The sequence below is a fragment of the Onychostoma macrolepis genome, chromosome 20, assembly GCF_012432095.1.
Source record: "Onychostoma macrolepis isolate SWU-2019 chromosome 20, ASM1243209v1, whole genome shotgun sequence".
NCBI classification, from domain to species: Eukaryota; Metazoa; Chordata; class Actinopteri; order Cypriniformes; family Cyprinidae; genus Onychostoma; species Onychostoma macrolepis.
Window position 1 is genome coordinate 21,950,018 of NC_081174.1, and position 288,358 is coordinate 22,238,375.

At 37.4% G+C, this 288,358-nt stretch overlaps 14 protein-coding genes across 31 annotated transcripts; 8 read left to right on the forward strand and 6 right to left on the reverse strand.

The window, feature by feature from the left end:
* Positions 1-388: 388 nt before the first annotated feature.
* On the reverse strand, positions 389-8,092 carry sccpdhb (saccharopine dehydrogenase b). Its single transcript, XM_058755345.1, has 12 exons — positions 7,283-8,092; positions 6,178-6,287; positions 5,899-5,979; positions 5,335-5,464; positions 4,790-4,839; positions 4,155-4,285; positions 3,865-3,982; positions 2,734-2,853; positions 2,518-2,574; positions 2,295-2,406; positions 2,130-2,211; positions 389-1,468 (listed from the first exon to the last, which is right to left on the reverse strand). The coding sequence occupies exons 1-12, from the start codon at positions 7,479-7,481 to the stop codon at positions 1,369-1,371; spliced, it is 1,290 nt and encodes a 429-aa protein (XP_058611328.1). The 5' UTR covers positions 7,482-8,092; the 3' UTR covers positions 389-1,368.
* A 151-nt stretch (positions 8,093-8,243) lies between these two features.
* Positions 8,244-20,032, reverse strand: cnstb (consortin, connexin sorting protein b). Of its 2 annotated transcripts, none has more exons than XM_058755343.1 (10): positions 19,765-20,032; positions 17,560-17,793; positions 15,291-15,400; positions 13,807-13,837; positions 12,985-13,071; positions 12,333-12,450; positions 11,820-11,841; positions 11,416-11,739; positions 10,000-10,135; positions 8,244-9,897 (listed from the first exon to the last, which is right to left on the reverse strand). In XM_058755343.1, the coding sequence occupies exons 1-10, from the start codon at positions 20,030-20,032 to the stop codon at positions 9,686-9,688; spliced, it is 1,542 nt and encodes a 513-aa protein (XP_058611326.1). In that variant the 3' UTR covers positions 8,244-9,685. The 2 variants fall into 2 exon arrangements, with proteins under 2 accessions (XP_058611326.1, XP_058611327.1); XM_058755344.1 differs by having other exon boundaries at positions 19,658-19,794.
* Positions 20,033-20,943: 911 nt separating this feature from the next.
* On the reverse strand, positions 20,944-39,399 carry kif26bb (kinesin family member 26Bb). Its single transcript, XM_058755583.1, has 15 exons — positions 38,170-39,399; positions 37,685-38,035; positions 36,428-36,802; positions 33,414-33,571; positions 33,135-33,306; positions 30,991-31,188; positions 30,568-30,661; positions 29,182-29,444; positions 28,233-28,413; positions 27,815-27,959; positions 26,621-26,780; positions 23,726-26,438; positions 23,484-23,653; positions 22,189-22,339; positions 20,944-22,053 (listed from the first exon to the last, which is right to left on the reverse strand). The coding sequence occupies exons 1-15, from the start codon at positions 38,218-38,220 to the stop codon at positions 21,854-21,856; spliced, it is 5,382 nt and encodes a 1,793-aa protein (XP_058611566.1). The 5' UTR covers positions 38,221-39,399; the 3' UTR covers positions 20,944-21,853.
* Positions 39,400-39,578: 179 nt separating this feature from the next.
* hnrnpub (heterogeneous nuclear ribonucleoprotein Ub) lies at positions 39,579-47,455 on the forward strand. Of its 2 annotated transcripts, none has more exons than XM_058755584.1 (13): positions 39,579-40,179; positions 41,229-41,343; positions 43,043-43,116; positions 43,228-43,367; positions 43,447-43,546; positions 43,655-43,767; positions 43,864-44,127; positions 44,516-44,635; positions 44,720-45,017; positions 45,161-45,430; positions 45,518-45,774; positions 46,516-46,614; positions 46,804-47,455. In XM_058755584.1, the coding sequence occupies exons 1-13, from the start codon at positions 39,726-39,728 to the stop codon at positions 46,852-46,854; spliced, it is 2,355 nt and encodes a 784-aa protein (XP_058611567.1). In that variant the 5' UTR covers positions 39,579-39,725; the 3' UTR covers positions 46,855-47,455. The 2 variants fall into 2 exon arrangements, with proteins under 2 accessions (XP_058611567.1, XP_058611569.1); XM_058755586.1 differs by having other exon boundaries at positions 39,579-40,152.
* Positions 47,456-49,542: 2,087 nt separating this feature from the next.
* lft1 (lefty1) lies at positions 49,543-51,785 on the reverse strand. The gene is given in 5 exon segments (XM_058756452.1): positions 49,543-50,071; positions 50,622-50,736; positions 50,739-50,860; positions 50,973-51,216; positions 51,385-51,785. Coding segments are annotated over 5 exon segments (1,074 nt in total). The 5' UTR covers positions 51,653-51,785; the 3' UTR covers positions 49,543-49,746.
* A 2,878-nt stretch (positions 51,786-54,663) lies between these two features.
* cdc42bpab (CDC42 binding protein kinase alpha (DMPK-like) b) lies at positions 54,664-115,322 on the forward strand. 5 transcript variants are annotated; one of them, XM_058755165.1, is made up of 41 exons: positions 54,664-55,888; positions 80,889-80,980; positions 83,501-83,584; positions 83,999-84,094; positions 84,518-84,666; positions 90,628-90,721; positions 90,822-91,022; positions 91,662-91,910; positions 92,086-92,165; positions 92,667-92,827; positions 92,902-93,024; positions 93,162-93,295; positions 95,438-95,680; positions 95,827-95,937; positions 96,584-96,831; positions 97,177-97,282; positions 99,758-99,882; positions 100,087-100,192; positions 100,283-100,431; positions 100,684-100,775; positions 101,143-101,219; positions 101,436-101,483; positions 102,095-102,133; positions 103,578-103,694; positions 104,023-104,103; positions 104,885-104,990; positions 105,273-105,409; positions 105,554-105,693; positions 105,784-105,865; positions 106,622-106,841; positions 106,943-107,005; positions 107,565-107,857; positions 107,999-108,293; positions 108,401-108,498; positions 108,722-108,806; positions 108,962-109,085; positions 109,358-109,475; positions 110,334-110,451; positions 110,537-110,694; positions 111,306-111,380; positions 113,203-115,322. In XM_058755165.1, exons 1-41 carry the CDS (start codon positions 55,711-55,713, stop codon positions 113,332-113,334), a joined length of 5,427 nt encoding a protein of 1,808 aa, XP_058611148.1. In that variant the 5' UTR covers positions 54,664-55,710; the 3' UTR covers positions 113,335-115,322. The 5 variants fall into 5 exon arrangements, with proteins under 5 accessions (XP_058611148.1, XP_058611147.1, XP_058611146.1 ...); XM_058755164.1 differs by lacking the exon at positions 101,436-101,483 and having other exon boundaries at positions 54,665-55,888; XM_058755163.1 differs by lacking the exon at positions 101,436-101,483 and having other exon boundaries at positions 54,666-55,888; positions 96,581-96,831.
* Positions 115,323-115,406: 84 nt separating this feature from the next.
* On the reverse strand, positions 115,407-133,076 carry fzd3a (frizzled class receptor 3a). 4 transcript variants are annotated; one of them, XM_058755171.1, is made up of 8 exons: positions 132,699-133,075; positions 132,019-132,054; positions 131,336-131,752; positions 122,054-122,250; positions 120,958-121,975; positions 119,088-119,236; positions 117,590-117,838; positions 115,410-116,869 (listed from the first exon to the last, which is right to left on the reverse strand). In XM_058755171.1, the coding sequence occupies exons 3-8, from the start codon at positions 131,528-131,530 to the stop codon at positions 116,623-116,625; spliced, it is 2,055 nt and encodes a 684-aa protein (XP_058611154.1). In that variant the 5' UTR covers positions 131,531-131,752; positions 132,019-132,054; positions 132,699-133,075; the 3' UTR covers positions 115,410-116,622. The 4 variants fall into 4 exon arrangements, with proteins under 4 accessions (XP_058611155.1, XP_058611154.1, XP_058611152.1 ...); XM_058755172.1 differs by lacking the exon at positions 132,019-132,054 and having other exon boundaries at positions 115,407-116,869; positions 117,590-117,835; positions 132,699-133,076; XM_058755169.1 differs by lacking the exon at positions 132,019-132,054 and having other exon boundaries at positions 132,867-133,075.
* A 571-nt stretch (positions 133,077-133,647) lies between these two features.
* Positions 133,648-137,502, forward strand: fbxo16 (F-box protein 16). 4 transcript variants are annotated; one of them, XM_058755591.1, is made up of 9 exons: positions 133,648-133,948; positions 134,040-134,146; positions 134,251-134,286; positions 134,397-134,603; positions 134,914-135,078; positions 135,166-135,422; positions 136,131-136,224; positions 136,502-136,730; positions 136,921-137,502. In XM_058755591.1, the coding sequence occupies exons 1-9, from the start codon at positions 133,945-133,947 to the stop codon at positions 136,947-136,949; spliced, it is 1,128 nt and encodes a 375-aa protein (XP_058611574.1). In that variant the 5' UTR covers positions 133,648-133,944; the 3' UTR covers positions 136,950-137,502. The 4 variants fall into 4 exon arrangements, with proteins under 4 accessions (XP_058611574.1, XP_058611578.1, XP_058611575.1 ...); XM_058755595.1 differs by having other exon boundaries at positions 133,649-133,948; positions 134,040-134,126; XM_058755592.1 differs by having other exon boundaries at positions 133,649-133,843; positions 134,011-134,126.
* A 343-nt stretch (positions 137,503-137,845) lies between these two features.
* fam49a (family with sequence similarity 49 member A) lies at positions 137,846-169,364 on the forward strand. 5 transcript variants are annotated; one of them, XM_058755596.1, is made up of 12 exons: positions 137,847-137,930; positions 161,600-161,653; positions 165,109-165,188; positions 166,429-166,550; positions 166,671-166,776; positions 166,880-167,016; positions 167,142-167,219; positions 167,316-167,432; positions 167,782-167,861; positions 168,290-168,416; positions 168,515-168,585; positions 168,677-169,364. In XM_058755596.1, exons 3-12 carry the CDS (start codon positions 165,116-165,118, stop codon positions 168,738-168,740), a joined length of 975 nt encoding a protein of 324 aa, XP_058611579.1. In that variant the 5' UTR covers positions 137,847-137,930; positions 161,600-161,653; positions 165,109-165,115; the 3' UTR covers positions 168,741-169,364. The 5 variants fall into 5 exon arrangements, with proteins under 5 accessions (XP_058611583.1, XP_058611579.1, XP_058611581.1 ...); XM_058755598.1 differs by lacking the exons at positions 137,847-137,930; positions 165,109-165,188 and adding exons at positions 138,079-138,141; positions 164,582-164,662; XM_058755597.1 differs by lacking the exon at positions 137,847-137,930 and adding an exon at positions 158,894-159,051.
* A 61,598-nt stretch (positions 169,365-230,962) lies between these two features.
* vsnl1a (visinin-like 1a) lies at positions 230,963-262,345 on the forward strand. The gene is made up of 4 exons (XM_058755009.1): positions 230,963-231,294; positions 238,294-238,460; positions 259,091-259,306; positions 260,679-262,345. Exons 2-4 carry the CDS (start codon positions 238,299-238,301, stop codon positions 260,874-260,876), a joined length of 576 nt encoding a protein of 191 aa, XP_058610992.1. The 5' UTR covers positions 230,963-231,294; positions 238,294-238,298; the 3' UTR covers positions 260,877-262,345.
* A 1,175-nt stretch (positions 262,346-263,520) lies between these two features.
* Positions 263,521-265,078, forward strand: sf3b6 (splicing factor 3b, subunit 6). The gene is made up of 4 exons (XM_058755010.1): positions 263,521-263,703; positions 264,129-264,247; positions 264,378-264,516; positions 264,779-265,078. The coding sequence occupies exons 1-4, from the start codon at positions 263,674-263,676 to the stop codon at positions 264,866-264,868; spliced, it is 378 nt and encodes a 125-aa protein (XP_058610993.1). The 5' UTR covers positions 263,521-263,673; the 3' UTR covers positions 264,869-265,078.
* A 500-nt stretch (positions 265,079-265,578) lies between these two features.
* On the forward strand, positions 265,579-275,477 carry tdrd6 (tudor domain containing 6). Of its 2 annotated transcripts, none has more exons than XM_058755007.1 (15): positions 265,579-265,845; positions 266,907-272,345; positions 272,468-272,592; positions 272,750-272,867; positions 273,038-273,087; positions 273,176-273,230; positions 273,400-273,452; positions 273,554-273,602; positions 273,917-273,972; positions 274,053-274,116; positions 274,205-274,272; positions 274,360-274,411; positions 274,508-274,575; positions 274,663-274,717; positions 274,829-275,477. In XM_058755007.1, the coding sequence occupies exons 2-15, from the start codon at positions 266,951-266,953 to the stop codon at positions 275,005-275,007; spliced, it is 6,387 nt and encodes a 2,128-aa protein (XP_058610990.1). In that variant the 5' UTR covers positions 265,579-265,845; positions 266,907-266,950; the 3' UTR covers positions 275,008-275,477. The 2 variants fall into 2 exon arrangements, with proteins under 2 accessions (XP_058610990.1, XP_058610989.1); XM_058755006.1 differs by having other exon boundaries at positions 265,580-265,845; positions 274,202-274,272.
* A 102-nt stretch (positions 275,478-275,579) lies between these two features.
* Positions 275,580-280,581, reverse strand: pla2g7 (phospholipase A2, group VII (platelet-activating factor acetylhydrolase, plasma)). Its single transcript, XM_058755008.1, has 11 exons — positions 280,293-280,581; positions 279,727-279,872; positions 279,493-279,643; positions 279,246-279,339; positions 279,082-279,150; positions 277,934-278,105; positions 277,659-277,772; positions 277,463-277,554; positions 276,856-277,026; positions 276,620-276,768; positions 275,580-276,350 (listed from the first exon to the last, which is right to left on the reverse strand). The coding sequence occupies exons 1-11, from the start codon at positions 280,363-280,365 to the stop codon at positions 276,250-276,252; spliced, it is 1,332 nt and encodes a 443-aa protein (XP_058610991.1). The 5' UTR covers positions 280,366-280,581; the 3' UTR covers positions 275,580-276,249.
* Positions 280,582-282,359: 1,778 nt separating this feature from the next.
* mep1a.1 (meprin A, alpha (PABA peptide hydrolase), tandem duplicate 1) lies at positions 282,360-286,405 on the forward strand. Its single transcript, XM_058756352.1, has 14 exons — positions 282,360-282,413; positions 282,669-282,693; positions 282,779-282,830; positions 282,988-283,027; positions 283,176-283,251; positions 283,355-283,472; positions 283,759-283,934; positions 284,033-284,254; positions 284,344-284,490; positions 284,581-284,796; positions 285,194-285,658; positions 285,748-285,921; positions 286,000-286,082; positions 286,269-286,405. Exons 1-13 carry the CDS (start codon positions 282,360-282,362, stop codon positions 286,047-286,049), a joined length of 1,815 nt encoding a protein of 604 aa, XP_058612335.1. The 3' UTR covers positions 286,050-286,082; positions 286,269-286,405.
* The last annotated feature ends 1,953 nt before the right edge of the window (positions 286,406-288,358 follow it).

Consider the following 288,358-nt stretch of genomic DNA (forward strand, 5'->3'; position numbering starts at 1 on the left):
TATCTTATTTGGGTCATATATTCCAAGATGTAGGCTAGAATCTGTGATTCATTTGTGACTGACAGCCACACATTCACCTCAAAACAGATTCATCAGTGTTGGAGTCCTGCCGGAACACATCCCACGCAATAAAAATAATTCCTCAAGTAACTGCAATTGCAGGTTTCAAACAAAGATGGCGACAAAGAGGCAAAACTTATGGACTACAGCTTTAAGTAAAAAATTATTCCAGTAAATTCAGACAGCCAAAACCTCAACCTCTTAAGTTTTAAATTTTATCAAGTTAAAATTGTAGAATTTTTTTTAAACATTTGTGTTTGGTGAGACTATAACGATGCTAAAATATGCTTACAGACAACTCTGACCATGCTATAAGGAAAAGACAAAGTAGGAGACAGAGTAGTCATTTATTTCTAAACAAACAAACAAAAAACATCAAATTTCAATAACTCAAAAAAGTAAAATAGTACCAAACAGGCAAGAATAAACAAGGTAACATGTTTCAGACATGTTTTTTTTTTTTTTGCAGCATCAACAAATCTTGCAGTAGGACTTTGATCTGACTTTGAAGTGTGTGTGTGTGTGTGTGTGTGTGTGTGTGTACTTCTTTATGCTACATTAATAGTAAATAGTATTACCTGGGATAATAGGATAGTAAAACCTGAATTTTTTGACATTGTGTGGACTGCCCTGCGGTCCCCACAAGGGAAAATAATTATTAAAAATAGTAAATTATGTTTATCCGAAAGTGTAAATGCAAAAAAGGTTTTCTGTAAGGGGTAGGTTTAGGGTTAGGTAATAGAAAATATCATTTGGTCAGTATAAAAGTAACAGAAGTCTATGGAAAGTCCCCACAATTTACAGAAACAAACACATGTTATAGGCTCATTCAATACCTTGTATATGGGTGTGTGTTTGCCACATTGAGAATGTTGTATAGGCTCACCCCTTCACTTATGTGTTTGTATGATCTACATTGTGTTGAATTTATTGATTTTTATAAGACAAATAAAAAAAAGCTCTGAATTATAGTATTTCCCATTCATTTCCTAAGGGTGCCCACTAAGGACCAATTAAGGAGTTTTTTTTTTCAACCACTTAATTTTGCTGAATTGAGCCCATTTTTTTGTATGTGTGTTTAGCTGGCAAACTTAGGAGAAGTAGTCAAGTCTTGTACCGCTCAGATTAAAAAAAAAGATTTTGACCAAATTTGTCCCGAAGGATGCTTGAGGGTTAATGGATCACAAACAAAGTATAGACCTACAACACTTAGTTTTTGCTATACAACTCAATGCAATTTTTTTTTTCATTTATGTAACAAATATAACATCTCAACTAGGCTGATTGAATCTGACAAAGTACTCATGTCTATTGTCCGTTCTTCAGTGAGAACTGGATTCCGTGTTTGTTCAGACGGTCGATTAGGGTGGTTTTTGCAAACGCTGACCCTGGAGTGTACACACCACCCCTGTGAGAACCAATAAAAGGATGTTGCATGAGACACGACGTCATACACAAATAACACTGAGTATTCACTGCATCAATCTGTAAATTTAACTCTAACCTTTGCAGTGTCTTAAAAACATGAAGATCGGTATATTAGAGTACAAATTACATGTATGAATGTTTCTTCATATGACACCCAGGGGATGACTTTTATTAAAACTACAATTTAAACAACACATAATTTCACATTTGGTTGAAATGAATGCTCAAGTTTTACAAAAATGACTGAATCTATACTTACCGTTCATAAGTTTAGGACGGTAATATTTTTTAATGGTTTTAAAAATCTTTTTTTGCTTTTTTTTTTCAGGATTCTTTGATGAATGAAAAGTTCATAAGAACAGCATTTATTTGAAATATAAATTGGTAACTTTATAAATCTTTATTGTCACTTAATCAGTTTAATGAATCCTTGTTGAATAAAAGCATTAAGAAAAATCTTACTGGCCACAAACTTTTGAACAATTGTGAATATCCAATATTGGACATTATAGTTTATTTGCTTCGTTTAACTAACAGAGAATATGAAAAATGTGTTTTAAAAGAGTTTTTTTTTAATTCCACAGGACCAATATGCCTATTGAAGAATCATCCATATATTATGTTGAGGTCATTTTACTCACTTATTAGGGAGACAGTGAGGTTCGTTAAGCAGTGTAATAGCTGCCTGCACCATGGTAATCGGTGTTGTGATGTATCCTGGCTCTGCAAAACATGGCAGTGGTGACCATATCTATGTATTTGGGGTGAATATTTTGAGTCAGATCAAATAGTGAGCAGGACAATACCTGGTCCTATTATTTCAGTGCTGATTGTGGCATTTGGCTGGCCCCGAGAGGGGTCCTGCCCGGTCGTGTAGCCCTCCCCCATGAACCTCAGGCAGAAAGAGGTTCCATCCATCTGGAATAAGACAAGAGTAAAATTTAACTTCAACAACACAACCAAGGGCTGTTTATGACAGATGTTAGCATTTCGTATTGTGTTTTTGACACTTCAGTGCATTTTTTGTACCTGCTTTCTTGATGGTCCAGTCTTGGAGAACAAACCAAATGAGAAAAATACTGGAAACTAATAAAAAAAAAAAAAACACACATATTTGAGTTGAAATATTTCATGACTTTATATAAGTGGTTCTTGATGTTCTGTGGTATGAATGAGAGTTTTATCCATTAAATATTCTTGTAGCAGTTCAACAGTTATCCAATGACTTTTCAAATGGTACTGGACCTGAGTAAGCAATCCCCTGCCAAGACTAAATTTGACCATGAACCAGAAGACGACACCTGCAAAGAGGGTCTTCAGCACGGAGAAGAGACCACCGATACCTACATATGCCATATACTGAACCTGAGGACAAGAGCATAGAGGAAACCAATTCAAAACTGCTGGCGACAAAAAAAACAAAGTGAGTTGCACACATTTGTGACACTGTTAAATTATTAACACATACTTTTTGGTCCACAGCAAAACATCAATCAAAAAAAGCACCCTGTTGACCTTCATGACATCACCCTGTACTCTGTGGTCATTGCTATGGAGATGAAAGAGCAGGACGATGAATCACAAAGACTGTGAATCATCCCCTGCTCTTTCCATGAAGGCTTTCAGAGCACTATCACAGTAATCATGCTCGCACAAGACAGATCGAAAAGAAATGTAATTAAAACTGCTAAGAGGCATAATGGTGTTTGGAAAGCAAGGGAAGAAGCTGTCAAAGACTGCCTTTTTTAAGAGGAAGCAGAAGGGTAGTCAAGAACCCATTAGATCTACTTTGAAATAACAGTTTAAGAAAAATGAATACTGGGTTTCTGCTGCGCTGGGATAAAATTATTCTGCTAACAAAACCTGACTGGCATGGTCTACAAAACAGCAGAAATTTGGACTTGTATTAGTCATATTGCTATAAATGACAAAGTAGGGGAAAGAATAACATTACTAAAAAAAAATTACAATATATTAAAATACATATTATATATATTATAAATAATAATGTATTTTATTAATATTTATAAATATTTAAATTTCCAGCAATGAGCAATTTACAATATTTAGATAACATATATATTCAATTTGAGATTTTCACAATAAACCAAATGTAAAAATTTGAACCAAATTAAAACATAAATAAAAAATAAAACGTTTAATATATATAAATATATATAAACTGTATAAAGCTAAATATAATGTAATATATATTAAATGTAAATATTAATGTATCACAGTAAATTATGCAAATAAAATATTAAAATAAATATAAAACATTTATTACTGTTAATAATAATTTATTTTAAAATGATTATTGTTGTAACAAAAGTGTGTGTGATTGTGTGATTTTTTTTTGCCAGTCTATAGACTCACAGGGCTGTGTTTATGTTCCTCGTGCATATGACGCTGAGTCCGTCGCACCACAGACGGATCTGAGCCCATGAAGGGAATGGCATACTGCTCAATCTCCTTACTGAAGAACAGAGCTCCCCTGGGTACACCAAAATAGCAAGCAAATTAACACGAGTACAGATTTCCATCCTGAGAACTATTCTCCTTCACTCCTCTGGGAGTCAGCTGCTATATAAAGCATACAAATCATGATCAAGATAATATTAATAGAATGAAATGCTGAGAATTATTTTATAAATACATAAAATCACCTCTTTTTAATTCGAGCCCCAACAGCTGGCAGAGGTTTATGCCCAAACTTCTTCCTTATTCTTCTGAGACTGGCACTGTCAGCAAAGCCAAAGATGGCTGACTGCCACGTTGCATCATGGCCACATCCTCCCTGATGAAGAAGACAAGACAGCTGAACAAAAGCCAAGACATCAACTACTTTATTGAGGACGCGCAATGGGCCTGATGCAAACAGTCTGCTATAGCTCTCTTCATACTTGATTAAAACAACAGGAAATACGATAACAATTTAATAGAGTGCTTATGAAATACTACATAATATGGAACATAATTCTCTTCATATTCACTCCGTGCTGTCTGCTCCCCTTACACTGGAATTTATATAAAGTCTTAATGTAATTTTATAAAACTATGTTACTTCTGCAATCAAGTTTCTCATTGACATGAAATCCCACAAATTCCTAGTTGGTCCATTGGGATATGAGAGCTCTTTGCATTATTCATGAGCAGCTGCAATTGTGAATTCCCAAAGCTTAATTTAAGCACTGCTTTAAACCTAGATCAAACCAACCTTTGAGAGCTCATATTCAATAAGTCAATCAAATTCCCGTGGACCCTTAATATAGATCTGCAAACATGAGGAACTGTTGCTCACCTCAGGTCCCGTGTTGATGGTTAAGAAGCTCTCCACAGCAGTGAGTGTTCCTGTGAATGCCGAGCAGAGGAGTTGTCAGGCATCTGCTGCTCTGCAGGCATGTTTGCCCACAGCAGCGCTTCAAAGGCGAACGACAGACACTCACATCCTGTAAGCACTGAGTGCCTTTGCCTTTGTCAGTGATACGCCCCACTAATTGGGATGAGATTAAAGAAACCGACTGCACAAGAGCCATGTGAAGCAAAGGTCAAAGGGCACACACAGGGCAAATATCACAGTAATGTATGTATGTTTTACCATTAGGACACTGATGCAAGGTAAACCTCTAAACCGGTTGAGTCAAGATCAGATTTTTTCTCTAATACACTGGAGTTTCCCTGCACTGTGGATCAGAAGTAGTCACATTGTATATAGGTATATATATATATATATATATATATATATACATATATATACTAATAATAAATTATAATTACTTTTTTTTTTTAAATAATCATTTTAAATGATTTTAATAATAATAAAAAATTCACAGATATGCAACCCACCTTTGAAGTGATCCTGTGTATAAAGGATGCCCATATCTGCTGGTATCGAATCAAACCCACAGCTTCCAATGATATACACACCATTCTCCTGAGCTTTACTGTGGTATTTCAGCTGTATCCCCTCTAAAAACTAAAAAGATATCAAGAATCAAAAAGATTTTTCAGGTTTTTTCAGGTGTCAGGTTTTTAGCCATTATATTCAGCAAGGATACATTCAATTAACATAAAAGATTTCTATTTCGAATAAATGCTTTTCTTTTGAACATTCTATTCATTACACAATCCTGAAAAGATGTATCAAGTAGCACATCACTGATAATAATAAGAAATATTTCTTAAGCACCAAATCAGCATATTAGAATGATTTTTGAAGGATCGTGTGACACTGAAGACTGGATTAATGATTGCTGAAAATTATGCTTTGGCATCACATGAATAAATTACATTTTAAAACATTAAAATAGAAAACATGTAAAAATATTTCAAAATATTACTGTTGTTTCTGATTTTTAAAAAAAAAGCAGAATTAAAATAAAAAAGTGTTAGATGGATAACATTAACTACCTGTGGTTCTCCAGAGATATCAATGCAGTGGGCCCCATTCTCTATGCAGGCCTTCACCACGGGCTCTCCATAGAATCTGTACTGTTGAGAGAAGACACCTCAGCACCATGGCATTTTACATTCAACAGTTCTCTCAGAATAACACAACTCCATTTATCTTTTTTTTTTTTTGTCATAGAGCTATCGTTGGCCTATGGGTGCACTGGGACAGGTGTGAATGCACAGATGTGTAAACTGACCCCTTCCTGTGCTTTTTTACAATAGTTGTTGTGGACTTACTGGTCCCACGCAGTTGAGCACAATGATTCCTTGTTTGCACATGATGGCCAACGACTCCGGCTCGGCTACATCTGCTACAATAACCTCCACACACTTCAGCTCCGGTTTACCTGCAGACAAATGATGGAATGTCAGAGAAATGGATCTTTCTTCTCTAACAGCTCAAAATGCTGCAAATTATAACATTTTATATAACGCATAGATAGATAGATCACTGTATCCTTTTACTCTATAACCTACTGCATAGCTAGCTTTAAAATCCTCGATTGTGAGTACAGCCTATTCCAGATGATGATGGGATTGTCCAAACATTATGCCTTTAATCAACAATATTCTCAAACCCTGTAATCCCATTTGATAATCTCAACAGACAAAATCTGCTGAAGCTCATCTAATACTATGAGCTGACTGCCTCATGTCTAGCCATGACAGTATGGCAATTCAATCTATACCTAATACAATCTATGATAATATCATAAATAACATATGTGCACTGTAATGTTTTTGTAGCTTAGTGGCATTAACATAATGGTACTAGAGGATAAAAACATAGTCTTTTGATATATATGATGGTACAACATTATTAGCATGTTCATATCAAAGAAGTTTTATTTATAATAAATGAATTGTAAAATAAAGCATGTTAAAATATAATAAATAAAATATTAATAATTTTATTTTAACGTAATGTAAACATTTTAAAAATGTTTTTTTTTTTTGCAATATATTGAATATATACACATATAGGCCTACATATATATATATATGGTACTCACACTAAAATAACATATGTGGTATTTTTGGGTACCATGACACATTTTATTATGATGTTACTACAAAGTCACACGTATGCTATGTCTAAAATAATTACATTGTAATTGATCATTTAGAAATACACATGTAGCCTGCAACATGTACATTGTGGCGCTGCTTGTACAGCTCGAAACGTTACTATTCGGTTCTATTATTTTTCTATTCTATTTCCGTTCTATATGTTCTGTAATTCAGTAGGCTACATTTATTTTATGTGTGGCATGGGCACTTCAATGTAAAGTACAATAACAAAAACTTCAAAGTACAAATGTACACAGTGTAAAACACGTACGCAGAGCGTCAGCTGCCTGAATGAGTGTTTTTTCCAGTCGGTCGCGGTTTCGTCCGGCTACAGCCCATTGTAACGTCCCTCCTGGACCCTCGTTACAGGTCCGCGCAACCTCCTCCAATACAAACCGGCCGGTAAAACCAGTCGCTCCAAACACTATGATATGGTACGGTCTTTTGCTTGACGTTGTGAGCGTCGCCATTGTTTGTGTGATCCGCGAGCGACGCAAACACACAGACGAGGTCAGAGCGACCGCTGCAGCTCTTCTGCTGTCACTTTACAGTATCAGTGCAAAATACAGACGTTTAGTGGATCAGATTGTGTTTCTGATAAATATAGCTCAACCATAAATCCAACTGTTTGTGGGTGAAGGTTCCAGAAACGGTCACACATTGAAGTAGAGAGACATCTTGTGCTGGAAAGGTGATATTACCGCAAGAGTTACACAGGAGGGTACAAGTATATTTTGTGACCATTAACACATTATATATATGAAAACAAATAAATTATATTCCAGTGTCAGTTGATAAATTGTAAGATCACAACCCGTTACTGACTGAATTAACACTGTTTTGAAGAAATCAGTCAAATTTAAAAGACCACTTGTGAAAATGCTTCTATTTATCATTTTACTACAGTTTAACACAGTTTTCTACATATGAATATATTTTAATTACAAATTAATGTCATTATATAAATTTGGTGTTAATGTTTCAGACCTTTGACCCCCACTGTATGTGATGATACACATGTTGTAAAATTTAATTAAGCAATATGAATAATTTGAATACATACTTTGCATTACAGTTGCATGTTCAGATTCAATCATATTGTTCATTTGGCAAGGCAGTCATGATTATGAAATTGCCTCCTGATCAGGCCTTTTCTCTGTGCATCTTAAAGCTTCAGCTGTCAGAGAAATTGTTATTGGATTCTGAAATGAAATTAGCTATGAGTCAGTCTGTGGGTTTCCAAAGAGAAATGCTCCTACTTCACCATAGGTTTTATTATGTGTGCCAATTCCATTTAATGCTGCGTCATCTTTTCTTCCATTCAGAGGACCAATCCAATATTATTACAGACAGAGCTACAGCATAAACCTTAAACCACTTTCTAAATATAAAAACACATTTCCAGTCATAATTCAGAGATCATGAATACTACTTGGGAAAGAAAAAAGAGAAACATACAACAAAACAGGGTTCTGGTTCTGAGCATATTAAAACATTTAAAATTAAAATATTCCACAAAAACTCACACTCACTTTGATTGCTGAACACAAATCATATTTGTAATTAAAGCAATCTGATTGATTGCTGTCTTTTATACTGTACTATTATAAAATTGTGTATTTTGTACCTGCTGACCAAGTGTTGGAGCAACGATTAATTGACATCAAGTCAGAACAATCTATCATCGTTATTCTACTATTCAGCCTGTTCATGTTAACAATAAAGCCATTTTGACAAGTTAATATCCCATAGTTAAAGCAATAATGCACCCAAAAATGAAAATTTACTCACTCTCAGGCAATCCGATATGTAGACGAGATTGTCTCTTCATCAGAATAGATACTTCAAACAGTTGCTTCTGGTTAGTCGTCTATCCATAATATTGCTTTATTGGTTAATATTTGTTGTTTAAAATTAAAACTCCTGAATGATGAATTTGTTTCTTGTAAACGTAGCTTTTCATTTAACAAGATGGACTGGAGTTATCTGAATTTCTTGTGGATTATTGTGATGTTTTTATCAGCTGTTTGGACATTATGACGGCACCCATTCACTTCAGATGATACATTAGTGAGCAAGTGATGTAATGCTACATTTCTCCAAATCTGTTCTGATGAAGAAACAAACTCATCTACATCTCGGATGGCCTTAAGCCAAGTAAATTATGAGCCAATTTTAATTTCTGAGTGAACTATTCCTTCAACATACACCCATTTATGCTTATTTTTGTTCATACTGTATGAATTTCAGTGATTGTAGCACCAATGAAAAGTGCCAAGTCAAAATAAATGCATAAATACAAAGATAAACATGGAATATAGTGTCTTGGAGTAAACAATAAAAAAAAACAAAAAAACAATATCACTGGCTCCATAGGCAATTATTTCAATGCATGTAGTTACTGATTAAAAGAATGGCAGTGGTACAGTATATTAAGATTATCTGTAATAAGTGGTATATTAGGATTATCTGTAATAACCTGTTTTTGAACCAATATTAAATACATTACACAAATTTATTTATGCATTAGGAAGCCCTGCGTGACTCGCTAAAGCAACATTTATTAAGGCCAGTCTGGTAATGTGCATTAGTGCATATTATCTCAAGAGGAATACTGTTGTTAATCATCGGAAATGATAATATGAAGAAATAGTTCCACTGCATAAAATAGCTGCTATGATGCATCAGAAAAGAGCCACTGTGCGAGAGCGTTCACTCCTCGTCGTACAGGTCCAAAGTAAAAGTCCATGTTTTGCGAGAAGTCGGCGCACACATTTGAGTACGCCTCTCCAGCGAGACAATAAAGAGCAGTCCCACCCATGCTAATCACCACAGTAACCAGACACAAGGCGAGAAGGACGAGGCAAGAGTTTCTGGCCGACTCATCTGTATGCATGAGAAAGATGAGCTTTGATCAGTCTCACATTAATGCAGAACAGAAATCCGAATACATAAAGGCCCTGTCTGAATATATGCTTACAATCGTACCTTGATCGAAAGCATCGTCTGGCTCTCTAAAGCGGACTCTGCGTTTGGTTGAGTCTTTTAGCAGCGAGGCTTTCTCCGTTTCCCTGGCGCAGAATCTCTTCTTTAAAATAGACACTAAGCCGTCTGAGGGAAACTTCTACAGAAATAAAGTATGAAAATGCTTAAAATAGACTGTACAATATGATGCAGACTTATTTTTAAGAATATATTCATAGCAAATAATGTAATAACAACCAGTAACCACAAGGGGTCAGTATGTGCAACATCATAATGAAGCAGATGTAAGGATGCCTTGTGAAAAATAAGTGCACTTTTAAAAGTATTTTTATGGAAATTATACAAGTGCAAGCTAAATGTACTATTTTCAGACATATAACTGCAAGTTATTTACAATTACATGAAAATGTAATAGTTTATCATTTTACTCCATACATATAAAAAACGTAATTATTTGATTTGAACAGTGCTTTTTTAAGCACATCTTCATGTATCATTTTTTTTTTCTAAAATCAAAACAAGTGTACTTATGTAAAGCATGTTGATAGTGATCTAAAACAATTTAACATCATTACAAAGTGCACTTTTTAAAAGAGCACTTAAGTGTAAGAAAGTCATGAATGTGTACTTGCTTTAAGTACACTTATGCGGCCTTATTATTTCTTAAATGTATTTCATATTTTTTTAAATATACTTTTAAGATTTGAAGCACACTACAACTGCAAATTCAATTCATTTCAGCACACTTATTTTTCACAAAGGTGACCTAAAAATGAAAATCCTGTACATGTTTACATGTTTTTCTAATATGATTTACTTTTTTTTTTTTTTTTTTTTGCTTTTCCGAGTCAAATCAGAGGCAAAATTGCAGAGTCTTCAAATCACTGTAAAATAATTGTGTACAACAAACAAACAAATTATGCAATGCATCATTTAGCTGTCATGTGTGTTGATTAAAAAAAAAAAAAAAAGTTAGGAACTCTTTCACAGTGTGTGTCTGATGCAGCTCTGGAGGAGGTTTATGCAGCTGGACTGTTATTTAAGATGACCACACCCAATGGCTTTGGGAAACCATACACTCCCTGAACGCTTCTTTATAAAATTCCTGCAGCTGGCTGCCATAACGCTGTGGATGACATCACACTATTTTGCTTTCACAAAGCAGAGAAACCCTGTGGCTAAGAAATGTGGCCTGAGAATTGGAAGAAAGTCCCACTTGACCTTTTACAAAGTCATAAAAATTCAATTTGAGGACCTAGATTAATACATTGCATATTTAGGCCCTGAGGAATACAAATCGTTCAGTAAGCGGATGGTTTGGAAAGACTGCAGCAGACGGATGGTGTCTCAGCATGCTTAGTTTTTCTAAGGGCAGATGGTAATATGTAAGAGATTAACATCACTCCTACAGCGTCTTACCTCTTCTACCTGAATAAGGCTGGCCAGCTCATCCACAGGAACTTGGCCGTCAACGACTGTGTCATCCTGCAGCTCCTCATTCCAGCACTCATCCTCCTCAAGACCTTCCTCGTCCTCGTCCTCTTCCTCTTCTTCTTCCTCCTCCTCCTCCTCCTCCTCATTCAATTCACAGTCCTCTTCTGGCTCCTGTTCAGCTTCTGGCCATGAGCAGTCCTCCGCCCGGTTCTCTCTTTCGGTTGAGTTGACTGAAGCTTTTTCTTGTTTTGATCTTCTGTGTTTTGACACAAGGGTTGGGCTGTTGTGTAGTTTTATGTCGTCCATGTTCTGCAGTAACAGACTGCTTTAATCAGACTCACAAAAACATAAACTGCATGGGTGGATAATAAACAATTGTAATGTTTTACCTTTTCCAAAGAGAGTTTAGGTCTGAAAAAGGAGAAGCGGAATTTGTCAAATTCACTTCAGTATTATATTTATTGTTGTTACTCAATATACATACTGATTTATTATTTGCTGAATTTTCTATATAATATGTACATCTAAATATTTAATTTGTGTATGTGTATATATAAATGTGTGTGTGTGTGTGTGTGTGTGTGTGTGTGTGTATATATATATATATATATATATATATATATATATATATATATATATATGTACAGTATATTTATTTATATAATGCTTATTAAAGCTTTAGAAGTAGCTTCTTACAAGGCAAACTGTTTGTTTGTTTTTTTCTCTATACAATATAAGATAGAATAGGGCACAGGTCACATAAAAAAAGTAAAAAGTAAAAATAAGGAAAAGTAAATTCATCTCATTTTTGATGTTTTAAATAAAAATGCTATTATTGTTATTATGATTATTATTATTAATTTCTACTTGCTTTGACAGTCCTTGTCTGCACACAGTCTCACCTCTGGTGTGTTTTGCAGATATGACTCAACAGTTCCATATGCTCCCTCTCTGTGTCAGTTCCATTAGAGTTTAAAGGAGAGTTACTTTCAGTTTGGACGCTGATTTTCCTCTGGGACTCTGAAATCAAACATATGGATTTGAGTCTTTGAATCATTTTGACTGTGTCTCATATTCTCCCATGCATTTACCTACTCTTAGACTATGTGAAAGCAATCTAAAAACATACATGCTATTCTCAGTTCCTGATAGTTCACGAAAAAAATCCTTGCACCAAGAAAGCTACAGCTATGTGACATTCTTCAGGTTTCTCTTTCCACAGTCAGGTCTTGTTGCCAGTTAATCAGATAAGAAGGGAGAGCCTGACCTCTGTACTTCAGTGATATTGGTGAAGTAACAGAGTCACATGTGGTCTGGGCAATGAAGTGCAGTTGGGAAATGAGCAATTTCCTGAACTCAAACCATTCCACTTCTGTTTACTTATGAAGGATGAATCTAGCAATTGTCCTATTTACAAAAGGAGTCTCATCCTCACAAGAGAAAACAATGCTTCAGGAAATTCCCTCACATGTAAACAAAGTAACCTCCCCTGGTTCAAGTTATTTCAGGAAATATTTTTTCATATTATTATCCATAATCATCTGGCATCCTTACCCCATTTCTCTTGTATGGAGGCCAGATTAGACAGCAGTCTTTCGTGATACAGCTTCTCTAGTTGAAGAAACTCCACTGCCCACTGATCTGAAATGCTCGATGCTTAAAGAAGCCAACACTTAAAAGTGTTCAAAGATTTGGGGTAAAAAATTTTTTTTAAAGAAGTTAATACTTTTATTCAGCAAGGGTGAATTGACCAAAAGACATAAATATTTCCATTTCAAATAAACGCTGTTCTTATGAACTTTCTATTCATCAAAGAATCTTTAAAAAAAATTTATCATGGTTTCCACAAAAAATATTATGTATTGTGCATATTAGAATGATTTCTGAAGAATCACACGACACTAAAGGCTAGAGTAATGGCTACTGAAAATTCAGCTTTGCCATGAAAGGAATAAAGTATATTTTAAATCATATACAAATTGAAAGCAGTTATTTAAAAATGTAATAATATTTTACAATTATATTACTGTTTTTCCTATATTTTGATCAAATAATGCAACCTTGTGTTCACCAAGAGACTTCTTTCAAAAACTTTAATTTATAAAGGAAGCCCATATGATGACAATTATAAAATAAATCTTTCTTTCACGGTTTCAAATTACTTAAAAATCGATCAACATCCTTCCTTTTGTGCAACACCCAACAAGTCAACATGGAAAGACACACCCTAATGAGACTCTTTTGATTACGCTTGCCCTGGTCACTATGACAGCAGCATCAACAGGGACCATTTAGTGATAGCAAAGGAAAGTCAGAGAGGAAACAGACAGAACCAGGCGAAATACAGTGGTGGATTTACATGCAAAAAAAGGATACAGTCCTTTTCAAGGAAGTAGCCCTCCGCTATCTGTAATGGAAGGAAAATATCAGCAAGTAAAATATTACATCTCCTTACCGCATTTATCTTCATCAAGTGTTCTGTTAAAAGACTCTCAGCTGGTCGATCAAAGTCTATTTCCTGTTAGACCTGAATCTAGAGTCTTGATTTCATTAGTTGTAGTGAAGAGCATCTTTAAAAGGACGGTACTGCATGAACATGTGAACGGGTCTGACAGTGAGTGTGAACGAGGCAAGTCACGCGCAAGAAATAACTGCTCTATCTTTGCCCATCTAATGAATTCTCTTACATGGATCGTCTATATTTAGTGTAAGACAGGAAAAAAATTTGTTTTCTACTGTACTCTTGATTTTATCTAACTATAATAAACTCATTGAGAAGCAATTTGCTCCCCATATTATAACTCTTCAGGGAGACTGAAAAAACAACTCCAGTGAGCACATTTCGGTAGTTTGTCTTGTTGTCAGATCTGATTATAAATGTGCATGGTGTTTAGTCGATAATTGTTGAAGCTTATTTGGATGCCCGGAAATGCTGACAAAACAAGAATAGTTCATTTTTGTACTACTTGTATCATGTTTTGGCTGAATTTATTGAGGCAGTTTAAACAGAATGATATTGAAGCTTGTTTCTGACACAGGATAAAAAACATAAAAAAAAAAGTTATTACTTTTTATCTCACCATTTTTTTTCTCGTAATTTCAAGATATAAACTCAGTTGCAAGATATGACTTTACATCTCGCAATTCTGAGTTTATATCTCACAGTTCTGATTTTTTTCTCAGAATTCTGAGTTTATATCTCACAGTTCTGATTTTTTTCTCAGAATTCTGAGTTTATATTTTGCAATTCTCACATTTATTTCTCTGAATTCTGAGTTTACATCTTGAAATTCAGTTTTTTTGTTACTGCCATGAAAAAAAAAAAAAAGGAAAATAACAAAAGGTAATTTGCAACATTTGACTTTTTCTTGCAATTGAGAGATTATGTAACAATTCTGACTTTTTATAAAATTGCAACATTTCTTTAGTTGTACTGACTTTATATCTCGCAATGTTGTCAGAAAAAATTTAAAAACATAAACTCAGAATTGCATGAGTTTCCTATAAAAATTCCAAATTACCTTCTTAATTATTTTATTGTGCTTCCACAGAAAGAGCTCAAAAGAATAAGATACTGCTTTTATTTCCTTAAAATATCCCAAGTATAATCTTGCTACCCTGTGGAAATCTGTGTAATTTATTAGTCCACAGAATGCACATGAACATTTATCAGGTTAACAGTATAGACTGCATCATTCTTCTATATGATTAACAATCTAGGTGTATCTGATGACGGATGCAGAGAAAGAAACGTGTATGCACATTTTTATTAAAAGACAACCAGGTCTTTTCGTGCCAGTTTTTGTTTTGGCTATGGGCTTTATTTGAGAGTAACCTTTTCAAACTGTCAGTGCACACACCTGGTGTAAGGAATGAGGAAGGAGCATGTGATCATTGTGTTCAACGAGGGACTGCAGTGAAGCCAGAAGATAAGGACTAGGCCCAGGTGGCACAATCCCAGAGAGACGACCTGTAAAGAGATCACACCAGGAGAAAACTGCAGCTATTGCATACTTCTGACTTTAGTAAATCAGTCAATCCAGTGCTTTTTGAGCACATTTGAACAAGGTTATGGTCAATCATTATATGAAACTACTTAATACATCATGTGATTAGCCAGTATATTTAAATGTAACCTTAAACAAATAGTCAGCCAAAATGACAATTCTGACATTATTTACTCATCCTTATGTCATTCCAAATCTGAAAACTGATATTTTTTCATGGAACACCAAATGATAATTTTAAAGAAATTTCAATCGGCTCTTTTCCATACACCAATAGTTCACAGTACTTCCTGGAAAGCTCCAGTAAAAAATAACATTAAATAAAAGTATAACCATCAATATTGTGTGCTGCTAAAATATTTTTGAAAGAAGGCACTTATGTTCACAAAGGCTGCATTTATTAACAAAAATACAGCAAAAACAGTAATATTGTGAAATAACTGTTTTCTATTTTAATATATTATAAAATGTAATTTATTCATTTGATGGCAAAGCTGAATATTTGGCAGCCATTACTCCAGTCTTCAGTGTCACACGATCCTTCAGAAATTACTGTTATATGGTGATTTGGTGTTAAAAAAAAATCTTATTATTATGAACCTTTAAAAACTTTGTGCTGCTTAATTTTTGTGTGGAAATCGTGATACATATTGTTTCAGGATTCTTTGATGAATAAAAAGTTCAAAAGAACAGCATTTATTTGAAATAAAAATATTTTGTAACAACGTAAAACCATTTACAGCTGCTTTTGATTAATGCATCCTTGCTGAATAATTTTTTTTTTTAAATCTTATTGATTACTTTTGAATGGTAGTGTGTACATCATATGGACCACTTCTACATATATATTGTATTCACAGTATGCAGTATATATATATATATATATATATATATATATATATATATATATATATATATATATATATATATATATATATTCTCTGTTCTGTTTAGTTTATATTTTGCAATACTGACCTTTTACTCTGAATTCTGAGTTTACGTCTAGCAATTCTATTATTTGTTACCGCTATGAAATAAAAAAAGATGATTTATGACTTTTTAACTCACAATTCAGATTTTTTTCTTGCAGTTGAGAGATTATCTAACAATTCTGACTTTTTAAATAGTGGCAACTTAAGAACTGAGAGGCGGTTGTAACATCACAAACAACTTGAGTTTCAGCAGAGCATACATGTTAAGGCTTTTACACAGCAGAAATAAACATGACAACAGCCACTATAGATTATATTAGATAATAAACAAACAATTACGATAGGATATTTGTATGTGATTTTCTTGAGTTGAATGTGTACATCTGAAATCCTAATTTGAGCAGCGATATAAAAGGCTATAAATAGCATATTTTAACAACATAAACAACCAAATTCCACATGTGATCGCAAAAGGAAGTTATTACAAACACTCGATGGCGGTTTGAAGTGAGTTCTGAGTAAAAGTGTACTCTTAATCTCATAAATTGTCTTATGTAGCATGATGCTAATGTTAGCTCTAATGCAGCTGCAGAACAGGTCCAATTCTTCTTCATAATGCATTTTGTCATAATACTTCATGTAAGGTCGCAAGAAAATGTTTTGTTGTATTTATTTAGAAATACTTTTGATAATAGTTGGGTAAATGTATACTGGGATTGAAGCGATGTGGCTTGGTAAACGTTTTATTGCCAGTATAAAGGCTGATAATGGCTGAATAATAACAAAAGAATAATGATAAAAGAATAATAAGGATTATGTCTCATACCTGGCGGAAGTGTGAAAGGTTCTGTTTCCTTAAACTAGTTTGTCATGCATTTCTTTATTTCAACACATTTACAGGTAAATCCTAGGATTTTAAATTTGCGATTAATCATGATTAATCACAGTCCATGACTGTGATTAATGTGATTAATTTTTTTAATCGATTGACAGCACTAATATATATATATATATATATATATATATATATATATATATATATATATATATATATATCTTTTGTGTTCCAAGAAAAAAATTTAAGTACTTTAATTAGGATGAGCTACAACTTAAGTATTATTTTATTCATCAAAAAAAAAAAACAATATGGCTAATCACAGCACCAAAATGTTGCAATATAAACAGCTTACCATGATCTAAAGAACAGCTATGGCTCTTGATGTTTGTTGGAGACCTCTCCTCTGGGTTCCTGTTCTCTGAGTCATGTTTAACCGCTTCCAAGTCCATAACCTCTGCCTCCTGCAGTTTGTTCTGATTCTCATCGGAGGCTGTTAAGTAAGACGTAATGATGTCCTCTTCAGTCTGAGTTATTCTGCTCGTCTCTTTCCATCTTACAGACTTCCTCGTCTCGGACTCCTCCATAACTTCAAGGTGATCACAAACAAGATAGACAGTCATGTAAATTAATCTATATCTTCAACAGAATTCAAGAGGAAACATTTTAAAGTCTTGACGTCTGTTTTTCAAATTCTTTACCCTGCTGTTCCTTATGCTGTTCATAGCTGTCACCAGTGACAATGCATTACATTTATCATAAAATGAATCTTTTTCCTCAAAAGAATTCAGAGAGGAAACACATGTAGGACAGGTTTGGTGTTACTGAATATTTTTTCAAGCAGATCTTGGGCCTTACTTACAAACACAGTGTCCTAACAGTGAACCAACACTCACTTCAGTTACTCCCGAAGCCAGCAGCAAGCGCAAACTGACAGGTGTGTACAAAAACACTAGAGAGTTATAGCAGCGATGCATAATTCATGGGATAGGGGCTCTTGTCTTTCACTCTGTCCAGCCATGTCGAAGGATGAGCAGTGAAACCAGAGACAGAGAGATGGAAAAAGGGTGGAGTGTGGATGAGTGTCCTCATTGAAAAGAAAGTGTCAATGCCAGTGTGGTAACAGAACGTGGTGTATGATGAGGTGGAGAAGGCTGAAAGAAAAGTCGAGATGTTTCTTGACACAACATGACCACAGATGTCAAGATGAACCCTTATGTAAACTGAACAGGGTGAGCAAATAACAAGACATGCTGAGATTGACACTGGACCTAATGCAGCACGTGGTCAACAGTTTTGTTTGCACAAATTGTTTATTTAATATACTAGGCATATACCGTTCAAAAGTCCTTTTTTTTATGTTTTTGAAATAGGCTAAGTCTGTGATGCTCATTAATGTAGCATTTATTTGATCAAAAATACAATAAAAACAGTAATACTGTGAACTATTATTACAATTTAAAGAAACTGTTATAAATTTTAATACTTAAAAACGTAATTTATTCCTTTGACGGCAAAGCTGAATTTTCAGCAGCCATTACTCAAGACTTCAGTGTCCGTGATCCTTCAGAAATGATTCTAATATGTAGATTTTTTTATCAAAGTTTAAAACAATCTTTTTTGTGGAAAATGTGATATATATTTTTTGATGACTATAAAGTTCAAAAGAGCATTTTCTTGAAAAAACATTTTTTGTAACAATGTGAAAGATTGTCATTTTAAATCAATTTAATGTAGTTGGCAGCAATGATGTAACTAAAGAACTTCAAATCTGAACCTTTATGCTGTTTTTTTTTTGTGGGTTTTTTTTGTATATGGAATTGTTTATATTATTCCAAGTACCTTGAGGTACCATATCAAAATTGCATTTTATTGCTTGTGATGCTATTATCTGACAGGCTAAGAAGATTATTTTTTTGGAAAATCACAGTGACAGCTAATAACCACTTTTAGAGTGCACTATACCATAAAGTAACATAATTTGGCAGGCAAAGTGATTAAGACATGTCAGGACATGTTTATGTTTAACAGCAGTCAGGTTTTCACATGCCATATGAAAATTTTAAATAAATAATATACTAAATCTGAACCCTTTTTGAAGAAAAGAAAAGAAAAGAAATTAAATTAAATGAAAAGAGAAGAAAAGAAATGAAAAGAATAAGCATGTGTTCTCAGTCCCTTTTGGTCAACTTTGAAACTTGTAACAGTAAGCTTATTGAACTTTAATGATTCTACACAATTAGGCTATGGATTAATGAGTCTGCTAAATGACTAAATGTAAATATAAACGGCTTAGAAACCCAACACCATAACGTGAATTGGTCATTTTGGTAGTTATATATATCCTACTTCTCCTGAAAATCTGGTTTTGCATACATAGTCTACCTTGCACACAAATAGCCTACACATCGTTGAAAGATGGTGTAAAGGGCGCGTGCTTTAGTGTCCCTTACCCATTTCAAAGCGTCTTGCCCTTTATCACTGTTTTATTTTCGTCAGAACCATTTCAAGACGAAACACACAGACACACGACTCATTGAAATATCCCTGTCGTACTTACGTTTAGTTTCTGTAGCTATTGCTGTTACAATGGTCCGCATCTGTAAACGCGTGCACGCGCAGCGTTCATATCTGTTCCCAGAGCTGCTCAAGCAGAGACCCCAGACCCCTCTCTGTCCAACACACACCGATCTGAAATCAGTTTCGATGCCCTGCCTGTCTCTGCATCTGTGAAGTTGTTTACGATCCAAACAGGGGCGTTTCTTTTCAAGGTTTCGGTCTTGCTGGGCGTTTAGTGCCACCCATCGGTTCATATGGGGCACTGACATTGGAAATGTGTTTGGAGAGATATAAAATTCGACATAAAATTGTAGCGTTCATTTTAAAACACATTAATTCGTTTCAGTTGTCAGTTTCTATTTACCCACAGAATGTATGATTAATATAGCTGCACTAAAAAATATATTATATTAAATATACTAGGCCTATATATTATATAGCCTATGATACTGCAATATTTAGTCTTGTACACAAGGCTAGGCTTGTGTTTTTATAAACTACCTTATATTACTTGCATTTTAAATCGACGATGAGTAGTCTTCCCCGATTTCACAAAACCAAACAATATCCAATAATGTTATAAAAAGCAATGAACTCCTGAATATTTCCTTCAATTATGAATTAAATTATCATTAACATCAGGAAAGAGCTGGTATAAAGAAAAAGTCTTGTTGTGTTCAGTTTCAGTAATCCATCAGCATCATATCCAAAGCTATTCAAAATATTTTCAGAACTCTTTCCCCAAAATATAAATAAACTATGTGCTGGCATTACAGCTTTGAGTGCAAACATGAAATGGACGTTAGCAAATGTAGCAACTGGAGCAGAAAGTAAACGCAACCCTTGAAACATGGAGTCATTACGGTAGGCTGCTGCATGTCTGTACTGTGTCTGACTTCATAATAGGGAAGTTTTTATCCTATTGTACCATCTGAGTGAACTCTGCATTTCATCTCAGCCAGGTAATATGTTTTGACAGCACAATGAGCTGATCAGTTGACTCACTGCAATATGTCTGAATGTTTTAGCAATCCTCTGTGAAAAACAGTTTTTAGTGTCTGTTTTTTAAGAAAATCATGTCATGTTTCTCTTTCGATGATTACAGTGGGTATTGATTATGTAAATAAATGATTACAATTTCAGTAAAAACATTGCTTAATTGAAATAAAAACCAGTAAAGTGAACAACAACCTTTTATTAGCACATACACAATAAGGATCAAAGGCATTTACAATAAACGTGACTTGCAAATCATTTGCTTTTAGTGCAACAAATTTACACTGGGTGTTAAAAATGACTTCTTTACAACCTTGAAGGTGACTAGAACTCTAAGTAAAAGTTGCTTTTACAGAGGTAATTTTATCCCCAAATAAAGGCCACTTTTAAACTTGGCTTAAGCATATGGGTTACTACGTTTAAACTTGCGAAAAGAATCCCAAAAGTAGGCCTATATAACCTACTGTGTGAAACAATAAGGTGCTAGAATGTTATAGCGAGTTGTTTAACAATAGATAGCACATCGTAAACAAAAAATACTTGAGAATGAAACATTAAAATGAACATTTTTACAGATGGACAAGCAGTTATTTTACAGGTCACATGCTCATTGCATTCTGTAGTAGGCTATGCTGTTAAAATGTGGTTAAGCTAGTAAATATGCCAATATGAAAGTTAACCCAGGATTTGCAAATGTGCAATTGGAAATCTTGAACCCTGACTACCCAGAATTAACATTTGAACATTAAAGAAAACAAAAAAAACATTGGTTAACAAATTCAGACAGCAGTCTGCAGTCCAATGTGTTGTTTTGGCCTTATCTGTGCTAAAGCTAACAACACAAACACTGACAGCAAATTAGATTTCAAGTAGAGCCTGAACAGCATCACTGGAAGCTTTCTTATAATGTGATGATTTTGAGATGGTTAGAGGATTTGTACAGAGCTCCTCAAGGGACATAAGAAAGAAAAAATATATATATTTCAGTTTTTGCGTCATTTTTTTTCTCTCCATCACTATGTCCGTATATTTGCACGCATATCATTTAATATATTGCATAACAGGTAAAAGTGGTCATGTAAAATCTTGACATGCTATATTCCTGCGAACGCTGCGTGATCTACTGTGGGCCGATGCCGTAACTTTTGTCTGCACTTGGGTGTCACGTCAAAGCTGGTGACCATCAAGACATGTGCTTTACAGAGGTTAACATGACGCTCTAGCCGTTGAGTGACTTGCTCCAAAGCCTCTAAGTGCTCCAGGGAGTCTACCTCAAACGTTTGCCATAAGTCAACTGCAAAACACATCACACAAATAGCATAATAATTAATGATACAGTAAGCAGAACAATAAACAACCCTACAGTTTTCTGTCCTACTGCAGTGCTTAATTTTACTTAATACACATAAGCAAACATGTTAACCCTTACATTCACGGGTCCATTTTCCAGGGTCCAACATCAGATGATGCTTGGCATGTTCCAACTCTCGCCTGAGAGCATTATACCTGAGTCTCACCTCTGCTATTCTCTGCTGTCGATGCTCCAAGAATTTCAGCTTTGCACTAAAGAGGACTATACCCTGAAAATGTGGATGACAAAAAGTAAGTTTGCCTCCATATAAAATGTGAGTGAGCTGAGATTAGCATTTGACCTTTACCATTACACCACAGGGTTCTGTAATAAAGTAATATTACAGTTTTTCTAACACTTTTTAGCATTTTAAAACAAAATCAGACACTGTATTCAGCTATCTTAAGTCTAATTCAAATCTTAACCCACAAAGCCATCAAATACACAGATACACTGAATTACACACTGTGAAATTTATTTAAAACATATGACCATGACCGCTTACTACAATGAATGTGCAACTATACATTGTAAACTCTGCAAAATAATACTACTGCATAAATTAAAGTGAAAAATAACAGAAAAAAAAAACATACATTCCTGAACATACAGTTTTGGTTTTGTGATAACAATATTGTTTTGATGAAATTGAGCACCATTTGAGGAAAAGTATCTTTACTACTTGAAAAAAATAAAAAATTGTATATGAAGCATTATATATAAGAGAACACAACATTGTCAAAATTTCCTCAATGTGTACAATACATTATTGAATGAATAATTAAATAAATTTTTGAATGAAAACTATACAAATAACACATCTGAAAAACAAAATAATGTAAAATATTTCCTAAATATTCAACAAAAAGTTGCATATTTTTCAGTAATAGAAAAAATTGTGTATAAACAATGTAAAATCACATTTTTTCTGAATCAGTATATTGTTTGAGTCAGAGTAAAAAAAAAAAGGTATAATAAAAAAACAAAGAGTGTTTGAAGTTTTCTCAAGGCTGGAATACATTACACAACTTCTAAAATCGGACCAGATTTCAGCATTTACAGGTCATTATAAACACAAATTTGCACCTAAAACTCTGACTGCTTTGACTTTTGCCAACTAATGCTCTCCTACGGACTGCAAATTGGGTAAAAATCTAGGCAAAAGTCATGTAGGATATCCTAGCCTTTACTTCTAGAAAACAGTGTAATTGGCTAAAGAACAGATTTTTGTGTCTAAGCAATTCAGAAAACTTTACGAGTTGAATCAAGCACTACCAATTTAATGGACCATACAACGACAGCAGTTTGTGAATGAAATACAAAGCAGACAGACAGACAGACTTTTTTTTTCATTGACACATTTTGAACCTCACCTTGTTCCCTGCCCCACCTCTCTTCTGTACGCCATTTACATTATCAATCTCATAGACTTTAATTTCATAAGAGTCAGAACCACCCCGATCCACCCGGTGCGTTTTTGGCCCACTGACGGATCTCCTCAGTGACAGGAGGTTGTCTTGAGATGGACGTCTTAGACTGGACCCTGTGGACAAAGACAGGTGAAGAGCATATTGTTTTTTTATGCCAGAATGCATTGATTAAAAAAATTGCTTACCTATGTTGGTTCTTTTCTTGTTACTTCTCATGCCTTTAGCAGCACCGAGCGAGCAGCTCTGATCGCTGATGGAGTTGTGCGTTGAACTGCTGCTGATTGTAGCTTCACTGTCTCTCAGCATGCTTTCATAGCCACTACTGACCATACTGCTCCTGTTATAGAGTAAAGCCGTTTTACACATGGCAGGAGGCAGCTCCCCACTGAGAACACTGGTGGTATCGCTGGCATGGCCGCTGCAGTGGTGTGGAGTCCGTGGAGCTGTGATCCGGCTATACGGGGATGGCAACGTGTGAACGAAAGGTTTCATCGTCCCCAGTTCCTCACATTCATCTAAATCAGACCCACCTTGACTAAAAGCAGAAAGAGAATCTCTACTGCTTCTTAAAAGCTCAACTCTACCTTTCCGGACTGCACCGGGTGACTTCAAACTGCCGTTGTCTTGACTTCGGGATAGAGAGTGTGTTGACCAGGAGCTTTGGCTGACAGGTGCTCCATTAGGAGAAAAGCTTGAGCTCCGGTTGATCGAGTGTCTAGTGGGTTTGGGAGACAAGTTTGGCATCTTGTGGATCATTGAACTGGGCATGAATTTATTAACGGTTGTGGTCTTAGAGTGGCCGTTTTTTGATGGCCGGGTTGGATCGTTGGCATCATGCATGGGGAAGAACTGTGGAACCCTCCCGAGACTCTGGCTAGCTCGACACCTTACAAAGTCCTCAAAGTCTTCTTTAAAACCTAGTGGGCTGGGTTGTGCTGAAATGTAATCTTCATCTAAAAGGCCTTTCGGAGCCATATCGATGAAAGCAGTCTCTTCAAGGAACTTGCTTTTAAGTCTTGAGCTAGAATTACCTTCCAAGCTTCCCGTTGAGCGCCCGCTCTTACTGTGATCCCATGTTTGGCTCCTGCCGGATAATGCTTTCAGTTTTGCATTAAACAACTTGCTGCTCTCCTCAAAATGAGATTTAGAGTTGGTCTTAGTTTCAGTAGCCATGTTTATCATTGCATTTCTGGCTATTCCAGATTCTTCTTTCGTCTCTTTTCTTTTGAGATTGGGACTGTTTGTTGACGTTGATGGCATATTGTCTTTGGTCCATTCTATAGGACCGTCTTTCTTTGTATATTGTTTCTTCTCAGGAGTTTCTCTTGGACTCTTTGGGTTCTTTTGTTCTGTTTTCATGTGAGGGACATCCTTGACGTCTTTCTTGTTGTTTTGGCACAACCAGTTTTGCTCAGGTTTAATTTCACAAGCATATTTTCTGGACTCGGAGACCTCACAGGCAGGGTCAAGTTTAACCATGGCTCCTTTAGGTATCTCCTTCATATCTTCAGTCAGGGGCACCTCAGACCAAGTATCATGTTGCGGAAGGTTTTTCGAATCGATGAAGCCGCCTGCCTTGTCAATATGTGCATTGATTTTTGTGTGTTTAATAGCTGCATCTGATGAGGCCGTGAAGGCTTCATGCTCTGAAGTTTGTGCATTAAAGTTGGAACTATAAAAACTTGCTGTTTGATCTTCACCTTCGCTGCCGATAATCCTGACAGACTGACTTCCTGGCGTTAAAGCCTGGAGAGAGTGCGACTCATGAATACTTAATATTTGTGCCTTTCCTTGCTCAGTGGCCCCATTTATTGTTACCTCCTCAACCACGGTATACACAAGCTCATCATGTCCATTAAGATCCAATGGCTTCTGAACAGTCACAGTGATGGTGGCCCTCATCTCTCGCTGTTTTTTTCCTGTACAACGTGGAATGTCTCCATTCAAAGAGGCAGACACAGCCGGTGGGGAGCTCAAACTGGAAGACAGGGATGATGAAAAAGAAGAGGATGAGGTAGACCTCGGAGAACTCTTGCCGATGGGTGATATTCTTGTCTCAGATTGCATTGTGGAATTATCTGATAATCTCATTTTACCTTGGTCTTCCAATTTCAAAGATAGTGCAGTGGGCATCATATTCATTATTTTATTATGAAGCTTAGATTTGCCTAGAGATTGGCTAGACAGCATGGGATCACTCGGTTTGACAACATCTAACTGTGGCTGAATAATCTGTGAATTGGCGGTACTTGGAATTTCTTCACTGTTGTGAATTATGGCAAATGTTTTTGAGGAGTTTCCTTGTCTGGTACTATTGGGTTCTCTGTTGTTTAATGCTTGAATGTCCAATGAATTGGATTTCTTTTTGGTTTGGCTCAAGCGAGGTGATTTGCTCATAGTGTTCACTTCCTGATCTTTGCATAGATCCAACTCTGTTCCGTCTATGTTTCCCAGTCGATTCTGGAGTTCTGCAAATGTGTTGCACTTCAGGCACTCAAAATCTGATTTATCTTGCAAAATTGTTGGTGTCAACTCTTCTTTAGTCTTTTCTTTTGATATCTGCTTCATGCGATTGGCAATTGGTGGAGAGATTTCACAAAACTTCATCAGCGAGAGCTTTTTGGACTCCAATTTGCTCTTGAGTAAGGATGGAATAATAGGTAAAACCTCTCTGCTTCTATTTGTAACCTCTTTATCTAGGAGGCCAGAAGGATCCATAGAGATAATGGTATCACAAGACTTATCACTCCCAGGGTAAAATACTGGATCACTAGAGAAACCAGGAGAGGAGAGATCTTGATCCAGTGTTCCCGTAGATTGGAATCTCAGCTTGGTGGAATTATTACATTTCCTCTCGTTGCCTAAGCTTCTTCCTCCAGGCGAGCTTGAGGAAGATTTCTGAAAAAAAGAGCAAAAATAAAAAACTTAGCGTAAATTCACAGCACTTGAAAACTGGGGAACATGTCCATAATTAAAAAAAAAAATAAATGTACATTTTATAACTCCTATGAGATATGTAAAATGATTTAAATAAAAAGTAAAGCATGGTCTAAATTAACAGAACATGTCTATAAGCGTACCCTTATCTTCTTTTTCTGCCTTCGCATTCGAGTCACAGTCTGCATCGTACAAAGGCTTTCTGTAAGGTCCTCAGACAAGGTGGATATATGGGCAATAATTGTGGTGGAGCAGTTGACATTGCTCAGAGAGTCTTGCAAAAGCATGGCTAATTTACTTCCCCTGTAATGAAGAAATTATCACTGATAATTAAATTTACTTAAAGGGACAATTCACCCAAAAATGAAAATTACCTTATGATTTACTCACCCTCAAGCTGGTGTATATGACTTTCTTCTTTCAGACAAATACAATCTGAGTCATATTAAAAAATGTCCTGGCTCTTGAAAACTTTATAATGGCAATGAATAGTGGTCAAGATTTTTTTTTTTTTAAATAAAGTGCATCCATCCATCATAAAAAGTGTTCCGGGGGGTGATTAAAGGACTTCTGAGCAGAATCGATGTGTTCGTGTAAGAAAAATATCCTTATTTAAAACTATAAACCGTAAACTCTAGCTTAACTCTAACTGTTGTACATGCGACTGTGTGTATGTAGGACGTAGGTGTAGCGTAAGCTAAAAGTGACGAACACAGAAGCACAGACGAGACAGCAAAACAAAACACCGGTCACAAATTAGAAGTACAAAACAAGGATTTGCAAAGATTTCGATATAAGCCAAGAGGAGACTGGTTTTCCTTTGCTTGAAACAAAACTTGGTTCTCGTGAGACTTATTCTTATCGAAGCTTATGGTATGCCTACGTCCTACCTCATCCACTGGAACATTACTGTCTTGTGTACACGTGTACGACAGTTAGTGGAATCTAGAGATTACAGTTTATATAAAAGTTTTACATATGGATTTTATTCTTGCACAAATGCATCCATTCACTTCAGAAGGCCTTTGTTAACCCCTCGGAGCTGTTTGGAGTACTTTTGATGATGGATTTATGCACTTTATTTTGCTAAAAAACTTGACCACTATTCACTGCCATTATAAAGCTTGGAAGAGCCAGGACATTTTTTTTAATCTAACTCCGATTGTATTCATCTGAAAGAAGAAAGTCATATACATCTAGGATGGCTTGAGGGTGAGTGAATCATGGGGTAATTTTCATTTTTGGGTGAACTATTCATTTAATTAAATCACTGTGCTTTATGTTCATATACTATTAGTAATTTCCTACTTTTATAAATGGGATATACATAGACGTACCTATTTGGGACGTGATTATGTCTGTTGAGATTGGCCGTGATAAAGTTTCCAAGCTCAGCGAGGCAGACTCCACAGTTGCTTCCTTCCCTCTCCCCCACACAGCTCCCTAAATCGATCAGGCTCAGCTTGCTTTGATCCACATTCACTGAGGAAAGTATATATTTTAACAACACCAGAAATTTCTAAAATAATATTAAAGAAACAAACAATTTTAAGAAAAATGTCATATCATAAATGCAAAACAGTCTTTTTTTTAATATGCTAAAAACAGAAACATGTATGAAATTTCATTCTCCTGGAACAGTATTGTGTGAGAAATGTCTTCTAATGGGCCTTTGTATATCAAGATTTGTACTGAGAATCTGCTCATATACATTACATCTCTATATTAGAGCCATGAAAAGGCAACTGAACTCACTCCCAGATTTGGTACTGCTTCCTATGTGCTGTTGGCGAACATGTAGGGTGAAGAACATGTGACAACAATGTGGTGGTCTCCCTCCACTGTCCACCATGCCACTGCGAGATGCAAGAGCTGCATCTAGTAGGAAAGCTGCTCTTTCTGGAGTTGGAGCATTAAGTACACTGTGGTTGCAGAGCTGGAATCAAGATAACCAAATCCAATAATGAGACTCTCAAGTAAATGGGAGTGTTTCAATTAACATATCAATGAGTATGTATTACATTTGTATTGATTGCTCATAAATATAGATAATACGCCATGAAAAGGGTTATAAATGTCATGCAAAATGTTGTTTTAAGGAATATTCTTGGTTCAGTATAAGTTAAGCTCAGCATGTGTGGCATAATGTTGATTAGAATTTGCACTTAACTCTCCTTTTATTTATAAAAAGCAAAAATTAGGGTTACACTGAGGTGAATGAAGCCAATCCGCAAACATTAAAATACTCACTGTTTCAATAGTATAGCCATAAATTGCAAACAATATGTTAACGTGATTTTATTTAACCTATTCTGCATTACATATCATTTTTCAATTGACATGACAACTGACCACCATAAACCTTACAATAACTATTAAAATGATGAAAATGGACCCCTTTCACTTCTATTACAAGTGTCTAACTTATACTTTTTAAAGAAAACTTGGTTAGGTTGATCATCAATATTATGCCACAATTGCTGTGAATTGTGCTTAACTTGTACTGTACCTGGAATATTTCTTTAAATGCTACATGAACGCTGCATATGCTTGAATTAAAATTCAGCTTTTCCATCATCCAACTATATTTTAGGGAAATTTTCAATGCATTTGTGCCCAATATGCACAAAGCGCTGACAAATAAATGGAAATTAAAAATAAATTAAAGTCTAGATATTAGAAAGGAAGTGTGATCAACACTTGCTTGTACTCCACAGACGGGGTCCTCTTTGAGGTAAGCATCTGGTTTATAGGTCTCCTTGCAGTTGCCCGTGTCAACATCAGCAAGTAAATCCCTGATGCCATTCTTTTCCCCACAGACCTCTACAGCTGACACGGAAACTGAGATGTTTGCCCATGTCTTGTCTTTCTTCCTGGTAATGAGCTTGAAAAGCCAAGATATAGCACAAGGAATGATTCCAAGGCTTTGAGTGCAGCCATCGTGGCCAATCATTGTGTAAGACATTCCTGTAAACCAAAAGAAAGCCACTTTTTATAACAGATCATCATTAGGCGGAAAATCCCCTCATAAGGGTTTTGCAGAATAAATAATCTTTTAGAATGACAAAAATCCACAGACTGAAATATGCTTAAATACGTGGTGAAAGAATTTACAAACTGGGGTGTAAAATGCGTTGTGGCAATGTCATGACCAATTAAATGTAAAGCACTTTACTGGCAGTCAAGCATGGGCCGGTTTAAAAGATTTATGATGTCTGGCTGGGAGCCAAGGGCCAACATGGAGACCGGGTAATTCAATCTAGCTAATAGAGAATGATGTCATACTCCAAATGCCATGTTGTCATGATTTTGGGTGGATAACAATTAATAACCTTAAAGGTAAATGACCTGTGATGACCCACTGTGTAGCCTCTACGTTTAATCCACATTTATTGAGAAGCTCCACAAGTCGCACACAGTGGTAAAAACATATGTGAATCTGAACCTTTTTGTGTCAACGCCTTTGGACGCAGAGCTACGGAAGCCTGTTTGCCTCAGAGTAAAAAATGAAAAGATAATTGTGAGATGAGGTTTAAAATGAGAAAAAGCATAAACGGTCACATTGTGCTTCATGAAGATGCAAATATGAGAAATAAGGTTTACAATGATTAGATTTAATGTAATATTGCAAGCTACATTGTGAGATATATAAAGTTGTACTTGAAAGATATTCATTTTCATTCATTTTTGCTAAGTAAAACAATCCTACAATTAAAATTACAAAGCATTGATCAAAAAAAACTAAGCATCCTATCATATATCATCCTACTACATATTATTGGAAAACATGGAGCTGATATTGCATTTTATGGAAGAAGTCTATTATAAAAATCTAATTCATTTATGTTACAAGCTATCAGAATTTCATCTCACTTTTTGGCCATATAGATAACATCCACAGCATTTTATGTCCTGAATAAATCTGAGGTGTTAATCCATTTTTTTTTACAAAACATAAAACATAAATGCAAGATTTTCACTTATCTATTTTGTTCAGTAAACTTTTCCATTATAAAAATAAAAACCCTGACCTTTATTTCATATGCCATGCTTTACAGGTTTAAAAAAGATTTTAATATCACTCACTTACCCACATTGGTTTGTCCGAAGCTTAGGATACAACCATCAGCTCCTGCAAGCACACACTGCAGCACTTCACACAAGCTGTTCTCACAAACTTCTGCCTGAAAAATAATACTTCAATTTGTTCTGTTTTTTCTCTTTTTTTATGACAACACTGTTTCCTCATTTGTCATTTGTACAAAAATTACATGAACAATTCAAGGACCTTTCAAATGGAATCGGTCTCTTGGGATGTGGAATTTTTTATCCAAATGTGCATCTAACACTGCTTGTACTGGATAAGAATATCCAGATATTGGATATCTGCACTCAAGTGACCAAATCTGAGAGTGTTGCAGAAGTTTGGATATTATGACTCAGATGGGCTCCAGACAATACGCAGATCAGTTTTCACATCATAAGACAGAAATAACAAAGCAGTGGCCCTGACCTGGGTTGAATCAGGGCCAAAGGCAGCATCAAAGGTGAAGGTCTTTGAGGAGACTGTAGTTCCAGCAGTCTGTCTCTGAGGGTTGAAGGTGGGTACATTCAGCACTGTGATCTGTTTCTTTTGCAGGTCCAGTTTGAAAGAGTAGGACTGAGATGGGTCAGACACAGGAACCGAACATACTCGCAGCATCACTTTGACCTAGAATAGGGTGAATAAATAAATATATAAAGTATATATATATATATATATATATATATATATATATATATATATTTTTTTTTTTTTTTTATGTATTGCTTGCTCCAAATATAAGGTTAAATTATATTAAAACCTTATATTTATTTATTCATTTATATTATTATTATGTATTTTAGCTAAGGGCTTAGTTAAGTCCTACATTAGAGGATAGGAGCGGTGAAAGAAAGCCAAACCATTGTGGTCAACATTGAAATCTCTGCTAATGCAGTGGTGATAAGGATGGTGAATGCTTTATGATTTAATACTACCTATACAGTATATATTGCAGAGTACCAGACTTTTACTGCGACAAAACATGTTCCTGTAACTATAACCACAATGGTAATATTTAAAACTTAAAATATCCTATGCACTTTCTATAAGCATGATGTCACTGAAAACACATAATGCTTTGTCTGATATCTAATGCATTTGTCCAGTGATATTATCTTCTCTGTCCTGAGTCTGTCAAATCATATTTACACCAAATGAATTATTTAAGAATCCATTATCTCTGCTACAGTTGCTGGATGTGCAGTGCTGAGTGCGATCTAGCTACCAGGTGCTACCCTGAGAGCAATATAATTTGAAACTCAAGACGAGTCCCATCAGTGTGAACCGTGGAGAGTGAAGTCAGGGCGAGCTACAATTAAACTAAATTGATTTCCCTTCCTCAAGGAGGTGGTGCGATGGAATGGGAAGGCCATTAACATCACGTTCAGAGGTTACAGTGTGAGCAGCTTCTCTAAAATGTGAGGCAGCTAGAAAGCAGCCACATCTCAAGGACAGACTGAATGACATCTAAATCAGAGGGGTGCTATGTAAGAAAGGAACATTCTTCCTTATTCAGAAAATGGTACTCAAAGAAAAATGTAAAATGATGGAGACTCCAGTCATAACAGTAGCTTATTAAAGCTGTTTAATTTTACATGGAGGTCATGGGAGCTGTCATGTTAACATCACATGACCAGTCAAATACTCACTTCATATTGCTAACTAAATAATAAATAAGGACGTATGTGAACAGAGATTCTTTACTATGGAAGATGTAATTCACCACTGAGGAAATAAAAAAGTTTGGGGTCAGTAAGATTTCTTTTAAAGAGATTAATACTTTTATTTAGCAAAGATGCATGAAACTCAAAAGTGACAGTAAAAATGTTTCAAAATATGTCTATTTCAGATAAATAATTTTCTTTGAAGTTTCAATGCATTGAATAATCATAAAAATGTATCATGGTTTTTACAAAAATATTAAGTGGCAGAATGTTTTAAACATTGATAATATGAAAAGAGCATATTACATTTACAGGATCATGTGAAACTGAAGATATGAGTAATGGCTGTGGAAAATCCATAAATAAATAAATAAAAATAAATTTTATAGTATATTAAAATAGAAAACAATTACTTTAAATTGTAATAATACTTCACAAAATTACTGCCTTTACTGTATTTTGATCAAATAAATGCAGCCAATAAAAAAATCTTACCAATCCCAAAACATTTCTGACATCTTACTCACTATTTCTCACAATCTCACTTATCTCTCATAATCAGACAAAATAGTTTATAATGTGACTTATATATTTCCCACAGTGTGTTTTTTAACTTTAATTTTAAACTTACAAGCCTTTACTGTATTTCTACCATCTGTTTCTCAGGCATGCATATTTCTACAATCAGTAACTGAAAACTTAACAAAGCTTTTACATAACAGCAGAACATAAATCAAACTGAGTGCACCTTAAAGAAAAAACAATCTGAATTCTGTCTCTTACCAATTTAAAAGCAAATGAACAACTACTATTATCTAACAATACAATATCACGTAATAATATAATTTTGGTGGTGTTAGGTAGCAAACATTCATTAATTAACATTTGGAGTAAACATTTAAGCCATACCTTTCCCATCCCAGGTGTTTCCTTGCTCTTACTAGCAGCTTGAAAAATGATTGCTGGTGCTAGAGGAGGAGATTTCTGCATAAGACTACTGAAGTTCATCATGCGTTGGGAAGCACTGCTCTCTGAGAAGTGCCTTCCTCTTCTAACCATTACGTTCAACTTCTGTGCTGCCCTATGGAAGTTCAGTGATTTGATAAGAGTTTAGCTTAGATGCATGCGCATTACAACACACACCTTTAGTTATTTTAGTTCTTTTTTATTTTCTGGTCAGCACCTTACCTGACAAAGAAAGACAAGGCAGCAGATGTTCCTGCAGGGAGCAGAGAGGACATACTGGAAGAACGCGTTGGCTGTGTGGCGCCGTAGTTGCACAGTGCTGTAGAGGTCACATTCTCCTTTTCATTCACCTTCCCTGCATGCAAAGGACTCTGGGAGGACTGAGAAAGATCTATCTTCACTGATATTGTTAGACTCAGTAATTAAAGGAATAGTTGACCCGCAAATAAAACTTTTCAGATTTTTTTTTTCACCCTCAGGCCATCCAAGATGTGGAGTTTGTTTTTCATCAGAACAGTTTTGTAGAAATTTAGCATTACATCATTTGCTCACTAATGGATCCTCTGCAGTGAATGGGTGCCAAACAGAGTCCAAACAGCAGACAAAAACATCACAGTATTCCACAAGTAACTCACACAACTCCAGTCCATAAATTAATATCTTGTTAAGTGAAAAGCTGTGTGTTTGTAAGAAACAAATCCATAATTAAGGCATTTAAACCATCACTTCTGGCCAAAATAGGAGTCCTAATCCATAAGAACGCTTCCTCCAGTAAAAAGTCCATCACCTGTTGTCCTCTCACATCAAAATCCACCAACATATTTTTGTTCAGAAGACAGCTTTTTCATGGATAGAGAACTCATATTTTAACTAGAAGCAGTGGTTTGAAGTTAAAAACATCTTTTTGATGAATTTGTTTATTACAAACAGATTTTCACAAGACGGTAATTGATGGACTGGAGTCATGTGGATTACTTTTGGATTACTGTGATGCTTTTATAAGCTGTTTGGACTCTCATTCTGACGGCACCCATTCACTGCAGAGGATCCATTGGTGAGCAAGTGATATGATGCTAAATTTCTCCAAATCTGTCCCGATGAAGAAACAAACTCATCAACATCTTGGATGGCCTCAGGCTTCACCAAATTTTCATTTTTGTATGAACTATTCCTTTGATACACTAAACTGGACAGGCAATATGTTTAGTTCGATGAATTTTCAGCGAATGTCTTTCTGACATTGATTTAAAAAATATGCCAGTGTGAACACTACACCCTGAACATGAGTGTGTTTAATGCACTGCAGTCAGACACTATTATTAGTCAAAGCCACTACAAGCTGAGTCATATGTGCAGATGAAGTCATGAACCTCTTTGTATGTGTCTCAGCATACTGGCAAAGAATGCCTGAGGCTGCAGGCACTGACGGGACGGGTCATACTTCAGCCCAAAATCTAACCTCTTCTAGGCAGAATAAAAATATTCACACTGTATTTCTTTGCCCCTGTTCAAGAAAACCATCGCTTGCCTGCAGTCATCCGCATATCTAGAGTCACTCCCTGCCTTTATGTCTCATCAATGCTTCAATCCAGCCATGCGAAATAGGAGCCCCCTCTTTGCTCCCCCTTCATTGGCAGAATGTAACGCCAATTAGCGCTGGGAGCAACCCTTGGGCAGAGATGGCAATATTGGCTCTACTGTTATTTTCTTCTCCGTCTCTGCTTTCTTTCTCTCACTTCTCTGTCCTCCAGAGAGAATCTAAGATTTAATTATGTGCACATCTTTTTTTTTTTTTTTTGCCATTATGCTTTCCATGCTTATCTGTGTTTGCTATTTCAAATACAAAACTACAAAATGCATCTCTTTTGCTTTAACTCTATGCATTAATCTTTTTTTTAAATTCCACTTCAAGGACTGAGTTAGTCCACCTTGAATGTTTGTGTAATGAAATGGAGCTGGACTAATGGACTCGGTCTGCCATCATGCTCTCGGTCAGCGTCATATAAAGATCTGGTACTGAGTGCTGATGGAGCTGTCTGAGACGATCACTCTCTGCCTCACTTCCATAATGTGTTCTCATTTCATCTGTATTTACGAGCGCTGTGTATGAATATTTCACTGGTCATTAAATATTACAGCGATATTGATCAAGCTTCTTTTTTTCTGACAGGCTTCTCTGTGGCATGGATAAAATGTGGCTTTAACCATTAACCAGAAAAAGTCCTGTATCATCTTCTGGATCTAATCAAGGCCGACTAGAGGGTTGTGTATCATAAGACAACACACATGTGTCCTGGTGAGTCCTGGTGAGCAGACATAGCTATACATATTTAATTTATATTCTCTTACATTATGAACATGGATGATGTTCTGGACATAAAATATGAACAGCAGAGTGCTTCTTTCTTTACTAGAATTATTTGGAAAGACTGTAAGACTTTATCATGTTTTTAAAATAAGTGTCTTCTGGTCACCAAGGCTGCATTTATTTGATATTAAAAATATGGTATGAATATTGTGAAATAAACATTATTGCATTTTAAAATAACTTTTCTTTAAAATGTCATTTCTTACTGTGATTGTAAAGCTGACTTTTTCCTTAAGAAATTTATTTAATACGCTGAATTAATGTTCAAGAAATATTTCTTATTATTACCAATTCTGAAAATTTGTGCTGCTTATTATTTTTGTGAAAACCATGATACATTATTTAAAGAGTCTTTGATGAATAGAGATTTCAAAAGAACAACATTCATTTGAAATAAAAATCTTTTGTAACAATGCAAAAATCTTTACAGTCAGTTTTATCAAATTAATGTCCTTGCTGAATAAATGTGTTAATTTCTTAACCAAAAAAACTTTTAAATGGTAATGTATGTTTAGTATTATATTAAATTGATAGTTCACCCAAAAATGAAAATTGTATCATCATTTACTCCCCGTCATAACATATTAAACTTGTATAATTGTCTTTATTCTGTGTAACACAAACAAATATAATTTGAAGAACTCAATGGGGTCCAAACCAACACTGAACCCAACTAACTTTAATTTTACGGACAAAATTTTTTTATTTTGTATTCCACACAAGTAAGAAAGTAATACGAGTTTAGAATGACATGAAGGTGATTAAATCATTTTAATTTTGGGTTAAGTGACCTAAAGTGTTAGCATGAACAACAGCAATACATACAGCAATAAATACATTAGAAAATTCAAATAAAAAATTGGCCTACCTTTTGAGACATTGAATTGTTTCCTTTGCATGAGGACAGGGGCCACAGGGCCTCCAAATGCTGACGTCCTTTAATCCAGCAATCCGGTGCTGCATTGCTAGGCCTCTGATGGGGGTCTGAGACAACAGATCGGTGGCTTGATGTTCTGGGGAGCGTTTTTGAGCCTGAGTCTAGGCTTGTGGATGGGATGTTGGCAGCGGTAGGTGGAGCCCATATGGCCCGGTCCTGGGTGAGGATCGTGCGGATAGCCTCCTGCTTCAACTGGCTAAAGTGAGTGGAGCAGACGCCACAGCGTCCGTCCGCATTGCCCCAGGCTTCTACAGTACTAGCAGGTGGTTTCATGCTCTCATAAAGATGAATGAAGATTTTGGGATCCTGAGGCACCGAAAGAAAATTGTTATTGGTGACTTAACTCATCAGAACATATCGGAAACTGTGTTTATAATTACATATATTTAAAGAAAATGATTTTTAAACCACAATATTCTTTGGTGACATGATAAATAATCCCCAGTGTTGTTTTAGGATCATTGACATCATTAATATTTTGATTCAGTTTTTATTTTTTTATATTCCATTTCATTTTAATATCAGTTAAAGTTGTGTTTTTGTCACTTTATGTGTGTGTGTGTGTGTGTGTGTGTGTGTGTGGCAACTATAAAATAAAATGTATTTTATACTTTCAGCTAACTTTTTTTTTTTTTTTTTCAAGTAACAAAATTGTTTTAATATCAGTTTCGGTCTTAGTTGACTATAATAGCCCATCCTATTTTTATCTTAAAGTAATTTCTCAATCCATCTTATATATTGTGGGAAAAAAGGCCAAAGATTTTGAGTTTATAAAAAAAAAAAAAATCAACTATGATCCACTAACCTATTTTTCCCCACCACCAAATACTGAGACACATGCCATCCACAAATGCATTTCTGTCTCAGCTGATCACATTATAGTGCCATTTACTTTATTGTTCTCAGTAGGAACTGAGTTTTCATATCCCACCCATTATACTCCATATTCTAGTGTAATCAAGGCTAGACCAGTGTCACATGAATCACAGACCAACTGCAAAAGCTAATCGATTTAAACTCGTTTCAGGGGAAGGGAAAAAAAGCATGCGCCTCATATGTAATTGAAATATGAGACAGACTGCTGATGGGGTGGACATGCATGCAGCAGTCCACTAAACACCATCCAAGAAAATGCATGATAATCGTTTCTAAATGTATGCAAATAGATGGTACAAGGAATATACTTACTTTAGTAGAAAGATTTTCGTCAGATACTTGTTTTAACGCTTCCCTTTTGAAGACGTTGAAATGAGAGATGCACTTTTTGCACATATGTCCTGTGTCGAATAACGTCTCTCTTTTCGTCCCGGTGGACTTGATGGAGTTGTATTCAGGGGGGTAGCCGTTTAATGATTCTTTGGACCATTTTGACCGTAGGAGAGAGTTGGTGAGGGGTGTCGGGAAGGAGCTTGCGAACCCTGTCCAAGGTGCTGCATGGGAATCATATGCTGAAGAGCCAGCGCCTTCGGGCGGGAGACGCTCCTTCTGCGCTGCCGCTGCGTGACCCTTGAACACGGTACCCATTTTAACGTTGCTCATCTGTGAACCGTTAACCGCCCATATTAACTGTATTCAATATTCAACACTATATTTAGTCCTAATGGAATATAAGTGAGTTAACAAATGATGCATATTACTTACAGTCATACAGAAGTACTTAGTCACCTACTTACCATGAACCGCTCACTGCCTGTTGTTTCACAGTATCCTGTTTGATTCTTCATTTTCTGAATGAATAGACGCTCAATAAATTCGTTATCTCAACGCGTCCTCCACAACAAGATTCCATTCGCTTAAAAAAATAAAATAAATAAAAAAATTCACGCAAAAAAGCTGACTTTACTTAGAAAAGAAAGAGACGCGTTGTCCTCGTAGCGCATGCTGTGATTTCGCATACCGTGTTTTATGTTCTTGGAGAACTAAAAGTGAATATTTGATTTCCGTTTACGCAAATGCGAAAAGTCCTTGAATTAAATCATCCCCCGCGAGCTGTTCTGTAAGTTGCCGTTGTTTTTAATGCCCATTTTGAACTTTATTCCGTAGGGAAACTGTGCAAGCAAGGCATATATGATGAAAAAAAGCTTTTTATAGCCTATTCATCCTTGGGTTGTTGTTGCATTATGTCTTCATCTTTTTTGTTCTCCGCTACAGTACCACCCACTTGTCATTGCTCTAAGGAATTGAGATCACAAACACTGTTGTGGTTACCATATAGTGAGATTGATCATGAGATATAGCGCCACCTATCGACTAATATTTAAATCTGCAAACGGCAGTGCTACCCACATGCGGATTTATAAAGCCAACAAGACACCGCAAAGTTTGGAAATTAGTGTTTTGGGGTAGCCTATTTGTATAATCACAGCACAAGAAATTTGAATGACTCTGTGTGATGAAAAAATATAATTGTGCAGCTATTAGGATATGTTGTGTATTCTGAGATAAAATACTTTTTCTGTTTTGTTAAAGGTGCATTAATCAAAAATTAAAGCCTTATCCCCCTTTTTTGCCTCATGTCGGGGGTCTTTTACTCCACATTTGAGCTAAAGGCTCCCTAACATGGGGCAAAAGATGGAGAGGGGGTTACTAATTGTTGAAAAAATATTGATTGTCATACATACATGCAGCATCATATTTGAACATATATATGACTATTCAACTAAACACTTTGATTTTACATTTTTTTGCACAGCCAACAATTATGTCCTTAAAGTCATTCCTGGCTAAAAGAAACCTGTTAAACTGGTAGGAATGAGGTAAACATTGAGAGGCTTACGAAAAACACTATGAGTGAGGGGAGTATCTGAACTATTATCCATATTTTAAAACAAATGTAAAAAATAAAATTCATAAGGGTGACATTTAGAAAGTTCATTATATCGTTTATATGTGTATGGATACATTTACATTTGCAATGCTCATTAAAGGATTTCACAATGCCAGTAAATCATCTTGAATTCACGAGGCAAAATGAATAGTCTCTGTGGTTTTAAGCATCTAGGAGGAGCATTACGGTTGAACACGCCCAGTTCTCTCGATGCTGTTGCGTTGGGAGGGGTCTAGCACCTAAGGCGCCATTGAATTGTTTTGCCGGTGGACAGACGCAGAATCACCGCGGCTGTGCGCAATTCAGAGAAGCAAAGCGGCCGTCGGCTCTCCCTGGACTGCAATATTCCAACGATCGAATCTTTTAGTTTTTTTTATAGCCCATCTACATTAAAACGACAACATGAGTGAAATCAACGTAAAAAAGCTTAAGGTGAACGAGTTGAAGGACGAGCTCAAGAAGCGTAATCTCTCCGACAAGGGACTGAAGGCCGAGCTTATGGAGCGGCTGCAGGCCGCGCTCGACGCAGAGGCCCAGGCCGAGGAGGAAGAAGCTTCCGCGGCAGAAGCAACAGAAGAAAAAGAGGCCGAGGGAAACGGTGTTGCGGTCGAACAAGAAGAGCCGGAGGGCGAGCGCATGGAGGCCGAGGAGCAAAATGGAGACGGAGGTGATACCGCTGTTGTGGGTGATGGTCAGGACGACGAAATGGGCGAAGAGGAGGAGGAGGATGGGGACGCCGGCGTGGAAATGGACAAAGCCCTCGATGAAGAAGAGGAGGAGGAGGAGGACGAAGACGACGAGATCATAGACAAAATCGACGATGAAGATGGTGAGCCTGAATCTCATCCATTAGAGGGTGAGTTTTTTTGTGTTGAAACGCCGGGAGTATCCTGTTCACGTGCGCTTTGAAGCCGGTGAGATCATCGTTTAGCATGTGGCTAACGGCTAATCGGTGGCTATTGTGTAGATTGCTAACGTGCTAATCCGGTCGGTTTCAGTTTACGCGCTAGTTCGTGATTTAGAGTTTAAGATTTTGAAGGTTTCTTTGTTTTTAGCCGTGTTAGCAAAGCTAATGCAATCACCCGCGCGAGCCCTTTGTCTTTAGGAGTTTGTTGCTATTGTTGATATTTTCCTACGTTTAAAGGTACATTACACATTCTAATCTACAACTAACGGATTTCTATTCTTTATCGCATTGATTTTGGTCGGTTTAGCTAACGTAGTTTCAGAAATCGCTCGCTAGACAATCGCCTCGCTGCATGCTTGAGGCGGGTCGCCCTCGCGTGGACTCATACGTTGCTGTGCAGAAAACCTTACGGCAGACTTTGAAAAAGTGAGGGATAATAGTGAAATTAATGCATTTTCAGCGGGTCATAGGGTTAGGAGTATTATAAGATGGGGGAAAATTACAAAAAACGTCGAAAGAAAGGGACATTTATTAGTTTCGTTTCGGGTTGCTAGAAGGCGCCATCTACTTCCGTGTAAGGTCAGTGCAGGATAGTGCGTTTTGATGCTGTTCTCAGGTTATTTGTTGTCAAAGATGTGAGCATTGGCTGACAGTAGGCTAAATGTGTATATATTACCAGAAAAAAAAAACAACACAGTCATTGTTTTTTGACTGTGAATGCATTACATTTTAGAGAAAAGCACTTTAGAACACAATCAATAGGAATCGCACCACCCAGTTTTTTGTCTGATCTTGTTTATGCAATCAGATCAGTGCTTGCAGTTTATATCCTGAATGCCATAATGACATAACCAAACAAAATATTCTGTCTGATCAGAGGTGGTTGGTTGATTTTGTTACTCTGGTGGAGTCCGAGCACTCCTGTCGTGTGGGCCACCCTTAAAACCCAGGGTCCAACACGTCCGGGCATTTCATTACTGTTTGTTTTATTTTCAAAGGGGATGCGGACAAAGACATCAGTGCTGATCAGAAGAATAAGAAGGGTGTTAAGAGACGCCGGGAGGAACATGGAAGGGGCTACTTTGAATTTATTGAAGAAAGCAAATACAGCCGGTAAGGATGGGAGCAATGGCCTTCATCATCCCCGAAGTGCCACTTTTAATATATATTATATATTGGCTTTAAGTGCCAATGCCTTACCTAGAAAAATACAACCCTCATCTACCTCTTAACTAAAGTAAAACTTTGTTGAGGGTCATTCCTGGCTAATACAAAACACCTTACCTTCAGTAAAATCATGAAACTACACTTCAAAGAGTGCTCTGATGGAAAAACAATGTTATTGTTAAACACACACTCACACACACACTCTCACTGTTGTCAGGCTGACTGTATGCGCGTGTGGCGAATCAGACAGCAAACAAAGCAATGACGATAGCACGAGATGCGGCATCTGTCATGGCAGGGGAGGGCCAGCGACGTAGAGTTTATATCGCAAAGTGTATCATGACGTAATGTGGCGGTTAAGTAATGATAATGAAGCAAATTGTTTAAATCCTCAGACGTTCCTTCGTCGTTTGTAACTTTTTTTTTTCTTTTTTTTTTTTTTTTTCATTTGAGTGTTTTGGGGTTTTTTTCTTTGTATAATTCTGAAAGGTTAAATGATATATTTTAATTTTTTAATTTTTTATTGTAACAATAAATTTGTGTATTTGGGAAAAATTATACAGAACTGTAATAACTTTTCCTTTTAAAGTCTGTTTCATTCATGGTCAGCAGGTAAGTACAAATGTTTGCAGTTCTTCACATTGCATAAGGAAAAGAAAATATGTTTATATCTGTAATGCATGTTCTGACTCTCAAGTGTGTGGTGCTCAATTGCAGATTTAATAAATGTAATTTTCTGCCTAGGTTTGATTCTCTGGCTTTTGTGCTTCTCACCTATAGTGAACCAATGTTTAGATTAAAAAAAAAAAAGTTTCAGTCTGCTGAATGTTCTTTAATTATATAGAACAAAAATGTGTATATCTATATTTTTTTAATGTATCAGAATTCCTAATGGAGGATCTTGAGCATGAAATACGCCAAGCTATTATTTGAGCCAAATAAATTGTAGCAATATCTACTTGTTTATTGACGGGATGTCCCAGGCAGTGTCGTCACTTGAATTTATGGGGCCTGATAGAACATTATAATGGCAGCAACCCCTATACACTAAGAATTGTAAAGACTTGTTTATGGCCCCCCCCCCTCGTTACAGGGCATGGCATGACATCTGTGACATGATGTTGGTTACTACAGAAAACAATTTGACAAGATTTCACCTCCAGATGTCCCTACAAACAATTTTTCAGAGTTTGTGCTATATAGAAAATATCATCTGGAACCAGTCTGTACAAGCAAGGTTAGACCAAAACAGCTGTAAGAACTTTAGATTGTTTTGGCCTTTCCAGGAAGATCTGCATGTAGATATAAATATAAAAATACCCTTTGACCTTCTCAGACCATTACCTGATAAATTGGAAAGGGCAACACTTTTTTCACATAGCACAACATTGCTGCTTCCTATTTTACCAACAAGTTTTCTTTCAGGCTTCATGGTGGGGTACACTGGTAAGGAATGATGGTAAATTTTGCATTCACAATTGTGAATTCACAAAACAGTATAAGATGTTATGAGCAAACAGTGTAAGGTAATGTAAATCTACTGTTGACGCTGCTGTGGCTATGAGGAAGGATCTCACCTGGACATGGGAAGCATGCCAGTCCATCACACTCCTGCTTCATTAATGGCTTATTAACTGTATTTCAGGTCCAAGTCTCCTCTGCCACCTCTTGAGGAAGAAGATGAAGAGTTTGACGACACCCTGGCCTGCCTGGATCCCTGTGAGTGCTTTATATGTTAAGAAGCATGTTGACTAATAGTGTAATGAACTTTTAATAACTGTATTAAGTTGCTCTTGGACTAAGCATTTTTTTCCCTCAATATTTCTATAGACAACTGTGACCTTAATTTCAAAGTCTCCCGAGACAGATACAGTGCCTCCTCTCTTACCATGGAGAGTTTCGCTTACCTTTGGGCAGGTGGCCGTGCCTCCTATGGCTTAAGCAAAGGCAAAGCCTGCTTTGAAATGAAGGTGAGTACTACAGCATATTTATGTAAACCGATGAGAAAGTGATGAATTTTGAATCATTATTTGTCTCCTGCTTTTGCAGATCATTGAGAAAATCCCAGTCAAGCATTTAAACAGCAAAAACATGGACTTCCATGATGTCCATGTTGGATGGTCCTTGGCTAATGGAAGTCTTTTGCTGGGTAAGTACAGTTGGTTAATATTAGCATGTGCTTCTGTGACCACAGTGTATGATTGCACAGCCCTATTTCATCTACTAAAAACACGTATATGACTTGTTGCTGTTTTAGGTGAGGGGGAGCATTCCTACTCTTATTCGAGCAAAGGGAAGAAGACTTCAAACTTTGTGACGGAAGACTATGGGGAGAATTTTGATGAAAATGATGTCATCGGCTGCTTCATTGTAAGTCGTTCATATCAATCTCACACGGTAATTGTATTTTTCCCTTTTAGTTTATATATTCTCATGTACTTTGGTGTGTTTCTTTATCTTGCATAGAATTTCGAAGCAGATGAGGTGGAGATTTCCTACTCCAAAAATGGAAAAGACCTTGGTGTGGCTTTCAAGGTCAATAAGGAGTCCTTGGCCGAGCAAACACTGTTTCCTCATGTTCTTTGCCACAACTGTGCAGTCGAGTTCAATTTCGGTCAGACGGAGACACCATTCTTCCCTAAGGTGGAGGGCTTCACCTTCCTGCAGCAAATTCCTGTGGATGTGCGTATCAGAGGACCTAAGGGACCCGAGACCAAGAAAGATTGCGAGGTACTTTTTTTTTTTTTCCTTCATTTGTTTTTTTGAGAATGCTTTCAACAAAAATATTAAGCAGACCAACTGTTTCCAACATTGACAATGTAAAAGGATCATGTGTCACTGAAGACTAGAGTAAAGCCAGCTGACAGCTCTGCTTTGCCATCACAGGAATCCATTTAGATTTTAAAATAGAAATTGTATAATTCATTAAATGCACCCTTGGTCAGCATAAGAGGCTTCATTTAAAAAAAATTTACGGACCTGAATTTTTGAACAGTAGTGTAAAAGAAAAGAATCTATAAAAGTTCATGACATGTGAAACAATATGAAAATGGTTAACTTTTTATTTATTTATTTTTGCATGCATTGACACAATTGTAATCACTGTGTTGGTTTCAAGGTGATCGTCATGGTCGGCCTTCCTGGATCTGGAAAAACTGCTTGGGTAAATAAACATGTTGAAGAGAACCCTGGCAAGTTCAACGTCCTCGGGACCAACACCATCTTGGAGAAGATGATGGTGAGAAACGTTCTTCTTTAAAACTTTATCTTATGTCTTAATCTATCTTATTTTCTTGTCTAATTTCACTTTTTTGACCTGCAGATTGGCAGCATGAAGAGACAAAACAAAGACACAGCAAAACTCTCCGCCATCTCTCAGCGTGCTCCTTTGTTCCTGGGCAAGTTTATTGAAATTGCCGCCCGCAAAAAGAGAAACTACATCTTGGATCAGACAAACGTGTCTTCACCGGCCCAGAGAAGGAAGATGTGTCTTTTTGCTGGCTTCCAACGCAAAGCTGTAGTGGTCTTACCAACAGATGAGGCCTTCAAGGAGAGAACACAGAAGAAAGCAGAAACCGATGGCAAAGATGTACCCGAGCATGCCGTTCTGAAAATGAAAGGTAAGACGTGATGTAATTTCACCATTGCGTCTTCTAGTTTTCCTTGTAGTCTAAAACAGCATAGTTTAAATGAAATAAAAACCAGCCTGGCACACAAAGTAGGAACGTCAGGAATACAAATGATATTTTTGACCTCTCTACAGGTATCTACACGTTGCCCGAAGTAGGAGACTGCTTCTCAGAGGTCACCTATGTGGAACTGCAGAAGGAGGAGGCTGTCAAGCTCTTGGAGCAGTACAAGGAAGAGAGTAAAAATGCTTTGCCACCCGAAAAGAAACCAAACCAGGGCACCATAACCCCCAAAAAGGGAGGTGGACGAGGCAAAGGGCCTAAGAACCAGTTTGGTAGGGGTGGTGGTCCAGGCCCACGTGGAGGCAGAGGTGGATTTCAGGCCCGTGGAAACTTCAGAGGATGTAAGCCAGTTTTTAATTTAATGTTTTTTAGTGAGCTGTCATGTTAAATATACATTGAGAATTATGTATCATATTTTCTCCTTCTAGTACCAGTACCACATCGTGGTTTTAATCGTCACCCGCGTGGCTACATGCCACCGCCGCCGCCACCCCCTGTCTTCCGAGGAGGGTTCCATAGCCGAGGTGGAGCTGGTGGGATGCCCAACCGGGGAATGGGCCCCAGGGGTGGGCACATTAGAGGTGGCAGAGGTGGAGCAATGGGCCGAGGAGGGCCTCCACACAGAGGTAACATGCACCGCGGGGGTGGACAAGGCAGATCCAACAACAGAGGACACTTCCAGCCGGTTAGTTTGTATCTTTTGCAATGAAGTACACTACTGTTCAATAGTTTGGGGCCGGTCATTTAAAAAAAACAATCTTTTAGAAAAGTATAAGACTATATTTCTTTGATCAAAAATACAGTAAAAAGTGAATTTTGTTTTATTGTATTTGAAAATGTAATTTATCCCTGTTTTAGTGTCACATGACCTTTCAGAAATCAATATGCTGTTTTTTGGTGCTTAAGAAACATTTATCAATCCAGAAAACATTAATAGAAAGTATGGAAGCCTGTTTCTGCCATGAGATAAAAAATCATTGCAATTCAGACTTTTTTTACTTTTCAATTCGAAGAAAGGTTTGAGTTGTGAGAAGTCACAGTTACCTTTTATTTTTTTTATTCCCCGGCAGAAACAAAAAAAAAAAGAAGAGAGAATTGGGATGTAAATTCCAAATTGCAAGGGAAGAAAGTCAGAAAGTCAACTCAAAGAATTCTTGAGTTGCCATCTCACAATTCAGACCTTTTTTCTTAGAATTGTGAATTTATATCCTCCGATTCAGAGTTTCTCACAGTTCTGAAAACATTCTCAAAAGTAGCAAGTAGCATTACTACTTTTGTTTTTGTTTTTTTTGAATATTTTATCCCATGAAGGAAACAAGTTCATAAAGTTAATAACGGCATTTATTGGATATTTTTTTTCCATCATTATAATTTTCTTCAATTGGACTTTGACAAGGAGAGTAATTTTGAGTTTTCACATTCATAGAAGTTCCGTGGCAGAGGAGGCCATCAGCAGAATCGTGGTGGTTTTGGCAATAAAAACGGATCTTTTGCCCAAGCCTTTAACCAGAGCTGGCAACAAGGGGTAAGTACAGCTATTGTGTCTCATAGAGAAAGCTAATATTTTAAAGGGTCACAGATAAGCCATACATTGCATAAATGTCCAATGAGAAATCCAACTTATTCAAAATCATAAGATTGGCTATTATATTAAGATTACTATATAACAAAATTGTAGTCCATTTAACTGATGAAACTTTCTTTGACCCTTTAGTTCTGGAACCAGAAGCCATGGAATCAACAGTACCACCCAGGATATTACTAAGTGCACATTTGTATTAAAGACTTATGGCCTCTTGTGCGCTGAAATGCACAGCCACTGAATAACCATCCACTTTTACGGTCCTTGTTTATTATAATTTTTTAAAGGAAGTCCATTTTTAAATAAGAGAAGCAAGTGGCAAACAAACATTCCGCCTACTGAAGTGAACAGTCTACGTTCTACATAGATGTGTGCTTGCTTCACTCTCTCAGATTTTTGTAAAATGTATTTCCTCCCCCTTTTATTTTGTATCACAGCTTTGATATACTGTTATATCAGGAATCCCAGCATTTGTCTTGTGTGAGGGATGCTTTGAATTTCAGGGTTGTGAATTTTATTCTGTAAAATGTCATTTTTACTCTGTAAATTATTATTTTTCATTTTTTTGTGTAAAAGGTAGTGTTTAAAAATCCCTGTGAACCTTAATCTTTTAGAAGCTTTTGTCAATAATCATTCATAATTACACAGCAACTCTGCCCTTCATGTTCAGTGGAGGAGTGAAAATATATTTACTTCTTACAGGTTCAAGTCTTTCTTTGTTTGTTAGCCCAGACTGTAACAGTTACATCATAGGTTTGCAATAAATGATGTGCTTGCTTTTCTATGACCTTTTATGGCTTTTGACTGATGTCTTGAACAATCCATTTCAAAGAGCCTTTTGAATGTCATTCAGATTTCTTTTAATTCAGCACCATCAGACTATACTTGATTGCCTTTGTCTTGTAGGGCATACAGTAGAAAGATTTTTAAATCAATTTAGTCAGTTACTTTATGATGATTATAATATTTTTTTGCACTGCATAAATATCCGCATTTGTGTCATCTAAGAAACCAAGAGAAGCTACAATGAAAAATTCATGAAGTTAAGCACTTGATTGTACTTATTGCTTTACACAGCTTTGTAAATCAACAGAGGTCAACACCGCTTCGTCAATAGCTCCATCATAATGATTGTGCACTAAGATTATTAGTACTGTTCATCCTGAGTAACATTTTGTGGTGACACTTTTTTTTTTTTTTTTTTTTTAAATGGCTTTGCGAAATATTTAACGCAAAGAGTATTGATTTCACGGAGTATAACTGCTATATTAATCTGTCTAATAATGCAACTAACCTCTTTCTGGTGTACATTAAAATTACATTTATAGAACAATATTTAGACCATTTTACCACAGGAAATGTCCCAAAAAATTTCCTTTGAGATTAATTTGTTAAATGGTGGCCTTGACAACCATTTTAGATCTAACAGCCAGCAAATAAGCAAGTTCTTTTATGTTAAATTCTCAAATGCATTATTAATGTTACATGGAGTGAGCTGTGGGAAAAAGAGATTGAAGGTCGTATCAGAATTTCATACTGGATTTACTAACTCGTATGGATTTACATAATCTCATAATTCAGACCACAATAATATCACATACGCTCCATGATCCCATCAGTGAGACATCCTGATTTTCTTCAAGCCAGGCCCTTGATTTGTTTGAATGAATATATTTCTTATAAAGTGCCAAATGGCCAAAGAAAAAGGGCAGCTATTTTTGACTTAAAATTGGTGTATTTTATCATTATGTAATAGTTGAGGTGGAAAACTTGTTGAACTGTATACCATTTAAGTTGATGTAAAAGAAACTTATTTCAGGAAGTGTTTTTTCTGTAAATGATTTCCTGTGGGACGAGATAATGACCCTGTCCTTTAATAGTGAAAGTGATTTTTAACTGGATAGCATGGCATGAGAGATTTGTGACTATTCTGTTTTACTACACAGACTTTACTTGTGCAAAATACGCTATTTTGAGGATGAAAAATTTCTTTAATAAATTGTACTAAATATGTGGCATTATGTGTTCTTGAGAGATGGAAGGTGGTACGGTTTATGATGTTTGTATTTTGGCTTGATTTTTTCAACGATGAATGTTAAAAGTGTTTCATAATGTAAGGAAATGTGTCATTAAATAATGTAATAAACCTCTGAGATAAATCATTGTGTTTTCTCCCAGAATTGTTCTCTTAGTATAGTTATGACTGCAACTGTATAATAATTATTTAAAGGGATGGTTCACCCAAAAATGAACACCCAAACATTGCTGGTCCCCATTGACTTCCACAGCATTTTTTTTCTCCACACAATGAAAGACAATGGCTACTAGCACTTTTCTGGTTAGCAACATTCTTCAAAATATCATCTTTTGGGTTCAACAGAAGAGAGAAACTCATACAAGTTTGCAACAACTTCAGGGTGAGTAAATGATAACGTGATTTAAATTTTTAGGTGAACTGTCCCTTTAAATGCAGTTATTATAATAACAGTACAACTGGTAAATTCATGAAACAATCGTCAAGATTCTGAAAACCTGATTGAAGAACTGGTATTTGTATGGTTGCCACTAATTTTTTTGTAAACTTTCAGTGTACTTTGTATCAGAACCATTTACACTGTTAGGTCATGTTTAAAGAAGGATCTTGGCACTTCACACACTTTTTAAACTCGTCAAATTGTTCTGTTTAATAAGTGATTATTTGTGTAGAGTAAACAAAACATAACTGCCTTGTGTATTTATGTCTGCTCTCCATGTGGCCATTTGCAAACACTGGAATATGCAAACGAAGACAAATCACTTCAATAAAAAATAGTTTAATTTATATTCAGTCAACATGTTGACATATACAAGAAACCATTCTATTGACTGCTCAAAATATAACATCTACAAATCAGTCTTTCACTTCATATGGCATCATATACAAATGCAAAAATAAATGCATATCAATTTAGCAATATTTATAAATTTATACAAAGTGCTTGAGGTATCTCAATAAGGGTTAAGTTGCCAACACCCTTTCTTAGCCTTATAGCTTTTAAGTACATTGCGTCGCGTGGTCGATGGCAAATAGCATATTTATACAACTGAAATATTATCCATTGCGCATCCACACTTTTCTACAATCATATTTGGGAACTCAGCCACCTCAATTTCAGTATAATCTCCCTTTTTCACTAAATACATCATCGGTAGCGGCGCACTTTCCACAACCGCGCACTTCCTCTCTCCGTAACCGTAGTTACGCTTGGGCTGCCGGCAGCCGCCGTTACACCGGAACGCCTGATAACCGGAAGGTTCGATGATCCAGTACTGGGTCCAAGTCAAGGCTCGGAAATTGATGAAGTATTTTTCCCTGCAGCACATTTCACTGTCTTTGTTGGTTTCACAGTCTCCACTAGACCTGCAACGTAAAGAATACGAGAATAGGCTATTAACACATTGTAGCCTCCGTTTTAAATGAAACACATTTTTATTTTTAAGAAATTCCTTCCCTTACACTTTACACCACGGAGCCCATATTACACATAAATCACATTTGAATATATATTTAATTAGAATAATACCAGAGTGATACTTCTCAGTAGGCTATAGGCTACTTCAAATTTGGAAAAATTCCACTAACTTTGAATTTCTACATAGGCTATAGGTTTACATAGCCATAATTATTAAAAATATATATAATTTAAATAAATAAATAACCAACATTTTTTGATTTATAACTTATTTATAGATTTGATTTTTTTGTGTAATATGACAAATTGTGCATATAGCCTAAATAGGCTTACGTTTCATTAAAATGAGTTAAAAGTAATTCAAGGAAACAAAAACATATTTGACATATTTATGTGTATAATACAAGGTATAGGCCTACTCCAGTAAAACAAAAGTAAATAATAAAATAAATAAATACATTTATGTTGTTTATTAGCATAGTTTGAAGCCACGCTTACCCAAACTCCTCGAGGCTGAGGGTGTAAAGAACAAGCTCAGGTTTTCCCAGTGTGTTGTCGTTTGGATCTTGAGTTGTGAAACGGACACACTTGGCCATTTCTGCCGCGTAACTGCCGGTCTCTCGCCCTCGATCCACACCTCCAGGTGCATGGGCATCTCCATTCGGCTCTTCGACCAATAGTGCACCGCCTGGGTGACATCAAAGCTCTTCCAGCCGGTTTCGTGAATGGGAATCAACCTGAGGAGATAATGGTTGTGACAATTAGCATGCATGTTCCTTAACGCCAATCAGCAGTGGAATTAGCATAATGAAGCAAGAATAATGACTGTCTGTGGTCGTCTCTGCTTACCTGGAATCCACTAGTGAAGTTCGGTTTGACCCGTCTTTCAGAGGTTCCACCCAGTAGATGCTCACCCGGGCGTTGTTGACGGGCCTGTGGCCCTTTCTCTCTGGTACGGAGCGCTTGTGTGGGGCTTTCTTGAACAGTTTTAGTTCTGCCATGGTCACTTCATTGTTCTCCGGAATTCTTGATGTCATCTCAAACACAACGCGTTGACGTGTCGTGTCAGAATATACAAATTCACCTGATATGTCTGGAATAGACAAGCGATTTATTACAAACTAGGCTATATTTCAATTTTGCTTATTGAAAATCCATTTTTGAAAATTGTTGCATTAATTGTTAATTTTCCCGGCACTAAATTATAGTATTTCATTTCATATCATGAGCATTTTCATTTTGCGTAGCCTATTAATCTTACCTGCATTGCCAGGGATTCCCCTCAGTATGCCGGCTAAACTCGGTAGCGAGCGGCGTTTTCTTGCGTGGTGCAGTTTCAGCATGGAAACATATTTGTTCTTGATATGCGTTGGAATCACAAGGTTCTCCAGATCCCTCTTGTGAATTCTCGGAACTTCACTAAGTCCCAGTTTCTTCAGCAGAGCGTCTTTCATGTCTTCGTGAGTGAAACCCTTCACCATTGCGAAAAGTGCTGCGCAAAGGAGGCACGCGGCACGGATTGAAGACATCTTCCACGTGAAGGTGCTGGAGAGATTCTGACTCTGTGCTGCTGTTCTCGGCCTGAGATGACTGTTCTTTGACAGCGGCCCGTCCTTATATGCGCCCCTGAGACCCCCAGTTGTTCGCACTTTGACAAAGGGGTGGTGACTGACATCAGAGAGAAAGTGATACATGAAAGCCACGATTCATCGTAGAAATTAACGCAAAATGTACAACTTAAACTAGAATAAGATTTCAAATAACCTTCAAATAAAATTAGATAGATAGATAGCCTAGATAGATAGATAGACAGACAAGTATTTCAATGAATAGATGCTAAATTGATAAACATGTATATAGATAGATAGATAGACATAAACTGATAAACATGTATATAATAGATAGATAGATACATAGACAGACATGTATATAATAGATAGATAGACATATATAATAGATAGATAGATAGATAGACATGTATATACATAGATAGATGATAAATTGATAAACATGTATGTAGATAGATAGATAGATAGACATGTATATACATAGATAATAAATTGATAAACATGTATGTAGATAGATAGATAGACATGTATATACATAGATAATAAATTGATAAACATGTATGTAGATCGACAGATAGATAGTCTCTTCTTTGCAGTATAGGTGATAATATACAGTAGTTAACATAATTATGTATGAACGTAGATTATGTGCTCTACTTGCATTTTATATTATCTTTATCGCTGACACATGATGTTCTTGTGTGGATTTACCGGTGACCTTCCAGACAGTGAACTTAGAACGCACCCTTCCTTTCCAGTTTGCATGTGCACGTTGATGTAGCACCCTTGTTCCTCATGTGTACATTCCCCTGGACATTGTAAAACATTCCTAGTCTGGCAAGAGTCTGTCAGTACAGAGTTTTCAGTCCCTCTATCTAAGCGCCTTTCTGTTGATCACCCTTGCTGTGGGCCCATCATCATTGGGTGGGCTGAGGGATTAGATGTTTATTCGAAGACCACCATCCTTCTGCTTGATGCACAGATTAAAATTATTAGGCAAACAGACTGTTTAATCCAGGGCTGTGGTATGGATGTGGATTGGGAGGCTCTTCACAGGTTGGTGATTATCTGATTCCATTGCCAGATTTGCCATGCCTTGTTTGGTCACACTAACATTAGAAGAGGGGCTAGTGGCACTGAAGGCCCAGTGTCTGAGTATGTGTATTGGCCCCTCTATTTACTCTAAGATGTCAGACAGACTAAAGGAGCTCACAGGAAGAACAGATGACAAATGACTGGCTGGAGATGGAGGCAAATTAATCCAATACAAATGCAGAATCAGACAAAAGAGCTCACTGTTTGAGCCCAGATGAGTATTACCATATCTGCTACAAGAGATGATTAAGTAGTTTATATTTGCAAGGAGGAAAAAAAATAATATATATAGGCTAATAAATAAATAAAAATAGTTTGTTGGACCATCCTGCAAATCTGGACTTTGAAATGTGAACAAATAAACCCACATAAAAATAATAAATAATATACATGCTATATTTTTATTTTAAACTATATTCTTAACAGTCATGTTAGTTAGCTGTGAAACGAATAAACTGTGAAAATCCTCAGTCTAGGGCCCTGCTTGACTCATTTTGTACAATACACATGATCCATGCATGAGTAAACTGAAGTCCTGGATCTTTGCGTGATTTCTGTCAGTCTTCTGTCCTTCCCTTGTCGATTATTTTGAGGCCCTTTGTCAATATAAGTACCATCTAATTCTCACGGGTAGTATATCCCTTAATCAAAGGACGGAGCTACACGCCAATCAACAAAACATGCGCTAATTAACACCTCTCTACTACATACGAAAGACAGCTCTATTCAAGCGGATCCCGCCTCGGTTTGATAAAACAACAAACAATTCTATAGCGAGGTCATAAAGGTAACGACAGTAAATACTGCTGCGTTGAAAACTCAGTGTTCTTTCTGTCATGCAGGTCATTTCTGAAAATTGCTAATTTTAATTTCAACGCTTAAGGATGTTTATTGTTGAAACAAACTCTCATGGTCAACAGAAATTAATAATTGAATGTGAACTTCCTGTTCAACATTCCCTACATCCTGCCACAGTTTGGTTCTAACATCAAATGTTTTGACATGAAAGACACGTTAGCACCTTATTAGGCCTGGTGTGGCAATTGTCAGATTCAGATTGATAGAAGAACGGTTATGAGAAAAGAAGATGGCGTGTTCTCAAACGTCAAACGCTTACACGTAAACAGCTGTGCTATGACATTTTCGTTTGATGTTACAAATACGTTTTGCTACTTAAACAGCTTGCGTGTTTAGGACAAATAAAAGGAAGCATAAATATATGAAAATTGTACTGTATAGCCTATTTATATCTCATTTTTATGATTAGCATATCTATCTATCTATCTATCTATCTATCTATCTATCTATCTATCTATCTATCTATCTTAGTCACATAGTTTTAAGTTAGTTGTAAAATTAGAGTAAGATAGCACTAAGATATTTTAAGATACAAATTTTAATGTAACATCTACAAGAATATCTGGCTGCTTCTCTGAACACGGACAAAAGTCCAGAGGAGGAGTTCAGACGCACTTGTTTAAATTCAGCACTGCAATTGCAATGCATAATATTGGACACAAGAGGGCGAACGTGCTCGTTTTTTTTTTTTAAGTTTCTGCACAAGAAATAAGATGCAAAAGATAATAAAATGGGAGGAAAAAACGTAATTCTTTAGCTAACATAGCCTGACTGTTTTTCAGTGAATGAGTCATCCATCACCACTACTAACAATGCGCATATATATAATATGAACACCAAACAATGTTAGTAAAAGTATGTATCCTTCTATATTACACACTTAAAAAGCATTTTCAAAAATATGAATAACCAGAAAAAAAACAAAAACAAAACAAAAAAATAAATGCGATAAATGGACGCTAAAGAACAGAAGTCGCGTTTGCCTGCATTGGTAACCATAGCAACAGTACGTTGTTCTCTTTCCGTCACCGTCTGACGTACGTCAACAAAAAAGTCCTGCCGTTTTCGCATTATTATTTATTTACCACAAGCAAAAATAAGAAAACTGAAGTGTTTTGACATTTTTAAAACAGTTGACGGTTATCGCACTGCGCTAAAAGATTCGGCTTGCGCGAAATGAACCTCAACAGCAAATTGTTAACAGAAATCCCTTAAAAAGGTCGACCCCCCTGAAGGTCAACGAATAATGGTTGGATAATTCGGACATTCTTCTCTAGCACACGCTACTCTGCTGTTTCTCTCCAGCATATCTCTCCATTCCCTGCAGCAGATGCCTTGACGGTCGCCATGATGATGTCTGGTTTTGCCTGCAGCAGCAGCAGCGAGCTGTGAGACACACACGCGCACACACACACACCGTGACCGGGAGCGGAGCAGCGGAGTCCTCCAACCGACATGAACGAGGACGCGTATTTCCAGCCACTCGCCGCAAAGCTGCTCTCGACAAGTGCATAACAGTTTTCGAAAGCAAGGCTTGCTCCCTCCGCCAGCCTTTCGTGTATATACGAAGAGAGGAATTTAAAGGAAAAACAGCTTGCTAAGGCTTTCGCAGTCCTGCCAGAGGAGGGGCATATGGGGCTTTGTAGCAATGCAGATCCCGTGCTGCTGATGCGCTTTTGTTACTGCATAATGGATAACCACAGATATCACCATATCTCAGGGGATTGCTTTAAACTTCTTTGGTGACTTGTTTTGTGAAAAGTGTCTTTCAAGACAGGAGAAGCTGAAATCGGGAATACATAAGCCTAAGGTATATACGTCAAATCCACCGGCCAGGGCAGGGTCGATGGCTGTAAGTTCTCTACATCTAAGGACTGTGAATTCATGATGTTGTGGATTGATATGGACGCATCGGTGCGAGAGGGACCATGATTAGGCTCGACAGTATTTTCTGAGCCATTAAGTTTTTCCGGAGCGTTCACTGAAGTGTGCCACTGGCCGGTCCCGTTTGCTACCGTGGGAGCAAATACTGACCATACTGTGAGACATCAGCAGCAACTGAAACCATGTCTGGAGAGGTGCGTTTGAAGAAGCTGGAGAAGCTGATTCTAGATGGCCCGTCTCAGTCTAACGGCCAGTGCTTCAGCGTGGAGACCTTGCTGGATATTCTTGTTTGCCTGTATGATGAGTGCAATAATTCTCCCCTCAGAAGAGACAAAAACATCCTGGAGTTCCTAGACTGGGGTAAGGCATATTTCACGCACTGCACGCCTTGTCTTTCAGGCGTCCCACACGTCAGTTGTGTGACATGCGAGAGGCAAACAAACTATTGTTTTTATTGTCTGACGTTAGCCAGCTGCTTAACAGACTAAAGTTGCTGTACGGAAAACTCATTGAGTTGTTTTTGAGGGGGGCAGAAATGAAGATGACATAATCGCAGGACTGGTTTGTGCATGAATGTGGAATGTGAAGTTCACCTTTAATGAGTCTTCCTGCTTACTGCTCAAACAAGGTGGATACAGTGCAGTGGGCTTTCATTTTGACATGGGCCACAGCTAAACAAACTAATTTATTTATGGCCTGTGTGCTTGTTCGGCAGCAGAATAGCATGTTTATTCTTTTTTGATGGCTTGACAGTTCTTTACATATTGTTCGTGTTTAATGGCTATACATTAATTCTCGGACAGTAGCTTAAGGTGCACTCATGTTTTGCTAAATTTTAAAATTTGCAAATGATAAAGACTCAAGAGCAATCAGTCTTAAAGAAAAAGCTGTTTTATTCTAAATGACGCGGGTCTGCCCCTCATGGGCGCCGGCATGTTGAGATCACATGACCAGGTGTGCCACGCAATTGACCGCGTTACTATTAATAATAATATGTTTACTATATATACCGTCTTCAGCTGGTGGTAAAGGCAATTTACAAAGCATAATTGTTAATCTAAGATAAAAAAAAGAAACATGTTATAGACACAACATAACTGTCTATTTTAAATCTCTCATATTCCTTTTAATGTATATACACCTTTCTCTCTGCAAAATTAGTTTATTTCTTGATTCTTTTACTTTTTATTGCATTTTTATATATTATGAACCTATTTATGATTACTATTTAATTTTTTTTCAAAATGTAATTAAAATAAAGCACTTTGAATTATTGCTGCATATGAAATGTACTAATATAAATATTGTCTTGACTTTGTCTTGCCTAACACAGCCTAAGTCAACAGCATAATTCAGATTGATGGTATGGATCAGAGCATGCAGAGCAAACTTCTTACATCCAAGCCAGTATGTGTCAGTATCACATCCAAAACAACAAGTACTGTTACAATGACTTCGATGTGAACCATTAACACAAATAAGCAAACTTTTATGGGGCAGAGTTCATCCTGCATCTGTAAATGATCTTATTGCAAGTTTAAAATGGAGCGGAATGAATGGCCTTCTATCTCTGCAAAAAGTTTGGCATAATCAACTGTCGTGTTATGTAACTTTCTGCATAATGAATAGAATGCAACAAACAACATGCATTTAGATTCGCTGGCCACCATCTGAATGCTACGCCAATTCACAGCACAGTCCTTGCTTAGTTTGGTGTTTTGTTTACAATCCTCTGGTCCTGTGATTTTAATGAAAATGCAAATCAAACAAGCCTTCAAGTGACTTAGTTAGGCCCATAGAGATGGCAGTGCTGGTCATTGTTGTCACACACAGGTTAGGACGTTTTTGAGATAGATTGTGCGTCATTGTGTATGTGCGCTTATGCGAGAAAGTGTAAGTGCCCTTTTCCTGTGGGGAGTCTCAGTAGGGCAGCGTCAGGAAACTCCGCTGAGCCGCTGGACACATGATGTCATATGGGGAAACGGCTGCGCATTGTGTTTGTCCCCTTTGTGGACTTGACTATTTAAAGACAGACTGGATAGGTCACTCACTCATGAGCTCATTAGCACACACTCACTCATTCATTCACATTTCAATGTACGCCGCTGTGACCGTCATTGGCACGGAGTCCAAAGTCACAGTTTATTGTCACTGAGGTCAAATTTAGCTTCACAAGGGATTGCGTGTCTTGTTTCTTTATGACACACTAACACATTTTTACAGCGTTTGTGTTTCAAAAAGGAGGCTGGAAGTCTGGCGTAACTTTGTAACCAAAAGGCAATGAGGGGATAAATTTGTCTTGTTGCTCTGGTTTTCCTCAGTGTCTGTGGACAGTTTATAGACACAGTTTCTGAGGATGCATCAGCCGCTGATGATTTAGGTAAGAACAGTGAAGAGGTTTCCACATTCAGCATTGACAGATCATAATTGGAGCCTTGAGGCTGTCACAATGTAATACAACATAATGAGAATCACATGTATGTTAGGACAAGGCCACTAAGTTGCAATTATATGCAAAACCCCCTGGAATGTCCCAGTCCTCTAGAGAAATGTATGCATAACCGTGCGAGACACAAAATGAATGATTCATTCGTATTTCCTTCCCTTCCATTGCCAACCAAGTCTAGACCAGAGACCCAGAGCCATATTGTATTGTTCTGATTATATTTTCATTGTGAAAGAGTGAATTCATGCAGACTCTCTGGGCTTTTCACTGAAATAGATCTAGGGCCAATTGGCAAAGATGTGTACATGCTTCAGCTTTTCATTGGTTTTCCCTTGACTGACTCTGTAGAAGATTGGAGGTAGCTTAGGGGAATGGTTTGCTGTGGTTTCCCACATGATACATTCGTTAAGCAGTGCAGTATGTTAAACAGGTATTCCCTCACTACGTTCCAAAACCTATACAGGAATACAGAATATTTTGCACTGTCAAAACCAAATTGGATTAATGTCTATATGGAATCCTTTGACCACTGAAAATATTGTTCAGTCCTTTTTTAGGGCTGAGCAAAAAAAAAAAATCGATTTTTCGATTAACCTTTTTTTTTTTAATGATGTCGATTCTCAAAAGCCACGAATCAATCTTTTCCAGTATTTATTTCAGCACACATTTAAAACAAGATCTGATTAATGTGATTCTTATCATTAGTCTTCTCCGCTAGATGTCACCCTTATTTACCTGTTGATGAGAACCAAGAACAAAGCCATACGCGTGATTCGTAATGCTCAGGTGAAATGCTATAGTAATACTATAAATCTGTGGAAGCATTTGATATCACGCATAAGGCGCCATGATTTCCACAATGAATGCATGAATGGCGGATGGCGCGACACACTGTTTTGTTTACTACACACATACTAAAGCGTTGACGATGCTCGCGGTGTTTTCATCTTCTGCTGTCTCACTATATGATGATATTAACACACTGCTGCTCTGAGAGTCATTTCATTAGCATTTTACAGTTTAATTTGAGAAAACTACCGTCATATCACATGATGCACAGCAGCTGCAAGTTCCTCACGGGAACCTGTCAAAATAAAAGTTTAGTTTAACGTCAAGAGCAGTCTTAAGACTCAATGCTACTACTACTAATAAATATGAATAAATCTTTATTTTTAAAGGAATAATCCCATTTGTTTTCTTTTTTATTTTAACAGTAAACCTCTGTTGTGCAGCACTTTGTTTGCCAAAAAATAAAAGGGTTTAATTTTCATTTGATTAGGATAAATTAATGTTTTCGCTTGCAAAAAAAGTACATACTCACAGTTTCTGGACATGTTGCTGTGATGATATTCAGTGAATTTCATTGGTGTAATGTTCCGTGGTTTGCTGAAAAAAAAAAAAATAGTACATTTTAACATTTTACAGTTTTTACTCAGAAATTGCTAGTAAATTTAACAAATAATTTAAAAAAAATGTCAAGTAACACATTAAATAAAACATGAAATTCTTAAGTAGAAAAACTGAAATAGTATTTTCTTGTAAAACATACTGCAATATTTGTTTATTTACATCTTTGAATTTTTTTTTTACCGTGCACGGTAATACCGTTTTACAGTGAATATGGTAATAATTTTGTAGGACGATATACAGTGATGATATTGTTAAACTTTAAATTTATTTTTTGGTAATTTAAAGCTGTAATGAAATAAAATATAAATATTAGATGGAAAAATGTAGGTTTAAAAATGTTTAAATATGGCTTTGGCAAATAACTGAATTAAGTTCTAAAATTGCTAAAACTGGAAAAGAATTTTACAAAAAAAAAAGACCAAAGCCCATAACAAAATGACTAAAACATAAAATGAAAATCTAAAAACAAAAGCGAAGTTGAAATACTAATAAATACTATAATAGCATATGAACAATAACACCAGGTATATAAAAATACAATGGTATTACCATCTGATACATCACTGTGCCATGTTTGGGACTTTTTGTATAACACGAGAAAACATTTTTGTAGATTTTTACAATTTATTTATTGTATTTATTTTTTTTATATTTATTATTATTTATTGTTATTTTTATTATTATTACATTTAAAATTGAGGTCACCAGACATAAATAAATATGACAACATTTCACAGTCCACTGCATATGTAAATATCCTGCTAAAATGCAAGGCATGCCAGACATTGAGCTGCTCCACACTAAGGTGCAAGTGCAATGCCAAAATCCCAAAATAACGCCTCGGCAATGCAGAGATCTGGATGCATTGTTCCTCCCTGTCACATGATGTTTCTCCTGCGGAGGGCTTGGCTCGGATCGCTCGGCTGTAATAGTATGGTTTAAAGCCAAAGAATTCACCTCTTCTCCCTCATCCGGCTCCATTCCCACTCCGGTCCCTCATTCCAGCACACCCTCCAGCAGTCAAACAGTGTTAACATTATACACTTAAAAACCCGCCTATGCCTGAAGCTGTAATATGCACATATATATGTGGGAAGAGAGAATGTTTTTGTCATTGTATATGTATTGTAATGCATTCTAGACACATGTTTAGGGTGTTTTCACTAATAGATATGTGTTATTTGAGATAACACGCACCAGTAGCCAGATAGCCAACGCTGCAGTGCGTTGCTGCTCTGAGACTCTCCTTGCACGCTGTAGATGAGGAATTGCTGCACTCCACTCAGACTAAGGCCAGATTTGCATGGAAGTGCTGACTCAGAGCTCTAGCTCTTTGCCGCTCTGATGTGCAGAGTGAAGAGGCTCGTATGGCAGCTGTTTGATGCCTACGTTATGTCGTCGTTCTCTGTCTTCCTCTCAATGCATCATAGTCCTTGACTGGCCAGTCTCTTAATCGGTCTGACACTTCTGTGTGCCAGCTTTGGCAGAGGAAAGCAACAGACATGCTCAGTTTCATTTGCCATTTGAGATCTAAGTAAACCATTGGTGGCAGGTCACAGTTGATCATGTTGTAAACAAAAACAAAATGCTACAGTATGTCTGCAGTTGTGTATGTGGATGGATTTAATATGGAATGCAATTCTGTTCCATTTAAAGTGATAGTTCATCCAAAAGTGAAAATTCTGTCATCATTTACTCATCTTCAACATTGAAAAACATTGAAATCCATTATTTCATTGTATGGACAAAAAAGAGACATATTTCAATACATGTTTTTTTTTGTTTCACAGAAGAAAGAAAGTCATACAGGTTTTATTTAATTTCATTTTCTTTTTTTGTGAACTGTCCCTTTAAATGCAGGGTAATTTGTGTAAAATGGATGGATTTAATATGGAACCCAATTTGGTTTCTTTAAAAAGAATCCAAAAATGAAAATTTTGTCATTTACTCACCTTCAAAATTGCAAATCAATATTGAACACCATTAACTTTAATAGTATGGACTAAAACAAACAAACAAACAACAACAAAAAAAAAAACACTGTGATATTTTACAAAATATATTTTGTGTTCCACAAAAGAAAGTCATACATGTTTTTCTTTTTTTGTAAACGGTCCTTTTGAATGTGGGGTAATTTGTATAAAATTGATGGATTTAAAATGGAACCCAGTTCTGTTACTTTAAACTTCACCCAAAAATGAACATTTTGTTGTTATTACTCACATTGCATCATTGCAAAACAACTTTAGACTTTCATTGTATGGACCAAAAAAAAAAAAAAAACATAAAAATACTCATTTATTTCTTCTGAAGAACACAAAAGAATTAAAAATGCTTCAACTGCTTTTGCTCATACAATGAAAGTCAATGGGTTACGAGACAACACTGGACCTCATTGACTTTCTTTGTATGAACAAAAACATATTAAGACATTTTTTGTGTTCTGCAGAAAAAAGTACGTAATACAGGTTTAGAACAATATGAGAGTGAGTAAATGATGACAGAATTTATTTATGTAAAAAAACCCCAAAAAAACTATCCTATAAATATATGGTAGTTCTGTGCCATACAAAACAGTTGGCAGATCAGCTAGTGTCCTTTGACTTTGCTGACCGGCTGTAATGCTGCATGCACACAGTTATCACTTGGCCTTAGCCTGTGCTGCTTCCTGATTTATGTGCCTGAATACTTTGTGTGTGTGTATTTTTGGTGTATGCCCTTGAGCTTTGATGCACTGGAGCAGTAGACCATCCTATCAGAATGCTAGCACATGCACTGCTAAGCTGTGACACAAAGTGACCCAGAGATTTGACTCCAACATTTGATAAAAACTAATAATATGACTTCTAAACCATTCCGACTCTGAATTCTGATTGTGGCATTCAAAGCCATTGTAAAATGACTATAAACACTAGCATTAGTAGCATCTACTATGTACTACTAGTTGCATGATATTTTACTCTCAAATGAAGAGCAAACAGTGCATAGATCTTTTTGTTTTTAGTGTAGACACTGAATAGCAAAGTGATTTGTGTGTTTAGTGGTTTTGGTTTCTCTTTCAGTAGGCATGCATTTGCGTTTTGCATCATAGTTTCCAGTCCTCGAGGGTCACTGGAAGCTCTCGCCGGCCAATGCAGCACGATGAAGCAGCTTCGAGTGACACAAAATGAGGAAATCCTGTGGTTGTAGTGATTTTTTTTTCTGTTGGTTATCTTGGCTGACCCCATAAACACGGCATCCTCAGCCGTTTTGCGTGCCGCTATACTTGTTAGCCTCACACATCACGTGCACGTCAGGCCATGTTTAAGTCCAATCTACCTCATGAGATTTCCAAATGACAAAAACACCCTCACACTTCAGTAACTATCACGCATGATATAAACTTGATGAAGATTTCACGAGCTTTCCAAATTGTAAATGGCAAGAATTTTAGATAATTACTCCTGCTTGCTAAAAATGCTGCACCCCTGAGATGAATAGTTAGGCTGAATTGCTATAATAGCTGCTTAGCTGTAAAACAGTGTACACAGTTTAGTTAGGGTTGTAAGATGGAAAATACAGACAATTAAACAGACATTTTAATAAATTGAAATCAGCCTCAGACAGGTGATAAGCATCATGGATGGCTATCTGATACAACATTATGTACATTGGTCCTGTTACCAACCTTTCTGTCTCCACTGGCAAAGTGAATTAGTCAGTTGCCTATGTAGACAGTCTTTTTATTATCATCATGATCCCTGCATGAAAATAATTATCGTTCAATTGTATTTGATTTGTATTTTTGTATTTGTATTTTAATTGTTGTGACTGAAAAATATCATTAAGAAAATATTGTCTAATTAGAAAGTAATATATTTACCCAATATGTTGGGTTTTTTTGTGATTAAAAATGGTAATTGTGATTTAAATTGCATTTGGTTTGCTGTTTTTGTTTGCACAATTCGGCCGAACATTACTCTAGTCTTCAGTATTGCACTGATCTTTCAAATATGCAAATCTTTCTGATATTCTTTAAGCCCCGTTCGCACCAAGGACGGTAACTATAAAGATAACAATATTAGCGTCCACACCAGTGGACGATATCGTTTGTATATTCTAAGTGCACGCGCGTCTGCCGCTTTAAATTCTCAAGCTCGTTATAGCAGGATAGATTCTGATTGGGTGTCAATTTTGTATCATTCATCAGCTGGGAAAAAATCTTTCTTAAAGTGATTCCAACGATATCGTTGCTCTGTGCCTTTATCGTTCTAGCTGTGGTGTGGAATCTATTATTCTTTAATATTGAGAACAAATTTTAGAACTATATCTTTATCCTTATCTTTATAGTTATCGTCCTTGGTGTGAACGGGCCTTTATTCAAATAGAAAAGGTATTTTGGAATTTTAATATTTCACAGTATTACTGTTTTTACTGTATTCTTTTTTTTTTATCAAAATGAATGCCGTTTTGGTGAGCATAAGAAACTTCTTTAAATAAAAACAACAATTTGTAATTATTCCAAACTTTGACTGATAATGTATGACTACAATAAAAATAATAATACACAATAAACACAACAAAAGTAATGTTATAAATAAATAACTATATTCTGGAACTTAGATCGCCTCGCTGTTAGCTTAGCAACACGCTACTTCATCAAACGCTGTTAGAATCTATTGTAAATCATAATTTTTGAGGTTACATTGCCGTTTGGATGCTGCCTTACAAGGTAGCTCACTAGGTTTTGAAACATAAGCTTGTCACAAGGCCCTCAAGCTTGGCAAATGACAGAGAAATAAAGCTCAGTCTTTTAACAGAATCTAATGGTGTTTTTACTGCTTTGCCTCTTACCAAATGCCCCATGTTACATTCCAGGCCCAAGCCAAAGGGGCTTTTGTGGGTGTGTTTGGCACTCAGGCAGTAGACTAGATTAAAGGCAATGTTGATGGCTGTCACATGTCAAATATATCAAGGTCAGACATGAGTCCTCTCATTATGAGTGCTGTCAGCATGTATCTGGCCTGCTGTGGGGGGTTAGGAGGAAGGGCATGGGTGCAGGAGATGCTTCATGGATGGGGGGGGGCGGTTCTTTTTAAAAAAGAGATGGGGTTTTCACATACATGACTCCATATATAATTCATGTTGTTGTAGGAAGCAGGTACCAGTTTGAATTTAATTCCAGTTATGCTTCTGGTTTGGTTGTTAAGTAATTCTGTTCCGTAATACACAAAGAATCCAAACAAAGTGCGTTCTCGGAGGGCTCTGTGGTCGAGGCGGTATTTGCGTGTCGGCTGTTCAGTAGAGCTGAAAGAACATGGTTTGCCTCCTCCCACCTGTCTGTCATCAGTCTTCGTGTTTTGCAACATCTTTCTTTGAGAGCCGATCCACTATTTGAACTCTTGTGCATTTGTTCGAGTCTTGTCGGAACTTGTTTCGATAAACGCATATTTTTGGGATACTTACAGTTTCAAGTCCTAGCCCTGACACCTTTCCTCTGTAGGTTATAATTAGTAGTTGTTTCCAGCCTAAGGGATTGGCTATGGCCCAGAAAGTGTCTGCACTGGAGGACTGCAGAGATGTGTATATATAGCCTTTTTTTGTCCCTTTCATTTATTCTTTCTGCTGAAAATGGTGGTTTTGTGGCAGTTTTAGACCATGACTGCTTTCTGTCATTGTATAAAGTGTTCACATCACGTGATTTGGACTTTAGTCAGAGTACCGATTTTTGATTCTCAACATGCATTTTGGTTTAACTGCACTTGCGTCTATGACTTGCGTGTTGTGTAGCCAGAATTTTGACTAAACGGCAAAACACTAGTCCACACTTCAGCTTATTCTGGCATTGAACCACCCACTTAAATAAGAAAAGACCATATGACTGATGTGTAAAGAGACCAACCTCAATTTTTTATTTTTATTTTTTACCAGAAGTAGTTTAGGCTATACTACAATATTAGGCTGGTGTGGAAAAACATTAATCATGTGGGACTTTATGTGAATGATTGTACAGAAAACAATGGGGAAAAAGTGGAAAATGTGTGTAGATTTGTTATCTTACTATTAAGTGCCTCAGAAAAACTCTGAATATGTATTTTTAAACAGTTAGGCAAGTCGGCATGAAATGAAAATGTACCCAAATGCATGTTATTTATTTTATTACGAACAATTCTCCCATGCTTATATAGCCTATATTTTTAGTGCTGTCAATCGAATAAAAATTTAACTAATCGCACATTTTTCTGAAATGAATCGCGATTAATCCCACCTAACATTAAAGTTTTTAAATATAGGCCTTGTATGTAGCAATAATTTCACATTAAATCTTCAAATTAATGTATAAAGCACATAAAGACAGTTAGGCCTATTTTTTTAATATCTGTTTAATGGCTTCTTTTTGTATGACTGAAGGCGAGTATCACTGATACCAATACTACTGATGTCTCTAGGAAATTCTTAGAATTTTTCCTAATATTTAACCAAAATATTTTATGTAATGTTGGCTGTACTAACATATAGTATAATTGAGAGCTATTAATTTTTACTAGGGCTGTCTGTTTAACACGTTAACTTAATTAGTTATGAAAAAATAACACGGTTAAATATTTTAACGCAGTTAATGCACTGGCCCCGCCCCAGACCTGTACGTCTTCTAACATTTCATACTGTTGACTGTTGACAAATATGATGCAGGGCAACAACTCCATAAATGCACTTATGCCCTAAAATTCAAGATATTGGGGCAAAAATGGTCCTGTATGAGTTTTTGTCTCATAATTATTTCATATGAGAAGCGATATCACACGAGCAGCGAGAGCAATATCACACCAGTGCTATTTGTCCTGAATATAGCTCACAAGTGTAAATGTGATTTTTATACAACAGTTCAGTAAATAAGAAGTAAATATTTTGTGATATTTTAAACACAATATTGTCTGTTTTTGCTCAGTCTTGCCGACAAAAATATTACCTATAAAGCCACAACAGAATTGTTGTGCGTCTCTGAGCAACACAGTGGTGTTTAGTTTTTGAATGAATCCATGCCTAGCTTGTCAGTGAACTATGGCTCTGTGTATTAACTGCCGCTCCATCTGAAAGCAGGTGATGGCGATTTACTGCTGATCACGAAACCGGCTTTACTGACGAGATGCGCATGATAATCGAATACGATTAATTGCACAGCCCTACCGTGAAAGTATCATATAATTGGTCCAAGTCTACAAGGCTATATTCTAAATCTTTTGAATGTATAAAAAATCTTTGTGTGAGAAACAAACAAACGAAAAAAAATTCCTTGTACATTCTTTGAAAATTTCCCTTTGGTAGTCATGCTGATTTAGAACCAAATGAGGGTGAGTAAATGATTACAAATTTCATTAAGTGAACTATCCCTTTAACCTCATGTGAAAAATATAGTGATAAGCATTTGTGTATGGATCACATTACAAATTGCCGGTTACTAATAGGGTTTGATGTTTGCTTTAAATGGGAAAGTACGTTTGACAGACAGTGTCTAGCCCAAATTAAAATTTCACAGTGGCGTGTTCCAGCGAAGTTGATTAGCGATTAAAATAATAATGATTACGATGACAGTGATGATAATTTGAACATATTACATGGGTGGTGAAGTTTCCATAGTTCCGATTGCCTCAGGGGCTTTCAGTCAGTCGTGGTAGGAAACGTCCAGCAAGATTTCATTCACTCCTCTGTTCTGAGAGAATGCAGTAGGATAGAGTTACATCTACCATGACATATTTTGCCACAGGGAGGTGAGACGGTGGTATTATGTTGACTGAACAACTAATGCTGGTATTTTTACATCCCTGCCAATTGAGTGTAAGAGCAGGCAGTCAGTAGAAAGCTTTCACAGCTCTTGTGTCAATGTCATGTTGTTGGACGACTGTGTAATCTTCTCTGGGGGATATGACCTGTGAAGTTGTCTGTATTAGGTTCTGAGAAATGGCAAAACTACTTTTAATTATACCTTGAGCCTCACGTGAAACAATATCATACACTACCCTTATTTCTTTGACACATCCAACATCTCCGTAGCTCTATTGATGTACAAGTCCTTGGTTAAAGTAGTAGTTCACCCATGAATGAAAATTCTGTCATCATTTACTCACCCTCATGACTTTCTTTCTTCTGTAGAGTCCAGATATTTATAGCTAAATGTCCCTGCTGCTTTTTCCATTCAATGAAAGTGAATGGCTACCAAGACTGCCATATGAGATTTTCAGTGAATAACAACGAGTTTTTGGTTTCAGAAGACTTGGACTATGATGCTTTATGATGTTGTTGTTGTTTATTATTTATTTTTTTTGGAATACAACTGAAATCTCTGTGTCTTTGTGCATGGTTTTATTAAATAAAATGTATGTGCTGCATGTTCCAGAGTGAAAAGCAGAACTGTGTTCTTTTTACATGTGAGCAGCGTGTGTGTTTCAAGTGTACTTATATTAGGGCTGGACAATAATTCAAAATCAATATATATTTCGATATAGCCTAATTTTGACTTTGTTGACTAAACATGAGCACTGCATGTTTCGATAATCAAAATGCGGCGTGGGTGTTTTATATGAATGTTTCTCTGAAGGGAACCGAATGTCTTCAGAAATGTTTCGATGGTATTTTCATTTTATCTGATAAAGTAGCGTTCATGAGCACAGTGCTGCTTTGTGTACAGCCGTTACTGGGGAAACTGGGCTGTTTCTGATGCTCCAAAAGCGCCTCCTGCTGGCAGAGAATGTATTTGCATTTTCAAGAAGCCCATCTCCAGCAACATGTTTTTGTTGTTGCTTACTCTTTTTTTCTGCAGCAACTCTAAACACTTTTCATATTCTTTGTCCTGGCTGAAGCACTTTTGTTTCAGTCTATAAAAATAGTCAGCCTATGTTAGAGTTTAAAGTTAAAGATATTAAAGGTAGGGGTGTGCGTTATTGAAAAAAAAATGTTATCTCGATATTTTTTGGGGATTTTTTTCGATAACGATAATTAAACAATATTTTGCTAGTGTTTTATTGGGCTGATATCTGACTACCGTGGACTGCTGCAGTTTTTGATATTCTTCATATTCAGCATGGTCAGTTCACATCAGTGATAGAAATTAATCTTTTCATATAAGTGTAAATGGATTTTTACCTTTTATGGGCAATTTTACCTTTAATAAAACCATTTTTTCTAAAAGTGTGCATTTTTTTTTTTGTCAAATTGTTACATTTAATCGGTCAATTAAAATAATAAGACATTTAGGCTGTTACCAAAACAAATGAAACCAGTATCAACAAAATTAATCTTTGAAGATGCTGCATCTGAAGTGGCATTTAGATGTATTTACACACTGTTTAATGCAGCTCAGAGGGACATGGAATGCTTTAACCTGCAGTTACAAATGCATAATGTTTTGATATTTTAAACATAAAACATTGAATACTGATATTTGAAATTATTTAAAAAATGAAAAGATACTTTAAATGTGAAATTAAAACCGCCAGTAGGTGGCAGCAAGTCACTGTTAACAAGTGAGTCATTGCGACTGAACCGAATCATTTAAACGGCTGATTCATTCAGGAACGAAACATCGTCATGTTGCTCAGAGACTGCTCACAGCGCTGTGGCTGTGTTTATAATAATTTTTGTTGGCGAAATGGAGCAAAAACAGGCAGTATGGTGTCTAAAATGTAAGTCTCTTAAAGGTGCTGTATGTAGGATTTTGACTCTACTAAAGCATAAAAATATCATAATATGTTTGCAGATATTTAAGAAACATGCTAAGTTAACATACTTGTTTATCTGAAAAACAATGCTACAGTTGGTTATTCTCCTTTGAAAATGTGCATCCTGGCCCGGAATGTCTGTGTTTGTTATGGTTTGTGAAACCCGCCCACTGCCAGTTTACCCAATTGTATTTCGGCACCCTGGGTTGCCAGGTGGTGGAAAACACAGCGTATTTAATTGTATTCATCGTCATGTGCGCTCGTTTCTGTTGGTGTCGTTAATCTGACAACCTGCATGTGCATCAAGTCTGAGGAGGAGGGGCCGGGTGAAAGAAACTCTCTCCAATATTTTGAATTTGGACTGCAATACCTAGTTCAACCACTACAATCCTACATACAGCACCTTTAATATTAACGTATTGTTTTTTGAACTGTTGTATAAAATCAATATCACATTTGTAATGCTTAGTTTTGAAGAGTGTGATTTTAACTATATGAAATGATATATACATTTTCTGCCTTATATATATGCATTTTAATAGACTCTAAATGCACACATGCACTGTTTAACCCACTAGACTTCATCACGTAATGTAAGCGTGCACTCCATAGGTGTTTTGTTTGGTTTTTGCAAAATACTCGATAATGTCAAATTGCACATCGTTAAAACAACAATTACGATATTATCGCAGACGATATATATCGCACACCCCTAATTAAAGGTGAGTATGAGAGTCTTATGTTTATTAGACTTATTGTTTGTATGAAGACTAAATACAAATAAAAGGTGAACATTAATTTAATTGTACCATTTTTATTTCTAAAATATTGTATTTCATAGACTTGGCAAATTCATTTTTCAGAAGTTTGCAGGTACACACATCTGTTGTGGGTGTACTTTAAAAAAAAAACATATCGTTGATATCGATGTCGGAATTATATCGTATTGAACAAAATTAAAAAATATATTGTGATATAAATTTTGGCCACATCGTCCAGCCCTAAATTAAATCGGCTTTCACTGAAAGCTGCTCCACATAAACGCATCTCTGCTCAGAGTTTGGTGTTGCTTATAATGTGCATTAAAAACGCAACATGCTCCAACCATCTTCCCAAACTTGTAATTAGAATCACTTATAAATTGTCTTTTTGTCAAAAGAAGAAAAGCATTAAGGGCTCTGTGGCCTGCAAGCTTTCAGGTTTCCGCCAAAATGGTTGGCTTGATGGTTTAATGTTAGAAAAGCTGAATTAAGACAGCCATATATATTAGTATTGTAAATGTAAAAGTATGGTTATACTTAATAAAATTATTGTTATTAATAATATTATTATAATTTTTTTTTTAAATGCTCTTTTTTTTATTTTACAGTGAAATATAACATTGAAATATGCCAATAGTTAGGCCTATATTTATGATTTGGCTTAATATTTTAATAATTGCATTTATTTATTTATTTTCCAAATTGTGCGACTCTGCAAACAAGCATAGCAAACAAACCTGAAGCAACAACAACAAAAATCCCCAACAGAAACACATTTGCAAATCACAATCACAATTTTTGGTTTTGCATTTCGGGGATTTGTTTTTTTTAGGTTTTTTAGAGATTGATAGTTTATGGACACTATCAAATTTAACTGAATGGAAAATGCAATGTGAACATTATTCTAAAGATCGCCTTTGGTGTTCCACAGAAGAAAAAAAAAAGTCCTGCGTGTTTGAAATTACATGAAGATGAAAAATGGTTTAATTTTGGCCTGAACTAACCTGCTCTTTATTTTCTCACTTGAGACTTGAGCAATGATGTTAATGACAAAATCAGCAGGTTAGCACATCTGTTTCTTTAATTTTCTTTTTCTTTTTTTTGAATGCAGGACACCCTCTCCATTGGGCTTGGTGGTGTTCTTTTAAAGGTGAATGGTTACTTCCTGTAACCAATTTTAATTGCATCTTATCTAACCTTGATGCAGTAGCATGACTCAGTCTATGTATTTCTGTAGATGGAAAAAGTAGGGGATTGCTGTGCTGGATCATTTTACAAAATGGGTGATGCGACTGCTGGAGCACAGAGAGCTGCAATAACCAGGAACGCAGTAAAGCGTCAAACACGTTTTTGACATGTTTAACATCACATTTCATATCTGTCTTTTGTGTGCAGGGTTTTTGTTTATGTCATTTGTCACATAACCTTCCTGCATTCAGTGAATTTTTTAAATAGCTGCCTGTGCTAAACGGGCCGTGCGTTTTGCGCTCTTGCTCCATTAATGCACTTACAGCATGGGGCTTCAGTTTCGGGCATGTCTGATGGGCGATTCTTCTCCTACCCCGTCTGTTTGCATTTTTCTCTTGATGAACATTAGCACAGGAGCCATGAAACATCCAAGATCTTATGGCTTTGTTTGTTCTTCCTCTGGCTTCATTGTATTTTGGGAATATCCTGTTTGTGCATTGCAGTGGTTTAGACAAATGTAGTTTTTGTCTTGTCTGACACAAGCCATGCCGTCATGCTTCAATAGCAATAGGGGATGCTTTAGGGGTGGTGTATATTGCTTTGGGAATTTGGGCATCGTGGGTGCTCACTCTAGCATTAAACACAATTTATCGCCCCATTGCATGTTTATGCAGTATGAAAGTGATTCTCAGGCATGTTTATGTACGTTTGGTACTTATTAATGATTTAATGCTTTCCCCTGTCCTCACGGATGGTTTCATATATCACCTCCCGCTAACTACATGCTACTATGAGCCATGACTTTGCCTTAGGGATTGAAAGCACCCATGATTTTTTAAAATTCATTTGATATCCTGCCAGCTTGTTTAATAACAGGGGCTGCCATCACATCAATGAAGGGAACCCCTGTTCAGTACACCTTCATTTTGTAAATGTAATTTATTCAGTCTGTTGGGACTCGTCATATTTATGGCCGTTATTAGCAGTAGCAGTTTTGAAGCACTGGGACTTTCAGATTAAGCCAGATATTAAGGAATTGCGGGTCATATAGTAACTTAAAAAAGAACAAAAATAAATAAAATAAATTGTATTATTAGTAAATGTTTTTTAGACAAAGAAATTATCTTTTATTATATATATATATATATATATATATATAATTATTATTATTTTTGAAAATTCATTTTCTTTTTATTTCTATACATTTCACGATAATGTAGCTATTGTGAAATATTTTGGTCATGATGGTGTAGTGAAAATCTGATATTATTATTGCATATTTATTTTTATATTATAATCTAAAATGTATATGTGTGTTTTATTTATATATATATATATATATATATATATATATATATATATATATATAAAAACACACATATACATATATATATATATACATATATATACATATATATATATATATGGTTTAAATTAAGTAAAAATAAATGTTTTATTAAATTAATGTTGAATTATTTAGAAATTGTTACACAATTTAAGTGTAAATTTTTTTGGTTTTATTTTTGGCCTTTCACTATTTTTATTGATAGAGACTTTGTGAAAGACAATAGGAAGTGAAGATAAAATTAAATTGTTAACTGTACATTTTTTTAAATAACATTTTTGGTAGGCTTTCCAAAGACCATTTAGTCAAATCCCTAAGATAAATAGAAATATCACCATCAAATGTTTGTTTGAAAGATTGGGCTTCACAAAATAAATTTGTTAAAATAAAAGGTAGGGATGCACGATATTGGATTTTTGCAGATATCCGATATGCCGATAATTTTCAACTCATTTTGGTCGATTGCCGATACCGATATATAATTATTTTTTGGTAATTTTGGTTAGTTTTTAACAAGAACTTATTTGTTAGAATTAAACAAACAATAATACATTTATTTTATAATGACAGTACATTGAAGATTTGAAAATAACTATTAATAAACTATATACTAACCATTGCATTTTCTTTCCAGAAAGATGTAGTGGTAACCTTAACATTTTATTTTATGATTTAATATTTGTAAATGATCTAAAGCAAAAGAGTTGAAAAATTCTGAAAATCTTTTAAAGCTCATAATTTGTTTAAAATATAACATATTACACATTAATGAATAAGTCAGTATTTATAAAATTATTTAATTTAAGTGTCATGTTTGTGATTTTATTTAATTTTAATTTTTTTGTTCATGTAAGCTACAGCTTCTGACCTTTCAATCAAAACAAACTCATGATTTTATGGCATCAATTACTGCTTTATACAATCAGAAAAACAGTCTAAATATTATTTGTGTATTTTGCTTGCATTTTATTAGAAGTAGGCCAACAGCGCCCCCCTACGGAATTAAAACTCGTTACCGAACGGGCATTAGAAGGCTGCTGCTGCTGCTGCCGCTGCATGTGCTACTGCTTACTCTATCATACACCGAACGCGTCATTCTGTATGTGCATTCGCAGTTTAAATGCAGGGATCCAAAACAGTGAAAACATTACCGTGTAAACATTACCATGTCTGCATTTGTGATTGGAGAAATGACACACAACAAGCACTACTCTACACTGCTCAAAACTCACGATTGAATAGTCAGTGGCAAATTCTTTAAATATGAAAACATACTTACAGGCTGTGAGTCAGAGGCGCCAGACTGTCCTTGCAAAGTTGGAATTGCCCCACTTTATAGAAACAGTCTTTGAGCATAGCTGGCAGGCTAACTTACTCCCAGGTTCAGGAAATAGTCCTCCGTAAAATACGATGCACACACTCGAATATTTGGGTTGAACTGTTCTGGAACAGTGTTGTAAATACAACTTTACCACTGATTTCTAGTTGTGTCCTCTTTTGGAAGCCCAAATAAAGTAGTTTCGCTTTCACAACAAAACACAGCGTTTCCGGGACATGGCGGCGGCAACAACAATACTACAGCGAGAATAAAAGTCCTGCCTTCTTTCATTGCGTATACATTTGGGCGGTGTTTTGCAAATCTCCCCACACCGTGACGTAGACATGTGGGGGCGTGTTTGAATGAGCCGTTTAGGGGGGCGTGGTTGAGTCTTAACTTTTATAAAGAATATCTCTTTGGTTTTGAGATTTTACTCTTTGCTACTTCAGGGATCTTATCTATGCACAAACAGCTTGTAACACTCCAAAGAGAAAGGAAAACTTGAAATCGCATCATATGACCCCTTTAATGTTTTCATATCGGCAAAGCATATCAGCATAAATTTTTTAAATATGCACATTTAAAGCCATTATCAGCGATTCCGATATTGGTCCGATAATATTGTACATCCCTAATAAAAGGTATGGAAAATTTTATTTGACTTCGTTGAAACTTTTTTTGTCTGTATATGTGTGTGTTTTAGAGGGCTACAAAAGTGTATGCTGTGTTGATGTTGAATGTAAACATTGAAATATTATTCACGACACCTACAGTCATGGCCAAAAATATCGGCACCCTTGGTAAATATGAACAAAAGGCTGTGAAAATTAATCTGCATTGTTAATCCTTTTGATCTTTTATTTAAAAAATTCACAAAAATCTAACCTTTCATTGGATAATAAGAATTTAAAATGCAGGGAAATATCATTATGAAATAAATGTTTTTTTCTAATACACATTGTCTACAATTAACGGCACCCTTTTATTCAATACTTTTTGAAACCTCCATTTTCCAGTTTAACAGCTCTACATTTTCTCCTATAATGCCTGATGAGGTTAGAGAACAGAATCATCCAGAATCACTCCAGACCCTTTAGATTCACAGCTCCATGTGGGTGCTTCTTCTCTTCAGTTCACTCATTTTCTATAGGGTTCAGGTCAGAGGACTGGAATGGCCATAGCAGAAGCTTGGTTTTGTGCCCAGTGACCCATTTTTGTGTTGTTTTTGAGGTTTGTGTTTGGATTATTGTACGGTTGGAAGATCCACAGAACAGAGTCAGTCACTTATTGATTTTTTTTTAATCTGTTGGTATTTGATAGAATCCATGATGCCATGTGTCTAAACAAGATGTCCAGGACCTCCAGCAGAAAATAGGCCCACAACATCAAAAATACAGCAGTATATTTCATTGTACACATGGGGTAATTTTTATCCCTGTGTCTTGAGTGTTTGCTGCTAAAAGCTCATTTTTTAGTTTCATCTGACCATAGAAGCCAATCCCATTTGAAGTTCCAGTCGTGTCTGATAACTGAATATGCTGAAGTTTGTTTTTGGATGAGCTAGGAGAATTTTTCTTGAAACCCTCCCAAACAACATGTGGTGATGTAGGTGCTGTTTGACAATTTTTTTTTTTTAAAGGTTTTCTGACCCCAAGACTCAACTATTTTCTGCAGTTCTCCAGCTGTGGTCCTTGGAGAGTCTTTAGCCACTCAAACTCTCCTTCTCACCGTGTATTAGGATGATATAGACACACGTCCTCTTCCAGGCAGTTTTGTAACATTTTCTGTTGATTGGAAATTCTTAATTACTGCCCTGATGGTGGAAATGGGATTTTTCACTGCTCTAGCTCTTTTCTTAAAGCCACTTCACTAATTTGTGAAGCTCAGTTATCTATATCAGAAATATATTCTTTGCTTTTTCTCATTGTGATGGATGATTAAGGGAATTTGGGCTTTGTTTTCCCTCCTATTAATATTTCTGTGAAACAGGAAGCCATGGCTGGATAATTTCATGTTCATAATCACCCTGGAGTGCTCAAAATTGTGAATATGAATGGGAATGTACTTCAGAGATATTTTACTCATAAGAATTTCTAGGGGTACCAATAATTGTGTCCAACGTGTATTAGAGAAAAACATTTATTTCATAATGATATTTCCCCGCATTTTAAATTCTTATTATCCAGTGAAAGGTTAGATTTTTGTGAATTTTTTTAATAAAAGATCAAAAGGATTAACAATACAGATTAATTTTCACAGCCTTCTTTGATCATATTTACCAAGGGTGCTGATATTTTTGGCCATGACTGTATATCGTAAAGTGGAATTTCATCACAAAGTTTCACTGTTTGCATTAGCATAGCCTCTGCTGCTTAAAGTTGCAGAGGTCTGAGCACATTGCCGATTGTCATAACTGCTGTTGTGTTAATGCTCTCAATGCCTTATTAGCCTCTCTGGTTACGGTAGAGGAAGGCCATCCTCAGGTCTTTTAGCTCCAGGAGCTGGGACGTGTTCTTCTGGAAGCGGCATTTTTGCGTTGTTACCTCACCGTGGCCGTAAATAATCTCTCTTATGGCTTCCAGATGTACCCTTGCCAGACGAGTGGATGTGGGAACACACACTCAAGGCCTAGTATTCCTCTTTGCATCCTCCTTTGCACACACGCCTGTCCCCAAATACAGCGGGCAGGGTGAATTTACACAAGCACGCGCAGATTCTCACGAGCACTATGTCACGCACACCCTTAACCAGTCTGGTAGGAGACACAAAGACGGGACGTGTTTTTCCAGTCCCACAATGCCAATGAGTTTAGTCTGACACTTTCTTTTAAAACCTCAGTATTTGTACTTTGCATAAATGTTGTCCCTTTGTACCAGGGTTAATATCATTAACTAAAACTGAAACTAAAACTTTCACTACTTAAATAAAATAAACACTAACTAAATAATAATATTTATTTATATATAAATATATAAAAATTTATATATACATTTTTATATATAATTTTTATAAAATGTATAAATAAATAAATACATTTTTATAAATAAATTTATAAAAACTATATAGACATTAAAAATAGTAATAAAAAAGACAAAACAACTTAATTACTAAAACTTTAATAAAAATAGAATTAAAAATAAAATATTATTCATAAAACAAATAAATGATACTAAAATAACAATGGTTTGTACACCCTCTCTAATACCAACTGTTTTTTGAAAGGGTCATAAACAGCCATACAGTGAACATTGTGGTGGAGAAGTTTACATTTACAGCACTGCAGATTACCTCACTCTCATTTGTCATGGCAACCGTTGCTATGTTTGGCATGCCCTTGTTGTTTTATTAGGTTTTCAGGTGAGTGATACTGTATAGCTATTGTTCTGCTGCCAAAATTAAACAAGAGAAGCATCACTAAAGCTAATATTGTTAGCCCACTGATCCTTGGATACATAGGGCGGAGCTGGCTTCATGATAGTGCACAGGTATTGCATGGATTTCTCCTTGGATGGGCCCCTCGCTCAGTCTACGTTTATTTGTTTTTACTCTCTAAAGAGCCTTGTAGGTCCCATTATGATGTGGTTATTGGCGATTCATTCTTGTGGAGTGTTTTATTCAGTGGTTGTTTTGCAGTCCATGCTGTCTGTGGAACAGAGGAGTCTTTTAGGACTCTGGTGGTTGTTGGTTATGAGCGTTATGCCTGATTGTATTCAGTCAATGGTGAGTATGACATAACACATGACTCCCACTGCAGTGGCACACTTATTTTAACATGTGGCCGCTGCTTACTCGTGTCAAAACTGTTGAAAGTTTCTTAGAGGTCAAGCATGGCTGATTCTATCCAGGGATGTCTGAGGTTATTTTTACTCTGTCTCAGTGGTAAGGCTGAGCGGTACAAATTTGATCCATCCAGTTAGAATTTAGCATCTAAATTATCGGTTTTTTTTATGTCTCCATAATGTGAGGCTGATTTTGAACTGATGCCAGACTTACCATTATCTTCAGGTTTGTATCTATCAAGTTCCGAAAAAAAAAAAAAAAGGAATCCAATTACATATGCCTTTACAAGTATAACTTTTATAATTATTTTTATTTATTTTAAGTATTTTATTTATACATTTTCATTTAAATAAAATTCAAAGATTCAAATAAAAAGATCTTGTGACAGTTTATATTTACTAATTTAGTTTAATTGAATTTTCCTGTATATACACGCACACACACACGCACACATGTCTGGTTATCCTTGTGGGGACTCTCCATAGGCGTAATGGTTTTTCTACTGTACAGACCGTATATTCTATTGCCCTACACCAACCCTTCACCTAAACCTACCCCTTACGGGAAACGTTTTACATTTTTAGATTCAGATAAACATCATTTACTATTTTTAATAAATTTTTTCCCTCGTGCAATGTCAAACATTTCAGGTTGACACACACACACACACACACACACACACACACACATACATATATGTTAAATATTTCCAGCAAAAATATAAGCATAAACATATAATATATAATAGTATAATAATATAAATATACTGTATAATTTATTTATTTATATTTGCTTGGTTTAGCTGAAAATGTAGAATGTTTTTCTTATTATTAAATAATATATACACACGCAATTGTGATATCATCATCATAAAAAATTACTCCTAGCATGATATAATGCTTTGGTCATACTACCTATCCCTTATTCAATAGTGTTTACACATTGCTGGTAGTGTTGTCAAAAGACCCGGTACTTCGGTACTAAGTCGGTACAAAAAAAATGAAAACGTCACGGTACCAGGTTTTTTTAAGTACCGGTGGTACCGAGTACCCGGTCAACCCGGTTCTTGACCCGTACGGCCCAACGATTTCCGCGATGCAGAAAACGCGGACGGAATCTCGGAATATAGTTATAACAATGGAATTTACAGTTTAGCACGGAATGTCACGGAATTTGTCAAAGTTTGGATGAATGAATCAAAAGTAGGTCATTACACTTAAATCAAAGCGCAACATGGACTAGTATCTGTAAATATTAAGCCGCAAAAGTCGATTCAGATATGAATCCCGCATGTTCTGCGAGTCTCTGTGTGTGTGAATGAATGAATGGCAGAGACGCACGTTTTTTTTTTTTACTAACGTTACACACACTGAAGCGCGCGTGACGCTCGCAGTGATTTCAGCATCTGCCGTCTCAATGAGGACATAAATACATAAACAATATCTACAGAACTGCTCTGAGAGTCACTTCACGTGCATTTTACCGTTTCATTTGAGTAAAACCAGCTTCATATCATATAGCTACACAACAGAAATTTAAAGGTATTCATGGGAACCCCGTCAAAATAAAAGTTTATCTTAAAGACATTATGCCAGAAATATATTACTATTATTTAGTTGAATGTATGTGATACTATTACTACTGTTGAAATTGTTTTTTTTTATTTTTTAAGAAATAAACACACAATATTTCTTCCATATTTTAATTTTAATAGTAAATGCCCTTTATTTACTAAAAAAATAAAATGTGTTTAAATTTCACTAATTAAAAGACAAATTAAATTTGGGTGAAACTTGTTTACTGTTTTTCATACTTTTATTACTTGCGGAAAAACTTGAAACACAATTTAAATAAGTATAAAGAATGGCATTGATTTTTGTACATTTTATTTTTGTTCGAAAATAGTGTGTTTTTTAATTAGCATGTGGTACCGAAATTGGTACCAAGAACCGTGGATTTTCACTGGTATCGGTACCGAATACTGAAATTTTGGTATCGTGACAACACTAATTGCTGGTATTATTAGCATGTTTTTAGCTGTCAGCAGGGTGTGTGATAGAGTAGCTGGTCTGTGATATGTGACTGTGACGACTGTTAGATTAGCAGTGGGTCAGTGCTTAAGTGTAATTACAGTAGTAATGTGGAGCAGTTCTGATGAGACGTAATGACCTGGCTGAATAATGAAGGCCTGCTGGGACCAAAATGCCTTGGAGCCACCAATTGTACCTTGCTGATCTACCCACTTACTTCTTCTGAAAGACAGATGCTGGAACTTCAACAGATAATGACCCCTTATAGAATCAGAATATTGTGTGAGAAACATTTGATTTATTCTTAGTTTATTATTAGATAGTAAAAATAAGGAGGTTTTATAGAAGTAATTATAGAAGTAATTTAGACACTTAAACCACTTAAAAATGCACACGTCATTGCATTATATAAAAAATCAAACTGATTTTGTTAATGGAAGTTAGCTGAAACACATTTTAGTTGGTAAAACATTTATAAAAAATAGTTTTTAAAATATACAACAGTTCTATAGTCTGACACCTATGTGACTTTTTTTTAATTTCTCTCCTCTGCACAATCCAATATTGCTATAGCAACAGAGCCGCCCCACCCTGTGTGCTTGATGCTGATTGGATGAGAGTTTTTGGACTAAACTGTGAGTCTGCAGCAGTGGCACTGTGCTCCCATGGAAAGATTTTGCAACAGAACACCTCAGTAATGTGTACGACAGCCATTTGTAAAAAGATGTTTTAGGAAGGTCATGCTCACCTCGTTCTGAGTTGCTAAGTGTAAAGCTGCATAGACTCTGATGATGGCAGGTGTGGGTGGCGTGTTTGTACTCTTGTTGAGGATAAACACGGCAGACTTTTATCCTTATCGCACTGAGGTTGAGATCATCTCCTCCTCTGTTCCCACCCTGGGAATAACACGCACAACATTGCTGTAGTAGAAGTAGAATAAATATTATTACAATTTAAAATAACATTTTCTATTTTTATAAAATGTAAAATATAATTTATTTCTGTGTTGGCTAAGCTAAATTTTCAGCAGCCATTACTCAAGTCTTCAGTGTCACATGATCATTCAGAAATCATGCTAATATGCTGATTTGGTGCTCAAGAAACATTTTTTTAAATTTTTTTTTTATCATTGTTGAAATCGGTTCAATTCTTTATATTATAAAAATTATTTGATTTATTTTGATCAAAATGCATCTTTGCTGAATAGAAGTGTATTTATTTATTTTATATATTTTTTTATCTTTCTGACCCCAAACCTTTGAATGGTAGCATATTTTTCAATAAATTTCTGTATTTGTATTATTATTTTTTTAAATATTTTTTTCAGCTCCATTATACTGATTTTGTCCCCTTTCTTTTCTTTCTTTCTTTTTTATTTTTTCTGCAGCCAAACCTTTCACATCCAAGGTGAAACAGATGCGCTTGCACAAGGAAGATTTCGAGATCCTGAAGGTGATTGGACGGGGAGCGTTTGGAGAGGTATTTATTGTTTTCTCTCCATTTGGAACATTCTATTGTTTTTTTAGCTCCCATAACAGCCCCTTTGTATTATTTAACGAGTTAACAGACTGCTTTACCATAAGCACAGGTATGTTGCAGAGTAAGGACATTCTTCATGCAGTACTTTTGAGAGCCCGAGGCAGTTGATGTTCTTTTGTAATGACAGATGTGTGATGTAGTCACTGGGGAATGTGTGGTGCACAGGTAGGCCAGGAAACCAGCACTATTAGGTTACTTAGTGAGGCCTGGCTGTTCAGAATGGCCCATGAAGTGGGAACATTGGATAGCAGCCATGCTTTAAAACCCCAGCAAATGGTTTATGGAATTTTTATTCAGGTTTTATTTCACAGTGACGGAGAAAACAGCTCTGTGGCACTTGGACTTGTCCAAGTTGTGTTGAAGTTATAGTTCAACCAAAAATAAAAGTTCTGTCATTATTTACTCCCCGTTTTGTAACCAGTGCAACTCCCTTTCTTCCGTGGAATACAAAAAGTTAATATTTGAGGAATATCCTGGCAGCTCTGACTTGAAGTATTGCGTACAATTTGTACAGACTATTTTTATGATCATTTTATGGATTTTTTTTTTTTTTTTTGAAGCTTGAAAGCTTTAATCCACGTTCGAATAGTGACCAGCATATACCTCAAAGTTTCTCCTTTTATTTTCAATGGAAAAAAAGAAATTCATATGGGTTTGGGAACAACAGAATAGTGAGTAAATTAAGTCCAAATCAAATCCTTTAACATACAGATTTGCTTTAAACAAATTCCTCTGAAATCAAGTACCTTCAATTTTCCAAGTGGTGAAATACATTAACAGCTGTGTCTGCAAAAAGGCAGTTTAAACTTTTTTTTAACGACGGATAGGTTTGAGTTATAAAAATGGCAACACATTTATTAGATTGGGTGGATGGAAATACATCAAAGATCCTTGAGATTAAAGTAGATTTTAAAGGGCAATATGTGTCAGTCCTTCGGTTTTTCTCCACTTGTCAACGTCTGGTGAGCTATGATTCATCTGCAACCTCCTCAATGGGAACGTTTTCGTCTGACACACCACTCGACAGGGTTTCCGGCCTATCGTCTGCTCACTTCAGTCCAGCTGGAATCAACAGCTCATGGAAAGCTAGCAGAAAGTCTGTTCTGCTTGATGTGAGCCTGTTTCCAAAATAACACCAGAAAGGAAGCCATGCAGCTGTGAGAAAACGTGCAAAGGAACAGATTGAGGATCGGTCACACACTTTCATCTCCTGATGGATCAGGATAAGCTTGGGCGAGCAGAAGAAGGGCAGATGACATCATTTCCTGTGGAGACTTCTGAGCCAGTAGCTGCTACTGAATTTCAAATTTGAAAAAAACTCTCAGTATGTTCTAAGGCCATTCTTTTCAACACTTTTAAACACATTTAAATGCTACTTACTGTAATGGGATTTTTTTATATATAAAAATGTTTACATAAATAAAAACTAAGTACTAAGCATTACTATAAACATACATAATGTTAGCTTCTGAAGATGTCATCACATACTTGATGGCAGAAAGCGAAGAGCAAAGAACTTTGAAGGAGACTCTTCTATCATCCAAGTCAGAGCCAAGAACAGTGTGCTCTTTCCCGATCAAGTCACTGAACATTGCCAGAACATTGTTACGTTCTCTGATCATCGTTTAATAGAGTGAAGACATCACACGCCTAACTGGGCTTAATGTTTAATATTTCCTCTTCAAGGCAGATGCTAGATAAGATCATAAGAAGGTTACTTTCCTAGAATTGTGATCTCATGACATTCACAGACATGTGTTTTTATTTGTATTTGAACTTTACAGTTTGTAGTCTCACAGAGATTGAATTTTCAGCATACTGTTACAAATAATTGTGACTGACATGTGTAATGTTAAAAAAAAAATCTAACACAGCTTCCACAAAATACTAAGGATAATGTGATACTGAAAACTGGAGCAATGTCTGTTGAAAATTCAACTTTGCATCACACAGGAATAAATTACTTTTTAAAATGTATTAAAATAGAAATGTTATTTAAAATTGTAGTAATATTTCACAAAGGTACTGTTTTGAGTGTAAGAGACTTCTTTCATTTAAAAATCTTTCCAACCACAAACTTTTAAACGGTAGTGTAAAGAGACCAACCACAGATGTTGCATGTTTGTTTACAGACACCAAGTTATTGAGGGGTACCACATGAATACATTTCTTTGAAGTTTAAAAAATCAGTTCTTCAATAGGATTTTAAATGCTTTGTAGACACAAAAATCATGTTTAACTTGTTTCTTTAGACCCTAAAACACCAGTAGAGATGAACAAATTGGCTGTTATGTAATTCTGTTCATAATCTGCTGTACTTTTCTTCACTGAATGCTAATGGCAGCACTTTTAACAAGCAAACTGAGTAACACTTTTGTGTGAATGCCAATAAAAACACTGTTTCCAGGCCATATTATGTTTAAGATCACTTCTCGACTTATGGTCTTGTCTTATTTACAGGTTGCAGTAGTAAAGGTGAAAAATGCAGACAAAGTATTTGCCATGAAGATTCTCAACAAATGGGAAATGCTCAAAAGGGCTGAGGTGAGCTGATGGTTTTACACATCTCTTCCTTTCATTGAGCAGATTTGGTCCAAACCGAACTGCTTTAGCTGCAAATAGCAGTAATAGTTTTCTCAAGACTGATTTTTATATAACGTGCAAATCTTGATCCAGTTAGCATCAGGCTTTACCATTCAGCTGATGCAGCCGTTTCTCCTATATCCGTGGCATGTCATTCTTTAGCTTCCTAGGAGAGTGTTACTCCCTCTGTCTTCGCCCATTACATGAGAAACCACTTAAAAACAAACAGTCTTTGCTCTATATGATTCAGAAACCATTCCTCACTGTGGAAACAGACCCCTTGGTTGGAGTCATTCTAAATATGTGGGGCACATATTTGATGGCTGACTCCAAAAAAGTGGTTTTCGCTGACATTTTACCCTTTTTTTTTCTCAGACGGCATGTTTTCGGGAGGAACGGGACGTGCTGGTGAACGGGGACAGTCAGTGGATCACGACATTACACTATGCTTTCCAGGATGAGAACAACTTGGTGCGTGAGAACTCTCAAGCTCACATTGGGTCTGGTTCACATTCACTTGATAAGGTCCAGAGGGGAGATAATGTAATGATCATTAATCACTGCTTACAGAGTTTCAAGGGACATGGTTTTATAGCAGACTATATATTTATCTGTGCCGTGTTGTATATAGCGTGACTGGAGAAGAGGGGCTCTAATATGAATTATCATTTTGAGTTCAGCTTCACGAGTGGGAGTGTGAGGGAATGAAACTGGAGGAAAAGAACGATAAAGAGGTTTTAGATGAAAGAATGTCATGGATAATTGAGATGGGATGGGTTAATCCAAGGGTAAAGGTAATTTAAAATATGTAAAATGCCTGTGATTGATATCTTTGTTTCCCATTATTTTTGTTTATTCTGTTCTTATTCACTTCCTGTTTTTCTCTCCTCTCAGTACCTGGTGATGGACTACTATGTAGGGGGAGATCTGTTGACTCTGCTCAGTAAATTTGAAGATCGTTTGCCTGAAGACATGGCCAGGTTCTATCTGGCCGAAATGGTCTTGGCTATTGACTCTGTGCATCAGCTACATTATGTTCACAGGTGGGTCTTGACTCTTTAAACTAAGGCTGTTAATCAGTTAAAAATCTGACTGAATTAAATCCTCATTCATTAATTCAATTAATGGCAGATGTCAGTATTTGCTGAGCCCCTGAATGATGATCATTTAAAGATATCAGTGTGGCAGATGAAAGCATTGAATATACATTAAAAAGTGGCTTTAGAAGGCAATATATTGCTTTTTTGTTTCCACATCAATAATTGTATAATCCTATCACTGACCTACTGTTAACAGCAATCCATTTTGTAGTCTTGCTTGCTTGTAAAACTCTTTTATTTATTGAAAATACATGTTTTTTTGATGACATTTGAAAGCAGATGCCTTGTTAACCAGCCAAAATGTGATTTCTTGATTGAAACCAGATGTTTGGGTGAGGTGTATTAAATGGCTCATCCTTATTTTGCCATGACCCTGTTTTCTAGTTAGTTACAAGCAGTTTTAGAGGGAGGGACATTCTCATTTTAGGGAGAATTTGATTGGACAAAAATCTGTGTAGTTCAACATGAGTAATCAGTGATTTTGATCTGTTTTCATGGAAGAAAAAAACTCAGTTTTGTGAATCTTTCATAGTACACTACTATACAAACGTTTTGAGGGCAGCAAGATTTTTTTAAGGAAATTCATATTTTTTTTTCTGCAAAGATGCATTAAATTGATCAAAAATAATCATGTGACAGGAATACATTTCATCTTAATAATATTTCACAATATTACTGTTTTTCCATTACAAATCTTACCCCAAACTTTTGAATGATAGTGTATATTAGCATATAGATGACCTCAAAACGAATGCACATGGATTAAAAGCCACAAAACACACATTTTGATTTCATGGGTTTTTCGAATCAGCTAAGCATGCATGAAATCAAAGCAAGCACAATGAGTCGGAAAAAGGCTATGTTTAGTCTAAGGGCAGGCTGGATTGGAACCCATCTTCGGTTATCACACAGGAAGTGTCAGCATTTGCATACTGACAGGCACCAGTTGCATAGAGCCCACAGTGTGATGAATGTGTTTGTACTGGGACTTTGGGTGTGTTTCAACAGTCCAACCAAACACACATGTACTCATGTTGTCTTCCTCACAAACTTATATGCAGCTCTTTTAGTAGCTGCTTTTGGGGCACCCAGAGGGACAGGCAGGGGAAAGTTAAAGGCAGTAATCATGGGGTTAGAGGTGTGGTCAGCTCTCCTCTCGTGAGAGTTTGGCACGCCTGGTTTGTGGAGGGTGGGGACAGAGTAGATTGGTCTCCAGGGACAGGGTTGGCGTGGGTGTGTTTTTCTATGAGCAAGCCGTTTTAAAGGGTGTGCATTTGGGAATAAGCGCATCTGTATGTTTTAGGGTGGATGTACTGTGTGAAAGTAGTTGAGACACCACAGTTTGCACGAATGCACAGTGATGGATACATAATTAGTACTGTACCATCTAAAAATTAGATTTAAAGGGATATTTCACTTAAAAAAATGAATATTCTTTCATTATTTAATCACCCTTACAAACTTGTATGACTTTCTTTCTTCTATGGACATAAAGGGAGATGTTTAGCAGAATGTTCACACTGCCCTTTTCCTTTAAAACATGCTTTCAAGCTAAAAAAAAAAAAAAGGACAAAAAAGGCCCTATAAAATAGCCAATACTAAATTAATTTTATAAAATCAAATTGCGATTTAAAATGTGATTTTAAAAAGAGGAGCTCCTGGTTTTGTGCTTGTTTGTAGGACTGCACAATTTAGTCAAATTCTGTGATTTATATGTGACTATAATAATAATAATAATTATTATTATTAAAATAATTTGTACTTTACTATTTGGGTATAATTGAATGTATCTTTTATTTTGATAGTTTCTTATTTTTATTCTGATCCCCTTTCTTTATATATAGTCACAAGTATTTTTGAAATATTGAAAATTTTGTAATACTTGAAAATGTACAAATAAAGTGAGAAAAATAATAACGATAATAATAATATTAAATTATAAAAATATATATAATTATATAATATATATAATATAGTTAGAAATTATTATTATTATTATTAAAGATAATAAAGTATTAAACAAAACAAGAAATATTACTATTTTAAAACAGTGATATGAAAAGTATGTAATGATTTATATATTATATTATGTTATATTATATTATATTATATTATAAACATAATTATTTAATTTGACTTTAAAACATGCAGTACATTTATTTAATAATCACACTGAACCATATTGCGATTTCACTTTTATTATACTTTTATTATAAACTGTATGACAGTGACTTATTCATTCAGCATTGACATCAAACCTTACATGATGCATCTTCCATGGGATATTTTTTTTAGAAGGACTTGGCAGGGAATAAAGGTTCATTTTTTGGGGTTAACTATGCCTTTAAATGGATTTAATAAATCTCAAATTACTTTTGTCACTTCATTAATTCATATTTACATTTTAAATGCAGCTTTCTCACTTTGTTTCCAGTCTCCAGATTACATTAGTCGGCTCCTGCCCCGAAAGCTCCTTCCAGGAAAAGCTTGGAGCTCTTGCTTTCACCCAGCCCTCATTAGACTAAGTGGGCAAGCTGTTGTGTTAAAGTGGAGGATTTTTAGAGATTGTGCTCGTAAGTGGTGTTAAGTGCCCAGTTCCTCTCGGCCAGATATTTGCATAGGGTGCGCTCTGATGCTTCCACTAAAAAAGGACCGGGCCATGTCACCGGATGCATTAGCATCTGAGTGTTTTTGTTGTGCGTGACCATTGCATTATACTCGGTTATTGATCAGGGCCATATGTGTGTCCTGCTATTGATGAAACCCATGTGTGTGATGCCTCAGCTGATTTCTAAGGAATCTGGAATTCCATTCGCCACCAAGACATGCCTCGTCGCACCTCAGAAGTCAAGAGGGAATCTCTTGTTACCTGTAAAGATCCTTTATCAAGGAGAAAGATGCACAGTCGTTGCCTGAGGATAAAGCCACATTCATTTGAACCGGCACAGGTGATTGGATAACCTCATAAAGAGCTTTGTTTGGCGACATCGACGGCGTTCTTAGTGCTTGTAGAACAGCTTTTTTTTCAACAACAGGGCCTTGACCTACAAGTTGAAGTTTCCACATACTCCACTATTCCAGTTTTTTTTTAGAAATAATGGATTGAGCTCAGCCCTCGAGTAATAAAGGACGGAATGAATTGCTGAAATGTATCCAACGTCCCCATACAATGAGTCCCACCCCCTTCTCTTTCTTCCTGTCTATAGCTGACCAGCTCTCCCTGTGGTAGGCATGAGGCCGGGCCAGATGGTGCTCACAGATGGTTATTGTGGTCTTAAAGTGGGATTACCTCCCTCTGCTCACAGTCCGCTGCTCCTTAAGACAGCAGCTCGGGACAGAGCCACCCAATTATCACCTACACTACAACCCCTGCTGACCAGACCGGACCCCTTAATGCACCATTACAAAGTGAATTGCATTTAGCCTAGCAGGAGGCATGCGGCCAGGTTAACCAATTCTAATATAGATATAAGGCAAGCCAAGATTAACAGTATAAATATAAGCTTAGCAATGAGTTACACACACAAGGATGGAATAATAATGAAAGACTGAGTAGCTATGGAGTCATCGCCAATGGCTGTGTCATGAATATTTCCACATTATCTGTGGTAAACCTTGTTAGCTCATAGTGTTAATCTATGGACTCTGTAGAGCATATTTGTTTGGCTCAGAGTTTCTCTACTTCTGTAATTGGTTTAGCATGTCCTCTGCTTTCTGATGTTTGCTCTGTGGCACTGGACCGTGACTGTGAGAATGGCCCAATCAAGCCAAAACCCTCTTGGAAAGAAAAAAACTGTTTAAGACCTCAGTGACAGATTCAGCAAAATGAGGGGCCTGGATGGTCTGCAGAATTGGTCATGGATTATGGCTGTTGAGAGATTTGCTGTGCATTGGGTTCGATTTTGCTATTGAAAAAATACAAATGTATTTATAAATATTTTGCGTTTCAATTAAAACATAAACTCTACCTAATTGATTGTGTCCGCGGAGCTGTACATAAATTCTGTAATGATTTTCCTTCTGAAAAATCAATTGCGTCTCAACGTTTTAGTAAAAGTCAAGCAATGCTTTCATCTGCCACAATAATGAAATAATAATGTCTCTGAATTATCAAATTAATTTGGGTGCTTTATCTATTTATACTGGTACACTACTATTCAAAAGTTTGTAATTCAAATAAATGCTGTTCTTTTTAACATCATATCTTTAAGATTTTTTTAGGAATCTAATTTTCCACATTCATAATAATAAGAATTGAATAAGATGTTTCCTGAGCATCAAATTTAGCATATTAGAATGATTTCTGAAGGATCATGTGACACTGAAGACTGGAGTAATGATTACTAAAAATTCATCTTTGCCATCACAGGAATAAATTACTAAATTTTTAAATCAACAAATTATAAATACTGTATAATTAAAAATATAAGTTATTTTAAAATATATTAAAATACATAAAACTGTTATTTCAGATTGTAATAATATTTTACAATATTACTGTTTGTAAATAATTTTTATGAAATAAATGCAGCCTAAAAGAGTCTTATTTCAGAAAACGTACATCTTTCAGAGACTTTTGAATGGTGGTGTATAGTTAAATATAGTAAATAAATATATTTACTTATTTCATAGTTGAGATATCTGTATTAAAATATTAAAATTAATTAAAATCATATGTATACAATACGTTGTAAAATAAATCTTGTTGGATTTATAAATTGTTTAGGCTTATTTTCAGTGATTTAAAAAAATTCTGGGTGATTTCCTAATGGTTAAATTACTTACGAAACATGACACCCAAACAGGAGTATATGCAGTATATTATAAACATTGTAGTTTTGACTACAATATCGCTTCATTATTCGGTGTGGATGAGGTCAAGCCATTATGAAAAGAGTTCCACCACCCACTGAGTTCCTCACACAATCTCAGACAGACCTCTTTGTGTTAAAGCCCTCATACATGGTTCAATTTGGCCCTCTATTCAGCTGCTCGACAACAGGGGGAGGCTGCCTGCCTCTCACCTCACACACGCACACATATATATCTTCATATCTTGCATTAATAATCAACACTTAGGGAAAAAAATCTCTGTGCTTTCCAATACTCTCCTCACTCAATGTACTAAAACTCTGCCAAAGCTGGAAGATCACAGCTTACACACACACACACACACACACACACACACACATACTGCTTGTAATGTCTGTAATGTTGTTGGCTGTAAAGTGCAACAAAAACGTCAGTAGTGCTGAGTTTTAGGGTTTATGAGCTGTTATGATTAATGATGTGCTGACGCTGGTAAATCCCCTGGCTGTTTCAGTGAGTTAGCTTGCGCTTGTCCTTCAAAGTTTTGCTTATCTCTTTAAGACAGCCATCACTGAACTTGTGCCAGCCACAGGACAGTTGTGTGATTTATTGATATAGGCGTCTTAAACAGATATTGTATGAAACATCTCGGACAATTTAGAAATCTGACACAAATTGTGCGGTTATTTGAGTAAGTGTAATACGGCAAGAGTGTTAGCTGTTTGGTACATGACCTTTGACACTCATTAGGACACCACAGACCCTTTGTTAGTCCACCTGCACACCACTGTACCAGTGTGGTCTAATATATACACCCTTTATTTAGCTATATATACACGTAACATAAATAATAATAAAAATAAACAAATAATACAGTAAGTACATTTATTTATATCATTTTTTATTAAATATATATATATATATATATACACACACACACACCATGGCAATGAATGATTATCATATCATCATTTAGCATGACACTATAATACTTTTTTGTTATGGTTCTTTTTGGTTTAGAAAATGAATGTTTATGATTATGTTTGTGTTTTATGAATATAAATCAGATATATTAATATATATACATATAATCAGGGATATTAAACCAGACAATATCCTGATGGACATGAACGGTCACATCCGGCTGGCTGACTTTGGCTCCTGCCTCAAGCTCATGGAAGATGGGACAGTGAGTTTGATCTTCAATCCTGAATTGTCAAGCACATGATTTCTTGCTCAGTAAGTCTTGTGTTATAACTTCCTGTTTTCTTGTACCTGTTTTCTCTCAGGTCCAGTCCTCTGTGGCAGTTGGGACCCCGGACTACATCTCTCCAGAGATCTTGCAGGCTATGGAGGACGGGAAGGGGAAGTATGGGCCGGAGTGTGACTGGTGGTCTCTGGGTGTGTGCATGTACGAGATGCTGTATGGAGAGACGCCCTTTTATGCTGAATCCCTGGTGGAGACCTATGGAAAGATCATGAATCATAAGGTTAGTTTGCATTGTAGACCAACATGTGATTCTGTGCAATAATTTGACAGTGTTGTTATTTTCCAATGTGTATTTAAAGGTGATATGTGTAATCTGTAGGTGTTAAAATACAGTACATTCTTCATTTAGTTACAAGCAAGCCATTCATTGGTTGTTTCCTCTGAATAGTGTAAAAACGCTATGCTATCAAAGCATTATCTTGTTCAGGAAAACAAGTGCTATTTATGCCGTTCCGTTTTGTGATGCATAAATTACACATTTCACCTTTAATTGTAGAGGTCCTCTTCTGAAATCTGTTTGCAGTAGAGTAGCTTAATTTCTAGGTAACCCGTTCCTTTTTTAGTTCGCCAGGATAATTTGTTTGTGTCTCTTTCTTGGTATGAAACAAAAAGTCATGAGTGGATTGTAGAAGTTTTGAATTAAAAATTATTTTTGTCTTTTCTTCACTATTTTATTCTGGATTAGTCATCTCAACCTAACAATGAGGTAAAAATTCACCTATTCATCAAGGTTCATTTAGTTTTGTGTGGGACTTAACTAATGGAGCACATGTAACTAGCGCAGATAGGCAGAGATATTTGAGAGAGTCTCAATGAGTAGCACTGAGCATTAAGTATGTTTTAACTCATTCATTCTCAGGAGCGCTTCCAGTTCCCACTTCAGGTGACAGATGTGTCCGAGGAGGCTAAAGATCTCATACGGCGGCTGATCTGCAGCAGAGAACATCGGTTAGGCCAGCATGGGATCAATGACTTCAAACAGCACCCCTTTTTCACAGGCATCGACTGGGACAACATCCGCACATGTGAAGCCCCCTACATCCCCGAAGTCAGCAGCCCCACTGACACTTCCAACTTTGACGTGGATGATGATTGCCTCAAAAACTGTGTATGTGTCTAATTTCTTTCTAATTGTATCCTGGAGCTGATGCATTTATTCCACATAAGTGCCTTAATGAGTGATTGATAGATTTTTGCAGAGACACATTTCCTCTTAAATATGCCATTATAAAGAACTGGATTATTTTGATGCATTGAGGCATTCTTTTTCTAAAATATTTTAGGAGACGTTGCCCCCACCTTCACACACAGCATTTTCTGGACACCACCTCCCATTCATAGGCTTCACCTACACAAGCAAATGGTGAGTCATATATTTATTCATCATGCCTTTTTTAAAATGTGTAAAAAATATATAAATAAATATATATATATATATATATATATATATATATATATATATATATATATATATATATATATATATATATATGACAGTTACATTGTTACAAAAGTTTTCTATTTCAAATAAATGCAGAATGCAGTAAATGCATTCATCAAAGAATCCTTAAAAATGCATCTCAGTTTTGTCTGTTGCTCCCCCCTCCCTGTTGTTTGTTTGAATGGATGTTGTTTTGTTGATTTAAAGAAAATAAAAAGTTGATCACCAAAAAAACTGTTTTTTAACTGTATTTTTAATGTGTAGCTTTGGTGAGCATAAGAAACATTTTAAAAAATATAAAAAATTCTTACCAACCCCAAACTTTTGAATGGTAGTGTAGGTTGTAGTGCACTTTAACAATTTGATTTATTCTGCGCATCACAAAATTTTAACTGCAGTTTCTTGTGTGATGTGGTTCTATAGCACACTATCAGATCGAGGGTGTCTGCGGGAGTCCATTGGACCACCACAGGTAGATGCTGATCTTCAGCGAAGCCTGGAGGAGAGCCTGGCTTCAGAGGCCTATGAGAGGAGGATCCGACGTCTAGAGCAGGAGAAGACCGAACTTACCCGTAAACTACAGGGTGAGGACACTACCACATCCACACTAAATCATATTTGATCTTTCTGTCTCTCTGAAACATCCTTTTCCCCTTAGAGTCCACGCAAACAGTGCAGGCACTGCAGTACCCTGATTCGGACGCCCCAGTGAATGGCAATAAAGAGGTAGAGATCCGGAGTTTAAAGAGTGAGATCGACATCCTGAAGAAACAGATAGCAGGTGAGAGCTCGATATTGGGTTAGAACACACAGTCAAGGGCACAGTCCTGGTCTTGGGTCTTTATTGTACTGTATTGATTACCCATTGAGTGTAGTGACATCTCTAGACAAAGACTCTATAATGTTTCGTCATGTTAGACTCTGGTCAACTGGAACAGCAGTTTGAGGAGGCCAGCACAGTTCGAAGAGACCTGGAAGACTCGTCTAAGGTCATCAGGAGCTTAGAGAAACAGTTGAAGAGTGTCACGCAAGAGAAAGATGATCTGCACAAGGTACCTATTCCGTTGTATTTTAAAAATAGGCATAAGATCATACTGTTAGCTTGTTTTCTACACCAGTCTAGGGTACTGAAGCTTGTCAACTAGGTCAAGATGTTTGGAGTATGGTTAACTAGCTCAACCACGCCCCCACCAGGTGAGCCAAGGTGGTTTACCAACTCTAATCATGTTGGCCTTTAATTCAAAAATGAGGATTCTAAATTACATCTTAAACTAGTCTAGGATTTACTGGTTTTAGATGGTTTAAACCGGTCTAGCTGGTCTTCCAGCCTGGCCAAGCTGATGTTCAGCTTGTTAATCTGCTAAAAAATGGACAAAACTCCTCTAAAACCTTCAGAAGACAGCTTGGCTAGACTGGGAGACCAGTTAAGCACTTAAAGATGGTCCATGCTGTGTGTGTGTTTTTTTCTTTTTTTTAGTGTTATTGCCATAAAAGATCAACTAGTTCCCCTGTTTGTGACTGCTGGCATAGTATAATGGTATCAGTGACATGAGCTGACTAATTTTTAACCATGCTGTTTAACAGGTTACTCTTTAGCTCTAGCTCTAGTAAATAGTTGATCATAGACAGTAAAGGCTGGAATACACTACATGACTTTTAAAATGTGAACATATTTTAAAATGCTAGGGATCAACTTTGTAAATTGTTACAGAGAAATATTGGGCATCATGCATTAAACGACTGAGGATCACACACTGCCAGACTTTTAAGTCATACTGAACATAACAAATTAATGCAGAAACGTGTCACACTGGTAGGAAGACATATGACAAATGAAAACAAAATATCAAACGTATCTGATATCTTCCAACTGGATGGAATCATAGTCTGAAGCTAAAAAAAGCCTGTGTCCATAATACACTGTGATTTTCTATGAAATCTGTAAACTCAGACTGCCCAAAATCTGCAGATTGACTCTGACTTTCGGATAGATAGCATTGACTTGTCCAGTCTGCAGATCAAGGGAAATATCTGGGAAATAGTTGTGTAGTGCATTCCAGCCTTAAAGGTGCCATAGAATGAAAACTGTATTTACCTTGGCATAGTTGAAAAATAATAATAATAATAAATTCTGTACATGGAAATGACATACAGTGAGCCTCAAACACCATTGTTTCCTCCTCCTTATGTAAATCTCGTCAATAAAAAAGACCACTGGAAAATAGGTGAATCAGAACCTAACACCAACTATGACGTAACAGTCGGGATCACTAATAGTTAAGCCCCCAATATTTATTATAATATTTATATATACCCACCCATGTTCTATGCCAGCCGCCAGCCGAACCATCAGAAGTTCTGCAGGTATTGTGAAGAAACAAGCGAGGACAACAGCGAAAATGGCAGATCATGGAAATAAATGTTATGTTCCAGGCTGTGCAGGGGATGTGAAGTGCAGAGATGGGTTGGTATCTATATTCAGAAAGGCACTGAAAGCAAATAATGCATTCTAATAAAATAACGTGAACCACTAAAGGGACATGGTTAGCTTTGTGCTAGCGGTAGCCTGTTACATTGCAGTACATAAGATTTCACTTACCACATAAACAGAGTAAGGAGAGATGACTGAGGATGATGGCGAATGATTTACAGATCCTGAGCACCACTGACAAGCATCTGATCTTGTAAAAAAAGTACTGCCGCTCCATAGTATAAACAGAGTTTGTGCAAATACAAATCTTGAAAGCGAAAGTAAAAAGCAATCATGCATTTGAAAGCAGTTTCAGTGCCCCGCATATTAATAGCAGCTCCCTGATGTCCGCATTTTATATACAGTGTAATTACCCGACGATATAACTGCAAGAGAACGTATTGAAATATATATTTTCCTCTCTGTGTTTCCTTCCTGCTGTGAGCTACTGAAATGAGCCGCACTGTGAAACAGCCAATCAGAGCAGAGCGCAACGTTATTATTCATGACCCTTCCAAATAAGCCAATAACAGACCATTTCATTCTAGGGAGGAATCCTAGGGTTGTAAATGCACATGTAAAACCATTTCTGGAGAATTTTTTCCCTTACCTAAGCCACATACCTTCTATGTAGATATCAGAGAACGATTTAAAATATTGTATCAATGCATTCTATGGCACCTTTAAGTCATGTTAACTTTGACTTTGTAATGAATATGTGAAGGAGCTGCTGGAGTTGTCAGAGAAGGTGAAGGCTCAAGGAAAGGAGCTAAAGGAGGCTCACAGTCAAAAGAAGATGGCAATAGTGGAGTTCTCTGAGCTGAACGAGCAGCTGAGCGATCTGCGCTCACAAAAGCAGCGGTTGAGCCGGCAGTTCAGAGACAAAGAGGAGGAGATGGAAGGAATTTCGCAGAAACTAGAGGGTCTACGGCTAGAGATTCGCAAAGCTGAGAGAATGCGCAAAGAGGTATACTTACTGAAACTTACTAGTGTTTGACCTCTTTATATAAGCCAAGTCAACATGTTTGTAATTTTGATGCAGTGCCCCAGCAGTCATCAGTGGTATCGTATTTGTTGGCTGCGTATTTGATGCTTGTGGTGTTTTCCTCTCAGTTGGAGGCCCAGGCCGAGGAGCAAACAGCAGAAGCTCAGAAAGAGAGGAAGCTACGAGAGAGAACCGAACAATACAGCAGACAGTTGGAGGAGGAACTGGAAGGGATGAAGGTGACAATGCATTAATTAATTAATTAATTAATATACATTAATTTCCTGATAATTGGCCATTTAGAAATTTTATGTGTATATATTAAAACGTGAAATGTGAAATACTAAAGTTACAAAAGTGATTTAATCAAGAGTAGTGAGAGATTGACATGAATGACAGACAGCAGGAATATTAGACTGCTGTCACTTTAAGAGCTGCCCAGATCCGATATACTGTTACACATGTGTTTTCTTTCCTAGCTGTTTGCTTTCACTTAAGACCTAAAATACTGTGTTTATGAGGATACTTGCAAAAACGGGCATACAAGTCTGTGTATTTAACCGTTCAATGCTTATAAAGCGGCAAAAATAACTCCGTTCAATACTCCCATACTCTCTTGAGAACATTAAACTGCAATGTTTACAAAAACACATGCAGACGATGAGTTTTCATGACCATGTAGCACAGCAACGTCACTTGAGCATGTAACTGTGATAGAGACGATAGTCCAAAATCTCTACTGGTATATATTTATATAATATGTATATACATATACATGAAAAACTCTTTTAGATCTTGTTTGCTCCCATTTTCCTCCTTTTCTCTCATTCTCTTAGTCCTTTCTTTCACTTCATACTTACATATGTCTTGATCCTCCTACAGCAGTTGAAACAAGCTGGGCCGCCTCACGCAACGGCAAGCTCAGACCAACAGCAGGAGCTGATGCGCATACGGGCAGAGCTGGAGAAGAAGAACGTGCAGTACGAGGAGGAGTTGTGTCGCCGAGAGACACTCCACAGCAGCGAGCTGAAGGGCCTGAAGAAGGAGCTACGCGATGCTGAGGGTCAACACCTCACACTCCAGAAAGAGATTCTCATGCTCAAAGACAAACTGGAGAAAACCCGCAGAGAAAGGTAAATGTGTGACTATATGTGACCAGGTGCAGTTTCTTTACATTGTCAGTGAAAGCATCATGTAATCTTACAGCTTTTCTTGTCTGCCGCCCACTTAGACAGAAAGAGCCAATCAGATGCACTACAGATTGTTTTTATATGACATTTAGAGGCATAAATCTAAAATTTAATTTATTGAATATAAGAACCATGGTCTATGCACGTTCCATGGTCATAATGAGACCACCAGCTTGTTGGGCCACCAGTGTGAACCTTGTAGATCTGTTTCTTTACATTGAATTTCCATAGTAGCAGAATGTAGTTGTATTGTAAACTTCATCATGTTCATCGTTGTGTTTTTAACAGCCAAACTGAGCGAGAGGAGTTTGAGACGGAGAACAAGCAGAAGTTCGAGAGGGAGAGAGCCCATCTGACAGACGAAAACAAGAAGCTCGCGAGTGAAGTGGAGAAAGTGAGATCTCTAACGCTCTTATGATATTCATTAGCCCGTGTCTCTTTCATCACAAAAAGTATACATAAAACCCCTGAAATTCCCCCTTCTCCTCTGGCACTCTTTCCCCAAATCTGCTAACATTCCTAGAGAGAGATCGTAACCACACACACTTACACAAAATTGCTTCTTGGCTCAGCCACTGTTTACTTTGGACTGCAGGTTAAAATCGGAATCAGCCAGTCAAATAATTCTGCAAGTTTGGACATATCAGATATTAAAGGGCTCCTTATTTTTGGTGGCATGGATATTAAATATTATTCATTTAGTAAAAATACCTGGAAACCCAAAACACAAAGGCAGTTTAAAACAATAGCGCAGCCGGCCAGAGCTGTCATGTCAAATGCCAGATTGGATGAGGTTTAGCAACATAAGCAAGAATGATGGCATTTGGAAGGAATTGAACCAGGATGTGAAATGCCTGAATAAATTCACATTCCTATCAAAGAGCACTGCAGAGGTTTTGCATGGACTCGCCGTAACATATTATGTTTGCTTCCTGTCTTTCGTACAATGTTCACTTTCCTACTGAACAAAGAACCAATGAAAGTTAGTAAAGTTGATCTGGGATAAATGACAAACTGCGCTATTATTTTTCTAATGGCTCGTTTCCACCGAGCGGTACAGGTCAGAACAGAACAGTACGGTACGGTTCGGGACCAAACACCCTGATCCAGCTTGCGTTTCAGTACCCTTGCTTGATAGGTGTGGTGTATGCCGGAAAGTAGCGATCGACGATAAAGCGTGACAATAAGCACAACTCTGCCTCGTTTTAATGAACAATAATTGCCATTATAAAAGTATAAGTACAAAGTATAAGAGGCTTATATAAGAAGAAATAAAGACAAAAGCAAACAATTCAGTCAAACGTATGCTACAAAGTCAGCGCTGTACTACGATCAAAATAAATATATAAAGTTAAACATAACTTTGTGTTTAAACATAACGATATGACTAGGAACAAATAATAGATTCACGAGACCACAAATGCCTGTTAAATATACCCAAAACGAATTGTATCTCATGTTTAATCACTACAGAGACATCAGAGCCTGTGGCAAATGTCGGAAGGACTAGCCGAGCTCAGGCTGCTCTAGGCGGATACATGAGCACAGAGCACCCGGTGATTTCCTGGAGCTCCGAAATTGGCGTAGCAAATTTTCCAAATCTTTATAAATAAACTGCAGATTTGAGTTTTAACAACTACATTCTCGCCTGAAAAACTCTTAAAACTACATTTCATGATAGAATAACAGTAATATTTTGAAAATTACCAGGGTTTTGGGGCAATGGCGTTTCACAAGTCCACAAGAACAGACAAGAACGCATATTGAGAAACGGCTATTGTCTGTGTGAAAATATAAAATTATAAAATACACTGTTATATTTTTTTGTGTTTGCACACTCTGATGTAAATAAGCCCAACACTCAAGGACAGCAGAGCGGAACGAGTGAAGGAGAATCCTCTTGTATCACGCAAAAGTGACGATTCTAGTTAACCAATCAACGTTCTGCAGTGAGTTTAGCTCCACCCTTTTGGTACCCTTTGCTGTGCTAGGTACCCCGGTATGGTTCGCTATTTTATTACCATTCACAACTTCTGACAATTGAAACGGACATAATTGCGTACCGTACCGTACTGTACTGAACCGTACCGCTCGGTGGAAACGAGCCATAATTGATTAGATGTTAAAATGAGAGAAAAACTGCCATAGCTTTATACTTAAAGGGATAATTCACCCAAAAATGAAAATTGTCATTATTTACTCGCCCTCAAGCTATTGCAAACTTGTATGAGTTTCTTCCTTCTGTTGAACTCAAAAGAAGAAATTTTGAAGAATGTTTGTAACCAAACAGTTGACAGTAGCCACTGTCAGTATTCCATACTACTGACATACAAAGGCAGTGCTTGCTTGGTTGCCAAATGAATATGTGTGTGGATAGATTTTAGTTCTAGTAATTAAGTTGTAGTAATTTTGTTATGTGTTTTTTTTTTTTTTAATTTTAATTTTTTTAAAATTATTTATATATATATATATATATATATATATATATATATAGATAGATAGATAGATAGATAGATAGATTTTTTTTTTTTTGTAATTTTTTATTTGTTTTTGTTATTTTTAGTCATTTTAGTGCTTGTCAAGAACGTTTTTTCAAGTTTAATTTTATTATATAATACAATTATGCAGGAATATGGTAAACATATATAATATTTATTATTTATAATAACTATCTAAATTGTATGTTTTATTGTAGCTTTTTTTCAGTTTATGTTTTTGTTGTTTTAGTTTTAGTTAACCATAACAACACTGGTAGAAACATGCTAACAACCACCTTGACAACTGCAATGCCTGTCAGACTATCCATCTGCTTCCTCACATCTTTACTTTTCTGTTCTTAACTCTTTGTGGTCTCTTTTTCTCTTTTCAGCTGAGCTCTGTGTATGAGCAGCTCAGCAGTAGTCACAGGCAGCTGGAGGAGGAGATGAGAGAGTTGGCTGATAAGAAGGAGAGCGTTGCCCATTGGGAGGCCCAGATCACTGAGATCATCCAGTGGTGAGTGGAGCCCCCTACCTGCAGCCACGTGACATCACACTTGCAGAGAAAGACGCATGATAATGATGACCTTTACCCATGTCTGCATGGCTTTGCGGATCTAGATCATGCTGATTATTTGACCATTCATCACTTGAAAACAGTTGCATATACACATTTTGTGGTTTATATCAAGGTAAAGCTGAACTAAACTAATCTATACAGGGTGAGCGATGAGAAAGATGCTCGTGGTTACCTCCAAGCTCTAGCCACAAAAATGACAGAGGAGCTTGAAGGGCTAAGGAACACCAGCTTGGGAGCCAGAGGAACGGTGAGACATGCACACAGCAGATAAAGATGAAACCCATATTCTCATTTTTCTGCTTGTCTGATGTGGTAGGCCTCTTTCTTGCTTTGTTAGGACATGCCGTGGAAGATGAGGCGCTTTGCTAAGCTGGACATGTCTGCGCGTCTGGAGCTGCAATCTGCGCTGGATGCCGAGATCAGAGCCAAACAGTCCATCCAGGACGAGCTCAACAAAGTCAAAGCATCCAACATTGCCACAGAATGGTGAGACCACACATATCAGCATAGTTCTGCTCAACTCTACTGAAACTAGAGATCTGGTTTGCTGATTTCATTTAAAGTCTAATAACTTTTTTTCAGCTCAGTGAACATTAATTTCACACTTTATGTGAATAGCTTTTGATATGGTCAGTAGAGCTTTAGTTAAATTTAGCTTATTTTGTTCACACTCTTTTCGAAATGAGGTGAATTTAAATAGAGTGACATAGTTTTTTGTCTGTTATTTTTATCTTACAGCAAATTGCAAGATTCCGAAAGTAGAAACCAGGAGCTGCTTGCAGAAATTGAGAGGCTGAGGAAGGAGACAGAGGAGCTGAGACTCAGGAGAGGTGGGCGATCTGTTATTTTATTGTTATTTATATATTTTGTAACATTTATTAATATATTGAATATTAAATAGTTTTCATTTTTTATTTGTTTTGTTTTAGTCATTTTACATTTTTATTATTTTTTGTATTTATTCCTGTATAGCTTTAATTTATTTTATTTCCATTTCATTTGAGTAATTTTAGTACTTAAACTGATTTCAGTTAATTGCCAAGGCAACATTTAATTAACAAAAACAATAACAACACTGGTGACAATCAAATATCCAACCTACTCAGCATTGCTTTTCATGATGTGACATAAAAAGAGCATTTCTGGCTATGTTACAGTCTAATTTGATGAGTTTTGATAAGATTCTGTCATTTTTAGGAGTGAAGCATCAGGATTCCCAGAATTCCTTCTTGGCATTCCTCAATGCGCCCACTTCTGCTCTGGATCAGTTTGATGTAAGTTTGAGATCCCAGGTGTTGTTCATGAGAAAATCTGCATAGAGGTTCACTCTGGTTTCCAAAGAAATCTTTTTCATCATTCTTATTTACATTTTTTTACATGCTTTCTGTATTCTTCTGACACATCCTGATCTGTTTTATTATTTTCAGTTTTTTCTCCTGTCATAATGTGTATGGTTATTGTTTTGTTTCTTTCATTCTGTTGTCCATCAGGACTCATTTTCTTCCTCTTCGTCTTCTTTAGTTGAATTTTGGGAAGATGTAAGTTATTCTTCAGCCATGTTATAGTGGAATGTCTTTTTGCATCATTCATTTTACACATTTAAAAGCAGACAAGTAAAGGCCCTACTCCAGTTATGAAACTCCCACATATCTGGAATAATACCAGAATACCAAAGGAAACTCAACTCGCAATTGATTTTAATACAGTTTGGCATTAGCATGTTGCTAAGCTAATAGCACAACATTCAAATAAGTATAAAAGTACATAGCACAGACAAATAAAGGGTAACAAAGGACATTTTTCACTACACTAATACTTGTTATTCATACTTTTCTGTATTGAATTCAGTATTGAATTGATTTTATGTTCTACCAACGATATAGTTCATGGTTATGCTGTACTTACCTGATCCTACATCCAGTCCAGTGTTTTGTGGTAGTGACTCCTTGGGGTTCTTTGATGTGAAGTGATTCCTTTGTGCATGTAAACTATGCCCAGAAATCCAACCACAGATTAGACGTGTTCTTACACGCCCTCATTCCCTTCCCTCCGTTCTCCATCCTGCCGTCCCAGGCCATGATCGTATCTAGCTGACACTTGTACATGAAGTTTGACTCTCCTCTCATCTTTTTTCTCTCTCCATATAAAGCGATCACCCTCTTTTGGTCCTGGAAGCAAAACCAGACGTGTAAGACCCGTTTTTGTCCTGTGTCACAGCAAAATCCCCCCTCTGTTATATTTTTTTCTGAGGTTGTGACGGCCGGTTTTGCAATCTGCATGGGTGGCAGCTCTGATTGTGGTGATATCTGTATTGCATGAGACCTTCAATGCTTAAATGCATCTGAAATGTGTTTGGGAACCTTTCTTTCATCTATTGAAACACATATGAAGCATATATGTGACTGAAGTGTTATATATTAATATACTTCAGAGAATCTGGGTTATTGACTGGGTTAGTTAATTAAACTCGGTGGTTTATTTTCCATACCATGTGCTTTTATGGTACATTTTAAAAGCCTGTTTAAATGGAAACGTATAGAACTCATTTACTTGGCTTAATATTTGGATCTAATTTTAACTTTTGCACATGTGTAGAGATTAAAAGACAAAAATAAGTTGTATAAAAGTTGATTGCTTAAAATGATCAGTTTCACATAATTTACTGACTGTTATGTCGATCCAAACCTCATCTTGCTTTTCTCCATGGTGTCGTCTTTTTTTTTCAAAGATGGTCAAAATCCAAAAAAAGAAAAGTTTCAAAGATGTTATGGTGCACTAGTTTTCTATTTCAAACAAATGTTGTTCTTTGGAACTTTCTGTTCATGAATGCTGAAAAAAATTATGGTTTCCACAAAAATATTAAGCAGCAACAGTTTTTCAACAAAATAATGAGATATGTTTATTGAGCAGCGAATCAGCATGATTTATAGAATAATGGCTGCTGAATATTACATTTTGCCATCACAGGAATAAATTACATTTAAAAAAATATTAAAATCGAAAACTTTTTTTTACATAGTAATATTGGAAAAGCAGTTTTTGCTGTATTTACATCAGCTAAATGGAGGTTTGTTGAGCATAGCAGGTTTCATTTTAAAACATTTTTAAAAATGTAAATCAACCCCAAATTTTTGAACAGTAGAGTAGCTATTTGTTGAAAAGTTATACAGAAACCATACAGGTTTGGAAAGACATGACAGTGAGCAAATGATGAATGGATTTTCACGTTTAAGTAAACTAATCCTTTACAGATCACTTTAATGTAAGACCCTCATAAATTGTGGATATGCTTCCCTTTATTGTTTTCCGTGTAGTTCCATGGGTTTGTGTTTTTGTTTTTTTTCCATGCTGTTTGCGGCTTTCATTCCGTCTTGCATGTGTAGTTGGTGTGTGGTCTCTGTGTAGTGGGTGTATTGTGCCTTCACTCATTGGCTTGGTGCCTGGGTGCACATGCTTTGTTCTGCTTAGAGGGTGTAATTCCAGTAAAAATATTATTGTCATGATACGCTTTATGGTCTTGATGTACCGCTGCGAGTGTGTTTCGCTCTGCATGGTGGCATATTCTTCTGGTATCACAGTCTGTGCTGCATGACACATTTTATAAAGATAATTACCATCTTTTTGTATCTTAGCTTGACTCGGCAGATTTCACTCCCTCCAACACTCCGTCACGAGATGAAGACTCAAGATCTCGGCGTATATCACGCTCACGCTCCCCATCCACCGCCAGTGACATGGAGCCTATTGAGGTATCATTTGGACTCTTAAAGGAATAGTCCACCTAAAAATTAAAATACTGTTTCTATTTAATTGCCATGTCATTCCAAACTCATATGCTGTTATTTTTTTTCTGTGAAGCACAAAAGCAGATGGACTGGCCACTCTTTTCCATATAATTAAAGTGATCCAGCCTGGATCCAACATTTAAGATGAATGTTTTTGTGTTTCACAGAAGAAAGAAAACCGGGTTTGAAATGATGACAGAATTTTCATTTTAAATCAATTATTCCTTTAACTCTTACCATCACTTCTGTTTATATAAGAAAATGTACTCATGTGTTGGTGTCCTCCTCCTAGTTGATTGACCACACATCACGCAGTCTTCAGACTCCAACAGGCAGATCAGGCTACGGGAGCTTGGGACACTCATCGCCTAAGGTAACTGTTTACATTATGACAGTAGAAATGTGTCAATCTGTATAGATTACACTACTTCAAATATTTGGGGTAGGTAAGAGTTTTAAATGTTTTTGAAAGAAGTCTTATGCTCACCAAGGCTGCATTTATTTAGTTAAAAACAGTAACAATAAAATTGTGAAATATTATTACAGTTAGAAATAACTGTTTTCTATTTGAATATGTTTCAAATGTTAATTATTTCTGTGATGGCAAGGCTGATTTTTCAGCAGCCGTTGCTCCAGTCTTCAGTGTCACATGACCCTTCTGAAATCATTCTAATATGCTGATTGGGTGCTCAAGAAACATTTCTTATTATTCTATTTTTAGGATTAATTTATAAACAGCATTTTTTGAAACCTTATGAATGTCTATATATGCATTATAAAACGATTAATTTGCTTAATTGCTGAATAAAATTAAGATTTTTTTTACTGACAAACATTTAAGTGTAGTGTATTGCTGTAATGATTGTACCATTCTGTACATTTCTATATTTGTGCTGCAGAACTGCTTCAAGTATTAATTTTAGTAGATTATTGAGAAATAGGCATTACCATGTGGTTGTTTAATATTATAAAATTCATATATTTTTCATGAATTTCCAGTAAAAATAAGTATTGTGCTATAATATTTTATTATGCTATAGGAATTTTGCCCAATGCTCCTGTTGTCTAACATTGTCTTAAGGCTGTAATGTTTCTATTGGAACATCTATGGATATGGTTGTTTAATTGCATCGCTGATGTTCTCTGCTCCACAGCCCAAGGCACACCAGTTTAGTGTGAAGACCTTCACCGTTCCCACCAAATGTGCCCAGTGTACCTCTCTAATGGTGGGAATTATTCGTCAGGGCTGCACCTGTGAAGGTGAGACAGAAGAGAAAGGAGTCTGGGTATTTAAAGTATTAGAGACAACATGTTTTTAGTTTTCGAGATGTTAAAACTCCTATGACTGTATTTCTTCTGAGATACACACAAGGACAACCAGCATAAATCTTTAAGATTTCCCCTATTGTGTTCCACAGAAGAAATAGTCATACGGGTTTGGAAACAAAAATAAGGGTGAACCTTTCAGGTTTATTGAATGTTCTCCAATGCAAGGATGCCTCAGTAATGCTCACTGCCCGTGTTCTCCATTTCTCCTTACAGTCTGCAGCTTCTCCTGTCACGTCACCTGCGCTGATAAAGCACCCTCTGTGTGCCCCGTTGCACCAGACCAAACCAAGGGCAAATTGGGAATTGACACTCAGAGGGGCATTGGGACTGCATATGAGGGCCATCTTAGGGTAAGAGTTGCCAAATATGTTCTATTGTGTTATGACTTATGGGGTTCAGAAACAACCTGTTTATCTGGATGTACACTATTGGCCACAAACTTTGAGGTTTTTTTGTTTGCTGACTTGTAATGGAGCTTTGATGGTCTTTTCCAGATACCAAAGCCCACAGGGGTGAAAAAGGGTTGGCAGAGGGTCTGGGCAGTGGTGTGTGACTTCAAACTTTTCCTGTATGAGCTTGGAGAAGGAAAAGGCGCCCAGCCTGGTGTTCTAGTTAACCAGGTCATTGACATGAGGTGAGGGAGATCTTCATTCAAATGTGATGCTCAAATATTTAAGTCAAATATTTCATATATTGTACTTGTGCACACTTTTATCCTGAGCAGGGATGAAGAGTTTTCCGCCAGCTCTGTTCTGGAGTCTGATGTCATCCATGCTAACAAGAAGGATATCCCCTGTATTTTTAGGGTAAGAGCATACAGGCAGTTTGTAATTTCTCACTGTAGAATCTCTTTTTCTGACATTCTGTCATTTTTCTATGACAATTGCATTTTTTATTATCATTTTGAAGTTGTTTTGCTTAGTAGTTATGTGGAAACCATTATATGTTGTTGTTATTATTATTATTATTATTATTATTAATACTATTATTGTTTTTAAGCGACCCCAAATTTTTGAAAGGTAGCGTAAACCTTGAAAAATATCATTTGGATTTTTTGTTGAACTTGGAATTTGTTCGCAAATATTGTACAGGGGGAGACTGAAATGAATAACAATATTGTAAAAAGTGCTTATGAAAATATTTATTTTGATTATTATTGCAGTATAATTATAATATATATTGTTGTTATTGCCATAGAAATGCAAAATGCAGTAATTACACTTTTTTGTCTAAATTTAGTTATAACCAAAAGCAGATCTCTAAAACTTTGATCTGTTCTGTTACAAACAACCCAGTGTTGATGTAATAATTGCATTGTGCCTTTGTAGAATAGGAATAGTAATTTATTTTTTGTCCTCAATTCTTCACTTTCCTCTTTCATCAAGCATTTTTTTCTCACAATGGTTTCTTCAAAATATCACAGATCAAATAATAGCGATCAGACGATTATGTAATAATCGTGACTGAACTAACTATAGCCTTAGGCAGTCATTAGTAGTTTCATTTCAAGACAGTTTTGAATTGCTTTTCATACATTACATTGTTCTCCGTTCATTCCACAGGTAACAGCATCTCAGCTGTCTGCCTCCTCCAGTCAGAAGACATGCATCCTGATCCTTGCCGACAATGAGCAAGAGAGGACGAAGTGGGTGTGCGCTCTGAATGAACTGCACCGCATCCTGAGGAAAAACAAGCTAAAGGAGCGCTTCGTGTATGTGCCTAAAGAAGCGTATGACAGCACCCTTCCTCTCATCAAAACCACCCAGACTGCTGCTATTATAGGTACAGAGACACACAAAACTCGTCTTGTCAGAAAGAGTAAATGCTGATACTCTTACCAAGTGTTTAATCCAAAATTTCTGATTGTCACAATTTCTGTTTAGACCATGAACGGGTTGCTTTGGGGAATGAGGAAGGCCTGTTTGTAATCCACGTCACCAAAGATGGTAAAACTTCCTTCATTAATCCTCCTGTTTCTTCATTGCCCAATAAACTGAAGGTTTGTGGCTTAGTGGTCAAAAATCTAGACTGGTCACTTAAGGTTTGTTGGTTTAAACTCAGAAAGTCTGATGTATGAGCTACTAGGTCCCTTCAGGGTAGTTGAGGTAAAATTTCTGTAATTCCCAAATGTTAAAACCATTGACACGCTCTCCATCATTTTGACAGAAAAAAAATGAGTCTATTGCATTGGAATGCCAGACGTTTACTTAATTTTAGGGAGAATGAAAACAACGACAGATAAAAATAGAGCATGATGGAAAATGTAGAACCCAGTCTGTCAGAGTGACAGATAATGGTTATTTTTAGTATAGCCTCTAAGTGTGAATTACCTTTATTTGCATACTTTTTTTTCTTCTATTTCTACTGTTATCTGATTCCAAATCTATTAAAGGTTGTAAACTCAAAATAAGATTTAACAGTTCTTGACTCTTTGAAGCAGTGAACTACCATGAAATAACTGATGCAAGACCAACATTCATTGAACATTTTTGTTCTTTCTGCTAGAAATTGTTCGCGTGGGTGACATTAAGAAAGTGCATCACGTAGAACTGATGCCCACAGAGCACCTAATGGCCGTCATCTCGGGCAGGAACCGACAAGTTTGTCTGGTCCCCATGGCGGGGCTCGATGGGAGGGAGATTGACAAGAATAAGGTGGCAGATACTAAAAACTGCCAGGCACTGGTGTCTGGTGTGGTGCGCAACAGCACCTGCTTCTACCTCGCCATTAAACGGCAGATCTCCTGCTACGAAATTAACAAGAGCAAGTCTCGCTACTGCCATCTGGTGGACATACAAGTACAGTATTCAAAGCCCTTCTCATTTTTTGCAAATCAAGTATATGCAGACGAATTGTAAATAGTGTTCATACTCATTAGATCACAAAGATCATCTTTGCTAGCGTACACGGCAACATCAACAGCCCTTTCTATATCTCAGGCTCCAGGAATTGTCCAGTGGATGGCGCTCTTCGGCCAGCAATTATGTGTCGGCTACCAAGCGGGCTTCATGCGCTATAGTTTGCATGGAGATGCCCCTCCGGTCAGCTTACTTCACCCAGATGACACCACGTTGGCATTTATTAAGGCAGACAACTTGGATGCCCTTTGTGCAGTGGAAATCTCCAATAAAGAACTGTTGCTCTGCTTCAGCAAAATTGCAGTGTATGTGGACACACATGGCAGACGCTCGCGCCAGCAGGAGCTGATGTGGCCCGCGATGCCCACCGCCTGCTGTGAGTAAAGAGAATCTATTTACACTTAATGGTTAAAGACAATGGTCAGGGTGTGGCTGTGAAAAGGTTTTGTTAGATTGACCTTGTGGATGATTTACATCTCGCAGGCTACAACGCCCCCTACCTGTCAGTCTACAGTGAAAATGCAGTGGATGTGTTTGATGTGAACACTATGGAATGGATTCAGACCATTCCTCTCAAAAAGGTTTGCTTATTTCAATTTTAGAAGTCTTTAAAAAAATGTCATTTTAATAAATAAAGAACTCTTGTACACCCATCACAACTGTTTTCAACATTTAATAATAATAAGAACTGTTTCTTGAGAACCAAATTAACATATTAGTATGACTGGAAACTTTTTATTTACTGAAACAAATAAATGAGTCATCTTATAAATGAATAAATAGACTTTGACTGGCTCTGTGCAGGTCCGGCCGTTGAACATGGATGGCTCTTTGAATCTCCTGGGCCTAGAGACGGTCAGACTCATCTACTTCAGAAACAAGACTGCAGGTAACGGCACTGTCTCAAATTCAGTAAAATGCAAGGATTATAGCTCACATTGGGTGTAGTTGTTTGAACCTTTTTGTTTAGTAGTGCTGTTTGATGTAATGAATAATTTAGATTTGAATAATATGTCTGATAATGCATAATGTGTGTGTGTTTAGAGGGGGACGAACTGGTGGTGCCTGAGGTGTGTGATAACAGCAGGAAGCAGATGGTACGCAGCATGAGCAACAAGAGACGATTCTCATTCCGTATTCCTGAGGAGGAGAGACTGCAGCAGAGGAGGTGAGTGTCTCACACACACACACACACACACACACATATTGTGTATTACGATGCTAAAAATACAAGCAGAGCTGATCACCAGCATTTTCAAAGGATGTACTTTTGATAAAACGGTTACAGACAAAGTTCATGATACATTTGTAGTATGCTTTTTTTTTTAGGTCTGGGTTCAGTATCTTTTCTTTTTTTAATTTTGAAATATCATTATAGTCATTACAGGGCTATTATATTAACTTACGTGTGTGTGTGTGTGTGTGTGTGTGTGATTGCAGAGACATGTTGAAAGATCCAGAGAAAAGGAACAAGTTGATCTCAAATCCTATGAATTTTAACCATGTGGCTCATATGGGTCCTGGAGATGGAATGCAGATCCTCAGAGATTTACCAATGGTGAGAGGCTCATCTTTAAAGGAATATTCTAGGTTCAGTATATTAAGCTCAATCGACAGCATTTGTGACAAATTGTGGATTGTTACAAACATTTATTTCAGTTGTTTTAATAGTATAGCCACAAGACAAACAAAATGTGTTAACATGATTTGTGTGCAAAACAATTGCGCACTAACCTTTACTATACAGAAAAAGTGTTAAAAAACATTTCTGCTTTAAATTCCTTCACTTATATTGTAAGTGCCCCACTGTAACTGTAAATTTTGCTTTTTTCAAAGAAAATGAGCTAGTGATTTATTTTTTTTGTGGTATTATGCTGAGTTGACTGAGCTTAACTTCTGTTGAACTCAGAATATCCATTTCATGCTTTTGCAACTTCATTTTTCTGGTTATTTAACAAGTCCCTCCACTTTTGGTTTGTGCACTATCGTTCAATAGTTTGGGATCAGTAATTAAAAAAAATGTTTTACAGTAGAAAACCATTAAATTGTAATAATAATATTTCACAGTATTCCTGTTCAGCTTAATTTTTTTATTAAATAAATGCAGCCTTGGCAAGCATAAGTAACTTCTTTCAAAAACATTCAAAAATCTTACTGACCCCAAACTTCTGAACGGAAGCATATCTCATCAAACAACTCTCCAGTCTCTACATTCATGGGTGTGTCAAAGGTTATTTATGCATGCTTTGTTGATATACATGTTGATAGCAACATGCCATCTTAAAGATCTCAATATCGAGTCCCATAGTTTGTTTTCATCGAGTCATGTTTGTCCCACTCATTGCATGTCTGTGTCCCTACTCTCTCTCTCTGTGTGTGTGTGTGTGTGTGTGGTGTTTCTCTGTGTAACCTGTAGAATGTGCGTGCTCAGGACAATCGAGCCGGGTTCAGCGGTTCCGTCAGCATCCCCTCAATCACCAAAAACCGAGCCGAACCTGGGCGATCCATGAGCGCAAGCAGTGGCCTAGGAATGCGTAAGTACACATGTGTCTGCTCTTACATTTATCATATTCCATGCATTTCATTCCCAACTAATTTCTTTCTTCTCCTCCCTATCAGGGTCCTCCTCTCAGAACGGCAGCGCTCTGAGGAGAGAGCTATCGGGCAGCAGCTACAGCTCTAAACGCCAGGCCATGACGTCACCCTCCGAGAGCTCGCTGTCATCAGGAGGGGGGATGGACGTGGGCGAAGCGCCGCTCTCTCAGTTTGATAGAGAGGTGAGTCTTTATGTGGACAGTGGTATCTTCATTACCTCATCACATCAAAGCCAAATTTGCACTATGCAGGGACGTCACGGCACATGACCAGCAAGCCATGGTATCCATGATGATTAACTTTGAGGCTTATGCTGTCTTGTGCTATCTGAATTATTGTGTATATATAAGATTCCTAGTTGGAAATTGGATATAAATGGCCTCTCAGTGTATTCTTATCAATGTTACTCAAAAAAAAAAAGAAAATGTATTCACCCTCATGTCGTTATAAAACCTGTATGATATTTCTGCACACCTCCTGACTTAGAAGAAGCAGCTTGCCCCTTCCCATTAGGCCTGTGAAGGTGGAACACTTACAATGTAATAATTTGCCCCAAAGCACTTAAATGCAAGTGAGCCTTAGTGCTTTGTTCCCTCCACCTGCTTACGCCACTTTATGCCTGCCGCCCCATTCCACTACATCCAACAGAATCTTTAGCAATCCACCCTTAATAGCCCCCTTATGTCACCCGTCATCTCCCCATACCGCTGTGCTTTGAGCCTCCTGGCTGCCCCATTCTCCTTCAGTAAGTTTGGAAGCCATTCTGGCACTCAGTCTGCCCTTTCCTTCTCAGTGGCAGGCGGTATCGCCCTCGGAGAAGACCCCTGATCTGAAAAGGGCTTTAAGGACCCTGCTTAGTAAAATGAAGGTAAACGTCACACGTTTGCAGTGAAACATACACACACACACACGCACACACACACACGCCTGCTGTCATCCGCACACTCAGGTAGCCCTGCAGAGTGCTACTCAATTATCCACTGCCCATTTTTGAAGCTCGCAAACTTATCCTTCACTGCCCATGAGCGATTGTGGTGAAGCAGAGAGCTTCGGTTGGGAATGGCAAGCTTCCATTTGCATGTTTTGCCTTCATGCCGCTCCTGCTGGCCACCCCCTGTGTCCACTAGAGAAAACAAGGGTCTTTATGTAAAGAAAAGAGAGCTGGACTAGAAAAATACTCTGTGCAAGTACAAAAATGCTTGGTTTGTACTCGAGGGGGCGCTAGCGTTACAATAAAATGAATGTGTCAAATATTGATAAACATATCAACTTATAAAAGAAGACTACACTGATGTGCTTTAGCGCCCCTTATGGCAAAGTTTAGAATGCAACACACATATGCGCTTTGTTTATGAACTTGTTTAGCTTGAAGTGTTTGCGTTCATATACTTGCAAAGAGTGCGTTTCAAGCCTTAGAGTGTGGAAATCAGCTTTGCTTTGAAGCGTTGATAGCTGCGAACCACTGGCTACGAGTATGTTTTTGAAGATGAGCACTTGTCTTTATGCGTAGTATGTTTATGTAACTCATTTTATTTGCTTTGTAACTTTTGTTCTCAAAAATGCAGCTGGATTAAAGGACCTCCACCATTTTGGGGGGTGGATTTGTAGACATGGCAGAGCCCAATCAGGGTGACAAATTTATAATGTAAATATTATATAATGTAAACATTCAAAAAATGCTAAATTTTAGTAGTTGAGCATACATTTTGCAAGTTTCTATATTTTGTGTGAGTTAAATGGATCGCTCACCCAAAACTGAATATTCTGTCGTCATTTCTCACCCTCGTGTCATTCCAGACTTGTAGGACTATTTCTTTTGCAGGTTTGTCCATACAATATATTTTTGACTGAAATAAAATACCTTTTTTGTGTTCCACAGAAGAAAGTTAGTCTTACAGGTTTGGAATGACATGAAGGTGAATAAATGATGAAAGAAGAGTAATATTTGGGTGAACTATTCTGATTAATATTTGCTTGAGATCGGCATGTGAAATAGCGACATTTCTGAACCAAGTATGCCATGTTTACAAGCCAACTTCTGTTACAAAGCTGCTAAAATTTAGATCCCAGTTAGTTGCACCCTTTTTTGCACAGTATTTGAACTCATTGCATGTGTACACTACCACTGAAAAGTTTGGGGTCCGTAATTTTTTTTTTGACTGCAAGGATGAATTACTTTGATTAAAAGTGACAGTAAAGACTTTTACATTGTTACAAATAAATCCTTTTTCTCTGAACTTTCAAAAGAATCCTGAAAAAAGTTATGATTTCCAAAGAAAATATTAAGCAGCACAACTGTTTTCAAAATTGATAAGAATAAGAAATGTTTACTGAGCACCAAATCGGCATATTAGAATGATATCTTAAGGATCACGTGACACTGAAGACTGGAGTAATGCTGCTGAAAATTCAGGAATAAATTATATTTAAAGTAAATTCAAATAATATTTTATAATATTACAGTTTTAGCTGTAATTTCGATCAAATAAGTGCAGCATTGGTGATCTTACTGACCCCAAACTTGCAAATGATAATGTAATTAAAGGCTTCATATGTCCATCGTCTTTTTCTCGTGTCTATTCGAAGGAAAACTTTAGGGCTAGATGATACTAGTAGCTACTTTCTAAGATTCCTAAATTCTGTACGTAGCATCTCTGTTCTTACAATATTTCTCGGGTTTTGTTTTTCAGGACTCTGATTCGCCCCGGCACTCCACTGCCTCCAACAGCTCCACCTTCAGCAGCCCGCCAAGCCCCGCCTCCCCGCACAAGACAAAGTCCCTCTCATTGGAGAGCACAGACCGCACGACGTGGGACACATGATGGACTCAACAATGAGCCAATCACAACAAACTCTGAGTCTGCCCCTCCCATAGAGTCGCACCCAGGCACTACAGGCCCCTCCCACTTAATTTGCATAAAGGATCACCACTGGGGAACGTACAAAGGAGAACCCACACCAACACGAGAGTTTGTATGTTTGAGCGACCAGGACCCGCAGAAGCTGATTGGAGGAAAAAGTGGAAGTTAATGTGACTGGTGTTTGTACATAGACCGGGTTAGGGGTGAACTTTTATTTATTTATCATTCAGCCATTTCAAGGTGGAAAATACTGTCACGTCCCTCACTCTGTTCTTCAGCTGTGGACCGTACGGGAATGATGGTTCCATTATAGAATCCCACTAAAAAATGCAATGATGTATATTTTTTATTTGCTTTTAAAAGTGATGTGTGCAGTGATTCGTTTGTTACTTCAGCTAAATGGATGAGAGAACGCAGATATCAGGCGACCTCACCTATCGCTTCCTGTCCTAGATTTGTAGGAATTTATAGAGGCTTTCTGACACAACGTCATTATCGCCAGTCTCCACGTAATCCGAACCTTCCGTGAGCCAACATGACCTGTAATGTACATAGGTTAAAAGTATAGTATAATATATAATAAGGAAATATTGAAGAGAGAAACTATGTGGAAAAAAATCTCATTGCTTTTATTTTTAAAAAATGATTTTAATATACTCGCGCCAAGACCATTTAAAAAGCTTCATTTGCGTCATTTCTTTTAGACTTTTATTTTTGGTTTATGAGACGATACTGCCTTGTGTATTTTAATTCTTTTTTGTTTTTAAAAAACAGGAATTTTAAGAGACGCAGGCCAAGCTGTTTCACTGCAAGTGTGCTTTAACTATAAAATCTGCATCATGTTTGGTCTCAGTTTTGCTTGCATTGACCGAAACTGTACAAATATCAGCAAGGTTGCATACAAATATCATATTTCTGCAATCTAGAAACTATTAAATCCAAATTGTGGAACTGGTTCAACATGTAATCTGAGATTTGCAGACAGACAAAAGACAGTTGGTTTTGTTCCTGGATGGTTTCGTCTAATGTTACACTATGGGAAATACTCAACGCACTTTGCTTAACCCACATAGTTTGGCTCTTTCTACCTTGGAAAAATGTATTTTCAGAAAACTTTTTCATGGATAATTCAGTAATTTTATCCCGTTAAGTGTTAAAACATTCACCACTGCTATTAAATGTAAGGTTACACTTTACCATTAAAATCTATTACAAGAATCTGCTCCCACGGTGCCAGGATGTATTTGTCATTATGTAGTTGTCAGATAGCGTTTCTTGTGGTTCCAAGGGCATTTATTCCATCCGAGGAAAAAGAAATGTTTAAAACTTCTCAGAAGTCACACGTTTAGTAAGCATGGCATACACAGGCTTCACTTTGTTCCTTATTCAGTTTGCAGTTGATTGAATCACGAGTTGCACAGTCCCGCCTCATGCAGGCTTCACGACTTGATTTCTGCACCAGATTCTATTCCTTCTATAAAGTGGGAAACTCAGTTCGTTTGATTAATTTGTTAAAGGGTTTACAATAAATTGGCTCTCTGTTTTGTAGTATCATTTCATCTGTAGTAAGCAACAGCAATGGAAAAAAGACATTTGGGTGGAAACCTAGAGACCTCCAGTAAAATGAAAATGTCTTTGCATTTCAGCAACTTCTTAGACATTACATTTATATGTGCTCATTCTCGTCTCAGTTCATTCTTTTTTCAGGATAATGCTTTGTAATCATTTGTACAGTTTTGCATGTCAATTGATAATTCCATATGTTTCATTGTATTTTGTTTCTCACTCGACAACGGTGGATATCACTTCAAGCAATGAGGAATCGTTTTGCACAGATGTAAGGTCAATCAAAGACTGGATAAAATGGCCACTATGCATATATGGAGACGTTACTATATTAACCTGATGCTGATGTAATTCAATAAACGGAGGGAAATGACACACACGGATATGAATGGTTTGAGAGTGATGTTTTATTTTGTACATAAAGCACTCAGGACCTCTGAGCATGTTATAAAAAAAAAAAAAAAAGCTTTTCACAGTTTTCGGTGAATGTCACGAATATGACTTGACTAATTGTTATTAGTGCTAAAACTCAACAGAGAAGAGCTTGGTTGTAAAGGATATGCCAATTTCCATTTGAAAAATGCCTACACTATCTATTCTAAAATGACTGACATTTTTTTTTTTTTTTTTTAATTCAGCTCTTGATGCTTTTCAAAGGGATATTTCACACAAAACGTTTTTTTTTTTTTTCTCCCCATTTTCTCACCCTCAACTTTAGGACATTTGGCACTGGAAACAATTATGGACTGAATTAAATGTTTTTTCTTTTTTCCCCCACAAATATCAGAGGACTTGCAATGCAATCGAGTCATTTGTTTTTATGGTGCTTTTTGACATTTTTGTAACTTTACAGCCCTTGATCACTATTTACTATCATTGTATGGAAATGAGAAGCTTGTACATTCTGCTAAACATCTCCTATTGTCTTCCACAGGAAAAAAAGAACATATGTTTGAAATGTAACAATGGTGAGTAAATTACAAAATTTGTATTGTCTATTTAAATTTAACGCAAATGTGCGGAGATGTCTTTATTCATCACTAGCTCTGTTCTACAAAACGGTCAAAAGTGCAACAAACAATGGAAAGAAACATTCAAAACCACATCTGTAGTGTAACAACTCAGAAAAGCTTAAATCATGGGAGTATAGAAAACAGCAAGTGCCTCGATACATCACAAAATTATGACGTATCATAAGCCCTCATGTTTGACCCTGTTATTGTAGGAACCCTTTAATAAGAGGTTCCACACAGATTTTACTTGAGAAAAGATAACAGTACATACATAGACTACCATTCAAAAGTTTGGGGGTGGGTTTATTTCTCAGCAAGGCTGCATTTATTTGATCTGGAGCATTCATTTGAAATAGAAATCTGTAGAAAGTACTGATCCCAAACTTTTGAATTGTAGTGTACATCAAAAGATTTCAAGTGTTTGGTATAGTCCATAACTGAACTTTACAACTTTTGATTGAAAGTCTTAAAGTAAATATATTCAAGAAGTCCATTTTGTTCATGTAGCTCAACTAGTAGTAGAAAATGCTAACATCTGCAAGGTCATGGGTTCAATCCCCAGGAAACGCACATGGCACACTTGTATCTGTGCCATCCATCATGAGGAGTTTGTGCCAAGAGTCCATGTTCTCTTTACTCAATTGGTCTCTATTTGCTGCCATGTGAAATTTCACGCCTTGGTGGCATCCTCCTCTATGACACGGTGAATGCCGTTGCCAGGGCTGCTTTGGATGGCTGTGATGGTGAGGTCTCGCACGCTGCTGTGCCGTGATTGGCTCTCCAGGCGCTGCAGGCTGCCGTGGCGTGAATGGCTGTCGAGACGGTTGACGCCGCAGTGCTGGAGCGGATCATTAAGGCGCAGGGTGCTCCCGTGAGGAAGACGTTCCTCGACGCCGCGATAACTGCAAGCTGTGTACCTGATGGGAAACATAATGAAAGAGATTCAGTGATGTTCAGATCTTTGATCAGGGAGGCAGATGTGGGTTTCGCCCAGCTGTGCACAATTGGGGGGCGCTATTATTCGTTTGAAAATTCAGGCCATATATTTTGTAAGTACATGTTATAGATCCTATTTTGAATGATTTATCAGTTATTCATTTATTTATTTTTCAAATAGTTTTTTTCAACCCTGTAATGTTTAATCAAAATGTCACTTGATCTGGTGATGTATGTCGGTCGGACTTCTCCAATTATTAAACGACATTGATTTTTGTGTGCAACACCTACATCTCAAACTCCAACCAAAATTAACAACGGATATGTAGAAGCAAGTCCTCACCCCACAGTTTTTTCTTCATTACATCCGTTTCACGGCAACATTAATTTGGGATATCTAGGCTAGTAATTGAAAGGTTGTAGGTTCAAAGCCCACAATGTATGACCACTGTGAACATTATTTGTAAAGGTTTTCTTAAAACAACTTTATTATTATGCATCTGTCTTTTGCATGACTGTTTATTAAACAGTCTAACTGCATAACCAAGTCCCTGCATTTCCTGTTTCTTGCATGTCTTATTAAATACACTTACTAATTTGCATTTCCAGGATCCCCAAAAATCTGTGCCAAATATGCTAAAAAAAAAGTCCTCTGTCTGAATTCCTACTCATGAGATTAAATTATAACTGGGATGCCTCACCTGCCATCTCTGGAGCGATGCAGGCTGCCGTGGAAGCTGCTTGATTTGCTGCGCATGCTGCCCGCGCGGCTGGTGCTAGCACTGGGGGGCTCGTCCAGCATGGCGAGGTGCGTGGAAGAGGCATGGGTGGAGGTGCCCTGTGTCGAGGTGCCTCTAGACTTCCTCACCACTGGAGTGTTGGGGTCCCTGAGGAGGAGCTGAGTGAAGTCGGGCTCCTGCAGCACCTGCCTGCTCTCGTGCACCGTGCTGCTGAGGGTGGAAGAGACGGGGGAAAAACGAGGCAAAGTGGGGAGGGAGCGACAGAGGAGCGAAGGAAGAGAGAGGGGGAAGGCAGAGGGCATAAAGGAGTCGAAATGAACAAAAGAGGAGGGGGTGGGACAAGGGGAGGGAGAGCAGGTTAATGCTCTGATATAAGGGACAGGGGTGTGTGGAGAGGAAGCCTTTACACTAACCCCTATGAGACAGCACACACTTATTGAACTATTTCCTGTGGCTACTTCATGTCCTCCATTAGGTCTATGCACAAATAATAGGAATTTTATCAAAATGACTGAATTACTTCCTGTGGCTACTTGCATGTGGCAGATACACAATATATATATCTGAACCATTTCTGTTAATGGATGATGCTAGGTACTACATTTTTGATATTTATTTGTTTATGCTCATTTTCTGTATTTTTAAATTTAGATTGCTTTTGCCATCATTTAAAGCTCACTCAAAATGAATCTTTAAAAACATTTATAATTTCATAAATGTAATATTTAGCAAATCTCAAAATGAATATAAATATTTCATAATGAAATTTATAGTAGTATTTTGTAGTATTTAAATGATATTACATTAATTAAATAACTACACTACCGTTCAAAAGTTTAGGGTCAGTAAGATTTTTAAATGGCTTTATAAGAAATTTCTCATGCTCACCACCAAAGCAAAAAATACAGTAAAATATTATTACTATTTAAAAGAAATGTTTTCTATTTCAATGTATTTTAAAATATAATTTATTCCTGTGATGTCAAAGCTGAATTTTCAGCAGTCATTACTCCAGGTTTTAGTGTCACGTGATCCTTTAAAAATCCTTCTAATATGTTAATTTAATGCTCAAGAAACATTTATTATCAAGGTAAAAATTGCATTTTTGTGCAAACCATGATATGCTTTGTTGAGGATTCTTAGGATGAATAGAAAGTTCAAAAGAACAGAATTTAAGATAAAAATCGGTCACTGTCACATTTGATCAACATAATACACCCTTGCATAAAAGTACTGATTTCTAATGAAAAAATCATACTGGCCCCAAACCTTTGAACGGAAGTGTATTTAGGTAGTGTATAAATAAATAAAATCTGCAAGAATTTTAATATTGTTACATCTCGATTTAAAATGACTTTCAAGGCCTTTTATCAGTTTGTGTTCCTCGGAAATCAACAACATTGCACTGTAGGCCTAAACAATAATGGTATAAATTCTCCAAGCATTACACGAAACTCACTCTTTCCTGCGATGCCCGTTGAAGAAACTGGCCCACTCGAAGCAGGTCTTTTTACTGCCGACCCAAAACACTGACGGGATTCCCACCACCAGCATCATCAGGTACTTGATGAGGAACAAGGCGATATCCGGCCTGCTCGTCTGTTCCACCTGTGAAGACAACAGCAGTAGATTGGTTCTCACACATTTGCTTAGTATGCAACATAAGAACAGGTGAAACCTGATTTGTAATCAGAACATGCAGGAACATCCTTCCCTTGCAGATCTTGGCGTTTGCTCATAACCTCATGCAGTGTGTGCGTAAGCGTATTTGTGCATGTCAGTTTAGCCCTGGGTTGTGTGCGTGCGATTGTGTGGATGGGAAGTGCTTTATCTCAGCTCGCTGCACAATTGCCAACGGCATAAACATAGCTGCAGTCAACACAAATGTCTGTCCTCTTCTTTATCTAATACACATACGCTCTCTCAGTGCATTAGATGGAGCATTTCTTCTGCTCTGAATGCTGTCAGCCTGTCTTGATAATATTTTGATATATAATGCAATATAACATAAATAGATTTATATATTTTTTAAGGTGCCCAAATCTGTATGACGTCATCAGTTACTGCATTGTGACTAGAGATCTGCTCTTCATGAAGTACTGTTACAGAATTAACATGACACACGACTGTCCTTTTTGCTCCACCACAACAGAACAGAAGCTGCGGCAGTAAACAAGGCCTCATTAAAACCAATCCAACAATCCCAAGCTGCCTCAGGCATGTACACACACACACACACACATATATATATATATGGATAAACATCATTACTGAGATTTTTACTGAGCTGAAACTTTCCATGGCAGTCTTTAGTTTTTAGTTATGCTTCAGTTTGTTTGCGTTATGTTAGACACGAGATATATTCACAGTGCAGCAGCTGCTGTATGTTTTACAGAGATATGCAGCTGGAAATCATGAATCCTGTGTCTGAAAGATGCACAAAATCTGCAAATCAGAGGCATTTTACACCCTCGTGACATTGTTTTATGTCTAATGCATAAGTATAAATAAGGAAAACACCACGTTACCAAAAAACTAAAATGAAATATTTAGATTTTCTCTGGGATTTGTTTCACTTTTGACGGCGTATTTACCCTGAGCTTCCATTCATTAATGACCCTGGATGAAGCTCACAAGTTTGGCCACAAAGACTTATCGTTTGCACACATTTTTAAGCATTGTGGTTTAAAAACAAGTGATTTGAAGCTGTTGAAATTACCGAAATATTTCTCATTACCGTGAAATAAAATATGATCTCATATCGTGATGTAATATTTTGGTAATTTTGCCACCCTTATCTTACAGTGACCACTTAGTCACAACAATACATTTTTTAAACACTAAAACCTTTTCTAACATAGAGTGAGGACAGAGTAGGCAGGAGACTGTGGAGGTCTTCAGTTATTCACAACAAGCAAAGTGGTATAAATTCACTTGAGGTCAGAGCAAACATCATGAATGGTTCTGACTTGGTGTAGATAATCTTTTTTCCTAGTAAGACTGTACAAAGTTCACATTAAAAATATATGCTAAAACAATTGCTTATTTTAAGGACAATATGAACATAGACTACTGTTCAAAAGTTTGGGGTCAGTGTCATTTTTTGAGCAACAAATCAGCATATTAGAATGATTTCTGAAGGATCATGTGACACTGAAGACTGGAGTAATGGCTGCTGAAAATTTGGCTTTGCCATCACAGGAATAAATTCCATTTAAAAACATATACAAATAGAAAACGGTTATCTGTATTTTTGATCAAATAAATGCAGTCTTGGTGAACAACATAAGATACTTCTAGTGTAAGTATTTCACACCATATCTTCTTACCTTAAAAGGGCAGGGGATGTGATACTCTCTACAGCGCTCCTGTACCCACGTGGTCTCCCAAACTGATCTGTGGCTCTGTTCATACAGATAGCATCCAATGACGGTCAGCAGAGGCACCAGATACAGGACGGAGAACACGGCGATCCGGATCATGAACTTCACCAGTTTGTCCTGGTTCTCCTTCTCTAGGGGAATCTCCATCCGGACCCTATTCAGAGCGGCAATGCCCGCTAACAGCAGCACCACACCTACGACCACATCCAATGCGAGAGGCACCAAGAGGAACCAGCGCAAAGCCATGAGGTCATAGAGCCCCACGAAACAAACGCCGCTCATGCTGTCGCCCTCGATTTTGTTCATAGCCATGAGGGTGATAGTAAGGGCTCCCGGGACGCCCCAAGCCACGGCGTGGAACAGCAAAGCCTTCTTCTCGATAGCTTCGCTTCCCCATTTGGGAACGGCCGCCAGGAACCAGGTGATGGTGAGGATGACCCACCAAACGCTTCCTGCCATGGTGAAGAAATAGAGTGTCATGAAGAGCAGTGTGCAGGCCTTGTTGTGGGAGCCCTGGGTGATGGTGGAGGCGCGGAAACGACCCGGGCTCGCTGCATTGCATGACACGCGATCCTCCAGCAGGAAACCCATGAAGAAGACCAGGGACACCATCATGTAGCAGACCGCGTAGAAGATGATGGGCCGCTCAGGATAGCGAAAACGGCCAACATCGATGAGGAAGGTCAGGAAGGTGAAAAGCGTCGCCGACAGGCAGACTATGGAGACAACGCCAATGAAATAGCGGGCAAAGAGGAGCTCGTCTTTGCGGAAGTACATGTTTGGGCAGGGGGGCGAACAGTCACGCACACCCATGAACGAGTAACCCAAGTCAGGCTCGATCTTCAGCTCTCGTGGACACCAGAAGCCGTAGTCCCGCTGAACCGATGAGGGAGATTCCTCCGTCCCGTCACTGCTCGGGAGCAGGTCTATCGCTCGGGGGTAAGACTCATAACAATCTGGAAACCTAGGAGACAGAGTATCATTTCAGAATATGATATCACATAATAAAGAACAGCAGAACTTAATGAAAGTGATCATGTACCTGCTACACTCCATCTCATCTGGCCAACTGACCCCAAACATGTCCATCAGCTTGTAGCAGTCGCTCTTGGCACGTTGGCACAGGCGCCGACATGGCAGGGTCACGCGGCCGTACTCGGTGCAAACGGGTGCGTAAAGGGCACACAGGAATGGGCGAATTTCAGTAGAGCACTCCAAGTTCACCATGGGATGAAAGGGCTGTATGGACAGACAAAAAAATATACAGAAAATAGTCTTGTTAATAATAATAATAATAATAATAATAATAATAAAAAACTTTAAATACACAATTTTATATTTCTAATTTTATTTACATTTTAAATTATTTTTAATGTGTAAATAAATAAATAATCTTTCTTCCTAACAGTATGGCTATGTTTATTATTTGACTGTTTGCATACACATTTATTAATTTCATATTTTATGTTTTGCTCCCTTCATTTGTCTGTCCACTCCAGATTTAAAAACCCATAAATGTGATGTTACTTTCAGATTGACAGGTGCAACATTGTGGTGACGTTCTCTGAAATTTGCTGAAGTTTAAGATAAGTTCTTTTTATTTGTGTTTAATAACTTGGTTGAACTGCAAATGTGATTTCAACATGGCGGCCATCAAGTGGAAACTATACAGTCCAACATGAGTCATCAATATTTTTCTATTTTCTCTCCAGAGAAAGACTGAAAATGTTAAGAGTGAATGCTTTTAATTTTTTTAGGAGTATAGTACATTATGCACATAGATGGCCTCAAAGCACAAAACTGTAATTTTGATCTCATGGGTATAATTATTAATACTATTGTTTTCTATCCCGTGTGACCCTGTTCCGGTGTGTTAAACACGGGGCGACCAGACGTCCCAGTAAAATCCCAAATAAAAGCCATGTCCTGATAGTGGTATTACCGTTTGTCCTGATAATTAGCTGTAGTTATAAAGCTAAAAATAAACACTCAAGAAAAACATGCTGCTATTTTTTGCCTACCACCTGACAAAGAAATTCAAATCTAGTAACGTATAAAAACTAATCACTGATGACTTTTGGAAATCTGACAAACCATTTCCAGTCATCTTGAGAACATCAGAAGGAGCATCTTTAGTGCTCAATGAAGCAAGAACAAAACCCATCAGGCCCCGTCTCTGACTCTTCCCTATTTTTTTTATCAGTCACTCGGTCATCCTTATGAAAAATGAGAATTAAAATTGGATCTGTAATGCAACCTCTCTGAGGAGGCCTTTGTTTGAGGCAGGAGACATGCTGTTTATTGCTGAGGCCCACTTACACCATGAGGCATTCTGGGAGTTAGTAGCAGCTTTGGGGCCGGACATAAATATGCAAATCCCATGGGGGAAAAAGAAAAAGACTCCACCCAGGACCAGACAGATAGACAATAACGCCCCCACCCCTGCAGAGTAAGGGCCTTTGTGATGGTCGGGTGGGGGTTCTGACACCGCTTGTGTTGAAAAAAAAAAAAAAAGGACCAAAACTTACAATCATTCAGAGCCTACATGAACATGCTAGAAAAAAGTAAAAGGATGTGTGTGCTATGTATTTTATTTTTAAGCATTTTATGCAATTACTAATGGTGAAAAGAAAAAATGTCAGAAAATGTCAATATCTCTATACAAAAAGTAGTAAGTAAATAAATAAATTCCCTCCTAGGGATTGGCTATTAGAAATGCTATAATAATTTATATAATTAAAGTAGGAAGAAATATACATTTCTGGTGGTTTAAAAATGCTAAATTACTATATAAACAAATAATAATATTGCTCCTAGTGGTTGGCTATTAAAATGCTATAATAAATTTACATAATTATAATATTTAAAAAACCTCCTATTGCTTGGTTGTTAAAAAAGCTAATAATTCATGCAATTATCATAAACAAATATAAAAACATTGCTCCTAGGGTTTGGCAATTAAAAATGCTATAATAATGTAGATAATTATAATATAAAGAAATATAACTCCTAGTGTTCGGTTGTTAAAAATGCTAAAATGGCTTATATAAATATATACAACTATGTTTCGCTATTAAAAATGCAATTTGTTTAAAATGACATGCAATGATGACTTTCATTATGTTCCTAAACAACCAATTCTTCACTTAATATGTAGAAAATTACCTAAGCGTTTAGGCTAAATCCAATGAAATGGTCTTATGCGCTAACAACAGTGTTACCATTATTTACTTTGGCAAATAAAACCATCCAGCCTTAAAATGACTGCAACAGTCCAACACATTTATTATATATACTGGATGTATAATGCATATCCATAATGAGAGAGCATTCAGCCACTGCCAGCACACTAGGCTACCACCCAAAATGTCTGTAAAAAGGGATTAGGATGGATATTATGCTTGCCCATTTTGACACAAAGCATCTAAATCCAGCAATCGTTTCCAAGTACCTAATCCATATTTAACGCAGCATATACCATTGAGATGTGCCGCTAACATGACACACCAAAGAGCACCGGCTTTAACCATCAGACCATAAAAGCATGTGGAAAAAATGCTTGTTTTCATCACACAGCTTCTAATGCTGGCCAAATTAACTTTATCATTATAATATTTTGTGGACAATAAGTAAAACTATAGACAATGACATAAAGGCTGAATGTGACTGACTTTTATTGTTGCGACTTCACAGTTGTTGATGTATCATTACTGGCATCTGCGGTTGTAGTCGGTACAGAAGGTCTTATGACATGTCTTACACTATTCTGAGCTCAATTGAGTGGACACACTCTGGCTTTTAAGCAAGATAAAAATAAAGCTAGTGCCATTATTTGCTGATCTGGTGAAAAACATTATCTGATCATGGCTGTCAGCCCACATTACATGCAATGGTATGATCTGATGAACTCAAATGTGTGCATCTCGTTCACTGCTGTCCTAAGGGCAAACATACACTTCCTACTCATCAATGTCCATTCCAGTGCCTTTGTGTTTCTTAAGGGCATCGCAGAAAGCTATTTATGGATATTTAAAACATACAGGGATACAGAATATGCTGAAGGCAGAAGAGGCACAGTGACTGTTGCTTCTTGTTTGGGCAGAGAGCATGTGCTTCAAAGCATTATATATGAGTAAATGCTTCATACAGCTGGCATGCTTTACAATATCTATGGGAGATGTGGAAGCACTTCATACAGTCTGAAACTAAAATCCCCAGGAGCAAAATATATGGAAGTTAACATGGTCAAGTCTTTTGTAATATGGCTGGACCTGTGTGTTTCACATGCATGGGTTGTAAATATAGTGGAAAACACAGATTAGCAAGTTCACTTTCAATGTTTAGAGAGCTGCTGCGTGTCAGTTTTCCACTGATGAAGGACTCATTTATACTCTCAATTAAATTCACATAGCTTTCTCTATTTCTGATAGGGACTTTTTAAGCCCTAAATTCTTTTAGTGCTCCAAGACACTTCTGTAGCAACTAAGGACGCAGCAATTTTTATTATTTTTAATTATAATATTTAAACAAATCCTATTGGTTTGGTTGTTAAAAAATGCTAATAATTTATGCAATTATCACAAACAAATATAATAACATTGCTCCTAGGGTTTGGCAATTAAAAATGCTATAATAATGTATATAATTATAATGTAAAAAATATAACTCATAGTGTTTGGCTGTTAAAAATGCTAATAATTACTATAAAATAATAATATTGCTCCTCGAGTTGGCGACTTCAAATGCTATATATCGTGATTAATCGCATCCAAAATAAGTTTTTGTTTACATAATATGTGCGTGTGCTGTGTATATTTATTATGCATGTATAAATACACACACATACAGTAAATATTCTGAAAATATTTCCATATTTAATATACAAATATAACATTTTTCTTAAATATATACACATGCATGTGTGTGTATTTATACATACATAATAAATATACGCAGTACACACGCATACATTATGTAAACAAAAACTTTTATTTTGAATGCAATTAATCGCGATTAATTGTTTGACAGCACTAAAATATAAATAACTAAACAGAACCAAATAAATAAATAAATGAAACAAGCTAACAATAAAATCAACTATTTTAAGTTGAATTAAGGCACAGCAATAACACTATTAAAAACAATATTTAAAAAAAAAAAAAAAAAAGTAAAGCATTCAGTGGTGACTGCAAAGGTAATCTAAATGTAAAAATAGCACATACAGTAAAAAAAACAAAAAAACAATACCAACCAATATAGTGTGTATTTTACTGATTTATTCTTAGATCTCTCCAAATTGCAAAAAGAAAAGGGAAAAACAAGAAGGCAAACAGAAGAACTTCTAAGTCACCTATAACCTGACCTTTTAAATATGTCCATTCACAAGTAAATACGTTTAGTTCCTCCCTCATAAATCCAAAGTACATATGCCTTTCTCAGTGAGCCCCCACTTGCTCATTGATAACGAAGTTTAGGACACGTCCTCAAAGCATTCTGACCAATTATTATTTTTAATTCAATACATAAATTCTCATATGCCCTTCTGGTTAGTTTTCCCTTTTCCACCGGTCACTATTTAACTTAAGGCAGTGTTCACTTAACAGAATTCAACTGCACTGCCATGGCAACCAGTGATGCATAAACGGGCCGGTTTGAGGGAGAGAGGTCAGAGTGCGAGTGACGACCACCTCCTGAGAGAGAAAGCCTGCTCTTTTGTTGCAATACAATTGGGATCCGTTTCCCTGGCAACCGCAGTACCTTGTGTGGGGGGAGGGATGAAAAGAGAGGAGGGAGTGGAGAAGAGAAACCGACAGAAGAGGAAGGGACAAAGAAGAAGAAGATATGGATGGGAAATAATGGTCAACCCCGCCATTCCAAAAAACACTGTCCTAAAGGTTAATGCATTAATAAATGTGCATAAATGCTCTATGCTAACATATATATTTTCAATGATATAAACAATCCTGTTTAACCCTTTTGTATTATGCAAAATAATATCTAAGAATTTCTTTCACCCATTTATTTTTATTTTTTTGGCCAGATCATTTACAAAAGTCATAGCACCTCTCATAAATATCTAAAAATAATGATTCCCAAATAGGGTTGCAAAATTCCGGGAATTTTCAAGACTGGAAACTTTCCATGGGAATTAACGGGAATATATGGGAATTCACGGGAATTAATGGAAATAAACTGGAAATTTGCTAAATTGCAGGAACTGGGAACTTAAATGTGGTTGAGAACAAAAACTTGCAGCATAATCTTGGTTAAAACAACCAGATTTAATGCAACTTCAGTTTAATTTCTACTCTACACGTTGCTCAATCGCACACAGCACACTGCTTACTGCAGGGCTATCGAGGCCACGCCCCCTACATGCACTGTGCTTATCTACCATTACATGCACAGATCATTTCTTAAATCCTGCACACAAAATATCAAAATGTCCATCTTGGCAAGTATTCATATAAATTACATGAATATTACAAAAAAATGTTTAAAACTTCCTTGTGCTGTGTGTAATATACTGTGCAACTAAATTAGGCTATACCATAGTAAAACAAATACACTGACTGAACAAACGTTTAGCTGAGATAATAATAAAACAAAAGTCTAAAAATGACCCTCCCCCCACACACAATCCCCTCTAGTCACCTAAGAGGGGGATTCCCCTTCATTTTCTCTGAAGCCGCACTTTCTGCATTTGAGCCCAAAGACTACATCTAAGTTTTGATATTCAAAATATATTTGATCTACGAGATTCACGTTTAACTAGTAAATACCAAAAAGTGTTTATACAGTAGCTAGACAGTTTATGAGGTAGGCTGTGTGCTATATAGCTCAAGCTGTGATGCTCCTTCTGCTAGCAAGCTTTCTGTTATCATACAGAAGTGCAGTACTGGTCAAACGTTTGGACACATTACTATTTTTAATGTTTTTAAACATTGCATATCTTTTGCTCATCAAGCCTTCATTTATTTAATCAAAAATACAGAAAAAAAAAAAAAAACAGTGATATTGCGCAGTATTGCCGGTATTCCAATTTAAAATAATGGTTTTCTGTTGTAATATACTTTAAAATATAATGTATTTCTGTGATCAAAGCTACAGTCTTCAGTGTCACATGATTCTTCAGACATCATTCTAATTTGCTTATTTATTATCAATTTTGGAAACAGTTGTGCTGCTTAATATTTATTATTATTATTATTACTACTACCTGTGATTCTTTTTTCAGGATTCCTTGATGAATAAAGAGGTTTTTTTTAAAAACACACATTTATTTAAAATAGAAATCCTTTTTTAACAATACACTACCATTCAAAAGTTTGGGGTCAGTATCTTTTCTCTTTTTTTGAAATAAATGAATACTTTTATTCAACAAGGATGTGTTAAATTAATTTTAAAAAAGTAGTAGCAAAGACTTATATTGTTAGAAAATATAAAACTGTTTTAAAATATATATAAACTGTTCATAAGTTTTTATTCATCAATAAATCCTGAAAAAAGCATCACAGATTCCCCCCCAAAAATGTCATTTTTAAAATTTGTATTAGTTTGCATGCAAGTGAGCCTATGATCAAAGAAATATATATATTTATGTTTGTATGAGATTCAGTTTTATAAATTTCCAATTAATTCCCATAAATTCCCATAAATTCCTGGTAAGTTTCAAATCTGGAATATTTCCAAAGTTCCCCAGACGAAGTTCCCATGGAAAGTTTCCGGGAAAACTTCCGGAAATTTGTCGGAAATCTTCCACCCCTTTGCAACCCTATTCCCAAACAATGCATAGCTGATATAATTTGAGTTGCCAGATTGCATTACAACTGCAGAGTGGCCTTAATGATCACCACGCCATGGTAAAATAACACGAGGACAAGGTCATGTATCTTCACATGTTTGACAAATGGGGGAGGAAGTTGAAATTAACTAGATGTCAAGTTACATCAATCAGTGCACCTGAAATGCTTAATATTGTTAGATTTACCCAGCATTCTCTTTGCAAGCTCAGTTCAAATGCTCCCTGAACCTTCCCTTTACCGCATGCAACCACAACAATCCCAGAAACCATCCCTGTAGGCAACTGTCCCACTTCACAAATGAGGTTACCCAGAGTTCAGAGCAAGATGCTGCCACTGTCCGACAGTGATTTTGAATTCTGAAAGCAAGGACGTTTCATGTGTCCTCATGATGCCAGAAAGAAAGAAATGGTTTAGAACTGATGACATGAAAAGATTTAGTCTGGTTTTCTTGAGTAGACTAATTGCTGCTTAAACTGTCACCTTCTAGTCATTGATGTCAGTTGTTTGTAAAAATAGTAAAAGCTATTCATCAATAAAATCACATTTACATTTTCATTTGGCTTTTCTTTTTCTGTTAATTTACCTCCAAATGCAGAAATCATGCCAAGAAGTGCTGACGTAATAAGTAAATTTAAATAAAATCCTTTCATTCTTGCAATCCAAATTAATTGAAAAAAAAAAAAAATAATAATAATAATACATAAAAAAAAAATTAAATATAAATAATTAAGAATAATTATAAAATAAAATTAACAATATATAAAACAAACAAATAAATTATATATTTTTTAAACAAAATATTATAAAATAAATATATATATATTTTTTTTGTATATACAATGCTTGAAAAATATATTTGCAGAGTGTTACATGTGAATTGTGTTTATCGTTCAAATGCATTTGAATGTATTTCTACACTGATCTTGTAATCCTTTGTGCAGTAGTGGGTTTAAAATGTATCATCACTTTGTGTGTGTGTTTGTGCTGGTTACAGTGCAAAAGGTTATGTAACTCCACATTTCCACACAAATGTACAAGAGGATGAGCAGATGGGTTGCCTCAGCTCAACTCCATCCATTATTTCTTCTTTTTATCTCTTTAATTTCCTGTCCCTTCCCTCTATTATACTAGGGCAGGACTGGAGTGAATAAGTTAAAACCTTGTGACTGAGGACAGCCGGTTTTAGATAACGTTTACAGTGCGGTGTGTGTTCAACAGATACACTGGCTGCTGTAACAAGCTAATGCAGCTGTTTTCAGTTGGGCTCAGCTGAATACAGCGTCCCGGGAAAAGAGGATTAACCATTGGCTCGAATCAATCCAGGCGTTATAGCTGCAGATACAAAGATTACAGAACAATCAAAATAAACAACGCGCCTGAGCACCATTAACTGCTCATGACATCAAGCACTGTGGCATACACTAGCAAGCCGCTGTAAAGCAACCTTGCTACATAAATAGTTATTAGATGCTTATTTTGTCACAGCCACACGCAAAAGAGGACCAAAAAATTGGTTAAAACTGCAAGATACTTCAGAAATAAAAATATAGCAAACATCCCCGTAGGACAGATTAAAGATTAATTTCCCTTTAAACATTTCTGTAATGTGATCTGAATTATCTGCAGGGCACAAGAAAGAACTGGGTCAAATCAAAATGACAAATCTTTGATGCTATTAGTACATACGCTTTAAACAAATGCATTTAAACATTTATGGTTTGCATTTATTGCTACTTGCAGGGAAAATACAGAAAACCTGCATATTAAAGTGATCCATGGTAAAGGGTTTGCCCTGGTTATTTTTGATAACTAAAAAAAAAAAAAAAAAAAAAAAATTATTATTATTTCTCTGCTCTCTCTATTTAGGAAAGAATTATACAGACAGGTCTGATTTCATATGCATCTAAGAAATGTACCCTAATAAACTGGAAAAAAGAACAACCTCCAACATTTGAATTATTTAAACCATAAATGACACACTTCACATGGAATATTCAACAAAGCCTCAAAAATAAACCCTGGAATTTCTTTTTGGACCTGTCATGAACCCCTTTGACACAAGTCTATATAAATTATTATCCACTGTTATTACACTGATCATCTATGTGCTATTATTTTACTAAAATTTAAATTTAATGCTATAATATAATCCAGATCTGATAATGTGTATGTTTAAAAACAATATTTACATATTTTGCCATTGGAGTCCTGTATAATTAATATATTATTTTATATATATTTGCTACTATTGTTGTGGTTGTTGTTTGTTTGTTTGCTTTTCTTTGTTTTAAAGTGTTTTTTTTCCCTCTTGCTGTTTAATTGTAGTCCATCCTTGTTTTGATTTTTGTGTTATATTGAAATATATACATACATACATATAATAGATGTGGGGTGTGTATATATACACACACCTATTTGACTGCTGTTGAGGTCATGCAGTTATTAGAGCATTATGATTACACTAGTCTTAGGTTAATGTAATGTAATTTGATCACATCATTTATTGTAATGTGGTTTACCTCCATGGCGAGAGCAGCGGTCTGCTGATCATAGTGATTCAGAAGGTTGGGCATGAAGGTGGTATTGTAGGCGAGGCCCTGGCACATCCTTAATGTGATAGGCTCACAGGTAAACATGCTATGGCTCCCGGTAGCTTCCATATTGATGGCCATACATACAGTCAGCATGGAGTACAGAATCCAAAGGAGATCCATGGCGTGTCCGTCTGTGCTGTGACTTGCAAAGAAAGAGTTGTATCAAGAAAATCTGAGCTCCGCCATTCCCTCATTAATTATCTGTTGCTTGACACCAGACTTAAATTGTACAGATAGGGTGTGCTGCTCCATTTTGCTGTGCCAGATCTAGGGCTTTTCAGTGCATGTCCACTACCCAGTGTAGGTACGACTGTGGTTGCCATGCATTTATAAGATGTGCATCTGTGGGAGAAAAAGCATCAAATGTCACATTTGAAATGAACAGGCTAACATGAATTATTCATGAATGGGGTGACATTTCTGGAGATCTCTTAAGGCGTGGGAAATGTTTTCAAAGTGAACAATGCAGGATCAAAAGCACTGCCATATTATACTGGTAGTAAATAAAAGATGCTTTATAAGTGTATTACCCAGGGGGAAGTTCAATGTAACTATGTACTCAGTGCAAAAGAAAACGGAACATTATAATCTCAGAAACGCAATATTACCTTGTCCAGAATCAAATTATGTTCCATGCTTTCAGTCTAAATGCAACCATAAATAACAATTAAAAAATTAAGCAGTGATAGTTTAATACCTGGAATTCAATCACTTTAAAACAGTCAACCCATTATTGATGTAGTTTTAGTTTTAAGATATATTTTGTAGTGCCTGTGCCCAGTCGCAGGCTGCGATTATTTCAAGATTGTCAACATAAAACATAAAAAGTGATGTTCACAGCAAGAGACGCGGTTTACACAAAAATGAAAAATTGCTAAATTATTTTAATTGTGTTCTTGATCTGGTTTATATGCCTGACACACCTCAGTATTTATACATTTAACTTGAAAAACAAACAAACAAACAAAAAAAACCTTAGCATCACAAATGCCCTGCGCTAAAATATGATTTTCATTTTATCCTTTTTATTGATTTTAACAAACTCAATGAAACAATATGTTAAATGTAAAAACTGTCGCGTTTTTATCAAAATAAAGGCGAATAACTGATAACCCTTTCCTTTATGACCATATGAGCCCCTGTCTATCGAGGCGTGTAGCAGCGTCGCTGTAAAGAAACTACCTTCAAAATAGGTGTCTGCTGTACTTTTAGGAGTATTGTTCTTAATTTTACTAAAACATGTTTCCATACTAAATTAATTATGGCAATGATAAAAAGTCGTTCTTACCCTCTCCAGCAGGGATATTTCGCGTGTGGGTCTCCACACCGCTTCTCTAACAATACGAGCCCTGTGTGTCTTTCTGCAGGTTTGAGGATTTGTGCGGGCGCGCGCATTTGACGATGACGCGCCGACGTATATTGCTCTCACTCAATATAAAAGCATAATAGAACTTACGTCTCTGGGTTGAGCGTGAAAAACACATTCAGTGTGCAATCATATTAACGGCTTCGGGTTATCCACGGATATCATCGCTGCAATGGCCAGGGGCCGTTGGGAGCAAGGAGCGTCTCGGCACTATAATGAAATGAAGTTGGCGCTGTTGATTTGTGGTTGCCTGGAATGAGGGGCGGTGTGTTTAGTGGTGGGAAGTCCGACTGATTTTTGCGGTTCGGTTCTTTTGGTCGTTTTATTTCAAAGAATCGGCTCGAAATGAGTCGTTGATTCTTTTACATGACGACGTAATTACGTCATCGCGTGGTCGCGGCGAGGTATTTTAACAACGTTTAATGTTTGATACTTTTTTTTTTCGATTACTAAGGATGTTTATAGTCCGTTCGTGCCTCAAACCAGTTTGTTGCCACCACAATTCTGCTAGTAAAAACATGAATACATTTAGTTCCCAAATATAATTAGCATTTACATTAAACAATACTAAAATTAATTTACATCTCTCAAATGAAAAAGTGTTTGCACATATTAATAAAAATCAGTTTAATAAAGTCAACTCGTAAACATCATGTTGATAAAAACAAACAAATGAATGTAAAACTATAAACTACAAAATAATGTTTTTTTTTCTTAATTATATATATATATATATATATATATATAAAACATTTCTGCTATTCGGTTAATAAATTAATTTACTTTCGTGTTTCGTCCCATCAGTCAAATCCTAGACGAGCATTGGTGAACCATTTCATTTCCAAACAATTCATTTGAAAGATCCGATTCAAAAGAACGAATCATTTGCGAATCGAACATAGCCAGTGTTTGGAAAGAGGCGGGACAGAGTGAGAGAGAGTGTGATTGCTATGGAGACTGGTAAACTATACTGAGCAGGAAGAGCAAAACCATCAATATCGGATCTGTAAACATTTAATGGTTTCGTTATGATAGCTAACATGACTATTTCCGGTTGACATTACATGGTATGTTTGATTTTTATCTCTTTTGTACTGTATTGCACTGTACAACTAGGCCATTTTGTTGTTGCTAGTATGAAAATCACAGCACATTTTTTTGCCTTAACATGGGTATGTATTTTTGATAAGTGCTCTTAATATTGCGGTGCCTAATATGATTGAGGTTTATCTAGGAGCTGAATCTCAAACGTCTGAATTTCAGTGAAAGATGCCACAAGCTCCCAGAACAAAAATGCAGACCAAACTGAGTACCTGGACACCTCTAAATCATCAGCTCTCCAATGCTCATGTATAGGAACCAAAAATATAGTATATGATCTTCTGCTTTGTTTAACATGAGAAGCTACTGTAACATTGATATTTGTGATATTACAGTGTAGAAGGTTTCATGTCAAATGTGAACACTTTTGCAGGTTTTTGAAGAGAGAAGAAATTTACTTGGAAAGTGGGTAAGAAATGCACTTACTTTAAAAAATGCTATGGTAACACTTCACAGTTTCTTGATTTTGTTATTTGCTCTGTTGATTATATGCTCAAGCCCTCTTCCTCTTTGCCCCAGTTTGAGAAGTGGACAGATAGCCAGCGGAAACAGGTGCTACAAGACTGTTTCTCCAGATGCTCTGCTGGCCAGCTGAAACATCTCAGACAGACTCTGAGCAGCTGGGTACCAGAGGAGTCTCTTGACCTCACTAGGGTACTTCCCAGGGTCATATCACTCTATATATTTTCATTCCTTGACCCCCGAAGCCTCTGTAGATGTGCTCAGGTGTGTGCCATTGTTAAATTTACCAAATAAATGAATAAACATTATTGGAATGGTATAGTATGAATATTTTGATGCCATGAATAAAAACACTTTTCTACATGCACATTTAAATGTATTCTATTCGTACTGTGTGCAAATACACTAACACTGATAACATTATACATGTCTTGATACTGTCACTTTTGATCAGTTTAGTGCATCTGTGTTGAATAAAAGTATTAATAATAATGTAAAAATCTTACTGACCCTAAACTTTCGTACAGTACTATGTGTATAACATTAGTGTTTTCTGTAATATATTAATTTGCAGGTGAGCTGGCATTGGAAAAACCTGGTTGAGCTTGACCAACTGTGGATGCCTAAATGTCTGAAACTAGGCTGGTGCATAACCTTTACTCCAACACCATTTGAACAAGGTGTATGGAAGAGGCATTACATAGAGACAGTGCACGAGCTGCATATTAGCAGGCCCAAGGTAAGATGTTGCTAAAAGGCTGCTTTAGAGCCTCATCTATTGGAATAAATGTAATTTTTTGTGGCGCACATTTTCCACTTTCTCCAGGCGCCTGTGAAGGAAGAGTTTATTATCCCTGAGGTAAAAGTAATTGGCAGTGAGATAGAGGGGTCACTTCCTGTGAACGGTCAAAGGGAGTTGAAATCTGTCCTCTCGAGTCTCCATGGGAAGAGTAAAGATGGGAATGGCTTGGTGAAATCAGCCAAAGGTCTTCCGCCGTGGAGAGACTCAGACAGGCATCCCACTGACACAATACGCTTTAACTACTTGGATAACCTTGACCCAGTTGACCATGCAAGAAAAGTGTAAGTGAACAACTTGTTTTGTTTTGCAAACACATAGATACACTACCTTTCAAAAGTTTGGGGTCAGACCGTCAGAAAGTTTTTTTTCAAAGAAATTAAACTTTTATTCAGCAAAGATGCATCAAATTGATCAAAAGTGACAGTAAAGACTTTTACATTGTTACAGAAATATTACATTTCAAATGAATGTTGTTCTTTTAAACTTTCCATTCATTAAAGAATCTGGAAACAATATCACGATTTACACAAAAAAAATATTACAATAACAATAAGCAATTCTTCTTGACCACCAAATCAGCATATTAGAATGATTTCTGAAGGATCATGCGACTGACAACTGGAGTAATGGCTACTTAAAAATTCAGCTTTGCATCACAGGAGTAAATTACATTTAAATATATATTAAAATAGAAAATAGTTATTTTAAAATGTAATACTATTGCATAATATTGTATACTGTTTTGAAATAAATGCAGCCTTGGTGAGCATTAAAGATATAACATAACTTTCAAAAACATTTAAAAAAAATTAAACATATATACACAGTATTATATTAGAATTCTGAGGTGTTATAAAATGTCAAAAAACATTATGTGACCAAATGATATGCTGCACTATTTTAGTGCATTTTATTCTGTATACGTGCATGCTGAAAGTGTTATTAGCACAACTACAGCAGAAAATGCTTAGCTGTCTTTATCTCTACAGACTGATAAAGGGAAAAAGTGCTACAATAAGACAGGAAAGCACTATGAAAGCACCATCTCACTCAACATACAAGCTGCGCAAGGCCAAATCTTTGGTAAGCTAATATGATTGTCATGTGACTGTGCTGTTGATTCTCATACAAATCATCAGCAGCAGCAGCAGCATGCAAAGAATTCTCCAGAGACAACATAACCAAGAGGCATCATGCATACTAATCAGACTACATGTGGGATATCATGGAAATGTGCTGCACAGAGGAAAAAGAGGGCACTGTGTTGCTGGGGGAAGAAAACAGACATTGTATTTAACATTTATACATTTTATGTTAGAAATATAAGAGAAATTAAGGTTTTTTTTGTACATGTTCCTAGATGTTTTTATCCTTGGATCTCAGTGCAGCTGGAAAGCAAAACCAAAACAGGCCACAATGGGCAGCACAGAACTTAGAAGCACTTCCGGCTAACAAGGACTCCATAAAGAGACTTTCCCAGACCTCCCAATGGAATGCAGGGATACGTCCTGGTCCTGTAAGGCCTCCAGTGCCCAGACTGAGTAAGGAGGGGCTCCGTGCATCACAGAGATCCCATAGAAGCACACCAAGTAAGCTCATATGTACTTTCAATATCAATCTTAAATAGGATATTGTGCTTTTATATTAAACTAACCTAACCAAGAATGTAAAATACTCTCTGTGAATATGTGCCAGAAAATATTTGATCATTATAATTTATTATTAATAACATGATACAGTGTAACACAAATCGGTGTAATAAACATTATTCTGTTCCAGCTGTGTCTCTTTTCGAAGGACAGCCATGAAGGAGAACACAAGAATCAAATGAAGCTTGACACATAAGGCCATCTACTGGATAATGTTGTGATAGCTACATAGACGACTTGAAGTGATTCATACAAAGTTAATTTATTATCATGTCTTTAATAAAAGATTATCATAACTTTATAAAATAATAACTTTATGTTGACGGACAAAGCACAATACATCCATTGTTTTTATATGATAATATTTTTCTTCCTTGAGTCTCAAATGTGTTATTGTCCACTAGGTGTCCCTGTCTGTTCAGAATGTGTGAGTGAGCAAATGGTTTAAATGTATTTTTATTGTTTATCATCTTGCTTTCTCTCTGTTCTCATATATAACCTGTGTATGAATTTAAACTGATTGCTGTCCTTACCAAGGAAAATAAAAACAGAACGAATATATTAAACAATTATAGGATATTTAACTCATATTAAAATATATGAAACTGTACTCATATGGCTGTAATTTAATTTAATATATTTTTTAAAAGAACTTAATGGTCATTTGCATAAAAACTTTCCTTTCAACTCGTATCAGCCTACTCTTTTAATTAGATAAAGCCTTACACAATGTCTGCATACACAATTACGCTATCGTTCATTAACTGACCGGAAAAAGGACCATCATTTATTTATTTATTTTTCTATTTTATCAAAAAAGTTTTGTCTGAATAATCATTCTCTGTTGTGGTAAACAGAACGTCCTTTTTTAGAAGTATAAAGATCCTGCCTGCGCATAAGCAGTATTGAAACAGGACTTTTATTATGAAGACGTGCTTCTGAGGTGGCCATTTTGAATCGGAGCGCCTGTCGCTGTGTTCACGCGGCTGGATCTGTGGCTGTAATATCTAGTACACTCAGTTGACTGACTCAGCTGAAGTAGGAAAGTGAAGGTGGAGCTGTCCGGGGGTACAGGCGGTACAGGCGGTACAGTTGACAGAAGTGAAATCCCTGGAAGAACTGTATTTGCGGAAATTATTGGTAAGCATAACATGACAATATAACGGTATCTAGCTTGTCTTTTTTTTTTTTTTAAATAGTGGGAAAGGCTTTAATTTGTTCACAAGCATGTATTCACAATAGTTAGCGCTCGAGCAAAAACAGTGCGTTACGCTCGCGTTTCAGTTTTCTGTCAAACGTCTCGATATTCCCAGAGCCGCAGGAAGTGTGACTCCAGTTCACTGTAGAAAAAGTAAGTCTTAGCCTAGTTTCAGCAAAACTTTGTTTTCCTAATTCAGGTATGTGGTTTCGATTTTACAGAAACAAGACTATTTATCGTTTAAACCTCAGTCAGAACGATTTTTATCGAAGAGAGATGCATTAGTAGTAACGTTAGTCCTCAGTGATTTATTCGGTGTCTGTTTCTGCTACAACGGTTATTATGAAAATGTAACAAGTTTTAAAGGACGACATAAACGTCACAGATTTGTTATGTATCTATACTAAGTTTGTGTACATTTTCATCTGTTTGGTTTACGAGCTTGCTGGTATTTTACAGTGAATCCCACCCGCTGGCGGTTAAATTGAGTTGTCAGTTGGCAGTCTCGTGTGAGCAATGGTGTTTAACTGCCAACGGTTGTCTGCTTTGTTTATTCAGAAGCACGTTTGTATCTGATTTTACATCTCAAAGGCCTTTAAATGGAAATTATGGTCTCGAAGTAATGTATAATTCATGTGTGTTTTGTCAAGGATATAGACTGCTAATACAGGTTAATTTGCTAAGTACAGTTGATTTAAATGATCAGTAACTAATATCGTGCAGGAAAGTAATTAACTTTGCTTTAGGTTACTTTGAACTAAGTGAGTCTGCTAAATGGAAGACTATTTCACTTTAGACGACTGCTTTGTACATATTCTTTGCACAGTTTTCATTTTCTTCTGTATTTGGACATTTAAATGTCCAAAATGCTAGCATTCCAGACATCCACTAGTAGCTGTAGGCTTATACAATTGCATTTCTCAGGATAAAGGTTCTTTCAAAGTGCTAAGCTGGCAAAGAGAAGCTCCAGGTTGTTATTGACAACTTCACGTCACAACAGCTGCGCCTTTACTGACACTCAGGAGACTGGGGAACTTAAATCCCACTCATTGGATCCTGTACAGGGACGCATGGAGTGCCAGTTAGGAGGACAGCCCCATGGTTTAAGTGTATCTCTAAATTGTTGAGATGCTTCTCTTCCAGATTCTTTAGTGCTTCAATTTTTGTGCATCTCTGGACAGCCGAAGAGTTTCTAGATTTATTATTGTTTTCCCAGATCAATTGTGAAATGCTGCCTGCTGCCAGACGGATGGCGACAGCTGCGGTGCTCTGCATGCTGGTTGAGCCTCTGGGTATGGCTTTGCACGATATCTTTTGAAATGACAAGGATCTTATTTCAGGGTAGTTTGACCAGTCTCCCATCCTGACAGAGTTTTCATTGTGGTTAGAAAAGCACAGAAGCACCTGGAGTTTGATAATGGTGTAGTTTTTGTGGACACGTACTTCCTCTTACAGGAATATTACCCTTGCAAGACTGCATGAAATTCCTTTCAGTTTTTCTCTAATTACAGACTGTTGGTCTAAGCCTTTTTGTCCTTAGATTGATCAGTCTGCATCTGAACAGACCAATATTTCAGGCCTAAATTAGCGTGCATTTCACTGCACGTGCTGCATTCGTTTTCAAGCCCATTCGTGCTGAGTAGCTAATTGATTGGTCTGAGTCATTTTGCTTTTTCAGGCTTTGATAGGCATCTCATGCCATGCCGAGTACGGTGGCAGAGTATGCGAAAGGGAGTGCGAATGGTTGTAGTGAATGTGCAGCATTTTGGCAGTGTGTAAATGCATTGCGTGTCGTCCAAAAGGCCTCCACTGCCTCATCCAGCTGGCAACAAGGCATGTGTAAAATCACTTGTTAATCCACAGAGGTTGTTTGTCTGTTCAATACAGTGCATGTGTAGCAGCAAAACAGGAAGCACTTTTAGTTGTTTTAGCTGTCCAGGGTTTTCTGTGTTTAATTGGATTAGTCTACTCCTGATTTGTAAAGCTTTCAGAGCTGATAACATGATTCAGCAGTATATTGTTATCATTACAACATGAAAAAATTAGAGATGCACTGTATCGTATTGGTTATTGGAAGAGATTTTGTTATTTAATGTATTGTTTCATAACAGACATTCTCCACTGGTGTTTAATCCTATTAGTTGCATTGCATTTCTTTAGTTTGTATTTAAAAGTTGGCTGAATGACTGTGTGGTTGAGTTATAATAGATATAGTCTTTTCTCATTTTTGGATGAGACCACCTGACTCAGTTTGGTATCATCTGACTTGTATCAGACTTGTATTGTTTTTGTACAAGTGGATCTGCAGTTCAATTACTGGATTTGTTGGCTTGAAGCAGATGGACTCTCTTAGACTCATAATATGCTTAGTAACTGAGCTTTAATAAACCCTCACATATTTCTGTGTGGTCATCAGCAAATTGCAGCTGAGAGATTTAACTAATACAACAACAACAAAACATCCAGTGGCCTGATTTGATTTGCATGGTTATTATTCGGTATGCATGATGCATTAATATTGATGAGAAGTAGAAGTAAATTGCTTGCCTGGGTCTTATCTTTGACGTCTTTAAATGTACTATATTGAGCAACAATGGTGTGATGTTTTCTGTTGTTCACTTTCGACAAACTTCCTGCTAGTTTTACACTTTTATTTCCTCCCTGTGTCTGAGAGTCGTCTGTGCTGAGGTTAATCACAGGGGAAGTAGCTTATTGAAATGCAATGATTGCAGAAACCACTGGTAATATTTTTACATAATATATTAAGTAGGATGTTTGTGAAAGCTTGTAGCCGTACAGTTGTGCCTAAGAACAGAAGCATGGTTTTACTAGCTGCAGGCGATCGTGTAGGTGATAACTCTGTGTTGAGCTGTGTACTGTGAGTTGGAGTATTACCAGACCTGACTCCTCAGCTGGCATTTGAACTTGACTGTAACCTTGGCCGTCTGAATTGTCTGGCTCTTCTCAGTGATGCTACTTTTTCATTTAATTGAGCAGCTGCTGGAATTTAGATTTATGGTGTTTTTGTCCATGGTAACAGTCTGTGAAAGCACTGTGAATGAAATGTATCATAGCCCAGATATTCTTTCTCTCTTTCTTTCTTTCTTTAATTTGGACTCACTTGTTGAAATTTATGTAACCTGGTCCTTGCTTCACTGTTTATTTGTTTCTATCTATTTATCTGTACAGGAAGTTTAGCCAAATACCAAATGCTTTTTTTTTTGACACCAAGAAACAATGAATTTGTTCAAGACAACTCCATGACCTAGATATTTTTTTTTCTGATAGTCACTCAGGAATCCAAAATAGTTACAAAGCTAATAACAGGTTTAACCCATTTTTTTTTTGCAACAAATGCTAGTGCACTAGGGTGAATAATTAGTGTTTTCTTATTTTTAAGCTAGTATTTCAACATGTCGTTGAGTCATGACAATTACATATGAGCCCATAATGAGCTCAAAAGGTTTATGAGTGCGTCACAAATCTACAGTCTTTCTTTTTTGGCTGCATGATTTGGGAGTAAAATCAAACTACCTTTTTTCCTGATAAAATTGTGATTTAAAGGGGTCATATGACGTTGCTAAAAAGAACATTATTTTGTGTATTTGGTGTAATGCAATGTGTTTAAGGTAAAAAAACAACAACATTATTTTCCACATACTGTACATTATTGTTGCTCCACTGTGCCCCGCTTTTCTGAAAGGTTTTTCCAGGTTCAGGAAATAGTCCTCTGTAAAATGTGCTACACACACTCAAATATTTGGGTTGAACTGTTCTGGAACAGTGTTGTAAATACAACTTAACAACTGATTTCTAGTTGTGTCCTCTTTTGGAAGCCCAAACAAAGTAGTTTTGCTTTCACAACGAAACACAGCATCTCCAGGACATGGCGCCGGTGTCAGCAACAATACTACAGCAAGAATAAAAGTCCCGCCCTCTTTCTTTGTGTATACGTTTGGGCGGTGCTTTGCAAATCTCCCCACACCGTGACGTAGACGTGGTGGTGTGTTTGAATGAGCCTTTTAGGGGGATGTGGTCGAGTCTTAACTTTTATAAAGAATATCTCTCTGGTTTTGAGACTTTAGTCTTTGCAACTTCAGGGATCTTATCTATGCACAAACAGCATGTAACACTCCAAAGAGAAAGGAAAATTACGATATAACTATAAAATAAAGAAAAAAGTTTGTTCTTATTACTAAGTAAAAAATATTACAAATATTACTGTTGTATTTTATTGTAAAATAAAAAAATCAAATGTTTAAGAAAAATATTATAAATAATTATATTTTGCAGCACAACTGATACTACTACTAATATTTATAACTGTCTTAATATGTTCATTTTCAAACATTAACCCATTTCATTTTGGTTGACAACAGCTGGTTTGTAAGTGTTTTTCATTAATTATACCCAAATTATTAAATCCAAACTAAGATTAGATGCAGAGATTATTTTTGTGGCATTTACTGTGAACTGAGCCACTCACCGTGTCCTAACTACACGCGACGCAACAAGATTCCAGCGACAAGCAATTTGGGTGTCCACATCAAAAACGGTGGTGGTGCAACGGATCACAAAACTCACGGTTTGAATCATACTACGGATTTTGAGTCGCAGATCTCAGAATTTTTTGAATCAGCAAAAAAAAGTTGGTTTTTCATTAATTACTGAAAGCTTACTTTAAGAACTTCTATACCCCAGCAGAAACTACTAGCTTAACTACTAAAGTCAGTAGTAAAACAAGAACAATTACACATTACAAGATGAACAGCCAACAACATAAAATTATAAATAAAGACAGTAACAGTAGTATTCAGGTGCAGAAATGTAAAAATTAAGTGTAAAACAACACAATAATGCTTACTGCATAAGTTAAATACAGATTAATCTTTGTTAAAACTGTGGTGTTGTATGATTAGCAGACAGAAGCAGGTATTTCTAGGCTGCTGTCTCTAAGACTAAATGCACGTACCTAATACTGACACGCATCCGGTTTCTTTCTCAGCTTTATGTTATCTTAAGACATAACCGATTGTGTTTACCAGAGTACTTGCCAAAACGGGTATTTTAACAACTTTGTATATATCCGTTCGTTGAGGCATTGTCTGAATCGCCTCTCTCTCTCTCTGTGTGCGCGCTTCAGAGGCTGAGCAAAGAAAACGGTGCGTGAGTCCCGATTCGACTTCTCCTTCATCTGAATGGTCTGAAATTGCTTGAATGTGTAAATTGGCATGACAAAACACGTGCAAATGATAAATTTTCACTCTATGATGGTTAAACTTAACAGTTAATCCGCAAATCACATGTGTGCCGAACCGTGGGGAATGGTCCGTACGGATCACGGATCATCTACAATGTGAGTTCACAGGTTTAACGGACATCTTTGCTTTAATTTATTTTCAAGATCTGAGGTAAACTATCTGTTTACATCTTTCAGTATGGTTATAAGGTCACACAAAATTATATTTAAACTAGGGCTGTACGATATATTGCATGCGATTGTCATGCGCATCTCGTCAGTAAAGCCGGTTCCATGATTAGTCGTAAATCTCCATCACCTGCTTTCAGATGGAGCGGAATTTAATACACAGAGCTGTAATTCACTGACACAGTGTTAATGTCGTTAATGAAGACAACAAGGAAAAATATTCGTTAACGAACCTTCTTCTGTGACTAAGAGGAGATGTTGACGAGCTAAAACTAATATCTGATGATAAAAACTATGACGAAATTTATGCCGCGTCTTCGTTAACAAGACGAGATGGGACTAGAATGTTATTTGAGGACTACCGGACATTCAAAATACATCCTATAGGCTAAATTAACTGTCTTGTCTTTCAAATTGTGCGTCCCTGTCATTGGTTTACAATCGGATCAGGGGCGTTTGCATATCTAGTCTCAGTATGGCAGCTGCAGCAGACAGACAGGATATCAAAACGCGAACTAGCGATCTGAAACGATGGCGTCAGCACCTGAAGGGTTGGGGATAGAGTGACCAGACGTCCCGTTTTTCCCCAGGAGTCACAATTCGTTGTCGATTAATTTAAAGTTAGTGAAGGTGCGATAGGCGGAATCGCGCCTATAGAAGTGCTCTCTCTCATGCACACTCCACTTCTTCAGTTCTCATACAGCGCGCGATCAGTTCTCAGTGCTCAAATACACAAAGAGCAGTCCAAATGTCTATTGTGTAGAGTATCTCACGTAAAAACAGTCGGTTATGGCTTAAGTAAACGTAAACAGGTGGGTGAAAACTGAATGTGTGTCAGTATTACATGCATGCCTTCAGTCTTAAAGAGACAGCATTCCTATTTAGATACCTATCTGTGTCATCAATGTTAACCAACAAAAGATGTTAAATGCATGCATGTTAAGTAAACCTACTGTATCTGAAAAATGAGTTTAATTTGTGTATATATGTCATAAGCTTAATAGATTTGGTCTAAAGAGAAGAATTAATGACTATTTTTGTTTGAAGACTACATATAAAATGGCTACCAAAATAAATGCTGGTAACTGCAGTTTGACTAAAAGTAATGACTAAAAGTTGACACAAATGCAATGACTTTTCGTCGACTAAAACTAGACTAAAGCTATGAAAGACTCAAATGACTAAAATGTGAGATGCTTAAAGACTATTAAGCATTTTTGTCTCAAGATATAGACTAAGACTAAATCAAAAATGCCTGCCAAAATTAACACTGCACTGACAAGCTACACAATTTGCACTCATAATCGCAGATGAATCGCTTACAATAATGAACGTGATATTGCGTAGCTTGTCAGTGAACTACGGCTCTGTGTATTAAATGCCGCTCAATCTGAAAGCAGGTGATGGAGATTTACGACGGAACCGGCTTTACTGACTAGAGATGCACCGTCTGACCAGCCAGTGGTCTGAATCGTATTTTCGCATGCCAGTCTCACGTCTTGCCGATTCCGAGCCGATCCTTTTATTGCCAGTGGTGCTGACGTCACAGCCACGGGCACACTCACAGTCGCGTGTAAACATGTTGTTTCGTGTGAGAATGATTCTAATTTTAATTGCATTCAGTGAGTGTGTGAGAGAGACAGCACACACAAAGTAGTTCACAGAAATTTATAGATGCATACTGCGGTAGAAAAAAAAAAAAGATATTTACAAAATATGATTTAGATAAGCAACATTATACGGCCATGATGTTTCCCCGATTATCAATATCAACACGATTGCAATGTGACACTGATTTTATACAATAGTATTTCAATAAACAAGAAGTTAAAATTAAGTAACTTAGATTTTAGACAAAATATTGACTGTTTTTGCTCAATTTCATTGATGAAAATGGTTCCGATCAAAGCCACAGGAGAACCGTTGTGTTTCTCCGAGGAACACAACGGTGTTTCGTTACTGAATGTATCCACATTTTTGAACAAATCGAGTGAGTCAATGATTCAGTGGCCCATTCATAAGGACAGTCACTTGCCTCGTTTCTGAATGAATCAGCCGTTTGAATGAATCGGTTGAATGAATGAATAAATGACTCACTCATTAAAACACACTTGCCGCCACCTACTGGTGATTTAGCCAAATTTAAGAATATTATTGTATTTTTTCAACATTTCTATGTTTAAAAAATATGTAAAACATTAATCTTATAAAATTATTTATGCATTTGAAATTTTGCAGTGTAAATGCATTTATGGCACCTCAGCTTCATCAAACTGTCTGTGTAAATGCATCTAATGCCACTTCAGATGCAGCTTCGGTTTCCTCAGCAGTGGTTTGTTAAAGGGGGGGTACAATGCTGTTTCAACTCATTTTAAGTTAGCTATTTCTTCCTCTTGCCAGTCACAGAGCACTTTATTTTGAGAGTTGTTTAAGTGAGAGAAAATCTGTAACTTAGTCCAGATTGGGGGAATTGTAATGTTTCTTAATTTATTTTATATAAATAATTTTTGCATTGAAATTTGCATAGATTTTTGTTTGTATATGCTGTCAATTATAGTTCTTAGAAAGAAAATCGGAATCGGCAAAAATCGCTATCGGCAGGTCACACTTCCAAAAAATCGGAATCAGCCAAGAAAATTGCAATCGGTGCATCTCTAATTTAAACGCATATTAGACCCGTTTAGTTTTGAATAAAGCACACAATCACCTGAGATTATCTACTGTCATATAGTTTGTATTAGGGCTGCACGAAGTTGGAAAAAACTCACATTGCGATGTTTTGCTTTTCTGCAATCTATATTGCGATCAAAATCACCAGATGACTTGAATAGCTCTATTTGGGAAAAGAAAATATCAATGATTGGGGTGATTTTGTAGGTGAGTAAATCAGCATAGGAAATAAACGCATTACAAGCATAGATAAATATATTAGAACAAAGATACAAATGAAATAAACAGTGCTTTGTATTTTTAAGGGAAGTCATACAGTATTCGGGTACAGAAATTGAATATTCAAATGTAAAATAACACTGCATAGTTTTCACTGTATAAATTAAATCTAATAAATCTGTGTTAAAGCTAGGGGTATCGTTTACATTTTATCGATACTGTTTGGTGCCTGTTGGATACCCATCAGGTGTACGTGCTCGGAGTTCGTGCTTTCCTGTAGCTCAAATAGTAGAGCATGGTGCTAGCAACGCCAAGATCATGGGTTCGATTCCCAGGGAAAGCAAGAGCTGATAAAATGTAAAAACTGTAACTTGAATGCAATGTAAGTCGCTTTGGATAAAAGCGTCTGCTAAATGCATAAATGTAAATGTAAATGTAAATGTAGTAAGCGCACGTCAGAGCAGCACGCGAATGAAATGTTTAACCGGCAAGGCTTTAGCACACGCAAATAATGTACTTTTGTGATTGCGAATAAGTGTAGTGTCTCGTGAGTGTAACTCTACCGCTGAATCAAGATTTGATGTGAATGTGTCTCGCGAGTTGGAGCTGGAGCCGGGAGACACAGTAAATACAGCGCATTGCTTGAGGTAGATGTTGTTTTGTTAGTAAATGTTTCATTATATTACTGGTGTTGCCTCCTTTGTTCACTATTACACTACTGCATATATTGCATCTGACACTGGTGTTGCTTAGCTTTGTAACATGAGCCCACACTTTCAAACGTTTCACTCTTGCCGCCACTGATTGCATGCAAACACACACCGCACATGCGCACGGATATCACACACACGTCGAGCAAATGAAGGCCACATTATTCAGTGAAGGAAAATGACAAGCAGCAGCTTCTAATTCGAAGTATACGGAGATAAAACAACGCAAGTATCGATAACAGTATCGTTTGTTCTGAAGCATATCGGTAGTCTGGTGTTGACCCAATTACGTACTGGTCCAAAAAAATACCGGTTCTCTGTACCCATCCCTAGTTAAAGCTTACAAAAGTGATTTTTCTCTGTGTTTTGTTGGTTGATTAAAATGACACAGAAAGCAACAGGGACATTAAACTGGTGTTGTTGCTATCCTCTTTCTTTCTCGATTGTTTACCTTCACCTAAGCCATAAGCAACTGTTTTTTACAAGGATACTTGCAGAGACATGCATTTTGACATAGTTTCACGCATATGTGTCATTTCAGGTACAAATAGTAGTGGAAGTGAATGGAATTCAGTGTTCACGTGCATCTGCGTGGCTCTCACCGCGTCTACACTTCTTTCCAAAGCGCTCGGGAGCTGCACTTTCGTGGTGTCTGCCGTTGCTAAGCAACCGTGACCTTCGCTCTGCTCAACGGCGCTGAAGTTTCAACAAAGGATAAAGGGATTTCCAGCACTGAAAATCACTTGCTGTAGCTTTGCTATTAAATTTATTTAAAAATGGATATCTCTTACAGCTGTCGCGTCCGGTGTAGACGCAGTGTCTGTGTGTGAACAACGAAAACGTTCAGTATAAATATAACGATCAGTATGGGCCTACTAAACATTGCACATCCTGCGATGTGACTATCACGGTTGCTCACATTGCGATGTCGATGCTGGAACGATATATTGTGCAGCCTTAGTTTGTATATTGTCCGTTGTTCCGCGATGTCGCTGAAATGGAAACTGTTTCTAAAATATAAATTTTGCGTGTCGCAATCGTGGCTAGTTAAGACAAAAACTCTGATTAAATTGGAAAAGATACCTTTTATCGCGTGTCGCGGCATCGCATTGCGTGTAGTTAGGACAACGTGTAAGACGCTGAAAATCACGAGCTGCTTGTGTGTAAAAGAACATAGTGCCATTACTCTGAACCACAATTTGCTTATATTTCTTTAATTAAATCACATCCTCACCAATTTGATAATCATACTAAAATTGCAGTTCTTGGTTTTATTTTGATTAATCATGCAGTCCTATTTGTAAGACAATCAGTACAGACTTAAATTACGCTCAAAGGGCAGTAAAGACCCTCTCTCCCCATGTACTCTGCGACATGGGTCTTTGTATTTTAGTGCCTTTGAGATGCTGAGATCATAGAACAGAAGTGCTATTCAGACCATAAGCCGGCTGTAAGAAGAATTGTATGCCTCTGAGGCCTACACACTTTATGACAAGCTACGGAGACTGTCTCTGAATACCAAACCCCCATCAGTTTACGCACTGAGGCTGTTTTGTGTTTTCCACACTCTTTTCCTTCGCCTGATAATCCAAAATGCCAAGAACGTTGGCTAGATGGAGTTTTTCCTACTTAAGTGAAGAGAAGCTATTATCTGAATGATCTAAATTTCTTCAGACACTATAAACATTCATACTGTTAGGACCAGAAGTTCATCTGTGGTGTTTGAATGGGATGCGTTGTTTTGGAAGTGTTGCTCCACCCCTCATGACCCTATTGAGCACAGTGTTACGGCAGAGGAAGCAAGGCAGCCATTGTGGCAGTGTTTATGTCGCCCTACCTCTTGCCACATTGCCCGCCCACCAATGCCCATGTAGGGGCAAAAATCAACCAGCCTCCTTCAAGCCTCAGTCACATTTCCTGCAGCCTGAGGGAGGCACAGTTCTCTTAACCCAATTTTAGGTTTTCTGTCCTCCACAGTCATAACAAAAGTCTTTAAAAATGGATGAAACCATGAGGTCTCGCCCTGTGGTGTCTCTGTTATGTTATATAGGGTGGAGCAGCCCTTGTGCCTTTTAGCCATTTATGCTCTTTACAAGTCACTTGGTTGAAGAAATCAAAGCCTTTTATTACGGCAGGCCCTTTAGTCTGTTGATGCAGAATTTCACATCTGATAGTGTGTGTTCATTAAAGAAACAGGTTTGAGTGTGGCTCACTGACCTTTCTGCACTTGACTGGCACTAAATATTTTATTGTGCTTTAGACCACCCTGTGTAGTTAGAAAGCTTTAGAAACAAGTTGTATCTACAAACAAATTCTACTACAGTTATGGAGCGGATTTGTTGAAAAGCATCATTTAAAAATATGATACAATTTGAGTTACAATATGTGAAATTATATGCTGTTTAATTTAAGAGTCGAGGAAGTGTAGGTGTTCTGACAAAAAATGTGAGGGTGTAGTGTAATTATCTAAAATGGACATGGCTGGCAAAGTTAAAGACACGGCATCCATGACAACGAGTAACAGAAAGCCCTATAAAATCTATTATTCTTTTACATTTACATTTCAAGTTTTCTGGATTCTGTTTTAATGGTTTAATTAAATTGTAATAATCAAAAAGCAAGTCTAATCAATTAAATTCATAAAACTTAAAGTTTAGTCATTTTTTAGAATTTCTACATTACAGTAGGGCCCTGTGAGTTTAAAACAAATTGATTATCAAAATGGTTGTAACCAAATGAAGGCATAACATATTAACAATTTAATGCACTTTGAAATGTAATCAAACGAAAATGTAATGATTCCTTTTATTTTTTTTGTACAACATTTGTTAAAATTAAAATATGGAAGAAAAATTGTGTGATATTCCGTAATGAGTAAAGTTTTAATAACTTTTGACAAGTAGTTGTCAAGACCTGAGTTTGTTTGTGTGTATAAGATACCGCTCATTCACACAGAGACATGAAAAACATGCAGACTTCATATTTAAATGGCAGTCTTTTTATGCTTTAATAATTACATACACTAGCCTATTTCTCAATGTTAAGTGTACAGCCCTACTTTTTTATTTTTTTTAAGTTTATTTGTTTACAGGGGCAATGCACATTAATAAACATAACTGTAAATGTGCCAGAATTAGCCAAAAAGGCTATTTTTCATCTGTAGACCCTTGACAGAATGTTAAAAGGTCACCCTAAAAACAAAGACAGAGCATCATTACACACATACACATCATATGGAGAAAAAAAAAGTAAAAAATACAGAAACATAAATTAAAAAAAAAAAAAAAAAGCTACTAAAATACAAAATATAAGTGAATTATCTAGACAAAGTAAACATATGAGGAAAAGGAGAGAGAGAGAGAGATGGCAATATAGCCAAGAGCAATTAGTACAAGGAAGTCTACTGTCAAGAATACAATACTAATGTTGACAGTGCTGAGTTGTCAGTAACCATTTTTTATAGAGATGCACTGATTGAGTGATCGGAATCGGACGATTTTTCGTATTACCGGCCCGGATCGGTGACTGGCCAGTCAGTCTCACTTCTTGCCGATTCCGATTCGATCCTTTTATTGCCAGCGGCACAGGCAATGATGTCACAGCTGCACGCGCACACTCACAGTTGCGTGTAAACCATGGTGTAAACATGTCGTTTCGCGTGAAAATAATTCTAATTTGAATTGCATTCAATGTAAATAGCGACTGATAATGTATTTATGTCGTGCCAGATGAGGCTTGCACAGCCTGAGTGAGTGTTTGAGAGAGACAGCACACACACAAAGTAACTCACAGAAATGTAAAGATGCATACTGCGGTAGAATGTTTATTTTTTTTATTTTATTTTTTTTTTTTTACAAAATGATTTAGATCAGTGTTTCCCAACCTTTTTTCTGCCGCGGCACAGTTTTGATATGTAAAAAATCCCATGGCACACCACCAGTGTTGGGGATAGTTACTTTTAAAAGTAATGCATTATAATATTGCGTTACTCCCTAAAAAAGTAACTAATTACGTTACTTAGTTACTTTTTATGGAAAGCAATGCGTTGCGTTCCTTTTTAAATATGAGCAGGGCTTGATAGTTTTTAATATTAAGAAGTTCTATTTATAGCAAATGTAAAAGCCCTTTCACACCAAAAAGTGTAATGAATAAACCTCAGGCTGAAGGAAAAGTAAATTCACGTCTGTACAGTAGAACACAGGAGAAGAAGTTTCAACACTCTTCAGCAATAAAAAAACAATGAAGCACAATTGTTAGTTTATCTAAAGTCATTTTTGCTCATTAGTATGATTGAACTGGATCAAAGGTCAGCAGCAAAGACATTGGCTAATAAAATAGGATTAGATACATTTGTGTTATTTAACATTTAATTACTGCAGGTTTACGTCATATTCTGAGTTTGCATTTCACTGTTTTAATTAATTTTGATGAATACTAAACCTTTTTTTTTTTTTTTTTTTGCGAGTGTGATGAATTAATGCACATTCACATTTAATTATACGTTACTGACACTCTATCCTCCAATTTGATACTGTTAAGTGCTTTGACGCAATCTGTATTGTTAAAAGCGCTATATAAATAAAGACTTTACTTGACTTGATATAGAACTAGAACTACAGTAACATCATGTTCACACAACGCACACAACGCCTCTGCACTTCCGATTTCTCCCAATATGGGGACTGGAGACTTGTCAGTCAATAAATGGGAAAATAAAGTTTTTTTCCCCCCCAATAATTAAACACTGCGCCTTCAGAGTTGGTATTTTGGCTTTATATAGGATCAGACACTTGCACTTAATTTCTTAAAATCATACTCAAATGGAGTTAACAAGGTCTTTGACGACCGAATGACAGAGATCTGTGTTTTGTCCATCATTAGAACGGCCGCATCTGAGGTAGTAAATAAATAGCATCACGTTTTCATTAGTTTGCAGGTTTAAAGTTTATTGTAGCTATATGGGCACTCAGTTTCTCTTGTTGTTTAATACATTTGACCAAAATCTCACGATATAAAAGACGAACCGCTATGCACAGGATATTTAAAATGTACAAATGTGTATTGGCTACAACTAGACACCAAATGCTAAGACAGACTGCTCTTTAAACATACAAAAACATTAGCCTTTATAGAAAGCGTTTCTTGAGTAAAGGAAACGCTGCTCTTATTCAAACATCAGTTCTTTATTTAGCTAACCTTGCATTGTGAAGTTCGACTTTGCACTTCAAACTGCGCGTCGCGGTGCTTCATTCTGAATGGAGGCGGGGTGGAGTTATGAGGTTTGACTGACAATTTGAGGATCCAATGGCGTTACGAGGTTAAGTCACAAGCTCTTTTGAATGCTTTTCATTGGTTAAATATTTGTAAACCCCACAAACAGACATAACAATGACCAATAACACTGCTTTAAAATAATAATAACGAAATATAATAGAGATAGGGAATTTTAGATAATTTTCCACGGCACACCCGACAACCTGTCACGGCAAGTGGTTGGGAAACACTGATTTAGATCAACATTATACAATATCAACACAATTGCAATGACATTGATTTTATACAATAGTATTTCAATAAACAAGAAGTTAAAATTAAGCGACTTAAGATTTTAGACAAAATATTGACTTTTTGCTCATCAAAGCCACAGCAGAACTGTTTTATGTGTCCGAGCAACACAGCGGTGTTTCGTTACTGAATGAATCCACTTTTTTGAACAAATCGAGTGAGTCAATAGGTGCGTTTACATGTACACTTTTTTGTCATTCCGATTAAAATCATTCCGATTGAAAGATTCGATGAACTGTTTACATGAGACGTTATCTAATCCGATATGGTGTTTACATGTGCCTGTGCTTTCGATTTTAGGATATGCTAATAGCCTACAGTGACAACAAAAACAAGTCACCAGAGGAAAAAACGCCCATATTTACGTTAATATTTTTAATATCTGTTTGCACTTGCTTAGAATAAACGGTTAATATTTGAATCCCTTGCGTTCATTCGAGCGCTCAGTCATATGACCAGAACGCGATCATAGAAATCATATGCCCCTCTGTAATGCAGCTCTGAGATTAATTGTATTCTGATACTACAAAGTTGTACTGTACTTAAATGGAACAAATACACGATTTCTTACCAAGAGTTGCTGAACAATGAATCAAAGGAGCATTGCTTTATCACAATCGTGTTTCGTACATCATTCATGGCGTGAGCACGTATAAATTCAAGCAGATCGGAAATTATGAATCTGTCATCTATACAAATACAAATGACAAAGGCAAATTTTGGTCAAGTTGTTTATTTTCATTGAGATACTTTCACTATCATCACTGTGTTGTTTCTAAGCTGAAAAGCAGAAAATTGCGCTTCATTTCAGATCTGTTTTTCACTCCGGACATGAGAGCAGATAGTCTGTCACACAGCAAGCGTTCTCCTTTCTAATGTGTTTTTAACTGTATAATTGAAATTTTAACTTTATACCTCCACTATTAACCAGTCTCTACTGCAGTGTCGGTGTCCCCAAATCACAGAATGTACCGTTGCCGACTTCACGTTCACGTTCTGACGACCCGACCTCTGGACGTGATGACGTAGACGCAAAGTAATCGGTTTAAAGTGTTTACATGGCAGGATTTTAATTTTGTTCGGTTTATAGAAAGGTTTATCCCACCCCTCTCAAACCGATTACAATTTCATTCGGTTTTGGCATTTTTATTCCGATTGAGGTGTTTATATGGAGCATTTTCATTCGGATTGGACTTTTAAACCGATTACAATGCTCCATGTAAACGCACCTACTGATTCAGTGGCGCATTCATAAGGACAGTCACTTGCCTTGTTTCTGAATGAATCAGCCGTTTGAATGAATCTGTTATAGAATGAATAAATGACTCGCGCATTAAAACGGACACTTGCCGCCACCTACTGGTGGTTTAGTCATATTTAAAAGTTTCCTTGCATTTTTTCAACATTTATTTGTATGTTTAAAAAAATATGTAAAACATTAATCTTATAAAATTATTTATGAATTTGAAATTGTAGTGTAAATGCATTTGTGGCACCTCAGCTTCATCAAACTGTCTGTGTAAATGCATCTAATAACACTTCAGATGCAGCTTCGGTTTCCTCAGCAGTGGAAAGATAAGAGTTTGTTAATACTAATTTCATTTGAATGGTAACAACTCTACAGTTTCTTATTATGCTAACTGAATTAATTGAAACAAAGTAAGAATTTGATGTGAAAGATGACACATTTAATTAAAAAATGACCATTTATAAACTTAGTGGGAAATGACATCTGTTTTGTTACATACAGCAACTAATTTTAAGTTAACTATTTCTTCCTCTTGCCAGTCACAGAGCACTTTATTTTGTGAGTTGCTTAAGTGAGAGAAAATCTGTAACTTAGTCCAGATTGGGGGAATTGTAATGTTTAATAATTTCTTTTATGTAAATATTTTTTGCATTGAAATTTGCATAGATTTTTGTTTGTATATGCTGTCAGTTATAGTTCTTAGAGAGAAAATCGGAATCGGCAAAAATCGGTATCGGCAGGTCACTCTTCCAAAAAATTGGAAATCGGAATCGGCCAAGAAAATTGCAATCGGTGCATCTCTAATTTTTTAAGATGAGACTGAAAAGAACCAAAAGTGTGTAATCTTCTAATTGTTGATGGGATGGAGTTCCATTCCCTTGCAGCTTTGACTGAAAATACAGACTGACTGAATTTACTTGTTGTGAGAGGAATAATACAGTCCCCTCTTTCACCACCCCTATTTTAGAAATTGTGCAAGTAAGTTGCTAAAGTATTTTGAGTGTTTTGCTGATTCACGGTGTAACTGTTACAGTATCTGATATTTTTCTTTGGCTATGTTTAGATGCCCACTTGTGAGGCCAGTAAGTAAGTACTGTGATATTTCTCCATTATCAATGCTATCGCAGCAACAGCAGAGTTACTTGCAGCAAATGAACTTGTTGTGAAGACCAACAGGAAATGGCTGTTTTACTATGCTGTTATTGGTTAGGCTAGACTTTCTGTGTGGTGTCCTGTATTCTGCATTGCTCCGGTGTTTGTCAAAGACCGCACTGAGCATCAAAGCTCATGAACTCCCACACAGGTCCTACAGTGAGGTCACTTTCTGCTTTTCTCTATTGATGTTATCACAGAGGAAACTCTTTTTCTCACCTGGTATTCTGTAGCATAAAGCCGCGGTCACACTAGACTTTTCGTTCCATTGACTTCCATTCATACGCATGCAAATGAGTTAGACCGGAAACGCAAGCCTGTGCGAAGATATTTCTCTGCGTAGCAAAGTTCAAGCTTGGTGAACTCTGGCTTGCGAATTCGCATCATGTGACACCATGTGACCAACGGCAGATCGATATACCTCCTATCTGAATTAAAAGAACACAAATTTAAAACTGCAGCGCTGCAGAAAAGTGGAGTACATTGTATGTTTTTACATTTTTAGATGTATTATAATTTGTTTGTGTTGAATTTAAGTTTTTGAAAAGACGCTGCACAGCGTGACGCCATATCACGACCGTTGAAGCATGCAAAACGATTTTGCATGTTCAAAGTCTAGTGTGACCGCGGCTTTACACGGGTGGGTGGGTGGGTGTGTGTGTATGAAGCTGACACATTGCTTACGGTAAGTAACACAATATTTAGACTCTGGATCAGTTTTATGTCTTAATGTACCAACTGTATCATAAATCAGCATCATGTTGCTGTTTGGTAGCTGTTTCTACTAATAAAATAAAACAAAGAGAAGCAACTTGTTTTGATTTCCACAAAAAAACGGTACTAATGTAAAGTGATTTATGGTCTATCTAACGAATGTTGGTGTGTATACATGTAACACCAAACCACTAAACCTTGCATCAGCATTTTGGTTTGTTGAAAGGATTAGCATTATAATGGTAATTAGGGGTGGGCATGACAGAAATATCACAGCACAATTCTTTTTGTATAAAGTGTCTGTTTTAAGTAGTCATGTAGAAATTCATCTAAATACTTCATAATTAAATGTTTAGTTTAACCTTATCTCGAGATTTCAATATTTTTATCTTTGTTAAAAAATGAAGATATTAAATACTTATATATTAAGTGTTAAAAACAGTTAATATCCAGAAAATGTCTGGGTTAAAACAAAATGAGATAATAAAGAGCCATTCATAAACTCCTAAAAATGTCTTTTTGTGAATTTTCCTTTAACACTAGTAAATGAAGTAGTGAATGCAGTTCATTGAATCTATAAGTGTGGGTAGGTTTTGTTCATTTTGAGTTTATGTGAGCCGCTTGTGAGATTGCGGTGCTCTTAAAAGAAACAGGATTACAGGAACCCCCTCAGTCATACTTCAAATCCCACTGAACTGACCCATCATTAAAATCACATTCTTGTAAGATTAGCCATCCTGTCTATTTTTGCTGCTGCTTACAACAAGAAAAAAAAAACTATCCCGCTGCTCATTTCAAAATGTTATCATTGGCATGTTACAATATAGGAAAAGACTCATTACATATACAACAAGATTTAGACCTAGTTAATATCTGCACTTGCTGTACTGAAGCCATTGTATTTCCCTGAGTTTCCTTCAGCTTTTTTGTCCATCTCCGTTTGTTTTCCATGGTGGTGTTGAAGTTTTACACTTCGTTGACTCTTCATGCATCTTAACCTCTGGATGAACTGCGGGGAGTGGCTTTTAAGAGCTTCATGAATGGCTGATGTGTTGCCTTTATGTCTGGGTTAAAACACTTTGCCATGGCTCTAATGATGTGCAGAATGGATATCTGAAATTGATACCCGAAAGACACCTTTTCCTGCTTTAATAAAGTACTGCATGATGATCATCCTGAGCAGGTTTACATTTGCCTTTTTCCATCTATCTTAAATCAAGTGAACCATATCCCCAAATATATAGAAGTAAATGAATCTTGCCTCATGATTACAAGCAGATCTTTTAGACCCATGGTGATGTCACTGCCTAGAGGTGCTACAATTTCATGATGTAGACATTGTTTTTGGGAAAGATCACCATCTGTTTCACCACAATTGCTTCTGACTGTGCTGCTAAACTGAAGTGGAATGATCAAGTCAAGAAATCTGTGTTTTAACCAGCAGCCACGGTTTGTCAGCAGTCATGTCATGTTCTTGCAGTGGTATGATTGCTGTGACACTATTAAACTAATCACACTTGTATACTTGTAGTTAGACTTCTATGTGTGCCACCCAAGTGAGAATGGGAACTGGGAGTTGTTTGCTTGAATATTTTATGCTGTCGGTCATTTGGCCTGGGTCGTTTGAAGAGCCCATCTGCCTCTCGCAGTCAGACAGTTTTTGTCCTGGAGGTTAGCAGCTGGTCAGAGTCTAATGCTTTTTAAAAAATGGGCTCAGCTCCTCCTCAGAGTACTTGATATTGAGTGATTTGGAGTTTGTATCTGAGCTCTTTTGTTTAAGACAATATGATTAGAACTGAACTGGCTCATTTTAAAGGTCTGTTGAAAATGTGTGCTTTCCTTATGCATCTCAAGTGTCTGTACTGATTTTGATGAACCAGTGTTATTTTAGTATCATTTATATACTAAGGTATTTGTTCATAGTTTGAAGATTTTGAAGCTTTGAAACAGTAACAACACTGGGATAAGCATGATTTGCTTCTTGATTATTATTGTCTGGTGCTGAATGAGTCATCACTATTTTTGACCCATTTTTCCTGAAGATTTTAAATATGTAGCCTATATCTGCTGAATGAGATTATAGTACTACATAGAAAACCTTAAAGCTAATAGCGTGGATGAAAAACCACAAACTGCAGTTTTGATTCCTCTTCCTGTGTACATGGGGAAACTTTTGCTTTCTAAAAACTAATGCCAAGCATGTGATGTAATTTTATGATGTACTTATCCAAAAATGTGATCTAGTTTTGATCATCTTAAAACCTTTCATGCTAGATTCAGCCAAAAATGACGTGACTTCTCTGCAGACTTCGCTCCCTCCTTGATTCTAGGTCAGGACATAGTGTTCATCATCCATACTGCCATTGCCTCAGAGGAAAGCTGTTACTCAAATGTGCTTCGCTGTGCAATAACCCCCGAGTTGTCATGGAGATTGTTTTCATCCTGGCAGATGCATGTGTGTAGCAGCCGAGCTTTTTGGAAAGTACGTTTTATCTCCATTTCTTACTTCAGTTAACACAATCTTTGGATTTTTGCATGTTGCAGAGATTCTCATATTTCAATAACTGAGCGGAAATATTCCATTTAAACGCGGATAATCTGAGAGCCGGCACTCTGCCTGCTTCATCCTTTCAGTTTAATCTCAAATGATAGCTGCTATTCAGCATAGAGCAGCTTGTGTTATTGGGGTCACTGGAAAATTCCACTGCGAGTTCTGAAAAACATGTTTATTCTCTGTGAATTCTCTTTTCCTGATTCCAATACCTGGACCTGTTGAGAGGGAAATACCACAGATAAAATATCCTCATGCTGTTTCGGCCCGGATCATCACACGCTAAAGATCATCTACCAAGATACTGTGCACTTCTTGGTGCAGATCTTCAGTTGATTCGAAAGCGCTGTAGAATTGATCTAACATGCTGTTTTTCATTCAGAAATTCCACTGGGTTTGCAGAGCGTGGAGAAGACAGGCGTACAGTGATATCTTCTTTAGTGAGGGAAAGGTGCAGAGACGGAGGAGGGAAGGGAAGACCACTCATCCGGCTCACGCGTCGAGCAGCCGTATGCCCATATAAGGGCCTTGTGACTCCATGGCAGAGTCCCTGTGGGGTCTGTTCATGCCCTGTCCTCAGGTTTGAGGGGGGGAAGGGGAGTGTGAGCACTATGCACACTGACAGATGGGAGTCGAGCCAGAGGGAGGCAGTTCTTTATCTCTCTCTCTGTCTGTTAGAAGGTCTGGCTTTATTAACACTGTTGCGATGCGTGTGGGCAGAAGAGGCCGATGTATTAATTGGGATCGCTGATCTTAATCTTCTGAAGGAATCTAGAAGGAAACGCTGTCTGGTGGGAGGGTGACCGTGAGTATCACTGTGTGCTGAGAAAGGGGGAAAGCTCATTTCAAGCCTCCCTGGGAAAAAAGGTCAACACATGTTGATATCAGCTCGTCTTTTGTCAGCGCAGCTCAATAGAGAGCTGCTTTGTGGATGACTTTATCATGAAGACAGCTTCCTTTTTCCTTGACAAATGGATTGTTAATTTGGCAGCTTAAGGGTGTTTCACAACTTGTGTGACAAGTTTTTTGCTTTCGTCATGATCATTCTTTGCATGAATGCCTAGTGTTTGTTGTTTGAATGTTTTTCCTTTTCCATATGGTTGAAGACTTGTCTATGATGTGCACTTGTCTATGATGTGTTAAAAGACTTATTTTAATTAACCAACGAAGGCCATACTATGCAGAAAATTGCTGTAGAAAGTGTCTCTGCTGGTTCCTGCCCTCCAGAGTGTTTTTGGGTTGCCATTAGTTGCATTTAGCTGGAATGTCTCTAGATATTTAATACCCCAGTTAACATGAAACAGCTGTAAAGTGCATTTTAAATCTGTTAGTGAGCTATCCACGATGAAATACATTGAATAGACTGATTACTATGTCATTGTTTATATATGTGTGTGTGTATGTATGTATGTATGTATGTATGTATGTATGTGTGTATGTGTGTATGAATATATATTAGTGGTGGGCATAGATTAATTTTTTTAATCTAGATTAATCTCACTGTAATCTTGGAATTAATCTAGATTAAAATGGCTCATTTGAATTCTGCCAAGTAGATCAGAATAAGTTCACTACTAGTAGTAAACAACTAGCAGTCATCAAGAATTTAATATTGATAATAACATTGAAGACATTGTATGATTATGCCTTAAAGATAAGGTTTTAATAGTTTTAGTAGTAGTAGCCGTTCTGCCCAATGTCTTCAAGTGAAACCGAACTTTTATTTTGACGGGTTGCCGTGAGGATAGTTTTTCTCAAATGAAACGCTCGAATGCTCATGAAGTGACTCTCAGAGCAGTTCTGGAGATGTTGTTCATGTATTTATGTCCTCATTTAGTGAGACGACAGACGTTAATATCGCCGCAAGCGTCACGCGGCCTTCTGTATGAGTAGTAAACAAACCCATGCGTCTGCGCCATACATTAACACAGAGACACACAGAAGTCATATTTAGATAGACATTTTGCGGCTTAATATTTACTAATAGGAGTGGGAGTGTGCTCACTTGTGTGTGTGCGCCACGCTTGTGTGTGTGTGTGTGTGTGTGTGTGTGTGTGTGTGTGTGTGTGTGTGTGTGTGTGTGTGTGTGTGTGTGCGAACCGGGCGGAACTCCGCTGTGCGCGATACAGAGACCATGTAACGTAGAGACAGAAATGACTTGCCGATTTCCATTGGGAAGCTTCTTAAAATAAATTTTCCTGAAGCAAACCCGGCTTCATAGCTGCATCCATGTTAGCACGCATACACACAGGTTCGAAGACTGCTCGCGGTATACATCCGCGCTAAAATATCAAGGTGAAAGTCATCATAGCTTGCGTAGTATAGATCCAGCTCCCAGCCCAACTTTGAGAATAGATTAACGCCGATATTTTTTTTATCGCCCGATAAGAGTCTCACGTTAACGCAGCACGTTAACGCCGATAACGGCCCACCACTAATATATATTAATATAATATAAATATATGGGGTAAAGTAGTGGCATAAAGACAAACAAGATATTATTCAAAACCTATTTTTGAAAGTATATAGCTCACATTGCAATTTTTGTTGAAGTGACATCAAAACTGATACAGTCATGCTCTTTATGTTGTTATTGGCTTTTTTTTCCCTTTTTTTTTTTTTTTTACAATTTATTCACAAAATTGGTTACTTTAACAGGTGGTTAAGTATAGCCAGTTGTTGTCGTCATATGTATTTGTATTAAAATGGCAGGGATAAATAATGTAAGCAAGATTATTGTAAGCAAGATTATATTTATAAATATAATCTTGAGTATAAAAGGTGAACAATTAAATTATTTATTATTATTATTTTAAATAAAATTATATATCTACTTTAATTATACCTTTTAAAGTGCATTACATTTAAAAAAAATTCAGGCATACAGAAAATAGATGTTTTTGTTTTCTGTTATTCTTTTCATATATTAAACAATATGAAATTTTATAATATATAATTTTTTTGTAATGTATTTGATATGATATATTTAAGTGTTTTTCATAATAAAAAAAGACACTAACCACTTCACAATATGGAGATAATATATGCATGTATTATGCCCTGTATGTATTTATAGTGTGTTAAATTTGACTGTAGAACTGTAGTGTAGCTTTAAAAGCATAACTGTATTTATTCCTGCTCTGCTACATAACGTTGCAAAAGAAGTGGCACAGCAATACTAGATCCCAGTTTAAACACCTACATAATGAGAATGATCTTTGGCACAGCTCACTTGCAGTGTCATAAACAGTTTGCATTTTGAATTACTGTTCATATTTTATGCCATTCGATTGGTTTGATTTTCTCATTAAACACAACTTGACTGATTTGCTGATCTGTCTTCTATTTTTCAGAATCAAGAAGAAGTGGATGATCTAAAAGGAAGCATACGTTCTCCTCCAGAAAAGGTAACACTGAGGCATCCTGTTGATTATGGCAATATCAGATTTATAGTTACATCACTCATTTTGAATAGGCTTGTTTGCAGTGTCAGCATAGGTTCAATTAACTCTGCTCCTCTTGCCACAGTATGTAGCATTTCCTTTTTGTGTAAGCAAATGAGCTTAGAAACACAGCCAGACATCATACAATAAACACAACTGCTGTAAACTCTGAATGAGAGCTGTGGTGTTCAGCCTCCACAAAGCAGGAAGTGTTGTAGTGTAGGCCGGTGCCTCTCGTAACATGAGGATTTGATAAACACAAACACGGTCACTGTGGGAACCCCATTAGGAAGTGAATAAACCAGTAATTTGTGAAGTTGTAAATATTGCGGCTGTATGCAAGACCTGAGCAAGAACAATCTCTGTTTAAGCCCAGCCGAGATGCAAAAGTTCATTTACTGCTCTGTTTATGAGCTGCTCAGCAGGCAGAGGCTAACAGAGGTCTTTTCAGCCATGGATAAAGTGGATTATTGTTTGGCTCGCATGGCCTCTAATTGCAGCATACATGGTTTAATTGCGAAGCACAGAAGCTTTTGATTTGATCTAATTCCAGTAGCCATGGGGGTCTTAAGGGTAATGTATGTACATCCAGTGCAGGGCTGAACTTAAAGGGATAGTTCACCCAAATATAAACGTTCGGTCAGCTTGTTATTCCAAACCTATATCAATTCTTCTGTTTTGCAGAACATAAAACCTTTTGAAAAATGTTTTGTCCATACAATGGATATCAATGGGCTCCACCATAAAACACATGCAGCTAGTACTAATAGCATTATTAAAATTAGTCTGTTTGGTCTTACTCTAGTTTCTTTAAACAGGAAGTTGTTTTGTGTGACACTCCCTCACCAACTTTCCTGGTTACTCCATTTTAAAACATCCACTCGCGCCCCTCATCACACTACACCTTTTTTCATACTAGCTCTCTAAAGCGTGTAAGAGCACTTGTGAAGGGTTTGTCAAGGAACATTACACTGCACAAACACACTGCCAAGGCCCCTCCAGCATTTTTACACCATAAGGTCACCCCATTACCAATGCAGGTCAAGGCCTATGTGTGCGCATGTGTTTTGAGATGCATTTGTAATGGGTTTTTATATGTAGTATGTGGGCAGTGTGCTGGATTTGTGCATGTCGTGCTGTGATGATTCACTCTGTATAATGAATAGAGTTCATAGTGAAGGACACACACATGCACGCTCACACAGACACGGCTTAGAAATGGGCTGAATGTTCTGTGCCCGCTTTGTTTCACAGCCACCAGAGTGACAGTTTCTCATGCTTTTGCAAGTGCAGTTGTTCCGATGGTTGGAGCACTTTATGTTTGACAGGAAGCTCGTTTGAATCGCCTGCACTCATGTGTGGCGGTTAACCACATACAGCAGAAACGGTATTGTCTTCACATCCTCTTGCACATTAGAGCATCTGGAGGATCATACTGACTTGCTGTAAACTTGGTCGGTTTTTATTCTGTTTGCATTTTTTTTTTTTTTTTTTTTGGTGACTTGTTAAATGTGCTACACACTCAACCACCAATTAAATATAAACATTCTAGCTGAGATTCATGAAAGTGCCAAAAATTGTTACCATGCTAATGCCAGATGATAATGATGCTATTATTATAGTGTGCACTTGCTCCCTCTGCTGGAGCAGTGAAGAGTCACATGCACTGCATGCATTTTAAAGTCACCATGAAATAAAAATTTGACAATTTTTGTGTGGAATATGCAGTTTATTATTAATAATGTATGCATGCACATTATTATTTTTAACAAAATAAAATAATCTCTCCTCTTTAGCCTATCTGCCAGTGGGCACATTGACATGTACACATTTATATACACTGATAACTACCAAAAATCAGATGAATAAAATAACCCGTTTTACCAATTTACATGCAAATCAGTAACCCGACAATGCAAGTAAACTGCATTTGCAAGACTTTATTAAAAATCTGCTTATTTCCTGGTTGTGATTACATCAAAATCCATGTATTCTACTCTTTTGAGTATTCCATTTGTTATGTTATGTTAAGTTAAATAAATGCATACTGGTAAATAAACCATTAAAAAGAGTATTCCAAAATGTCAAGGGAGATTTGCACAGACTCATTTTCTCATATTTGAATTTCCTAAGACTGTACCACTTGTCCTATGGCTGCATGAGATGAGAACACATTTTTTATTCAATTTCTTGGGTCAAGAAAGAGTCGGAACTTGCAATATATTTCCTCCTCCCCTACCGTAAAACATTTGCTGTGGTTAGATGTGCTTCCTCTCATATATTACACAGGTGTTTACATGCTAGACAAAATCGAGGTAATGAACAAAAATGTAGTTGTGTTTATCAGTTTATGCTATAGCGGTTTATGAACTTACACCGGAAAAAGCATTGTCGGCATATTAAAAATAATAATGTGTTTAAGAATGTGCAGTCATAACTTTTAATGATTATTTAGCATAGCCGGTTGGTTAAATAAACACATCAGTAACTATACTCTGTAAAGTGTTTTAAAACAGCTGTTATAATCTCATTTGAAATAACATATCAGCATATCAGAGCATTTCAACAATTTTTATTCTCTGGCTGTGAGTACATATGAGAAGGGCTAAGTGAAACTGACCTACAAAGAAGAAAACCAGTATCTCCTGTGTGCTATGTGTTGTTTTCAGAGTATTTCGGAGTACCAGCATATTCTTTTTATCTGCTAGTTATGTGCAAATTTAGATTGATTAGATTGTCTAGAACATCAATGTTAAACAAGTAGTATATTACAGTTCTAATTGCAGCTCTCATCATTTTTGCTTTGACTTGTAATGAAGTCACTTTATTGGTGATTTTAGGTTTCTGAGTTTTATTTCATGCAATTGTTTTTTATCGTTATATCTTGATTAGGTTTCGCTGGAATGGGTAATCTTCTAAAAGTCCTTACAAGGGAAATAGAGAACTATCCACATTTTTTCCTGGACTTTGAAAGTAAGTTTTGAGAAGAGGTGGAGTCTGGGGTTGGCGAGACTCTATAACCAGCTGTTTTTTCCCCAGCAGTGGCAGGAGGAGCTGGACTGACAGTCTCAAAGCTCTTATAAGACAGCTTTCCCTCGTTGCTTTCTTGTGGTGAAAGTTTATGCTTCCTGATGTCCAGAGCTGACTCTTTGTCTAAAGTGTGTAACTAGAAAAAAATAGCTGATTTCTTCAAGTAAAAAGGAAAAGCAAAAACGGTTCAGATTCAATTTGGAATGATTTCCACGTTCACCATGAGAAGTTGAGGGAATTCTGTGTTTAGGAGCATGAGACTTTGTAGAATCACTCTTTAACGCTCAGTGTGACATCCTGTGATTTTATTGTCTTTGACGTTCAACACCTTTCTCTTTTCTGTCTTTCTACCTTTTTCCTCTCTTTCTCTTCTTGCTTTTCTGTTTCAGAAACCAAATGGGGAATCTGTTAAAAGTGCTCACTTGCACAGAGCTTGATCAGGGGCCAAACTTTTTCCTTGACTTTGAAAGTGAGCAGAGCTTTTGCCTGGCCTGGTGTCTGTCACTTTTTCCAGCTACTAACATTTTGCAAGTACCATTGTCAAAATTGTCCTTGCAAATCTACTCGTCACAACACAACAGCAAAACAGAGTTTACACAATGCTTTTGCATATGCAAATGCTTTGTACAAATGGGTTTGATCTGGCAAATAGTAAGGATATTTTATCTTTTTTACACCATCTTTAATTCTATGAACTCAAATTGCAAATACATAGATATTTAAATATTTTCTTGAAAATCTAAGTAAAGAAAAAGAGAAAACTCAATCTGATTTGTTGTTGGCAAATGTGCATGACTTGACAATCAGTATTTGTAACTAACCACATATCCAATATGGCTATGTATGTCTATGTAGCATGAGACATTCTCTGAAAATGATCTCCTTACTCTTTTCAGCTTCTGCTTGTTCTGTGATGTTTTTCTAATCTCTGTTTGTCTCATTCTGAAATCTCAGCTCTTTTGATCCTTTACGTCTGTACTTATTCGGTGAACTTTGAAATCCTGTGTGACCTTACACTCAAAACCTGTTATATTACACTAAACATTGGATTTTGTTTTTCTGTCTAGAAAATTTTAAGAGAGCTTTACCCAAAATGTTCAACATTTCCTGAGTATTTGCTTTGCTGAGCATCTCTATGAAATGTTGAAATATCGGGGAACCTCTGGTTTAAAGAAAGAAAATGATTTTTCATATGAAAATATCACCATTTGTTTGTTGTGATTATACATTGCTCCTAAAAATATTTGGGCGCTTAAGCTTCAATTTAATGTATGAATGTCATTACATTACGTTAGATGAGATGACAAAATATCAAATCAAGTGGTATTTATTTTGAAGAAAAATAACATTGCTCACATTTGAAGCAAAACATTTCATCAGAAGTTCATGTGGTTTTAAAATCAAAAGCAATTGATGCGCTGATCAAAATTGACATGTTTGGCCACTTTCTAGTTGTCAAATTTGGTGGTGGTTGGGTGTTGAACTGGAGACTAACCAAATAAAATAATGACTTCATACATGCATTTTACTTCACTACTAAAACTTCAGTTGTCGGAAATTTGGAAAAATGGAAGTGAAGATCTGAGCTCTATAGCTCTGTTCTCTGGTTTGCAGTTGACACCTGGTTTGATATTATATCTAATGCTGTGAAATGTATTGCATGTAATAACTAGTGCTTGGCAGTGCGTAATGTAGTTTATTTGTGTCAGATGCACAACCGACAGACTGTGAGAGAGAGGTGTGGAACCAGGTGAATGCTGTTCTCCAGGAGTCAGAGAGCATCCTGTCCGGCCTGCAAGCCTACAAGGGGGCGGGCCAGGAAATACGAGATGTACGTCTGATTAATAGTTATCTGATTAAGACTTATGGGTCAATCAGTTGCATTTAATGGCATTTTGTGGATTATATTTCTCATGCCAGATTAAATCATGTGACTTGTTTGACATTTTAGGCAATACAGAATCCTAATGACATGCTCCTTCAGGAGAGGGCGTGGAACTCTGTGTGTCCCCTTGTCATCCGCCTAAAGAAGTTCTATGCTTTTTCATTGAAACTAGGTACACTATTCATATATAATTACCTATGTCCACACATTTTCTCCTTAATCAGTAAAAACATAATGTAAGCTCTGCATCTGATTTATTCTTCTCTTCCATGTAGAGGAAGCACTGCAGAGCCTTTTGGAGTCTCTGACGTGTCCACCGTACACTCCCACTCAGCACCTGGAGAGGGAGCAGGCCCTCGCTAAACAGTTTGCTGAAATCCTGCATTTCACTCTCCGCTTTGATGAGCTGAAGGTGCCAGCTGCTTCACTGATTTTGTCACGCACCAATTTTCATATTAGGGGAATTTAAAAAATAAGAGGAAATGTATTGATTGCCGCTGTGCTGCGCCTTTTAAAATTTATTTAACATTTATTTAGATGAGGATTCCAGCTATCCAGAATGACTTCAGCTACTACAGAAGAACAATCAGTCGAAACAGATTAAACAACATGAATGTAAGTGCAGGAACCTGAGATAAAAGAATATTGTACACACTGCTGTGTTCATTTCTATATATTCATGTGTGGGTATGTGTGTTTTTCTCTATCAAGCTTGATATTGAAAATGAGGTCAATAATGAAATGGCAAATAGAATGTCTCTGTTCTATGCTGAAGCCACTCCAATGCTGAAGACCCTGAGCACAGCAACGACAAACTTTGTGACAGAGGTACTGCTCGTTTCTACAGTCGTAATTTTAGCACTTTAATTCCCATCAGAAATACTGGAGAACACTAATGGTCAAAAGGTTGGGGACAGTAATTGGAAAGAATTTAATACTTTAATTCAGCACAGATGCACTAAATTAATGATCAGAAGTGACAAAGACTAGGGGGAAACTGTTATTTTAAATATTTCACAATAATATTGTTGTACTGTATCTTACTGTATCCTTTCAAAAACCTCTTCAAAAAAAAATCTTACCAGTCCCAAACTTTTGAATGCTAGTGCGTGATAATCAATAGGCTACGTGCATTACAATTTCCGAGTGATTTATTCCTTTAATTCTTTCTCTGTAGAATAAGACATTACCTCTTGAGAACACCACAGACTGCCTGAGCACTATGGCAAGTGTATGCAAGGTCATGCTAGAGACACCGTAAGTACTCGGGCTGTTTCCTATTGCTGCTTTAATCAGTATATCACTTCATATATGCCTTCAAAACAATCATGGGAAATCTATTCTGAAATGTTGTAGTTTGATTTTAAAATGCTCAAATATTTTTAATGGCTAGACATTGCTATTTGGGCATTCTTATTTACAATAATAACTTGCTGATAACATCAATCTGTCCGCTGAAGGAAACCACTAGTGTGAGTCTTTGCATAATAACGGTTTCCTATGGGACATGGGCCTTCCTCATGGGGGCTAAACTAACTGAACTTTTATAATGGTTTTGACTTTCTGGAGACATTTGTACACTAATTGTTTAACAGTCAAGTATGCTTTTTGTATCGACTAATCATTAACTGTGGAGTGCCTGTATTGAAGTGTATCATTGTGGCATATTTTTCCTCTGTTAACAGAGAATACACAAGTCGATTCAACAGTGAAGACACACTTCTGTTTTGTATGAGGGTGATGGTGGGGGTTATTATCCTCTACGATCATGTGCATCCAAACGGTGCCTTCAACAAATCCTCAAAAATCGATGTAAGGCTACATTCTCATTTTCTCAATCAACCAAAACTTTTTTGAATGAGTTTAAAATTATTTTTTTCCCCATAATGTGATATACACATTTTCTTTAGATGAAAGGATGCATTAAAGTCTTAAAAGATCAGCCCGCGGATAATGTTGAAGGTCTCCTTAATGCCCTCAAGTAAGTTTTCTTTCCTGTTCTTAAACAAAAAAAGATGCTACAGCTTGTGTAGTTTCATAAATCATATAATCTTTTTTATTTTCCTCCAAAGGTTCACCACAAAACACCTGAATGATGAGTCCACTCCAAAAAATATCAGAACAATGCTACAGTAATGGTTTTAAGTGAAGCGGGTCAATATTCTGACCTCAAAAGATGTATATGTTTACATTTATTTAAGGACTTGATGTTAATACTTGGGTGTATTTACATAATCATTCCCTACAAGTTACTGCAATGTAAAGAAAGCAGACCTTTATTCTAAACAAATTGCCTATACTGTCGACAGAAGCACAAATGAATAAAAACCAAGCAGCCTTATGAAAATTCATGAAAAAAAAAAAATCATTTGCAGTTTTGTTTTCAAATGAATAACCATGATCATGTTAACCAAAGGGGCTGATGCATTGGTTGAGTTACAGTGAAATCCTATTGGCTAAAATGTAGTCAATATTGAATGAGTAAAGCGTGGGATGGTTGTGCTTTTGTATTTTGTAATGATGAGAAGAGACAGTTTATAAAAATACCGTAATGTGATGTAACCATTTTTTTTTTCAAAATTGTTTTTTTCAGTTTTTTCCCAAATCTGTGGTTTGGCTGACTGTGGCGCGATATCAGCTTTTATTTTTGTTATTATGTGACGTGTGTTCTTTATGTCTTTGTGCCTCTTTGTTTCTAACACATTCGATACTCATCAATACAGCTTTAAAATCTGAAATAAAATTCACATTTTGATTATATTTGTGATTAATCTTCTCCAAGATAGAAAAATAAAAATTGTTACTAATTTGAAGTCCTGCAGTAATATTTCAGGTAACAACATGTGGGTTTTTACACCTTTAATGTCCATTAACTAAAAGACATTAAAGAGTTAGTAAGATTTTTTTTAAAGAAATTAATTGATCAACTGATCAGTAAAGACTTTCAAATTATTTTCAAAAGAATGCTGTTCTTTTGAACATTCTATTTAACAGAGAATGCAGAAAAATATATCAGTTTCCAAAAAAAAAAAAAATTTCAACCATGATAATAAGAAATGTTTCTTGAGCAGCAAATGAGCATATTAAAATGATTTCTGAAGGATCATGTGACACTGAAGACTGAAGTATTGGCTGCTGAAAATTCAGTTTTACTATCACAGGAATCAATTGCATTTCAAAATATATTCAAATAGAGAAGATATTTTAAATTGTAATATTTCACAATATTGCTGTTTTAACTATTTTTGATCAAACAAATGCAGCCTTGGTGAGCAAAAGAGACTTCTTACCAATCTTGCAGCTTTCTGAATGGTTGTGTACTTGACTAGAGAACCAAAAGCGCTATGAGGACTCGGTTTAAAATAGTAATTCCTGAGCTGTTAAACGAACTGCAATTCACATTCACAATGTTACAACACCGGATGGCAGTGTTTCACTGCTCTCACTTTAAAACATCATTTTAACCCAGACAGAGTAAGCAAGCATAACATTTATTTATTTTTCTTTCATATTCACTTTTATAATATCAACCACTTTAATATTAATTACAGAAGATCACCAGAATCTCCTAGCAGAAATGTAGTGTTTTATTAGATTTTTCTCTAGTAAGTCATGACATATCCCACACAATTCAGCCTACATGATATGTACATGATTCACGTTCTTGTTATGAAATTTATAAATGCGGGCTCTGAATGCATGTTCATGTATTGGATGACTAGCCAGTTAAAATGCTAATGTGTTTTTCTAACAGCTCAGAGCCACTAGAGGGTGAACTGAGAGCCATGAAACAGCCCCTCCTCTATGCAGCTCTACAGCAAATGAGATTGGAAAATCCCATCTTTCTTAGTGGTCTCCCACTCTGGTCTTTAGATCAGGTCTGAAAACCTTCCTTCCATTTGTGTAACCATTAGAAGTAATCAGTTTTATAATAGTCTCTCAAATACAGTGTAGGCTGTGGTGAAGAGGCGTTAACAATCCTGTCATGAGGGTGTGTAATGTGTGTCCAGTGGTACGTGTTTATTGAATATTTATTGTGAGGTGTACAATCTTTCCCTGATTACGAGCCTCGAGATATGAATAAAATTAAAGTGAAATGTGCCTTACCAAATGTCGGTGGTACATATTAGTGCCTCAAAGAAACTCAAGCAACGCTTGCATATGGCCCAGGCCACAGGTTTAAAGAATGTCAGGGTTATTGATGGGAATACAATTTCCTTTGTGTTCCAATCAATCAGCAGGGCAGATATATATATATATATATATATATATATATAAGTCGCAATTACCTTTTTTTTATTCTTTGGCAGAAATAGGATTCAATGCCTTCGTGTTGCTCTAAAACTATATGATTTTCTTATGTGGAGCATGAAATAGATATTTTGCATGTTTGAAAAATGTAAGAAAACATCCATTGTATGTATTGTCCATACAAAGGAAGTCATTTGAAACTGAAAACGTGTAATTACTTCTTTAAAAATATCTTTTGTGTTCTACAAAATAAATTCATACAGGTTTTGAATGACGTGAAGGTAAGTAAAAGATAAGAGTTTTCACTTTGAGGTGTACTATCCCTATAAGTTGCTGCATAATAAAAGTGTACACCATTTCCTCTATTTGCAGACTTTAAAGCAACTGTATTTAAGTTTTTAACCTTGAAGTCAGTTTCAAAATCATTCTGATGGTACATTAGCTAATAATAAGGTGAGTGGGTTCTGTTTCTTTTCCACACTCCTCAAACATCTGTTCTGGAAGCATGTAATGGTGAGTGGGAATGAAATTCTGTGGAAAAAGGACATGCACAAAGTCATGTATGATGACAGCGATATATTTACGACAATGAATTCCACTCACCAAACTGTAGGGTGCTCCAAAATCGCAAAAAACTACATTCCACATATTTCAAAAAGTGAAAACAATCAATTTCTGACTTGTCACTTGAAAAACGGCAATCGTTAGATTTAATGAAATAACATGTTCCGCTCATTTTAGTCACCAAATGAATTGTGCAAGCACACGGTTGACTGTGCGGCTTTAGCTGAGATTGGCAGGCGTTTATGCGCCATGCTGTTTTTGTTTATGGCCCAGCACTCTTGATGGAGTGGCCACTGGCTCCATATTGTTATGCAATCAGGAGAGGTGTCTCAGTATGGAGGAGGAAAATCCTTTCAGGTGCCAGAGCCTGATGGTGGCGCTGTGAAGTCATGCTGCCTCTGAACAGAAACTTGGCGTCACCGACAGGATCTAAACCCATGAGACTCAGTGTACAAGATACATTGCATCACTCAAGAAATCTGGGTTCTGCTTTCCTCTATTAAATCATTGCTTATTAAAGAAGGATGTTTTGGATCAAAGTGCCTAAGTTATTATAAAATCATCTGATATTTAGTGATCTCTTAATTACGTCCTAACGGATGTAGCTTTTGGTGCGCTTGAAGTGAATCCTTCTTAACTCATTATGAACATTTAAATGTCAGATTTTTAATGTCAAGACATTAAAAATATTACATTAACATATCCTTAGCTATTTTTGAAGACTTTCCAGTTGAGTAATTAGAACAAAGACAAAGAAATAAAGTGATTTGCAAACCTTTCCATTGCATAAAGGGTCTTTGTGATCTTTTTGTTTAAAATGTTCTTCACACTAAGAAAAAAAGCTTTGAACTGTTCACTGAAATGATTCTTTGGATTCATTTAAATGATTCTTATGGCATCATAAGAAACCCCCTTTTGGAGCCTCTTCTACAAGTATATAATGCCCTTTATACGCAGAAACCGGACTGCCATTCACATAAAACAAGACCGCGCTTCTCTGTGTGTGTTTGAGAGGAAATCAAATGCAGTGTTTTGCCTGTAGGGAGTTACCCGATGCGAAAGCAGTTGGGCGTGACAGTGCAGAAATTGGAAAAGAAAGGGTATTTGAGTGTTTTGAATACAATATTCAAGTTTTCACAGCACATGCTCAACCACTGGGGATATGGATTATGTGAACAACTTGAATAGCTGATCAAATGTTTTCTCCATGGATGGGAGAGCACATTGATGAGAGCTTTGGTCTTTGGGCATAAGCCGCAGTTTCAATCCATCTGTTCCTGCCCACAAATAAACTCCTATAATCCAGTTCATGCAAAGTAGCTCCTATTGTGTTCTTTATGCAGTCTATAATTTGAATCAGTGACTTTATGTGTATAGTTGAATTATTTGTATATATATATATATATATATATATATATATATATATATATATATATATATATATATATATATATAAATTACAAGCATCACCACTGCAGTAAGGTCAAAACTGCATGCTGTATTTCAGCAGGCTTGTCTTGGAGTTGTAGTCAGTGTCTCATTCTGTTTTATTTCTTCACTAATGGTTTGTTTATTTTTGAAGAGTTTATAGAAGAGCTTAAAGCAAAAGTTAAAGCTCTTTGTGCCTTGAAACCTCAAGATCCATCAGGTTCAGTCAAACTTGGAAGAACTTGCTCACAAACTCTCTCCTTCTCCTGAATAATAGATTCCTTTTTCTGAAATATACATGAAAGCGTTCATTGTGCGCTCTATCTGAAGTGTTGCGTATTACGTAAACCGTGGCTTGATGAATGATACATACCCAATTCCATCTTGAATTATGTTGCATAACTGGCAAGATGCATACGGAGACCTTGGGTCCTCCTCCTTTTCCTTTGATTAAAACAAACAGTTTTTTTCGTTCTGCTACCACACATTCCTGCGTTTTTTTCCCCTTTTTTTTCTTTTTTAATACCACAGCTGCCAACCGTCAAGTAATGCCGGATAATTGGTGTTCTGGCTCCCTGCGTGGTTGGCAAAGTAAGGCCATGCTGATTTGTCTTTGTTTTCTAAAGAAGTAACAGCCATGTAATCACTCAATTAGATGGTGTATGGTGTTTGTTTGAAAATACTATTTGAGAGAAAGGACCGTGTTGTATCTGTCTAAATTACATTGAGCAGAATGACTTATTTTAATTGCATGGAAATGGCGTTTTGCTGTAGGTGTGTATAAATTGTATCAGGTTTAATTATTTTGATTCCAGATGATGTTTGTTTTGTGAAATTAGTCAAATGTGATTAAACAGGTCATGTGAATGCTTGGCGTGTGTCTGTAGCCAATTACTGTTTAACGACTCAAAAGAGAATAACAGTCATTACACTGCTTTCTGGAATGCTAGATTCTGATTGGTCAATTGCGGCTTTCAGAAGTCTGGTATTTCCTAATAATCACTGTTGTCCATGGCAACGCAGTATATCAGGCTGCTCAGGTAATGATGACCACACATTATAGCTGCGTGCCAAATGATGCACGTATACACTATGTACGAAACCATGTATGAAATAAAGGTACAAAAGCTGTCACTGGGGCGGTACCTTTTCAAAAGGTACACTTTTGTACCTATTAGGTTCAAATATGTACAACTCAAGTACTAATATGTACCTTTAAGGTACCAAAATGGACCCTTTAGGTACAAACATGTACCTTTTGAAAAGGTACCGCCCCAGTGACAGCTTTTGTACCTTTATTTCTGAGTGTAGTGTTTGAATTATATAAAGTTATTCTGTCCTTCATAATCGGAGTCTGATAGCCCCTCCCCTATCGCTACGTAATTAAAGTTGTGACAGTTGAGTGCATGAAGTGTCCAACATTTTCGTTTTTTTCTTGGTTATTTAAGTGCATTATCCGGGTATTTAAAGTGCACTTTTTATTTTTTGGAATTTTCAGTGTGAGCACACTACTCGCACTATTCATACTACAAAACGTCATAGAATAATGCATAAGTATACGATTTAGGACGCACCTTATGATTTTTAGGGGGCGTTTACATGACACCGTTTACTAAAACAGAAAATAATGGAAAACTTTATACGTTTTAGCCATTCATTTACACAACAAATGCGTTTTGGGGGGCTGAACGCAAAATTTGAAAATGGGTTTCAAAGTGCAAGTCGTATACTAATAATAATAGTATTATTAGTTGAAAATAATACTATTATTATCTCAGTGTAAACTACAAAAACGTGAATTTGTGAAGACGGTGATGTCTTGTGCATACGTATTATATGTTCGTATTATTATTATTATACGTATTGTATGTGCACGGGCACGTAGTGTTTCTTTACAAAATGACATCGGCAATTACTGGCCTGGCATGTATAATACAGCGTTTTTAGTCATTTTTATGGATCTGTGTGAACAACAGGGATAGTTTTGACAATGTTGTCATCTTCAAACAAAATGTTTCAAAAACGCTAAGGGAAAACTTTTTTGTTTTACGTTTTTGTCATGTGAATGTACCTTCAGCCATCAGTTTGTCTTTTACTTCAAAATTTCACTTTTAATTCAATGTTACTTGATTCTTTGTAATTAATTGTGATATTTACTAGCAATTTCTAAGTGTAATTTTTTTTCTACGCCTTTTTTTTCACTTATATCTTAGAGTACTTTTACACGACACAGTTCTAAAAACAGAAAAGTTTATCCTTTGAGTTTTTGAAAAGTTTTGTGTACAGATGAAAATGTTGTCAAAATATTCGATCTGCAAAAAAAGGCTAAAAATGCTGTATTATGCATGCCTGGCCAGTAGTTTCTGCATGCCTGCATGCATTTCTTAGACTGAACGTGTAATATGTATGCAAATAACCATCACCATTTTCACAAATTGACGTTTTTGTGGCTAAATAGCTGTGAATGAACAGCAAAAACTCATAAAAATAGTCTATTTTAAGTTAAAAATGGTGTCATGTAAACACCTTCTCTTGTATCACACAGCATTCGCTATGGTTTTTCATACAAATGCCATTTTGCAACAAAGTTGTTGGTTGCAGTGAAAATGACCTCAAAAGCAGGTCTTCAGTTTTAATATACAGTAATATTACAGCAGTATTTGTATTGTTGCTATAGGCTATGTTGCTATGTTTTGTACATTTTATTAGACTGTCTTTTTCTTAGCAGAATTAAGCTTTAAGATAATTAGATTTTTTTTAAATGTGATTAAATGTGATGTCCATGCATATTTGCAGTGTGATATAAGGGATAATGTACAGTCATCGGGTCAACATCGCTAATTAATACATAATCCACTTAAACCTTTCTCATTTGAAAAGGTGTGAAAAGCACTGCAAGACAGCATTCATATTCCACATGCATTGCTATATGTATTAATCATGAATGAGTAATCAAGACATCCGCATTTACATTTCAGCTCTTGTCAGTGAACTGTGCGAAAGGACGGATTATAACAGTAGGCACCTGCGAAAATGTGTGGGAGCATTTTATTGACGTATAACGTCAACCGCCTCCATGATTGCCATCTGATTCAAGGTCAGTTTCTAGCTGCAATTGTCAGTCACTTCTAAGACACAAACCAGATTCGTTTTTTTCTCTCGCAACGGCTTCGGTCCCATCATGTCTGTTTCCTGAGGGGAATGACGCATCGTTTTTCAAATGCATAGGGAATTTGTCATATTTGTCACGTTGAATTGATTCATTTTGCAAGCATAATAGCTGTATTATGCCCATTATTGCATAACGGGGCATGATAAATTATTTGTTGTTATCCACATCTTAGCAGTACAATCAGACAGAATGGATTTATCAGTAAACTGCGGTCTCTGCTGGGTGTGTAAGTCCCTGCAGCGTGATCCTGGTCAGGCCTGCACCGTGCAGCTGACTGCAGTGGGAAGGGATGGGCCTCCCAGCCGTATCCCAGAGTTCTCTGTGATTGGTATGCAGCACCAGATGTTCGTGTTCTGCAGTGTGAGTTTCTGAATGCTGGTGTGTGTCAGGGAGACGTACTGCAATAGGGCGGAAGGAGAGGTGTGTGTGTGTATGTGTGTAGCGGGTGAGGGGAATACCATGAAAAATGCGCGTGCGCACACACACAAAGCTCTGTACCAGGAATCCCTGTCTGAAATGATCCAAGTCATCTGTCTGTCTTACCATGAGAGTACACTTTGAAAATCATTTTTGCTCAGAGAGACGCATTGAAAGGCCAGTGTATATTTGCATGTGGGCTGGTCTTGTTTGTTTCCTGCAGTATGTGCCAAAATACTTATCTATATAATAACACAAATAAATTATGTCATATTGCTGTATTTTCAAATAATCGTCAGTTAAATATTAAGATACCTTGATATGAATTTACATGACATTTTTACCTCCAAAATTTTGAAAAGGTTGCAACAAATAAAGGTAATGTAGAATAAAATACGTTAGAGACTAAATTTGTCAGGTTAGTTCATATATTTAAAAATTATGCTAAATCATAATTATGACATAAATAATTATGACATACTAAGTCAAAAATATGACAAAAGTTATTATTACGACAAAAAAGTAAATTATATCAAAATTGACATACTAAGTCATAATCATAATTGTGACGTTAAAAAGTCAGTTATGACAAAGTATCAAAAATTAAAATAAGTCATCATTTTGAGATAAAAATATAAAAAATCTGAGATAAGGAGAAAGTAGAATTTTTGTCATAATTTTGACTTTGTCACAATTATGGCTTTTTATCTCATAGTTTTGACCTTTTTTTTAATGACTTTCTATGCTTTTTATGACATAATTCCGATTTACCAAAAGCATGATTTTCCTTATGTGGTGGAAATGGTCTTCCAGCAGCTTCCACTGTGCACCACTTACATACTCTGGTCTGAAATGATAAAAAAAAAAAGGAGTGATATAAACCGGTAAAGGAGTCATTACTGTTGGTCTACATATTAGCCTTCTTAGAATGATGCTTGGCAAATCTGATTTAAGGACTCGTTTTTAACAATGGCTCATTTTTAACAGTCTGATACTATTAAGAATAGGAAAACTCTATTCTTGTTAAAAACAAACCATTGTTTCAGTCATTTTACAAATTAGCATGAATTAACTTATTGTTTTCTAAGAGCTAGTATTTGTCTGAAAAATCCCTCCCTCATGCCTGCACAATGCACACTGAATGGCTGCAGTAGCCTCACTCTGCTGACTTCAATGGATTTTCTCTGAGTGCGGGTTGAACCCAATTAATCTTGAGGCAATAAATCCTCACCACTGCAATTTCCCCAGCAGATCTGCAGGGCTTCCCCCTCTCTCTGCTCCTTTTTTTTATTTGTTCACTCTGAGCGTTCTGTTCATTCTGTGTGTCTTTCTACTGTGCCCTACCCCCATTTACTCTCTTCTGTTGATACCTATTCCTCCTCCCCATTCATAGCTTTGCATCTCCTCTCTTGCAGCATCCTGCTATCTTTTCTTCAGTCGCTCTCCTCTCCTCCCTCCACCCTCTCACTATCTTTAGCTTATCCCTTGCAGCTCCTCTCTTTACTCTCCTGACAGTAGCTCTCTCCCTCCCCACTCCTCTTTCCCTCCCTCTATTCTGTCTCTTCTCATTTTACTTGCCTGTGTAGCTCCTGCACCTGTGGACATAAGGAACCCGGGAACATCAAGGAGCATTAAGCATGATCCTTTCGCCAGGTCGACCTCAGCAGAACCATAAAACCCAACAGAGAGAAACTCAGAAAGTAGAAACCTTTCAAGATAGACCATAGACTGTAATAAAAAGATGGACGACGCATTCCTGACTACCGAATCAGTTCATGGGATTTAATTTGAGAGCATGGTATGTGAGTTTGGAGTGTGTGAAATGTTTGCGATTTCTCGTCTGTTAGACACAGCCAAACTTTCTAAAGGCAACATAAAGTTGGAAGAAAAGACGAGAGTGAACACTAGGAAAGATATTCATCGCTGGCAGAAGATGATGAGCTTGAAAACAGAGAGGCAGAGTGGCGAGCCTTTGTGGCTTGCTTGCTTTGCTTTTGATTGACAAGTAAATATATTGCTTGGTCACCATGGTTACACCAATGCAAATGGGTTGTAGAAAGAGAAGGCATGTCTGAAAGCTGGAAAACATTACACACGACTTTTGCACAGGTTTGGCCCTGATTTACAGAGGAGTCCACACTAGCTGCCGAAAGTCAGAGCCAGTCGGCAGATTTTAGGTAGTCTGATTTGACAGATTTCACAGAAAATCAAGTAATATATATTATCTTCAGACTATGATTTCATCTAGTTGCATGATATCAAACATTTGAGATATTTTGAAGATATTAGAACATGTTTTCATTTGTCATGCGAGGCAATTTTTTTTTGCATTAGTTTGTTGTGTTCAGAATGTCCTGAAAGTCTGATAGTATGTGATCCTTAGTTGATTAGTGTACGATGGCAAAGTTTTCTCTGTAACAATATAATTAAAATAGCATATAAATGCAATATAAAAACACACAAATAAACAAAGTCTGTAAGTGCATGATGGCTGATAAAAATCTGTTTTTAAAAATCTTAAGTCCTGTAGTGTATTCCAGTCCTGTCTGTTATAATGTTCTTCGTGCCTCATAAACCAATTTAAATACACAGTCTTGTACATTTTCTTTCTTTTTAAGGCTAGTGTGAAAAAGTGGGTGGTCACTGTTGTGCTCTATTGATTGTTCACACTATGCAATTATTACTTGCATGGGTTGGTGATGGAATGATATGCAGAACTGAATTTTCATAATAATTTTCTAGTTAATATATCTAGTTCATATTGATATATGTTGAGACAGCGATGAGTAATGTTTGATGCATTATTACAGAATTAATTAACATCAACTTTGATTCACTAGTATGATCATCATGCAATACCATTATAATATTAACCTCTTATCAATTAACTGAGCTCAACAGTACCTTGCATAACCCTCTGCAAACTTTTATTTTTTTGTCTCTGTTTACAAATTAAACATTAATATCAAACCTGTGGGCACCACACAGCAAGCAAGCTGTTAGATGAATTGTGCAACAGTGGGAATTGAGGCTCCATGTGCACTTGGCAATAAAAAGTTGAGTACTATGCCTGAAGTCTCTTTATATTGTTGACAATAATACAGGAATAGTCTCTACTGGCTTCTGGATGTTTACACAATCCACTTTAGGCTGACAGGAGCCATGTCTGCTGGTATCTATAGAAAGAATTTTGACATTGACCTCTGGTGTCCAAGCAAGGTGCAAGCATTGTGATTTATTTTGGAGATAGTTGCGGTTTAGTTATTTTTTTGCATTTTGATTTCCATTACCAAAGTGGTATAGTGATTATATCAGATAGCAATACTTTAATACAGTAGCACTGTATGATGACTGTTCATGTAACATGGCATTTACATTGTACTCCAATGTTCTTGAAAAAATACTGTGGTACTTTCCTGTACTTGATATGTTACATCCACTGAATCTGTATATTTATGAAAATGTAATTTTCACTTCAAAAAGCTCTTTCAGTCACTATCTATTAAATGTTTTCCAAAAGTTGATTATTAAAACATTATTAAAGTGAATAGCATGCACAACAATGCCGGCAAAACCAGATGTACAGTGGGTACGGAAAGTATTCAGACCCCTTTACATTTTTCAGTCTTTGTTATATTGCAGCCATTTGCTAAAATCATTTTAGTTCATTTTTTTCCTCATTAATGTACACACAGCACCCCATATTGACAGAAAAACAGAGAATTGTTGACATTTTTGCAGATTTATTAAAAAAGAAAAACTGAAATATCACATGGTCCTAAGTATTCAGACCCTTTGCTGTGACACTTATATATTTAACTCAGGTGCTGTCCATTTCTTCTGATCATCCTTGAGATGGTTCTACACCTTCATTTGAGTCCAGCTGTGTTTGATTATACTGAATGGACTTGATTAGGAAAGCCACACACCTGTCTATATAAGACCTTACAGCTCACAGTGCATGTCAGAGCAAATAAGAATCATGAGGTCAAAGGAACTGCCTGAAGAGCTCAGAGACAGAATTGTGGCAAGGCACAGATCTGGCCAAGGTTACAAAAAAATTTCTGCTGCACTTAAGGTTCCTAAGAGCACAGTGGCCTCCATAATCCTTAAATGGAAGACGTTTGGGACGACCAGAACCCTTCCTAGAGCTGGCCGTCCGGCCAAACTGAGATATCGGGGGAGAAGAGCCTTGGTGAGAGAGGTAAAGAAGAACCCAAAGATCACTGTGGCTGAGCTCCAGAGATGCAGTCTCTCCAGAGTGCTCAGGACCTCAGACTGGGCCGAAGGTTTACCTTCCAACAAGACAATGACCCTAAGCACACAGCTAAAATAACGAAGGAGTGGCTTCACAACAACTCCGTGACTGTTCTTGAATGGCCCAGCCAGAGCCCTGACTTAAACCCAATTGAGCATCTCTGGAGAGACCTAAAAATGGCTGTCCACCAACGTTTACCATCCAACCTGACAGAACTGGAGAGGATCTGCAAGGAGAAATGGCAGAGGATCCCCAAATCCAGGTGTGAAAAACTTGTTGCATCTTTCCCAAAAAGACTCATGGCTGTATTAAATCAAAAGGGTGCTTCTACTAAATACTGAGCAAAGGGTCTGAATACTTAGGACCATGTGATATTTCAGTTTTTCTTTTTTAATAAATCTGCAAAACAATTCTGTGTTTTTCTGTCAATATGGGGTGCTGTGTGTACATTAATGAGGAAAAAAAATGAACTTAAATGATTTTAGCAAATGGCTGCAATATAACAAAGAGTGAAACATTTAAGGGGGTCTGAATACTTTCCGTACCCACTGTATGTGGGTACAATATGCGTCACATAAGTAAACATGCGTCATTGTTTTCGAAAAGCTCAGTTTTCACAATCCACACTACAACACAGAAATATTTTGTTACTTGGAAGAGTGTCTTTGACCTTGGACCAAAGGGCAAAACATAGAGAAAAGAAAATTTTTCCATTTTAATGTGAATGTAGCCTTAGTGTTATGTGTGCATGTAGGTGTATGTTTATTTATTTATTGCTCAGGGAATTTTAATGGTCATAAAACCGAACAGCGTGTGGCATGAACTTCTACACCTTTCTGCCACCCCAATCTACGCCAGACATGTAGCCAGCATCATGAATATGTTTTAAAGCTCTTGAGTGTGGTTTTGAGCTATGGAGGCTCTAATTCTTTTGCAAACAGATGGCATGGGCGCTGTCCTCGTACGGTTGTGTGTGTATAAGCGGGCATTCGTTGGTGTTGTGTTTTGTTGTTCTCAGCATGGCCCTGGCTTGGTTCGCTGATACCTGATGGGAGAGTGGGAACTGCCAGGTTGTCAGGGTTTTAATGAACTGAGCAGCAGAACGGACAAGGGCAGGCCCAACCTGGAGCATTTTTGCTGCTTTCTCAGCAACACTGATAATAGATGTTATCGCACAGATCCTGTTGAGTCAGACAGACTGAGCGCTAAATGTTCAAAAGCAGGTGATTTTTAACGACAACATGTTGTATCTTCAAACCTGACATATGGAAATTAAGATTGCTGTTTGTAACAGACCCATGAGGGCTCAAACCGCTGATTAATCACAAAATTAAATGGCAGAATGTCAAACTGAATCAAATGAGCTGTTTATGATTCTTAGATGTGAAGTTCCAGTCAAGTCTCAAGTCATTTTTTGAGAGTTAAAGTAATAGTTGTCATTTGAAAACTGTTGGGGTCTAAACAACATTGGACCCCATTGGCTTTCATTATATGAACAAAGTACTGTAAGACATTTTCCAATATCTTTTTTGTGTATGGTCTAAAAGGCTGTGCGCATAAAGAATGTCACATAAATATCATCTGAGTAGTCCATGTGTTTCTCTTGCCAGAGAATTCTGCATTAATTCTCTTTGAAGTATTAGGCTGTCTCATTAATGGACAACCATGAACCAGGCCCAGCTGAGCTTGCCCATAGAGTATTTGGAAGAGCTTAATTCTGACTAATGTACCATAGTCACGGAAAAGCATCAATTCCACAGCTCAGTCCTCCAGCCACCGTTGATCATATTTTGTCCTTTATTTGTTAGTTTTGTCAGCTAAACTTCATTTAAATTGGGTTGAGCTGTTGAGTGGTCCACTAAATGCTCACAGATTGAAAATCAAGAAACCCTTGTGAAAAAGTTACGTGTTAATTGCAACTAAATAAAAAAAAGTATTGTAGTTTAAATCTGTATTAAATGCAGTTATAGCTGAACTTTGGAGTGCTTTTTTGATCCACTTAAGTAGATTTAAGTTTACATTTGTATTTAGTCATTTAGCAGATGCTTTTATCCAAAGCGATTTATGAGGACAGTAGAAGCAATCAAACCAACAAAAGAGCAATAATATGTTAATAAGTTCATCTTTTTATATAATTTCATGGTAAACTAAAACATACTATGTCATTTTGATTTATTACACATGATAAAATTTATTACATTTAAAACTATATTAACTTTAAAAATGAATGAACTACTTTACTAGTGCTTTAATATGTTACTCAACACATGAACACATGTATACTTCTTTAAAGCATGGCAAAAGATTATTTTGAAATGTACTTGAAAAGAATTACTTTTAATTTTACATTGTTATATAGTGCATTTTTAAAAATGTACTTAAATCTGTCACTTAACTGTAATAACAGAAATACTGTTTTAAATGCAGGTTATGATCAGACTAGATTCAATCACTACAATTAGATTATTTTTTCCATGTAACACAGTGCAATCAATTGTGATCTGTAACAGCATTACAGCGGCTGGGAGGAAAGTAATTGAATTAAAAGTAAATAAGGTCCAAGTTCCCAGACAAAGTGAACACTAATCACAAGAAGGGTGACTTCAAATGAAAAATGATTTACGCTGTAATCTTTTGTGATATGGTTATTTTTGCAGAACACGACCTAGCATGCTTTGATTTGACAGTAAATACAATATTCTACTGTAATTTCACAGAATATAATATTCTACCCAACTTTAAAAAAAAAAAATGAAATTATTGTTAAATATCTTGGATATTTTTACTGTTAAACCGTAAGGCATCTGCTTTAAACCATTAGTCAAACAGGACAGTGAAATTATACCAGATAGATTGTGGTCAATATTTTTAAAGCTGTTTCTCTTTGTGCTGTAATTATCCTCATCGCTCTGCAGTGGGTTCATCGTGCTTCTCTTTCTCTTTGGGAATTCTAATCGTCTCCCTGAGCAACTCTCTGAGCAGAGTGGAGGCTACAATTTACAAATCCTCTCAGTCAGGAGCAGGACCTTGAGGTCTCAGTGAACGGATTACTGTTGTACTGATGTTGTGTTTCCGTGCATTATTGAACAAGGGCAAGGTCAGGCGTAAAGTTTTTCTTCTTTTTTAGTTTTTCCCATCTGTGAGGAAAACACTTGAGCTTTCAAATCACATGTACTGTGTGTGTTTTGTTTCTGTAATAGTGGTCGAAGGTCATAATTATACTGTATCCTTTTACTTTTTTTTAGATACCGTCTGTGTTCAGATCTTGTCTTGTGCGCAGATGGAGTTTTGTGGTTGATGTCCCGGTACAGTATTAGTTTTAAAAAGTACATTTTCATTTCTCAAAGTGTATTTTGAGGTTTTAGTAGAAAAAAAAGAACTTGAATAAATCATGATGAATGAATACACAGGAGAAGCAAAATACCAATTAATATTACTGGTTTGATTGAATATTCATCTTCAAAAGAAAGTAGTCTTTTTTTTTTTCTTTTCTTGACAAGCTTGATTTTATGTAATGATGTCTTCTCACATATCTTACAGAGCAAGAAAAGCTCTGAGAAGATTGATTAGGACAATAAACTTGATTTAAAAAGCACATTTTATACATTGCGAGCAACCCAAAATGCTTAATTGAAATGAAAATGAGTATAGTTTTCATTTGAATAAAGCAGCAGTTATGAACATCATAACAATTATCAGTAATAACAAAACAATAAAAAAAGATCCCTTAATAAATTATATTAAAAGTCAAATGAACTCCAAGCACAATGGATGAATAGCGGACTTCTAATACAGCGAATTTTTCCATAAAACATAAAAGCTTCCTCATACTTTCTTTTTGGAACATTTTGTAGTCTTTCATTTTAAGATCTAAAGGTGCATCTAGGAAGGCAATTACTGTGACACGCTGACATGTCTTAAGGCACTAAACTAAAAAAAGGATTTTAAAATCAATCCTAAATGAGGCTTGCTGTATTGATGCCAGAACCAGGGTTATATGCTCTTATACTCTGGATCGTAGAATAAAAGCTGCATTTCCTCACTGTAATCAAGAAAATGGCAAGAACTCACATTTTAAATCTTGCAGTGTGAGCTATGTAAGCCCTGACATTTTTGACACTGCCATTGTAGATTTTATAGCTACATTATTTATAGGTGAAGTTTCCAGGTTTATTTAATAATTTTTCTCTTTTTTTTCCTGGGAACTACATATTTTATATTTAACTTCATGTATAAGTAAATCTATATAGTTTGCAATGCTATTAGGCTGTCTCTGCTGCCCATAAATGATGCTTATAGAACTATATAAATCCATTGCAAAATCATTTCTCCATTACTTTGTCCTCAAAAAATCATATTTGTGCAAAGGCTCCATCAGTTAGGTTCTAAGATGTTATAGACACACAGGTTATATAGTTAAAAGAAGAAGAAAATAAAAAAAAAACATCTGTTTTAGAAGTCTAAACATGGACATATAGAAATCAGGAATATGGGTCTGGGAAATGGAACAAGTTCTATAAATAGCAAAGTATCCTGAGATGGCCCTCAAATTATTGTTTGCTGGTTGTTTTGTGTCTGCAGACTAAGGCCAAAACTTGTTTTGCCATGAGCGTCCTGCCCAAATAATTCAGAGAATGTCAGAGAGCAATAAGGGAGGAGAGGGGGGAGACGCTAACCCTGGCTGCTGTCATGGGCACAGTCTGTTTCTTTGACCCTGACAAACGCTGGATGATTGGCCCCTGGCCTCCATAGAGCGAGGGCTTAGCCATCTGGGCCTTTTTATCCAACATTCAGGCTTGGAGTGAGTCTGCACTGTTAATGGAAATGGGTTAAAGATTCGCAGAAGAGTCCGCCATCACTTAAAATGCCAGAAAACTGATTTGTTCTTTCACTTGCTTTTGCTTTGTTGCTGTTTTAAGTAGAAATGCCCTGTGGTACTTTATGGACTTCAAATTTATGTCCCTGCATTTTATCTAAATGTAATTCTGTTCAGTCAACCATTTTTGCATTTTCATTATCTTTATTCCATTACTCTTCTAAAAAAAAAAGAATGATTTAAAATGTATGGTGCATGTACTCAGTTAGAGGTGTTCTCCATCTGTGTGAAAAACCCAGAGCCTCAGGGCCTTCCGAAGCCCATAACTCAAGCACCCAAACAAGACTCATAGATCAATGAGTGTCCAGCCCATCAACCAATCAGCTTTCACCCTGCCAGCAATCAATAGCTCATCATGATCCCAAAATATCTCCAAGTGCAGGATCTGGAAAAACTGCCCTGCCACTGTGGCCGTGTCTATTTCAGTCATTCAGCGGCCCCATAGAATCTTATTTAATGAGCCGTATAGTCAGTGCTTTTAGTGTCTACCAGTGAACAACCTGAAAATAATACAATCACTATGGGTTTCCCGCAAATGCTATGTATAGCGAAGTACACTGATAGATCAAATTATTGTTTGTGGGGAATCTGGGGATGGTGCAGAGCTGTCCTGTTTGTATTGACTTTTGATGTTGTAATTTAAAGCTACATAGAAACAGGAGTACTCTTGTGTGTTTTATTGCAATGCCTTATATTGTTTAAAAAAAATAAAAATAAAATGTAGTCTTGATGTTTACTTGAAACAAAACAGCAGTACCCAGGGAAAAGAAATGAATATTGGTCTGTTGCTATAAGGTCCAAGTTTATAAATGCATTGCTTTTGAAAATGCATTAACACTTTATAATAAGGGTGACTTTTTTCAGTATGCATTAGGTAAACTAACAATGAACGACAATTTTTCTTTTTACAGCCTTTGGTATTTAAAAGAAATAAAATACTATTAGTCATGTAGGTCATGTAACTTGTTAAAAAATGTATTAGTGTGTCAAAAGATCAATACATTTTGTAAAAGAGCATGCTTTATTATTATTATTATTATTATTCATTGGTAGTTCATGGTACCTAATGCATTAATTAATGTTAATGAATTTAATCCTGTTGTAAATTTTTACTGAAAATACTTTGAAAATGCCATTGTTTATTTCTAAACTGTTTTGTAGACTTTCTCTGTCATGGTGGAGCTTATCAAACCCTGTCAGGGATTTGGACGATGAAATTAAACAACAATTACCAACACTTTTAGTGAAGCCAAGTGCTTAATGTACCCAACCAGTAGAGCAATAGATTAGACTGAGATGTTTCCTGAGCCAAAAAATAAGTTGCAGTTATCAAAAATGAAAGAACAAATATTTTTCTTACACTCATTGCGTGAACCATAGCAAGAATGGATGAATTGTGCTCTCTGATAGGGCTGTTTATTTCAAAAAAAGTTATTACTGAACACAATTTGGATGGTACAGCTTCTGATCTTGCTGGTGAAGTTGTGGGTGGTCAGTATGACACAAAAGTGGCCAGCTTTTTAGTGAATTCACCCCATGTTTGTTTATTTATTTATTTAGTAACAATTGCTATCATTTAAACAACAGAATGAAAGCTACACACCTCGTAATCAAGGCATACTTTTCCAATATATAATTTTTATAGGCAATTTAGGGTGTGCTTTTGCAAACAGCTTTGCTTGCCGACGGGTCACTAGACAGGCATGCTGTAAAAGCTATATGTGACAAGATTTGATGCTGTGACCGGAAAGTTTTTCCTTTATGATAATACACAACCACACCCTCACACTTTTAATATCCATCCCTCATCAAAATTCATTGCAGACAAATAAGAATAACCCTGCTCTTGTTATAAAATTCAAAGAGTAGGCATATTTCAGAATGATGAGAAACATGTTGAAACATGCAGACACAATAACCATTACTGTTTCAGTCCTATAAGTAGACAGAGATCAGCTATCAATTCACCAGTTGCACCCACCAGAAGACATTACATGCTCTCTGGTTTAGCTTTATTTGCCTGGTGATTGATTTGCGGGCAGTTGAGCTGCATACTGATACAGGTGCTGGTCATATAATTAGAATATCATCAAAAAGTTGATTTATTTCACTAATTCCATTCAAAAAGTGAAACTTGTATATTATATTCATTCATTACACACAGACTGATATATTTCAAATGTTTATTTCTTTTAATTTTGATGATTAGAGCTTACAGCTCATGAAAGTCAAAAATCAGTATCTCAAAATATTAGAATATTACTTAAGATTTTTAGAAATCTTGGCCAACTGAAAAGTATGAAAATGAAAAGTATGAGCATGTACAGCACTCAATACTTAGTTGGGGCTCCTTTTGCCTGAATTACTGCAGCAATGCAGCGTGGCATGGAGTCGATCAGTCTGTGGCACTGCTCAGGTGTTATGAGAGCCCAGGTTGCTCTGATAGTGGCCTTCAGCTCATCTGCATTGTTGGGTCTGGTGTCTCTCATCTTCCTCTTGACAATACCCCACAGATTCTCTATGGGGCTCAGGTCAGGCGAGTTTGCTGGCCAATCAAGCACAGTAACACTATGGTCATTGATCCAGCTTTTGGTACCTTTGGCAGTGTGGGCAGGTGCCAAGTCCTGCTGGAAAATGAAATCAGCATCTCCATAAAGCTTGTAAGCAGAAGGAAGCATGAAGTGCTCTAAAATTTCCTGGTAGATGGCTGCGTTGACTGTGGACATCAGAAAACACAGTGGACCAACACCAGCAGATGACATGGCAGCCCAAATCATCACTGACTGTGGAAACTTCACACTGGACTTCAAGCAACATGGATTCTGTGCCTCCACTCTTCCTCCAGACTCTGGGACCTTGATTTCCAAATGAAATGTAAAATTTACTTACATCTGAAAAGAGGACTTTGGACCACTGAGCAACAGTCCAGTTCTTTTTCTCCACAGCCCAGGTAAGATGCTTCTGACGTTGTCTCTGGTTCAGAAGTGGCTTGGTAGCCCTTTTCCTGAAGACGTCTGAGCGTGGTGACTCTTGATGCACTGACTCCAGCTTCAGTTCACTCCTTGTGAAGCTCTCCCAAGTGTTTGAATCGGCTTTGCTTGACTGTATTCTCAAGCTTGCGGTCATCCCTGTTGCTTGTGCACCTTTTCCTACCCAAATTCTTCCTTCCAGTCAACTTTGCATTTAATATGCTTTGATACAGCACTCTGTAAACAGCCACACCTTTCAGTAATGACCCTCTGTGACTTACCCTCTTTGTGGAGGGTGTCAATGTTCGTCTTCTGGATCATTGCCAAGTCAGCAGTCTTCCCCAGTATTGTGGTTTCAAAGAACAAGAGATACCCAGAATTTATACTGTAGGGATGGTCATTTATTCAAACTCAAATGTAAATATTCTAATATTTTGAGATACTGATTTTTGACTTTCATGAGCTGTAAGCTCTAATCATCAAAATTAAAAGAAATAAACATTTGAAATATATCAGTCTGTGTGTAATGAATGAATATAATATACAAGTTTCACTATTTGAATGGAATTAGTGAACTTTTTGATGATATTCTAATTATATGACCAGCACCTGTATATATTCAATGGCAGACTCATCCAATGAAAGCCCCCACCCCCCACTGTTCCAGATCAATGTAGACTACTTTATGGACCTGGACCAATGAGAAGCTTGATTTCCTTAAAGTGGACATTGGATGCAAAATTCACTTTTGCATATAAATGTGTCTTAGCAGTGTGTGGACACAACCACCCTACAATCATAAAAATCCATTCACTCCTTTTTTTTTTTAATCTCTCAAAAAAACCTAAACAGTCTCAATTATCAAGTCGTTTTGATTTTATGAGCAGTATGACCTCACACTGCTCAGGCCCTGCCCACGACTGCTGACCAACTGTCCCTTATTTGAATATTTTCGCTCTTAGCCAGTCATACGCTGTCCGTCATTTTCTCTGCACTCGAGCAGCTGTAGCGACAACAGTGCTTTCCACTCACGAATGTCCGAAAGCACTTCCCCTCGGGGGAATCTCCGCTGCCATTTTGAAGTGTGTTCCACTTCGTGAAGTGGACGAGGGAAGTTTATATAGACAGAGGGAGCGAGTCTGCTTCATATGCACATTTCAGACCGCTCCAAAAAACTGATTCTTGATTTTAACAGTCAATTCTTAAATCCCAGGCGATTCTGTTTTCTGTTGATGAATGAACACTACATATAGTGCGCCTCCCATCCAATAAATCGTAATAGGCTAAGCTTTGTGCATTGTTACTTTTGATATGAAACAGTCTCAGATTTCAAATTCTGTCCATTTTATTAGGAAATTCAAGCAATAAATGCCGCTTTGGTGCTCTTTAATGTGGCATGATAGATCGCTGTAGACACCTCAGATCAAGCGAAGAGGCAGCACACGTGAACTGATCATCTCCTTCGCTTTACTAGTGGACCTCATCTGTATGTAATCAAACGCATAGCAAAAGACTCGTGACAAGTTTTATTTTTCTTCTGGAGCTGATGATCCCATGCTCCGCTGTGTCACTGGAGCGCAATCATCACCAACTGGACAGGGGTGGGAATTACAGTTATAAATTACAATAGCTCACCCTCAGTGTAATCTGTCAAAGTGACGGACAGCCTGTGACGGAAGTGACGGAAACATTTTTTTCTGGTTAACACGACCTCTGCTGTATACATATAGAAAGCTGCACCAAACAAATTTGTTAGGGAAAAAATTTAAACAATAAACTAACTTCATAGCGGATTCTAAGTGATCTAAGTGAAGGGCATATAAATGAACTGGAACGCAGCCTATGTCTCGTAAGCAATGTAAAAAAAACAGAAGAGGGGGTGGGGTAAGCAGTAGCTCATCAGCATTTAAAGAGACATGCACCAAAACGAGTCGCTGTGAGCTGTTTTTGACAAGGTAAAAAGGGTGTTGTTTTACACAACCATTGAGAAATTTTAACCACGGTATGTTGCAGACATTTCACGAAGACCCTAAAGAATCATACCAGCTTATGGAAAATGCATATCCGATGTCCCCTTTAATCATAAAATATGTGAGAACCATAAAAAATGTGGGGCCATTTCTATACAAGATGCATTGGATGTTTGTGTGTGTGAGTAGACAATTTATCTTGTGGTGCTCATTATTTGTACTCTATCTTGTTAAATTATATAAAATCCAGTCTCATTTAAAGTTCTTGCTCGTCTTTTCTTTGATCAGCCTTTTGCTCTTTTTGACCCCCAATCTATGAAAAGGGAAAAATGTAAATCTAAAGATCATAAAATAAACTTCAGTTAGTTTTGTTGATACGTAGAGTTGTCTGTCTGTCTGTCTGTTCATTTATACATGTAGCCTATTTATTCCTTTTTATAAAAGTTGTATGATGGCTCACTGTTAGAAACAAATAGCAAAAATTGGACCTCTATCTTGTCACTGAGGCAGTGCTCTCTGAGATGTACCTTTGTACATTCTTTACCCAAGGTGCATATTAGAACCATAAAGTGTTGCATTACAATTTTTGCACGTTTTCCTCTATAAGTGTTGACTTGAAAGGAGGACGAGCCAATAAAACATTCTTTTTTTCACAGTACACCTGCCCTCTCAAACCACAGATATACTGCATCAACACCTGAGGTCACACGAGGAGAGCGAGAGCAGAGAGGTTCACGTTAACCTCCTCTGCCCTGAAGTGCTCGACGTGTAGCTGAGCATTTTTTTTTAACATGGCACCTTTAAAAGTTCAGTGCTTCATGAATTGTCAGAGCAGAAACTACAGAAATAAGAGATTAAATCAAAGAGTATGAGCATAAATATCACTGTAATCATTTTCAAAAATATGCTAACCTTGAACTCTATCATTTATCTCTCCTCAGCACCAGTGATAATCTAGTAAGGAGGTTTGTAATTCATCTAATTTAATATAATTCGCCTGTAAATACTGTCACTAGCAACTATCCTGAGCAATATTGAATTTAGACATATAATACCATAAAATAACATCTTTAGTGACTTCCTTTTGCAAGAAAACTGTGATTTGTCAGAAAGCTGTCTAATTTGCTAATTAACCCTCAAGCCATCCAATATGTAGATCAGTTTGTTTCTTCATCCAAACAGATTTTGAGAAATTTTGCATTAAATCATTTGCTCACAAGTGGATCCTCTGCCATGAATGGGTGCCATCAGAATGAGAGATTTTGGATTTTGATGTGAGAGGACAACAGGGAATGGACTTTTGGAGGAAGCATTACTATGGATTATGCATTTGTATTTTGGCCAGAAGCACCATTTTAAAGTGAAAATGCCTTAAAGATTTTAATTTTTTTTCCTTCGAAAATGCATCTTTTCACTTTACAAGATGTTAATTGATGGACTTGTGGATTATTGTGATGTTTTTATCAGCTGTTTGGACTCTCATTCTGACGGCACCCATTCATTGGTGAGCATGTGATGTAATGCTAAATTTCTCCAAATCTGTTAAGATAAAGAAACAAACTCATCTACATCTTGAATAGCCTAGGGATGAGTACAATCTTCATTTTTGGGTGAACTATTCCTTTAATTAACATTCTATCTCACACATAGCTGCTTCATTTTAGTGGGCTTTCCCATACCGAAGATTATTTGCAGATGTGTGACTGCTCAAGATTCAAAGAGAATGTATGCGCTTTCATTTGCACCTCAGCAGTGAAATCTGTTGGACAAAGAGAGAACATTAGGACAAAGAGGAAGAAAAAGACAAATCGCAGCTAGCCAAATGTAAAATGAGAATTATTGTAGGACCTGCAATAGCACTCAGAGGGTATTGTCATCCCATAATAATGACCAGGACCACGGCCGCACAGCTGTGGAATTGAATAGAGTGCGCTTTGCATAGATATTAATAGAGCTCTTCCCCAATACCATTTGGCTGTGACTCAGAAATAGCATGTGGCTGATATTACCAAGTGAATTGAACTCAGTTGACTTTCACACAATAGCTGTAACTGTATACTATTACAATGCCATGATGCATTCCAGACCGTCTTTATGTGAACTATGTAAACTGTTCTGTTATCACGTGGAAAAAAAAGTAATAAAACAACTAAATATCTTTTATGTTGTTTTTTTTTAATGCAGAGACACAAATGGGAATAGTCTTTTAGAGAATACATGTACATTTTTTGTTTCCCCATTGGCATTTTTAAGAATTATGTTTAATTACTATTATTTTTTTAATGTATTTAGTTTCATTTAAATAATCATTTATAAATTAGTTTTATTCAATGATTTTTAGCTGTAAATTTTATGTTCTGTGATGTAGACCCAAGGATGGATTGGAGTATTTCTACCTGAAGTGTATTTGTACGTCTATTTGTGTTGCGATTCTGATGGAGATAAATGTTGAGGAGTACTTTATTCCACTTGAGCCAGAGTCAAGTTGCAGCACTTTATTCTAAAGAGAAGGTCATATTTCTGTTGTTCCAAGTGATTGATTTGTGCTGGTTAAGTCCTTTTCAACAGAGTAACAGAGTGCATTGCTTCATCAAAGTGCAAAAAGTACTCTTTAAAGCTCAGATCCTTAGTGAAATATTGAATGTTCCTGCAGCTTCCAGAATTATTCATGTAATTGCTGCGACTTCATGTAAATAACACACTTGCAATGCCATATGCTGCAATGCAGTGATGTATTACAAGCATAATGCTTTATTGCTTTGTGACTGGCACTGTTTTTCAGAGAGCTAAAGTAAATCACTTAAAGCAGATGTTTGCTGTTAAAATACTATTTCCCAGCTTAATATACAGGAAGCATTGTGACAATATCAAAACATCTCTCTGTTTGCTTGAGAATACGATGAGTTGGGGACGAGACTCTGTGTTTATCTGTTTAGTGTTTAGGAAACCTTTGCATTTGTGGTTGAAATAGGTATATTTTAAGGATGCATTTATGTGATGTGACCTTATTGAGGTGTAATGTGTGAACTTCAGTCTGTGAACTTCATATGTTCAATGAAAGCATTAACCTTCCTATTGACACCAGCTTCACAAAATATCCTCAAACAGTAGTGTTGTGGGAATGGGAGCCATCCAAACATATTTCTAATCATCCCGCATAGTCGCTGGTGTGAACGCCATTTGACTGGCATTTGAAATTACCATACATAACTGCAAGTGTTTTGTTGCCATGGGTACAGTGGAGCATATAAGGGATTGCCCCCGGTTTGTCCTTGAGGAAGACTCCACATACGTCATGTTTAGTGCAAGGCTGTTGGTTGTGGGCTGACTGCAATTGCGATTGCTTGATAAATGCCACAGAATGGGCAATGAGTGGACAGATTTTAATGCCATCAGACCAACCATCTGCTGTTAGCTAACAGGGCGAGAGAAATGCTAACTATTCATGTTTTTTCACTGGAGAATGGAAACCATGAATGTTTTGTAATGTAGTTTACATCTGAAAAATTTCACCAGACCAGAGTGCTTATACACTTTTTAGCTCCTTTAAGAGTAGGCAGATATATGTGATGTTCTTTAAAGGGCTCTGCTGAAAGCGTGAAATAGGCTGCTCTTGATTTCTCTGACCCTGACTGTAGGGAAAGAATCTGCATGTTTAATAATGAAACAAGGGTTTTGACAGACTATAAGAGATGGAGAAAATCGCCTTTATGCTGCTTGTACGACTGTTAGAATTTAACAGTTAAGTTATCTTTTTATAGAGATTTTTATTGCACTTGTCATCTCAGATATGTTGTGTGAATTCTGGACTGATTAATAATCTTTTTTTCTTTTTGTAGCTGTCTTTGAAATAAGTTGAATTGATGAGCTCTTATTTGGAGGTCCACAAAAAAATTGCAATGAGATAAAAATGGCACACTGGCTCGATGCTGACAGGGTACATTCGGTCCTACACTGTAAAAATGAAAAGAGACTTTAGGCATCGTTTGAGGTTGATACACTCTGGAGAAAATTTAGGCGTCTTGTCGAAAAGGTCAGTTCTCTGAGGAGCTTACAAAACGGAGCCCATAAGTTACTGCAAAAGCTCTAAAAGCTGTCAGCATTTCCTCCAGTAGCCTCAAAAGAAAGTCTTATTATTGTATAAATATAATATTTTTTTATATTTTATATATGCCATTACTATTTTTTATGACCTTTTGCCACCATTCTGTGTTAAAAACACTATTGGTGGCTATATAGCACTAGATCCAGCTGAACTTCAGGAATTAGAAATAATTTAATGAATCTCTTAATTATATACATTGCTGCTCAAAAGTAAGTGCTCACGAAGCCTGAATTCAATAGTTTAAAAATATAGTTAAAACTTTTATATTATTACAATTTAAAAGAACTGTTTTCTATTTAAATATATTTTACAATTTTATTTATTCCCGTGATGGCAAAGTGGAATTGTCAGCAGCCATTACTTCAATATTGTATTTGTGTTTTTGTTGCGAATAAATGATTTTCTTTTGAACTTTATATTGATAAAAAAAATCCTGCAAAATGCATCACAGTTTCCACAAAAATATTAAGCAGCACAATTGTTTTAACAATGATAGTAAGAAAGTTTCTTAAGCTCCAAATCAACATATTAGAATGATTTCTGAAGGATCATGTGACACTAAAGACTGGAGTAATGGGAGCAGAAAATTCAGCTTTTGCCATCACAGGAATAAATTGTAAGGGTATTTAAAACTGTAATACCTATTACTGTTTTTACTGCATTTGTGATCAAAAATAAATGCAGTCTTGGTGAACATTAGAGACTCCTTAAAACATTGTAAATTAAAATGATTCCATGCACACGATAGGATTTTTGCATTTAGAGGTTCTCCAGAAGGTCATGCCCCCAAAGGAACCAAAATGGTGCTTTGAGTATCTTAAATGATTATGAAATCACATTATAACATTTAAAGTAAAGTCCTCTTCTATGAAGACCGAGCAGTCTTAGACTTGGCTTCTGCTCACAAATTGATTGGCATTAAGTGTAAACCCCTGTCCACTTTCAGTGTATTAAAAAAAGGCGTCCAAAAGGTACTTGAAATCAGTGAATGTTGTAGAGGATTTCTGGGGCATGAGCATCAGAAGAACACGTGGTCACAGGAGAACGTCTCTTACTGGACACTCATCTCACCCAATCTGTCCCAGCATGACTCTGAGATAGGAATGAGCTAAAAGTTTAATGAAGGTTTAATGCTCTGCATGATGATGCATATCCTCTTGTGAAGACTAAGACTGACTGAGGGTGTTTCCCCTTGTGTGTATGTGTGTGAGTGTGTCACAGCTGTCACTAGCTCCACATCTATACATCTAGCCCAGTGGTCCTCACTTCCAGTCCTGGGGGCCCCCTGCTCTGCACATTTGGCATGTCTCCCTTACTTAACACACCTGATTGAGATCATCAGATCATTAGGAGAGAGATCCATGAACTGAACTAACGAGCTGATGATCTCAATCAGGTGTGTTAAGTAAGGGAGACATGCAAAATGTGCAGAGCAGGGGCCCCCCAGGACTGGAAGTGAGAACCACTGATCTAGCCCATGTATTACATTCAATTTTTTATGGATTGATCAGACTGATTTGATTTCAACCGGACTGATTAAATTCAATACATTTATCCAATTAAATCACACCATGAAAAACAAAACCAAATCAGGTAAAAACAGTGGACTTTTAACATAAAATACTTCTCACACATTACAAAAATCAATCAATAAATGAACTGTATATAACAAATTGTGAATATATATATATATATATATATATATATATATATATATTAATTTTGAATAATATGAACTGTACTTTTTATTACATTTTTAAAACTTTTTAACATTTTAAACAAAAGAAGTGTGAAAAGCACTTGTGTGCTTTTCTGAAAATCAAACAGTAGAGTATGGTGGTTGCCAATATAATAAGTGTGATTCCAGTGAAATTAACATGCATAATCTATATAAAAAAGTGTGCCTTCAACATAATGCATAAATTAAAATGGGTTAAAAACATCCATAAATATAAATGTAAATACCCTTTACATGGTATGAGAAACTGACATAAGAAAATATATAAAAAAATGTTTTTGGGTCTGTGCAACTGCTTTTAAAAAAGAAATATGCAGGTCAAATTGGCCTGCAAACATTATAATCATAATATAAATTCAATAAACACATTCCACAACACATTAGAGTATTGTGCAATGCAGGCATATTCATGACCCTAAATGAGAAAAAGACACCAAATAAAAATAAATAAATAAATAAATAAAAGGTTAACCAGTATTGATGCAGGACAATTAATATTTACGTTTTAAAATTTGTTTTTTATTTCATTTAAATAAATACATTTCATGTATTTCATATATTTATTCGTTTTTAATTAATATTTTAATTTATATTAAATTAATAAGAATTCATAAATAAATTCATGTTTAAAATGTAAAAAATAAAATCACAACAACAAGCTTGTCTTTATAATTAGAGTTTTAGTCTTTGAAATGTCTCTTGAATTTCAGTGCTCTTGGCAGCCAACAACACACCATACAAAACTTTCATGAAAAATGTTGTGAACAGTTTACTAAACCAGTTTGAGCACCTCGTGCTTTCACTCTTGTTTCTGAATTAATCTGAGCAGAATTGTTTTGTTGGAGTTCAACTCAGACAAGCTATTTGCTGAAACTGTGAGGTTTATATTTGTCTCCTGCTAGAGGAGAGGCTGGGCCTCGGGGCCCACAGTTAACCAATAATATCATGTACCATTGAAGAAGAGATCAAAAGATGAACAGATAACAGCGTTCACACTGTTAAGATTTCTTTCCCAGCTCCTTGGTATTCTAAGACACTCTTACATCTACCTTGAGTTAATCCATTTAATTTAAAACTACAATAAAAGGTAAAGCAAGAACCCCTTCTCTGGCCGTGACAGAGTCCTGGTCTCTCTGTCAGTCATGTTTGTTGCGAGGGGAGTGATGATGCTAATTATGAGTGTGATGCATCCACAGGATATTGCGGCCATGGTGCTTAGTTGGCGGTGTGGACAGGTGGCGTCTCATGCATATTCATGGGCCAGCCCTCGTTCGCTGACAGCACCGGTGTGACAGTGCAGAGAAGTAAGCAAATGCTTTCAGAGAATGTGATGCATGGTCTGTTACCATAGCAATAGGTCTTCAGTCAGCCCACACTAGATAATTTGATACAATTTTTTCTATGTGTGCGCGTGTGATATTGGGTCTAATACTCCACTCAGTCATCCTTGACTATCTCAGCTCAGGAGCTTATGTTCATCAAATATACCTCTAAATCTCTAAGGCTCAAACCCCAGCAAACCTTTTTTTTAGTAGATCCCCAGATCATTGATTTATGAAAGAAGGACACAATTGAGTCATTTGACTAGAATGTAATTAAAACGGATACTGTATGTATAATCTTATTTTTGCTTCAAGCTATTCATGTTTTTAAGAGATTTTGAAGGTTGAAGAGCTGCCCACCATGATGAACCTGAGTTTTTATCTTCATCCCCAGATGGTTGCTGGCATACAAAAAGAAAGAGCAGAAAGCATTGACTATGCAGCGTGCATCAACGATTTGACCCCAACCCACTGAGGTCACAAAACAAGCCGATGCTTTCCTGCTACGGCTTTTTCCTGATGCCAGAAATGTTCAGTTTGTGTCGACTGCTTTAGAGAGAACCAACATCGCAGGACTCTGGGTATAACAAACATATGCTAAAAGTGTCTGCGTGTTCATCTGAATGACGAGTCTTACATTTGAGGCTGTGCTACCTTCTTAAGGTGGAGGGGTAAAGATAGAGAGCTACTTTTAAAATCTAGTTTTAAGGCCCATTTCATTTTTTGAACCCTTAAAGGGATAGTTCACCCAAAAATGAAAATGCTGTCTTTAATTACTTACCCTCATGTCGTTTCAAACACGTAAGAGCTTCATTCATCTTCGGAACACAAATTAAGATATTTTTGATGAAATCTGAGAGCTTTCTGACCCTGCATTAACAGCAATGCAACTACCATGTTCAAGGCCCAGAAATAAAGGGCATTGTTAAAAAAGTCATGATACTCTCGTGAATGTGCAGCGGAGACTGACACGGAAGAGAAGAATTGTTGAATAAAGTTGTTCTTTTTTATTTGTTTGCACACAAAAAGTATTCTCGTAGCTTCATAAAATAATGGTTGAACCACTGATGTCACATGGGACTGTTTTAACAATGCCCTTACTTTATTTCTGGGTCTTGAACATGGTTGCATTGGTGTTTATGCAGGGTCAGAAAACTCTTTCATCAAAAATATCTTCATTTGTGTTCCGCACAAATGCGGCACACAAAAATGAATAAAGATGAATGAAGGTCTTACAGGTTTAGAACGACATGAGGGTGAGTAATTAATGACAGTTTTTTATTTTTGTGTAAACTATCCCCTTAATTTAGTCTGAGGCAAAATTAGAAATGTCATTTGCCTTTTTTTTTATTGTTATTGTTTTTGTATTTTGTCTATTTGTTTGTTCTTGTTGTACAGTAATTTTGTTTAATTCTATGTAAATATGCTTTATAAACTAAACTAAACTAAAATGAACTTTTTTTCAGACCTGCCAATGTTGAGTGATTCTATAAAAATATTTTTACTGATAATGAACTGTATTTTGCATTATTATTTATTATATTTATATTACATTATAAGGTTATTACCTGTTGTTTTCTTGCATATTAGTAACAAACAGTGCAGGCATTAAGATGATTTGTCAAGATTTTGCTCATAATATATTCATTTTGTTGGCTTAATGCCAGGAATATTGCACATATGTGTCACCACATGGAGTTTTGGCAAAAATCTGATTAGATGATTAAATGAGATACAGGCATCCTTAATAAGCGTAAAAAGTAAAATATGTTTATTCATCTAACAGGTTTTTAACATTAATCTAAAATTACTCTGATAGTATTCTCCAGATAATATTGTGTTAATTTGCATTGACTTTTAGTACAGTGACAATATAAAGTCAATTATTTAAGTTTTGGGAACAGCATGATATTTGTAGGACACTATAAATTGCCCATAGGTGTGATTGTGTTTGTGTGTCTGTATGTGAGCCCTGCAGTGGACTGGCCATTCATTCAAGACACATAGGCTCCAGCCCCCCTGACACTGCAGAAGATAAGCAGTATGGAAAATGGATGGATGGATGGATGGTATTTTTTATAATATTATGCATACTATTTTTTCCCCACAGTATAAACTCAAATACATAACTTTATAGCTGCCAGTATATTTCAGGAAGAGAGTCCTTTGCATGGGAATCGTCATATTATAGAGTCCTTAGCGTTAAAAATATATGGGTTTGGCAAGTACCTTAATTTTGGACCCTAAATATTACCATTATGCATCAACATAATGCACTTAAACACATCTTTCTCCAGGGGATTGGCTTTTCAAGAAATATACCGTAAAAGCATCAGATATTTGTCAGCTATTAGTTAATTAAAAATGAGTAACATATGCAGGACAACCCATCAGGCCAGTTACAGCTCATAGTCTTCATATATCTGTGTAATCATTCAAAAACATTGCTTTTATCGTGTGGTGGTAGTGCTTATAGATGTGAACTGCTAAAACAGAGGTTGCAATTTTGGTCCCTGGGATTGTTTCATCAGGAATATGACAATTATTATACATTCTTAACTGATTTGTTTTGCTGCATTGCAGTGCTCATTGCCTCCATGCCCGTGACATGGAAGGGAGGGGAAATAATCCCTCACGTTGCAAGACTCTTTCAGTTCAGGAAACAGCCGCAGCCCTCCAGACCTGAAGCTTTCGCTGTGACGCTCTCTTGTGATAAAACTTGCATAACTCTGTCATATCTACTGTGTGAACTGTGATCAAGTTCTCTATATGAATCTCTCTGCCATACACTTGTCCCCCAAGCAGATTTGCCTCAGAAGCAAGGCTTTGCATTGGCCAATTATTTTCAACTATAGATTTTCAACCAGCTTTGTATAATTACAGTGTCGGAAGTAGACTATAAGTAAATGAACAATGTGTATTATTTTTCTATATGGGCCAAGATATCACAGTTGAATTATTGTTTAACCTAAAGGCAAAAACAAAACAAAAGATAAGCAGTTATCCCTATCCACCTTTTTCTTCAACGCGGAAGTAAGCCTATGGGTGAGACTTCCGGTTCATTAGCCGCTATAGGTAAATAACGAGGAGAATAACAACGTGCAGTAAACGGTAAAACTGTTTGCACTACAAACCAGCATGTTCATAATTAAGGGTGTATTCACACCAGGAAAGTCCGATAGTTCACTTGCTTTGGTCCGGACCAAATAGAATTTATTTATTTTTTTTTTTTTGGTGCGGTTCGCTTTCACACTGCCCTTTTTGCAAATGAACCAGAAATTGTAAACAAAACCACACGTGTGCTAAGGTCATCCGTTCATTGGACAGAAATTCTCAAGCAGGGAAAAACAGGAAGTGCAAAAACAGGCTAATCATGGAGATCTTTCGTAGTGCAATTTTTATTATTTTACTGATTTGCTGTCATGAGATAAAAACGCAATATGAATGTCATACAATGTTGTAATTACGACTTGCCAAAAATAAAATCTATAGATATGAAATACTCAAAGCATATCAAAATGTTAGTTTAAACATTTAACCTAGATAAATGTGCGCTAGGCGCATATCCGATCGTTTGTGCGGAGAGTGGAAGCTGAAGCGCGCTTCAGAACATCATATACGCCGTAATTATTGCTCATAAAGGTAATAATAATACATCGTTCGGAACTGTAAAGGGTATATTTTTATTTGTGCACTCACGATATCAAGAAAACGTGCTCTTCTAAAATAAAGAAAACTAATAGGATGCGCTTCCCGTCAAAAATGAACTGTAACTTACAGCAACCCATTCTCACACCCAACTCATCACATATTGAAGCTTGGTCAGGACCACTTGGCGTCGCTTTTTGACGCTCAAGGTACCCCCTTAGCGTCATTTTTCGACTTGCAGGGTCCTCCGTTGCTTTAAACAGGAAACCCTTAGCGTCAATATGCCGACGCCAAAATGGGAATTTTATCGTCATAATTAAATTATATATTGGGTAATAACATTGCCATTATTGCATATATGTTGGGGTGTGATTTTTCAATGTAAACAGCCACAACAGTTTTATTTATATTACAATATTTACACATTTGTGAGCACATAACCCAACCCCTGCCCCTAAACCTACCATTTGTCAATAAAACACAAGATATAACAGGCAGATACAACTACCATCATAATTTATTTAAAAAATATGAATATTCCAAGTCTTCCGAGGCAAAACATTTGATTTGTGAGAGGAATAAACGCGATTGCCGTCTCTGTCCGCCGTTAAGCTCAGCCTGTGTGCTGCAGCCTGTGAGCGAATTCAAAAATGCCGCCAGAAGAAGCCTTACGTCAGCCTTGGTTGTGAAATACTATTGGTTCTTGTGTGTCTCGTGACCGATTGCGTCATGCTGTTCTGACAGGCTATTGGCTCTTCTGTGTCTCGTGACCAATTGCGTCATGCTACGGGACTGGAGTATCTTTTGAATGAGATGAGAGCGCGTTAACAAGAGCGGGATCATTTTCAGCGATTAAAACCTTGTTTTGCTCTCTTCTTCTCACAAAGACTTCGTATGGCTTCAGAAGACTTGGAATGCAACATGACTTGTTTGTAATGCTTTTATACTGCTTGTTTATGGTCAGTTTTGCAATAAATACCGGTGACTGCACTTATATTTGCCTGTTACGTGTTTTATGTTGTTCAGAAGTGGGTAGGTTTAGGTGGGTGGGTTAGGTGCTCCAATAAAAGTATAAATGTATATAAAATGATTTATAATTTTTTTTACAAATGCATGCAAACCATTAAACTAAGACTTGCTTAAACTAAGCAATGGAGATCCTATTTTGTCATATAATGACGCCTAGGGACACCTTTGGCGTCTTCATAGTGACGCGAAAGGAGTTTGACCATGCTTCAGTTTTTGACGCCTTGGGAGTGAGAATGGGTTGCTTACAGACATGATGAATATATCTATAGAAAGCTTTGAATTACTACAAAACGAAATAAATCATATCCAAAACAAAAACTCTTTCATTATAATCCGTAAAGATGCATTTCTTTCTAAAGGCGCGTCCAATGAGGAGATGCGAGTCAGGATTTTTAACTTCATCTTTGTGACACTGACTCAGAAAACACTAGTTTATTAATAAATAATTCAAATATCTCCTTACTATTTCCCCCAGACACATTCATTGTAACTTTTGCTGGGGCTTTGCGGCAAGCTTTAGCCTATTTAGTGCGCTCATGTCACGTTGCTGTGGGCGCTATGGTCACGAAAACTCATAATTGGCATGCGTTTTTAAGCATTGCGGTTTGAAAACAAGTGATTTAAGCGATTGAAATGCAAACAACAGCACTATATGCGCGAGCTGTGTGTTTTCTGAGCGTGCTTTCTGCAATTGGATCGGATCGAGGCCGGTTCATATTCACACCTTAAACGAACCGTACCAGAGTTCGTTTGGAAACGGACCGAGACCACCTCTTCAGCTGGGTCTCGGTACGCTTGTTTGGTCCGCTTTTGGTGCGCACCGCTGCATTCTCACCTGCCCAAACGAACCGCACCAAGAGGGAAAACGAACTCTAGTACGATTCAACCGAACTAAATGAGGCAGGTGTGAAAGCACCCTAAGATAATACATTAAAATAATATCAAGCAGCAAAACGAACTGTTTTGTACAACTAAAAATAGCTGGATGCGGATGAGACCGGAAGCTAGACCCATAGAATTTACAAATGGCCGCGCCCATTTTTATGTCAAGAAAAAGGTGGATAGAGAATGAGAAGTAACCATGGGAACGGACAGCGTATCCTGCTAATATGGTGGCGCCTTCCCGAAATGCAACGCGGAGTGAAAAGACTGTGACGTAATCCTCATTCTCTATTTGTTGCAAAAGTCCGTTGCTTGATTTAAAACACGTCACTGCAGCGCTGACGCGCGTCTACAATTAAATACCGAACTTGCACGCTCAAACATGTATGGCTGTATAAATCCAATTAATTAGAGGTAGCATCAGTAGCATCCATTCAGGTTGTAGCGGTATTTGACAGTTGAGAGAGACGGCCGCTTTCCCGCGAGTGGGCGTGGTTTCAGCGCCGACAGCGGATACGCCCCCAGCGAGAGTCCTGCTTATTTTTCAAAAATTTTTATAACTTATTTTAGTTTCTTGGCGGGTTTTTATATCATTCAAATTTGGCTGGGTGGTTAATAACACATTTTTCTGTTGTGAGACAAGCTCAGAACACATATTTAATATCACTTTACACGGACTTTAAGGTATTTAAATAATTAAATATCTGTTTTTAAGAAATATGGCTAAGTACATTCATTTGCAATTATAACAATTATTATATTGTATAACAACGTATTGTCAGGAACCATGCACTGAGTTTAGCAAACAAGTGTACAAAATTAAATAAATGTCCGTTTTTTTTCTTCTTTCTTTCTTTTCTTGAATTGTGCCTTAAATGCAACTGTAGGCAGTATGGACAACATTTGTTGTTGCAATTCACACAAAAGAGCCTATTCAATAAATCAAATATTCCAAATAAATTTTGAAAAAGAATTCAAAACAGAATATGCAGAATGTGTTATATGGCCAGTAGCTTGTTAAAAAGATGGAAAAACAATAAAATGAATTGTAAATATCAATGATTGGGTCTCTGAGGGTTAAACATACATTTATACACTTATTAAAGGTGATGCATCATGCATTCTTAGCTAATTCTAGGCATTTTTAGGTTAAAACAAGCTACTTGAAAACAGTAACAAATCACTGTATTGTATACAGGCCATTTCATTTCAGATCCATCTTGTGCTGTTGACAGGAGAGTAAATCCTGAAGTCAGCGTTACACAGTGAAACAGGATTTGTGGGGAATTTAAATTACTTACAGATCAATATACATTCTCAGCAGACCCACCTGCCTTCAGGAACAAATACAAACGGTACACATCATGCCCTCAGAGACTCACCTATAACATTAATAATACACAATAAAATAGAATTCGCTTATTTTTTCCTTTGTTTTTGCACAAATTATGGAACTTGTGTAAGCTTCAATGTTGCCGGACTAAGCAAACACTGATATATGTATATGTATGTGTGTCTGTGTATCTCTGTCTTTTTAACATGCAGTAGATTGTTTTTTAAAGATATTAATTTCCAGATTCCTTTTCTGTAAAAGACCTGGAGATTTTTCTCTAAATTTAGTTCTTTGATGTTAATATATTGTTAGCTTTTTATATTATTTTGCTCACACTCTTTATATACAGTATTCATAATCAGAAATTCTCATAAAGGAACATGCTCCTGTCTCAAAGCCAAATATCACCCCATTTTTATTTGACCCTCTGATGTATTCTCACGCCTGACAACAAGGCAGTATTTAATTTAATCTGTCTCTGTGCCTCTACCTTTCCATTGTTACATTTATTAGATACAGCTAAAACCGCAACAGAGCCAGATTCATTAAAATTATCTATTACAATGTCTGATTTTTTTTCTTCTGAGAAATCCCTCCAGGTGGTTCAGCAGCTTAGAATCGCTTTCGAATCATTACTGCATCAATTTTTGATTGAATGAACGGTTTGTTTGAGAGGTGCTCCCCGAGATAAACTGCATCTGATAATGCCAGATGACACATCTGGGGTTTATGTGCAGAGCCGTTATCATTCATAGTCAAATCAAACTTAAAATGAAAAAAGAAATAAAATTAGAATGCATAAGCTTAATATGTAAAGGGATGTTTTTGTGTATTGCTATAGTGTTGGTGTTTATGTTTGTTGAAGCTTAATGTCTCGGTCCTGAGTCCCGCAGCCATAATTGGCAGCTTTTTTACGAGAAATGACATGGACACATCTGGCTTATAGACACTCGCATTAACTTTCCATTTCCTCTCTAAGAGAAAAGCCTGTACACATTCCCACAGAGAGACTTGGCTATTGAAAGATGGTATTCATCACTCGCCAATTATATCTACATTTCAATATTCCACAAAACCGCAAAAACAAGAACACAGACAAGTTACAAAGTAGATATTATAGAAGTATTTTACACTATGTTTGTATTTGAAAGCAATCTTAATTCAGTATTTGGAAGCTTCTGGTACAATCTGTGCAATGTTTTGCCTTTATGGTAATTGCAGAGGTCTTGCAAAGTTGCAAATCTTCAATTATCTGACTCCCACATATTGTGCATTAGCAGAGCCTGTAGGTTGCACTAACAGAAGGTTTCATTAATACAAATTATGTTGTGTTATGATCCTCTTTTTTTGCATTTAAGAGTTATTTTGTTCTAAACTGCTCTCTTCCTCAGAGTTTATTTTGCTCTGATTGAATTAATCATAATGTGAGATGTAGTTGAAAGAGCCCAGGGAGGTTTGAGTTATATTGGCCTCCATACAGCAGTCTTATTTTAGTAATATTTATGTATTATGATAATTTTTCAATTTCGTTGTTCATTTTAATTTCAAGTTTTAGTAATTTCATTTTGTGCTTTTGTAATTTATATTCATTTTTGTTTGTTATTTGTACGTATTTTCATTTATTTTTGTTTTATTTCAGCTAGTAATTATTGCATTTTATCTTTATTAAAATTGAGTGCCAAGGCAACATTTCAAAACTTTTATTTAGTTTAAGTTTTTCATCAAATATTTACATTTTATTTTATTTCTTTATTTTGAAAAATAGATTTAGCATTATGCTTAGTTCCCTTTCTATACTTCACTCGTACTGCGTCGCTAGACGCTAATGGGAAAACTCCTTTTTCTCCGAGGACTGAAGACTTTTTCAATCACGCAGTGTAACTGCACGGTCGTTGGTTCGTGCAGTGTATTAAAAACAAACCAATGGCTTGGCAGCGGTGCTGCACCAGCCTATGGCGGTGAAGCCCGCCAGAAAGGGCGGGGCCATCTGGCTATATAAGCTGGCATTTTGCCATAGGATCTCAGATCAATTCTCCTTCAGTCAATCAATCAATCAATCAATGTTTATTTATAAAGCACAATAAAAACAACAGTAGTTGACCACTGTGCTGTACAAACCTTGCTAATAACAACAAAAAAAAAACAAAAAAAAAACAATTATAAACAGTTTTGACCACAAAACACTAGAGGGACTCTAAGAACAGTTATGAGCCCTAGAAAAAAGGTACGTTTTTAACTTAGATTTAAATTCAGATTCCGAAGAAACTAATCGCAGGGAGACTGGAAGACTATTCCATAATTTTGGCCCAGCAATTGAAAAGGCACGGTCGCCCCTCAGCTTCAATCTGGATCTAGGGACCATCAACACTCTTTTCTCCGAAGACCTCAGTGGTCTAGAATATGTATTTGTATTTAAAAGATCACTGAGATATTCAGGAGCCGTTCCACTCAGAGCTTTAAAAACAAACAGTAAAATTTTAAACTCGATTCTGTAACTGACCGGCAACCAATGCAAAGAGCATAATACGGGAGAGATATGATCAAATCTACGGGTGCCAGTCAAAAGTCTGGCAGCCGCATTTTGAACCATCTGGAGTCGATTTATGTTTGATTGACTTATTCCCATATAAAGGGAATTACAATAATCAAGCCGTGATGACACAAAAACATGGATCACTCTCTCCAGGTCTTTAAACGACAAAAAGCTCTTGGCTTTCGATAGCAATCTTAACTGGAAGAAACCAGACCTAACTACAGAATTTATCTGTTTATCGAAATTAAGTGCATAATCAAAGTTAACACCTAGATTTCTCACAGACAGTTTTTTATAAGACTCCAGATCTCCCAAATCATAATCCAGGGCCCCCGAAGACCCAAACACAATGGCCTCCGTTTTGCCCTCATTTAGATGTAAAAAATTTGAAGAGAACCAAGACTTAATATCAGACAAACACGTATTCAGTAATCCCAGGCCTCTTTGATCATTTTTCCTCAAGGGCAGATAGATTTGGGTGTCATCAGTATAGAAATGAAATGACACCCCATGCTTGGTAAGAATAGACCCCAGAGGAAGCATATATAATGAGAACAGAACAGGGGCCAGAATGGAGCCCTGAGGAACTCCAAACTGCAAAATAGAGCTAGATGAAGAAAAACCATCAAGGTAAACAGAAAACATTCTGTCTTCAAGATAGGATTTAAACCAGTCAAGAGCATGACCTGTAATACCCACACAATTTTCAAGGCGTGAAATAAGGATTCTATGATCGATTGTATCAAACGCGGCACTTAAATCTAATAATAAAAGTATCACAGAATCCCCCGAATCTACAGATAATAAAATATCATTCAACACTTTTAAAGTGCAGTTTCAGTGCTGTGATGTTTCCTAAACCCAGATTGAAATTTTTCAAAAATGTAATTTGACTCTAAAAACTTCTGCAGTTGTAATAAAACAGCCTTTTCTAGAGCTTTTGAAAGAAAAGATAAATTTGAAATTGGCCTATAATTTGATAGGACAGTAGGGTCAAGATTAGATTTTTTAAGCAGGGGTTTAACAATTGCATGCTTTAAGTACTTTGGAACAGTCGCTGTAAGAAGAGACTTGTTTATTATAGCCAAAATACTTGGCCCAATAACATCGAAAACCTGAAGCAAGAACCGTGTAGGAATTATGTCTTGTGAACATGTAGTAGGTTTTAACTGCTTAATAATGTCTTGGAAAGAATCTAAAGAAATTATCTGGAATTCATTAAAGGTAGAAGTACAAAGAGAGGGAACAGACCAATCACAATTTAAAGGTATAATATGCCGTCTTATATCAACTATTTTATCTGTAAAAAACTTAAGAAAACTATCACATATTGCAGATGATGCATTTAAACAGACATTACTAGTCGGATTTACAACAGAATCCAAAATAGTGAAAAGGGTTTTAGGTTGGTGACAGTTCTCAGCTATAATACCTGAAAAATATTGATATTTAGCATTTTTAACAGATTTTTGATACCTGATTAATGACTCTCGTAATATTTCAAAAGATACTTGTAATTGATCTTTTTTCCACTTCCGTTCAGCTCTACGACATGCACGTCTAAGCTCTTGGATGGTGCTGTTTAGCCAGGGTTCAAATTAAACTTTTTGTCGCTTTACTCTCAATGGAGCCACAGAATTTAAAATGTCGGTACAAATTGAATTTAAAAGCATAAGATGTTCATCTATATTTGAGATGTTTGAGGGGGAATCAAGATTATACTTAAGACGAGCCTCCTCAAAGAGCACAGAAAAGTCATCACTAGATGAAGAGCTGAAGAAACGAGTCTGCTGTGGTAACCTCTTAGTCTTTGAAACCTCAATAGGAAGCAAGCAAGTAAATAACACAGGCATATGATCAGAAAAACTTAGCTCAAGGATTTCAAGTTCACGAATTGAAATACCATGCAGCAATACAAGATCTAAGGTATGCCCTTGTTTGTGAGTTGCACCATTTACTGCTTGAGTAAAATCAAAAGAGTCAAGCAAACTAATAAAATCCTTAGCCAGGGGGTTTGACTCACAGCAGACATGAATATTAAAATCCCCCACAATCAAAAGTCTATCACATTTAAGAACAATATCACCTAAGAAGTTTGAGAATTCTTTTAAAAAATCCTTGTTTAGTTTTGGAGGACGATAGACCACAGCAATCGTAAGTTGATGTTCAATTAACTGAAATAAAAGTATTTCAAAACTTGAAAAAGATTCAGTCTTACGAACTTTACAACAAAATCTACTTTTGAACACCGATGCAAGTCCACCACCCCTACCGCGGGTTCTAGGGCGGTTAAAAAAAGAACAGTTTGTGGGCAAAAGTTCAGAGAAAGGACTTAAATCCCCTGCATTCAGCCAGGTCTCTGTGACTAACAGAAAATCCAATTCGTTTGAGATAAAAAAGTCTTGCGAAATAAATGTCTTGTTTACAAGCGATCTTGCATTTACAACCCAATCCTGGCGTACGCTGGATCACAATCCGGCTGTGCTGCACGGCACAGCGAGCGAAGATTGCAGTGATTCACACCTCCGCGGCGAAGACGTGGTGTCCGGCAACAGGAAGAGTTGGAGAGATGATCCTGAGTCACAGGTAAAATCCACTGATATGCCACCTCAAGCGAGCGGCACAAAACAAAATGGCCACCTCCAAGCCGATATTGAAAGCGATCCAAGCCACGTCGTGATGGAGATACAAGGGATAGGCTTAGCTTCAGTTTAACCGCAATACCCCCTCGTTTTCCTCTTCTTCTGCGGCGCTTTCTTCCATGAAGATTCCACGGCAGCCGGCTTTGGCAGGCCGGGACAATCTTCAAGAAGGGAGGGAGTGCGTTATTTGAGTATGGAAATCTCAAATTAACGTTTGATAATACCTCAATAGAGTCTCTGATGTTAAGTAGTGCTTGACGGTCATAAGCAATCAATGTAAAAACATGTTGAGTTAAGAAAGAAATTCTTCAACAAATAAGATCAGGATGATGATTTTGACGACAATCTCCCTTCGCTGACACTCGGGACTGAAGATGCTCGCTGTGGAAACGCCTCGCTGCGGATAGAAGCTGCTTTTTTTTTTCTGCGACCTCTCGCTTCCTCCGCTTGCTCTCGAGCTCGCTTCAGCGATCTCCGAAGATACCAGCTCATCACCTGCTGCCATCCGGCAAGCCTAAAAAAGCAAATTTCTCTTAAAGAGCAGCGACATTGTTGCAAATGCCGCGCCGTCATTGCATGGTGGCGGCCACTCAGAGTGTGTTTCCTACCTGGGTAAACCCCACGCAGATGCCTCTCTGAGCGAGATGGATTGTTCACACTGCGTGAACATAAGTCTCGCCACTCTGTGCGCTCGGATCGCTCGGATCGCTTTCTTTTTAGCGAGAGAATCCTCCCCTCGCGCCCAGCGGGGCAAGGTGATTAAGCACTCGGTCACGAGCGAGCTCATGCCGGCCCAGATCCCGCGTGCCTCGCCCTGCCAAGCAGAGTGATTTCTCCCATTCTCTTTGAGCGCGAAGACCAGCGTCCCTCTGCTGATGTGAGTGACATGGTCTCGTTCGGCGCCATCGAGGACGAGCTATTAGATGACAGCATGTCTCTAATACCATCAGACACGGAGGATATTTCGGGCTCCACTGCTGACCCCGCCCCCGCTCTGTCTGCTGAACCCAGCGACTCCAAGCCAGGGATGGATGCCGAACTTTTCCTCTCTAAGGCAGTCGATGAGCTGGGATTAGAGTGGTTCATGCCGGAGGAGCCCACTCGTAGCCATCTGGATGAATGGTTGCTGCCGGGGCGCCGTCAGGCCCCTCGTCAGCGAGCCTCTGTTTTTTTCCGGAGGTGCATGATGAGCATACGAAGTCGTGGCGTGCTCCCTACTCGGCCCGCCTTCATTCTAACTCTTCTTCTGCTCTCTCCTCAGTGGACGGCGCTGAAGAAAAGAGTTACGAGAGGATGCCTCCTCTTGACGAAGCAGTGGCTGCGCACCTCTGCCCGCCCACTGCCATTGGATGGAAGGCTAAGGTCGCTCACCCCTCCAAGCCATGCAGAACGACCTCCGCCCTCGCTGGACGAGTGTACTCCTCCGCCGGGCAGGCCGCCTCATCTCTGCACTCCTTCCAGGCCAAACTCCTCCAGGCTATGGATGAGTCAGGACCTGATGCCTCAGCTTTTAAGGAGCTGCGCAGCGCTACGGACCTGCCTCTAAGGGCCACCAAGGCCACAGCACAGGCTATAGGGAGGTCAGTGGCCAACTTAGTGGTGCTGGAGTGCCACTTATGGCTAAACCTCACGGAGATTAAGGAGGCTGACAAGGTCCCCTTCCTCGACTCTCCGGTCTCCCCTACAGGGCTGTTTGAACCTGCCGTCGAGGGCTTTGCAGAGCGATTCACTGCAGCACAGAAGTTGTCCCAGGCTATGCGACACTTCTTGCCTAAACAATCCAGCTCTGCAACGGCCACCAGTCGCTCCAGACCTCCTCCAGCACAGCCAGCGAAACCTGCGCTGTTGCCCGCTCAGCCTGCACAGAAGCCTGAGCCTCGACAGCGCTCGCGCTCAGCCAGACGCTACCCGCTTCCCAAGCGCCAAGGACCCCGGCCCAAGCTGACCTTGGATCCTGCGCCCCCGCCGTCTTCCTGATCTGCTGGAACGGAAGAGGAAGGGGCAAAGTCTCGTCAGTGCTGTTGTGCCCTCAGGCACCCCGTTCGATCCTGGGTGCCAGCGGCAGTATGTTTGTCCAAAAAACTGTTGTGAGTCACGGGCCCATTCTCAAAGCTTCCTCTCGCACAGGCGGTGTTATAGCAAGAATAATAAAAAACAAACATTTTCAAAAAGAGAGCAAATTTCCTCTTCCAGTCACCATGAGTGTAGAGCCCCCACATGGCGGCTCTCCACCCGAACTAATCCCACCCCTTGTCACATGGGCCGAGGCCTGGCAGGCCATCCCCGGTGTGTCTCATTGGGTGCTGGGGATTATAAAGCGAGGATATTCGCTTCAGTTCTCTCGAAGACCCTCTTCAGCGACGTGGTCTCCACCTCTGTGCAGAGCAAGAATGCTCACATTCTGCGAGCTGAGGTAATGAATCTGCTGGCAAAAGGAGCCATAGAGACAGTTCCGCCAGCTCAGAGCGAATTAGGCTTCTACAGCCGTTACTTCCTCGTCCCCAAGAAGGATGGCAGCCTTCGGCCCATCCTCGATCTAAGACTACTGAACTGAAATGGCCATTCAGAATGACTACCCTGAAGCAGATCCTCTCGCAAATTCGCCCAGGGGACTGGTTCTTTTCACTGAATCTGAAGGACGCTTACTTTCATATCCAGATAGCCCCCCATCACAGACGATTCTTGAGATTTGCCTTCGAAGGAGTGGCTTATCAATACACGGTCCTGCCCTTTGGGCTATCCCTGGCTCCCCGCACTTTTACGAAGTGCATGGATGTGGCTCTCTCCCCTCTAAGACAGATGGGAGTCAGTATCCTGAATTACCTCGATGACTGGCTCATTCTGGCACGCTTTCCCCCCCGATCGCTCTGATCCCCCAGGTAATCAGGCGAGCCAGGGAACACAGACACAGAGTGCTATTAGTGGCCCCGCTCTGGAGAAACCATTACTGGATCTCAGAGCTGTCTCAGCTGCTTATAGCAGCTCCATGGCCCGTTCCCCTGAGGCGGGATCTCCTCTCTCAGGCGAACAAAACGATTTGGCACCCTCAGACTGAACTGTGGACTCTACATGTGTGGGCTCTCGACGGGAATCGGTTGATCTCCCCGAGAATGTCCTAAATACAATCTCACAGGCTAGAGTTTCGTCCACGAGACGCCTCTACGCCCTTAAGTGGTCGGTCTTTTCCGCCTGGTGTACAACCCGTGGCAAGGACCCTGCATCATGTGACATATCGGTGATATTGTCCTACTTGCAGGAGCTGTTGGATAAGGGCCGTTTCCCCTCCACGCTCAAGGTGTATGTGGCAGCTATAGCAGCTTCTCACGCTCCTATAGCCGGACAGTTGGTGGGCCGAAACAACCTAGTTGTTCGTTTCCTGAGAGGATCCAGGAGGCTGCATCTGCCCCGACCTCTCACAGTCCCTACATGGGATCTGCCCACGGTCCTGAGAGCCCTCAAGGGCTCCCCCTTTGAGCCACTTCAGTCTGCAACCTTAAAAACACTTTCACTGAAAACCGCGCTGCTACTAGCACTAGCATCGGTTAAGCGAGTGGGCGACTTGCAGGCTCTTTCGATAAACCCTGCATGTCTTGAGTTTGGGCCTAATGACTCCAAGGTCGTCCTAAAGCCAAGACAAGGGTATGTCCCTAAGGTGTTCTACACCTCGTTTAGAGCTCAGGTTTTTACTCTCTCTGCGTTCCCTCTTTCTGAGGAGGACCAGGAGTTTAATCTTCTCTGCCCAGTCAGGGCACTGAGAATGTACATTGAGCATTCTGCCCCTTTCAGGCAGTCGGAACAACTCTTCGTATGCTTTGGTGGCCGAACCAAGGGGTCTCCGGTCACAAAGCAGAGTATCTCTCGATGGTTGGTAGACGCTATCGCGCTAGCCTACTCCTCCCTGGGTCTTCAGAGCCCTGTGGGAGTGAGAGCCCATTCCACTCAAGGCGTCGCCTCTTCTTGGGCGTGGTCTAGTGGTGTGTCGGCCTCGCCGTCCACCTTCCACCAGATTCTATAGCTTGTACGTTCCGGCCTTACAGGCCCGGATTTTATCTGCTTAAAGTACACACGCCTATCGAGGTGGTCTGACTCTCAGGCTTTGCCTGTTTTCTTTAAGAACGCTCTTGGCCCTAATAACAGTGCTGAGGCTGTACATTAGACCCTTGGAACGATTATCCAAAACCAGGCTGACCTCTATGAGTTCATTCCTCTTGCTTCCCGCATGGCTCACCCTGCATATAATTGGTCCCTCTGAGTCCTTCTCGCTCAAGGCCAGTTTATATTAGTCGTTCCTCTTACATGGCACGGCGGGATTTAATTGGTTCACCATTAGCATCTAGCGACGCAGTACGAGTGAAATATCGAAAGGGAACGTACTCGGTTACTTACGTAACCTTGGTTCCCTGAGATATGGGAATTAGTACTGCGTACATTGCCATGCCATGACGCTGCATGACTCAGTGTCGTCGCTTCAGTCGAATTTACCTGAGATCCTATGGCGAAATGCCCGCTTATATAGCCATATGGCCCTGCCCATTCTGGTGGGCTTCACCGCCATAGGCTCGTGCAGCACCGCTGCCGAGCCATTGGTTCGTTTTTAATACACTGCACGAACCAACGGCCGTGCAGTTACCCTGTGTGATTGAAAAAGTCTTCAGTCCTTGGAGAAAAAGGAGTTTTCACATTAGCGTCTAGCGACGCAGTACTCATTCCCGTATCTCAGGGAACCGAGGTTACGTAAGTAACCGAGTACATTTTAGTTAGTAATTTTAATTCTACTTAAATTTATTTCAGTTAAATCTAGTTAATCTAATATTTACATTTTATTTTATTTTATTTCAGCTTTATTTTATTTAAAAAATGTTCTTAAATAGTTTTAGTTTACATTTAATGATAATGCTGCCATACAGTAGATTGTCTAACAGTGCTACAAAGCTGTGATCCACCAGACTGCAGTCAACGCTTTCTGCCTCATTAAAGATTCAGTAAGAGCTGCTTATCGCAAAGATTATTTTTTTCCATATGATTTCTTCCATTTTTTTTTTTGTAAAATCTCCAGATAGAAACCAACCAACTTCATTGATCTTCTGTTGAATTCTAACCACATTAAATAGTTACTGGGCCTCATTATGTCTGCAAATGAATGACACAGAGAAGCATCTGCGTGGAGAACAGATCATAATTTTTTAAGAACTTCAAAAGGATGGGGATACCTTCTGGCTCGGCGGGAATCTTTGATGTCTCCACGTCCCATCAGTGATGCATCTCTTTCATGTTACAGAGGCAGTTTATTGATTTTAGATAAACCAATTGAGACCATTAATGAAATCAGGGCTGCATACTCCCTGACATCTAGCAGGGGTTGCATCATTGAATATCTCCAGCACCTTGTCACTGTTCTTGTAATAACTTATGGGTTTTCTCAATGAACATGACATGAGATGCACCAGACTGCGCATTTTTGGGGGACATTAGGCATAAAACCTTGATCGCAAACCTAACTATGAGGTACGTTGACATACTTGTCATTTGCACTGGTCCTATTTGTTTGAATGGGAAGCAGCTATTAGCATTAATGAGAGGGTTTGGATTGTATTTCCATAAGAACCAGTCAGAAGAGGCAATGGAGCACTCTAACCCAGATGCAAATGATCTCAATTTGTTGAATGATATTATTCAAGCAGTTACCTTTCAGCAAATGTGAAGCAATCAAGAGACAAACTTTCAATGATGGTTAACCACTGTGCTCTGTCTTGCAGTTGGCACGAAATCATCTTTACTTAAATAGCATTGAAGTTTCACATTCTTGCTCCTAATGAATGTTCTGCCAAATGTATGTCTTAGTGGCTTCTCTCCAATGATACACATCAGCAAATGTATTTTCTACAGTGAGCATGACAAAGTGAAGATAAAAGAAAGAAAAAAGAGAAAAGAAAAAAGAAATTTTTTTATGCTCATCATAAGGCTAGAATTTTAATATAATTTAATAAAGCTAATTTATTTAGAAGCGTATTTAATTCAATTAAAGATCATTCAGTACTGTCAGTTTCATTTGACAATAATTTCCCCACATCTCACATCTCTGAAGTATTTGAACATGGGAAGTATCGACACTCAGGGTTTATTGAGCCAATCACCTGCAATGAAATGCAACTTTTGATTGCCTAGTAATAGAGAAACATTCGTTAATGTTGAAGTTATGGCTTTTACAAGAAGCGGTTAATGAGGCAATGTTAACCAGCCAAACTTTGACTTATTGGCAACTGATGCATTTATAAAGGAACAAATTAAATAGTGCTCTTCTTCAATCTAAATAAAAAATATTCATGAAACTTGGAATATAAAACTGCACCAGTGGCTGTGAATAGATGTTCTCTCCTGGTTCAGCACCATTGATTGCTACAATAAAATCATTTTTATAAATCTCACCCTCTGAATCATAATGTTGTGTAACGATGGGCTCCGAGCTGTGGTCTGCAGATTCTCATGTTGATTGCTGTGGCCTTGTATCATCCTCACTGTTGATACAGAAATGCAAATAGCTCTTCAAGTGCCTAGACAGTTGGCGGTTTCTGGATGACTGGTTCAGTGTTCTATATAATATCTTGGGTAAAACCAGTTTCTGGTTTTCAGTTCCTATTTAAGCCTGAAAATAAACAAATTTGAGGAATTTACATGTAAAAAGGAAACATAAAAGAATAAAAACAAGAAGTATGTAATATAACTAACTATTTGAACTCTTTCATAGAAAAATAAATAAATAAAAAATGTAAAAAACTCAAATATGTACCTATACAAAAACTTACCTATACATACAACTCACAACAGTTTCCAGCTGAAATGAACACTAAAGGTGCCTTCACATGCTATCAGAATTAGACATAATTATAAGGCCCCTCTAATGCTGTTCATACAGTATCCAATTTCAGAATTATTGTAATTATTGTAAATATGAGTTTCCTAGTCAGAAATTTGACATATAAGGCCTCTCTAATGCCGTTCATGTCCAATTTCCAACTAGGAAGCTCGTATTTACGATAATTCCGATAGCATGTGAAGGCAGCATTAGTTGCAGTAAAACACAAAAACAAAACTTTTTTCAAAGGTATTAGGAAGATTATCAATCAATAAAAACTTATTTTCATGTGGTACCTTGCACAATACTATGAAATGACCTCAAAACTCTTTTATAATAGTGCATGATTTGTAAAGTAATACATAACTGCTCCATGTATGGCTTTTCTTAAGTAGTAAATTTGCTCTGTAGCTCACCTGGTAAGTTGCACTTGCAAAGCAGAGCATTCAGGTACGAGTCTGGTTGGTCATGATACACAAGTCATGATAAATGAGATCTAAGAAGCAAGTTTAAATGACATGGTGGACATGTTAACACTGTTGCTCAGATTGAGGGTAGGGTTTAGTATTGGCAGTAAGGTATTTTCAAAGTTATATTTCAAACAACCAACATAAAATTTTGCAGATTCACGTTCTTCTGTTTGAGATGAAACTGAACTAGCTTTATGTGCCACTCAGTAGGAATTTCATTTAGAAAGTGTTGCAAAACGTGCAAAAAGCAACATAATATCATATCAGACATGTGGCCACCGGTATACATGTTGCATCTCAATAAATAAGAATGTTGTGAAAAAGTTCATTTATTTCAGTAATTCAACTAAAATTGTGAAACTCGTGTATTAAATAAATTCAATGCACACAGACTGAAGTAGCTGGCTGTTTGGTTATTTTAATTGTGATGATTTTGGCTCATATTTAACAAAAACCCACCAATTCACTATCTCAACAAATTAGAATACTTCATAAGACCAATAATAAAACATTTTTTTTAGTGAATTGTATTCTGGAAAGTATGTTAATTTACTGTATATGTACTCAATATTTGGTAGGGGTTCCTTTTGTTTTAATTACTGCCTCAATTCGGCGTGGCATGGAGGTGATCAGTTTGTGGCACTGCTGAGGTGGTATGGAAGCCCAGGTTTCTTTGACAGTGGCCTTCAGCTCATCTGCATTTTTTGGTCTCTTGGTTCTCATTTTCCTCTTGACAATACCCTGTTCAGGTCTGGTGAGTTTGCTGGCCAGTCAAGCACACCAACACCATGGTCATTTAACCAACTTTTGGTGCTTTTGGCAGTGTTGGCAGGTGCCAAATCCTGCTGGAAAATGAAATCAGCATCTTCAAAAAGCTGGTCAGCAGAAGGAAGCATGAAGTGCTCCAAAATTTCTTGGTAAACGGGTGCAGTGACTTTGGTTTTCAAAAAACACAATGGACCAACACCAGCAGATGACATTGCACCCCAAATCATCACAGACTGTGGAAACCTAACACTGGACTAAGCAACTTGGGCTATGAGCTTCTCCACCCTACCTCCAGACTCTAGGACCTTGGTTTCCAAATGAAATACAAAACTTGCTCTCATCTGAAAAGAGGACTTTGGACCACTGGGCAACAGTTCAGTTCCCTATCAGTCAGTCACGTTCGACGTAACGTCAGTGTGACTGACTAATGGGATCTCACCCCAAGAGCCCAATCACCTTCGAGTGTTAACAAAACAAGCCATTGATAGTTGGAGTGCGTGTTTCGTTACACATGCACCCCGCCCCGCAGTGCGGTTATAAAAGGAGAGCGCGTGCAAACGCACATCAGCTTTTCGGTTCAGAGCCGAGCCATTCAGCGCGAATCTCCGAGAGTGTCTGCAAGACAGCAAACAAAGCAGTTGGTGTTACGGCGTGTCAGTGGAGGTTGCTGTCCAGTGCTGCTGCTTCTGACGGCGTGCTGCAGCTCTTCATTCTGCGGTCGTGCAGCGACCTCTCCTGGGCACTTCAGTGCTTCTCTAAAAGAGCATTTATAAAAGAGCAATATCTAAAAGAGCTCCACGAGCGACAGGTGTCTTTTTAAAGATGGCTTCCCGCTCGTGTGTTTCTGGATGTGGTCGTTTCCTGGCTTCATCTGACGGTCACGATCGCTGTGTCTCGTGCTTGGGCTTTCAGCACACTGAAGCAGCGCTCATGGATGAGTCATGTTCTCACTGTGGGAACATGACCATCGCGATGCTGCGCTCCAGATACCTCCTCGTCAAACGGGGGGGTATCCATCCCCCTTGCCATGCCCCATTCTAGCTCCTCCGGTTCTCGGAGGGCTACTTCGGCTGATGGTCAGGGTGACCTGAGGATCACAGTGAGAGCTTCCCCGTTGAGTGCATCTCCGCGGGCCTCTCACTCCTCCAGCGCATCGCACCATCTGGTGTTCCCGGACGAGCCCTCGGGATCCCCGGTCAGGGCGGGGCCCAGCATCTCGTTCGGAGCACCAGCAGATGACAGGATGTCGATCGCTGCATCGGAGGGCGAGCTAGGCTCTGGAGATGATGATTCGGTGGCGCTGCCGCCGTCAGGAAGAGTGGCGTTGTCCGAGTCAGATCCAGAGCTGACTGCTATGCTTTCCCGGGCCGCTGAGAGCGTCGGGCTGCACTGGAGGCCGCCTCCTTCTCCCGAACGCTCGAGGCTGGACGATTGGTTCCTGGGGGCGCAGGCCGATCGCCGGCAGCCGCCTCCGGTTCCATTCTTCCCAGAGGTGCATCAGGAGGTGACTAGGTCTTGGAGGGCACCTTTTTCTGCCTGAAACAGGCCTGCCCCCTCCTCAGCCCTCACCACCCTCGACGGTGGGGCGGCCCAAGGGCATGTGGAGATCCCCCAGTCGAGCACGCTATTGCCATGCAGCTCTGCCCGCAAAGCGCCGCCGCCTGGAGGGGTAATCCATGCCTTCCGTCCAGGGCCTGTAAGTTCTCGTCCGCTCTGACGGCCAAGGCTTACAGTGCTGCTGGAGAAGCCGCTTCCGCCCTGCATGCCATGGCCCTCTTGCAAGTCCACCAGGCCAAGGCGTTGAAGCAGTTGCACGAGGGTGGTGCTGACTCAGGTGTGCTGCAGGAACTGTGCACAGCGACGGACCTCGCCCTAAGGGCGACGAAAGTCACGGCGGGCCCTGGGTCAGACGATGTCCACATTGGTGGTCCAGGAGCGCCATCTATGGCTGACCTTTGCAGATATGAGGGAGTCTGACAAGCATCGCTTCTTGGACTCCCCGATCTCCCAGGCCGGCCTATTCGGCGAAGCGGTGGAGGGCTTTGCCCAACAGTTCTCCACCGCACAGAAGCAGACGGAGGCGTTTCGTCATATCCTGCCCCAGCGGTCTGCTGCTGTCTCCACCCAGCCACCGGCTGCAGCCCCTCCATCTGCTCGTCCCCGAGGGCGCCCTCCTGCGGCCTCCACCTCCGCTCCAGCTTGGCCCCAGCAGCAGCCTTCACAACGGCCGCAGTGTGGAGCTGGCCGCGGTAAAGCGGCGCAGCCCGTCTCCGCCCTGGCCAACCCCCTGAGGCGCCAGGGCAAGCGGCGTCCCTGAGACGGGCGACCCGGAGTCTCTGGATCCTGCTCTTCAGGAGATGGTGACCGCACCACTCCTTCCCCCGGAGGAGGGCCAGGTGGAGAATCTTTTGTTCCCTTTTTATTTTGTTCCGCCACTGGCTCCCCAGCCAGTGGTACCTAAAACCTCAAAAAAAGAGCAGTTTCCCTTTTCTCTGGGTCCCAAGTGGGCCAGGATGGCGGTGCATGAGAGACAGTCTCTACACCCGTCTCTACACCGTCTGGTCCGAGGACGCAATGCACTTCTCCCGTGCCCCCTGCCCAACCGTGGAGCCAGGTAAATGTTGCACCGCGCACTCAGACCCCACTCTGGAACGCACTGCCTTCCAAGTCGGGTCCCTGTGCTCCACTTCGCTGCCCCACCGCGGGTACGTTGGTGGCTCCCCTGATCCCGCTTGTACGGTCTCTGGGGGCCTGGCTAGCGCTCCCCAGGCCGTCTCGCTGGCTCCTGAGAACCATCAGACTCGGCTACGCAATTCAGTTCGCCCGGCGTCCTCCCAAGTTCAGGGGCGTTCGGTTCAGCTCTGTGTTGAACAAAGATGCTCCTGTTTTGCGTGAAGAAGTCACGGTCCTGCTGGCGAAGGACGCGATAGAGCCAGTCCCTCCAGCCGAGATGAAGTCAGGGCTTTACAGCCCCTACTTCATCGTACCCAAGAAAGGTGGTGGGTTACGACCAATCTTGGACCTGCGTGTTCTGAACCGGGCCCTTCACAAGCTCCCGTTCAGGATGTTGACGCAGAAACGCATTTTTCAATGCATCTGTCCACTCGATTGGGTTGCAGCGATCGACCTGATTCGGGTCAACTGGGAAAAGAGCAAACTCTCCCCTGTGAAGAGGATCTCTTTTCTCTGCATGGAGTTGGACTCGGTCAACCTCACAGCACGTCTTTCAGTAGAGCGTGCTCAGTCGATGCTGAATTGCCTGGAGTCTTTCCAGCGCAAGAGGGCGGTTCCACTGAAACAGTTTCAGAGGCTCCTGGGGCATATAGCATCCGCAGCCGCTGTCACGCCACTTGGGTTGCTTGATATGAGACTGCTTCACCGTTGGCTTCATGACCGGGTCCTGAGATGGGCATAGCGACGCGGCACGTACCGGGTCTCTGTCACCCTGTCCTGCCGTCAGACCTTCAGCCCATGGTCGGACCTTGCCTTTCTTCGGGCAGGAGTGCCCCTAGTGCAAGTGTCCAGGCATGTTGTTGTATCAACAGATGCCTCTGCCATGGGCTGGGGTGCCATGTGCAACGGGCACGCAGCTGCGGGGCTCTGGACAGGGCCCCGAATGCAGTGGCATATCAACTGCCTCGAGTTGCTAGCAGTATGGCTTGCTCTGCGCTGCTTCAAATCGCTGCTACACGACAAGCATGTACTGGTCCGTACGGACAACACTGCGACCGTTGCGTACATCAACCACCAGGGCGGTCTACGCTCCCGTCGCATGTCGCAACTCGCCCGCCATCTCCTCCTTTGGAGTCAGAAGCATCTGAGGTTGCTTCGCGCCGTTCATGTCCCAGGCGAGCTCAATTGTGCAGCCGACGAGCTCTCACATCAGCCCGCCCTTCCGGGAGAATGGCGACTCCACCCTGAGACAGTCCAGCTGATTTGGAGACGCTTCGGGGACACTCAGGTAGACCTGTTTGCCTCCCCAGATACATCCCATTGCCAGCTGTTTTACTCCCTGTCCGAGGGGACCCTTGGCACGGACACGCTGGCATACAGCTGGCCTCGGGGCCTACGCAAATATACGTTTCCCCCAGTGAGCCTTCTCGCACAGACAATGTGCAAGGTCAGGGAGGACGAGGAGCAGGTCCTCTTGGTGGCGTCTTACTGGCCCAATCGGACTTGGTTCCCAGAACTGATGCTCCTCGCGACAGCCCCTCCTTGGCAAATTCCTCTGAGGAGGGATCTCCTTTCTCAGAGAGGGGGCACCCTCTGGCACCCGCGTCCAGACTTGTGGAATCTCCACGTGTGGTCCCTGGACGGGCCGCGGAGGTTCTAGGTGGGCTACCTCCAGCGGTAGCAAACACCATCACTTCAGCTAGAGCCCCGTCTACAAGACACGCTTACAGGCTGAAGTGGAACCTGTTCGTCAATTGGTGCTCTTCCCGCCGGGAAGAACCCCGGAGATGCCCGATCAGGGTCGTGCTATCCTTCCTGCAAGATGGGTTGGAGCGAAGGCTGTCTCCCTCCACCCTCAAAGTGTATGTTGCCACTATTGCCGCACATCACGATGCAGTAGATGGTAAGTCTGTCGGGAAGCACGACTTGGTCATCAGGTTCCTCAGAGGGGCGAGGCGGTTAAATCCTCCGCGCCCTCATCTGGTACCCTCTTGGGATCTCCCCTCGGTCCTGACGGCCTTAAAGGAGGAGCCCTTCGAGCCTCTGCAGTCAGTAGAGCTTAAGTTTCTGTCATTGAAGACAGTGCTCCTCACAGCATTGGCCTCGGTCAAGAGGATAGGGGACCTGCAGGCATTTTCGGTCTACGATTCGTGCCTAGAATTCGGGCCGGGTAGCTCTCAAGTTGTCCTGAGACCCCGGCCTGGATATGTGCCCAAAGTTCCTACCACGCTCTTTAGGGATCAGGTGGTGAAATTGCAAGTGCTGCCCCGGGAGGAGGCAGACCCAGCCATTGCTCTGCTCTGTCCTGTCTGGGCCTTGCGCGTTTACGTGGACCGCATGCAGAGCTTCAGGACCTCAGACCAGCTCTTTGTGTGCTTTGGTGGACAGCAGAAGGGAAAGGCTGTCTCCAAACAAAGACTTGCCCACTGGATAGTGGAGGCTATAGTCTTAGCTTACCAGGCCCGACGCTTGCTGTGCCCCTTCGGAGTAAGAGCACACTCTATGAGAGGTGTTGCTTCTTCCTGGGCATTGGAGCGGGGCGCCTCGATAGCAGACATCTGTAGAGCCTACAGACCTACCTAACACGTTTGCGAGATTCTATAATCTCTGTGTAGAGCCTGTGTCCTCCCGTGTACTCACCTCAGGTGGCCAGTAACATCGGACCCGCTCGGTGTCGATCGCGCTTGCTGCGCCATTCCCCTCTACGGACCGGATACGTGCGCTTTTACTGCTTCTCAGTTCAGTTCCCCTTGGCGAACCCTGTTGAAGTTCCTCCTGCACCCTCGGCAGTCAGGCATGGCGGAGCGCCAGATGCCAGGTCCAGCACTCGTTTGTTTGCCCAAGGTCAGCCCTTGTGCTGGGCTAGGTGCCCATGTGTAGCGATTCTCCTTTGGGTGATCCCACATGTGTATTTTCCACGGTACGGCTCCCCTCACGGTGAGCCTGTGTCTTTCCCTGGCAGAGACCTTCTGCCGTCTCTGCTGTGTATTGATCTCACCCCAGGCTGGCTGAGTCTACCTCAGAGACTTCCATATGTAGTACTGCCTAGGCCAGTCCATATGTGTAATCTCCACATGGTACCTCCTTTACGCAGGATGTGGCTTCCGTAGCGTTCCCCTACTTGGAGTACGCTTTCCCAGTGTTATCCATATCCACTGTAGGGAACAGCAGTGGCTGTCATCTCTGCCTAAGTCCTGTCCTATCTTCCGTCCCAACTGGTGTGGGGGGACTTGCCGGCTTCCGCAGGGCACTGGAAGGGGTCAGCAATAGTGGCGTTTTCCAAGGGATCCCATTAGTCAGTCACACTGACGTTACGTTGAATGTGACTGACTGATAGGGAACATCTCGGTTACGTATGTAACCCTCGTTCCCTGAAGGAGGGAACGGAGACGTAACGTCCCGTCGCCACAGTTGCTGTACTACTGCTGTACGGCCGGGGCACACAGTCTCGGCTCCTCAGCGAAAAACTGATGTGCGTTTGCACACGCTCTCCTTTTATACCCGCACTGCGGGGCGGGGTGCGCGTGGCGAAACACACATGCCAACTGTCATTGGCTTGTTTCGTTAACACTCGAAGGTGATTGGGCTCTCGGTCGAGATCCCATTAGTCAGTCACACTGACGTTACGTCTCCGTTCCCTCCTTCAGGGAACGAGGGTTACATACGTAACTGAGACGTTCTTCTTCTCCTTAGCCCAGGTAAGACGCCTCTGACGTTGTCTGTGGTTCAGGAGTGGCTTAACAAGAGGAATACGACAACTGTAGCCAAATTCCTTGACACGTCTGTGTGTGGTGGCTCTTGATGCCTTGACCCCAGCCTCAGTCCATTCCTTGTGAAGTTCACCCAAATTCTTGAATCGATTTTGCTTGACAATCATCATAAGGCTGCGGTTCTCTCGGTTGGTTGTGCATCTTTTTCTTCCACACTTTTTCCTTCCACTCAACTTTCTGTTAATATGCTTGGATACAGCACTCTGTGAACAGCCAGCTTCTTTAGCAATGAATGTTTGTGGCTTACCCTCCTTGTGAAGGGTGTCAATGATTGTCTTCTGGACAACTGTCAGATCAGCAGTCTTCCCCATGATTGTGTAGCCTAGTGAACCAAACTGAGAGACCATTTTGAAGGCTCAGGAAACCTTTGCAGGTGTTTTGAGTTGATTAGCTGATTGGCATGTCACCATATTCTAATTTGTTGAGATAGTGAATTGGTGGGTTTTTGTTAAATGTGAGCCAAAATCATCACAATTAAAAGAACCAAAGATTTAAACTATACTTCAGTCTGTGTGCAATGATTTTATTTATTACACGAGTTTCACAATTTGAGTTGAATTATTGAAATAAATTAACTTTTCCACGACATTCTAATTTATTGAGATGCACCTGTATTTTCCAATGAGACTTGTTGGACAATTAAATTAGTAATGTGTAAAATTGATTAAAAAAAAAAAAAGATAAATGTTATATATGATTAACAAGAAGCATTTTACCAAAGTGGTAAACTAATTATGCTGATAGTCACTTTGGAGCAACCTGAGAAAAATAGGGTCTCAATACCCTAAAGTTTATGGGTTGCACTTTAACCTTTGACTTTTGCCATTAGGCTAATGATACTCACAGTGGGTGGTTGTTTTGCATTCAGAACCAGACTTTATCAATAATGATACAAAGCAATGCTGTTGGACATCTTCAGTTTGTGTTAAATGAGAATGTTTCAGAACTGTTTGTTAGCTGTGTTCATTGCAAGCTGTAAAATGTAAATGAACTGTAAAATTCTCTCATTTTCCTTATATTAATTCATATGCATTTCAGTTTTAGTATTATTGCAGACCTGACCCGCAGGGTCGTTGTCCTCCGCCTCCACACCTGCTGGGTCTGGATTAGTCTGTGCCTCTCCACTAACGTCAAAACTCTCCACAGGCCTTAGGAGAATTCCATATGATGGATCGCCTCCGCTCTGCTTGAGTCAGCGGCCACCCTTGTGCCACCATGTTTTTCCAGTGATAACGGAGCATTATAATCATCTACATGTTGAGTTTAACTAAGGTACCCTGTTGTCCTAAGCCATGCGTTTTATGCGGCCTGTTTTACACAGTTTAATCTCATTTTGGAGCAAAATATGGAATGTCAAATCTCAACCCCAAAGGTCATGCCTTCAATTCTTCTCTGACCTCTCTATTCCACTGAGTCTTTGTTTTATCAATATTCTCTTTGTGACATCTTCACATTCAGTAATCGTGCAACAGCTGTCTTTGGAGACTGTTACCCACTTCGAGCGACTGAATAGCAGGCAGCTGATTTTATCAAAGCTGACATATCATCAGCTTGATCTGATTTCTCTATAATTCCCTCAACAGGATTCAGTGAGTTCGCATCAAATTGTTGTGAGGTTGTGTCTGTTGCACAAGACTGCTGTTGTACTTGAACATCATTGGATTTGGCTGTAGCAGTTATAGAGTGACACAAACTCTGAAACGTTTTAATTTGTCCTAATAAAATATCATAATACCAGAAATGGCTGTTGCATAAAACATTGCGATGTACATACCATTCTTTTTGTGTGATATTAACATTAATTTTAGCTCCATTACATTACAGATGTCATAGACCATAGTCTAGTGCCATATGACATTTTTGAGAGGAGTGAAAATGAATCAGTGAGGGATAGAAGTACAGTGAGTTCAATGGATTGTTCTGTTGTTTAACAAAATATTGATTGATCAGCTGACAAAATGTCTTTCAGAAAAACATTCACCAAAAATGTAAAAAGTTTTGAAAGTTGTGAGTTGTGAAAATCACATGATCTTGGACCTTTATGCAGTGCATGCCATTGTAAAGACTTTAAATCTATCACGAGATTATAGCCTCATTTACATCCATGCTAAATTCGATTTGGCGTCTTGCTTGCACTGTAAAAAATGACCGTGATTTTACAGGTAAAAAACTGTGAAAATGCTACAGTAAAAACCTGTTAAATGGTTAAAGGTAAGTTCTGGAAAACTGTAATAGACATTTCAGATAATTTTACGGTGAAATTCCGTTTTTAGAAGGAAAAGGATTTCAATTTACAGGGAAAAACCATAAATTGACGTTCCAAGAATTCCCTGCATTGCATTTCAAATTGGATGTTTTTTCTTTGAAATAACTGTGTTTCTTTTTAGTTTTGTCTTATCAGTTATGTTTATTAGGGTTGTATGTTACATCTAATGTTGTTAATTGAATGTTTATTGCATATTTCAGTTTAATGAGTCTCACCATGATGGTGTTTAGTGTTTGTGTGAATGACACTGTGTGCCTTCTATTTATGTTATTATTTAAAAGCTGCTTGTGATGGGCTTTGGTTCATCATGTGACTTTCTTATCACCACCTCCATTTGGTGGTTATCAGTGCATTACAAAGGTACAAAACCAATTTCAGTACTTCAATAGGTTGGTAGGCTATATTAACATTATATCAGTTAATAAAATTACGGCATTTGACTGTAAATTTAAGTTAAAACCGTAAAACCTAAAATGTTGCTACCATATTTTTTTACGGTAGAATTCTGGCAACCACAGCTGCCAGTTTTTTACCGTAAATTGTACGGTATTTTTTTTTTTACAGTGGACTAAGGTTTGTTATGAGACGATTATGGGATCCTGTTGCCACCAGGATTGTGTGACATTCAGAATTTAATTGCCTTTTAAATTTCTTAATTTATTTTACATTTTTTTTAAAAAAGCTTCTAAATTTTAATTGAGTTCACATTGCGTTAACAAGAATTGAAAAGAAACATTAAATAGTAACTAACAAGACAAACTTTGATTGTTGGCTTGACAAAGCTTTGTTTTTCAGCTTTATTAAGTCTTATGTTTAATAAGTGTAATGTGCCACCTTTAGAACTTTGCATTTAGTTAATACATTTCATCATAAATATTCACATTATTCCTTTGAAGTTTGGCCAATTCCATTCAAACTCGAAATTGAAAGGGAGTTCATTCTGAATTGCTGCATGCATCTGCAATTTCCACATTGCTCTTCAATCCTTATTAACCAAAGTCTTTGTTTCTCAATCCAAGGCTTTAGCATTTCTTTTCAAAACGACTGTCAAATTTGGCAGAGCTGTGCTTTTTCTCCCAGCCTGGGTGTGTAGGATTCATTGTGCCATAAAAAAAAGAAGTGATTTTTGAGGCTGGCTGATCAGTGAGGTCCGGATAACCCCTTGATTCATTCCCGTAGCTCTGATTCTGATTATAATATAAATCCTCTCTTCGTTCCTGCCATAACAAACCTTTGCACTTGCCAGGCTCCTCACTTGCACTTGTAAGCTCTCAGCAGGAATTTTTCACAAGTGGAATCAGTCATCAAAGCTTTGTGATTTGCAGTGACCCAGCGGTGTTCGATGTGATTGCATGAGGACGCTTTGGCTGTCTGCATGTCATGATGTTCAAATGATGCGCAAGGCCTATTTGTCTAGCTACTAGCAGAATGGAAGCGATTTACAGAGTGATTCTTAGGTAAACAGGAGCTGCTCTTCATTTTCCGCCATGATACTGAATTTATTAGCATAGTGTTAATACAGAAGCCTGCATTTTGCTTTATCACCCTTTTGAAGACAAGTGCATAGGATTATGAAATAATGGCATATTCTGACAAGAGGATGCAATGCATCAAATAAAGTGATTTCACAGTCTCTCTTCAATACAGTGTAAAACTGCAGGAGGTATAATAGAGTTGAACATTTTGATTACACATTGAACTATACATAAATTATTCATGACATTTTGAAGAAGACACCTCCAGTTAATGTATGAATTCAAAAGTAGTTTTGGTGCATAAAACAAAACACTTTTATATGAAAGATGGTTTCAAAACTACTATTCCTTTCATGCTTTCCATCAAATAAAAACACAGCATAGAGCTAATTTTTCACTTTTCTGTTCTCATCTGTTCCATTTGACAGCTTTATTCTCAGTAGGTGGGTCACACAACATTCTAGAATTGGTTTGTTTCAAAACAAGTTTTTCACTTTGTACTTTAACAGGTTGGTGACTGTTCCTCAGGCATATAGGTCTCCTTATTGATGCCTGCATTGGGAGAAAATCTTTAACCGTGGTGCTGACTTCAACAAATGTGCAAATGACAAACAACACCCTGTAGATGTAGCTGAAAGAGTGGAAAATCTGCTAACTGCCTCGTAACTTTTCGACTTCTTCACATCGTCCATTACTCTGCTGTTGGGTAGGTGGAAAAGGTAAGCAAACAACTTAAAGGGACAAACTGTCATGGGACTCTACTGTCAGACCACAAGTGATTAAGAACCATATGCCACATGTCATTTCGAAGAAACCCAGAAAGAACCCACATCCTAGAGAAAAAGATCAATTTCTCATATTTGTCCCCAGATACAGTGCCTGTCCTGTAATAATGATGAAAAATAGATCAGTGTCATCGCTAGGTTCAGATGTGAAATAACTGTGGTAGGGTCAATGTTATTGTACATTAAATTGAAGGGGAGAATGGGGCTGGTTGGCACAATTTGCATTCTTTGTTATATCTCTGGTGTAACAAATGAAAGCTTAGATATAAAACAGACACGCCTCATAATACATTCTGTTAATGACTAATGTTTCATCTGTTGTAACACACAGTTAAACATTAATCATTTTCAATCTGAAGTAACTCTACTCAAATTTCTGACACATTTTTCATGATATAATGTTTTAAAACTTTTTTACATTTAAGAATTAAGTTGATGCCAAAAATAGTCTATGTTAAGTTGAAGCAGTTTTGGGGGGTATTTACATGACACCGCTTTCAACTAAAAAATGAAAACCTTTTATGTGTTTTGGTTGTTCATTTACCTGACAACATTTCCTGAAAATGTTCTGCATTTTCAGTGTCCTGAAAATGCGAACTTTTAAAAAAGGATTTCAAGGTGTGAGTTTTTGAAATGAATACCGTATCATCTCTGTGTAAACTACAAAAAACGTGAATTTGTGAAATGACGTGCATATACGTGTTCAGTATGTGCGCAGGCGCGTTGTGTTTCTTTACAAAGTAACATTTCTAACTACTGGCCTGGCATGTATAATACAGTGTTTTTAGTCATTTTCGCAAATCTGTGTGAACAGGAAGTGTTTTGACAACGATGTTGTCTATATGCAAAGCATTTCAAAAATGCTAAGGAAAAACGTTTCTGTTTTTAGTAGGCTACATTGACACATAAACATAGGCCTACCTTTGTTTCGCATATATAGCCTACAAGTAAATCCTTTCAGCAAGGTTTTAAAACGTTTCTGAAACTACAAAAGAGCACAATTAATTAGGTCTCATATTTTACCTTTTAAGGGTGCAGGCAAAAACTTTTCATGCACCTTTCGAGTTTGAGATTTTGGGCTTTTTGCTTTTTTTTCAGACTAGTGAAAAGAAAACATCCAAAAGACACTGTTAAGTGTTTCTTTTCTAGCACTTTATCTATCTGTGTCAATAGATTTCAATTACAATACATATTTTTAAAGGCCGTTTCTCAAAATTAGTTTTTTTCTCCTACACTGAGCCATAAATCTCCACTTCAGTAGCACTTACACACACCAAACTTTACGTTTTCATTCCTGTCTATATCCTGAAGGTTTTTACAGAAGGATTTGTTCATATATAATTTGCTTGATTATAGCTATACAACATTTTAATCCCCCCAAAATGATGAAAATATTCTGTCCGTTCTAAGCATTTTCTGAATTATGGAGTGACAAAAATAAGATACCCAAAATTCCCTCTGTAAAAACTTTTAACTCTAATTTGTCCAAAAAATTAAACAAGAATTTTGAAACTGACATCATCCAGTGTTTAGATTTTTGTACTAGAAATGTATGCAAATTTAATTAAATAATGACTTATTTGCATATCTAAACCTAACATTTTAGAAAACTTGTAATACAAAAAATGTTTGCAATTATCAATGTAATCAATCAGCTGGGTAAGTAAGGCGATAACTATTATTTTTATTTTTTTACCCTATTCACCTGCAGTGTCTCGCCTTAAATTAACGCGCGAAATTTTGCAGAGTCTAAGGTAACCATAGCAACAGCGTAAGATTGCTGTTAGCCCGTTTTCCATATGAACGTTTCACCAACAGGAATAAAAACTGTGATTGTTTATCACTATTACATTTCCATTTCAGAATAAAGACTGGCCTATTTGACGTGTGTATATCCGTGCTCTTAACTATTTTTATTTTCCTTTAGAAATTCTTTTTCAAATACAGACCCATTGAAAGCAATTGTATTAGTAACACATTGGCTAATTAAAATAAATAAATAAATGAATAATAATAGAAATAATAATAATAAAATGAAAAACAAAAAAAAAAATAAAATAATTAAATAGGCTACTAGAAATAAAAAAGACGGAATGCCTGGATCTCCAAGACTTTCACATCAAGCTGACTTGCTGATGTCATTTTCTATCATTGCTCTCTCTGAGTTCGGTCAGAGCGAGAAGAGGCACAATTTGCGCACACTCAAAAGAGCACACACCACAGCAGAGCTCGCGGAGCACTGTGAAAACACGAGATAGGTTGGTAGTGATGAACACAGACCGACGCTGAGCTCTATTGTACATCTATAGCGTCACATCACCTCGAGCGCTACGCGTGGACTGTCCTCGCTGCAGTAATCGCTGCGTCTCTCCCTTTCACCCCAAAGAAACCTCACCGCAGCTGTCAGCTGATTAGTGAGCACTTCCATCGCGTTTACCTTTTACAGTCGCCCGAAGCAGGAATCGTCAGACCTCCTTTTGGCTCTCCGTATCGGTAAGTCCCTCAATGAGTAGCCTATGTGTTTTCGCTGGAATAAGAAACCTTTAGAAAGTCGTTAAGGATTGACGCGACGATGGTTGAGCTGGTTCATCTAGCCTACCTGCAGCATTGCAATGCATTGATTCATCTCAGAGGATGAAATGTGTATAATTATGATATTTGAGAATACTTTTGTATAGACAAACCCCTCACTCTATTAATCCACTTTATTGTGTGAAGATTAATTAAATGGACTGTTAGTAATATACTGTGTTGTGATTTTACCACTGCCATTATGAGTTAAAAACATCCAAAGGGGTACCAGAGGACACAGTAGTAAAGTTGAAGTCAAAAAATTTGAGCTTGCCTTGTCAAATAAATGGACATTAGTTGACAATGCCCCCAGGTGTGCACGTCTGAGACAGCTGTGTCTATCTACTGTGTGTCATTCTAGGGCTAGGTGAGAAATGTATTTGGCCGCGGTGCATATAATTTATTTTTTATGCTTTTGACAGATTAGGGAGTCAAAAAACCCAAATGAATGTGAACTTGATTCTTTTTGGAATTGTATTGTAATTTTCAAACAGCGTGAAAGGATTCTAAAAGAATACAGAATCTTAAGAATCATTCTTTGATTCTTATGTCCTATTTCGTTATTGTGTCATAATCAGAATTTTGCTTCTGTACAGTTAAAGAAACCCTAAAAAGGAGCTTTGAAATCCTGAACATTTCCTTTACATTCATTTTGATGTCCTAGGGGGCAATTGTACTGTTTGTTCTAAATATCTAGTTTTTGTTTTGTGTTATGATGGAATCCTATAGGTATAATTTCCCATTAATATCACTTCCAGCAATAAATTCCAACAAGATTACTTCAGGATTTTTCAATTAGGAGGATATCATAATGCTGTGATACTGCTGTTTTATAGTTAAAATTTTAAAATGACTTAGTACTTGGCCAACTGTCCTCACTGCTATACAGCTTCTTATACACTGCATAATCTATGCATAATGTACAAGGGTGACAGAGCAGAAATGATAGTGTAGTGAAATTTTAAGCATGTTTTTCCTATAATCAATTACCTACAATCTTACACTCTCAAGGTCATACTGTAACATAATGAAATAATTGAAATGCTTGTTATATAATGTGACTGTCTGAATAAGCTGGATGTGCTAAATCATTTGGCTGGCTAAATTCACATGTGACATAATCTGTCAGGCTTGTGTGGATGGGAACACTGTTGTGATGAGTCGACTCTGGGTTTAAAACGCCTTTTGATCTCTGGACAGGGCTCAGTTTGCATAGTCATCATAATGCCTACTAGTCGGTTCTTAGATGACACAAATGCTTGTACAACATAACACATTGTTGTGTTGATCATAACACAGCATTTTCTGTGGCTCAAACATAAAATGAGCTCAACATATACACACAGATCAGAATATGCTGTGTGCTCCACCGCGCCACTGCTTCTTTGGATGAACCACTGCTAGTCCGAGTGTATGCCAAAGATCAGTTTAATCTATCTGCATAATAGCAGTGTCGCGTGAAAAGGCAAAATCATTTTAAGAGATTGATTCAACCTGCGCGGTATAGTCACAGGGGACAGAGTATTCTCTCTGCTCTCCTGTTGCAGCAGAAATAGCACTGATGCAGCCTAAATGGAAAATGGAGTGGACTATTGCTTTTTAGGTAGACAGGCTCTTCAGTTCCTTTTATAGCCTGCAGTGACAACAGTATCAGTAGATCAGATAGACCTTATTGTTCAATCTTAAGGTCATTGCAAACAGAGTCCAAAATTTTAGTCTGAATTTTTCGCACGTTAAAAAATAAATACGACCTCACGTTGTGTCAATCATGTTTACACACTGCCTCCGAAACTTTCGTCCATCATAAAAAAATTGGGATCAGGTTCGAATTTTCTGCGTTTTCACATCCGTAACAAGTATTTTGATAGGAAAGGATGACGAATACGAAAAAAACGAAAAATTTCAGACCTTTACACTACATTTTTTGTTAATCTAGAATGATGCAACAAGTAGCAATATCTCATTTTTTGCATCTTATTATTATTTATACTGGGCAAATTAAATCCTAAATGTTGGAATACATTTTTTAAGGTTTTGAAATGAGTCTTAGTTTTGGACAATTTTCACAGCCCTGAGACAAAAGATTCTCATGCATACTCGTAAAACTGGAAATTAGTATTGCATTTGTAATTTCTGTAGTTGTTTCTCATTGCTATAGCACATGGAAATTCCTCTCTAGAGAGTTTATGGACAGTAAGTTTAAATTTGGAGAGCTTAGATGGCCGTCTAAATTTAAAGGGATAATTCACCCAAGAATGATTGTTCTGTCAACATTTGCTCACCCTCATGTTGTTCCAAACCTAAATCACGTTCTTTCTTTTGTGGGAAACAAAATGAAGATATTTTGGTATCCAAACTATTTTGGTTACCATTGACCTCCATTTTATGAATAAAAACACTGTGACAAACTGTCTCAAAATATTTTCTTTTATGTTCCACAGAAAAGAGAGAAAGTTATACAGGAGGGTGTGTAAACAATGACAGGAGTTTCAATTTTGAGTGAACTATCCTTCAAGAATGAACATTCTGACCTGTTCTTTTCTATACAGTGAAAATATGGATGTTACCCGGGACTGTAAAACTCCAAAAAGGGGAGAAAAAATCCCAAAAGATAGCTTTGTGTGCGACTGAAATTTCAGAAGAAAATCACATGTTCACATGACACCAGTAAATGATGATTGAATTTTAATTTATGAGTAAACTATTCCATCTTCAGTTGGTAGAAATATTGTAAATCAGTGGAATGAAGAGAACAAAACGTTTCCACCAATCCTGTTGACCAATTATTGGATCATTTGAACCTTCAATTTTGTGACTTGACAGAAATCGTGTAAATCATTGACGTTGGAGGGATCAGCTGGATGAAGATTCAATTAGGAATGATGCTGATCATCTAATTAGTTTGGTATCATAAATCACATTCACAGAATGGGAACAAGCTATATGGCAATGCATTATCGCTGATTCATAGTCAGTTTCAGGGCAGCTGTTTTTAGCACTCTGAATTTGCTATGCTGTGCTTTTTTTCTCATGGGTGGATCCCTCATAAAGAGAGGTATTCCCCAAGGACTTGGGCCTCCGATGCAGTCTGCAGCTTAAGACGGGTTATGCTCCTGCCTTTAAAAGCACACCGGCTCACAATCCGGGCTTGGTGGCTTCATTTTCACCATGTTAAAATGTGTAAATGTTAATTTAGTAGTATTTTCTGCATCCCTGTCTTTAGAGAACAGTCAAGATGTATGTCTTTTACTCAGCCATTTGATTGAAAATAAAATGCAGTTGTGTGGGAAACTAAATTAGTACTCATTATCGTCAGCATCGCTGCTCGTTTGTCAGTCTCAGACTGAAAATTAATTGTAATGAACTTTGAAGCACAATGTTCTCATCGAGTGTTTACGTGAGCCTCTATGAATGTGATGAGAGCTCATCTCTATGATTTAGTAGCGGTGAAGAAATTAAAAAGCAGCAGAATTACTCAGCATTTCATCCGCAGCATGCTTTACATCTCTCTCTTTGCTTTCATTGTATCCTTTATTAATGTAACAGAAGGATGGGCTTTTTCAATTTGCAAAAAAATTTAAATGTCACGTTGAAGCATAGGATGTGATGACCTTTTGGTAATTATGCGAATGATGCTTTGTTTAATTAACCCATTTCCCTGACAGTAACGCACACACACTGTGTGTGACAGCCATCTAGGGGGAAAGGTGCTAGGGGCCACTCTTATAAGCATGTGGGCAGGATAAAACACTGCTCATCCTCCAAAGGGAGACAGACAAATTTATAATAATAATTATAAGCTGAAATAGGGGATTTCTTATGAGAATGCTCTCATGCCTAGTGAGGGATTATTTATTGACGCAGTTTATTCTGGAATATTCTCTAGGTGCTTTTTCATTTTCCCTGTGCTAAGATAACTGTGTGAATGGCTTTGTGTTAATGAAAATGATGGGATCTTTCAAGAAAAACACTGCACTAGAAGCTCCAGACTTTTGGTGTGTTTGTCCCACTGATCTAAGCCTCCTTTAAATGTAATCAGCCAGCATGAAACGATATAATCCACAATGACTCACTCAAGCCATCATATTTATTCAACTGCACGGCTTGCTTAGTTTAATTTTAGCCATGATATTAATTATGAAATGAGTATTTCTGCTTGCAATGTACCTTTAGCATATTAGTATTTGTACGCTTAGCTTAATATCCCATTTTATCAAATTCAATTCAATTTGTGTAGTACTTTGACAGTATACAGGTGCATCTCATTAAATTAGAATGTCGTGGAAAAGTTAATTTATTTCAGTAATTCAACTCAAATTGTGAAACTCGTGTATTAAATAAATTCAATGCACACAGACTGAAGTAGTTTAAGTCTTTGGTTCTTTTAATTGTGATGATTTTGGCTCACATTTAACAAAAACCCACCAATTCACTATCTCAACAAATTAGAATATGGTGACATGCCAATCAGCTAATCAAATCAAAACACCTGCAAAGGTTTCCTGAGCCTTCAAAATGGTCTCTCAGTTTGGTTCACTAGGCTACACAATCATGGGGAAGACTGCTGATCTGACAGTTGTCCAGAAGACAATCATTGACACCCTTCACAAGGAGGGTAAGCAACAAACATTCACTGCTAAAGAAGCTGGCTGTTCACAGAGTGCTGTATCCAAGCATGTTAACAGAAAGTTGAGTGGAAAGAAAAAGTGTGGAAGAAAAAGATGCACAACCAACCGAGAGAACCGCAGCTTTGTGAGGATTGTCAAGCAAAATCGATTCAAGAATTTGGGTGAACTTCACAAGGAATGGACTGAGGCTGGGGTCAAGGCATCAAGAGCCACCACACACAGACGTGTCAAGGAATTTGGCTACAGTTGTCGTATTCCTCTTGTTAAGCCACTCCTGAACCACAGACAACGTCAGAGGCGTCTTACCTGGTCTAAGGAGAAGAAGTTGCTTGAAGTCCAGTGTTAAGTTTCCACAGTCTGTGATGATTTGGGGTGCAATGTCATCTGCTGGTGTTGGTCCATTGTGTTTTTTGAAAACCAAAGTCACTGCACCCGTTTACCAAGATATTTTGGAGCACTTCATGCTTCCTTCTGCTGACCAGCTTTTTAAAGATGCTGATTTCATTTTCCAGCAGGATTTGGCACCTGCCCACACTGCCAAAAGCACCAAAAGTTGGTTAAATGACCATGGTGTTGGTGTGCTTGACTGGCCAGCAAACTCACCAGACCTGAACCCCATAGAGAATCTATGGGGTATTGTCAAGAGGAAAATGAGAAACAAGAGACCAAAAAATGCAGATGAGCTGAAGGCCACTGTCAAAGAAACCTGGGCTTCCATACCACTTCAGCAGTGCCACAAACTGATCACCTCCATGCCACGCCGAATTGAGGCAGTAATTAAAGCAAAAGGAGCCCCTACCAAGTATTGAGTACATTATACAGTACATGAACATACTTTCCAGAAGGCCAACAATTCACTAAAAATGTTTTTTTTTATTGGTCTTATGAAGTATTCTAATTTGTTGAGAATTGGTGGGGTTTTGTTAAATGTGAACCAAAATCATCACAATTAAAAGAACCAAAGACTTAAACTACTTCAGTCTGTGTGCATTGAATTTATTTAATACACAAGTTTCACAATTTTAGTTGAATTACTGAAATAAATGAACTTTTCCACAACATTCTAATTTATTGAGATGCACCTATATATGTACAGTACTGTATACTCCATAGCAGCGGTTCTCAATTCCAGTCCTTGCGTACCCCTGCTCTGCATATTTTGCATGTCTCTCTTTGTTAACACACCTGATTCAGATCATCAGCTTGTTAGAAGTGAGCTCCGTGCATGAACTGCGTTCCGATTGACATGATCCCAACACAGTGTACATTGCTCCCTCCTCCCTGAGCAGGGGAAATCCGTTGAAGTTTACTTCACTTCGGAACATTCATTCACAGATTTGTGCTGCACTGCTGCCTGCTGTTGAATAGAACAAACGTCTGAAGCAATAAGAGAAACATACAAAATGTGCAGAGCGGGGGTACGCGAGGACTGGAATTGAGAACCGCTGCTCCATAGGATATTTAATATAAAGAATGAATCCATGAATCCAGACTTAGCTATAAAAGGACCCCTTCTTGAGCTGGCACTTATTTAAACAAATGTATGGTCCATTCTGTGAAACGGATTCCTTTTCATGTTTGATTTTGAAGGTGATTATGATGTGGGAAGTGAATGTGAGTTTTGTAAGGTTTTAAATGTTCTGTCTGGGTTTATGAATACAAAAGTGTTTATACTTATACTAAAGTTTGGGGTCAGTAAATCTTTTGTATTTTTTGAGAGAAATGTATAATTTATTCAGTAAGGATGAATAAACTAGGGTTGAAAACAATTCTGGAATGTTTCCGAAATTTACTGGAAATTTTCCACCTTTTTGTAACCCTAGTTTAAACTGATCAAAAGTGCCACTTGAAATTTCTATTAATCAGAGAATCCTGAAAAAAGTATCACAGTTTCCATACAGATATTAATCAGCACAACTGGTTTCAACATTGATGATAAGAAATGTTTTTGAGCACCAAATCAGCTTATTAGAATGATTTCTAAAGGATCACGTGACACCGAAGACCGGAGTAATGATGCTGAAAATTAAACTTTGCCATCACAGGGATAAATTGCATCTTAAAATAATAATACTTACTGCATTTTTGACTATAAATGCAGACTTGGTCAGCATAAGAAACTTCTAAAAACTTACCAACCCCAACCTTTTGAATGGTAGTATATGGGAGGGACACAAACGGCCTCAGTTTTGTAGAACAACCTTTATACAGTTTATACAGTTCACGCAGTTAAAATGAACTACAGCTCCAGGCAGAGTGAGATCACAGCTATTTTGATTTCTGTGCCTTGCAGACACCATGGGGAAACAGAACAGCAAGCTGACCCCTGAGGTAATGGAGGACCTGGTGAAGAACACAGAATTTAATGAACATGAACTCAAACAGTGGTACAAAGGCTTCCTGAAGGATTGCCCCAGTGGCCGACTCAACCTGGATGAGTTCCAGCAGCTGTATGTTAAGGTAGGGATGCTAGTCGCTCTGTGATACACTGGCTTTTCGTTGGTCTTGCTCCAGACTGAAGAGGTCACTGAGGAGTGCATCAGATGCGCCATGTGATTTACAAAGTGACTGGAAGAGCCCTCTGAGTCATTCAGTTAGACAGTCTTATGTATAACTGGCACCAAACTCAATTCAGATCTCCAGGGCTACGCTAGCTGGCTATTCATACGGCTGGCTTCTTTATGGCATGTCAAGCACGAACAGTTGCTGTCATAACGGGTTTGAGCTCTCTTTAGTAGTTTAGTCATTTAGATTTGTGAGGATATATATTACAGTTTTGACTGTCTGGCAAGGAAACATTTTGCTGCTGAGTGTATCTACTGTACAGCCTTACAGTTCCAATTATAACATGACACTACCTGCTGCATAATATGAATATGAATTATGTAAAAACATTATGCAAGATCATTTCTACTAACAGCCAAAGTAAATAACCACACGTCTCACAGCTCTGCTCAGAAACCACAATGTTTTCAGATTGGCTTGAAATGAAAATAAATAACAGAAACCTGCTATAGGCCAAGCCTTTTAGTGATCAGGGATGGCTGGTTTTACAGCAAAAGGATATCAGTGAGATAGTTTTATTAAAATCCAAGGGAGAGGAAATGGATGGCCTCACGTGCAGGGCACTGAGCTCCTGCGGACTGGACTGAATGATTGTTTGTGTGTGTGTGTGTTTATGCGCTGACACTTACAATGCTCGTGGCATAGCGATACTGGGAGGAGGTGTTTTGTGATTGGGTTTGGTCAGTGATGAAGTGCTACGACTTGTGTAGCATTGCTTAATCTTGAAATTTCTATTAAAAAAAAGGAATAACATGTTAATAGTTAACAAGACAACATTTCTCATAACTAAAACTGAAATAAAAATAATATCTATATAGACATATAAAAACTAATGAAATAATGACAAAGATACAAAATTGCTAAAACTTTAAAATGAACATGAAAGCAGAAAATATAAAGAAAAATCAATTCAAAAACTACAATAGTATTTGAATGATACTAAAATAACACTGATATAATATGTGATATATATACAGTGAGGAAAATAAGTATTTGAACACCCTGCTATTTTGCAAGTTCTCCCACTTAGAAATCATGGAGGGGTCTGAAATTGTCATCGTAGGTGCATGTCCACTGTGAGAGACATAATCTAAAAAAAATCCAGAAATCACAATGTATGATTTTTAACTATTTATTTGTATGATACAGCTGCAAATAAGTATTTGAACACCTGAGAAAATCAATGTTAATATTTGGTACAGTAGCCTTTGTTTGCAATTACAGAGGTCAAACGTTTCCTGTAGTTTTTCACCAGGTTTGCACACACTGCAGGAGGGATTTTGGCCCACCTCCACACAGATCTTCTCTAGATCAGTCAGGTTTCTGGCCTGTCGCTGAGAAACACGGAGTTTGAGCTCCTCCAAAGATTCTCTATTGGGTTTAGGTCTGAGACTGGCTAGGCCACGCCAGAACCTTGATATGCTTCTTACAGAGCCACTCCTTGGTTATCCTGGCTGTGTGCTTCGGTCATTGTCATGTTGGAAGACCCAGCCTCGACCCATCTTCAATGCTCTAACTGAGGGAAGGAGGTTGTTCCCCAAAATCTCGCAATACATGGCCCCGGTCATCCTCTCCTTAATACAGTGCAGTCGCCCTGTCCCATGTGCAGAAAAACACCCCAAAGCATGATGCTACCACCCCATGCTTCACAGTAGGGATGGTGTTCTTGGATGGTACTCATCATTCTTCTTCCTCCAAACACGTTTAGTGGAATTATGACCAAAAGTTCTATTTTGGTCTCATCTGACCACATGACTTTCTCCCATGACTCCTCTGGATCATCCAAATGGTCATTGGCAAACTTAAGTCGGGCCTGGACATGTGCTGGTTTAAGCAGGGGAACCTTCCGTGCCATGCATGATTTCAAACCATGACGCCTTAGTGTATTACCAACAGTAACCTTGGAAACGGTGGTCCCAGCTCTTTTCAGGTCATTGACCAGCTCCTCCTGTAGTTCTGGGCTGATTTCTCACCTTTCTTAGGATCATTGAGACCCCACGAGGTGATATCTTGCATGGAGCCCCAGTCCGAGGGAGATTGACAGTCATGTTTAGCTTCTTCCATTTTCTAATGATTGCTCCAACAGTGGACCTTTTTTCACCAAGCTGCTTGGCAATTTCCCCGTAGCCCTTTCCAGCCTTGTGGAGGTGTACAATTTTGTCTCTAGTGTCTTTGGACAGCTCTTTGGTCTTGGCCATGTTAGTAGTTGGATTCTTACTGATTGTATGGGGTGGACAGGTGTCTTTATGCAGCTAACGACCTCAAACAGGTGCATCTAATTTAGGATAATAAATGGAGTGGAGGTGGACATTTTAAAGGCAGACTAAAGCCCTATTCGGACGGGACTAGTTTTCTAAACTACGTTTGAGTTTCGATTCTTATCACCTGACGTCTGCGATTTTCTTGTACCAATTCGGACGGGACTAACATCTCTGTGTTTATTACAGAGGTGGGAGGGTCTGTTTTGTACATCTGGGCATTTCAGAGGTCACGCGTTCTTTATGCGTGCATTGCATGTCATTCGGATTGATTACCATTAGTATAACAGTTTTACTACAAATACCATGGTGAAGCTATATGGCTAGTATAGCAAAACCATGTTAATGTGTGGTTGCTTTAGTTTTACTTTAGTTATTTATTTGTAGTAAACCCGTGTTTAATCTTCATAAAGGTGCATATGTAATTAAAACATTATGTAATTGAGTGCAGAAATGAACGCGATTAATTTTACCTGACGCAGATATTATAATAGCCAGTCTGAATGGTTTACGTGATCTGACTCTTGATTTTATTATTGTTTTTAATTTATTTACTTATTTTTTCCTTGCCGGGAGGCAAATATATGAAACATGAGCGCGATAAGAGCGTCTACGGTAATTCACGTTGGCCAAAACACACAAGGAAACGCGTTGTGAAAAAAAATCTCACCGGCAATCACAGACATCGCATTTGGACGGGATTAGTTTTCTCAGAGGATCACCGAGTTTGCTGAAAAACAGTAGGTAATTTGCTCTGGAATTATTACAGAGGTTGTGTGAGAAAAACACAGACATGGCAGATTCGGACGGGATTAAAATCACCAAGTACGTCTGTGAAACACACATTTCTCTAACGACCCCCTGTAAAACTAGTCCCGTCCGAATAGGGCTTAACAGGTCTTTGAGGGTCAGAATTCTAGCTGATAGACAGGTGTTCAAATACTTATTTGCAGCTGTATCATACAAATAAATAGTAAAAAAATCATACATTGTGATTTCTGGATTTTTGTTTTTAGATTAAGTCTCTCACAGTGGACATGCACCTATGATGACAATTTCAGACCCCCTCCATGATTTCTAAGTGGGAGAACTTGCAAAATAGCAGGGTGTTCAAATACTTATTTTCCTCACTGTATATATATATATCTTTTATTTACATTATCAGCATGAACGAATAACTGTGTTTTCAGATATTTTATTTAGAATTTAGAACACTTTTTGCAAAATTTATTTGCGGATATTATGTTTTTTTTTAGTTTATTTGAGATGCTATCTTTGTACCATATATATATATATATATATATATATATATAGTTTTTCTATAAATGTGGAGGCAATAATATGAGCTCTTCTTTATAGAGTTATAGAGAGAATAATTTGAGCTCAGAAATTATCATGATTTGTATGGGCAAAGCTTGGGAGTCTGCTGGCATTGTCTTCCGTTCTGTTTTTGTGGAAGCCATATTGGTAGCTAAATTTAGCATCTTTTCAATGATTCACATGCTTTTTCAATAATAGGTTGCCAGTCTAGACTGGGGATGAGATCAGTTCTATGGATAAATGAACCGCTCTCTGGATTATCTGCAGATATTTGATACAGTTTGTACAGTAATTGTCTTTGGGGTGAGATGGTGTCAATCACATAAATCTACCTATTGATAACAAGTGTATCTTAAACAATAGACATAGAGAAAATATCAGGACACTTTATGAACTGGAATAGAATTACACTGGATGGCTATTTTCAGAGACAATATGTGGCAAAGTTCCCATTCTATTCTTAGCATTTTACTCCATGGCAAAATACCTCAGAGTATATCCCTTCAGACTCCAGCGGTACCACACTAACTACAGTATATGGGAAATTATTAACCTTAAGGATGCAAAGCCTCTGTAATTAATCTGCCAACAGTATCCAAAAGTGAAAGCTGTACATGGTGTCAGTAAAGTGATCCCTTTGTCTGCTGGTGTTTGATTGTTTGCTGCGGTTTCAGATGTTAATACTGTGACAACAGTGATGAGGTGCTGTGTAATGGACTTTAGGTTTGTGCTGAATGAAGCACTTGAATGCTGCGTGTTCATATCTAATTGGCAGTTAAAGAGATGACATACACAGTTGGTGATGAGGTGGTTGGTAGGACACAAAAATGTGATGGTAAATCTCTCGAGTAGAAGGGGGATGGGGGGACATTATCTTTACCAGAGGATTCCAGCGTGCTCCTGTTTGACACCAGTTTGTTACATCACCCTCACCAGACAGCTCAGACGTTCATCTTGTGGCCAAACGGAGAGCTGTGGTGGATCGAACATCGGCCCCGATCTGATCTCACAGCACATGAATGTGGAATGACAGGATGACGTCTGGTTTGCGGCCCTGGTGTGGCATAGACAGTGATGTGGCTAGACATCTTAAAGTCAAATTCTGGGTAAATGTGAGGATTTCTTTGATTTGATGGATGATAATGTGAAGGTTTCTTTATCACATGAATGTGTTAATCCTTTTTTTATTTTATTCAAGGTCTAATATTTGAAGTCACCAATATGCTTGTGTAGTTCTGAAAGTTGACAATTCACTTTAGTTAAAAAAATCTGATTTAAAACAATTGTAACATTTAGCAGTGAGATTCCATTTGTTAACATTAGTTACTAACAATGAAAAATACTCCTAAAGCATTTCCTAATCTTAATGTTAATTTCAACATTTAATACAGTACATTTTTTTTAAAGCAAAAGTTGTATCTGTTAATATTATTTAATGGACCATGAACTAAAAATGAAGAGTTGTATTAACAAAGATTAATAAATGTCACAAATGTATTGCTTGTTGTTAGTTAATGTCAGTTAATACAATAATTAACACCTTATTGTGAAGTGTTTCCCCTTCTTGAGCTGGCACTTATTTAACAAATGTATGGTCCATTCTGTGATACAAATATTTGTTTTAAGTCAAATTGATTTATTGAGTTAATTGATTAATTCATAATTATTAGTGTATTTTTAATAATTAATTTTTATTAATTTTTTGTTTTATTTGTAATTCTATCAGATAAAGAAACAAAATAATCACGATTTTAAAATAACAGACAAACTCTTGCAATGTTCCACCAAACATCCTCGTATTATGAAGAAACTAAATCAATACAAGCAGAAAAAAACTGCTCATCAAGACATTTGATGGGGTTCTGTAAGTTATTTTATGTTTGTCTGTCACTGCCCTCATCTGTCGATCAACCACACAGTCAAACACACACATACTGTGCACACACACACCGTCTGTTATAGCAGGCACATCATTGAAGTTGACTTCCAATTGCAGTCAAGCAGCAGATTTTCTAAAATTAGCACACTTTCATTTTCCCATGCTGAGCATGACAAACATGCATAGGTTGTCTGGACCTGTTTCTTTTTTGCACTTGTTTTGTGTGTACAAAGATTCCAGAAAAATCAAAGCAGGCTTCTAGAGTTTCTAGTGCTTTAATTTGTAGCACAAAGAAGACATCACTTTAAATAGCATGTTACTTTAACTGTGTCATGGTAAATTTTCATCCCTTCTTGTGTTGAATTAGATTTTCTGTCAAATATAGACCTAAAAGAGAAGAAATTTTGATTCTTCTCTTTTTAACATGGCATCACCATCGTCTTCTGTCGTCGATTTTGGTGTAAGGAAATTTGAAGAAAAAACTAACGGGGCTGATTCATGGTTTTTGCGGTAAAGTCAGATTACATGCAGTAACAAAGTGAAACTGACCAAAAGGATTTAATGTCAGATGGTGACATGTGGCAAGTGAGGCTGAAGGACTGTCCATGTGTGTTTAAGTACAGTAGCAGACGGGGGGGGGAATCGTCCCTTGTGACGGAATGCAATAATGAATGACCTACGTACTCTGGATGTATTGAAGTATCCATTTTGTTTAATGATAGCTTTGTTGAGAAGATGGAGGACCTCGGTGTCACACAAGGTTGTCTTGGATAAGGAGACAAATTCAAATTGCCTCCCTGCGATCAATAGGACACCATCTTATTCCCCATCCACAGGTCTTGTAAGATGACCTATCAGGGATAACAAGCCTTATTATTCAGTTGCATTTTTTTTTTCATATTTCTAGTATCATTATCATAAATCATTGTTAATTCAGGCTGTCAATTCATTTGCAGTTTTTTTGCATTGATGTATTTAATAATAATTATCATCATCATAATAATGGCTTTTTTAGAAGAATAGTTGTTGGCCTCACAAAGGCTGTGTATGACTCACACATTGAAAAGGCTTTAATATTATTGGATTTTTCAAAAATCATTTAGCTTTATTTTAGATAATGACAGTGTATTAATTTTGCAGAATGAACATAATATCAAAAGTGATACTGTTGAGTCATTGAGCATAACAATAGTGTATCAGTGATATGCACAGGGTCCGAGGTTTCTGCAGTTACGGAAAAATCTTATTAATAAAATTAATTAGTGCAAATACAACTTAAACATATCTAACTAACTGCATTTACATAACTTTAAGGTGAAATGTGTATTTTTTTGCTGCTAGCATCACCAAACTGATTTACAAAAATAATTCATCGAACTTTCTTGATTTTACATAACTGTTTCAGTATGTCTAAGACTGCTGTGTTGGTCAGCACAACATACAAAATATAATTTTTTATTATTTTTGTTTTACATTAATTACCTATTAGGTATTTTTATTTTATTTTATTTTACTTTACTTTACTTTACTTTACTTTACTTTACTTTACTTTACTTTACTTTACTTTACTTTACTTTACTTTATTTTGCCACCCTTTCTCCCACCCTTTGCACACACACATTGCGACAAATGGAGGAGCTTTTCTTTTACTATCAATGGAAGGCTAGCATATGTGTTCATGTGTTGACTGCAGTCTGCCACTCTGCCTCATATGACTTCCTGTGACGTGCGAGGGCTGAATGGGTGGAAAATGCTCTGATGTTTCTCTTGATTAGCTGGCGGTCACTACAGCAGCCCGGTGCTTCTCTTCCCAATGTCACCTCAAGGTCTCCTGCTGGCAGAGTGCAGTGCTTGCCTGTGATCTGTAGTTAGTTGGGATGAGAATGCGTCATACATCATTCAGAGGAGGGCTTTGATTGGCCGGACATCTAAAAGGGGGCTTGTGATTCCTATTTTATCTGACATAATCACCTAGGGTTAAGTGCCTTGCTCACGGGCACAACGGCTCTGACCAGCTCATAGGTCACTCCCAGTGGGGTCAGAACATGCAACCTTTGGATTACCAGCTCTGCACCTCAAACACTCCACTGCAATCACTTTACAAAGGGCAAATGAACAAGTAAACAAGTATAGTGTAGCTCAAGCTCAAGAAGCATTAGCATGAATTGATTGTTTTCTTGATTGTAGTTGTGAATATTCAACTGTTATGGGGTGCTGTTGATTCAACCCTCATACAAATGCCGAATGTATTGAGTCCTCAGCTTTAAATTAAAAGTTTGATTGCACTGAAAAGAAATGCAGTTCTCAGAAATGTCAGCAAATCTGTAATTTCGAGAGAATTAAGGAAATTGCATTGCAGCGGCACTCTGTATTGGTCTTTAAATCAACCCTGACCGTTCATGAAAATAAATGAACTGTTTGTTTTTCTTCCCGTTCAGAATCAGATCCGAAGTGAACAGTTAGGAATAAAAAGTGTTTACATAATGCTATTGGGGGCCATTGTAGTAATGGAAGGCTAGTGCCAGCCAAGCTCAATTATCCCTTGGGCACATTGCCCATATAATTCAATCAGTAGTGGAGGGGGGAGGGTGATTTATCCATGACCCCTGTGTTAGTGAAGTCAGCTCAGTTTGTGGTGCTAACCCGCCTTCTCAGGATATTGTGTTAACTTAGTCCTGTTCCTTTGAGACCTTATTATCTGCTTGTTGAAATGCATTGCGCTGTAGAGGCCTAAGGGCTATCTGGAGCTGCTCTGATACGCTGGATCATAGGAAGAATATATTAGGCTGAAAGGTTGGTTTGGACTGACTACACCATGCAGCTATATAATCATGCAGTGTATTAAAGGGATAGTTCACCCTAAAATAAAAATTCTGTTAATAATTGCTCACCTTCATGTCGTTCCAAACCCGTAAGACCTTGAACCACTGATGTCACATGGACTATTTTAACAATGTCACTACCTTTCAGGGCCTTGAACATGGTAGTTGCATTGCTGTCTATGCAGGGTCAGAAAGCTCTTGGATTTCATCAAAAATATCTTAATTTGTGTTCTGAAGATGAATGAAGGTCTTGCGGATTTGGAACGACATGAGGGTGAGTAATTAATGAGAGAATTTTCATTTTTGGGTGAACTATCCCTTTAATATGTATGTTGTAGCTTGCAAAACTCACTAATAATAATGGATTTTGTAGGGCTTTTTCTATATTAAACATGAACTTTAACAAGCGTCCAAGCTTGGTCTATAAAAATATTTTATTGTTCCTAGAGGTTGCAGATAATGTGCTGCCATCTAAAAGTGAAGCAAAACCATTGAGGCAAAAATCAAACTAAGATTGTAATTTTACTCTTTAAGAGTGCATTTTCTTTTTTTATTCTTAATACAATAATAAACAAAAATGATTAAAAAAGGTGAGGGTAAAACATTTGTTATATATATATATAGTATACAGTATATCTAGTCTCTTATGCTCACCAAGGCTGCGTTTATTTAATCAAAAATGAAGTGAAACAAAAATATTGTGAAATATTATTATAATTTTAAATAACTGTTTTGTATTTTAATAGATTTTAAAACGCAATTTATTCCTGTAATGCAAAGCTGAATTTTCAGTATCAATTACTCCAGTCTTCGGTGTCATACGATCTTTCATAAATCATTCTAATATGCTGATGTGGTGCTCAAAAAATATTTATTATTATCAATGTTGAAAACAAGTGTGTTGCTTAATATTTTTGTGGATACAAAATGATACACTATTCTTTGATGTATAGAAAGATCAAAAGAACAACATTTATTTGAAAAGTCTCTACTTTCACTTTTGACCAAAATTAATGTAGAAAATTACAAATATTAATTAAAAGAATGAAAAACGTGTCTTGAGGCCCCTTTATTGTGCTCCATTTCATTAGACTCTGCCTAACTGGCAACCTAATTTATTCTGGGCTCCCTTAAGAACAAATAATTGACTAGTTATTTAGGCAACCCAATGTAATTTTGTAAAGTGTATCTGTTGCAGTCACTGTAGATTTGCTGGCTATTGAAAATGTAATTCTCATAGTTGCACTACTTGCACACATCAAGCACACTAATCACATCAAGTATTACAGTGCAACTACAACTAACTGAGGAAATCAGATAAACCATTGGGTTAATCTGTATCATGACTCGCATGAAATGACATTGCAATTGCCATGCCAGTGCCTGAAACAAACCTCCCCAGGCAATTCAAACATGGCTTTAAGAACCAAACCTAAAACTGATTGCAAAGAGAAAAAAAATCATAGGAGATATGCAAACAGTTTACTTGATAATTTGCATGCAATGTCTCTAGATAAATATGTAAGGATGTGCATTATGTCCCAGAAATGGCTAATTAGACATTTATTGCCATAACATGTCATTACTACTCAATCATTCCCAGGCTAATTAGACAGTTATTAGCAATTCAATAGGTACAGTTGATCTGAGGAGCTTGAATTTGCTTTGTTGCTCCAACTCGAGTGGAAAAGCAGACCGAACCCAGAACAGCATGCCACCATCAGTTTACATAATCCATATCTGAGCTTAGCGATGCTCGTTATCATGCTAATTTAAATGTAGTGCAGATGGCACACTGCCTTTTGCGGAATACGAGAGTTTTTTTTTTTAAGTTCACTCATTTCTCAGCAGGAGGATGACATAATGTCGTTGTGGCATTCACCTTCTGAACGCTTTCCTTGGCCTGTCGTGAAGTAACTTGTGTATGTTGGGGGGAAAGGAAAGGTTGCATAAATTATAGGACATTGTTTATTCATGATTTATGGGCTTGAAGAGAAGCATTTTGCTGTAAAGGAAGGAAGAGGCTTTTAAAATGTTCTCGTATAGAGGAGTGGATGAGAATCAGTCATGTGTAATTCATTTTCCTGGCACATTTCTTGGGTTGTGAAGTATTATATTCTGTGACAAAGTGGGTCATTTTTTCATCTTTAAAGGAGAAGTAATATTTTTTTGTTAAGAAGGTAAGTTTTTGATTTAGCTTTAATATTTTCAGTGATAATACAAACTTATTTTAGCATGCTGACAGCATGTGCTGTTATCAGAATTTTTTTTGTGTGTGTACTAGTTTAGAGACAACTGTAAATAAGCCATTCTTAAGTTGACTTCATACTAAAGAAAACATTGCGATGCTTTCAAAACATTGAAGCCTGACATGTGAACTTCTCAGTCAATCAGTGGCATGAATTTTGGGCCTTTATATCAAAACCAAGGCAGTTGGGCTAAGACAGAGGAGGTGGTAATAATAAGTGATTATTTTTGCAGTGCCTTTGTAGAAATACAGATAAAATAATATAAAATATAAATATAAGATGAAAAAAAACTTAAATGTAAACGAGAAATGTTACTTTGGAATCTAACTGAAATAAAATAAGTTTATGTTGAAGTACTAAAATTACTCAAATTATAATAAAACTAATAAAAAAATGACAAAAGCACAACAAAATGATTAGGACTGAAGACATATATACAGTATATATAAAGCGAATTCAAAATATTAATAAATACTATAGGACTAATAGTTCATAACCAATGCCAAAATGAGACTGTAACAAACACTACAATTTAATGGTTGTTGTCTTTTTTTTTTTTTTTTTTGGTAAGAGTGAATAGTGTTTGTTGCATTGAAAGGGTTAATGTCTGGATGGTTAGCAATGCACCGTGACCCCCTACTGGTGGATACCATAATTACACCACTTGGAAAAAGGCATTTCAAAATTAGCTGTTTATCCTGACCAAATAAAATGCTTTGCGACATTTTTGGCAGTATTTCATTTTAGAATGCAGTAATTGATGCTTTATCAGTGTCCAGTTCCTTTTTATAGAGCTCATAATACTGACGTATAATGGCCAACTCAAAATTGGCATTAGTCAAGGGCTTGTGACTGTGCACATTGCAGGTATCTTCAATAGGTATTCTGATGGAGAACTTAACATATAGACATATCTTATTGATTATGATTGTCAAAATGAGTGCTGCCACAATCTTGTAGCTGTTTCTTATAGTAGGCGTCTGATTGTGTTGACCACTGTACAGCACATTTAGGTGCGTTGTGTTGTTGAGAGATATGGCAATCTTCCAGCTCAGGCATTACCATCCACCCAGTTAGTGTTATCACCGCTGAGGTCAGACCTGCTGTAGAAGCCAGCTGATTTGAACTCCATGCTGAGCCCTCAACAGCTGTCTCTCCTTTGCTCACTGTGGAGGTTTATATGTGTGATGACAGTGTTGACAGCTTGCATGGTGACTAAGATGTTGTAGGAATGTGCTTTTGGTGCATGTCTTGATGGCAAGCAGAGGAATCTGAATCTGTATTTCTTGCTGAGCACACTTTTACCCTGCAGTGCTGTCTTCTGTTTCTATAGCTCAACTAGTAGAGCCACAGTTCATGGGTTTGAGTCACACACTAATAAAGTCATTATAAGCATCATAATGGTAGACTAGTCAATTGGTGAGATTGATTAGTGAAAGATATTAAAATTCTGGCCTATTAATACCAATAAGTCACAATTTTTTTGCCGTGTACAAAAACTACAAAAAACTCAATTTGAATTACTACAAAGGAATTTTTCCTTTATATGTACAGTAGGCTATATGTACAGATATTAAGTTATGGTAAAGATTATGTTAAATTATTTAAAAAGTAAAAGAAAAGAAAAAAGAAACTAAATTAAAAAAGACTATAAATATATAAATATTTTAATTATTATATATATAAGAATTAAAATTTTATATTAAATAAAAAAATTAAAACATTAAAATTAATGATCAATTAAGTGACTAATCATTTATGTAAAAACATACAGACAGACCCTTTGAAATCACATTTTTAAATTCACATTAAAAGCACATTGTATAAATTTTACTGGATTTACAGTAATATATACACTTAATAAACACCTGTAATTGTAGTTTCCTCCATTTATAAATGGTAATTCAATAGCATTGTAATAGATTAATGTTTGATATTATTAAAGTATTAGTTCATGTGACATCAGTGTTTCAACTGTAATTTTTTGAAGCTATGAGAATACTCTTTGTGCACAAAGAAAACAAAAAAAACAACTTTATTCAATAACTTCAGCTTCATAAAATTAAAGTTGAACCACTGCTGTCACATGGAGTATTTTAACAATGTCTTTACTACCTTTCTGGGCCTTGAATGTTTTAGTTGAGTGATATTTCTGAAGATGAACAAAGGTCTTACGGGTTTTGAATGACATGAGGGTGAGTAATTAATCACAGAATGTTCATATTTAGGTGAACTAACCCTTTAATATTATAGTGTTCTTAATTTTATTAATCGAAAATCGATAAGATAATGGCTTAAATTATTAACAACAATTCATTGATCAGTGATTAATCATTTTCTTTCCTGTAAAGATGGTTTTCATTTTCTTCTTTAAATTTATTTTCTTAGATCAGCCAAATAGTGGAAGTTATGTGGAAGTTATGCCTGGAATGTGTTTAAAAGCATCTTTAAAATGAAGTCAGGTTAATTAGACAAACAGTGAATAATGTTTCATTCATTCCACTGCTGCATTAGATTCTTCACATTTAATAGGTTTAGGTTCTCTGATATCCTAGGATGAAAAATCCATGACTTTTGCATTGTTAAATGGCTTGCATTAGGAGCAGTGTGACAGGGATGGTGTAGACTGGCTGAGACAGGGCACAGGCTGGCATCAGCTTGTGCTCTGATTACGCAGGCTTTTAGCGGCTGGAGTCTGTCTGCAGGGCGTTTCTGTGATCGTGCTGTTTGCCTCACACCCTACATCAGTTTAATTCAACAGCTGTGTAAGGGCAGGTTGTCTCTCTCACCCTTGTATTCTCACGGGGAGTCTCTCTCACCTTCTGTTTTGCTCTTCTCACTTATTTTTGTATTAATTTAGTTATTAATCTATTTATCCAAAGTGATTTTTTTTTTAACTACAGGAACAGCCACCCTGGAGCAGTTTGGAGTTAAATGTCTTATAAAGAGTGGCAACTATGAATCAGGGTTCAAACCCACAATGTTTCAGTTACCATCCCAAATCATTAACCATTAAGATGGCCTCGCCTCTAGAGCTATTTTGAAAGTGTGTTTTAAGACGAAGAGGTCTTAAAGTTGTCATTATTTTGGTGTCTGCGCTTCAGAGTTTTACATTTCTTAAATTGTGTTTACAGTATGTATCCATACATTAAAGAAATTTCACCCAAATATGAAGCTTTGATTATCAGTCACTCCCCAGTCTCAGTCTAACCCAAGAAATACTTATTTTCTCTGTAAAACACAAGAGGAGATGTTAGGAAGAATGTCTGAGCTGCTCTGTTACATACAGCAAAAGTGGATAGAAACGTATACTGTTAAGCTCAAAGCGTGTACTATGATTGGGGTCTAAGATTTTTTTTTAAAGTTTTTTAAAAGGCATATCTTATGCTCTTATCTTATTATCATTTTTAATTATAATTTCAAATAACTGTTCTCTGTTTGAATATATTTTAAAATGAAATTTATTCCTGTGATGGCAAAGCTGAATTTTCAGCTGCCATTACTCCAGGCTTCAGTGTCACATGATCCTTCAGAAAACCTGATTTGGTGCTTAAGTAACTTTTCTTATTATTATCAATGTTGAAAAAAGTTGTGCTGCTTAATATTTTGGTGGAAACCGTGATGCCTTTTTCCCAGTATTCTTTGATTAATAAATTAGATTATAATATAAATTAGAAAACAAAATTTTTTTTAAATGGAAATCTTTTGCAACATTGTAAATCTTTACTGTCAATTTTGATCAACTTAATGCAACCTCGCCGACTAAATGTATTACTTTCTTTAAAAACAAATCATACTGACCCCAAACTTTGAAATATAGTGTGTTACACACAAATTGTGTGATTCTTTAAATTTATGGCACTTTTTGGAACTTAGCAAGATAAATTACTATCCACTTTCCTTATGGAAAAGAGCAGATTGTACCTTTTGTGTTTCACAGAGGAAAGTATGCAATTATTTGGAAAGCCATGAGGGTAAGTAAATTATGGGAGATTTTTAGCTTCCTTTCACAGAAACCAATTCACTATAAAACGAGATTACATAAAAAAAACAAACAAAAAAAAAAAAAACACAAATAAGCTGATATGATATTCTGCATTGTCTTGAATATGACAAATTACTGTTCTTCTCCTTTATGTACCCATCAGAGAGTAACAGATACTTGGATCTTGATCAGGTGGCATTCCCACGTGATGGCATGTCTTCTGTCACAGTACACATGTGAAGATATATTTCTATGTTCTATGCTTGGATCCAAAAGAAAGTAAAAAGTAGAATATTAATGTAATGTGAAAGTTGAGAATTTCACACAGCCATGCCCTAGATAGTTATTAAAAAAAACCTCTCTTTTACATAACAAAACATTTCATAACCTGCCAGATTTGCACGGAAGAACTTAGGGAGGGGGCCGCGCAGCACAGCAGCAGCTCTCCAGTTCTTCATGACTTGCACTTTGTTTGTTTTCTTTTGCTCTCCTCTACTTTGGTGAAGGGCAAGGCCATATGGAGCAGAAGGACCAGCCCCATGAGAGAATCATTTTGCATGTGTGCAGGGTACATCACAGTGTGCATTACTTCCTGTCTCAGCTCTCTTTTCTCTACCCAGTGCCAGTCTGGCAGGGGCTTATGACCGGACCTATGCTATCCCAAAGGGCTTCTGCTTTCTGGAGGAGTTTGACGGTGTGTGAACTCTTTGATATATGAGAGCACTCTGCATCTTCAGGGTGGCGCTGTGTACGATCATTTGATTTTGTGCTGGCTGAGTTCTGATGAGATCAGAGACAGCTGCGGTCCCATCAGCCTTAGCTAGTGGGTTTGTGAGTAGGTGTTTTGCGTTCAAGTATATCTGCAATGTGCAAAGGATATATCTAATTCTACTGTGTTACATTTGGGTTACACTGGGAAAAATATTCACTTGGTCAGTATTTTTCTCTAGTTTTTCAGTAAATTTAAAACATTCCAGTATTTGAAATTCTTAAAACCAGATAAATTTACTTGTGAAACAAAAAACTGCATGAGGTAGTAAAGGGATAGTTCACACAAAAATGAAAATTCTGTCATTTACTCATTCTCCACTTGTTCCAAACCTGTATGAGTTTCTTTTTGAAGAATGTTGGTAACTAAACTGTTGACGGTAGCCATTAACATTGTATGGAAAAAGACCTCCCTGCAAAGCTACCTGAAAACTATGCGCAAGTGCATCTATAGGGCAAAAGCTGCTTTAAATGCAAAGGATGCCCACACCAAATGTTAATTTAATTTAGTTAATAGAAGTTAATTGATAAAGAAAATCTATTTATGACATTATTTTGCCTAAAACTTTTAACAGTACTGTAGCTTTGCAGGTAGGTTTCTTGAAGCATCTTGGAGACGTTGCCACAATTCTTCTGGATTTGGTCTGTCTCAGTTTGTTCTGTTTCTTCATGTCATTCCAGGTAGACTGGAAGATAATGAGATCAGATCTCTGTGTGGAGCAATAACTGTTTTCAGACTCCTTGTGCAAACAAAAATCTTACTGGATTATTACATTTAATGGCAAAATGAATGTTTGGAAATGTAAACTGATATTTCCTACTGACCTACCTACAGCAAAAGATAGAAACAACTTACTTAAAACCATTTTTAGCTGGTGAAAATACTAGTGTTCTAATAATTTTGGCCACCACTGTATATGAACTTTGTTTCATTTGGTAAATGGAAATGTATCTTGTTTTAAAGATATTTTCGTTTGCAAAACAAGACCAAAACCTGATTAAGGAAATTATTTATTCATTTATTTAATCAATATTTGACTTGCATTGTTAAAAATGATCTTTTAGCGATTATAGATTTAATTTAATTTATTCACATTTTTGTATAACCAAATAAAGATAATGTAGCTTACAGTAAGTTGTTTAGCATAAACATGATGTTATGTGATTACTTATGGACCCTCTTGTTCTGTAAAAGATGAAGAAGAGTGTAAAGAGTACTATTATTCAACTCCATCATTAACCTTCTTGAACCCCCTGAAATACACATTGTGTCAAGGTGGGGACTTTCCATTGACTTCTGTTGCTTTTATTCTGAGCTAATGACATGTTCTATCATCTATCTAAATCCCTAAACACACAAGCCTTTCTGCATTTTTATATTTTTAAAGAGACATTATTTAGTATGCTTATTATTTCATTTCAGAAACTTTGTCTGCTTCCCGTTATGTAGGTGATTTCAGGTTTTGCTGTCCTTGCGGCACACATTCTCACACACACACACACACACACACACACACACACACAGACACACACTGGCATTTGTGGTTTACGGGGACTCTCCATAGGCGTAATGGATTTTATACTGTACAAACTGTATGTGCTATTGCCCTACACCAGGGATACTCAGATCTGGCTTGCAAGATCCACTTTCCTGCAGAGTTTAGCTCTAACCATAATCAAACACACCTGAGCATGCTAACCAATGTCTTCATGATCATTAGAAAATCACAGGTAGGTGAGTTTGATCAGGGTTGGAGCTAAACTCTGCAGGAAAGTGGATCTCGCAAGCCAGATTTGAGGATCACTGCCCGACACCAACCCTACAAACTACTGGCAATTTTTGAATTTCATAAAACACCGTTTTGTATGTTTTTTAAGCCTTTTGTTTTACAGGGACACAAGTGTCCTCATAAACCATGTTTACGTTGTAGTACGTTATTATACACATTTGTGTCCTCATAAACCATATATACCAGTACACACACACACACACTCTTTTCTCTCATTTAGTGAAGACGATGAGAATTTCATTTCCCAGTCTTTGAGCGTGTCATCTGTTCCTAAGTGCTCAGAATTTATTATTAGTTTAGTTCAGCTCTGCCATCACACTCCAGTGATTCCATCGTTTAATATTTAGCAACCAAATAACTCTCAAATGTGAGGTTAGATAACGTTTAAAAACATTTACACTGGCTTCTCAAATATCTAGTGAAAAAATATAGCATTTCACAGTTATTGATTATGCTCAAAAAGGGCCTTCTTTTGTATTTGCATTTGCTTTTTGGCTTATAAAACATGATATATTATACCTGTTGTCCGTGGTGCCTATAAATCTTCACTTTACTTGACTCTCTGCTGCTTGGCGCCAGCATAAAAACCCTTTATCTCCCCCCCTGTTGCTCATTAGACTGGAAATCAGTGGTGTTTTGGGCACAATAGGTGACAAATAGTGCTTTGGCTGGGACTGCATTGGGAACAGGTGAATGTAATTGTTGCCCTCAGTCACTGAGAGGGTAACAGTATTAGGAGGGGAATGATGCCCTCCTTCAGAGAGGAGCTGTGTGCTGCTCTTGTAGCGACACAGACCGATTACACTGCTCTCGTCCGCATTGCAGCCCTCTTCTGCAAAGAGGCAGGCACTGTGCTGGGAGTTGATGGCCTTAGTTAACAGACGCATACATGCATACATACATACGCTCACCCACCGACCACTAAAATCTCCTGCATTCATAGTGCTATCTGTGAAGTTCCTGTTTTTAGCTTGATGCAACAAAATGATAGTTGAAAAGGCACTAAAGTGAAGCAGGTTTGAGAAAATGTAAAGATGAGCATTTCTGACCAACAGAAATAACAGTCATTACACCGTTCCTAATATGCAGTACCGTTTAACTCTGCTGCTCAAAAAAATGCAGGTCAAATGTGTGGAGTTGGTAAGAATGGTTTTTGAAAGAAGTCTCTTATACTTGTCAAGGCTGCATTTATTTGATCAAAAATAAAGAAAACAGTAATATTGTGAAATATTTTTTCACAAAATATTTTAGTTTTAATATATTTTATTTTTGAAAATGCTGTTTATTCCTGTCATGGTAAAGCTGAATTTTCAATAGCCATTACTGTTCAAAGCATTAATGTTGAAAACTAGGGATGCACCGATACCACTTTTTCCAGTACTCGCCCGATACCGATACTTTTATTTTTGATACTTGTCGATACCGAGTACCGATAACGATATTTTCATTGTATTTGTACATTTTTTAAATAACAGAACCAAAAGAGAAACCAAAAGAGTATGTATAATGTTAGTTGGTTAACTTAATTTATCAAATAGATAGTCAAACCAAAATTTATTCAGACACCTTCAACATTTCTCACATTATCACAGTTTATTCGCAATATGTTTATGGTAGTAAAATATGAAAAGAACTCAAAGTTAAACTGTGTCAGAACAAATTCAGCTCGATAATATCAGATAACTTTGATAGAAAGGTATGTGATGGATTACAATCAACCAAAATTATTCAGACAGCTGTTAGTATGACAATATTTATCAATACTTTGTCAGGCCACCCTTATCCTTAATGACAGCCTGTAGTCTCCCGGGCATGCTGTCAACCAGGTTCGTGCAAACCTGAACTTCTGAAATTTTTTTTCCCAGACTCGGTCTGAATAATTTTTGGTTCCAAATTTGTATAAATTTTATTGGTAGTCCACTGTATGAAGAATTTTTGGATATAATATGTCACCGTTTACTTTATTTTGCTATCCTCACTTACATAAATGAACTATAGTGTCCTGCACCCACTAGTAAAAAATATCAAGAATTATATTTGGTCTCTGAATAATTTTTGGTTTGACTGTATATCCTTCGGTTATTTTCACACTTAATTATGCACATTAAAATGTATTTTATAAGTTTTTGTTACTTTCACTGTTCATTTTTTTTTTGTTTGTTTGTTTTTTGCTCTATGGTACATCATCTTTAATTCAATTGCATTAGAGCTGCTAAAATCACGCGTTTTGCTGTAATAATGCAGGGAACCACCCGTTATAAATCTCCTAACTGTGATATTTTCAGAAATAGAAGTCGCGTTTTTCTTTGCTTTTCTTTCTAATGCAGAAACACTCATGAAGCAAGCAAAACATGCACAATGCGCGCACGTATTTGTACTGGTGCAGAATGAGAAGGACAGTACAGCCTAGCGCATTTCACACAGGCTGCTAGTTTCACTTTCGCCAGAAAGTCGTGTATGCTTAAGGTTGAAAATAAATTATTTATTTTATAGTGAATGCCCCTATAAATTGTTTTATATTTACGATTCAGTTTTAATCCAAGTGATGCATGCTATGTAAGCGAGCATCAATAAAGATCACAGAAGTGCGTGCTCGCTCTATCTCTCTCTCCCTCCCTCCCTCCCTACCGTTAAGTAACTTGTGCATTGTTTTGCTTACTTGTTTTTGACATATCCGACCAAACTACAAACTTTCCAGTGATGTCTGTGAGAAAAATATATTCACTCGACAAGCTCGCGCATATGCGCCGGCGCCCGCTCAATCCACTCAACGCTTTGCTTTTCAGTTCGCGCACATCACCTATAAAGGCATTAATACTGAATGTTTAACATTATTCATTGCATACATCTGCTTCGTAGACATCCTTAATCTCTAATAAGTCCATTCTGTTGCATGTTGTCCTGTTTCTTTGTCTGAATATGGCACTTATATCACATGCTGTGAGGTATCAGCGCTTGGTATCGGGGCATTTTAACGAGTACGAGTACAGGAGCACAGTATCGGGCCCGGTGCATCCCTATTGAAAACAGTTGTGCTCTTTTTTGTGGAAACGGTGATACTTCTTTTTTTTTTCCCCCACATTTTTTTTCACTGAATTAAAATAACCAAATTTATTTGAAAATTTTGTAACATTTTAAATGTTTTTAATGTCCATTTTCATCAATTTAGTACAGATTTGTTGAATAAAAGTTTTAATATCTTTTTTTTGTATCGTTCCAATCCCAAACGTTTGATAGTGTATTTCTATAAAAAGTGTTTCAGACTTATCAGAAATATTCTTTGGTCAAGCTCAGGGACTTAAGAATTGAGAGTTTGTTTACATGAGGAGTAGCTTGATTTTGATCTTTTGTCAATAAGGACCAGGCTTTTTGTTATTTTAAAGATGTTTTAAAAAACACTTAACAAGAAATATATAGTGCCATTGATTAATTGTATCGTTTTCCTCTTTTTCAGTTTTTCCCTTATGGTGATGCATCAAAGTTTGCTCAGCACGCTTTCAGAACCTTTGACAAGAATGGAGACGGCACCATCGACTTCAGAGAGTTCATCTGTGCCCTTTCCATCACATCACGAGGCAGCTTCGAACAGAAACTCAACTGGGCCTTTAACATGTATGACCTGGATGGAGATGGCAAAATCACACGAGTTGAGATGCTTGAAATCATTGAGGTACTCGTTTCAGTCTGTTCTCCTGTTTACTTGCATAAAGCAATAGAAAACAAACAATTGGCTTATTTTAAAGGGGTCCTATTATGCTCTTTTACAAAGTCTTGATTTTGTTTTGGGGGTGTACTAGAATATGCTCTCATGCTTGGTGGTTCGAAAAACGCATTATTTTTCACATAATTTACATTATTACAATACCTCTCTCCTCAGCCTGGCACAAATGGCTCGATTAGTTCCAGGTTTGATGAAGGCCCGCTTTCCGAAAAATGAAATGTGTTGTGATTGGTTAGCTGTCCCAGTGCGTTGTGATTGGTGAACAGCTTAGACGGTATTTCAGTACTGCCCCGCCCCTTGCCAAAGCAGCAAGTTCATTGAGACCCCGAGAATATTGAGGATTGCGCAGAACCTTTGCACGCACGGATATCGCAAGACATATTAAAATGGTTTTTTGATTAAATCATGTTTTAGATAGGATGTCAACGACAGCTTAAAAATAACTGTATTTACTATGTTCAGATAAGTGCAACGGTAATATGTATTATGTTTATTGTTCTTTAATTCTAACATTATAACATGAATTGCAGTGAAACTGTTATACAGTTGAATTTATTTACTCAGTGGGACTATGGTATAAATAAATTCAACTGCATATGTGGGGGCATATATATGCAAATGTATTCTCTGCCAGCAGGAGGCGCTGTTGGAGCGGGAGAGAGCAAGGTTTCTCCAGTAATGCTGTACAGTGTACACAAAGCAGCGCTCCGCTCACAAACGCTGCTTTATCAGACATACATGCAAGATGAAATGAAAATGACATCCAAAATTTTCTGAAGACAGTCGGTTTCCTTCAGAAATATAGTGATATAAAAACACCAGCACCGGGTTTCGATTTTGAAACGTGCAGTGCTTAACCAAGCGTTCTCCCCACCTGCCAACCATTCGAATTTCCGTAGGCAGGATTTATTTGAATGATATTCTAATGGGCCGCTTTGTGATGTCACAAACACCGGAAAGCAACGCTGTAGTCCAAACGAGCTGTTCGTTGTAGTTCCTGAAAAGGGATTTTTTTCAAAAACGAAATATTTCCCTTTGGAGTGGACTTTGAGATTTGTAACTCTGTAGATCTTTTTATTCCCAAACATACACACTACACACTGACTAAAATTCAAAAAGGGAAAAAGCATAATAGGACCCCTTTAAATTATGGTGAGGCTTCCCTAGAAGTTGAGAACCGTGGTTCTATATATGGAGTGAGTCGCCCTCTCATGGTCAGCGAGAGAGTTGACATAATGTTGCCTGTATTAGCGGCACAGCTCAGTGTGTCTTCGACTCTTCGAAGGATTTTAACTCACTTTGTCCTGTTTTTCTCATAAAGGCAATCTACAAGATGGTGGGGACCGTTATCATGATGAAGATGAACGAGGATGGCCTGACGCCCGAGCAGCGAGTCGACAAAATCTTCAGTAAGATGGATAAGAACAACGACGACCAGATCTCATTGGAAGAGTTCAAAGAAGCAGCAAAGAGTGACCCGTCCATTGTATTACTGCTGCAGTGTGACCTGCAAAAATGAGCGTCTCAGAAAAGAGCCAGGGACTGCACAAATGATTAATGTTCCATTCAGTTTGCAGCTATTTCCACTGATAAAAAAATTGCTTGGACTACCTTTCAATGAATCCGCTTCCTGTGTTTGAAACACTTGTGTGCATGAGAATGTTCTTTGCTAACGAATTTCACATACGCACACACAAACACCTTCACACACCAAAGTACACTCTCACACACACACATACATGCATACACTGCAAATGCGTACACAAACAAAGACCATGCCATGCACAAATAGAATTATATGAATATTAATATACATATATATTGAGTTGTTGAAATTAACTGCCAAAATGTGAAGAGTGTGCAAAGTACCTTCTGAATCCACTGGAGCTTGCGCATCATTGATGTGCTGTATTAAATCGAGCTACTATTTATTGTACTGATGCTAGCTATGTGTACCATATACTGCGTAATGTCAACCGAACCGATTCTTACGGTAATCGTAACTGTTCTGGAATTACCCACTCGTCTGGATGGACAAAAAGATAAGCTCATGTCCATCAAACTTTTCCCTTCAAATGTGCTTGTACTGTTGGTGAATATAAATGTAGTTTATTTGCATGCCATTAGGTTTGCCTTAAGAGTACTTCCCTCATTTGCATCCTGCATAAAGAATGATAACAAGCCTTATTTAAAAGAAACGTTTGAGATGTGAAATAGAATTAGACGGATAATTTGTTGGCTTTGGAAAGATTTGTGATGCATCGATGGGAAAAGGCTGGTTTACTACACCTTCTATGTCTAGCATGTACATCACACGAGAGGGAGTCAATGTGGCCGAATGTAATCCATCTGAGAGCATACATTCATTCTCATGGTCAAAATATTACACCATAACAAATATTCCCATATTAAACCTACAAGCTGTGCAGTTTCAGAATGTCATCAAATGTAATAAATTGCATATCAGTGTGCAGATTTACGTGGGGCCTGAACATGGAATGAATTTATGAAGATCATTTTTTAGGGTTAAAGTGATATAAAATAATGATTTTGCCTAAAAAAATATTTTACCTGTTCAAACTTGTTCTTGACAGCTAAAACGTCTAAGACTGTATTTATTCCTACTTTTTACATGCTGCTCTTACAGGAGAACTCCAACAGAGGGTTTTAAAGGTTAGCCCTGATGTTATTACGTTTTAAATCCAAACATTTGCACCAACTGCACATTTTGAGCACCGACTCGATTTCTAAATACGTACATTTCTGTGCTCCATTTGAAAGTACATTCTGCCAGTGTCAAGAGCTTTACACAAGCATAACCTTTGTCATTGTAATGTTTACCTATGTAGGCACTGCACCAAATTCATGCAATGGCAAACTTTTCCAATTTAAAAGTTATTTTGTACATGTAGCATGTATTGTGCCCCTGATGCCATGGCTGCACTACTTCTTGTGTTGTGGTTTAAACTAATAAAAGAGTATATGGGATTTTTTTCCTCAATGTCAGAATTTGATTTGAAAGGATGTAGATACTGAAATGTATTACCTGCAATTACAATATTATTTGATTATCAGCACATATCAGGACTGATATGAGTACATTTTATGCAGTTCTGCATTAACTTTTAAGAAGGAATACTTGTGCTGTAATTTAAGGAAGAAGGTGAAAACTATTATTTTAATTAGAGAATGAAGAAACATAACTTTGCAAAAACTGTCAGATTTCATGTTAGAAGCGCCTGTGGACATAGCATCATCCTCTTGAAGCAATGAAATTACTGCATAACAGGAGCAAATTAAAACTGTAATAACATAAGACGTCCGTTAGGTGGCAGCAGAGTGTTGAATTCGTAGAACATGACCCATAGATATGAATATAGGCCTATCATACCTATCTACAAAATGAACGGCTAAATATTGAAACATTCACACCGATTCTGGTAGCTTTTGTTGTTTATTTGCCGATCACTTGGATGCATTGTTCCGTTTATTAAAATGAAAAATTGGTAAGTATAATTTTTTTTTTTGTATTATAATTTTCTCTCTGCTATTTAGATTTTTTATATTACCAAGATATCACAAAAATATATACATGAATTATATCACAAAAATATATACATGAATTATATCACAAAAATATATACATGAATAAAGACTAAATGAAAATGTACAGATTTAATATAGTAGGCTACATTAAAAATAATTGAAAGCAAAAGTAAAATAAAATGTTACATTTCGGCAAAATGTATTGAAGTCTATGAGAAAATAAATTAAAAAAGCAGCACAGGTGTGTTTTTGAATTATTTGAGGAAGAAATAGTAATAAAAAAACAGCAAGGGCTTTTGATGACTGAATTTACTACGATTAATATGAGATTTGGCAAGGAGCAATAAAGATCAATAATAAAGTATGCCTATTAGTTTCTTGTTTTATTCACGTTATAGAAACCAAATAACATCTTTAAAAAACCAAAAGCAGATTTTGGTTAATAAACAAATAAATCTATCTAAAATAGTTGCTTACAAGGACAAAAAAAAACTATATTACGTAAATATTATGTCCCGTTTTGCTTGGGGCACCAAAAAAAGAGCAACTTTTGTTTATCTAAAATTTTTACAATGAAACGAGTGGAATCGCCGCTTGACGTCACCTCAAAGGAAACTGGCTGCAGCCGTCCCGGAAGGACGTCATCGCACTGCGCCATCAAACATTGTGAGGTGCGCAGCTACTTAGCTTGTGCTAGCTGCTACTTATTTCTACTTGGAAAGGTTTTTTTGTTGTAAAGTTTGAGTTGTTTCCTTTAAAAAGATCCAGCCATGGCGATGCAAGCAGCTAAACGAGCGAATGTAAGTCCAGCTTTGGTTCAAACGTTCAAATGATCGTGATGTTGGTAGTGTTGGGCTCAAAATGGCTAATCAGTACATTGAAGATGGATGTTTATTGTTGTTTTCCTGGTATAAACGTGATCAATTACATCTAAGACAGACAAGTAGTTGTATGTTAAAAATATACGTCTCATGCTTTTGTATTAATACAAATTCAGGACTCGAGAATGCTTTCTCTTAATATAGAAATGTGGTAAAAACATTTACCATATTGCGTCCATGTCGGTAATTCATGAATCCTCTTTCATATTTAATCGTCTTTCGAAGCACTTGAGAACGTTCAAATTCTTTAAATGGCTGCGTGGCTTGTGTTTTAATAATCTGAAACTATAACTCTAATTTCATGTATGTGTATGTTAATATTTGTCTTTGCTGGCATGTTTCAGATTCGCTTACCTCCAGAGGTGAACAGGATATTGTATATTCGTAACCTTCCATACAAGATCACCGCAGAGGAGATGTATGACATCTTTGGAAAGTATGGGCCAATTCGTCAAATCAGAGTGTGAGTATCAGTGTGTTTCTCACATTTACATACTATTATCCATAACGGACTGAAGTACTGATTATGTGCTATTAATCATGTTTCTTTTTGTTAGCTGACTGAGTAACTGATTGTTCTCTGATTGTTTTAGCGGGAACACACCAGAAACAAGAGGAACAGCCTATGTTGTATATGAAGACATTTTTGATGCCAAAAATGCCTGTGATCACCTTTCTGGATTCAACGTCTGCAACAGATACTTAGTTGTATTGTACTATAATGCAAACAGGGTGAGTTTAATTGTTTTTGCCTTTGATTCGGACAGTAACTTTATGGAATGTGAAATGAAAATGTTTTCATTGTATGTTAAAGGGGTAGTTAAACAAAAATTAAGATTCTGTCATTTACTGCATTTCTGTTTCAAACATTTGTAATTTAATTTCTCCTGGGGAGCACAAAAGGAGATATGTACAGAATGTTCAAAACAATGAAAACAATGACTGTTGAGTGCGATACAAAACTCTGTTAACTCTATCCCCCTCCCCCCCCCAGGCTTTCCAAAAAATGGACACAAAGAAAAAGGAGGAGCAGCTGAAACTACTCAAAGAGAAATACGGGATAAACACAGACCCGCCGAAATAGTCAACTTTTTTTTATTATTATTTCTGTTTTATTATTCTGTCTTGCATCCATTGTCCTTCTCACTTTACCCCATTAAGTAATGATTGTTTTACAAAAAAATACCTGTTGAACAGTGTTTATTACTTGGCCTGAAGTCTTATGTATTGACCTAATGTCTTTTTCAAAGAGTTTTCTGTTAATATTGAATAAAATGGCATTTGTTCATCAGCATTTGTTTTATTAAATCAGTGATTTTCTTTTTTAATATAACTGCCTGGTGTCTTCTTTGCACATTTTATTATACATAAAAACTAGTTATCAGCAAGGTTTTATAAATTAAAATGCATAATGATTTGACTGGTAAACATTTTATTTTAGATTAACATTTCATTGATAATATTATATTGCATATAAATCCATATATTGTATATTACTTTTTTTTTTTTTTTAAAGATAGTTTTTTTTCAGTTACTGCATTTATATGATCTTGGTTATCCAATAACATTGAAGTTGTTTTAGAGCTGAGTAAAAAACAACAACCTTATTAATGCAGCTCCATAATTTTCACCTGAAATTAATTTGATTACAGCATCTCCATTTTATAGTAATGCACTACTTTAATAGTTAATAATTAAATATTTTGCATTGGATTAGAAATTAAATTTCGTTCAATATTGTCGCCTCCGTCTTTTAATGAACTTCCGTCTGACCATAAATGAGCCAATCAGCTGAAGGCGCGAGAACGAGGCGCGAAACAACATTAGTGGCATCTAGTTACCTATCTCTTAATTTCTTCGTTTAATTATCGGATACATAAGTTGGTCGTTTTCTCGATTTTTTTTTTGTATAACTGTACAGTTGTTCTCTACAACTAATTTAAGTATCACTGGGTGAAAATCCATTTTCGGTTCTTCGCCATTGATCCTCCTCGACGGCTGATAAGAAGCAAAGATGTCGTTGGTCCACGCTGAAATAAAAGCGGAATATACCCTGAAGTGGTGAGTGTTTGTTATAAATGTTTGTTTCATGCAGGCTTTATCTATTAAATGTGTGCTGTATAAAATGATTGACATAAGTCGAAGTAGTCGCGTTCGCAAACTGTTAAAGGAAAGCCACAACTTTGAAACCATTAATGGTTTAAGTTACTGTTACATTTATTAAATTGAATGGTCTTTTTGAGGATGTATCATGTATAAATCCAGTTACTTACTGCGTTTTATTCATGCTGTGTTGGCATCCTGACTGACCTGACGCTAATGTTAAGTTAACCTTATCTGAAGTGATTTTCGGGAATTTTCAAAGGTCTGTTAAAATTAGATTTAGATTTAGATTTAAAATTGACACAGCTAACGCAAAATGCGAAGTTGAAGGTTACTGTACTATTTTAACTTTATGTGAAGTGTATTTGAATTATAAGACAGTAACTATATAATGCAATCAGAGGCTGCAGCTGTTGCCTGTGAACTCAGATCTCGCCTGTGAGAAAAGTCGATTTGACTGACTCCAACACATTTTCTCATTTCTATTTACACTTGGGTAGTTTTATACTGTTAACTTTTTATACTGTAGATGGTACCTTGAGGTAAACTACAGGGTTAGGCTAATGTTCATACTGTGTATTGTCTCATGTCATGTTAAATGGTCCGTAAATAAACTGTAAAGTATAAAATGTATTTCCAGAGTGCATTGTCCTGTTTCCTCTCCCTTAGTGTTATATTTAATGTAACCTTGAAAAACCTAAAACATAGACCTACTTTCTTTTATACATATAAATTGTAGCCTAAAGTCTTGACATTGGTTGTATTGCACTGTTCGATGTTTCCTTTGTAGTGTTGTACAACTTACAGTTAAAGAAAGAAAAAAATTTGGTTGGAAAATTTGTGTCCAGTATAAATAGCTATAGGGTAATGTGAAGCTGTCTGGTTTTCACCTCTGATTGGAGATGTGTATATATATATTAATATATGTGGACTGAGGGTTTTTTTCGACCTTGATTATGGATCAGTATTAACAGTATGAATTTATTTTTTTTTTTTCTTCACTCTTCTCCTTTTTCTAGATACACCTAGACACTGGAGTGAGTGAGTCACCGAAGAAATCACAATGTGTTCTATTCCAGGACTCCCATCTATGGGTTCAAATGTACCGGTCCTCATTACCAGAGTAAACCTGAACCCGGCATGTGTTCTGGTAGAGTTTTGGGGGAATTTTGATCAAGACCGAAAATTTGCTTATCAGCAACTGAAAAAGGAGATTCAATACCCCAAAGAGGGTTTTTGTGAATCAGATGGAAACCCTGGCGACTTGTGCCTCGTACGAGTGTATGAAACATGGTACAGAGCCCGTATAGTGTCCAGAGATGCCGACGAGTACAGCGTGTTTTTAATCGATGAAGGCAGAACGCTGTGTGCCACTGTAAACACTTTAGCATGGGGCAAAAGTGACTTTTTCTATCTTCCCCCTGAAGTTGAATTCTGCGTTCTTGCCAATGTCCTGCCACTGTCTCCTGAAAACAAATGGTCAGCAATGGCCTTAGAGTTCATGAAGACTTTCTGTGGTCGAAGAGTCAATGCCACTGTTCAAGATGTTCTTGTGCCCCATCGAACATTCCTACTTGACATTCCTTGCCTGTCCAGACAGATGTTTGAAATGGGATTCGCCAAGAAGTTGTACAGTGATCGGTTCAAGGAGTTTGTTGCCAGATCTTTGCAGGCCAACTGTGGAACTGGAGAACCTCAGAGAATTTCTTCAATTAGGACCAAACCAATTGAGGTCATTGAGCAAACAGAGAAGCAGCAGGCCTACATGTACCCAGAGCTGCAAACAGATACTGTTGAGACTGTTGTGGTCACAGAAGTAACAAGTCCATTCCGAATATTCTGTCAGCTTAAGGTTTTCTCTCAGGAGCTGAAAAAGTTAACTGAACAGATAACTCAGCATTACGAGGGAAGAGTTGGATGTAATTTTGCAAGACCTGAGAATTTAGGCAGCCCGTGTGCATCAAGAGGAAGTGACAGCAAGTGGTATCGTTCTGTGCTGCAGCAGGTCATGTCTGCCAACAATGTGGTTGAAATTTTGCAGGTGGATTATGGGAAGAAACAGTTTGTTCAAGTTGAGAACGTCCGACCACTAGCCCCAGAATTCTTCAGGATGCCTGTCGTAACGTACGTATGCTCTCTCCATGGAATAGCCGACAGAGGTATTGGTTGGACCGCTTCACAGATTGATTACCTGAAATCTCTCCTGCTCAACCGCACCGTGATCGCCAAGTTTCAGTATCAAAGCCTTTCTGAAGGTGTCCACTATGTCACGCTTTACGGAGAGGAGAACACAAACATCAACAAACTGTTTGAACTGAAACAGAAATGTTCACTGGATTCTGATATGACCCTTACAGACTTTGCTGTTCAGAAGAGCCCATCGTCTCAAAAGAGCAAGATTTTGGAGACAACCATGGCTGCACACATTGATGAAACCTACTCTGACCTTAAAGGGAACAAACCGGTCTTTTTCACAGAAAGTCTCACACTTAACACATCACATGTGGCTGTTGTACAGCATGTTGAGAGCCCTGGAAAGTTTTGGATTCAAAATCAGCAATATGCCAATGAATTCAATCAGCTAATGAATGGCCTCGGAAATCTGTACAGTGATCCAACAAGCACTGACGGATTGATAAGAAAGCCTGTTGTTGGTCTTCTCTGTGCAGCTAAAGCCCAAGATGGTGTGTTCTATAGAGCAGCTATCTATAAGATAGTTGACAATAAAGCAGAAGTTTACTTCCTGGACTATGGCAACACAGAACTTGTTGATTGTTTCAATCTCCGACAGTTGCCTCTGAGATTTCAGCAGCTGCCTGCTGTGGCAGTAAAGTGCTCCCTCTATGGCATTAAATCCAGACTGAAACATTGGGATGAGAGGGCTACATTGTTCTTTTCGAAACTTGTTGAAGACCGAGTACTTAATTTGCATGTTAAAGAAAAGCATCAAGACACTCACATGGTTCAGTTAGTGGATCCGAGTTTAGATGGAGAAAATGATGTGAGCAAGTTGTTGTGCAATGCAGATTTTGCAGACAGTGAAAAGAGCTTTGTGGATAATTCTGCCACAAGATCCTGTGGTTTAAAAACCACACACACCTCTGGTGTGTTCTTGACAGGAGCTCGGCCTCAAACGCCTTCCAGTTCTTCTGCCATAACAGACAGTGCATCTGCTTTCAAGGAATACTTGTTTCCCATTGGAAGCTCACTGGAGGTAACCGTATCCTACATTGAGAGTCCAAATGACTTCTGGTGTCAAAAAGCCAGAAATGCAGCATGTTTAGAAGTGCTAATGCAAGACATTCAGCGTTTCTATTCTCATAGTGAATTTCAGCCACCTTTAGAAGCCGCTTGTGTTGCCCGTCATCCTGAAACTGGGATATGGTACAGAGCCTTGGTCATTCAGAAGCACCAAACACCTCATGTTAATGTCTTGTTCATTGACTACGGACAGACAAAGAAGGTTGCTGTTGAAGATCTTCGAAAGATCACTCCAACATTCTTGAAGATGAAAGGACAAGCCTTTCGATGCAGTTTGTATAACCTGATCCACCCAGTATCTCACTCAGCTTTAGACTGGAGCCCTGAAGCCACATTGCAGTTTCAAGAGTTTGTTGACACGGCAGCGTCCATGAATGTGCCCCTAAAATGCACCATATTTGCTGTAATGTATGACTCCCAGAAAGTTGTGTTCAATGTGGTAGACTTGGAGACCCCATTCCAAAGCGTTTGCAATCTCCTTGTCCAAAGACGTCTAGCTGATCGTGCACCCTCTAAGAAAGCTCCTCTTCCACCCTTTCGCCTGGACACCTACTATTATTCCACACATGGAGTCAAGACTGGATGTGAAGAGGAAGTGAGTATCACCTGTGTGAAAAGTGTCACTCAGTTCTTTTGCCATCTTGACAGGAGTTCAGAGGAGATTGAGAAACTTTCAAACAAGGTCAACACCCTATGCCGTCAGCTAGAGGTAACCAAGTGTCCTCAGACTTTTGGAACCGTTTGCTTTGCAAAATACACAGATGGACTTTGGTACAGAGGCCAAATAAAGTCTACAAAACCATCAGCTGTGGTCAATTTTGTGGATTATGGCGACACATTGGAAGTTGACAAGTCAGACTTGCTTCCAGTTCCAATTGAAGCAGGAGAGATTATGTCCGTCCCAGTGCAGGCAATTGAATGTGGTCTCTCAGATATGCCTGAAGATGTGCCATGTGAAGTGGGAAATTGGTTTCGGAATTTTGCGGATAGTCATTGTTTTACTGCTTTGATCGTGGCAAAAGACCCAGGAGGAAAGCTTTTGGTGGAACTTTATGAGGGAAAAACTCAAGTGAATGCACTGATCAGACAGAAGTTTCGCAATGAAATCCATAGAAATGAACCAAGCACGTTCAAAGGATATGGTTCAAAGAACAGAAGTGCACAAAGTGGGGCAACCCATATGAAGGAAAGTTCCAGTGGTCTGAAGCGAGATTTCGTGGATCAAGTTCCACAGTCCCGTGAAAGTCATGCAGCACAACAAGGTAATGTTGAATCAAAACAGTCACGGAGCAAGTGGGGATTCCATACAAATGGTGGACTAGAACCAACAAGAGATTTTGGGACATTGCATAATTCCCAGAAACAGCTTGAACCACAAAGAAAGTCCAGTGATAGAGCTGATGTGCGTCGCCCTTGTACATCTGATAAAACCGATGGCATTAAGCCCAAGTCCCAGGCTCTTCTTAACGAATCGGCGCTCCCAGTAAAAGTAATAAAACCAGGTCTAGAAGCTGAGGTATTCATCTCTCATTGCAATAGCCCTTGTAGCTTCTTTGTTCAGGTTGCAACTGATGAGGATGAAATTTATTCGCTTGTGGAGAAACTGAATGCTGACCAGTCAAGGTGCGCCAACATTGATTCAAGTGATATTCATGAGGGAGATGTGGTTTGTGCAATGTTTCCTGAAGATAACTCCTGGTACCGTGCAGCAGTAAGAAAAAACCTTGGTGACACAATCGACGTTGAATTTGTTGACTTTGGAAACACGGCTACAATTTCTGCTTCAAAAATATGTCATCTTGATCAATCATTTGCTTCGTTTCCTAGGTACAGCATCCACTGCTCTGTACATAAACTGAATGTTGAGAGTGGAGACCAAGAACTTGCACCCAACTTCAAATGGGTAATAGAACAAAACATTGAAAAGGTCATGTGCACATTTGTAAAAATGTCAGGCACCGTTTGGGAAGTGAAACTTGATGTTAATGGTGTAGTGTTGGGATCCACCTGCAGGGATGATGCTACACCAGCAGCTGAGCTTACGAGCCCAAGTGTCAAGCAGACATCTGAAATCAAGGTCTGTACCCATTACAAGAACCCTGACATATCAACTGGTCAAATGATCACTGGATACACCTCATTCATCAAGGGTCCTCAGCTCTTCTGGTGCCAGTATGCGGCAACGGACAAACTTCAAGAGATTTCAGATGTGTTACAGAATGCTGGCAATGCATCAGAAGAATCTTTGAGTGAGGAATCTCTGCCAGTTGGACGTGCTTGCATTGCTCTTTTCACTGAAGATAATTTGTGGTATCGAGCTAAAGTTACATCTAGGGACCTTGACACACTGTCCATAACCTTTGTAGACTATGGAAATGAAGCAAAAGTCAATATCGGTGACGTTAAAACACTTCCACCCGAGCTATCAGATGTGCCCCCTCAGGCATTCGACTGCCAGCTTGAAGGTTTTGATCTTTCCAAGGGTTTCTGGGCAGAAGAGGCAGATGATGTGTTCTTTGAGCTAGTTAATGACAAGCTTTTAAATATCACCGTTGAGAAAATGGGAAACTCTGAAATGCCACACTTCATCAAGCTGGACTGCAATGGTGTTGTCATCAATGATACCATGAGAAACTATTGGAAAAGTCAAAGTCCTGAAACCCCATCTGTTGAACTCTTGAGTGGAGCACATGTGGTGTCCACCGATGCTTCTGTGACTGCTGAAGGTAATATTGAATCAGTAGTTATCCATGATCCAGACACTGACTATGCTGACAATGAAACCTGCACCTCACTTCTCGAAATGCAGCACTCTGAACAAGAGCAGCTTGATTTACTGACAAGTACAAAAGTTGGGAATGAAGCTCAGGATGAGCCACTCGAGATGATTACTGAAGATGTTGCCTCACCTGATGCAATGAGTATAGGGCCCTCTGATGTACAAGAGGACCTTGAAACCATATGTGTCACGGAAGGTGCTTCAGCTTTCACAAGTCCATCAGACGCCACAAACCAGCATGCTTTTGCTAAAGAGACAGACCCAACGCCTTTTCCTGTAGTTTTGCCACAGCACTCTGAGGGAGCTACAGCTAGTAATTCCTCAGAGAATACAGATAGCTTCTTGATGAATGACACCGATTCTCAATTATGCATTATTGAAGGACCAGAGTCACCATCATTTGAGATCATTCAATCAGGTAAGCCTGAATATGACGTACAGCTTTCAGAGATGCAATGTTCACTATGCAAGAGGTCTCCCTATTTTTTTATTTTTTTTTATTTTTATTTTTTTTTTCCAATTTTCCCCAATTTTTTTTAGACTTGGGCTATTTAAGGCGAGCAACAGAGAAGAAGCCTGCTGGGTCAGAATGTGTGATATGGTCTCACGTAAGAAGAAATTGGTGTAGAGCACGAATTTTAAAAAGCTCTGAAGATTCTGCATTGGTGAGTATTAATTTCTTTTCTCATTCACGCTTTTTAAGAGCTGCATTTGTTGTCTTTTGATGAAGAAACCTGGTGTTTTGTCTAACAACAGATTCATCTTATGATGTGTGGTGTGTTGTGTGTGTGTTTTTTTTTTTTTTTTTTTTTTGTTGTTCAGGTGTTGCTTATGGAACATGATTCTGAGGTGGTAGTAGATCCTCTCAACATCTTTGAAATTCTGCCAGACAAGCCATTGCAGGTGTGGACTTCATGCACTGAAGCTGTAGTTCCAAGTGGTAAGTATTATATTTTGTTATATTTTAAGGAAAAATGTCAGTGATACAGTCCTACTTGTTATTTTACCCCACTAGTGCCTTGGAATGTCACAGCTTTTTTTTCTCTGTTTCTGATCACCTTTTCACCTGAAATAACCATTTAAGATTCTTAAACATAAAATGTTTTGTAGATGAAGTAACCAAGGAGAAACACGCTGCATTGAAGAATAATCCTTCAAAGGTAAATGGATGTTTAACTGTGGTACGCAGAATGTTTTCAGCAGTTGAGAATAGCGTGTAACAACCAATTCTACCTCTGATTGCATCAGGTGGAAGATACAGAATATGAAACTGTTGTAACCTCAGAATCAGAAGAACCAAATGGTAAGTGTTTGTATAAATTTACAAAATTACTGCATCACGTACTGCCAAGGTAGAGGACAAAATGTATACACTTTATACACATTAATAACACCATAGTATATTTTAATTGGTGGCATAGTATAAATCATTAGTGCAAAATTGTTCAAAATTGCATTTTTAATATGTAAAGGTGAAGGGAAACAAATTGACCGAATGGATCCAGGTGATGAACATGCAGCCCAGGTACAGTTTGATGCTGTTTTACCAATCAAAAGCAAATTCAAATACAGTTGACCGATAGCAATCGCATAGCACACAGTGTCTCAACATGTGTTTACTTGCAGCCTCAAGTCACAGGGTTTGTGTCCTGCTCCGCTGTTGAAGACTCTGAGGGTGAGCAAGCTTAGTTGATTTACCTACTTTTTAAAAAAGTATTGGGACCTCAATTATAAATATTGTGTAGTGCCCCTTTTCTATGAAGAATACTGTATAATGTCTGTGTGAAATAATGATCTAAAAATCTATTGAATCTTTTGAATGAAATATCAAGTCCATGTGAAAAATTTTGCGTACATAATGTGTGGTTGGCTGGACTTATTTTCAAACAACAACTGAAGTGTGTAATTCTACCAGGGTTATAAAAACAAATATTGTCCTGCTTGACCTCAATGCAAATGACAGGGCTGTATTTTTATTTTTTGTTTTAGTTGTAGATGCGCTGTGGGAAGGTGCACAAGTGCACGATTTTGTTCAAGTACTGAGTGTAAGTACACACAAGACTGTTGAGATGAGATTTACAACTACTTAATCTTAAGCCACTCCTTCAATTTATTTGTACTTCAGCCTGAACAGGTGGAAAGCAGGGAGCCACAAGAGGATTTAAATACTTCAGCTGGAGAGCAAAGAGGTTATACTTCATACTTCATGGAGATAAAAACTCCAATAAACTTGAACTAGTTGACTGTTGTAATTTGTAAAATGTGACTGTTTAGAAGATCCTGCCAACATGAGCACTGGAGTGGATTTACTGATGGATTTCCTCGATGTGACTCCCCATGATAAGGTGTTTTGTTTTCTCTCATTTATCTTATTAAAGACACCACCTAGTGGCTAAAAATATTCCTTTCATATCATGTTTTTGAAAACACAGGGGGTGTATGAGACTGAGCTTGAAACGGATGACTTGCTTGAGGAGTTTAATAGTATGTTATGTTTGCGTTCCGTATACAAATGAAAGTCTTTAAATTTTAACACAGTGTAAATGTTTAGCATCTGTTATTTTTTATTTATTTTTATAGATGTTACTGAAGATCTTATTGTTCTTACCAGTGATGGAACGGAGTCTGACACTGAATCTGATGGCACGGTATTATAAGCTTGCTGTTAAACTACTTTATTCATTAACCACAAATGTGAGGTGTTTATTGATATTCCTTACTTTTGAAAACTTCAGCTTCAGGGAGATCCAATTACTCCAGAAATCCATGCTGATGCTGAAGAATCTTCGTGTAAGTCATTTGAGTGCAAATATAAATGGGGAAAATCATTAACAGTCCCACTGTTTTTATTTGAAATCTTAATTTCTGGTTGAAGTGAGCTGATGGCAGTGTGCTTCACAGGTTTACAAGAATGTGCAGATGCATCTGATTGCACCAGCGCCGAGGATTCACGTGTTATTCATCTGACCCTGAAGGTTGAGGACGCATCTGATGATGTCATTTTTGTTGGTGTTTTGCAAGAATCCCAGGCAGAAGTATATGAGCCAGAGAGTGGAAATGAAAAACGGAAGATTGACTAATGTAAACATTATAAACCTCTCAGGAGATGGTTGATGTATCCTAAGAGGCAAGTTACTTATGTAATGTGGTTTTTTGGTTTGTTTTGGTTAATCACATTTAAATTGCCAACAGCTTGATGTATTGTGTTTTTGTCTACCTAATACCATAAACCGCATAATAGCAACAATAAGCACTTCTGCTTGTTCAGAGTAGAGCTGTAGTTTTGTTTTCTCCTTCCATTACTGTTTAGTGATTTCTTTTTGCAGATGAAGGCTGTTTTGTTTTTTCAGTTATTACACAGCCTTTCATTGTATTTCTTATTGCATTTTCAAACAATGTTTCTAAATTGTACTTTATCCTGGGATTTTGTTGCTTGTTCAAATGCTCTTAAATGTTTACATTTGTGGTGAAAAAGCAATTTGCTGCATTTTGTGGAAACTTGTTGAAATTTTCTTTAATAAATATGCAACTTTTGTGTGTAGCACTTGTATGACCGTTACTAAAGTGTTCAGACTTTGTATGGGGGGGGGGAAGGGAACAAATACCAAAGGTCAGATATTCTGTTTAATAAACAAATCCCATATACAACAACTGCATTTTTGTGGCTTTAATGGAAATCATAGAGTTTTTCATTGACCGGAAATTAGTAGTGTAAAACTGATTCTATTTACTTATAAATCAAGTTACAGGTTTTAGTTACAGATTCAGAGAAAACTGAGGTTACTTTATACTTTCCAGATGTTAAAATTGTTAGGGTGAAACAAGCAGGCTATGACGAATAGATTTCACAGTATGGTATTTCATATTTCCAAGTGGTTGTCTACTAACTCCCCTTGTAACATCAGTCACAGATTTATTAAAAACATTGCATTGATATAAAAACCCACTTTCTATAACTGTAAAAACATTAAGGCACAACAAAGGACGGTGAAGTGTTTAAAAAAAAAGTCTATTGCACTGTTTTGCAAATATGTGGCTGTTAGCAAGTAGTACCTTTCATATGTCATCTTGTATAGATTGTGTAGTTTTGTCCTGTTTAAAAAATACTAAATGTAATTTACATCAGATCACCGTCTAATCCATAGTGCAAATTCAATCGCACTCATACACAGCAGTCCAAAATTTTGTCTCTTTTATGAAATTTCAAAAACATAATGCTAGATTGGCCCTTTCTCAAACATGTAACCTTCTGACTCCATTCGTTCCATGTGCATTTTCAAGATTACAAAATCATTGTACTGATACACATTTCATGATACTCATTAAATAGATGACTGTGGTATAGTAATGTTGGTTCCTGGAATCAAGTTGTCATCTTTTCCATCAATCAAAGGATCCCACTGATTAAAGTCTCTGTCCATATCTAGAAAATAATGAGATATGTTAGATATTGCAAAAAAATAAAAGTAATAATTTGTGTTCAAAAGAACAGCATTTGCTTTGAAATTAAATTTTCTGTAACATAACTGTCTTTAATGTTTGATTAATTAGATTCATCCTTGTTAAAAATAAATAAATAAATTAAAAACTTGACCACAAACCTTTTAAGTGTAGATAAAAAAAAATCAATAAAAAAAAAAATCAATAGAAAGTGATCTGGAGCACACAAACCCAAAAAGGCAAATAACTCACTTAAGTGGCGTTGGAGAAAAGCCAAAGTTGCTTTGTTGGAAAGATCCAAGGCTATGTGTGGATCAATCTCTCCTTTTAGCTTCATGAGCCTTCCAATCCAGTTCCCAGTAAGAAATGTGAAATCTGGGAAGCTCTGATGGACCGTCCCTCTGCCAAAAATAGTACAGCACAATTAAATGAAGCACATTTTTCAGACTGAATTACAACTTGACTTGGAAAAAAATAAAAATACAGACTTGATGGTTATCATTTTTCTAGGAAAGATAGCAGAGTCCAGCTTCTTCATACGAATGATATTTCCAATCCACTGAAATTTTTCAGAGTTTATAAAAAAGATTGGCTGCTTCACTCCTGGGAAGATCTCCTCGTCCAGAGGAAACATCCAGGTGTCCAATGCCACACCACACCTAGGAAGCAACATTGATGCCAGGATGATTATTTTGTTTTTAATCTCTTCTTGCAAACTACATGGTGCTACCAACATGCTACTGTAATTAGTTTAGCAAGTGAATGTGTCTTTCTTGGCTAGTTTAATTTGTTCCTGAAAAATCATGCTAAAAATATAGTGCTAAGGTTTTTCTTAAATAACTCTCTCTACGCTATTTAGAGTGCATGACAAGATTTCAAGTAGCATGCCAGTATGTATGAAAATGCATCTAAAAAAAAAAACAGGAAACTTGCAGAGGTTTTCACAGACAAGAATAAAGGATAAAGTAAAGGCCAACCGCACTGAGAGCATCATTTCTCTGACAGCTTGATAAACATTTATTATCTACCCACAAGATCTCGTAACTCATAGTTGTCATGATATGTACGGGGCATCCTAATCAGCTCAAAACATACTTGAATTTGACATCCTTGCACAAACATTCGATCACCGTTGCGCCTCCGAAGGAATGCCCCATAATCGCTATTCTACACAAGTCCATGGAGTTCTGAAATGCAGGAAGGCTCATTGTCATCAGCACTCCGCAGAACAGGATTGAGCAGTTCTCAATTTTAACTAAATTAATCGGTTTAAACTTATTGTAATATTCACCTCCATTGTTGACAAATCAAAGTCACACTGTAAGACGTTCTCCACAGACTTTCCTGAATTGATGGCAAAGAGAATATCTAAGGCTCTGATGCATTCATCTGCTCTTTGCTTTACCTGAAACAAAGGAAATTTGATTCGTTTGCATGGAGCACAGACAGTTCCTTCAATGGTGCATTAACCAGGACACAAATATCAGAAAAGGTGCTGGGAGTGACTAGCATAGGAAGACTATGTTTTGGATAACAGATGAGTAACGAGTAAGGTGATTTTCTCACTTGCTTGTTTCTTAGAGGAAACTCATTCTCGCCCGGTTTCAACGGCCTGTAGTACATCCAAACCTCCTCCAGGTTATCAGACACAGGCTTGGCTATGTCACATGACGGTTGCTTTTTTGTTCCTGGCTCAGTATGCTCTCTGAAGTAAAAAGTTGCAGAAGCAGATTCATCCCTGAAATTAAAAAGACGATTTAGTGAAAGAAGAACGCACCAGACAAAATACAACACATAAGTGATCTTGAGATTTTTAACAAGAGTGAGGATGTATGATGTTTTATGGATGCAAAATCAAATTTCTAGTTAATGGACACTTTTCACAGACTGTGATGTCAGTTCACAATTCACAGTCAGTAAAAATTTTTTTACTCTTTCATTTTTTTGTTTTTTACATTTAAATGTACATTTATAACACTATACTCTGTTTTCTTGCCTTGTCATTACATTACATAAAACTAGTTAAAGTTAACACTGATGCAAGAGTGTTTCAAATACAAACAAATGACTGCGAATTTGACATTTTTCACTCTTTTGATTTTTTTCCCCCTTTTTTGGGAAATAATGAAAACGCTGTTGTCGTGAAAAATGTTTTGTTTTGGGGGGTTTTTTGGCACTGGGAAAAAAACGAGATTGCAAAAAATATATTTGCAGTTTCCGTTCACCTCTACTGAAGTTTACTCAACTATGACAACTTCTGAGGACCCTGGAAATATGAAATGGTTCCATAGTAATTACTGCATTTATAAAAAAATTAGTTACCTTATTACTTATAAACTTCTAAAAAAACACTATGAATGAAGTATTTCCAATGTTCCATTTTGAATTCATTTTAACGCCAGTTGAACTGAGATCCTAGTTTTATAGTCTGAAAGGCAGTGTTTCACCACTCCTGTGTTATGTGTCAGTTCACTGGTAAACACTGTTAAGAATGTGATGACCTAGTTCATACTATTGTTTGCATTCTTCTCACACACTTTGACTATTACAACATACAAAACCTTTTACTGACGTGGGGCAAGGAGTGTTACTGAACAGCAGTTGTAATCGTGTCAGTTTGCGGTTAGTGCCTATCTCTTATCTCAACATACTGGTCCAGTTGCAAAGACAAAAAAAGCTTTTACAGCTAATATATTCCAACTGAAAGCAAGCACCTGTGCTCCACGGCTGCAACAATGAACCCCTGTGACGCCAATTCAATACATATGGCCGAATACAATGTCCTGAAAATACAACACACAAAAACACAGTGGCATTGTAAAACACTGAATCAAGGATTGAGATCACGTTTATGCCTGTAACTTCAAATCAGCCACACCTGAAAGCTCCCAGTCCATGAGAGAAAATAATAACAGGATATTTCCCATCCGGTTTAAATGACGCATTCCAGGCTGCTGGGATTTTACAAGACCCTAATGCAAACAAATATACAGAAATGTCCATAGCATGACAACAGTGGCAACCAATGTTTCAACCACATCTCAAAGTGACAGATGTGCTGAGGAAGTGGCATGGTTGGGTGACATTTTCAAAGAGCTCAGTGCTCAATAACCAAAAATGCTTACCAAAGAGGTAGTTAAAAATTCTTTCACTGAGTGCTCTGTTAATCTTCATAAAGTCTGCGAGGCCGTTAAAATACTCCCTGCACGGGACCCAGTCTGGCAGCTGAGGATTCTCGGATGCTTGGCACGGATAGTAGAGTCTCAAGAACGTACCCTTGAAGAAATATAAATACATTTTTTAAATCTGCTGATGGCACACAGACAATTTGAGTACACACAATTCAAGTGCACACTTACATGGACTGTGTGGCCCACCATCAGGTCTGTGCATCCCACCTGGTGGGGTCCTTTTCCTGGCGGGATACTCATAGTGTTGTTGTGCCCGCTTGAATTACCCATTGTGAAAACAGCCAACCAGTTCCACTTCGGAGTAAACTTTAAACCTGACAAACAAGATAACCACATTATCATATCAGAGCATGACGTGTCATGACCTTTTCAAATAAGTTTGTTGACTCTCTCAGCTGGCACGGTTCTTGGAGCCTTTTAGTTAACTCAGCGATTGTTAATAGCCACATTTTGGCTTATTAGTCAAATGAATACAGCTTATTAGAGAAGTAGCTCATGTGAGCTCATCGTGCTCGTGAGTGTAATAATAACTGCCCACACTGTTATGGTTCACATAAACACAAAGGCAGGTAAAACAATGGTCTGACAATTTATGGAAATCAGTGACCAAGATAGGAAGTGAATAATAGCGAAACCAGTGACAACGACCGACTTGTTTACAACTAGCAGACTATAGCCACTGCTATGGCAAGGCGTCGAACAACTTTTTAAAAAACTCATTTCTCATGACTTACCCGACGTTGACTTTGACCATTCATATATCTTCTTGACCAGAGTCAGCTGAACAAGTCTGCCGACAGAATACATCGACAGTAACAGGACTACATAAAGTGTCAGTTGAAGACCTTGCTGAGCAGGCGGAGCCTCATCCTCACCGTGACTCCATACATATGCCACTCTCACAGATCCTGCTCAATTTGGATCAGTGTGGAAAATGTGTTGACTTTTCTGTGTGAAAGTCGTTTTGTGAAACAAATCTGCTAAGTGAATGATTCGTCGAAAGAACGATTCGTATTGAAAACACATACCTACTTTCGTTCCTTTAATGACGGACTGTAGCGCGAGCCAATAGCATTCGAGTGCGGGCTGTGAAGCAGCATTTCATTTGTTGGGCTTTCTGAACGAACACGCCCCCTTCACTGAACAGATTAGTTCGGTTCAGTTAAGAATCTTGTTCAATGAACTACCTAAACAAACGTGATCAAGTGAGATCCAGGGCCAGGCAGAAGAGTAATGACAGAGAGATCAATTTTAAAACAAGGAATAATAAATGTACAACTTGGTGATACAATGTGAAAATGATAATAGGAAGTAAGTTTAAACAAAATGAAGATCTTATTCAATCATTTGTACTAAAGCAGAGTAGGCTATTCCAAATGATCTAAGGGATGAAGTAGTGAATATCAGATGAAAAGCTCAAAAGTAGCTATATGCAGAATTCATATAGAGGGGAGAAGCAGAAGAAAGAGTAAAAGAGTAAAGAATCAGAGTATAGGCACAAATATTATGCAGGAAACCTACATCCTCCCGAACTGGTGTTTATGGTCAAATAGACTTATCCATTATGTCACTCAACCATTGTGTCATATGTTGTCCTAATGACTATAGGTCAGGCTATTTTGACCAGTCAAATGTTGTGGTTAAAAATAGACATGGTTTTCAAATCTTTAGAACAAATACAGCAAAACAACAGATTCAAATATAGCATGTAAATTACAAAAACACAGTTTCTGGAAAAGAGCATCTAGTAGGTAGGCTACTGTTAATGACTAATTCTGAGAAACATTATTAGCCTACTCAGTCTGTATTGTTGAAAGATGTCCAATATCTAACAAAACACCAGTAAAAAAAAAATATATATATATATATATATATATATATATATATATATATATCTTTCATACATATATAAAATGAGTATAACATACATTTTTGGATACTACAAATATATATGTATATAGAACATAAACAAAATCAAGGAAACATATAACAACACTAATTATTTGGATACACCAAAACGAGAAGATTTTCGCGAACAATGAAAATATTTTATGACTCTCTGAATTCAATTAGGCTACTGTAAGAAGTGTAGCCTATAACATCTCTTTTAATGAAAGAAATAATTCATAGAATTTAACACGTTTTTCATGTAGTAAGATCTGACGTCTATGCATTGTATGTTCTTTGAAAGTTTAATAATAATAATAATAAAGAACTTTAATAACTATAAAGGACTTAGGCTGTGAACGACTCTTTGTTTTGTAATGATTCAGTTGAGTCAATCAGGGCAAGTTAACAAATTTGAATGAATCTCTTCTTAACTGAATTTGAACACTTTTGAGTCGCTTTTGATGAATCAAAAGACATACAACTCCTTTTATGAAACTACTGTATACATCATGTGTTATTTGAATGCATTTAAATACACTCATTTTGCTTTTAACAATATTGTGTTCTCAATGTTTTGCTGCAATTTTAGCACTGAATTGGCTATCATTTTGATTTATCTAACATGATTTCTGTTTTCTGCACTTTCTAAGTAGCCCGCCAGTTCTTTTTGTTTTCATTCAGTAGGCTACATCCTAATTAGAAACATTTACTAGAATATGGATTGCTTGAGCTGTTATTTAACATGTTGGGCTGCATATAAGTTAACAATGCATTATGGGAGGCACGTGTTCCTTGGGTTATAACAAAACTGTCACTTCAAAGCCATTCCTCCAATAAACATGGTCAAAGGTTAAAGTTCTCTTTATATCATTTAAGCGATGACAATTTCTTATACCCCACATATTGACAGGATGCTTTTACCGAGGCTACTCATCTTTACAGTGCTGGCTGCAGCACTTCATGCTGTGAGTGAATGATTTGCTGTATTTATAATTTAGTCTTGATAATATGATACTTACACAGGCTTTGGTACCCACTAACTGATATCTCTAAATTAATTTAACCCTATTCTGAAAAAAGTACTGTTTACTATTGTCCTTTTGCATTATCAGTACACGTTTTTCCTGTTTAACACTGTAAAGCTGCTTTGACACAGTCTGTATTGTATAAAGCGCTATATAAAAGTGACTTGACTTGACTATTCCTTCCATGACTTTCAGATTCCAGTTTCAACTCGCATTCATGGTAAGATTTATGATTTTAATCAATTACGGTAAATAATACATTTTTATTCAATTGATCTAAATAGATAACACTGTTTCTTCTACAGAGGTTGAAGATGAACCCAATTTCAACCCTTTCATCAATCTTGGTAATCTAAAGCAAATTTTATGTTTTACATTACAAAACATAGGCAACAAAGTTAATTTTAACGCTACTGTATATTCAAAGAAATACTTAAAGTTTGGATTAATTTACAAAATATTGTGCAATTTCATTGTCACATCACTAAAATTTCACCTTTAAATTGTTTATCAGGAGCAAAACCAAGCTGATTGAGGGAGACATTGCCATACCTGTAAGTGCACAATCACTGTTATTATATATATATATATATATATATATATATATATATATATATATATATATATATATATGCAGAAATCCTCTTAATGATATTTCAGTATCAGTTGTCAACTTTAGAAATGTCCTATATCTCTTTACAGCCTGGTCGCGTTGGTCTTATTGACACAAGATACAGATGGAAGTTCCCTATTCCATACATTCTGTCTGACAGCCTGGGTAGGTGGTTTTCAGTTGCTTACCAAATCTAGTACAAAAACTGACACGTTTATGTTTTTATTATGATGATTTTCTTCATGGATAAATTACTTTCTTTTTACAGACCTTAATGCAAAAGGTGCTGTTTATCAAGCATTTGAAATGTACCGTCTAAAGTCCTGTGTCGATTTCAAACCCTACGAGGGTGAGAAGACATTCATCAAATTTGAGAAGAGAGATGGGTATGTGTGAAGCCAAACACTGCAAAAACTATTTTGGTTAAAACACCAGTCCAGCATATGTTGCTTATGTTGAGCATAAGCAGGTTCGCACAGAATTTTGCCCCGAAATCAGGTCAGTTCATCTGGGCCTGATAGTAAGTGTGCACATGAGTTTTGCTAAATAATACATTTTGCTAAACTAACCATAGCCTTCAAATAATGCTGCTGCTTAGGGAATTCAGCCATCAGAAAACACCAGTCATCTTATAAAACAAATCGCACTAACAGGTATTGCAATTGCTGGCAGGTGTTGGTCTTATGTCGGAGATCTACAGACTGGACAGGTGCTTTCTCTGGGGTCGGGTTGTGATCATAAAGCCGTGATTGAGCATGAACTGCTGCATGCCCTGGGCTTTTACCATACTCAGTCTCGCCAGGACCGAGATGACTATGTGAAGATCTGGCTAGATCAGGTCACTGAAGGTTAGTGTGTCATTTGCTGTGTAGTTTAATGTTCATCACTTAATCTTACAATTTTGCATGTGCCTTTTATATATCACATGGTGTTTTGTTTTTTTTAGGCATGGAGCATAACTTCAACAAATATGATGATAGTTTTGTCACAGATCTAAATACTCCGTATGACTATGAATCTGTCATGCATTACCGTCCATTTGCTTTCAACAAAGACCCCAATATTCCTACCATCACCACCAACATCCCAGAGTTCTTCAACATCATAGGGCAATACCTGGATTTTAGTGAGATGGATATTGTCAGACTGAATCGAATGTACAACTGCTGTATGTTAATATAATATGATGTAAATATGTTAATAAAACATATTTATAGATAAACACAATTTATTTATTTAATTTCTGCTTTTCTTCAGCCTCTTCTCTTACCCTGCTGGACCAATGCACTTTTGAGAACACAAACATTTGTGGGATGATACAGAGTTCGTCTGACGATGCTGATTGGGTCCATCTCAAAAGCTCTCCTGGCGCCGAGGATCATACACTCAGTGGACAATGCAGAGGTTACAAATCTCAATCACCTGTAATGTAGATATTCCAAAGTGGCTACGGTTTGACCAGTTTAAATAACATTTTTGCCTTTTGATTTTTAGATTTAGGATATACTATGCACTTTGACACCTCCACTGGAAATGCAGAGCAATCTGCTCTCCTCGAGTCCCGCATCCTGTATCCTAAGAGAAAGATACAATGCCTCCAGTTTTTCTACAAAATGACAGGGAGTGTAAAGGACAGGCTAGTAATTTGGGCCAAGATGGATGACGGAACAGGAACCGTGCGTAAATTAAAGAAACTCCACACAATCTGGGGTAATTGTTTTCCTTTTTGAACTACTTGTCGCCTGCACTCTTAAAAATAAGGGTTCTTTATTGGCATCTGTGGTTCCATGAAGAACCTTTAGCATCCAGGAAACTTCATAGTGAAAAGAGATTCTTTAGATTTTGAAAATGTTCTTTCCAATAAAGCTGCGTCTGAAATTGCAAACTGAATACTAGGGACATTTAGTTTAAATGTAGTTAATAGTCAGTCATCTGAATATTTTCGCCTACTGTTTTATGAATACTATGAATGTGGACATACTACTTGGCTGCATGTCCATGGATTTATTTATTTATTGTGTAGCCATATAACAGTCAAAATACATACTCAGTCATTTATTATCCCTTATGTAAAACGTGGTGATAACGAAAGGTTTTCCTCCCCCAGCTGATGAAGACACAACATGGAAGATTGCTCATGTGCCTGTGCAAATAGGGGCAAAGTTCCGCTATGCATTCCAGGGAGTAAGAGGAGACCCCCCTAACTCTGAAGGAGGCATATTCATCGATGACATCAGTCTAACAGAGACGCACTGCCCTGCCGCTGTCTGGCGCATCCAGAACTTCTCAAGCATCCTGGAAACAGCCGACTACAACACCGTGCTGAACAGCCCTCGTTTCTACAGCCCTGAGGGTTACGGTTTTGGCGTTCAAGTCCGACCACTGTCTGGTTACTCTGATTACACGGGCGACTACACTGGTCTGTACTTCTATCTGGCCAGTGGTGACAATGACATTGTGATGCAGTGGCCTGCTGTGAACCGCCAGGCCACCATAGTGGTGATGGACCAGGATCCAGACATCAAGCTGAGGATGTCCTCTGCTCGTAGCCTCACCACTGACATGAGCACAGGTATGTCCTGATGGTTATGAAGACCTGTATTGTGACTGAAGTAAACAAAAAAAAAAAGCATACATTCTTTTTGTCTTCCTGTTCCCTAGTCAATGGAGACAAACTAATATGGGACAATCCAAGAAATGTTGGGACCTTTGACCCAAGTTGCCAGTATTATCGAGGAGATTCAATGGGATGGAGAAGTTTCATAAAACACTACGACTTGCGTAGACGGAATTACCTGAAAAACGATGACCTCATCATCTTTGTTGACTTTGAGGGTATGTTATATTGACTGACGCATTCTGTGATTAATACTGTTATTGTCTAATGGTTTGGTTTTATGTGTCTCTTTGAAGACTTAACAAGCCTGATAAACAGCGAAGTTCCAGTTGCACCAAAGGTTTGAGGCCAATAAGTCTGTAAGTGTGCTCAGTTATCGGTAAATATAGCAGTTTTATTCTTTAAATGACTCACATAATTAAGTACTTGTTGGTTTAACTAACACACCTATTAATCTACCAATAATTAATTAGGAAATAATCACTTTTTTGATAAATGACATACAGTATATCCATTTATGAAATTGTATGAGAGTATTTACTTTTTTTTTTCTCTTGTGAAACAGGTGCCAAATTTGGAAAAGTCTGAAGAGAGAAAGCTGTGTGCATTGTGGGGAACATAATTTAAAATGGAAGCATGATAGTCATACAGTGATACAAAACTGTGTTTGATATACTCACTCTGTTTTTAAACATTCTCAATAAAGCCATTTTAATGCAGTGAACAATGAATGTGTTGTTACATATTGTACTGATATCTAAATTGAAAGATGATATACCTACATGCAGTTGAACCTGTTATGTATCTCTATAATGTTAAAGGGGTCATGAACTGAGAAATCAAAATTCCCTTGATCTTTTGACATACAAGAGGTCATTGTACTATAAAAACATCCTATCTATAATGATAATATCTTAATCTTATCTGAAAACACCCTGATATGATATGACTGTATTCACCTATGTTTCAAGGCTGATGTTATACTCATCTCCATATCTTGGCCCACAGTACAGCTAAAATCTATATTTGCAGATCAAATATTAAAAAGTCAATTTACATATAAGCCTTTGTTTTTTAAACAGAAACTGGTAAACTCCAAATCAGTTCTACTAATTTAATTTAAATACAGAAAAAATGTTGTAATGGCTTAATTTACTTTGCTTTATTTGTTTCATCTCATATTTAGGGCCCGAGCACCGAGGTGCGAGGACCCTCTTGGAATTGCTCACGTTTATTATTAGGGTCCAAGCCAGAATGGCGCAGGGCCCTATTGTTTTCCTGAGGATTTTTTTTTTTTTTTTGACTATCCGGGTCTTTTTGGGGGCCTTAACGTGCTCAAAAACTCTTGAAAATTTGCACACACGTTGGAATCTGCGGTCATTAGGACGCCGCAGAGGCTGGGACCTGGGCGTGGCACAGGGGCTCAACAGCGCCCCCTGAAACAGTCTGAAAACTTGATGTATAGCTCACACATACCTGCATGTATTCATATGAAACTGAGTACAGATATAGATCTCATTGAGCTGAACAACTTTAGTGCTACATGTCATAGGCTCCGCCCAACAGGAAGTCGGCTATTTAGGGCTGTTTGAAAGCGCATGCTCTGGAATTTGATATACTCCTCTGAGGACTTCCATCCGATTGCCACCAAACTCGGTGAACATGATCTCAAGACATTGGGGATGCTAAATTGCAGAGGGATTTTTGATATCTCGATATCCTCCAATTTAGGATATCTGGAACGGTGTGGTAATGGTGATTTATTAAAGTAACAGTAAAAAAGATAGCAGTAATTTTCTTATATCTTTAAAGTGCAGTTTCCAAACACTTCAAAACTTTTTACATAAATATAACAAGTCATTCTGAGGAAACATGCTTAGTTTCAAAAAAGTATCATGCTCAGGGGCCACAAAACAATAAAAAATATCACTGAAATTGGTTTAAAGGTGAAGAGTGTAATACCAAGGATGGCCACCTGATGGAGGCATAAACTTAATTCTCATGTGCTGCCTGATATCTGCCTGTCTGTGTATCAGAGTGAAAAATAATGCATAGAATCAGCTGAAATGTTCTGTACTGTCAGTATTCTTTTACACACACACACACACACACACACATATATATATATATATTTTTTTAATAGTTATAGAATATTAAAAGTATTGGCAACAGTTTACATTAAGGTCTCTTTGGTTAACATAAGTTATTACATTAATTAACATGAACTAAAAAAGGAACAATATATTTTAAAATCATTTATTAATCTTATTTAATGTTAGTTAATACTAACATTAAAATATTAATTTTATGTTAATTCACAGAACATAAACTAATGTTAAGATACAACTTTAAATTTTAATAATGTATTAATACATTTTTAACTTAACATTAATTAATATTAATAAATGTTATATAGTTATTGTTCATACTAAATGGTATAGTTATATAATATAGTTTTTAACACTAGTTAATTCAAAACTAACAAACTAAGTATGAACAACATATGTTTTACTATATTTCTTTGTGTTAGTAAATAATTATTTATGTTAATTCTTGGTACAGTAACTGATGTACATTAACCAGAAATTTTAATTAATAATGTAGTAGTCAATTTTGAACATATCATTAACCAAGATTCATAAATGTGACCCTGGA

What these genes read in the sequence shown, in the direction of transcription:
- sccpdhb (XM_058755345.1), bottom strand. Translation starts at nt 7,481, where the DNA reads ATGGCGACGCTCACAACGTCAAGCAAAAGACCGTACCATATCATAGTG. An exon ending in CTGGACCATCAAGAAAGCAG is followed by an intron (nt 2,407 to 2,517) that starts GTACAAAAAATG and finishes GTCTTATTCCAG; the next exon opens with ATGGATGGAACCTCTTTCTG. An exon ending in CCTCACTGTCTCCCTAATAA is followed by an intron (nt 1,469 to 2,129) that starts GTGAGTAAAATG and finishes TGGTTCTCACAG; the next exon opens with GGGTGGTGTGTACACTCCAG.
- cnstb (XM_058755343.1), bottom strand. Translation starts at nt 20,032, where the DNA reads ATGTCAGTGCCCCATATGAACCGATGGGTGGCACTAAACGCCCAGCAA. An exon ending in AATAGCTACAGAAACTAAAC is followed by an intron (nt 17,794 to 19,764) that starts GTAAGTACGACA and finishes ATCACCTTGAAG; the next exon opens with TTATGGAGGAGTCCGAGACG. An exon ending in CTCCATACAAGAGAAATGGG is followed by an intron (nt 12,451 to 12,984) that starts GTAAGGATGCCA and finishes GTTTGATTTCAG; the next exon opens with AGTCCCAGAGGAAAATCAGC.
- kif26bb (XM_058755583.1), bottom strand. Translation starts at nt 38,220, where the DNA reads ATGAAGAATCAAACAGGATACTGTGAAACAACAGGCAGTGAGCGGTTC. An exon ending in CTTCGGACAAACCAATGTGG is followed by an intron (nt 29,445 to 30,567) that starts GTAAGTGAGTGA and finishes TTTGGTTTACAG; the next exon opens with GAATGTCTTACACAATGATT. An exon ending in GAGGTGGGGCAGGGAACAAG is followed by an intron (nt 22,340 to 23,483) that starts GTGAGGTTCAAA and finishes CCACATTTTCAG; the next exon opens with GGTATAGTCCTCTTTAGTGC.
- hnrnpub (XM_058755584.1), top strand. Translation starts at nt 39,726, where the DNA reads ATGAGTGAAATCAACGTAAAAAAGCTTAAGGTGAACGAGTTGAAGGAC. An exon ending in AAGCCTGCTTTGAAATGAAG is followed by an intron (nt 43,368 to 43,446) that starts GTGAGTACTACA and finishes CTGCTTTTGCAG; the next exon opens with ATCATTGAGAAAATCCCAGT. An exon ending in TAATGGAAGTCTTTTGCTGG is followed by an intron (nt 43,547 to 43,654) that starts GTAAGTACAGTT and finishes TTGCTGTTTTAG; the next exon opens with GTGAGGGGGAGCATTCCTAC.
- cdc42bpab (XM_058755165.1), top strand. Translation starts at nt 55,711, where the DNA reads ATGTCTGGAGAGGTGCGTTTGAAGAAGCTGGAGAAGCTGATTCTAGAT. An exon ending in AGGAACTGGAAGGGATGAAG is followed by an intron (nt 95,938 to 96,583) that starts GTGACAATGCAT and finishes CTCCTACAGCAG; the next exon opens with TTGAAACAAGCTGGGCCGCC. An exon ending in CTTCAGAAACAAGACTGCAG is followed by an intron (nt 108,807 to 108,961) that starts GTAACGGCACTG and finishes GTGTGTGTTTAG; the next exon opens with AGGGGGACGAACTGGTGGTG.
- fzd3a (XM_058755169.1), bottom strand. Translation starts at nt 131,530, where the DNA reads ATGGATCTCCTTTGGATTCTGTACTCCATGCTGACTGTATGTATGGCC. An exon ending in GATGAGATGGAGTGTAGCAG is followed by an intron (nt 121,976 to 122,053) that starts GTACATGATCAC and finishes TCTGTCTCCTAG; the next exon opens with GTTTCCAGATTGTTATGAGT. An exon ending in ACATCCCCTGCCCTTTTAAG is followed by an intron (nt 119,237 to 120,957) that starts GTAAGAAGATAT and finishes TTGTCTTCACAG; the next exon opens with GTGGAACAGACGAGCAGGCC.
- fbxo16 (XM_058755591.1), top strand. An exon ending in TGCATATTAGCAGGCCCAAG is followed by an intron (nt 135,079 to 135,165) that starts GTAAGATGTTGC and finishes CACTTTCTCCAG; the next exon opens with GCGCCTGTGAAGGAAGAGTT. An exon ending in ATCCCATAGAAGCACACCAA is followed by an intron (nt 136,731 to 136,920) that starts GTAAGCTCATAT and finishes ATTCTGTTCCAG; the next exon opens with CTGTGTCTCTTTTCGAAGGA.
- fam49a (XM_058755596.1), top strand. Translation starts at nt 165,116, where the DNA reads ATGGGGAATCTGTTAAAAGTGCTCACTTGCACAGAGCTTGATCAGGGG. An exon ending in CTTTTTCCTTGACTTTGAAA is followed by an intron (nt 165,189 to 166,428) that starts GTGAGCAGAGCT and finishes TATTTGTGTCAG; the next exon opens with ATGCACAACCGACAGACTGT. An exon ending in ACAGATTAAACAACATGAAT is followed by an intron (nt 167,220 to 167,315) that starts GTAAGTGCAGGA and finishes TTCTCTATCAAG; the next exon opens with CTTGATATTGAAAATGAGGT.
- vsnl1a (XM_058755009.1), top strand. Translation starts at nt 238,299, where the DNA reads ATGGGGAAACAGAACAGCAAGCTGACCCCTGAGGTAATGGAGGACCTG. An exon ending in TCCAGCAGCTGTATGTTAAG is followed by an intron (nt 238,461 to 259,090) that starts GTAGGGATGCTA and finishes CCTCTTTTTCAG; the next exon opens with TTTTTCCCTTATGGTGATGC. An exon ending in AGATGCTTGAAATCATTGAG is followed by an intron (nt 259,307 to 260,678) that starts GTACTCGTTTCA and finishes TTTCTCATAAAG; the next exon opens with GCAATCTACAAGATGGTGGG.
- sf3b6 (XM_058755010.1), top strand. Translation starts at nt 263,674, where the DNA reads ATGGCGATGCAAGCAGCTAAACGAGCGAAT. An exon ending in CCAATTCGTCAAATCAGAGT is followed by an intron (nt 264,248 to 264,377) that starts GTGAGTATCAGT and finishes TGATTGTTTTAG; the next exon opens with CGGGAACACACCAGAAACAA. An exon ending in TGTACTATAATGCAAACAGG is followed by an intron (nt 264,517 to 264,778) that starts GTGAGTTTAATT and finishes TCCCCCCCCCAG; the next exon opens with GCTTTCCAAAAAATGGACAC.
- tdrd6 (XM_058755006.1), top strand. Translation starts at nt 266,951, where the DNA reads ATGTGTTCTATTCCAGGACTCCCATCTATGGGTTCAAATGTACCGGTC. An exon ending in CGCTGTTGAAGACTCTGAGG is followed by an intron (nt 273,603 to 273,916) that starts GTGAGCAAGCTT and finishes TTTTTGTTTTAG; the next exon opens with TTGTAGATGCGCTGTGGGAA. An exon ending in ACACTGAATCTGATGGCACG is followed by an intron (nt 274,576 to 274,662) that starts GTATTATAAGCT and finishes TGAAAACTTCAG; the next exon opens with CTTCAGGGAGATCCAATTAC.
- pla2g7 (XM_058755008.1), bottom strand. Translation starts at nt 280,365, where the DNA reads ATGTATTCTGTCGGCAGACTTGTTCAGCTGACTCTGGTCAAGAAGATA. An exon ending in CATGGACTGGGAGCTTTCAG is followed by an intron (nt 279,151 to 279,245) that starts GTGTGGCTGATT and finishes TTGTATTTTCAG; the next exon opens with GACATTGTATTCGGCCATAT. An exon ending in TTTTCTCCAACGCCACTTAA is followed by an intron (nt 276,351 to 276,619) that starts GTGAGTTATTTG and finishes ATTATTTTCTAG; the next exon opens with ATATGGACAGAGACTTTAAT.
- mep1a.1 (XM_058756352.1), top strand. Translation starts at nt 282,360, where the DNA reads ATGCTTTTACCGAGGCTACTCATCTTTACAGTGCTGGCTGCAGCACTT. An exon ending in GCTAGATCAGGTCACTGAAG is followed by an intron (nt 283,935 to 284,032) that starts GTTAGTGTGTCA and finishes TGTTTTTTTTAG; the next exon opens with GCATGGAGCATAACTTCAAC. An exon ending in CATCTTTGTTGACTTTGAGG is followed by an intron (nt 285,922 to 285,999) that starts GTATGTTATATT and finishes GTCTCTTTGAAG; the next exon opens with ACTTAACAAGCCTGATAAAC.